General features: G+C 37.3%; 4 protein-coding genes across 6 annotated transcripts; 2 read left to right on the forward strand and 2 right to left on the reverse strand.

Moving 5' to 3' along the window:
- The first annotated feature begins 4,027 nt into the window (after positions 1-4,027).
- Positions 4,028-23,908, forward strand: opn5 (opsin 5). Its single transcript, XM_055186996.2, has 7 exons — positions 4,028-4,316; positions 12,691-12,844; positions 15,953-16,072; positions 18,013-18,183; positions 18,989-19,323; positions 19,456-19,703; positions 21,737-23,908. Exons 2-7 carry the CDS (start codon positions 12,721-12,723, stop codon positions 21,798-21,800), a joined length of 1,062 nt encoding a protein of 353 aa, XP_055042971.1. The 5' UTR covers positions 4,028-4,316; positions 12,691-12,720; the 3' UTR covers positions 21,801-23,908.
- A 15,391-nt stretch (positions 23,909-39,299) lies between these two features.
- ptchd4 (patched domain containing 4) lies at positions 39,300-75,152 on the reverse strand. Its single transcript, XM_055185365.2, has 3 exons — positions 74,123-75,152; positions 71,670-72,150; positions 39,300-44,009 (listed from the first exon to the last, which is right to left on the reverse strand). The coding sequence occupies exons 1-3, from the start codon at positions 74,726-74,728 to the stop codon at positions 42,358-42,360; spliced, it is 2,739 nt and encodes a 912-aa protein (XP_055041340.2). The 5' UTR covers positions 74,729-75,152; the 3' UTR covers positions 39,300-42,357.
- Positions 75,153-78,063: 2,911 nt separating this feature from the next.
- LOC129428954 (spermatogenesis-associated serine-rich protein 1) lies at positions 78,064-174,012 on the reverse strand. The gene is made up of 8 exons (XM_073856243.1): positions 173,665-174,012; positions 171,912-172,034; positions 171,511-171,635; positions 171,179-171,331; positions 170,896-171,001; positions 167,684-167,740; positions 167,286-167,372; positions 78,064-79,773 (listed from the first exon to the last, which is right to left on the reverse strand). Exons 2-8 carry the CDS (start codon positions 172,022-172,024, stop codon positions 79,767-79,769), a joined length of 648 nt encoding a protein of 215 aa, XP_073712344.1. The 5' UTR covers positions 172,025-172,034; positions 173,665-174,012; the 3' UTR covers positions 78,064-79,766.
- Positions 174,013-174,314: 302 nt separating this feature from the next.
- Positions 174,315-223,808, forward strand: cnih3 (cornichon family AMPA receptor auxiliary protein 3). Of its 3 annotated transcripts, none has more exons than XM_073856245.1 (6): positions 174,315-174,830; positions 183,381-183,449; positions 196,354-196,401; positions 209,982-210,094; positions 214,742-214,878; positions 222,643-223,808. In XM_073856245.1, exons 1-6 carry the CDS (start codon positions 174,753-174,755, stop codon positions 222,672-222,674), a joined length of 477 nt encoding a protein of 158 aa, XP_073712346.1. In that variant the 5' UTR covers positions 174,315-174,752; the 3' UTR covers positions 222,675-223,808. The 3 variants fall into 3 exon arrangements, with proteins under 3 accessions (XP_073712346.1, XP_073712345.1, XP_073712347.1); XM_073856244.1 differs by having other exon boundaries at positions 174,319-174,830; positions 209,982-210,093; positions 214,738-214,878; XM_073856246.1 differs by lacking the exon at positions 222,643-223,808 and having other exon boundaries at positions 174,321-174,830; positions 209,982-210,093; positions 214,738-214,917.
- Positions 223,809-224,765: the final 957 nt, after the last annotated feature.

Genomic DNA, 224,765 nt, shown 5'->3' on the forward strand with positions numbered 1-224,765 from the left:
GTGTTTTAAGATATTTTAAGAAATGCAACTTACTTTAAGATGAAGTTTTGTTTTAAAAAAAGAAACTAGGAAGGGGTGGTGTTCTGCGCTGCAGAGAGGAGGCACTAAAAGTTTTGCAATGTTTTTAATTCCACACCAGTCCTGTTGCGGCCCACTGTGGTATTGTTAAAACTACTGATGCCATCAGTCGCCATTTTTATTGCGTTCTGTGACTGTGCACAAAAATTGGGTAAGTAGAAATGTTTAAATGCTGTTTTATGTATATACACGCATTCTAGCACTACTAAATTACTCTCTTTTTACAAAGCAAGCTGATATTAAGAATCAAGCAGGTTATACAACTATTGAGGTAAGTTTGTATAAATGGGGGTTTTGCTTTTTACTTATAAAAGCAACCAAATTGAACATGTCACTTTTTTCACAGGTGCTTAAGGCATAGGAGATTGTTTACATCAACAACTGTGTATATTATAGATCAATATGTGTCTGTCACCTACTTGAAATCAATAGTTTTGTGTGTCATAACACCCACAGACAATGGATTGGTTGACCAATTGTACAATGCAGAGGTAACTGACAATTAAATAATAATAAAAATAGAATGGCTAAAAAAATACAAATGCTAATAATTTATTAAACTACAATAGCCTAAATAATTACATTAAATAGTTGTCTATTGAATAGAAGAATGTCTCTATCTTGTCTGTGGTGGAATTGTCAGAATTGGTATATAAATAGAAAATGTTTTTTTTCTGTTTTATTCAGAGGTCATTAAGCAAATTGTGGTAAAGCAGTCACAAAAGTGGGCTGATTATTTGGAGGTCAGATTGATTGTTTGGTTGCATCTCAATGTTCTTCATACTTTTTAATGTTTGGCCATGAGTAAAGCTATTCATGTAAAGTACCTGACAAATAAGAGGATAGTAGGGGAAAGCGGGGCATAACCTAAAGTTTTTGACTTTGGCTCTATCATTCAAAAAATATTTAAGTAATATTAATATTTTTACACAAACAAAACACATATCTGTGCTATGAATGAACACTTAAAGTGTGTTTGTGGGACCTACCGCTATCATACAATTACACAGAAAGTGGAGGTGTGCAAACGGTGTCTATATACTAAAGGTGGATATTGTTTATATATCTGCCTATAATAGATAGATATCCACACATTCATCCATCCATGATCCTTTTTCTAACCATCCTTGTATTATGCATCAATGCAAATAGATTTTTTTGAAAGGGCTGCACAATAAAGACAAAAAAAATCATAATTGTGAGTTATTTACCATGATATTGTATTAACAGTTATCATGTTGATGAATATTATTTACATTGTTTTCATTTCATTATCACTGTGTTACAACTAACCCCGCTGTGTAAACATTTTTTTCAATCCCAGTTATCAGTTACTACTGTAGGAGTTGCTGACATGTTTTGAAATGGTGTTATGTTTTAGGGAACTAGACAGTGATTAAAATAATCTAAGGTTGGATTTGGTTACTCACAAACCCAACTCAGAAATCGAAACTACTTCTATGTCTCCAAAACAGTCTTTGTTTAATATCTTAAACAAAACATATCAAAACTTTTTACAAATTCACAGGAGATCATCTTCTGACAGGTAAGAGAAAATGACCAAAAGCACAGATTGCCCTGCATAAACAAATATGTAAAGTAGCTGCTATACAATTAGCCTACGTTATTTTGTGCCCTGCTCACCTTTAAATATTACTTTTAACATTTTCTTCTGCAGTTCATATTAAAATACAACTATGCATCATTTTATTAATAGATGATAGATCAATGAAACATTAAGGACATTGTAGCTGAGGCGAGCATCTCAGAATGTATTAAAAGACAGGATGGGATTTACAAAACAGAACAGGTCAATATTAGTTGTGTCCAAGGTAAAACCAAAAAAGCGGAAACTGGATTGTCTATTGAGATTCAAGTTGGTGACATGGTGCTGAGACAAAATATACAGAGCAGGCAGAGGAAAGGAGACAAACTGGACCAAGACCTCATTGATCCGTACACCATAACAAATGTAGAGGGCAAATTAATTTATTTAAGGGACGCCAAAGAACCCAAAATTAACAAGGACCATTTAGTTAACAGTGTAAAAAATGTAGATAAACTATTTCAACTTGAATTTATAAGTGATGTCATCTTTTTTAAGCCAAAACTTCAAATAAGTTGAATTATTGAACTGCAAAACCAAGTTGTTTTAACTATGTGCTGCAAAAGTACAGTGTACTTTTTAAAGTATCCCCATAACGGTCCTAAAAAAATGATGCAGCTATTGAACATGCACATCCTGCCTCCCAGCCTTCTGTTTGTACCGTGAACAGACAACGTCTTGTCTGTGCTATGACAACACTCATCTTACATTTCATGACATAAACAAAGAGTGCATAATTTACCAGGAAAACATGAGTGTCATAAGATTCTGGCCTTAATGAATGGTTTTATGGTCTTGACTTAGATTGTAAGAAAGGATGTAATTCCAAATCTGAATACATTAGAAATGTTTTTTTTTAATGATTGTAAAGGCTAATTTTTTCTTCGGCCATTTTAGGTGATAAAACAACATTTAAAATACTTTATTTGAACATCCAGTTATACATCAGAGTTTTACTCTCATTCTTGTGAAACGTGCATCTAGGGACAACTTTAAAAGACAGAAGAAAGAACAATGAGGAACAAAAAATAAGCTTGATTTTTGCTCTGGTTTAGTATTATAAACGCAAGCAAGCTAGACATAAAACCCAATGTTTTATAGCCATGATTAAGCATTCTTAAGCGTTTGCTCAATAAAGCATTTTGGCCTGTAATGTGAAGAATATAAACAACTGCACATCTAAATTGAGAGTATGACCATTTGGACTTATTTCTTTATCATGCATTTTGCCAATTTTTCTAACTTCATAAGATTCACATTTTTATCTTTCTGGAGGCAACAGAGATGAAGTAAAAAAATTTTGGCACTGAGGTCATCGTTGGCTGAACAGAAGGAAAGAACATATCAAAGGTCGTGTGAATTTGTGCTAAGTTAGGACAGGCAGCTACTGACCAGTGCTTGTGTAAATGGAAGGGAGACCACATCTGTGACCTGGATCCCCTGAGCCTCAACAAAATATCAACCAGTTGATACTGTACTTACTTGTGTGGCTAGTCATAGTTTGTTTCTTCAGCAGCTGAAAATACATTTTATTATTATTTTTTATAGATTTTAACCAGTGTTGTGTGTTTAAAAAGTTTGTGACATTCCTGGTATATATTTTTTTCGTTGGCTAAATACAATGCAAATAATAATTATTAAAAAATCTGCTTTGTCAATCCATTGATGCCAATTTTACTGAGATGATAGGATCACAAAATGTTTGATTATGTATAATAAATCAAGGGTTTTTCCAGTTCTTCTGGCATTTATTAATAATACAGTAAGCAGACCCATGGTTGCTCAACTGGTATTGCATTGTCATACAATGCAAAGGTCATGGGTTTAATTCCCAAGGAACACACGTAAAACTATATAGACCTTAGCTTGAACTTGATGAGAAAATGTCATGAATGAGAAATGTCAAAAAGAAAGAAAAAAAAACCATTACTGGCCCTTGCAAAGTGATAATTGGTCATTGTTTTTTAACGTAAAAACAATTTGGTTTTGCAAGTCAATTGAACCTACTTATAAAAACAAGTTAAATGAGGTTAACTTAATTTGTTACGTTAAATTAACATATTAATATATGTTGATTTGATAAAAATTATGAATTTTTTACAGTGTGGAATGTTAAGCTTCTGAATGTATAGCTTAATGCTTAAAACTTGGAAGGCTACATTTCTTGAATTTTTATAAATTAAATTATTAAAATGTATCTGCAAATAGAAGTGAATTTTGACATAAACAAGAGGATTTCTGAATATTTTTTATTTATTATGTAGTCACCGCATGATTGACACGCCCACCTTACACAAGTGGGCGGGACTTTAGCCTTCAGTTTTGTAAGTACCATGTTGGTGCTCAGACTCTTGTAGAGGGAACCGAGCTGGTTTGAATGGATATTTGATGGAACCACTAACTTTGAGCAGCCACTTCACACCAGCACAACCATTTAACTGATTGCTTTCCCAACTATAGTTTAAAGGATTTTTCTGAAAAAAAAATCACCTGAGAGAAGTCAGACATCACCGGCGCAGTGTGCGTGTGAATAGTAACATCATTAAGAGCCTATCAACTCTACTTTAACATTACATCAAAACAGAGGCAGAAGTGCTCAAATATACCGCGATGCTTTGACAGTCACAGTAAGGTAAACATTTACATTTTATATTTGACACTGTAAATGAATGGCAGCATCACTGACACCTGTTCGTTATGTAGTTGCGTGTTGCATCGTCGCGCGCGCATTTATCTGTGGGTTAGGTTTGTTTTGGTGCGTGTTGATGTTCTGATAAAAAGTTATTCGTGCTTATAAAATGCAGCAGATGATGTCTATAAGAGACAATGCATAAACTACGGTATGTACTGCGTACTTTATTGTAGTAAATTTATTTCAATATAATTGGTATATTCGCCGTCTTTTTAGTACATTTGTCAATAAAAGTGTCGATTTATTGATAAAATAAGTATTTAATTTAGAAAACAGATACATTTGAGTCGCAATGATCTTCACAGACACTCCTGCGTAGTCTATTATAAAAGATGCTCAATGACCATTATGAAAGCACTGGGATGACAAGAAGGACTGCAGAACATTTTCCAATGCAATTAATTTAATATTATTTAAACAAGTCGATTTACTTATAAAAAGCTGATTGCCAATGAGGTAAGAAAAATAATCTAATTTAAAAGGATGAACAAGATTATTTTTTCATATTTTCTCATAAACTTCACAATATTCTTTCAGATTTCTCCAAAATCAAGACTTCTATGTTAGTGCCACTTTTCTTCATAAGGAAATATATATGTTTTTAAGGATTTTTAGATAATTGTGTTAAAATATGATTTTTGCAGTGCGGACATGAATAGATACATTTATAAAAATCATAATAGATTATTGTTTACTTTGTTGCAGTGTTAAATAAAACATTGATTACTGAAGTTATAAATCACTCCACTGTTTTTAAATATATAAAAGACCTTTTATACACTACAGATTCATGTGATGACTAATACAATGCTAGCATACATCCCGAAAGTGCAGACATGCCACAAGCTATGCTTTGATATCATCTAAAGTGGTTGATGTTGTACAAAGTTCAGCATAGATATGATAAGAATTTATTTAGGAAATCATTAAATCAGTTCAATAATTCAAATCAGAAATACAGTTTTATATTTTATGACTGTGGTACTGTTATACCCAAAAATACTATAGCGGAAACGATATTTTACATTTGGTTTCTCACTGTAGTTAATGTATTATTTTGAAATATTCGCCCTTTGAATTCTGACAGAAACATGACATTGTGGTTACAAACCAGGCATTACAGTCAAAAGCAACTGCTAGCAACCAACTTTGATTTCTCTTATAAAAGAGCAGTTAAGCTGTTCACTGTGCTATTATCGCATTATTGCTCTTATTAAGTGTAAGTGGTGAAAATTTGTAGTTCATTGTAATGGTTACACTGCTACAGTTTTTGAAATATTGGTAGGCTACTTTTTAATGTGTCCTCAGTGAGAGCTTTTGTATCGTTATTTCTAAGTTCAAATTCCAATCTAAACTTTTAAAAGTAGGCTATGTAAAAAAAATGGTATTATTTTGTTTAAAGATCTTATAATCTTTTTGACCTGAGGCTTTGTATGATAATTGCCTGTTTCCTAAAAGACAAAATAATAACAGTTTACACTGACCTCCATTCCCTGTGCTCTTAATGTATTGTGCGGTTTTCTTGAAAATCTGTAAATGCACCTTTCATACAAGTTGTGTGTGAGTCATTCAATTGCCATCAGTGCGAAATGATGAATGGTAATTTTAGTTTTGGAAAGCTCCTGGAAAAGCAAAGAGTGTTCAAGACCTGAAGGACTTTTCTGAAGACCAGTAGACAAACAAGAGACACATGAGGAGCTATCACTAGTCATTGATTAAACAAGTAGTCTAACAGCACACAATATTAAAAATCAAGTGCATGTAAACTTTTGAACTACATGTAAACATCTGTTATGCGAAATACTTTATTCAGGACAGCACTAAAAAAAGCGACTCTGCAAGCCGTAGGTTAACTTATGATCTCAATGAGTGCTGTTGTCTGATCATCACTCTGTGATGTTACACAGTAGAGCAATAATAACATCATGATGACTGGAGGTTAATTTTGCTTTAATATGACAGAAAGTACATAACGTATAGCTGCAATTATGTTTATAGTGGATATAGGCTATATCCACATGAAGCCGCTGCATTCCCTATCCGATAATTTTTTTCCCTTGCTCTAAAAAAATAATCCGTAAACACGAAACCACTGAAACCGACTGAAAGCGGTGTAGTATATATGCCGGACCAGTATGGAGCGCTGTAATTCTGCCACAGATATACACTATACACGGAGAAGAAGACTTTGAGCATGCGCATAACCAACGTATGGTGTTGTCCATTATCGCTTATTGGTCACCACAATTGCATAGAAGCAATAGATTTTGCTGTAATAAAGCTAGTAGGCTTTAGTAGCTTCTGTAGCACGAACACAATCACGTAGTCCGCCGTTATTGTTGTTGCTGTTACGTGTAACGCTTCCGACACGTGATGTGATGACGTTTTCGCTTCACAAAATATACGGATTGGCTGTACAGACGAAACCGCAAGGGTGTCGGTTTCAGATTTATCCACTTTAGGACCCGCTTTCAAAAAATAGCGGATTCAGTCTCCCAAAACGCCGGATCCGTGTGGATGAAACGCCAATACGATAACAAATTTATACGTATGCAGTGATACGCGTCTCCGTGTGGACAGCCCCTATAGCCAATATAAAAATATACCTGCAAATATTGGGGTCCAAGCAGGTTCATACGAACAGACATTCATCATTTGTAAACTTCAGAGTAGGAATGCTCCAATTTTGTATTGGCTTCGATATGGAATGAAATTCTGGATCGGGTATCGGATTTGCTCGATCAATTATATTCATTGACAGAAGCACACATACTCAAAAGTGTGCACACAGCCTCACAAACACTAAAATGTTTGCACACACAGTGGCACACACTCAGAAACATGCATGGGTGAGAGCCGTGGTTCAGAAAACATGTCATGCACACAACAAATTTATTTATCTTTTTAATTAACCAGACACATACACACAAAACAACGACAACTGTTTATGTCTTAGGTGAACATAGATAGTTGAGAAGGAAACCCAATGTTGTAATATTTTGGATCCATTCTGTCCTAAAGTGACAGTATCTCTAAAATTTACTGGGTTATTTTGAACCCATAGTTAAAGGGACAAACCCAATCGATGGGTTAAATCTAAACCAAAAATGTATACATTTGACCCAACCATGGGTTTGCTAAAACAACCAGCATAGGTTCATTTATAACTCAATTTTCCCTTTTAAAGCAATTATTAGGCCAACATTTTATGGACTGTAATAAAATGCAATAGCTGCAGTTGTGCTATTAATCTTAAAGGGACATTCCAATCTTTTGGAAAATATGCTCAGCTTCCCTAGAGTTAAACATTTGATTCTTACCGTTTTAAAATCCATTCAGCTGATCTCCATCTCTGGTGCTAGCACGTTTAGCATAGTTTAGCATAATCCATTGAATCTGATTAGACCATTAGCATTGCGCTAAAAAATAACCAAAGAGTTTTAATATTTTTCCTATTTAAAATTTGACTCTTCTGTAGTTACATTGTGAACTAAGACTGACAGAAAATTAAAAGCTGCGATTTTCTAGGCAGATATAGCTAGGAACTATACTACCAAACTGGCGTTATAATCAATGACTTTGCTGATGTAACATGGCTGCAGCCGGCGTAGTGATATTACGCACTGCCCGAAAATAGTCCCCTTGGTTACTGTCAATGGCAGGGGACTATTTTCAGGCAGTGCGTAATATCACTACGCCTGCTGCAGCCATGTTATCAGCAAAGTCCTTGATTATTACGCCAGAATGAGAGTATAGTCCTAACCATATCTGCCTAGAAAATCGCAACACTTAATTTCCGTCGTTCTTAGTATGCAACTACAGAAGAGTCAAGCTTCAAACAGGAAAAACAATGAAACTCTTTGGTTATTTTTTTGCGCGATGCTAATGGTACTTCTAAGGCAGTGGTTCCCAACCTTTTTCACTTCAAGGCCCCCTAGTTGCCCACAACGATATTTAAAGGCCCCCCAGTCACAATTTTTTTTTCACATTAAAATAAATAGAACTTGGAATGACTCACTAGACAGAAGTATATTCGCTACTTAAATGGCCAAAAAAAGAAGCATCTTGGTTTTAGCTTGTTTTAGCATATTTTAATGCGTGTTGTGTCTAATTTTTTATAATTTTAAGTCATCTTGAGGCCCCCTTGGAAATCTCCTGTGGGACCCGGCCCCCTGGTTGGGAAACACTGCTCTAAGGTAGACATTGGTATCTTATGGCGCTTTTCCATTGCATAGTACCCCACGGTTTGGTTTGGTTTAGTTTGGGTCGGGTCAGCTTACTTTTGGGAGCTTTTCCATTGGGTGCAGTAGGACCCGATACTTTTTCCGTACCACCTCGGTTGGGGTTCCAAGCGACCCGAGCTGATACCAAACATGACGCGAAAACACAGTAGATCACTGATTGGTCAATCGTCACTAAGCGTCATCGCTATAATGTAAATATTAGCTTTACCTTTAGTGCTAGCTTGCTTGCGCTGTCTCGAGGAAAAATGTTGTCATCTGTGCTCTGCTATAAGTTCCCAAACTCCATTTTAGCAATGAAAAACATCCACAGGTTGAGAATCAGGGACACGATAACAGGTTTTTCCAAACTTGCAGTTTGTGGCGGAACATTCACGACGAGCATGTCAGTATTATATGCTTAAATGCAACTTCAATGAGGCTCAGCGGAGCCTCGGGTGTTTAAACCGAAACTGTCAAGAGAGATAGTCATAAACGCGATGTGCAAACATCTATTTGTGATGGCCAATTTAAATTTTTGGCGGACTGATAAATAAATAAATGAATGGGAATGTACAAGGATGCTCTCACTTGTATGATGTCACAGCAGTATGCAGCGCAAATATAACGACACGCCTATAATCCCTCCCACTGCAAAGTGATACCAAACTCGATGGAAAAGCTAACCACCCTAAAGTGAGGTGAGCTGACCCAACCCAAACTAATTAAACCATGGGGTACTATGCAATGGAAAAGCGCCATTAGAGGTACATAAAAGGTACATATTAGGACCTTTATTAAAGGTACTGCCACAGTGACAACCTTTGTACATTTATTTCTGGGAGTGCAGGACATGGTAGTGAAGACTTGTGCCAAGTTTCGTAATTATACCCTTTGTCCTTGTTAGCTACTTTATTGTGCTAAAACATTTTGAAATTGCCAACACCCAAATTGACTGACCAAATAACATTGGATAATATTTATCCCATCCCAATGAATCTAAAGAAACCACCATATTTTTAAGCCAAAGAATAAAAAAATGATAACCATTTTTTAGGACCAGTAGGTGGCTCTGTGTCAAAACTGTGTGTGCCCTCAGATCATGAATGTAATGGTGTTTACACACTTTTGCATCAATATGCCAAAGCATTGCCAAGATACAGGTTCGGGTCCATTTTGGTGAGCTTGTGATCAATTTCAAAAAAGGTTAGATGAGTTCAAAATACTTGCTCTATCCTACCTACAAAATTAAATTCAAATCAGATAACCATGTATGAGGAATTGTAAAAAAGCAGGCTTATCACAAAATTAATTTTAATTTTTTTAAACAGAAATGAAGTCAGAGATGTACATTTGGATTCGCAATATAGTGAATATTTAGTGTAAAGCAAAATCTGCTTAAATCATGACCAAAACTGACAAAGTTCAACATATAAATGTCTAAAACACTGGGAAGAAGCATTTGCTGTGGCTTATTTTTCCACAGTTAAGTAATTATCTCTTAGGGGTTGTACCCACGTCATTAGATTACGTTATGTAGTGTAGAAAACTGCAGATACTTGTGGGAGGGGGATGAGAGGGTTTGTGGTTTAGTAACCTCAGTTTTTTTGTAATACTCTGCTATTACATGTTAGGAGTTGCAGAACCTTCTTACCTAAATGTGAATGTGTGACTGATGCAGCATCATCTCTGATCTCTGGGGAGATGATTTTAAAATCTGCATGTCAGTCACCAGAGAGCACACTGAATGCTCATTAATTTAAGCCTGCTGTTTGTTCTTTATAAAACCACCAGAAGCCTTACAGAAGCCAACAATGTGTTCAGAAAAAAACTCAATTAAGTGTTGTTTTAGTTTCTATTGTAAAACAGATGTGTCATATTTACAAGAGATATTTTTAGGCAATCAGTTCTCCTGTTCTTGTATGCTTAGAAATGCTGCTATCTAGTTAAACACACGGTTGTACACAAATCCTGACAGATTAAAGGTACCATAGAATGTAGGGGTGCATGATGGGCAATATCGCATTTATAATCGCAGGAGTTACGTCCACGGTAATGAATGCGAAATTGCCCAGCTTGTCAGTGAACTTTCATCGTTCATCCACTCGAAACAGGGTGAACGGCACTTTCACATTCGCTCTATTCGCTCTATAGTTTCCCACCATCAGGTCGCGGTCCTGTAGTTCGAGTGAAAACTACAAAAACTTGCTTTACGGCAGACCTGCAATCCAGTCAGAGCCAGCTATGCTGCAGTATTTACGACAGTGGTAATGGACAATTACGCTTCTAACCTGTAGGGGGAGCAAAGAGCAAAAACTCTTTAGTGTTGCTTTAACGCTATATGCTATTTAATGCTATATGCTAGCGTTTAGGCTGAAGTTGTACTATTGATGTTATAGTTATGTTTTGCAGGTCCATACTGAAAAAACACAAACTTGCCACTCAGAAACATCCATTTCCAATCTCTGAATAACTTATTATTTTCTCAAAATCTGTATCTTCGTCTGATACAGGCTCAAACATAAGGGGCCCTATTTTAACGATCTAAGCCCATCTAAAGCGCACGGTCTAACCGGCCATGTCCGATTCCACTTTTGCTTATTTAACGATGGGAAAAATGGTTTATGCGCAAGGCGCACGACCTAAAAGGATTGTTCCTATTCTCCTAATGAGTAATAGGTGTGTTTTGGGCGTAACGTGCAATAAACCAATGAGAGTCTCAGCTCTCATCATCTTTAAAAGCCAGTTGCGCCTGGCGCCATGCCTAATCCCTATTTAGAAAGCGGAATTTTAAACTGAAAAACTAAGTGGAGGAAGAAGACCAGCAGTTTAAGAATAATGTTAAAAAGATTTGTTGTTTTCATTTTTATTGAAATTGTTATGTTTTGGATTAAAACCTTTGGATTAAAAGTAAAAATAGCAGGCTTTTATGTATTGACATCCTACATAATCATTGTAAGCTCATAAAATAGTTTGCAAATATGCAAGAAAAGGTTTGTACCCTAAAAATACTTTATTTGTAACAAACAGGAGATAAAGAATATACAAACGTGCGGAGGGCTGTTTCAGCACTTGGACAGCACAATGTTTTTTTTTTTAAAGCATTTCTTAAAAATTAATAAATCCGTGGGGTAGCATTTAAAAAACATTTAAAACAGTTGCATTTGTTTAAAGCAAAGCATTTATTTACTTAACAGGCTACAGGTGAAGCAGCTCTTTATGCCTTCTAACATCTCATAATTGGTTTTCATTTATGTCCAGGAGACGCAATAGTAATCTTTTACATTTTAATCCTTTAATTTTTCATATTTTAAAAGACTTTTTGTGCTGCTGTGCATCCATGTATGTGATAAGCAAACCCGGGTTGTCGTCCGATGCATATTACTAATGCGCTCATTAAATAACAAAAACACTATTGCACCATTGACTTTAGACTTTAGACCAGGTTTTAGTTGGTCAATGGCGTAGTCTATTTTAGTTGCCTCAAAATAGCAACGCACCAAAAATGCGCTTGAACACACCTCGTTTTCATAACAGAACGTCCATGGGCACAAAATTGGGCGCAAATGCATTTGCTATTTAAACAACATGGCGCTAAAGGTGAAATTATCATTGCGCCCGGTTGAAACTAGCAAAAGACACTTGCGTCGCACATTGTGCTGCATTGCGCCAGGTGTATGATAGCGCCCAAGGTCTGTTTACACACACACACACACAGCGCTACTAAAATAAGCCGATCTGAGCAACAGCCAATCACAGAAGAGCTCAACTTTATTAATTATGACCTTTTCAAATAATGAAAAGGTCTTACTCATCTCATTATTCACCATGCATATCTCGTTTTTCTTTTATTGTTTACGTTGCTTAGGAACACACAAGAATTCAATATTTATCGATTATGAAGACAAAGGTGTCTGCAATAAGCCAATAAGACATGATAGGGTTAGTAAACCTTAATCTAGAAATTTAGACCTATTGGCTGTAGCCTTTCAGATCAGAATGCTGTGTTGGGACTCCAGCTTATGCATCAAATTGAGCTTACAGACACGACTCTGTTGTAGTGTTTAATCTAAACATGTTTTGTTGTTCCCCAGGGAAGGTCATAGTATTTCTCAGTGTTCCTAATGGAGAATGAGACGTCAGCAGCCTCAGGCTATGTTCCACATTATCTTCTTCGAGGAGATCCCTTTGCATCCAAGCTGTCTAAGGAAGCCGACATAGTGGCTGCGTTGTACATCCTTATTGTTGGTAAGCATGGAGCCTTGAAGCCTTGAGTAAAATTCACTCAGACATCTTTGGAATCATTCAATGGCAAATTAAGGAAAGCATTCAGTATTCTTTGAAGCAGTGGGTGTATTGGTTGATTATGAATGTGGCCTGGGAAATACAGATCTTGTGAAAATTTAATTACCCTTACTTGTGATCGTAGACCACAGAAAATGTAATTTTTTATTATACATCATCTGAAAGCTGAATAAAGCTTTCCATTGATATATGTTGTATTAGGATAGGACAACATTTGGCCTTGATTTAAACATCAAGAATCTTAGGGTGCAAAAATTGAGAAAATAGCTTTTAAATTTGTCCAAATAAAGTTTTAAGCTAAACATATTACTAATTATACTTTTTAATATATTTATATTATATATATACATATGAAGAGTTTCGTTGCAAAACGAGATAAATCCGTTTTTTTAATTGTTCAGAAATCTCATTTTTTGTTCGTGCATTCCAATTAATATCAATTGAACTGCAGTTGGTTTGTTTTGATTTAAACCTTCATAACTTAAAAAATACAGCTAAGTATAGCACCATAAAACAAAATAATAACATGATAACATAATAATAAACATGTTTTGACAAAAATGTAAAAAAATGGATTTATCTCGTTTTGCAACGAAACTCTTCATTTATATATAAATTTATATACGTATATACAAAATATCTTCATGAAACATGATTTTTACTTAATATCCTAATGATTTTTGCTAGAAAAACAAAACATTTTGACCCATACAATGTATTGTTTAAGTATTGCTACAAATATACCCTGGCTTTCAGAAAACCAAACATTTTTGTAATATTTTTTAGGTATTTATCTTTTGTCATTTCTAAATAGCAAAATGTCTGAAATGTCTGTAAAGCTTTTGTCAGCATTAACAAGAAGTTACTCAAGGCCAAATAGGAGTGCATGTTCTGCAAATAATTGGGTATATACTGTACTGTATGTATAAGGGCAACTTGGCATACATATACACATATTTCACTCATGTTGTAATACATATTAACGTGTCTTTTGGGGAAATATTTACAAAGTTTTTCCATTTCGTAACAGTTTTTATGTAATCTGTGAACTACGGGAACACAAATATTAGCTTTAACCTAAGGGAGTGTGTACACCAGGGATGTCCAATCCTGCTCCTGGAGAGTCGGTGTCTCTGCAGAGTTTTATTTCAACCCTTCACACCTGATCCAGCTAATCAATGTCTTACCTGGCAGACTAGATACTTTGAGGAAGGTGTGGTGAGAGAAGTTTTAGCTAAACTCTGCAGGACACCGGCCCTCCAGGACCGACTTTAGACACCCCTGGTGTACACCAAGGTGTTTACGCCTACAGCCGGCGTATGTTTTCAACATAGACTGTAAAAAAAGATGGACGACGCATGTTCGCTCTCCTCCATTGGTGAAAAGTTAAGCCGCCAGTGTCCAGATATGGCGCTGACATCTTGAATCTTGAGTCTGCGCAGAAGCGATTTCGGGACCAGTCCTGCGCAGTAGTGAGCAGGAAGTAAAGCCGCGAAATTAAGGGCCCGCCCTCGCTCTCGCAGAATGCACATATCACACCTGTCAATCATGACGTGACACCACCCTTTTTATAGCATTAAATAACTAACTAAAACAAACTTATTTTAAAAACAAACACTTGAATTTACATCAGCGTGATAAAACTACAGTTAATGACAGAAACCAGCTTCAGAGAAAAGAAGTGTAATTAAATTATTTAGTTGGTCTCAAGTCCCATTGAATAACATGGGGAGGCGGGGTTTATGACCTATACAAGGACCAGTCACTGGAGGGCGATCGAGACATTTTGGCCTCACTTTTCAGGGTTGTGCAGCACGCTTGGTTTCCAATGGTTTCCAATGGCTTTTCAAAAACGGCAAAAGGCGGCAGAGTGCCAGCACTCAAGAGTTTTTCCACCGTTAGCGCTGAGCGCCCAGAGTTGAAATGCTCGTCAATGTCGCTTTCACTAAGCCATCCAATCACAATGAAGGAGGGGCGGGACAAATATAAAAACAACCGACCTTCATGTTTCAATGATTGATAAACAAAACAGAAGTACCATAGCAACCAAAGCTGAAAAAAGGCTGGCAAGCGCCCTCAGTTGGCATCCGCCTGGCATTTTTAGCCACATTTAAATGCTTTGGTTAACACACCCCCTAAATTTTCTTAAAAGATATTCAAACAATTTATCAAAAAAATAGATATTTAACAGGTATTCTGCACCTCTAGCATCTGCCAATAATTGTTTCTTTCTTTCGGCTAGCTGGGAATGCTTTGGCAAAATGAATATACAAATATTTGTCATGCCAATGATGCATCTAAAAACTGAAATCTAAAAGCTGAAAGAGCAGATATTTGCCATCACTAATAGAATGACAGAGATGGGCATTCATCGCATAGTTTATTCAATGCCAGAAATAGTTGTCCTGTTTTGCCAATAAGCTTTTGAAAAAATGTAATTCGCAGTTCACCTATCCGCCGGTTAAGCTGTTTCCTACCTTCTGCAAAGGCTCCAGTGTTCTTATATGACCTAGAAAATTCTGACATATTTTAATAGATAGATCGAATTGTATGTTACCCAATCTAGTCCCCGTTTTCTGTGTCCTGGATAACCATGCGATAAATGGCTTCTTCTTATTAGGTACTTTGTTGAACTATACTATAGGTAAAAAATTAACCAATATCTTGTTAGAGGATAAAATATGAGCATTTGCATACATAATATTTATGCATAAAATTATATTTTGGTAAATAGTCTCAAAAACACAATCTCTATATAAACTGCATAAATGTATCAGTAATTTTAATGTACGTGATTCACATCACATCACTTCATGGTCATATGAGGACAGTAGACTGACAAAAATTGAAAGAGTTTATTAAATTTATCACATGCAGTCCCAACAGTTAAACTTAATTGACTGTAGTAGGTCAGTCAGCTGAGTTAACACAGGCCAGGATATGAAATTATGCGGAATTGTGGCGAGCACAATGATCAGCACGTACACATGTTGAAATCTAAAATTATAAGAGTTTCACTGTTTTGTAATCTTATTGCACTTTTATTTACAGGTATCTTGGGTGCCACTGGAAATGGTTATGTCATCTATAAGACCATCACACGAAAAAACAAGTTAAAGCCGCCAGAGTTCATGACACTGAATCTCGCTGTACTTGACTTTGGCATATCAGGTGAGGTCGTGATTTGATTCGTCATATGTGCTTGTTATAAAAACTATTAAATGATTTATAATACTGTAATGCCCAGAATTCATGTGAGGTTATGTATGTTTCACTGTTTACATGAAAAAACTAGAAAGGTTTTTTTGTACTTTAGAAGTTGGGGTTTCCTTGAAATCTTTAGAGATATGGGGTCAGTTTCCCGGACAGGGCTTATCCTATTCCCAGACTGCTGTAATTTCAAAACACCTTGCACTATCAGTGCCATTTTCTTGTTTTAAGATGCACACCAGTATTGTTTTTTGTATTGTAATGTTTGTAAAAACCATTTTAATATCCTAAGGCCTGGATTAATCTAAACCCTGTTCGGAAAACATCCTCATAAAGTTGTGTTCTGTTCTGTCCTTTATGTTCTAAATGGACATCAGACAAAGGTTGCTTGGCACTGCTTACAAAAGTGAATGAAATATTTAATTATTTTTATAATTGAATATTGAATGAAGACGTGAAAAGCATCTTGTCTATGTCAGATATCTTTCAGACACTCCTCTCTTCAGTTATTTTTATTCATAATTGTACTCTGGACCCTCCTAGTGGATAGTCGTGCAGTTACATCACCTCAGCTTCAGCTCTGTGTGGTAATAAAATCGATATCCTGCTGCTTAATGCTTCATTTATAATTAAATACTTTTGGTCTGTTAGATTGGTGATGTCATTCTTCACTATAAAAGACCTGGTTGTGTATAAGTTACAGAATCGATTACATCTCTGCTGATGTAGTTTGTTAGAAATAAACATAGTACCACAATGTGGACCATTATAGACTTTTGTTTCCATCCAAACCTGCATGTCTTCTGCTGGGTCGCGAAAGGCTGATGACTTTCTCAGCATCTCAGGATACACTGGGGAAACTGCTTTCTCTTATTAAACCTAATACATTTTAAGTTTTCTGCCTGTGCCAAATACAAGCTTGTGGGAGAGACAAAGCTAATTTGACCTGGTAGCCTGAACTAGAAAACTTTGACAGTAATATTTAACAACTAATTATGTGGTTTTATTCAAGCAATCCTTTGGTAGGGTACACTGCACACTGCAAAAAATGATTTTCAAGAAAACATTTTCTTAGTATTTTTGTCTTGTTTTCAGTAAAAATATCAAAAATTCTTAAATTAAGATGCTTTTTCCTGATGAGCAAAACGACCCAAGAAAATAAGTCCAGTTTTAAGACCAAAATATCAAATTTAAGTTATTTTGTGCATAAAACAAGCAAAAAATCTGCCAATGGGGCAAGCAAAAAAATCTTGAAAATTTTTCTTAAACACTAAAAACACTAAATTCACAAAAAAGTGTACACACTGTATACACTGCAAAAAAAATATTTTCAAGAAAAACATGTCTTAGAATTTTTGTCTTGTTTTCAGTCAAAATATCTAAGAAATTCTTAAATTAAGATGCACTTTCTTGATGAGAAAAACGACCCCAAAAAAACAAGTCGTTTTAGAACAAAAATATCAAATTTAAATTTGATTTTGTGCATAAAACAAGAAAAAATCTGCCAATGAGTAAGCAAAAAAATCTTGAACATTTTTCTTAAACACAAAATTCAAGAAAAAATTAGCTTACCCCATTGGCAGGTTTTTTTTTTTTTTTTTGCTTGTTTTATGCACAAAATCACTTAAATTTGATATTTTTTGGTCTAAAACCTAGACTTATTTTCTTGGGTCGTTTTGCTCATCAAGACAAAGCATCTTAATTTAAGAATTTTTTCATGTTTTTACTGAAAACAAGACAAAAAAATACTAAGAAAATTATTTCTTAAAAAGAATTTTTTGCAGTGTAGCACAAGGAGCATGGTAAGGCATGAAAAATAGTTATGATGTGTTGTTATATTGTCAGTTGTATCTAAGTAAAATAAGTTTAATCAATATTTTACTGTTTGTTTGTTTTTTCAGTCTTTGGAAAGCCATTTTTTCTGGTGTCTAGTTTTTCTCACCGTTGGCTCTTCGGCTGGGTCGGGTGCCGCTTCTATGGCTGGACCGGCTTTTTCTTCGGATGTGGAAGTCTCATAACGATGACAATCGTCAGCTTAGACCGCTACTTGAAAATCTGTCATTTAAGATATGGTAAGAAGCATCTTTTGAAAATTGGCTGATCTATGACATCACGTTTCACAAATACAGGACATTTTTAAGTCCTATCACTTTAGATTTTTTTAAGGAAAAAAATCTTTAGAAATTTTAAGGCAGCAAAGTATTTTTTACAGTGCATAAACATAATTAAAAAAAAGTTATGAAATTATCAGTAACAGTCTTTGATTCGGTTGCTGCCATTTAGGGACTATTTTTTCTAGCAAGAAGAAAGTAATTTTACTTCATAGAAGTTGCGTTGAAACAATCTTCTGGGTTTTAATATTTTGTGTGTTATCTGTTAAATAAAAGCAATGAGGTACTCAAGGCTAGTGCTGTAGTGAAGTATCGTGTTCCTAACAATGCCCTTTAGTTGTAATATATTTCATGATACAGCAAAATTTCTCCTATATTGTTGCTTACTTAAATCATTTAGTCCCATTTTTACTCTTTTAAAGGACAAGTTCGGTATTTTACACTTAAAGCCCTGTTTTCAGATTGTGTATGATGAAATAGAACGGTTTTGACTGAAATTTCGACATGCGGCTGCCCGAGAATTTTCGGGTGTTTGTTGTTTTACCTCCCACCTCTATAATGGCTGTATGTGCACTGAAACAATCCTTCCCAAAATGCATTAAACTTTCGTTTACAAAGACGTGAAACCCACCCAGTGGTCAGGGGTGTTCACTGATATGCTCACACAAAAACTGGTGCAGAAGATGCTTACTTCCTGATGTTGATGATGTTTATCTATCGCTCTTGCCTGACATGCATGTTTATGATAATTTTACTTTGTCATCAGGAACATGGTTCAAGCGGAGCCACGCTATTCTCCTTGTGCTGTTCACTTGGTTTTACGGTGCATTCTGGGCCACCATGCCTCTGTTGGGATGGGGTAACTATGCACCCGAACCGTTTGGCACGTCCTGTACTCTGGACTGGTGGCTGGCCCAGGCCTCGGTGTCCGGACAGAGCTTTGTTATGTGCATGCTCATCTTCTGCCTTGTCCTCCCCACCGGCATTATCGTCTTCTCTTATGTCATGATCATATTCAAGGTGAAGTCATCAGCTAAAGAAATCTCTCATTTTGACACACGGAATAAGAACAACAACAACCTGGAAATGAAGTTGACTAAGGTTAACATCCTACATAATTTCCTGTGCTATTATTATTTATGCAAACCATTATTTTATGCATATTTTTGAACAAATATTTGTATAGACAAATGCAAATGTGGTATTCCATGTGATTCTGCTTGGATCCTCCAGGTGGCGATGTTGATCTGTGCAGGATTTTTAATAGCTTGGATCCCTTATGCTGTGGTGTCAGTGGTGTCTGCTTTTGGAGAGCCTGATACAGTGCCTATTACAATATCCGTTGTACCAACTCTGCTTGCCAAATCTGCTGCCATGTACAATCCAATCATCTATCAGGTCATCGACTGCAAAAAGAAATGTGCAGAGTCTTTCTGCTTTCAATCTTGGAATAAAAAAAGGAAAAATTACACGTCCTCGAGGTATGTGTATACATAATTATGGAATAGTTAGTTTGAGGTATAAAATATTTATTATTATCCTGCATGATAATAAAGCCTTTATTTTTTTAATAAAAACAAAGAAAATGTTTGAAAAGTTGAAATAAAGTGCCTAACGACTTTTATTAGGAATAAAAGTATTTAATGGGTATGGTTAGGGGTTGGTGTCGGGAGGGCTTTTGCACCATTCATTTAACTCTTTTCCAGCCATTGATGAGTTATCTCGTCAATTTAAAAAAAAAAAACATTTACCTGCCAATGACGCTTTTCAGATGAGTTTTTACGGTAATTCCGTAAAATTATCCACTAGATGTCGCTCTTACCAAATGTATAAAAACTGAAGCAAAAACTAATTTAATTAATTTTAAACTCTGTGTATGTTTTGATAATCAAGAATCTGATCTCTGACAAAATATACTTTACAAAAATGTAATTATTTCAGCTTTTTGCTTAAAATTTTGTATTTTTTAAGAAACCTACACTCACCTAAAGGATTATTAGGAACACCATACTAATACTGTGTTCGATCCCCTACCTTAATTCTACGTGGCATTTATTCATCAAGGTGCTGAAAGCATTCTTTATAAATGTTGGCCCATATTGATAGGATAGCATCTTGCAGTTGATGGAGATTTGTGGAATGCAGATCCCACCACATCCCAAAGATGCTCTATTGGGTTGAGATCTGGTGACTGTGGGGGCCATTTAAGTACAGTGAACTCATTGTCATGTTCAAGAAACCAATTTGAAATTATTCGAGGTTTGTGACATGGTGCATTATCCTGCTGGAAGTAGCCATCAGAGGATGAGTACATGGTGGTCATAAAGGGATGGACATGGTTAGAAACAATGCTCAGGTAGGCCATGGCATTTAAACGATGCCCAGTTGGCACTAAGGGGCCTAAAGTGTGCCAATAAAACATCCCCTACACCATTACACCACCACCGCCAGCCTGCCGAGTGGTAACAAGGCATGATGGATCCATGTTCTCATTCTGTTTACGCCAAATTCTAGTGATGTTACCAGTGACACCGAAGCTCCGAGCAATCGAGTACTCATGCCCATCCCTATATGTAGTGGTGATGAGTGGTATCCGGTGGGGTCTTCTGCTGTTGTAGCCCATCCGCCTCAAAGTTGTGCGTGTTGTGGCTTCATAAATGCTTTGCAGCATACCTCGGTTGTAACAAATGGTTATTGCAGTCAAATTTGCTCTTCTATCCGCTTGAATCAGTCGGCCCATTCTACTCTGACCTCTAGCATCAACAAGGCATTTTGGCCCACAGGACTGCCACATACTGGATGCTTTTCCCTTTTCACACCATTCTTTGTAAATCTTAGAAATGGTTGTGTGTAAAAATTCCAGTAACTGAGCAGATTGTGAAATACTCAGACCAGCCCGTCTGGCACCAACAACCATGCCACGCTCAAAATTGCTTAGATCACCTTTCTTTCCCATTCTGACATTCAGTTTGGAGTTCAGGAGATTGTCTTGACCAGGACCATACCCCTAAATGCATTGAAGCAACTGCCATGTGATTGTTGATTAGATAATTGCATTAATGAGAAATTAAACAGGTGTTCCTTATAATACTTTAGGTGAGTATATAAGAGACTTAAAAAAGGAAACAAACAAAGATAGGATGAAACGGTTTTTTTCCCCCCGTTTTGTTTATTTGAAAGCAGAGGGTCTGTTCTTCCATTTGATATATTTGTATGTTTATAGAAGGAAATTTTCCTGGAAAGCATTTTGTGAGACTTTTGTGAAAATCACAAAGAAATGCTGGTGGGCAACTTTTAAAAAATTACTATTTACACTTATTGCATATTTGATCATTTTATTTATTAAATAAAAATGATTTTCACCTACTGTAAATAGCATATCGTTAAGAATATGCTCATATTGTCACTTAATGTAAATAGAAAATATCTCTCTATTTTTACTTAGAGTAAATGCCATCTAATGTATCGCTAAATAGCCGCTGCCTAAATTCAATAGTATTGTTTTGTTAAACAGGTTCTACACCATCCCTGCATCCCTGAAGGAGACACCAGCTCATGAAGTTCAAATGGAGATATAAGGAAATTACCGAAACTCACAACAGGCTTGTGAAAGGACACTGCGCAACATTCATTATGATCCTACAATTCAGACATCAATGATTTCCATCCTTAACTTCACTGATGTAATCCACTATACTGCTCTCAATAGAAGAATTAAGAGGTAAAGATGTGTATTTTTATCATTTGTATAATTATTTTAAGTTAAAGCACTGCATATTTACAGAACCACAAAACAAATCAATAGAGGAACTGCTTCAAATAGCTAATGTACAGTAGTATGACAGTTTAAAACAAATGCTAGTCTCTGTTCAGTATAACATGGCTCATTAATTTTTTATACACTGAGTAAACATAATGAAAACTGACCACACACATCAGCATGTTTATTTACACATATACAACTGAAAATATGTCTGTACTTTGTGACACTGGATATAGCACTTATGTATTGAAAGCCTTTTGCGTTATCAAACACAGATGAGCATTGAGAAGCTGGGTCATGTGCAATGATTATACATACAGTATCATTTTAAAGGTATCTCCAAAATTCAGTATGTAATCTTGAGGATTTTTAAACATATGATCTTTTTAAACGTATTAGTTCTTAATAAGCCACATAAAAGCAGACAGTCCCTTTACTGTCAAATGTTAACGTATATGGTACAGATAAGTTGTTTAGAGTGTGCGGATGAAAGTTTCTAAAACATACAACAGAGATTTTAGCTAATGGAAGTCGTGAAGCAATACAAGCACAAGGTTAAGGGTACATTTTCTTGAAAATAACTGAGAGACCCACTTACCTCTACAAATTGGATCTCCAAGGGCTTTTAGTGAACTTGTACTCCATCATGTAATCTGTTTAAGAACCTTGTATGAACACTCAGGCCCGGTTTTATTGATAAGGCTTAGGTCTAGTCCTAGACCAAAATAAGACATTGTCCTCACAATTTGCACTGACATCTTAATGTTATTGTTTTGTCTCATGATGCACACCACAGATGCTATTTTTCTAAGGCACATTTATAACAGCTATTTTAATATCTTTATTTAACTAAAGCTTACCTCTGGCCTAATCTAAGCCTTGTCTATAAAAAAACAAGTCACAGTGTATTAGATCCCATTGACAAAGAGTAGAATAAACTTTGTTGTGAGACCACTTAAAGTCCCTATGAAATGAAAACTGACAATTTTTACTTTTTAATGAAATATTGCATTGTTCATTATAAACAATTTATGCGTGTGGGTCACTTTTTAAAAAAAATCATGTGCCCTCATGAATTATAATCAAAATCTGTAAATGTACTTCCACCCTTGGGAGCCTGATCTCACGAGAAATCATACATATTTTACGAGTTGCCTAATTCGTATCAATTCATATGAAGTTAATGGTGCAAAATCATACGATTTTCATGAAAAAACAACAACCTAACCCCGCACGTAACCCCAACGTCACAGGGGTCAAGGCAAATCGTACCAAAACTTACGAATGTGGTCGTATGAATTAATACGAATGGGCCAACTCATAAAATATGTAAGAATACTCGTGAGATAGCATTGAACCTTCCCTAATGACATCAGCTAGACAGCTTAGGCGGAGCATCAGTTAACGCCGCCCCCTCCGACTTACAGTCTGCTCAGAGCCCTTTAAGAAGAGAGTTTTTTAACAAAAATCCAAAAAGCTTGGCTATCACATGATTCATGGACACATCAGTTAGTTCCTGGAAGTTCATTTACATCAAGGAAGTGGCAAAGAGCTGGGATTTTTTTCTAATTAATGGTAAAGAAATGGATTGATTTACAATATTCATATATGAATATGTGTAGGTAGTATATTTATGTAGTTACATTAACAATGTTTTTTTGACAAATAAAATCCACTAATATAGGAAGATTAGTATGTCAGCCTTGTTAACATGTTTTACGTTGCTCCCAACCCCTTTAAAGCTTTAAAATGCACCACACTGTGTAGTACATAAGCTTAATGTTTGTGAATGTTTATAATGTACAATTAACTGTGCGCTGTGTATATATCTTGTGCCTGTTTGATTTATAAATTTACAAAGAACAAGATAAAAAAGACTCATAAGGCATGTTTAATTTATTGTAAATTATAATAATACTTCTGGCTCAGTGTTGTTTTCTTTTTGTTGTTAATATGAACATCTGATGGGAGATGCCATCTTCATCACTTTCAGTTATTATTAATCCTTGAATGCATTAATACTGTGCATTTTATTAATACAAGTTATTATTAAATTAATTTATTGCATTCTATTTAATTAACCAGCAGAATCACAGTGCCAACACCTTACCCACACGTTTTATTCATAAATAAACTCTGTGTATTTCTGGCCCACCCAATCAGAGGCTTGGCCCACCCTGGCCCCACACCACATAACAGACAATCTTTTGGCCAAAATTTGAAATGTTACACTATATTAACAGACGTTAACTAAATAGTTCCGAAAATGTACAAAAACATATTTAAAAAGAAGAAAACACAAACACAACAACAACATTAAACAACCCTAACAATTGTCTTAAATACATGATATTAAAACTATAGACGTGTGAAATTAAATACCCCCCCTCCGAATCCAACCAGCCCACCTGGAATATCACTTGGCCCACCTTTCATCTCAAATCTGGAGCGGGGCCTGATGTATTTACTAATCTGCATTAAATCACAAATTTAATGAGAAATAATTCACCACAAATGCATTGATGAACAAAGTGATTTGATTCACATGTAGTGCTAAGATATCATCTTATTTTTTAAACGTCTTAATTCTTAAAACTTAAGTTCATCTTCTGCTGCAGCTCTTTGGGGCTGACAGTTACTTCCAGGAACTCTTGAGAGGCTCCATGATCCATCATTGCTGTAAAAAAAAAAAACTGTTCCTAAAGGGCTCTAAGTCTGCTGCGAGATTGATTTTTGAATAAAACTTTTTATATCCAATCAGTTCAAAGTGGAATACACAAACCACACCCACTATTTTCCTCATGCGATTTTCTATTTCACTCGGAAATGCGTCACAGTAAAGTCGATCGCGACATCCTGTTCACGGGATCTTTTCTCCTCTGCTGTCATGCTGTTGTGACAGGGAGCCGATGTCCCCTGTAAATCAAAATGTCCTTGCAGGTGTAGAAATCACTGAACGCCTCATTTTCCGAGTGTCATTATGCAGTTTACAGCCAGCATGAGCCATAAGAAAAATCACTTTCTAAGGTCTCAATTTTTTCTCCTAGTCAAATTGCTTAAGTCTCAGATGTTTCTCTAGAAAAAAAGAAATCTCACAAAGGTTTCAGTATGAACTTAACCAGTTCTCATAAGATTTACACAAATCCACATTATTTTACATATACAGCTCCATACTCATAATGTATTTTAACAATTGTCTTTTGCTTTTTGTTTCTTTAAGCAGTTTTAGAAGAAACATCTGAGACTAAGATGATACTTGCTTAGTTAGTTTGACTGAGTTTTTTGGTGGATGAAGCTTAACAAAACTCCTAAAACTTAAACTTCCTAAAATGAAATTAATGCACATTTACTTTTGTACATTTAACATTTCCAAGATTATTAAAATGTGTTAAATGTGTTAAAAATTTTGACATAAAGCTTGTAAAATTAACCAGAAAATGTCTTGCCATGTGAATTATTGTAAAATGTAGGGCAGCTAAAGAGTGCTCGAGTAAATCTAGTGATCTGAGAAACAAATACAGATTTGCATATTTGTACAAAAGTGGGACAACACATTATTTATATTTCTTTCTATTTATGGATTTGTTTCTGCTGTCATAACATTGCAGTAAAGGCTGTCACAATAAATAAATAGCAGCATCGCTCATTTTTGTTGTGGTGCATTCAGCTTTAAAATGCCATTGCATTAATTAAATGATACAATTCAACATTGTGAAAAATGCAGCATTTGTTTGTCAAATCTTTTGTTGTGTTACCTTACCTTAAAAAATTAAGTTCAACAATTTCAACTTGTTTTTATAAGTTGTGTCAACTTATTGCAGGTAAAAACATGACATAGCAGGTAGGCACCTGTAACAAGAATGGTAAACAGGTTTTAATTCATTTTAAAACTATATAAAATTACATTGCTTTCACCTTTCAAATCTACAAAGTTTGCTTATTGATAAAGTGTCACCAGAACATATTTCTAATTAGAATTTTTAAGAGATATTTCATATGTTGAATGTAAAGCCACATTGTAAAAAAAATGCAGCCCAAAGTTAAAACAAACAACGTAAATTCAACCTACTATTTTAAGTTTTGGCTTAAAAAAATTACATAACTTATAAACTCTAGTTGAAATTGTTTATCTTAATTTTTTTAATTATTATTTTTATAAAAATATTTGTTGATTTGAAAAAAAAAATGCTACAATTTTTTTGCAGCGCACAAAGATGTGAACATTATGTTGCTCAGTATATAGCCACACAACACGTTATATACTTCTCATTGATATACACTGTAAGACTTATGTTTAACTACTGTAATTGTGAATTATTTTGTATGTTCTGTGTACCCATGTAAACAATTGTGATGTCAATAAATATATCGACCGCAATAAAAGACAAAACAGTAAGAAATTGTTTACATCTATTGCTTACTTTATACTTTATTCATTTAGTGGGATAATATGGATATATTTTGTATGAAGAGTTAAAAGAAACGTCTGAGTTTGTCTGATTCTGCTCAAATAATCCAGAATTGGGCTTTTAGCCAGGTTGACAAGAAGAAATATAATGTGAAATTGTGGCAGTCAGGATTAGCATCCCAATGTTTTTTATTTTAAAATAAATATTTATAAAGGATTTATTGTTTAAATGTCCCATAGCTTGTAGGTGGAAGAAATATAGTGCCCCACCTGGGACAAACAATAAAATGATATCAAAAAATTGCTGACATCAAGCATCGACTGTATTTCAACAAAGCTTTTAACATCCCTTAAAGATTTTTGGGAATAGTCCAAAAGCAGTATAATGCATGATAAAATGATGGAAGAACAAGACCTGCAGATGTTCCACAATGTCAAAACTTGTTCAAACCTGAAAATAATGTCAAATAATGGTCCCTAGCTGTCACCGGGGCACATAAAGAGTTCATAATAGTACCTCAGAGGTGCATATTGGCAAAGAATATACCTTAGAGATACCAAAAGTATCTGTACCTAAATGGTACATATTAGGACATTTTAAAGAGTACTACCCCAGTGACTGCTGGGGGCCATTTTTGACCATTAATCAGCTAGCAAAATTCTTGCTGAGGCGCAGTAAAAAAAGATGTTCACTATGAACTGTGAGTGCTGAACAAGGACAGCCGAGTGCGAAATTAAATGGACAATGTTTTGGCAGTAACTGTAATTTTGTTACAGAAACGTCGATACAGGAAGGTTTGTGCGAAGACAATGTAGCGTTCCTGTCAGAGTCAATAGAAGTACTGCCAAAATCTGCTAATTGATGTCAAATAAAATGTACATAAAAATAGCTTATTGCTGCATTTTCTATATGAATGACAGTGAACATTTCTGCTTTAATCGCATTTAGCTACAGTATAATAACAGCATTAGTTGATCAATTAAATAATTTATAATAAAAACACAATTTCAAGGGCATCTATCATTTCAATAGAGGATAAATATTTGCCATTCATTTCTTTCATCTCTCTTGGTTTTTCACTGACTGTTGAGTTTGCTCATGCCAGCACATAAACAGTATGATTTCAATGGGGGCAGCGATGAGATTGGCAGGAGATAAAACTTCACACTCGCCATGAATTTTTGATTGTTGAGAGGGATTCTGCTCAGAGTAACAAGCAGAGCAGATGAGACGACAGTTTCACACTTCTGCCTCGCTGCCACGATCAGATGGACCTAATGAGGATCACAATTAGCACAAATGACTCTATTTACAGTTACTAATTTAGTTGAAAAGATCTGGAGAGGTCACTTTTTATTCCCTCTAAGCAACAGTGTATTCCAGTAAATGGGCTATTAAATGTTTTATTCATTAAAAATGTGTATTGTGACAGTTTAATGACAGCCATACGGCACTGATATATTGTTATTGTACATCGAAAAAGGTACAAAAGATGTCACTGGAGCGGTACCCTTTAAAAAGGACACAAATGTTCCTTAAGGGTGCATATAAGGAGCCGCTAAATGCCACATCTATTAAAAATGAGATGATATTAATGGAACAATGGCGTCTTGTGACTGCTCTTCCGAGGGTCGCAAATTCAAAATAAGTGTTCGGAGTTTCATGTGTGTTGCTAGTGTTTTAAATATGTGTTTGTTGGGTCATGTGAACCATGTGCATAACGTGTTTTGTCAAAATAAGTGCCTGCTGCACACGCGTCAAAACTGTTTATGATAAAAGAGACGCTCACGTTCATCTCATCTCATCAAACTCTGATTACGCATGAGATTATGTGAGTATCTGGCAAACGCAAGCATCTCTTTTATCATATACCCTTTAGACGTGTCTGCAGCAGGCACTTATTTTGTTGTGATGAACTTCGCATCGTGCATCCTCGAAAAAGAAGTCACCAGCCGTCACTGTAATGGAATGCTTTATACGTAATACGTTTACTTTAGATTCACTTAATCCCGGACTCAGTTCATTCAGAAATACCGGTTTGTTGGCATAATCCATTAAAAATCGGATAAAATATGCTAATTTACAAGAAAACATGTCAATCGCACTTAAGAGGGTTTTGCTTTTGAGCTCTGTATATTGGTATAACTCAAAGCTGTTGAGACCTTTTTGAAGGAAACCATCTGAGTTTCATACCTTTGTTTCTGACTGTGTATATTGTGAATATACGCCAATCACGGCCACAGCAGGCCACCACATGTCATGCTTACTCTGTTTTATTAGGATTACATATATGAGTCAATAATAAAGAAAAGCAGATTTTTAGTAAAGAAACACAGCATAAAAAGGGTGTATATTTTATAGGGGTGTAAACAGGACAGATCATTTTCGATTCGATACAAAATCAATTTTCTCCACCAGCGATGCAATTTTTAACAATACATTAAATGCTTTTTTGATGCGATTACGATTTGATCAGATTCGGTTAATTTATCGATATTTTTATATTACGTGCCTTGTTAAGCAGTTACATTTTTACTTACAAATGCAACTAAAATATATATAACATGAACATTTAATTAAACTTTTTGAAAATGGCACAATCTCTGTCCCAATTGGAACATTTACAACAATAAAAAATACACATTTTTAAATAAAGAAAAATGAATAATGAGGTTTAAAATGTCACATAAAATCAAGCTTATGATGGCAACAGACAAAGTCTTTCAGTATTTTGTTCCAAAATGTGTTTAAAAAAATTAAAGCTGTTAAAATTAAAGGAACAGTATGGATTGTGGCTAAAACTGATATTGCAATTACAAAACTTGTGGCTAAAACTGGTACTGCAATCACACAACTGGTGGCCAATAAACAACTCGACAACATAAACATCATTTGAGGGATACAACTCCACTTTTTAAACGACAATATCCTGGCCAGAACACTGTTGTGGGCCATTTTATGATTAATTGATATAAATTTCTTACATACTGTTCCTTTAAGCATTTGATCTGTCACACAACATCAGATCTAACCGTCAAGTTAGGTCTCTTTTGAGAGAGTTTTCTTAAAAAAAAAATCAACTGATCAACAGAGGACACTGTTAATAAACACTGGCGTTTTGCTTGGACAATATAATCGGCAGTGCTAAACAAACGCTCATCTTCTGTCTTTTTCGCTGTGTTTTCGCTGCTACAACTACTTTGTTGCTGCATCGCATTTACTGTACTTGACGCTAGCTAGCAGATGAAAATAAACAAAAATGCGCGCTTTGGCGGAAAATGGTAAATGGACGGTTCGTCAAGGAATGAGGACGTGGAGAGTGTCAAAATAAAGGTACCTCAAATAGATTTTTTATGTGTGGCATCGATGCATCAGATCATTAGAAATAAAATTATTACACCCCTAATATTTGACCACCCTGTGAAGCTTAGACACAAAGTAAAAAGCTTTGAAACCTTGAAGAGAGATCAACTGTCTTAACACGTGTCTTGATCATCAGACATTACAGCCTAATCTACAAGTTTCACTCACTAAAGGTTTATGCAGTCTTTAGATGCAATGGTGTTCTCTTTGAAAGGATACCACCCAAATGAATACTACAGTATAGGGATCATTTTTTGACCTTTTTTTCTGACAGTGTAGTATCAAAATTAGACTTTAGCCACAGACAGGGTCACATATTTATCAACTGTATTTCAAATAAGAGCATGAAGCGCATGTGTTTTGTATATGAGGCTTTTAACAGACTTATATGTTTAGGTTCAGTAATGTTACTTTAATGTCAATGAAAAGGTTATTAGTCAGTATTTGAAGTCCCTTATGTTCACAAATGCCACTTTAGTCATTTCATTGGCATTTAACAGATTTCATTGTCTTTCGCTGCAAAACCCTTGTGGTGCATGCATTTCTTTGGACAAGACATAATAAACAGTTACAAAATTCCTAAAGATGCGATGGCTTGTAAAAATTCCTGTAGAAATTACAGTTTTACTGGCAGCTGTTTGCCAGTAACGTACTGTAGATTTAAATTGATGTTATTTACTGGCAACAGTTTGTTTAAAGTTAAATGAACATGAAACATGAAAAAGTCTTTATCTTTACAGAATAAAACTATAAAATAACAGCCTCATGCAAAGCATTCTGGCAAACAGAAATAGGTTGATGAGGATTTCTGGTTCCCAGAATTTATTCTGTAAAGATAAAGACTTGTTCATGTTTAATGTTCATTTAACTTTGAACAAACTGTTTCCAGTAAATAACATAAATTAAAAATCTACAGATGCCAGTAATACTGTAATTTCTACAGAATTTTTTTACAGTGAGATCTGGAGCTGCCAACATAAGCGGATTTGAAGCAAAACTATTTAATGAATGTATAACGTGTGCAGAGAGACTTCGAATAATATCATTATCTAATTTTTGACAGAGGTGGCGTTTAGCAGGTTTTGCATTATAACAATTGATTTAATGTTCACTGTAAAAAAAATCAGTAGAAATTACAATGGTATTGCAGCTGGGTTGCCGGTAACTTACCGTAGATTTAAATTTATGTTATTTACTGGCAAGAGTTTGTTCAAAGTTAAATAAATTTTAAATATTAACAAGTCTTTATCTTTACAGAATAAAACTATACAATAACAGCATCATGCAAAGCATTCTGGGAACCAGAAATCCTCATCAACCGTTTTCTGTTTTTTGTTTCCCAGAACGTTTTGCTTGATGCTGTTTTTTTAGTTTTACTCTGTAAAGACAAAGACTTGTAAATGTTTATTTGTTTATTTAACTTTGAACAAAATGTTGCCAGTAAATAACATACATTTAAATCTACGGTAAGTTACCAGCAACCCAGCTGCAAAAACACTGTAATTTCTACAGAATTTTTTTTACAGTGTTGATGGATAGTTCACTTTTATATGCAGTCAACATAAGTAAAAATTGTCTTATCAAGTCTTATCTTCATTATAATTGTTTTTGTATTACTTTTTATGAACATACTGTATTACAGTGTGACATCATATTCATATAAATCTATTTGTATTCAATTAATATGCTTCAGTAACAGATGGAATCTATAAAGACAAAAGGCAAACTGTTACATTAGGCATGACACTAACAACATTAGCTTGATTCACGCTAATGCTAAATACTAAAATTCTCATTTATCATTCTGTGTCACCGAAGAAGAAAGACATTAAAGTTTCTCAACCACCCACAGAAAAACATTATACACAGAAGCCTTACAGTCATTATGCCATGAAGTTTCATAGACAAAGGCTTTAATGAAAAATCCATATGTTTCCATATAAAAATGTACATCAGCATAATATTTATAGCTTCGACATAGCAGGCAGTAAAAAATAGTTTACAATGAAAATATTCAAAGCATTCAAATGCATACCTCTTACAAATTCAGACTTAGACATTCCTCGAAATGATCGGGTTTTTGTATGATTTCGATTTTTGGCTGATCGGTTCAGTTCATGTTTCTCACTACCTTGCAGAGATGTACTGAATCGAATTGAAACAAAGTAAAACAGTGTTTTGGTGCACAATGTTACAAACTGAACACTATACATATTAATGGAAGACATAGTCCTTTAATGCTAGGGTCCTTTTTACTAGATCACCTTTTTGTTGTGTTGTGCGTATAAAACAAAGTCACTTCATCATAATGGAATCGAACGTTTTACGTACCCACTTCACAGTGAACTCAAAAACGTCAATACACCCAAACTGCACAGACTGAAATCTTTACGTGACATCAATGTTGCTGTTAGTGAAGGTCAATTTTTCATTTACATTTATGGCAGACGCTTCTCTCTAAAACAATTTCAGATATTACATTTTAGATATTAACAACGAGCTTGGTGTTGCAAGCACCACGCTCGACCGGCTGAGCTACAGGAATGCTTGCTTTCTTTATTTCTCAGCCTTTCTTTGCCCTGCTAGTAGGGCTCTTCACGCTCTTTGAACAAAGCACAGAAGTAATCAGGTAAGAATACGCTATCACTGCAGATAGGTTATGTAACCTGTTTGCGGCAGTTCATTGAATTAAGCGCTGGAGCTGCCGAGCGCAAAGCAGTGATGAATAAGAAAGGAGGCGATGAGGTACATGAACACATATTCAGATTCTCACAAGTAATCACAGACTAAAAATGACATAACAGGGTTGTGTTAGGCCACTGTCTAGCTTTAAGCCATTGCAAACATCACAGTTTCATTTGATCTGTACTGATTTGTTTTATTTATAAATGCGTCTTTACCACCAACACTGGGTGCAATATCTAGGCTCCCCTTTTTCACTGTACACCAATGGCTTCAATCCTCTTCCAATGCAAGCATGTTTATAAAGCAAACTTTGTATGAGCATCACAGTGTTATACACAAGTGTAACTAAATCTAATGTGTTATAAAAAAAAGAGAGTTTTTGCATTCATACAGTCCTTTAACTATGTCTTGCTATTGATTTGTTTTTGTTGTAAAAAGCATGTTTACTAATAATAATTTTTACGCAACACTTTATTTCACATATCTGGGTTGTTGTCATAAATGGATTTTAATAAACGCATGTGTTAATTATATCAATAAAGCTGTCATACAGATTTACTACATCTTGAATTTTCCTCGTCTTTGATTTCCTTAAAATCTAACACAGAACCGATATACTAAAATGATTCATTCAATTTACTCATTTTTTTAGGGTAAGTGGTCGCAATCAATTCACCCAAGCTACATTCAAACAAAAAATAATTAGAAAAACAAAACAAAACAAAAAAACTCTTGTTTAAATGCAGCCTAAATAACTTGATTGCAACCACTTACCCCAAAAAAATTGAGTAAATTGAATGAATCATTTTTTTCAGTAACAGATAACAAGACAACAGAAAACTGTTTAAACATTGTCCACTATTTCATTTTTGAAATATTAGGAAGTCTATTGTTCCGTGTTGTTATTTAATGAAATTTTACATTAAAATTTGCTCCATAGACTCTTGGATTTACCACTATACAAAAACAACCACACAAGTGAATACATTAAAATGTTTTACACTTTGAAAAACTTGAAATATTATGAACATGGGGATCTTGCTGATTGCATAAATTAAAATGGTAAAAGCCATAATGTGGCGTCAATTGGGGAAGTTGTGATATAGTCACGAAATACCTGATTAATTTATTTGTGCACTGAAAAAAAATTATTCAATTTACTAAATTCTTTTAAAAGTAAGTGGTCGCAACCAATTTATTTAAGCTACACTTAAAAAAAATAGAAAAACAAAACAAAAAACGTTTGTTTAAATGTAGCTTAAATAAATTTATTGCAACTATTTACCTTAAAAAAATTAGTAAATTGAATGAATATTTTTTTCAGTGTGTTCATGGACACGATTTCCCGCTTTTTGTCTTTTTCATGTCACTCAGCACGTTCTTTTTCATGTCATTTTATGTTCTGCCTTCTCATAGTTTTTTCCTATTTTTAAATTATTGTCACCTGGGGTTGGGGTTAGATTTGGGGTTTGGGTGTAATTTTATGTATTGGTTTCTACATGATTTTCTTCCAATTTTAAAACTATTTCCGCTTAGGGTTGGGGTTAGAGTTTGGGTTTGGGTTGGGATGTCTAAAATGTAACAAAAAGTAATTCTAACCCCAACCCCAAGCGACAATGGTAATTTTTTTTTAAAAAAACTATGAGAAAACAATGCATAAATTGACACGAAAAAGAATTCATGCTATAGACACAAAAAAACTATTTATAGAAATTTATGCTGAGTGACACGAAAAAATACTTGTGTGCTCAATGACATGAAAAAAGCGGAAAATCGTATCAAAGAACACAAATAAACCAATCAAATATTTTCCTACCATACCAAGACTTGCCTTGAGATTGGGTTGCAATTGCGGTTCAATGTCTGATAAACAACTATATGTGACCCTGGACCACACGTTAAAAACTTTGATTTATGCATAATCTGAAAGACATGGTTTATAAGGATAAGAGACTATTTGAAAATCTGGAACCTGAGGGTGCAAAAAATACAACTAAATATTAAGAAAATTGCCTTTAAAATTATCCAAATAAATTAATAATTCAATTGACTCAATTTTTAAGGTAAGTGGTCGCAATCAATTTATTTAAGTTACATTTATACAAAAAAAAAATAACCAAAAAAACTTTTGTTTAAATGTAGCTTGATAAATAATCATTGTTTTTCATGGGGGGAGGGGGGGGGTACAAAATGCAGTGTCCTTACCGAATATTCTAATGCAGTGTTTCCAAATCCTGGTCCTCAAGGACCCCCTCCTAGAATTATTTAGATGTCTCCTTATTTAACACACCCGGTCAACTCATCAGCTGGTTAGGGAGACATGTTTACCGTTTGGGAAGAAGGATGATTAGTTGAATCAGGTGTTTTATATAAGGAGACATCCAAAACCCTCCGGGAGGGGGTCCTCTAGGACCAGCACTGTCCTAATGATTTTTGGCATAAGAATCGATCATTTTGCCCATTACAATGTATTGTTGGCTAGTGCTACAAATATACCCTTGCTGCTTATGACTTATGCTTTTGTGGTGCAGGATCACATATGGTGTTTAATTGCTCGAGTGCTTAATTACCATTATCTTAAATAAAATAAAATAAATCAATGCCATCCAAATCACCAAACATAAAATGCAAAACATTGTCTTTAAATGGCAGTTGCTTAAAACTCCTTCTGCACCGTCAATTATCATTGGCTAATAAAACATCAATTCACTTCTAATTAGCCTCAAAACACCAATACTTGGTTTATCATTTGCCTTCCCACAAAATTTCAGAAGACAGTTTTGAAACCGAGCAGACGAGTTTATACAGAGACAGTATTGAATGAGCTTTTTTGCTCAGCAGCCTAAAGCAATGTACAGAAGATGCTATTGTTCGTCGACAAAAATGTTTTTTGAATTGAGGTTACGGATTACGCAACCTCTCATAAATGAAAGGTCTTAATACTCAAAAGCTTTTTATACAGCATGCACCTGTTTGAGTGAATGAAAGTTGGCAACAGATTAATGCCTGTTTCACACTGCACGCATGAAGTGATGCGTAAGCAAAGCAGATATGCAATCGGATACGTAATAGCATCCGTGCATTGTGCTTTCACAATGCCTGCGAAATTAAATTCATTTCAGTGTTCCAGCATTGAGTGTCTCTTTTAATACACAAATTATAAAATGGTTATAATGAGTGGGCCATTGAGAATTATTATAAAATGAATCGTCAAAGAATCTCATTAACATGAGGACTCAATTTAGATGCAAACCACATATATTGAACCAATTCTGCCTTGTGTATCTCTCAGTGTCTGTAACTTGCATTGAGGAAAACAGACTTAAAGAAGTTCCTTTATGTGATTGGCCTTTATTGGGTGAATGATTTCCTTCATTATTTCATGTTGTTACCTGCAGCAAACACAGGCTCAATGATTCAATTACGTATGCATATATATTTTTGCTACACAACCCACGGTGCTTATGCTGATAGTGCCAGCTTTAACCTGTTTATATGGGCACTGAAGTAAATATGCACTGCTTATGCATGCAGTGTGAAACAGGCCTCATGCTTTGCTTCATTTAATTTAGTTAAGTCACTTGAAAAGCAGAGAATGCACTTTGCCATTATGAATGCCTTTGCCATAGCTGAATAGCCCTAACTAACAAACAGTAGCAAAGACTTGCATTTGAGGTATGCCTGTGGAGAATAAAACAACACTTGAAACTTTGCATCAGATTATTGCTCTGAAAGTATGAGCTACCTGATCATGAAAAGTCCTACATGCTGGTGATAAAAAACAGATGCAAGTCCTGTATTTCATCGTCCTAGTTTCGATTCAGAATATTATCTGAGATTCTATTGCAGTGATTTCAACCTTGATAATGCGTGTAAGATGTATGCTGTATTCTGTGTGTATATATATCTCATTTCCCGCCAGCATTTTTTGTCATTTCAACTTACTATTATTACTCTTGACTAGAGATGAGTTGTTATAACTTATAAAATTAAGTTGACTTTTCTCTATTTTATAAGTTGTGACAACTCCTCTCTGTTGACATGACTTGTAAATCAAAAAAGTTGATTTAACAAAAAATTAAGGCAGCAAATTATTTTTTACAGTATATCTTTATTTTTTCTCTCTTTATAAACTCTTAAAGGTGCAGTGTGTAATTTTTAGAAGGATCTCTTGACAGACTATATTAGACTATATTATCAGGGATGTATAAAGGCCATTTTTAATGAACCGTTATATGTTTATTACCTTAGAATGAGATGTTTTTATCTACATACATCGAGGGTCCCCCTACGTGGAAGTCGCCATTTTGTGCCGCCATGTTTCTACAGAAGCCCTTAACGGACAAACTTTTTTTACTAAGTTTTTTTCTGACGATGACATGTTTTTCCGGTGGCGGCTACCATAGCTTATCTTTGCGTTTCAAAAGCGAGGGGTGAGCAGTGGACTGAGCCGTTGGTTGCAATTCACAACCTTACCACTAGACAAAAATTTGCTGCACCTTTAAATATGGGTATTTTTCTTCAAAAAATACAAAATCATTAGCAGAAAGCTAAATTAATTATTGCATTTTGTGAAGGAATTTTGTTAGAGATCAGATTCAGAACGATTATCAAAACATACACGCAGTGTAAAATTAATAAATCAAGTTTTTTTGTAAATTGGGTAAGTGCGCCATCTAGTGGAAAATCGTGGTATTACAGATAACCATAAAAACTCATCAGGAACACGTTTTTTTTCCAGGCCAATGTTTTCTCTTAATTGAGGATATATCTTGTCAATGGCGGGGAATGAGTTAAACACAACCAACCATGACCAAAAAAGAGTAACTAATCGTGACAAAATAAACAAATCACTCACTCACACTGACACTACTTGCAATATATAACAACATAAACTACCAAACCAAGCAGCATTTATAAAAAATATTTTTAACCCATAATGAGTCAATATTGTACAGTACAAACACGATAGGTTATGCAATCATGGGTTATAATAACCCAGCAATTGGGTTAAAACAACCCAGCATTGCATCAATATTAACCTAGCGGTGTGTTCTGTCCAATATTTTCCAAAAATAGCTTAAAAACAACCCAGCCATTTTGAGACTTTAGGCGAGGCAAATTATACTACTCTTGGGATTAGCTGGTTACAAGTAATAAAAAAAAACTCACAGGCTCAGGTAACATTTGTTTGCAGACGCTACTTGGTTTCAAATTTTGTTATCTAATGCAATGAAATTCCTGCAACTTCTGTGTCCAAAATGCTGACTTTTGGGGCCACTGTGCATTGCCCAATCTTTAAACGTTTTCTACACTGCAAAGTTATGCTTTGGATTGCTGTACAGGGTGGATATCACGTTCACCTATCAGAGAATGAATGTTACCGGGATCGCAGAGCAGCGTACAATAGGTTACAGTATGTGTTTCACATCTGACCATGTAAAAGCAATCATTCACATGTGGCCCCTTTGTAATGAAAAATGCTGACAAGTATTAATGAAAATAACTTGGATATTTAATCAATTTAGCTGGTGAAATCTAAGATGCTTGTGTCAAAGACATCAGAGCCCCAAAAGTGCATATTTGATTAATGGTCTTAAGATATGTAGCTGCTTGCCTGAAGACTGAAGTCAGTAGTTTCGCTAAAAACGTTGGTGACTTTGTGTTGACTTTGATTTGTGGGCCACATTGAAGTTAAATAAAGCAGATAATAAGGATGTCGGTTAAGTGATTTATGGCCCGATTCGAGAACATGCATCACAACAAAAAAAGCAGTATACAGATTTGTATCTATGCCGCTCTAACTAAATATATAAGTCGTTTTGCAGATATAATATATTTGGTGTTAGGTTACATAATTATGACTTCATTAAGTGTCCTGAATTGTCGCCATACTGTAGTTATTCGATGTTTGAATAGCTTTATCAACATATTTAAGTTCTTACAAAGTCTCTACACCTATGATTACATTGTATTATAATTAGATTTTTAATTATGATTCAGTTTTGGCCACCGATGAAGAAACCGTACCATACTGTAAGTGTCGGAAAGCCACATACACATGTAGCAGGGTGAGATACTGTATCCTATATAATACAGCGTGGTTGTATAAAGGCTATAGATATTTTAAATTAAGAGTAAAACTATTATATCGTAGTGAAAAAATTTGCTGTCAATGCAAATCACATTCCACATTACCGGCTTACAACGTTATCTGTTTTTTATATTGCTTTTTTAATGATATGACTCATTTTAAAAACGCTTACCTGTCATTTATTTAAAAAAAAATAGAAAATTCTATACATTTATTTTACAGTTCATTATTTTTCCTACTGTCTTAGAAAAAAAATGCAAAATATAAATGTTTCGAGATGGAATTAAGTATGCATTAAACCAAAAAGTCCATCTACAGCTCAAAAAAGTAAATTACACACAAATGCATGCATATGTACGATACATGCATACACAGTCATTTTGGGAAGTATATAAATTTCATAATTTGTAGCTCTTGCCTTAGTATTTTTAATGTCCATGCCCTCTCCAACACAAATATTTTATGGCTCTGATGGTACGTTCACACGGGGCATAAGCTTTAACGCTTCCCATTCACTTTAACGGTGCATTCACACGGGGCGTAAGCGATAACGATTCCCATTTACTTTTAATGGGTGACGTCATGTGTTGCCAAACTGAATTGTGGATCCATCGGCGCCGCATCAGTGCCGTTTTTCGCGGCAGAAGTTTAACATTTCTCTCATCAGAGCCAGCCAATTACGTTTATGGAAGACCAGAGCATAGGTTGCAACCACTGTGATTGGCTGTTGGCCACGCTTCAGACAAGCCTTTCGTCAAGCGTTAATGGGTGACATTGTGCGTTGCCGAACTGAATTGTGGATCCGTCGGCACCGCGTCACTGACGTTGCTCGCGGCAGAAGTCGAACATTTCAGCCAATCAGATTACTTTATGCATATTACCCAGGCAGAGCCAGCCAATTACGTTTATGGAAAACCCATAGATATATACACTAGATGTCGCCTTGGGGCTCTGAGCATGCGTCAAAACCGCCGCCATCTTAGAACAGGGGTCTTGTCATAGGAAGTATCTAGGTAAAGCTGCTATGTCCACCTGTACTTCGAATTCATGGACGATGCCGGACTTTTGTGCTGCGTATGCATTAGGGCTACTAGCACTATGCATTATGGTTAGAAAAAGTAGATTTTCAAAATTGTAAAACTTTAATTTTTTTCTTGACCCAATGCTAAATACATGTCTGACTGAAACAAACCAAAAGAAAAAGAAGATAATCGCATTCATGACGATTTATGGTGATTTTATTTCCATTACACCATTGCCCACAATGACGCTGATGCGGGATTCCCCTGTTTCAAGATGGCGGCTCTGTTTGACTCATTTGGTCCAATGAACTGCCGTAGCCAAGGCGACATCTAGTGTACATATCTATGTGGATGACCGAGCATGTGTTGCGGCCACTGTGATTGGCTGTTGGCTACGTTTTAGAAAAGCCTTCCGTCAAGCGTTAACGCTTCCGTCCCGTGTGAATGTACCGTTACAAAACATGGGATGTCATAATTTTAGACACTACCCTTTACACATCTTTTATTACAGTAGCTACTACTAATGAAACCTGTTTTGATTGAGATGTTGCATCTAACAAAGTGGGCATTTATTAGAGGTACCTGATATCTGTAACTTTTTGTCCTTAAACAGCCTATAAAAGCATTAGCTCAGCATTTGTTAATGAAGCGTTTTGTAGCGAACCAATTGTGGATTGTAATGGACTTTATCTCTTCTCCCCAAGACTGTGCCAAACATTTGGTCCATTTATCTCAACCTCTCAAGTAAACTCTGGTTAGTAAAAACTTCAACAAAAGACCCTTCGCCTTTGGAATGACTTTACAATGACGCCATTCATCAATAAGTGGATCAATAAGGCTCTGGCTAGTACATGTCATACAAACACATACAAAAAACAAAAGTTTGCACAGTCCAATGATCATAAAATGTGTAGGGTATACATGCTGCTTGGACTTTCCAACAATTTTTGGCCAGCGATCTACACTATGTTGAGGCATACAATTCAACAACTGACCCAGGATCAGCTTAAACTGGAAGGCACAAAACCAGTTGTGCTGCATGTTTGATTTGGCATTGCACTGTTTATTCCAATATGTTAATCAGGACAATTAGAGTTTGAATCAATATTTATATGAAATATTTTAATCTGTGATTATCAAAACATTAAGAGACTTCAGGATCTCATTTTGCCATCTCTGCAGAGCATTGAAATCATTTATCTGCGCAAGATCAATGAAGACATTTTTTTCTACATTACCATTCGTCTTCTGTTTACCCACAAGCAAACAACAGGTGGTGCTGTATGTCAGTACTTTAGGACCCATACAGATCAAAACTCGCCTACTATGCTAATACACAACATTGTGTCATGTGATGTCTAATACGCCTGCGACACTTTTGACATAACAGACACTCTTTTCCACCAGAATGCATCTTTTTATCGATTTTGTGCAAGGTATCTTCTTCAGCGTGAACACAGTGTATATCATCTGCATTGCTTATCCCCACAAACGCACAAACAAACAAACAAATACAGACAGAAGACATGCTACATTAAAATAACAATACTTCCCATGTGATTCAACACATTTTAGACAACATCCATCAGTGAACCGCTTTGGAAAAAAATAACAATTATTAGTAAAAGTAAAGTCAAATTCATTGTCTTTTTTATGTTTCAGTTTAAGCAGGTTTACGGTTTGGTGACAAACAAGCAAACAAACAAACTAACTAACTAACTAACAGACTGTATTAATGCAGCGTTAAAACATGCTACACATCTTTTATCTCGTGAATGAGAAGCTTGGGTGTATTAGTAAATCTTTTTAAAATGGGATATACAGGTAAAACTCTTAAATTTGTGGTGTTTACAGAAAGCACCTTTTGTCAACACAACCCTGTTTGTTTACTCTGAAGAGAAAAATATATATATTAAGTCTGAATTGCACCTAAATGTCAAACTTGACAGATTAAAAAAAATAAATATAAATAAATAAATAAAAAAGCACCCTATTCAGCGTATCATTATCGTCCATTAATAATGGAAAATATTTTTTACCGTGTGATTTTGCATTAATTTTAATCTCAGTAAATATGTCTACATAACTGCTACAGGAGAAATGACAAACATACTATTAGATTTTGCTACAGGATATTTTGATAAATGCATGCCAACTTTTATTTTTAGGAGAGTGTTGCATAATTTGATGGAGGCTGAAAAGTGCTACTTCCGATTGCTACCAAGTTACTTTTAAATAGAATCGGTCTGAATCAGATTCGTTATATAAGCACAAGGCTGGAAAAATGTGAGGATGCATAACCACAGACTGATCAAAAGGAATTATGTTGTTGCTTAATAAGAGCACTGTGTCTGCTCTTACAAAACGCAAGTAAACCACTACAGATATGCACACCACTCGCTTGCATATCAAAAACATGATGTAGATCTAAAAATAAGGTTTAGTTCAATCTCTACTTGGATTCATGCTGGAATTTTTGGAGTGAAACATTTTATGCCTTCGATAGTCTCATCTAGTTTTATCTAAACAACCTTCTTGAGCCTGTCAAATGAATGGCCGACATAAGCTAGCAGCTGCAGATGTTATACACTGTTCTGGATGAAGGGTGCACAAGATGTGTGGGGTTGTTTTTAACTCTGGACAGCACTGCTGTTGATCACTGGGGTCGTGAGTGCCGCCCCAGCAGAGAGAGAGAGGGAGAGAACGCCACAACTTGGTCACTTCTCGACCTATGCTGCGTGACATCGCCCCCTTGTGGACAGGACCTGCTTTGTTTGTACCTGCACTCGCACGTGCCTTTCAAACGTTGGTCACGTGGTCAGGGTTTTCCCTGACTTCGATGCACTCGATTTCCTCTCTCTCCCTCTCTCTTTCCCGCTCTTTCCTTTTGGCTCGTTTCTTTTTCTTGTGCCGTTTTTTCGAGGGCGGAAAAAACGTCAAAAACACGGGCAGGATGACGAAACAGTGCAGCACTGTGCATCCGGCCGTGAGCAGGGAGCATTTGAACAGCGTATAGGTCAGGTTAGAAGGCACGAAAAGAAGGGGCATTATCCCGATCACAAAACACGAGGTGTTCTGCAAAATGGCCGCCCCGTGTTCCTCCAATGAAATTTTTATGCACTGAGTCCTTGTGTGCTCAGTGGCCAGTACGAATGTGTACAGATGGGGGGCACAGTGATCCATGGCAAAGTTGAGAGTATAAATAAGGCACAGAATAGAGATGCTGTCCATGTCTACATTCCAGAGCGTCATGAGACCCAAGACGCCCAGCTCCACAGAAGTGACGGTCAAGATCAACCAGAAGTTTCCCAGCGGGTTGATGACCAGGAAAAAGGTGAGGATGAGAATGGTCAACACACTGAAACCTGACGTGAGGATGGGGGAGACGATGGAGGAGCTGTAGCGGTCCATGAAAACAAAGGTCGGGTTGAAGACGATAAACTTAATGCTGTTTATGAGGGAAAGTGGTCGAAGTCTTTCTAGCAGCTCCACGACCTCCTCCCTGGTCTTCTCGGTCGTCCTGGCGACCAGGTACATCTTGGACGCGATGATGTCATACTCATCTCCGTTTTTGGAGAAAATGATGTCGTCCACAAAGTGTTTATACTCGGGGCTTCGGAGAAACGAAGTCTTGAGGATGTTAATAAAATCGCTTTTGGTTGATGCGCTGACATTGACGACCTTCAGATAGTGAAAGTAGTTATCGATCCATGAAATCTTATTAAAACCCTGGCCTAACGTCTTCAGGTGCTCCTTCACGGTGGAGTTCCAGTACTCGATGGGTTCGTAGATGTAAAAGCCAATCACTGGACTGTAGTTGCTGAAGTACTTTTGTTGGGTCAACGCGAACGAGACGCTGGGCGAGTTACTAGCTAGCAGGTTAATAATGTTGGATCCGTCGCTGATCTGTAAACAACCCATAAAAGAAAAAGAGGCATAAATCAGGTAGAGGATAACCACAAAAGGCTTGACGTAAGTGTTGGTAATCCATTCCGTGTAATGCTCCCTCAGGAAGTGCTGAATGAAGTGGTTCTGGTACGGTACGCTGTCGTGGTGCGTGGAGAGGTCGTGACCGTCGCTCATCATGGTTTTAAACCAGGTGGGCTGACGGTCGAGGTACTCCACGGAGGGGATCTTACAGCAGAATACACTATGATAGCGGTTCTGCTCCAACTGCCCGGCAAATACCAAGCAGGAACCGTAGAAGGAGAAGACATAGAAGTAGTTCACCAGGACTGCTACGCACATGCTCTGGCAGAAGACCTTCACGGATTCGATATTGGTGAACGGACTGGCGCCCATGCCGAATGTGATGATATAGAGGGAGCTGGTCATGGTGTAACACACCATCACGTCGGCAAAAGCATCCGCCACTCTCTCTTTGAAGGGCAAACTCTCTCTGGTTCTTCTCCAGCCGGCCAGAAGTTCAAAGACCCCCTTGGTTCCATGTCCTGAAAACAACAGAAAGACAGAATATTTTGGTAAGAGGTATAGGGATTACAAAAATAAACAATGTCAAGTACACTCCCGTAATCTAGTAATGTGAAGCATGAGTAGTGATGACGCGATACATCACCCTAGCCAATATTTGGCAGTATTTGGCTATTTCCTGTGTAAACTTGGCTTATTAGCAGAGGTTGTAGTTCTCTTTAGTCAGTTCCAAAATAATACTGGACAACAGACATTTCCTGTTAACTACCCAGCTAGCAATTGCCGTCATTTCACTTTCTAGGTTAACTACAGACCCGATATAGTCCGGCTATGAGTAACCCACTTTTAGCCAAAATAAACTTAAATTTGTGTTACATGTCGTTTTTGCCATAATGAGGTGCATAATATTACCTCATGTAAACAAAGTCACACGTGATTACAAGGTGTTTGGTTTCATGTATTTATTTGTTTATTTTTGGGCTGTGATTAGATTTTAAATATTCACTGACAGACCAAATTTTGCCTTGTTTTAGCCAAGACATCTGGGCTGTGTTTGAACGACTATAAGACGTCTTTTAAACTCAAAATTGCTTGCTGGGAAATGTGACCCTGTCTGTGAAATACAGGTTAAAGTCCCATAATCTGATATTTGAAGCATAAAAAATTTATTTTGTTAATTGATTTGAGATTAATTTCAATCTTTGACCTGATCTAACTCTGTGAATATTAAAGATATCAAGGTTATATTGTCAGAATGTTCTTTTACATTATATGGGAATCATATGTATGCGTTTATGTAGAAAACAGTAAATCTCGGGTCACAGACTGGGTCACAAATTATTATACATTTTTTTACAATAAGTATTACACAAAACAATGCCAAACAGTAAAAATTATATATAAAAAGTGTTCGCTTATATAGCAATTTTCTGTTATTAATCATCAAAAAATCTTTATTTAATTACTAGTATTATTTATTTGATTAAATATGATTATTTAAATGTTGAATATAATATAAAATATTTTTATATAAAATAAATTTGCAATAACGTTGTGTTTGTTAACATTAGTTAATGCATCAGCTAATTTAAACTAACAATGAGCAATACTTCTATAGCATTTATTAATTTTATTTCATGTTAATTCCTGCATTTACTGTACTAATAATTTTTTTATCAAAGGTTGAGCTAACATGAACTGTTTTGCCATTAACTAATATTAACAAAGATTAATAAATGCTGAAAAAATATATTGCTCATTGTTAGTTCATGTTAGCTAATACATTTAGTAAGGAATAATTGACGACAGGCCGTTGAATTATAAGAAAATAATGCACACCCATTTTTGACAATGGATGTGCATTATGCTGTATTACCACCTTGGGTGTGCATTATTTTCAAATAATTCAAAGGACCGGAGTCAATTATTCCGCTTATACCACGGTTACCACAAACATGTCTCTTGTGCCTATTTTTAAGACATTTTAAAAGTTAGGTGTGCGGTTGTCAAAAAATAATGCATACCCGTGGAACATTTCTCAACCAATTAGAATATAGCATTAAACAGACCCATGCTATAACTCATGATAACAAATACAACCGTTTATAAAGTGTTACCGAGGTAAGTGTCACTTTATTGATCTAAAGCATTTTCCATTATTATTTATTTAATTAAATAAAGTGTATTATACATGATTATGCATTTGATCAAGCATTGGCCACTAGACATCAGCATCTGCATTAACATTCAAACACTAAAGACAAGTTATTATCACATTGCCAATTTTTCTCAATAGTTTGCTAAGCTGCACTAGCAGGAATATATTCTGTGCACTTAAACTAGAACATCCGATCTAGTCTGTGTGCTTACGTTTGCCTTTGAAGATATTAATACATTTAACTTTCATCCATCCACTGAATATTTTACTTGGAATCACAGACATCACAGTTCATCTTTCGCTGTCAAGAACACATCACAAAATCTCTTCTCTTACTTCCTCCTACATAATCAGGCATTTCCATTGACCTGTGAGAAAGAATCTAATTAACCATAAAGGATTACAACGATGTAAAAGTTAGATAGAGTGGCTTTCACTGCTTTTGGCTTTATTAAAAGGCAAACAGGTCTACCAACTTGTGTATAAGGTGGGCATGTATGCGGTAACAAAATGATTTAAGATCCTGGATGCCAAGCGAAACATTGTACTGATCAACACTAAATACTGCGGAAAAAACAACCACGACAAATCACAACCACGACAGTGATTTTCAAAGGATGGGGCATGCATTTCAATTCATGTATTGTATCTTTCGTACTCCACAAATGAAAACATATATGGGTTAGGAGCAACATAAGGATAAGTAAATGATATCTGCACTTTTCTTTTTTCTGAGATCTACAGTGCTACTTAAATAAGACTTTTTCCCCTTAATTATTTATTTATCCAGTTATTTTTGAATATTTTAAAAAGAAAAAAAAATGGTCAAAATGTGTACTGGGGCAGTACTCTTAAAAAGGTCGTAATATGTACCATTTATAGGTAGACTGATTAATCGTTTTTTTAGATGAATCGGCACTGATAGTTCATCGGTGGAACAGAAGTAGGAGGTATTCATTTGCTGAAAAGATGCTGCATTAGCAAAGAAACAACAGCAGAAATCTAAGTTTGTCATCAAGTATATAATATTAGTAGTACCTCAAACAGTTACACAAAAATACACGCACATAAATCAAACCCAAATGTTTAAAGTCACGATTATTAGCATTGATTTGCATTAGTTTATATACAGCTGGTTACTTTTATCCATGATTTATCCATATTTAAAGTTAATAACTAGAGAAAGCGAACTATATGCAGCTGTCGGTGTCGGCTGCGTTATCATATCCAACAAATCAAAATCTGATTTCGGTTCGGTTCACTTTCATCTTTTGTTATTTTGATTAGATTAACATTAAGTGCTAAAACAGATGCAAATAAAGTACAAGGCTATACAATAGACATTTATGTCATTTCAATTGGAAGTATTTCACAGAAGTATTTACTTCAATACTTAATACAGTTTTTCTCAGTCGCTTTGGTACATTTCTCGAATCACCTTTAATATTTGCAATACAGTAAGTGCATTTAACAAAACAATTCGTACAAATAGCGAAACACCATGGATTACCTGCAAAGGCCAGTTTCTTGCTCAAAATCCTTAGTTCATCTCTCAAAAGTAAATATCTGTGTCAATGAACATGTCAGTGCCATCAGAATAACAAGTCCTAGTGTCATTGTATGGATAAGAGACATAAGGCAAATTGCTTAGTCATGTTGTCAATATAACAGTTTACTCAGGAGGGATGTTCTGAAGTAAACTGGCTAAAGTTTTGGTGACAATTATTGTAAATTGTAGGTTACACCTTAGTGTATGTGGGAGTTTGCTTGCAAGAGATTGGACAAGATCATATTTACGCTTTTACTGTTTGTACTGTAATTTGTTGACAGATCATGTCATTGCGATACAGAAAGAAAAAGACAGCACTGCATAGCACAAAGAAAAAAGAAAAAATGTGAACATAGGACAATCTCCTTAGGGAAAACTGTACAGTGCAGTCTTCCTACACCTCCTGACGTTCCTGTCTGTTAGAGAAAGTCAAGATTCACCAGGGAGTAATGTACCAATTCAGGACAGATTTAGAAAAAAAGTCTAATGGAAATGTATAGAAATATGCTTGACATATTATGACAAGTGTTCAACCATTTTGCATGTAAAGACTTAATGCTATGTAGCCTACTAATGCCTAAATGTTTTGGGGGATGGGACTATTCAACAGAAACCCATTATAATACATTTTGATCAACATGACATAATAAGCAATTGATAATGTTAGGAAACAGCAGAGAATTGTACATAATCAAAGCATTTGCAACTTCTTTAAAGAAATGAGAAACTGCTTTTTGATGTGCACAAGTGACAAGATGATGTGAAGATTGAACAAGTAGTTTTGAGAATTTCAATTCTGATCTGAAAAATGTACCAAACCAACTGAGAAAAACTGTAATAAAATAAACATATTTTTATTTATACATTTATTCGTTCATTTAGCACATTTTTATGGTTCAGTGCTGTTATTTTATTACTTTTGTAATACATTTCAGCACTGTTTAACTTTTAGTGTTATGTTTGTTTTTTATCCAGTATCTATTTTAAAAAGAATCTGTCAATCAGTTATCGGCCAATAGGGACCAACAGAGTTAGCGGTATCAGTAAAAAACACTATCGGTCGACCTCTAGTATAAATATGAACTCTTTACGTACAAAGCTGTACTTTTTGAAAAGGTATGGCCCCAGTGACAGCTGGGGTAAATATTTGAAGAGTTTGGTTCCAAAACGCAATAAATCGATTTTGACAAATTTCGGTAAAAACGTGTTTTCTATACCAAGAAAGTGACAAGATGAAAACCACTATTTTCTGCTACAAACTTTCCCACAGCATCTTTAGGTTATAAAAACATAAAAAATTCAAATCCATAACTTGATTTTCAAAGATTTATTATAAAAACGAATTATTTTTTCCACAAAATGCAATAAGTCCATGACAGTTTTTGTTTCAAAATGCTAGAAATCTATTAATTCAATGTACAAATGTGCATTCATCTTTGCCATTTTATATTCATTTAGTTGAACAGTGATATACACTGACAAAAAATAAACATTAATGTCATTAATCAAAACACTTACTTTGTCATATTAAGAACACTGTCATTGCTGCGGTTATACTTGACGTCGTCGCTTAGCATTTTTCACAGCGATCAGCTGTAAAATGTTTTGGTCCTGCTCGATTTTCGTTGACTTTGAGTAAAATAATGTAAAGTTTTTCATAATGTGTTAGCATGAGAAGCTTGATGCTGTCGGGAGATAAGCACCAGTCTCCCGAGTGCTTTGTGTAAATTATTAGATGTTGATGACAATCTTTCCCGTCACAGAAAACCATCACAGGTTTATCAATGCCATTAAAGTATTATTTTGTTTTGTTTGTTGATCACGAAGTACAAAGTAGATTAGGAAAACTAAGATTCCGTGTACTCAACGCTCCGCCATTGTTTGTTTACACTGCGTGAACGGTGGGCTGTAATTTCTGGAATGGATTTATTGCGTTCTGTAAAAAAGGAGTGGCGTTTATCGCATTTTGGGAAAAAAGGGAGAAAAGATGACAGAATAACACAGCGGATATTGGATTTTGCGTAAAATTAATTATTTACTTTTAAATACTGACCTGATATAATACTGATTTTGGCAGTAACTCATTTTTTTCAAAAATAGCTTTTATCGCGTTTTGGAACCAAACTCTTCATTTTGACATTTTGTTCTGACATGATAGATAGATAGATAGATAGATAGATAGATAGATAGATAGATAGATAGATAGATAGATAGATAGATAGATAGATAGATAGATAGATAGATAGATAGATAGATAGATAGATAGAAATTTGCTAGGCATCTAGGTGTAAACATGGGTTGCTGCTTGCCAAATTGTAGACCAACAAACCTCTGCATAAAGAAAATAATGTGTGATTAATACCTGACCCTGCCATCTCCAGAATAACACTATCATTGCTTGAGCAATTCCCTTAATAAACCCCGCAATTAGGAAGATTAATTAAATGCATGAAGTACTGTAAGAGCCACTTATTATTTGCAATATCTACCCAAAAAAATGTTAACAGTGATTTGCATGGTAAATAAAGTTTAAATTCATTACAATGGCTAAAAAGAGATAAACCCACATTTTTTCACTAAAGGCAATATTGCCCCGGTTGTTATAGAGGCAGATCCAGCTAGTACACCTTCAGATGCATGTACCCGAAGCACAGCTACTGTAATGCATTAATCTCCATTTGAATTCAGTCTCAAACATCTCCTTCATTGAGAACTCATCAACATTACCTTGTGCAATGACCGGTTGCTTGCTGCCAACTTAATGATTTGGTAAATATTTAAACATCGAAAACATGAAGATGATATTTTATTAAAATATTCTGGTTTTATATTGAGCATAGCATACAGTTGTTTTGAGTTGTGATGTCATCCTCTGAATGCTAATTTAGGATAGCTTCAATTTAACTGTAAGTTAGAGGAGTGAATTAGTTACCCGTTCATATATTACTTTATCTGATTTTTTGTTAGCTGTTGTATAAAAATAACAATTTGGAAGTCACAATAAATACACTTAAAAAAAAGGTCAAGTTGTCACTGGAGCAGCACCCTTTAAAAAGATCCTAATATGGACCATTTAGGTATAGATTTGGATACATTTGGTACCAGTACATGTATGTACCTTTGAGGTACTTATATGCATTCTATGGTACAAATATAGGTATGTACTGTATATGAACCATTTAGGTGCAAAGGTGTACTTTTCGAAAGGGATCTTTCTTCGAGCGGCGATTACTTTATAGTGGGCTAAGATTAAATCACCAGTTTATATATAAATGTGCTCATTTCCCAAAGTTCATAATAAAACAGTGGTATTATTACTGTGATTTCATAATATTTAAAATATGCTCAGTAATTAAATTATTAATATTTTTTATTATCTAATACGATTTTATTTTATTCCTCTTTAAAGACAAATTTAATTCTCCACTTTCCGACATTTCCTTTTTATATACATGTATCTTATGGATATTCCAATCCAACAACAACTTTGCCTCTAAAATAGCATACAGTATATGATTTTGTTTCAAACAAGCATCGTCAAAGGGTTCCATCTATTCAGGGGTGTAAATTAAATTGGGAATATACAAGAAGTGCATGCACTTAATGCTGCAAAAAAACCTGACATCACAGAATAACAGTGACACAGTTAAATGGTAGGGAGAGCAATAGCAAACAGAGTGCATTAAAAACTGAAAGCACAGATACGTGAGCTGGCAGAAGGGAAGCCTTCTCCTGCCGCTCATAAATCACAGGCTGGGACAGAGATTATTGAGGCTTTCGAAATAAAACCATTTCAACAACAACTGAGATCATTTCTCTGGACCGGGCGCCTGTCTAATCGGGCCATTGGGAGCACAGATGCCCCCGGACACAGACAGTGGACGACTACTGACTGTCCTTATAGGATGCATAGGCCATAAAGAAATTAACTGAGTGCTAATTAAATTCTAGTTGAATTCGTAAAATCAAATTGAGGTAGCCAAGGATTCACAATTGTAATTTGAATTTCCATTTAAGGGAGTATAATTCCAATGAACATAACTTAAAAAAGCGTGAACTTCCTATTAATGTGTATTCACTCTCAGAAAAAATACAAATGTTGTCACTGGGACGGTAGCCTACCTTTCAAAAAGGACCTAATATGTACCATTTTGGAATACCTTTGAGGTACCTGCACTCTAAAAATAGCTGGGTTATTTTTGACCCATAATGGGTAAATATTGGACAGAACACACCGCTGGGTTAAAATGGACTACCCCATGGTTGCATAACAACAACCCAACATTGGTTCATTTTTAACCCAGCATGGGGTCATTTTAACCCAGGATGTGTTATGTCCAATAATAAATAACCCAGACATTTTTAGAGTGTGTATCTTTGAGGTACTAATACCAATATAGCCTATTGGTTAGAGTGTCATGCTTATAACCAAAAAGTTGGCTCATGATTGGTGGGTTGCAACTGTAGTGCCCTTGAGCAAGGCACCTTAACCTCAATTGCTCCCCGGGCGCTGCAGTGATAGCTGCCCACTGCTCTGGGTGTGTTTGTTCATGACTTGCAGTGCGTGTGTAGCCTGGTCCAACCAGACTCTCGTACATTAATTTCATTTGTACAGAGAGGCTAAATCCGAAACCGCATACTGCCATACTATATAGTAGGCAAAAAGCAGTAGGCGAACGAGTAGTATGTCCGAATCCTCAGTATACGTAAAAGGGTATGCGAGAATTACCGGGATTTTAGACTATTTCTCGCGAGATTCAGAGGCACGTGTACGGTACTTAAGTATCGTCTGAAACCGCCTACTTACTGAAAATGTAGTAGGGGAAACAGAGTAGTATGTCCGAATCCTCAGTATCCATATAATCAGTAGGCAAGAAATCCCCGGATGCCCTACTGAGTCCGCCCAGATTCTGAAGCATGCGTCGGATGGACACTTCTATCCCAGCTTTCCCATGATGCCACGGGAAAGCAAAGCAATCGACCGGAGACCAGCCAATCGGGGGATTTCAATACGTTACACAGGGCTGTTCCTCAGCACCCCGACTTCACGCACAGCTGATTTATAAAAATAAAGCTGTAGAATTGTCAAAGCTGTGTTGAGATGGCAGTAAATGTGTGATTGTTTGTTAGAAAAATACATTTGAATAAAGTTTTTTTTCATATGGTATTCACTTCTATACGTTTTCATTTATTGTGATGGTTTTATTCATTCATTTTTTTTTTGTCATGTTACCTGTTGTTTTAAGTAAATACCAGAGATTGCTTCACTAAAATGTATATAATCATAACAGAGTTTGTATTCAAGCACAGCAATAGATATTAAATTACAATCTGCTTGTTTTACTTATTTTTGTCCACCACAAAATAATGTGTAATATATCTGTAACACTGACAGAGACCGTAGTAGAGTTCTCAAGTTACTGATGCAATCAGGTGTTAGTACACCTGTCCCTCATACACACGCATAAGTTTTCATGCCTGTTATTAGGTTTGTTCGAGTTCATGCACCTCTGCAAGAACCAACAGGTGGATGACATCAAAGTACAGTGAGAGCAATTCCAGAAATCATACGGAGAAGTCTGATTTCGAGTCGCTCTCGCGGTATTGAGATGTCATCCACCTGTTGGTTCTTGTAGTCAAAGGTCGCATGATAATGTCATGTCGGATGCTGTCCATACTAACGCGAATGTACGTACTGTCTTAGGGCACGTTAAGTAGGTACTCAGTGAAATTCAGTACCTACTCAGTAAGTATGCGATTTTGGATTCAGCCAGAGTCTGGCGACGCTCCATTGCAAAGCGTTACTTCCGTTAAGGAGGGTCCTCAGTTGAAGTTTAAATCTATTGGATCTGCCCACAGTCACTGATTCTGCCATAACTAATCGCTAACGTGTGGTCGTGACGTATGTCATGCGGCCGGAAACAACAAGTCCGAATGATCAGACCAACAAAACTTAGCAAACATTGTTCTTGCTCCGGCTTTAACTTCTGTATATTAGGCAGTTTTGCAACAACGGTCCGAATAGCTTTTGTCACGTCTTTCTCTGCTGCCATTACTGAACTACAACTCAAACTGACGCACAACCTCAACGTCATCGTTCTTAGCCAACCCCCCCGTTCGCTGATTGGACCTGCAGATTTTTGCAGGAGAAAACAAAACTCTACAAAGCAGTCCCAGACGTAGTACTGAAGCTAAATGAAAATTAAGCGGAAGCACGTAGGAGGGCGGAGCCAGGCTAGTGGGTGTGTTCACTATTCACTGATTGAGTTAAAGGGACACTCCACTTTTTTTTAAATTAGGCTCATTTTCTAGCTCCCCTAGAGTGAAACATTTGATTTTTACCATTTTGGAATCCATTCGGCCGATCTCCGGGTCTGGTAGTACCACTTTTAGCATAGCATAAAGCATAATACATTGCATAATACATTGAATCTGATTAGACCATTAGCATCGCGCTCAACAATGACCAAAGAGTTTCAATATTTTGACGTTCCATGGCTGCAGCAGGCGCAATGATCGAAAATAGTCCCATTGGTTACTTTCAATAGCAGGGGACTATTTTTGGGCACTGCGTAATATCATTGCGCCTGCTGCAGCCATGGTATGGCAGGAAAGTTCTTGATTAATACGCCGGAATGAGAGTATAGTCCTAGTCATATCGACCTAGAAAATCGTAACTTTTAGTTTAAGTTTTAAATAGGAAAAATATCGAAACTCTTTGGCTATTTTTGAGCGTGATGCTAATGGTCTAATCAGATTCAATGGATTATGCTAAGCTATGCTAAAAGTGGTACCGCCAGACCCGGAGATCAGGTGAATGGATTCCAAAACTGTAAAAATCAAATGTTTGGTGGAGTGAAGTGTCCCTTTAAATGCAGAGGTCATATTCCAAGTATAGACTACAATTCATTGGCAAATACATCATTTTACTTTAAATTTCAATATGCACCTTTTATGTACAAAAGTGTAATTTTTGAAAAGGTACCACCCCAGTGACAACTTTTTTATCTTCTTGTACCTTTTATTTTAAAAGTGTACAAATGTCTTACAATTTGTATTTCATTTCATTATTATCAATTGTTTGGATCTGCTCCAAACTAAGCAGATCAACATTAAAAGCTAAACAACATAAAAGTATAACTTCTCTAAAATGCATGTTTATTATAAGTACACTTGCTAATAATTGTACATAACATTCTTTTATGACATTTTTTTGTATTGTATGGCAAAATTGTAATCTATTTTGTTGCCTGCTGTAATGGTTTAACAATACTAAACATAACAAAAATTATTTGTCTTATTTGTTAAAAGAAAAGACAATTCAGTAAATTTTGTCTCCCTGTCATTCCAATCCCAACCTCCTATGAGGCAATTCAATTTAAATTCATGAATCAAAAGGGAGCCAATTCAAAATTGTGCACAACCATACAGAAGAAAGGTTTACAATCATCCAGTGTACATGTGCATCAACATTATCAGAATATATTACACCACCAAGAAGATCGAGAGCCTTATCTCCATGCTTATTTGAAGGAACACCCAGGGAATTTATAGAGCAATGTTCCCTGCAGGTCTCACAAGCGCTAAAGCCAGAAATAAAAGACTGTACTTCATGTCTCTGGGTGCTGGTGGACAGGTACAACATTCCACATAGCTTTAGAGGGCAGTTTGTCACAGGACTCCGGCACAGACCGAAGGGAAGCTACACTGTGCGTTCAATATAGAGAGCAGCATCACCTCTCTCACTGCAGTGAATACAATTACTGCTTTAAAACTTCAACAGAGTGCAGCTGCAAACACATCAATCACCTGTGGCAAAACATCCTGAGGACCCATTGCACCATTCATAAAACATGTTCAATTGAGACAGAACACTAAAAAAATATTAAACAGTTTTCTATACTCAATTAATTTTTGCTATAAAACATGTACATATACACTCACATAAAGGATTATTAGGAACACCATACTAATACTGTGTTTGACCCCCTTTCGCCTTCAGAACTGCCTTAATTCTACGTGCCATTGATTCAACAAGGTGCCGAAAGCATTCTTTAGAAATGTTGGCACATATTGATAAGATAGCATCTTGCAGTTCATGGAGATTTGTGGGATGCACATCCAGGACACGAAGCCCCCATTCCACCACATCCCAAAGATGCTTTATTGGGTCGAGATCTGGTGACTGTGGGGGCCATTTTAGTACAGTGATCTCATTGTCATGTTCAAGAAACCAATTTGAAATGATTTAAGCTTTGTGACATGGTGCATTATCCTGCTGGAAGTAGCCATCAGAGGATGGGTACATGGTGGTCATAAAAGGATGGACATGGTCAGAAACAATGCTCAGGTAGGCCGTGGCATTTAATTGATGCCCATTTGGCAATAAGGGGCCTAAAGTGTGCCAAGGAAACATCCCCCACACCATTACACCACCACCAGCAGCCTGCACAGTGGTAATAAGGCATGATGGATCCATGTTCTCATTCTGTTTATGCCAAATTCTGACTCTACCATCTGAATGTCTCAACAGATATCGAGACTCATCAGACCAGGCAACATTTCTCCAGTCTTCAACTGTCTAATTTAGGTGAGCTTGTGCAAATTGTAGCCTCTTTTTCCTATTTGTAGTGGAGATGAGTGGTACCTTGGTGGGTCTTCTGCGGTTGTAGCCCATCCACCTCAAGGTTGTGCGTGTTGTGGCTTCACAAATGCTTTGCTGCATACCTCGGTTGTAAGGAGTGGTTATTTCAGTCAAAGTTGCTCTTCTATCAGCTTGAATCAGTCGGCCCATTCTCCTCTGACCTCTAGCATCAACAAGGCATTTTCGGCCACAGAACTTCTAGAAACTCTAGAAATGGTTGTGCGTGAAAATCCCAGTAACTGAGCAGATTGTTAAATACTCAGACCGGACGGTCTGGCACCAACAACCATGCTACGCTCAAAACTGCTTAAATCATCTTTCTTTCCTATTCTGACATTCATTTTGGAGTTCAGGAGATTGTCTTGACCAGGACCACACCCCTAAATGCATTGAAGCAACTGCCATGCGATTGGTTGATTACATAATTGCATTAATGAGAAATTGAACAGGTGTTCCTAATAATCCTTAAGTTGAGTGTACAATCAATGTAGTCTGAGCACACAGTAAAGATCTGGGTTCCACTTCTCCAAGACATCAGTGAAATTAAATGGAGAGCAAATTGAAATTTGCCCTTCGTCTCAGACATTTCTCTTGAGATAAAGATTCAGAAATCTCGCAAATGTCTTCATTAGAGTTTCAGAAGAGATTTAACAATGTCACAAACTGAGGTCAGATTTGGCAAGGATTATTGAAGATTTCAATTTGAGCTCAAACATTTCTCATTAAATTTACCCATATAATAATTTACCTTTACAATCTACTTAAATTTTACAGCTTCATAATTTTAATGTATTTAACCAATAGTATGATTTGCTTTTCTCTTAAAGCAGGGTTCTCAAACTGGCCTGGGAGGGCCGCATAGCTATTTGAACGTTAAAAAAAGAACAATATTTCTGTAAATGTACTGTTTACATCAGTGGTCTCCAACATGGTGCCTGCAGAGTCTGTGAGTTGCCCGCCAAAGGCACATTCTATTAATTGCTTCAATTTTAATATTTATTTATTACATTTTTTATATTAGCTTGGTTTCTTTTATGCATGTTAACATTACGAACAATGATAAAACATATCAACAAGTAAAATAAAATAAAATAAAATCAACAAGTAAAAAAAGTTTTGAGTAGACTATAATAAAAAAGTAGCCATTCAGATTGTTTTATCCATTGTGGTAGCCACTGCTCAAAAAAAGGTTGGAGACACCTGGTTTAAATTCCATTTTTGAACGTATAATAATACTAAAAATATATAATCTGTTTAATATACATTGTTTTAAGTAAATATTTTCTTAACCTTACCTTAAAGTCGCCATGAAAATAAAATGAAAAACTGTAATTTGTTTTGTAATATTAAGGTATTTTTTTACGAATTACTTATCTGTGAGCTTCATTATTTAAAAAAAAAAGATGATCTCATAATCTTTAATCAAAAATACAAACCTCCTCCCCTCCTAAAACGATAGGTGTTTTCGACATCGGCTGCGGCTGGATGTTACCGACTGGCGAGATTAGCCGCGTGTAGGTGGGGAGGAGCTGAAAACGGAGATGTGAAGTCAGACACACTGTGGTTTTCGTAGTTTGCTGCATTTACGTCAGGCATGGCTGATCACGTGGCGTTTGCTTGCTTTATCGCAGTAAACATGATTGTAAGATGTAAACAAAATAAAAAGTGAATTATACTGTTTTGAATGTCCGTGTATGCGCATGAGTGGAACTGAAGAGGCTTCAGCATCTGTTTTTACAAGAATAATGTTCAACATAAGCATATATTATTTAAATACCAATGTAGTGGGGTCTACGTTTTTTATCCATTTTATTTTGATGAACATGACACAATATAACATCGCAACTACATGAAAAGAGCTTTAACAGTTATAAAAATGCAGATTTGTGAGCATTCGTGGAACTGAGGGCGTGAAAATAAACGTGAAATACACGTGATTGTTGTCATGTGGTGAATCCGACCAATCATGAACAGCTGTGTCGTCATGTTAGCCTGTGCAGCTCCTCTTGTCGAACTGCGCTGGCTGACTCACCCTACAGTCACATTAGCTACAAAAGTGAGCGACATCGAGCGACACGCACTCGCTTGATGGGCCTTCCTTGGCTAGTTTCTAAAAGCAGTATCAAAAATCACTTTAGAGATATTGTTAAGTTACAAGAACGGTGTTTTTGGATTTAAAAGTATTTATTTCTCGATAAAAGTAACAAAATATATGAGATAAAATGCCAAACTTATCATATATATATACATAAATACGCATTTTCCGCCATCTTGAATTATTTTCTCGACCACAGACCTACGTCACGCTGCTTCTTCACTCCGATTGGAAGTCGCTTTGTCGCATCGCTCAGCATTTGCATAAAATAGCCTGCTTGTCTATTTTGGCCCCGCCTTGCTCGCCCAGCTGCGAGCTCGTCGCTTGTCGCTGGCAAACGGCCACTCGCATTGAAAATGAATGGTAGCCTGTCGCTCTGTCTCTGTCTCTTGTAGCTAATGTGACTGGGGGGTCAGGCGGCTGATCTTGAATCGCTCTCGCGTTACGTTAAAGCCATATGACACAGTCAGGTGAAGTCGAACACACCTGATCTCTCTTTACTTCCGGTCATATGTTATGGCAGGTGGGAGGGGTCCGGGAGAAGATCGCTGCGATTAGCAATTAACAACACGACCCAACTTCAAGTGATCCGTTCGATGGACAAATTCAAAGGCAGCCTTGCCTTATTCCATTTCAGAATCCGGATTCACTCGGATATACGTCACTACGTGGAAAATAAGGCAATCACTACTTTCGTTTCATGGCGACTTCAGTACACCAACAAATTCAATTCTTGAATACATTTATGAACATTCATTTATGAATACATTAATTTTTTTCTACCAGTAAGTGTTTCCATTTTGATTTATGTTTGATTTTTTTCAGACACAGTATTGATTATGTTCCATCTCTGATATTCGATGGTTTTAATGAATTTGCTATAGTAATATGTAGAAAAATATTAATAACAAGTAAAAAGTGATCCTAAAACTTTTGAATGGGTAGTCAATGTTGGACAGAAAAAATATATAAAACATTTCCATTTTTCCTAACCTGGGCACCTGATGACTCCTTTTCTCCTCCGTAGTTTAATATGTGTTTTATTACATCTACCGCTCTGCCTCCCTATTAGGTGTCTCCATTAGAAACTTTGACTTAACATGAACCCCGCCACAGCTCTTCTTTAAATAACAGCTGAGTAACACGACAAAGTAACAGATCTTCTCTGGATGAACACTCCAAAGCCCCAACCAGATTAACGGATCGCATGGTGACAATGATATGATTGACGCAAGGTGCAGATGAGCAATTTTTAAATCCGATCATTGTGTTATCCTCACCATCACGGAAAGGGCGGCTCATGGTTGCAGAGCAACGTAAGATGCCACGGGAGCGCAATCTCCTCAGTGCTTGGGAAAGTAAGAAACGCCTTGACTTGTCTTTAACACGTTATGTTAGACATGACATGTGAAAGGCACCTTAAAGGTCACGTTCTTTCTGATCCCATTTTTTAAACCCTATTAGTGTGTAATGTTGCTATAATAGCATAAATAATACCTGTAAAATGATAAAGCTCAAAGTTCACTGCCAGGCGATATATTTTCTTTAACAGAATTGTCCTTTCAAAGCCTACAGTGAACGGCCGGTTTGGACTACAGCCCACTACTTCCTGCTTTAATGACATCAGTAAAACAGTTTTTTCACCAAACTCCACCCACAGGATTACGTCAGTCACCAGCTAAACTAACGGCAAGCTAAGCTGCTATCGAATCACAACACACTAAACGAACTACACAATCAGAGCTCGATACATATTTCTGAAGGAGGGACTTCATAGAACAAGAAAGACAGCCCGTTTTTAGGACAGTGAAAACAGCGGTATAGAGATGAGTAAATTGTGTGTAAAATACTGTGTTTTTTTACATGTGAAACATGAACACATGTTATATTGGGCACTGTAAACACAATGTTTCAAAAACACAGAAAGAATGGGACCTTTGAACGTTTAAATAAAAAAACGAACGAATATAAAACAAAGTGCGGGCCAGGCAGATTATGTTATATTTTTGACAGCAGTGATTTGTTTTAAAGAGACAATATGTCTAGTGGTGTTTGATGGCAAATTGAAAGAGCGTGGTCCGATTGCAGTTGTAGTCACTGTCAATAGGAATCAATATGAAAAGACTCACAAATCATGTTCATGGATGACATAATGAAATAAAGTTTTATAACCGCTATAACCAACAAGCAAGGGCGCAAAAGTACTGTTGTAGATGTCACATGCTGATCAGCCTTTGCAATGCCACATAAAGTCAAACACACGTATTGTTTTTTTATAGTATGGCTGCAAAAGCAGAAACCAAGGATACCCGATAAAAGCAAAAAAGGTAAATTAATGCAAAAATACATGTTGGGCAATTTTAGGAGAAACATACTAGGTTTAAGGAGTTTTTGAAAAAAAAGAATTGTTTTTTTTTGTTGAAATGACCTTCACTAACGGTCACAAATCAAATAAACAAATTGACGGTATAGATATATAAACTCCTTTGTATAAAAGGTCAGATTCTTTGCTTTAGCTGAAATGCACATTACTCTAAATGTCAACAAATATAGCTTGTTTTAATGTACTGTATTCTGCTTCAATGTACTTCTAGTTATTTTTCCTAAAGACAGAAAACATATTTTAGAAATTGTCTTTAACCTAAGCCCTCAATGAGTTGCATGACATTTCATCAGCATAAACTGGGGCATTGCTACTCATTCAAAACGAAAATATGTTGCTGCATTACAAAAGTGCCCAAAAATAGCATCTCCGTTGACAGGGAACATGTTGTTATCTTAACATGCACACATCACAGCACGGCCTTGTTAATTCCTCAGGACAGGATTAGCTGTGCGATGTGCACAACACAACAGTTTCTGTGTAGAAACGCAAGGTGTTCGGTGCGGGTAAACGATTGCGGTCGGAGATGTAGTGAACGGTTTGACACTTCTGTCATAGTGAGAATTATCGTATTGAAAGCTTGTTTCTTTTTTTGTGGCACCACATCTGCTGTATCTGCAGCTCTAAATGAAAAAGCATGTGTGTAAATCTCGCCTGAGTAAAGGGCTCGAGATGCTCGCATGTAATTTCATTAGAGTAGATCTTAACAAACCTGCTGTGGATGCGATGAACAATCCTGAAGTATGCAGAGGTTTGATTTTTTTCTTCTCAAGAATTGATTTTTTAAGAATTACAGTTTTGAATCCTGTCAGTGGTGTTTACATGTATAATGTTATAGGAAAACTTTTACATTTACATTTTCGAAAGTGACTTGCAGTGAATTACAAGGAATATATTTGGGATCGTATATGCAATATTCGCAATGCAATGCTCTATCAGGTGAGCCACAATATTATATTTATTGTACTGTCTGCATATATGTTTCAACACTTGTTGCCTACAAATGAAGTATTTTAAAGGGATAGTTCACCCAAAAATAAAAATTATAAAACGGCTCGTTCTGGTTCTTCATTCTGATTGGTTGAAACGCGTTCTAAGCCGTGATAAAATACCCCGGTAAACCCACGGTTCAGACCGCATCACAAGTATCATTGCGCCACTGTTGCTGCGTACTGATTTATGAAAATAAACACCACAGTCTTTAATCATTTTTTTATTTTTCTACCTTTGCACAATTATGGCGATATACAGATAAATGTCAATAAATAAAACATTTCGTCAATAAAGAGAAAACGTTCTCTGAGGTTTTTTTTGTCTTATTGATATTTCCGCTATTATCCACAAGATGGCAATCTTACCCAACTTAAAAACTGAGGCATTCACTCGACACAACAGCGTTGTGGTGGATTTAGCGTGACGTGTGTTTTGATCAGGCTCTGAATCTGATCTCTTACAAAGTTCTTCACAAAAATGGAATTATCTCCGCATTTAGCTGAAAATTTGAGAGGTGATAACTGATAAGACAACAAATGAAGGTAGGATGAAACGTTTTTTGATGTTGTTGGAAAGCGGATGGACTGTTCTTTCATTTGATATTTTATTTTATTATGTTTATTTAAAGAAGATAATTTTTCAACTAAAACTGGGTGGCAACTTAAAAAAACGCTGACGGGGAAAAAGTTAAGAATGCTTCCAAGCATATTTGATCATCACTTCAACAGTTGCACTATATAAATGTTAATGTATAAATTAGATGAATGTTGATTTATAAAATAAACACCAAAGTCTTTGATCATATTTTCATTGTGTCTTTGCTGCGTCTGTGTTGGTTGGGAACTGCGCTTTGTTGCAGCCACACTTGATTCTGAGGAACTACTTTGTTTGGCGGAAGAGTAATATTTATACTAATAAAATTACAACTTATTTGTGTTTTATTTTATAAAACCCCGCTAACGTTATGCATATGAAGTAACCGTTTTATAAACGCAATAAACCCCTCGAAGCGTTGGGTTACCAGTGCATTTTATAACAGCTAAGGGGGTTTACAGTAGGCACTCCGCTTCGCGTCGTGCCTAACAACGCCCCTTAGCTGTTATAAAATGCACTGGTAACCCACTGCTTCTTGGGGTTTATTGCTTTATTCTGTCATCAATTTCTCTAACTCATGTTGTCCTAAACCTGTGTGAATTAATTTTTTCTGATATTTTGATAAATGATGTTAAGCACACAGTTGATTTTAACCACCGACTTTCAAAGTAGGAAAACAAATACGATAGAATTCAGTGGTTACCGTCAACTGTGTGCTTACCATCATTTATCAAAATATTTTCCATATCATTTCTCACAATAATTCCATAATATTTGTTTTTCCTACTATGGAAGTCAATGGTTACAATCAGCTGTGTGCTTATCATCATTTATCAAAAAATATCTTATTTTTTGTTCATTAAAATAAAAAAACTCATACAGGTTTAAAACAACATGAGGGTGAGTAAATGATGACAGAATTTTTATTTGTGAACTATCCCTTTAAGGAATCATGGATGCACTGCAGATGCAAAGGTTGTTCAGCACTGAATGTATCCTTGCTACAATTTTTTTTATCCCAGAATGCACTGTGACAAGTACAGTGAATAAAAAGGTGGTGATGAAGCAAGAAAAAAGTTGATCATAACCAAGGCTTTGAACCAGTTCACGAAACGAAAACCAGAAAAGTTAAAATACTGTTTCTGTTCGGAACGAACCAATTTGGAAAAAATTCTGGCCCTGATCATAACTAAATTAATTATTTTAAAATAAAAAGTAATTTATTTCAATCAATTGCTTAAAGAAAATGTATGTATTGCAGATACGATACAAGATTAACATTTTAAAATTAGAAGAATAAATGATAATATTACTCACATTTTGTATGTGATATGTACTGTATTTGTATGCTTAGAGTATTGTGGTGTTAGCTTAGCAACATGCTAGCAGAATGCATAGCAATGTGAAATTCTAAATTAAATCAATAGAGTGCCACAGAGATGACATATTTTGTAGGCCAACCCGGACCCTGGTGCCCTCGCCAAAAAGCCCATTTTCCTTTTGGATTATTGCAAAAAATAAGCTCTGTGTTTAACCAAAGTTTATCACATTTACATGTTTTGACTAGGATGTCCGTACGTGCCATTTTCGCCGAACACGTTCTGGCCAGGATTTCAGGTGCGTCCTCCAGAAGTCGTTTTGGTCGACCCCATGCGTCATCAAGGTTCTCACATTTCAGTTAAATAGATTATAAAATTAAGATTTATTTGTCTTATGACATACAATCATTGTAGTTTCATTCTTAGCTTGAAATGCAACGGTTGCTTTTTTCCAATAGAACCTGAAATATTAAACCTCGATGACGTATGCGGTCGACCAATGCGACTTCCGGAAAACGCACACGGAATCCTGGCCAGGACGCTTCCGGCGAAAATGGCACGTATGGCCAACAAGATAATCTTCACAGATGAACACAACTTTTATGAGTTTTGAAGTCTAAATGTGTCTACTGGAAATAAAAAGCTAACCTTAGGCAAAAAAGCTAACCTTATGCTGCATTTACACCAACCGCGTTTCAGACGTCAAAATCGCGTCTACCGCTCCTAGTTTGCCCCTTGAACAGTTTGAATGCGTGCGTCAAAGGCAAAATCCGCTTCTTGTGGGAGGGGCAAGTGCTATGCGGTTGTCTGTTTGCAAGATGACTGATGTTGATGACTGTGCATTTATCGTGAGAGTTTGTATTTGGTAACCTTACTATAGGGGGAAAATAAACGGCGTGGATCGATAAACGTCACGTGACTCAAAAGCGAACTTTGTATTACAACTTACCAGGTTGCCCAATGTCCTCACTGACACTCTTCCAAGCGAGGTCCTTTTTATTCCTGTCTCTATAGAAATAAGAACTTCGTATAGCTCCGGGTGACTGCTTAAGGACAATATCAAGCTTTCCTTCATGTTGAATGAGTGACTCCGGGCGGGGCTGCCACCACAGCAGCAAGCAGGCTCCTGATTGGTTAACACTTCGCGAAATTCCGCCAAAGTTAAAAGTTTTCAACTCAGGCGTCAGCCGGCAATCCGCGTCAAACGCAAAATGCACACAAAAAGCGCCATTCGTGCAAACTAGACGCGCGAATGAGGCGGAATCGCGTCTTCCGCGCTGCACCAAATGCCACATCTGCGCCGTGAGACCTCCAGACGCGCGTCAACGCGTCTTCAAATTGACTTAACATTGAAATCACTTGCGCTTCACGCCTCTACAGTGGCTAGTGTAAACGCAGCATTAGGCGAACTACCACGGTCTCTCGACATCAATGTCAACACCAACAAGCTTGTTGCCTGAAAAACATGTTCCCTGATAAGGAAATTCTCTGTGGATGAACCTTTGCTGGAAATTGTGTTATTTTTAAGCTCTTTATGCGTGATGATGGTTAATGTCCCGACAAAGTCTGTAGTAGTCCCATGTAGCAACTTGCTAGCAAGAACTACTCTTTTAAAGACACTTGAAAACTTCAAAAGGTCACAAGTGGGGGTTTTACTGGTGTGCTTTATGTAATAGAATAAAACGTGAACATATTTGAACCCTCAAAAATCCCACTGACTTCGGGATAATGGAACTGAAAGTGCTAAAATGCTAACTCGATTACGGGTTTTGCCTACAAAAATACGTCATCCCTGCGGCACCCTATGAGTCTCTCATGCAGAGTGCTATTTGTGTGGCCAAAATCCGTTCTGTGTATTTTTCTAATCAGACATTTTTAGGTTCTAGGTTTCTGTCTTGAAAAACAGATACAAATAAGGGAATCCCCTTAAAGGGATCTCACTAGATTTAGGAACAGAGCTTTATCAAAACGCCTATAAAAAGACCGAATAAATGTTTGAACGTCCAGAATTCTCATTTACAGGAGTTTCAAGTGTGTCCAACATAAATGACACATTTAAAAATAGACAAAGGTAAAAACACAATAATAATAAAAGCATTTGGACTTGGTATCTTCCTCATATGAACACTTTGAAGATAGTAATCCTCATGGCCTTCCTTTGTGCTGAAATGTCTAATTTGGGCTGAACAAAATGGTGCCACAAGCCACATTATTAAATATGCAAACACCGCTTTGGATTATAAAGAAGTCCTGACCTCAAACCTACTTGAAGGACAATTGAACTGTTTTTTTATCAGCTACTTTGATATCATAAAAATGATGAGCTAAAGCAAATAATGTAATCACTGTTGAATTCAACTCAATATCTTACGAAATATCAATGACCTTGAATAATATTTCAGTCTTAAATGGAAAGGGTTTACTCTTAGTTCCTGTAGTGGAAGTGGGTGAATAGCTCCTGACCTTTGCTGTCACTCATTTTCTATGTGTTGTGGCTTCAGTCACAAAAGCTCATGGGAAAATATACCATACCATCCATCACATGTTATTGTAAAACATCCCACTGTCAGTATGTCACTGAGTTCAAGGTCTTCATTGCAAAATCTATTTCTCCTAACAAATGTATATCCACACTAAACACTATTCCTTTTTGTGTTTTATTATATAAGAATAAAATATTCTCAATTTACAGATTTCTCTTCAATTCTTTTATTTGAAACTAACACACAATTCGTTCACAATAGCCAATCTTGCATAAGTTTCAATTAGGAAAACCTGTGAAACATAGATCATAGATCTGAAGAAATAAAAACCACCAGGCACCAATTTAATGCACAAAGACTGCAGCTATTTTCTATTCATTCATTGCCTTAATCTCATGTTGGTCATGCTTGAACAAAGTATACGATATGCAAATTAAACTCCTTTCCGACTTAGGATGTCCAACACACCGCTTTGAACCATCTCATCCTGATTTTTTCTCCTGACAATGGCAAATTATCCAGCCACAGGCCTAATGGCATGTAACGTATGACGCTTGAAGACATCTGTGATAAGTAGTCCATTGGTAAGACCCCTAATCTCTTCCTCATGACTTTCTTTTGCCTTCTGGCACACAGGCTAATCAATGGCATTCAACATGGCCGCTCTTCAATCTACTAACACCCCATAATCTGTATTTTACAGTGGGAGACAGCAAAAGGTGGCCGGGTCTAGACCTCGCCGCTGTGTACTTGTTTGCTCGAGGAATGGTGATTGAGACGGGATCATGCTTCCCGCGTGCGGTATGTGCATAAGCCGTGACCAGACACAATCATACTTGTGTGGAGAGAATTGCAGAGAGACGGCCTGAATTTCAGGGCACATGCTGTTCCACAGTCTGTGGCCCTAATCGAGCTCGATCAATAGGACTGACGTTGCGGGGAAAGACTGCACCATTGCACACACACACATACTATAAACACACACTTATGGTACACTCACAGCAGACAAACACACATGGGTTGTAAAGGGGGTTTTAGATGTTGGAAACCCTAAATCTTTGGCAAGTATACAACACACTGAGAGACAGGTTCATGACTTTGAACCATGCTGAAAAATACAGTTATGGCCTATAAATAGAGATACCTGTAAGTTTAGTTTGCTTACTCATATGTACTCTTCAATAAGATGTAATACACTGGATTATTGAGGAACGCTGCTGTTTTTATGCTTGCTATCACGATTATATAATATTTGCAGTTCCATGGGGGTGATCTAACGAAATCCAGATATAGAAGGTATCAAGCATCAGATTTTTTTAAAAACCCTTGAAGCCAATTTTTTTTTTGCACATATAAGATTAAGGTTTGAACTTTATAACCATTATTTTTAGAGGATTTAAAAAATATTTCCTATAGAATTATTTACATTTTTTAGATTATCATTATAAAAAATTATCATTACCGCAACATGATATTACATTAAATATATGCATTTACAAACTCATGTTTCGGTAATGAGTTGTCTGGGTACTATGACAAACTAAATTTCAACTTTTATCTGGAGAGAAAAAATAAGAACCGCTTACCTGGTTGCCATCTTGAGTGTCACAGTCAATTATGTCCCTTGTAACAATTTCTTTTAAATGTTAGTGATAGAAAATTTTGTGGAGGATAAAAAAATTGGTCTTGGACACATTTATCTTCCTTATTATTGTCTCTACATTTACCAATGATCAATAAATACCACATGTTTCTTTACTGTAAATGTTTATAGTATAACATGCATTGAAGCTTTTTATTTTTTAGATTTTTTAATTATAAATATTTCCATGTCAAAAAACTCAAATCCAGTCATGGACACGTTGCGTTAATGAAAAGTTTCCCCTTAAATGTGGAAAAACAACTAAATTTGTTTGTATGATGTCATTTGAAATCATGAGCAAAATAGTACGTAAAGAGATGTTTGTATGCTTCTTATTTTGATACTCTTACATTGCATTTACTTTTTTTTATCTAAATGTTTCATGACACCTCATGAGTCTAATTTCGCAAGAATCACCCATGGGCATTTTTATCTTCAAGGTTTGTTTTGATCATTTGCATATTTTTTACATTAAGACTTGTTTAGTTTTGACTGCTTTCATTTTACAATGTTCTGAATTGTATTTTGGTTAATAGATAGATTGCGTAAATATTGTGTAATCATTGTATAAGCTTCATAAAGTATTTCCTGCTCAACCTGTGACTGTATTTCTGTTTACATTTTTATACATTTAACAGCTGAACTGTTGCTCTATGGAAAGAGCTTCTTGAAGATACCTTAATTAACAATAGCATACAGGTAAACAATAATAGGAAATAATACATATAATATAATATATAATATACATATAATAAAGCTATATATATATATATAGTAGATAAATAATAATAAACATACAAATAAAGAATATAGAGAATCATATAAAATGTCAACATAGTGTAATTGTAAAAGAATAAAAGCACTTTGATAAGCACCGATCTGGAAACCCATGAAAATTATAACTAAATTGTGACAACACCAAAAAGCTTTTATGTACACTGAGATCAGGAGGTGAGTGAGTAATCTGACATTGATTTCCCATCCTGTTATTTATCCAACAAGAACAAAGCATTCACCACTCTGCTACAAAGACATGGCAGGAACCATGTCCATCTATAAATAGGTCACTTGGTGAATGGGTCTGAATAAAAATAATCTCCTAACTTATACTGAACAAGCGTGCCGCACAAGCCCTGAAAAGTGAAGTCAAAACGTCTCGATCGCCCCCCAGTGACTGGTCCCAGTATAGGTCATAAACCCCGCCTCCCCATGTTATTCAATGGGACTTGAGACCAACTAAAAAATTTAATTACACTTCAATTATCTTTTTTCCGAAGCTGGTTTCTGTCATTTACTGTAGTTTTTATCACGCTGATGTAAATTCAAATGTTTGTTTTTAAAATAAGTTTGTGTTTAGTTGGTTATTTAATGATATTAAAACGGTGATGTCACATCATGATTGACAGCTGTGATATCGTGTGATATGCGCATTCTGCGAGGGCGGGATCTTGATTTCGTGGCTTTACTTCCTGCTCACTGATGTGCAGGACTGGTCCCGAAATCGCTACTGCGCAGACGCAAGACCCAAGATGTCAGCGCCGTATCATGACACTGGCGGCTTCACTTTTCACCAATGGTATATATACAACCAAACATATTTTATATCAAATGCATGACCAGCCCAGTGTCACGAAATTTCGCTATATAGTAATTTTTTTATTCTTTTTCGTGATATTATCACGAATTTCCGTGTTTTTTCGTGATTGTATAACGAGTTCCTGTTTTCGTGTGATTATCATGTATTGGTCCTATTTTCTTACCATTTTCACTTCAATTTAGGGTTAGATTTACATAAAATGACATCCCTACCCAAACCCAACTCTAACCCTAACGCCAGGCGACATATAAAAAAATAAATCAATAAAAATAGTATACACCAATGTATAAAGGGACATTCTAATGCAAGCACCAAATCTAACCCTAAACCGAAGCGACAACGGTTTAAAAATAGGAAAAAGCAGTTGAGTAACCAATATGTGATAATCACACGAAAACAGGAATTCGTTATACAATCACGAAACAACGCGGAAATTCGTGATAATATCATGAAAAAAAATTACGTGACTATATCACGAAACCTCATGAGATTTGGTAGGCATGACACAGTGCACAATTTTTGAGAAATGCTTTGGAAAAGGGAGTCTGGCCGAGTACCAAAACACACTTGGAGCCAATCAGCAGTAAGGGGCGTGTCTACTAACCGATATCGTTGCCTGGGTTGCGTATCTGTGGGGCATGTCTATCAAAAGAAGGTCCATATTCTATTGGGGTAGGGGCGTGTTTGTTTAGGTGATTTTAAATGTCAACATTAGCTTTCAGAGATCGTGCACCCTGCCTTTAAACATAAGTGATCACTAAGAATTATGCTTACATGCGATAAGCTGCATAAATGTTCCTCAACTTTAGTTTAGCAAAAATAGAAATACAGTACATGAAAACTATACCAGACAGCAGACGACTCCGGATCCATGCCGAAGTCAGCACTCCCACTGATGGGGATCCGGCCCATCATCAAAATCATCAAAAATACAAATTATGTCAATACTTTTACAATTTTTTATATATATATATATTTTCATATAATATTTTCTATTCCTTATATGTTAAGAACTCATTAACCCAATCATGTTCAAGTGTTTGTGATACAATATCACGTAAATCATAAATCCGACAGTATGCCAACCCAACAGAACCACACTGGATCACAGGATACACCTGCACAATGTGATACGCCATGTAAAGTAGCCGTTCATCTTTACTGGCGGGACAAAATCAATTATTTTAGATTGTCCTTCCGGTGAAACTCAAATGCAAAGAAGAGTAAATCACAGGTCCTCTGGTATTCAAGCTAAGAGTTCGAAATCCAGTGGTCAGGGAGCAATTAATCTTTCACACCGGGCTACCCTTGCATTAAGACTGAGGATCTGTGGGCTTTACATCATCTGGGACATCATAAATGGCCAGCTGAAGCTTAAGAGGTGACTATACAATGCCAAACATTATTACCTTTGATCCACACTCCACAAGGACATTCATGATCATAAAATCCTTCAATACAGTCTGTTTATTTTCAATGCTAGAGTGTTATTAAATAGGGAATCCATGCAGAATTGTCGGAAGCCAATCAATAAATGCAAAAAAACCCATTGCTGTGATTTACTATGTAGCACAACAGGAATGCTGTATAGGGTGATTCTCTGCAGGTTGTAATTGTGCTTTTGCACCGTGTATATTTTTGTTTAGAGAGATTCACGAATCTTCCTCCACAAAAGCAAACAGATCTACACGTTTTGATTTCGAAGCTAATTAGTTTCTCTCAGTTGAGGGTTGTGACAGTCTTCACCTAAGGGCATCCAATAAAACCTAGACGGGTGTAAAATCTAAACGTGTTTTTCACACCTGCGAGATGTGTTGAAACGAAGTTCGTTAAATTTCAAAGTTTCTCTTAGCTTGCAAGATTTTGTTCCCAGGGGTCCACAAAATAACAATCAGACTGAACACAACACTGCCGGAAATTAATGACTACTCTATATTATTCTCCCAAAATGCATAAAGAATAAAACAGATTTAAATGCTTTAAAATGAATCATCAAGCAGTCTAAAATATTCCACCACATTGTATGTTTCACACTATAATTATCAGTTCAATGGCAGGTTTTCACGTCTTAAAAAAATCAGTCTTTGGATTTACACAACTATTATTAGCTCTGTGACTGAAGAGATTTAACTATAGGCATTACACTCTAAAAAAATATACTGGGTTGATTTTTACGCATGGTTGGGTTAAATATGGACTTTTTGGACAAAATTTTACCCAACTATGGATTGAAAACAACACAGCATTTTTTAAAGCGTACTATAGAGTAGACAGACAAGCATTTATCTCTGTATGAGACGTTCTGCAATGACAGGAAGCTGATGGACATCTGCTAGATCCCAAACACATTTTCCAAGGTTTATCCAATTTCGCAGGTATTTACTATTTATATTTATTATAACCAGAGCAGTGTGCCACAAAATCAGATATCCAGGTTATGTAAATGCAATACCAAGGTACTGTATATATAGCCATATAAACTTGACATTTCTCCCATCATAATCATAGAATTGAGGCAAACGTTTAAAGATTTTTCACAATTATCCTACAATTGCATTCACGATATCACAGATTTTTCCTTTGTAATGAAAAAGCCCATTGTTGCAGTAGCACTGACCCCAATGACTGCCATTGAAAACAATTAACCCCCCCCCCCCCCTTCTGAGGAGTCACACAGCAATTATGGTAATCCTGCATACAATCACAATCGCTCTGCGCACTTACCCATGGCAAAAAAGGGTATCCCAAGCAGCGTAGAGTTAAACTTCCCATCCGAGATGAAGAAAATCCCAGCTGCCGTCACGTTGGCGATGCAGATGGTGAGGACGCCCAACAGACCCAAGAAGGGCTTCCCCCGCAGGCAGTCCCGCATGGAGCTAGAGATGGTCGCAGCCAGGAGGACCAGAACCAAGCTGACCAAAACCTCGCTCTTGGCCAGCACGCCCGTCTTGTGAAAGTCCCGCCACAGGCTGAAGGATGTGAGAGACTGAATGTGTAGCTCCTGGCTGTCCGTAGCCAGCTGGTGCACCAGCTTACAGAATTCCCTTTCCCAACTCTCGGCAATGATGTCCTGCACGACTGGGCCGAGGTTCCGGAGGTAGTAGGTGATCTGGATGGCGCGGGCGAATTTGACCTGTTGGTCGCGGCTGTTCGCGGACAAGGCCACGCCACCCAGCTGATGGCCGATGAAGGACACTCGACCATCCTGGAGGAGAAACAAGACGGTTTTTCATTACAGAAACGGTTATGGGTGAAATTGAATTTGAGTTGATCGTCAATGTAATCCGACAAGTGTACTTTGCAATCAGGAGAAATCAACTCCTGTCTGAAAATATGTTGAATAAAATAATTGGTACGTTTGGGACATCTGAGGAATATTAAAACTGATTAACAAATGAGCAAAGATTTGTAATATGGCCTGCTGGTAGAAATGGAAATAGAAACCTGTGTTCAAATAGCTTTATGATTAAAATGCATCAACTATGCACCAAACATAAAACAAAATAAATAACATGTTATATTATTTGTTTACATTAGCTAACATGAACTACTGGAACAATATAGTTTTTTAGCATTTAATAATCTTAATGTTAGTTAATGCCCATACAATTGTTTATTGTGCATTAACTAATGTTAACAGAAACAACTTTTGATTTTAAAAATGTATTAGTAAATACTGAAATTAATATGAATAAGATTAACAAATGCTGTAGAAGTATTGTTCACTGTTAGTATGTGTTATCTAATGCATTAACTATAACAAAAACAATCATATTGTAAAGTGTTACCAAAAAATGAATAATGTTCATACTCTTCATTTTGCTCTGTGCATACAGTTCAATAAATGTATTAATATGGCAATGGTTCACTGCTCCATTCGTGCCGTGTAAATTCTATATTAATTGCAAATAATAATAATGTGTGACTTGCAGGGTCAGCACACCAGCTAATGGCCAGCTCTGTAATGTGAACTTTTTTATTTGAATGATTTCAACAAACTTTCCCCATGTATTAAAATGGCCATCCATAACAAAAAGGCTTCAACCAGAGCATGCCAGGCAAAGAAGCAATGTGTACTTAGTGTCTTTCAGCTAAATGTCAGACAGGCAAAACAAGCGAGAACATATTAAACCACAGCATGAAGCTTGCTAAATATGTCAGAACAACCTCCAGAGTTGAACAACATGGAAACAATGCCGAATTAATAAAACAGATTGGTTAATATTGTATTTTTCAGAGAAGGAGGTGCATCAACAAGCTCGATATTTCTGTATCCAGTAAAGAGGTGAAGTGTGTATCACAGATTTACTAAAAGAAGGTTGGAGACTTGAATGCAGCAACAGTCACAAGGTGTTTGGCATAATATGAATGAGCGCTTACTTAATCTTTGAGGCCACAGTGAGCGCCTCATTCGCACACATCTTGTTCTTACTCCCACTGACGTAAGCTTTGGAAAACAATATGATGCCTGGCTTGATGTGCTGTTGTGTTATATTTAGCCTTTGTCTGTATTGCAGCATTTTGATTGTTTGTCTGAAAGGATACATTTATGCATTTGGCGGATGCTTTTATGCAAAGCAACTTACAGTACAAACACATTTTATCAGTATGTGTGTTTCCTAAATCAAACCCATGATTTTTTTCTAACACAATGCTCTACCAGTTGAGCTCCAGGAACACAAGTTGCATGCAAGATCTGTATGGCAGTTTATGAGATTGAACAATTCTGCAACTGACCACACACACACACAATGTACATTCTTTAACATATCTCTGGAGAGTATGACAAAGTACTCGTGCAGTGTGTGTGCGCGCGAACAAATCAGATTCATTTATAATTTATAATGGCAGTCTAATAAATTCAGGAAAGATTTAAGAGTGCAGTATTGAGGAACTATGCAGCTGTTGTGCACAGACTGGTTTGGCACACACAGTATCAGTCTATTCATAATTATAAGGGCTTACTTTAGGCAAGTGTCGCACGATAATGAGATGCTTTTGCAGTTTCATGGTCGCAACGTTGGATGAAGATGCACCACGCGCAAAAGCTCGGTTTTAACGCGCCTACATTATGCAGTCTTTGTAGGCAGCTCACTAGATCTTGAAACACAGCCGCTGCGCTCCAGCACTGTCTATACTAAGACAACATACAGTATGCGCACGAATGCGTCTCTCACCTTTAACGTTGTATTAGGATAGCTCACAGGGACCTTGGCAAAAGTGCTATTGGAAAGAACAGCCAACCGAATGTCTTCAAATATGGTGATGATATCATCCAGCAAGCATCTCTTGTCCCGGTGGCTCAGGACGCAGAGATGCGCGAAAGTGTAATTGAAGCCTTTGTAATTGACGCGCATATCCAGCACTCTCTTGTGCACCCGGAGCACCTGCTCGGCGAGCTCCAGGATGTTTCCCCCGGATCTGTCCAGCAGTATGAGCCTGCCATATCTGCCGGGGGTGTGCAGGTCCGAGTACAGCTTGTGTTTGGACTGATCGACGGGGAAAAGGCTGTTGGCGAGACTCCGCTCGATCTTCGCCAGGCTGTGCGTCGGGGCCACCAGGATCTCCAGGTCGGTTTCGGGTTTAAACCTGCTGAGCACCGTAGACCCGAAGATGATGGTCAGCACCGCGGGGACGGTGAGAAAGAAAACCGGATGCCTGCTCACGAACAAACCCAGCCAGTAGAAAGAAGATTTCAACCCTCTGTGTATCACTTGCCGCAGCATCCTCCTCCAGATCCGGCTTGCAGCAGATGATGCCCCGTCTCTTCCTATGAAGCACATGTGACATGTGGCTCCGTTTTAGTCAATCCGTATGAGAATACTCGAGTCTACACCTGTAAAGTACTGCGGCGATATGCAACAAAACGCTCAGATATTGATCACCATACAGGCTTTTTGGTTTCATCTCGAGCCGTCCATCCCATCCCTCCCCCTTTTAAAGCACTGATCTGCGCATCTCTCGCGTCCTCTGCTGCAACAGCAGCCAACCCCGGTCTGATGTGCATGTGTGCTCAATTCCGACTATTGCACCGCCTGATTTATGGGCTTGATGGTAACCATGTGCTGCTGTGTGGATGCGAGCAGGCACGAGTCGCACGACGTGGAAATTCGGAGAGGGTGGGGGCTCGATTTAAGATCGTGCGCTTCGGAGCCTATCGTGGACTAACCTCTTCAAATAGCGACTCGATTACTAATGAATGAGATTTTGTCATCCTAAAGCTCGTCGGCCGTGATCCACGCGCAAGACCAAGACGCATTCACTAAACGATAAAACGTTTATTTCCAAATATAAAATGCTCGTAACGTTGAATGTCTTTGAGAGTTGGCTGATAAAGTGCCTTGGCATACCTGACTGATTCAAGTGGGAATGTATCGTTACGTCTCAACAAGAAAATTTTTTAAACAAAGTAAAAAAAAAACAATCTCAGCATAAAACATATTTTACTGTATAGGCCTACACACATTGTAAATGTACTTTAAAGTTTCTAACATGATATTGGTCTCCATATTTCCATACTGTATGTCACACTGTCCCTTTATTTGCTAGAGAAAACATTAAAAAATCTGACCAACCTTTAAGTGGACTTATGGGTGGTGGTATAGACATTTATAAAACAAAAATTAAATGAGGCCGTGGATAAGACTCAACTTATACTGAACATATAAAATACCAATTCATGATGTAAAAAAACTTTTCTGGTCTATAAAATCATTGCAAATGTAATTTAGTTTACCTTTCTTTTTTGCATTCTCTGCAAACTGGGACAAAAGTTTCTCTTTATAGATAAATAAGCCACAGCCCTTTATTATCAGTTTTAAAGAGATTTTGCACAGAATGTCAGAAGAAACAAAAATAAAGACTGTACCATCTTTACTGAAAACGATCCTTTGATCTCACAGGTGTTTTGTTATATGTCATGTAATACAGCATATGTAATCAGAGGTTATGCTTGATTCATGATTAAATGGGACATATTATGAAAATCTGACTTTTTTCATGTTTAAGTGCTATATTTGGGTCCTTGGTGCATCTATCAACCTAGAAAATGTGAAAAAGATCAACCCAGTAACTTAGTTTTGGTAAACCATTCTCTGCAAGCATGAGAAAAAAATAGGTCATTAACATTTGTCTCCCCCTGTGATGTCAGAAGGGGATTATACCGCCCCTTAATCTGCACTTTCCAACCACGGCACTGCCATTTAGTGCAGAGATCAGCTCATTTGTATTTTAAAGGACACAACCAAAATGGCGCATTTTTGATCACACCTACAAAGTGGTAATTTTAACTTGTTATAATAAATTATCTGTATGATATTTTGAGCTAAAACCATACATACTCTGGAGACACCAAGGATTTATTTTACATCTTAATATCCTTTTGAGAAACTATAAGGCCCTGTTTACACGTACATGGTTATTTTGAAAAACGGAAACATTTCGCTTCGTTTGCGCCCTTCGTTTACACGCAAACAGAGAACTCACCTCTGAATCCGATTCTTTTTAAAAACTCCGGCCAGAATGGAGATTTGGAAAATATTCAGTTACACGGTTGCATGTAAACTGAGACAAACAGATGTTTAGGCAGCCAACGTCATAGTATGTGCCAGAGCTCACACCTACGGCAAATGTTTGACTTTGTTCAAAAGAGGAACAGGAAGTGATTTGTTGCTGTTTTTTGGATTCTGATTGGCTTACGTGGGCATGAGCTTCTCGTTACCTAGTTTCTTGTTTGGCATGCTCTTGACGGCATATATACATCGGTACGTGTCAATGAAACTTTTCTGAAAACTGACATGTGTGCACAAAGTTATTTTGAAGGTTGAAATGTCCGTTAATGAAAATAGCCGCTCACATGTAAATGTGTTCTAAGAAATAACTCTACACACTCTAAATCCTGCTGGGTTATTTTTAACCCAATGCTGGGTAAATATTAGACAAAACACATGTTGGGTTATAAATAAACCTATGTTGGGTTGTTGTTAACCCAACCATGAGTTAAAACAACCCAGCAGGTAAATTTATTAACCCAACATGTGTTCCATCCGATATTTACCCAGCATTGGGTCAAAAATAACCCAGCAGAATTTGGACTGTAAGGCAACTCTGACTTCAGACTGCTTAAAATTCCCCTTTTACAGCCCAACATGAAATGCAACCTTTAATACAAACAATCCATAAATCTCTTAAACTAAATCATATTCTATAAAATAAACGGAACTAGTAGCATGATAAAAAATATTTATTTTTGAAAAAGCACAAAGCCAAATATGGATATAACCTTTTAAGTCTTTGGGGTGGTTTCCCAGACAGGATTTAGATTTATCCAGAACTAGGCCTTAGCTATGATTTAGGTCATAAAGTTTTTACAAAGGCTTGAACAGGGGACCTTCTTGCTGTGAAGCAACATTGCTCGAGCCACTGTGCCAGCCCACTGATGCACTTAAGTTCAGATGCAAAAGCCTCTAAACACCACCTCAATCAAAAATGAGATGAAAATGATATAATTCGAATGCTCTCTGCACATATCATTCCTTTATCAAAAAATTCACCATAAAATCCACTTAATCCAGTCCTCAAGACATTCAGAAATTCCGTTTTATTGGCAGAATTCAATAAGAGTCTAATAAAAAAATGTTAAAGGTACATTCCACTTTTTTGAAAATATGATCATTTTACAGCTCCCCTAGAGTTAAACATTTGATTTTTAAAGTTTTGGAATACAATCAGCTGATCTCCGGGTCTGGCGCACTTTTAGCATAGCTTAGCATAATTCATTGAATCTGATAAGACCATTAGCATCGCGCTAAAAATTAATCAAGAGTTTTAAGATAAATATTTAACGTGATGCTAATGGTCTAATCAGATTTAATGGATTGTGCTAAGCTATGCTAAAAGTGCTAGCGCCAGACCCGGAGATCAGCTGAATGGATTCCAAAACGGTAAGAATCAAATGTTTAACACTAGGGGAGCTGGAAAATGAACATATTTTCAAAAAAAGTGGAATGTGCCTTTAATTAGAAGAAAACATGTCGGACGCACTTGACTCAGTTAAGACAGCTCAAACATGCATTTTTTTGGGACTAGACCTAAGTCCTGTCCAGGACACCCCCCCCCCTTGAGTTAAAAAGTGGAGAATACATTTATAACAACTCCCTATTGTTATTTTTTGTCTTTTTATTGATGTTTTCTTTAAATTGTGAAGTGAAATGAATCCATAAATCTACAAGACCACATATAGTGTAGTTTTAATAACCTAACACAAATCAGCGAGACAGCATTCTTTGTGTTTTGTGCATTTTTTTACAGAAGCACCTCATAAAATAATTTTCCACACCACCGATCATGTGTGACTGAAGTGATGACCTGTAATACCGTTCGGTTACAGCCCACTTCATTACTTCTGTGGATGATGGTGTGTTTACAATCTCCGACTGTAATTTGGTGACTTGCTGAGAAGAAAAAGAACTACATGTGACCTTTGAGCATAAAAGGAACTTAAGAGTGTTAATTTTAACAAGAATAATTTGTTTTATAAGCTACTGTACTATAAACTGACTATGATGTGAAGTTAATGCTACACAATAGGAGATCTAAAACACCTGGAGAAAACTATACATTAGCTTTCTCATTTATCTCAATGACAGCGGACATCCTTTTTTGTCATCCAATCAGCTCAGAGTCGTAGATGTCATGTGACTGATCATATTACAGTATGTGTAAATTCTTAAAGCAGAGAAAAGCACCCAACTACAGTAGGAGCCATTCCAAATAATGGGTCAATACTAAAACATCAACTAAAACATAATTAGATTTTTGTGATTTATATGTAAATTATTTTTTTTTATTAGAATGCATGGCACATCAGTGGAAGAAACGATGCCTTTTGCTTGCATAAGGGTTTTATGTACAGCATCTTGAAGCATGCAGAGGCAGACTTGCTGACGCGAGCCAGTTAAACTCCGCCCCCTTGGGTATGCACATGGATTATATGAATGGTGCAGACCACACCTCCATTCCTATGTAAAAGTGACATGGCAGAAAGCAGCACACAGCTCTAAAACTGGGGTGCGATGGAGACTGTTACATTTTATTATGGTGTGCCCTAGTTTATTTTCACCACTGAATGCTGCAAGTGCTTTTCTTTTTTTAGCAAGACATTTAACCCAATTTTAACCTTACACGTATAAAAAGGATCAGTCTCATAAAAACAAAAACTAAAAATGTCGATAATGTGAATTTAGTTATTTTTTCTAATTGTGTCAATTTCAAACTCCACACTACTGATTAAACTAAAATCGATATTTTACATATTAAACAGTCACGCTGTTTAAATTGATAAAACATTTTGATTTTACAATGGTAGATTTGATTTCTTTAATAAATTATTTCTTTTTATAGGACTGACATATCAAGGGACATATTTGTCATCATTTTTTGAGAATGACCCAGTAACAGACCTACTGTAAAATCAGCACAAGGAATGTTTTAAATGGGATGTTTCTCAGCACACCCATCTCTTGCAAGCACTGAAAAATGGGAACATTTAAGCTCTGACAATGAAAAAAACAAGTACAAGCTACAGAACTGATAAGAGAGAAATATAGCTAAAGTTGGAGAAGGTGCTGGAATACGAAAATGGGACAGACTGTTGCATGTTTGAGAGGAAGATTGTTTGCAGTCTCGGTAGATATGGGACTCCAGTTAAAGCTTCATTTGCACTTTCTGCAAGTTGCATTTGCCAGGTGGTGGGCTTGTGAAAGAGTAACAGGCAACACGCTCGCTCGCACACACACAGCTTAAAACAGATCTGCAGAGAAATCAAAACCTGAAACAGACACAAAATGCAGAAATACAAAGATTTGCTTTATCAAATAAAAACAGTCATCACAGGGCACTTCTAATGGAGATGGGAATGCACCCTAAATTCAGAGTGTTATATTACATAATAATCCTAAATTATTGCAACTTCGCATTGAATGGAAGCATGTTGTGTTGTGTATACACACTGCAAATATACACATTGTGTTGCACATTGCAAGTGAAGTGAGATCTGCGATTAAAATTTCCTAAATATAAGCCAGTATTTGGTTTATGTATAGCTCATATGCATTTCAAATACTGTTGGGTGCCACAAAAACACATGAAAACACACGTGTGATGCTAATCAGATATGCTGGGGCAAGAATTGTAAGATTACACTTTTACTACAAGTTTTATACACAGGTAACAAGCACAGATCATGGTGTGCGCAATACAATACTAGTTCTATTTAGAAACACATACTACGCTGTAAAATATTTCGGTAGCACTTTATTTTTACAGTACGTGTACTTACCTTGTACATAAATGGTAAATAAGTTGTACTTACCGACAAATGTGTGGTACTTACTTTTAGGTATCTACATGGTAATTAACTGGTATTATTACTTTACTTACAAGTAGTACATACTTGGTAGTTATTATGTAACTCTAGATTAGTACTGGGTAATAACATATACATACTTATAGTGTAGGTATACTGTAACTAATGAGAAACATTACTGTACTTACAAATAAATGTACAATGTAAGTATTTAGTATTTACAGGCAAGTTAGGGTTAATACCAGGTATTTATAGTGTACATATATGATAACTGATATCAAAAACTTCTGTACTTACAAATTGTATATACACAATAAGTGTGTACTAGTGAACATACCCAGTAGTTAATGCATATCATAGTCAATGGTTGCGTTTGTTTCACAGTGACATGTATATGATGCTACATCTTAGGTGTTAGGTCCTATGTCATAATTGTGTAAAAAGCAACACTTTATTTTACAGTCCTGTTTCCATGCAGTTACCATGGACGTACTAGTGAATGTACCCAGTAGTTAATGCATAGGGTTATTTAATGCTTGGTTTAAAGGACAAAGATACTGAGTCTGACTAGCTGATAGTAACTTACTGTAGATTTTACATTTATGTTATTTACTGGCAACAGTTTGTTCAAAGTTAAATGAGCATGAAACATTTTCAGTCTTTATCTTCTACAGTAAGTTACTGGCAACCAGATGCATAATTACAGCAAATTTTTTACAGTGTAAAGTTGTCTCACTGTAAAAAAATTCAGCAAGTTACAACAATTTGGGTTCGCAACTCAATTCAACCTACTATTTTAAGTTTTGACTTGTGAAAAGTTGACATAACTTATAAAATCAAGTTGAAATTGTTTAACAATTTAATTGTTTTTAATTTAAAGTAACAAAAATGCTGCATATTTTATACAGTTTACATACAGTAGATTGGTTATTCAGTCTTTTTAAATGTGTCATTTATTACTGGTAGTTTGACATGAAGTAAAAATTAAATAACGTCTATTAGATGCCTGTTTTTCCTCTAAGGGTTAGGAAAAGCAAGACAGGGCTGCAAATAATCTTATTACTATTCCTTTGAGTTTGGCTTATGGCTTTACTTTGCCTTGCAAACATCCTACCGTTGGCCAGCTGAGTGTGGCTCTTAAAGCATATACCCTGTACTGTAAGCAGATACAAGGCTCATGTTTGCATCGCAGAGAAAATAAATGACCCAGCTTAATGAATTACTTTTCATTAGATAGAGAAGCCTGCATGTTTTCTATGTTTGGCTGCTGTCAATACATCCAATTCATAAGAATAAGTAATCCCATGAATTATAAATAGCTAAATGGATTTAAAATCAGCCCTTGGGGCCTTGTTGGATATACTGAGGAGGTGTCATGTTCTGCAGAGTGAAAATCTAACTGTCAATCAAAAAAATCCAATACTCTTTTTTGCAATAGAAAGATTCATATAATTATTCTGAAGAAAATATAGAAAAGAAGATATATATATTTCAAAGTATTTATACATTCTAAGAATGGCTGGGTTATTTTTGACCCATAATGGGTAAATATTAGTCTGGTTAAAACCAGACCATTCTTAGTAGTACCTGAGTTATGGTCTGGCAAAGCTACATAGACAAATTATTTCCAAAGGGGCGTCACCAACGGACGTCTCTCAAATGCCTCTGTGTCCAGGTAGATAGACCTAAAACCAATCACAGCGATGAAGAAGTGACTTATGCAGAGCTATATCACACTTTTGCAGGTTAAACAAAAGCTTAAAACAGACGCGATAGCGGATTCGAACGAGTAATGTTCCACGGCGGCATCCATCTTTGTAATGTACAAAATCTGCTTCACCGTCACTGCGCTGCCGTCGTCGTGTAAAGCCCGCCCAAACGTTTCTGATTGGTGCCGCGATATCTCTGCATTAGAAATGGGCTTGAATGGCCTCTTTGCCAGACTACTTGCAGAGCAAATCTAATTTGCCGGAAGTTGTCTGGGTTTTCCCAGGCTAAATATTAGACAGAAAACACCGCTGGGTTAAAATCGGCCCAATGCTGGGTTTTTTTAACCTAACTGCTGGGTTATTATTATACCCCATGGTTGCATAACAACAACCCAACATTGGATAATTTTTTTGGCCACTATGGGTTTATTTTTTAACCCAGCATGTGTTTTGTCCAATATTTACTCATTTTGGGTCAAAAATAACCCAGCCATTTTTAAAGTGTATGTCATGGTTGTATTATTTTTAGTGAACTGTTTGTCTTATTTAATACATATGTCTTATCTAAATGTATGCATATTTTAACAAAATCATCATATACCAGCATTATAGATTACTATACTACAACAATTAGGATCATTATATAATAATAAAATATAAGGACACATATTGTAATAAGAATCAGGGACTTAAAAATTATGTCATTTTTTGTGATTTACTGTTTTTACATAAAGTCATCCTGCATAATGTAAAGAACATTCTGTGAAACTTTAACCTGATATCTTTAATAATAGTAAGACCTCATCATTTAATGATGAGTAACACCATGTCAAAGATTAAAATCAATGTGAAATCAATGATTGAAATCAAACCTCTAGTCTCATTATTAGGTTATGAAACTTTAGCCTGAATTTCATGTCTCAAAGAAGACATTTCTCAAGACTTTTTTAAGATGTCAAATAAATCTTTGAGGTCCTCAGAGTACGTATGTAAAGTTTTAGCTCAAAATACATTAAATATAATTTATTATAGCATGTTAATATTGCCACTTTATATGTGCCAGCAAAAATGTGCCGTTTTTTGGGTGTGTCCTTTAAAATGCAAATGAGGTGATCTCTGCACTAAATGGCAGTACTGTGCTTGCATAGTGCAGGTTAAGAAGTTGTATTATCCCCTACTGACATCACAAGGGGAGCAAAATTTCAATTACCTAATTCTTCACATGCTTGCAGAGATGGTTTATCGAAACTAAGTTACTGGGTTGTTCTTTATCACATTTTACAGGTTTATAGAAGCACTCGAGACCCAATTATAGCACTTAAACATGGAAAAAGTCAGATTTTCATAATATGACCCCTTTAAAAATATCAATTTTATAACAGACATGTAAGATTTGTCATAGCTTGCCACCACATTTACGTCTACATTTTTGTCTTTCTGTAAAAACATGCATTTGATGAACATCAGACTACCAAAACTCAAAGAGATGAGTACACTGCAGCTCACAGAGTGTGAAGTTAGTCCCCGGCTGTTCTAGACGTGTGATGTGATAAATTAAATCATAAAGAATCTCTGAAAGAAACGGGACTTCTCACAGAGGTGACAGTGTGCTTTGCTATTGTTGTCAGTATTATGAATGGCCCTCATATGGTTCTGCTGCAGAATGTGCCGCGTGTCCAGCAGAGCCTGTGCAACCTCGAGTCATGAATCGCTTTGGCTCTCACTCAGAAAAACAGGAAGCACCACCTGCTGTTTAAATCTGATGTTAATTTCCCTGAGTAAGACTTCATTGAAGAGGAGAGGCGGTAACCCACTGTAATCGTAAAAGACGGCATGGGCGTCCTATCTGTCAATGCTACTTTGTGTTGAACTGTATGCAAGATTACCACTGCATCAAAACTGCAGACACACTTCAACAGAGTGCTACTATTTAATATGATTCAAGAGGGGCTTGTAAGAGCTTGTAAGATGTAATGAACATGTTCTTATGGGGTTAACACATTAATGTTACAGTATAATGTTATGTGTATATATATATATATATATACAGTTGTGTTCAAAATTATTCAACCCCCCAATGCTGTTAGGGTTTTAGGGAATTTAGTGTACATTTGTAATTGTATTCAGAATGAAATCCTACAATGACTTCTTAAAGAACCATATGCAACTAAAATGACATCAAATGGTTTTGTAATATAGTAGTAAATGTTTCTTTTGTGAATTCTTCATTGACACAATTATTCAACCCCTTAAAGAACTACCACTCTGAAGAACAGAGGTTCATTGAAGTGTTTTCAATCAGGTATTGAAAACACCTGTGGATATCAGGGAACAGCAATAAAGCCTAATAAGCACCAATTAGGGAGCTTTAAAATGACTGTGATACTCAACTACTTCTAAACATTTACTGGTGTGGTTACAAACATGGTGAAGTCAAAAGAATGGTCCAGGAAGACAAGAGAATAGGTGATTACTCTTCACAGGAAGGGCAATGGCTATAAGAAGATTGCAAAAATGTTAAACATACCAAGAGACACCATAGGAAGCATCATTCGCAAATTCAAGGCAAAGGGCACTGTTGAAACGCTTCCTGGTCGTGGCAGAAAAAAGATGCTAACTGCGACTGCTGTGCGCTATCTGAAGCGTAGAGTGGAAAAAAGTCCCCGTGTGACTGCTGAGGAACTGAGAAAAGATTTGTCAGATGTGGGTACTGAAGTTTCTGCTCAGACAATACGGCGCACCCTGCATACTGAAGGCCTCCATGCCAGAACTCCCAGGCGCACCCCCTTGCTGTCTCCAAAGAATAAGAAGAGTCGACTGCAGTATGCCAAAAGTCATGTGGACAAACCACAGAAGTTTTGGGATAGTGTTCTGTGGACTGATGAAACAAAATTAGAACTGTTTGGGCCCATGGATCAACGCTATGTTTGGAGGAGGAAAAACAAGGCCTATGAAGAAAAGAACACCTTGCCTACTGTAAAGCATGGTGGGGGGTCAATCATGCTTTGGGGCTGTTTTGCTTCTGCAGGTACAGGGAAACTTCAGCGTGTGCAAGGTACCATGAATTCTCTTCAGTACCAGGAGATATTGGATGACAATGTGTTGCAGTCCGTCACAAACCTGAGGCTTGGGAGACGTTGGACCTTTCAACAGGACAATGATCCCAAGCATACCTCCAAATCCACTAGAGCATGGTTGTAGAAAAAAGGCTGGAACATTTTGAAGTGGCCATCGCAGTCACCAGACTTAAATCCGATTGAGAACCTCTGGTGGGACTTAAAGAAAGCAGTTGCAGTGCGCAAGCCTAAGAATGTGACTGAACTGGAGGCTTTTGCCCATGATGAATGGGCGAAGATACCCGTAGATCGCTGCAAGACACTTGTGTCAAGCTATGCTTCACGTTTAAAAGCTGTTTTAACTGTAAAAGGATGTTGTATTAAGTACTAAGATTGAATGTCACTTGGGGGTTGAATAAAACTGATAATGATGTGAGCACAGAAAAGACATTTGTGGTTATTTCATTATAAATGTTATGTTATATTTGTCTGACCTACACATGCCTCTTTGATGTAATTGTAAGCAGGATGACTGAATGATCAAAATCAATGTCAAACCGGCCAAAACAATTGTCAGTTGGGGTTGAATAATTTTGAACACAACTGTATATATATATATATATATATATATATATATATATATATATATATATATATACAGTATATAAATCCATAATTTGATTTTCAAATATTTATTATAAAAACAAATTATTTTTTCCACAAAATGCAATACATCCAAGTTTGTTTTCAAAATGATATAAATCTATTCAAAATATAAATGTACATTCATCTTTGCCATGTTATAATTATTTAGTCGACTAGTGGTATACACTGATAAAAACAATAAACATTAATGGCATTAATCAAAACACTAAACTAACACTAATCATATTGAGGCCAAGTCCACACGGACACGGGTATTTTTATAACCGTGAGTTTTTTTACGCAGTTCGGCCGCTCGTCCACACGAAACCGCAGTATCAATGAAACCGAGCATATTTGAAAACCCCGGCCAGGGTGAGCTTTTTAAGAAACCCCGGTTACAGTGGTGTCGTGTAGAGAGTAAAACCAGGGTTTTTGCCTTGCGACGTCAGAGTGTGCGCCGTTATCCACTGTGTTTGACGTCAAGATTGTACGCCGCGACTGCTTTGTTGATGGTTCTGTGCAATGGCGGACGTATCTTGCTAATAATAACTGTGCTAACAGGGCTTCTAACATGTATACAGATAAATGCTCAGTTATCTCACTATATTGCGGAACACGATTAGGGTTATATCCCCGCCTGCTGGCGTGGCATGCTCTTGACAGCGCTTGATAGGGTGCTTTTGCTTTATAGTGTGGATGGATATTTAATTTAAACCGAGCATGTGTGGACGGGATTTTTTTTAGAGAAAACTCCAGTTATAATTATACCCGTGTCCGTGTGGACTAGGCCTAAGAACACGGTCATTGCTGCTGTCATCTTTGGGACGTCGTCGCTGAACTTTTTCAACAGCGATAAGCTGTAAAATGTTTTGTCCTGCTCGATTTTCATTGGCTTTGAGTAAAATAATGGAAATTTTTTCATAAGATCCCCTCAGGTCAATGTGTTAGCATGACAGAAGCTTGATGCTGTCGAGTCAGAACAAGCAAAGGCCGGCATTTTTCCTTTGCCCGAGTGTCCCTCGCGTAAATTATTAGATTTTGATGGCTTACGTTTCTTCCCCGCCACAGAAAAACACCACAGGTTTATCAATGCTATCAAAAGTATTACTTTGTTTTTTTTTGTTTGTTGATCATGAAGTACAAAGTAGATGAGGAAAACTAGGATTCTGTGTGTATTCAAAGCGCTGGTGTCATGAGCAATTCGGTCCCCCCTGGCAATTCTGCCCCCTTAGGACCCCCGCGTGATTCCATTGGCTGAAAAAACTCCTCATGAGTAGTTTTCTTAGCGCCTTATTATAAATCAAACAAAATCGCATTATGATTTATGTAGTTAGAATGGTGTTAAAATTACAATTGATGTCTTTTAAATGATATGTTTCATATAGTAGTATATAAATGAGGCTATAGGGGGGAGATCTACATTGCTTGTGTCATTTTATTATTTAGATATTATATACTGTACCCTTTCCACTTTTCTACTGTAATTTCTTATACAAAACATGATTACTACATAGTTGAATCACACATTAAAATTATAATTTATAAGCCATGATTACTACACTTTTACTATTAAAAAAATACATTCCCTAAGGCATGTTAATAATTTACAAAAATAAAAGTATTGTTTTTATAAAGCAGATGATGACATAAAAGTACTGACGTGTCTGCAACATGAATATTAGTTTATTATATTATTTTTTGTTAACTTTTATTTAAAAAAATTGTATGCTTCTATTTTGTACAACGTAATTAGCTTGCTAGACCATTAACGCAGACGAGATATCACAATGACAAATTTTTGACCAGGCATTAGTGCTAAGTACCAATCGGGGTCCTAGGGGAGACCGAATTGCCAGGGGGACCGAATTGCTCATGACACCGGCATTGTTGTTTACAATGCGTGGAATGGTGCGCTGTGATTTGTTGAGCGGATTTATTGCAGAGAAGGAGGACTGGCGTTTAGCGTGTTTTGGGGAAAAAAGGGAGAAAAGATGATAGAAAAACACGGCGGATATCGGATTTTGATATATGCTTTTGCCTTTAGTAAAAAGAACAGTGAAGAGTGACTGGAGACTTTATAGATTAGATTTTTTTACATTTGTGCATGTACAGTCAAATTTGTGTGGAAAGGCATTTCAATTACTGACTAATAACATTTTAATTGCCATCGAAGTGAAATCTGTAACACTTTACAGATCAGTAATAACTGGGTAATGTTACAGTAATATATACGTAATTTAATGGTAATATTATTTTTAAACCAAATGTACAATATCCAGACAACAACTGTGCCGTTTCCAGACAATAACAGTGAAAATTGTGGATTAAAAAGACTAACCAAGTCAAGTTATTGTATTAAAAACTGTATAAAAATGTAAACTGATGTGTCAAGTTTTTAGGGAAAACTCCCCTTCCACTTGAGTCTTTTTACTTAATTCTGCTTAAAAACGCTCAAGATGTGTTTAGTGCCAAGAGAGGTCACACTAAACACTGATGATGCCTAAAGAAGACATTTTTCCTGAACATTTTTTTTTACATATTTCCTGTATTTTCTGTTTGTATCTTAATAAAATTGATTGAAAAATAAATATGGATGGACATTAAAACTTCTTAAACAACAGTTTTATTTACCACTTCTACTGCTAATAATACTACACTGCACAATACTTGCAGCGCTTTGAGATGCTACTTTAAAGGCGCTATAGAAAATAAAGTTTATTATTATTATTATTATTATTATACACATTGACGTACCATATGCTTTACAATATTATTATATAGCAATTTCTTATACTTATACTGTTTGGTAAATCCACCCCAAAGCACCATCATCAAAAATATTACGCCTTGTTAAACGTCTACAACAGTCTTTCAAAGCTCATTAATCATTTAACTTGTCAAAGTGTGTTTGCCACTACGCTGACATTGCATTTCCGAGAATATACTACCTTCAGCCAAGGGATTTCACCCACAGCTCCCCCTACCTCTTCACGCTGCCTCAAAGGCTGAATGTAATTCATTGGCATGGCTTTTGTATTTTATTGCCCAGTAACTAACGCTAGCAAGCGCCTCCAGTTAAAGGTTGGTGCATTTGGCCCAACCCCATTAAGTGGGTTCTGCTGTATGATGGTGACTCATCCGACTGGTCCGGTTTTGTAATACTGCTGAAACAATCACTTTAGATGAAGGTCAAATCGAGCCTTAAGGCCATGTATTCCAGCCTTTAACAATCTGGAAAAATCCACAGCAGAAGATCTTTAAACATCACTGTGACAGATTTGCTTCTGAATTCGAGGGGAAAATCTGGTGGTGATAGAGTTGTGTGAAAATTGGAGAGTGTTACCGTGTAACACTGTATTTGTGGGCTGTATTTGCAAAACTGTGATGGAGAAAAAATTTGTATATATTTATTCCACAATCTGTGTTGTCAGTAGTTTAGAAGACACCAAAATAAGGTATAACAGGTTGTGATGTTTAATGAAATACGTTGTGGCTGAAGGGCATTCTTAGGCATAACGTAACTTAGCCTTGAGTAACTTGTTTGCGGTCCATGTACCACACAATGCAAATATTAAAACAAAAAATATGTATCAATGCATCTTTCATGAAGTAAAAATGCTAAGGGTGCTGCTCAGTGATACACAAATTTGCTGGGTGCAGCAATCACAGCTGTGTTTTATTGAAAATTGGCAATTGACCAATTAGAATCAAGGACTGGAGCTAATCGTTTTATAAGTGTAATATACTGTAAGTATTAAAGATTGTATAAAAGAGCACAATAGTGGCCATTTAAGACCCTAATCAAAATCACAGTATCACACTAATATTTTTGTATCCTTGGATATTTCGGTAACACTTTACCTGAAGGGGTGTTCATAAGACTGACATGACAAATTCATAATCATGACATGACACGTGCTATGAACATTTTATGCACGTTTATGACAACTGTCATTAAGTGTCTTTCGTTCAATTATAACATCGTTTGAGATGTCTTTGTTATGACTTGACATTAACCAGTACATCATAACTGACCACTTTTTACCAGTAATACAAATTGAATTTGTCATTAAAATGTCATTAAGTGTTAATACTCTGTCATATAGTTTTATAACAGCATCATGAATATTTTTCTTGACCTCAACTACAGTGGTACAAATATAACTTGTCATTAAAATGTCATTTATAGAGCCCGTCTGATAAAGGATTTTGAAGGCCGATACGGATACAAATGTTTGTTGGTTTTAAAATCCGATATATCGGCCGATTTTTTTATTTATTTCAGAAACGCGCACCAAAACATTAAGAGATTTCCCTAACATTAGTTATTTGTAGTTATTTATGAGTTTTAACTAAAATAATATGATAATGCATTTTAAAAAAGAAACTGGTTTCTTAACTCACCATTAACTCACTTAACCGTTGTTCTCTCTGCCTGACTCTGGCTGGATGAGCAGGTTGCAGGATGTGTGACGCGTTATACACGAGTGTTGCCAACAGGGAGGTTGTAGAGTGCCCTCTGGTGGACAAACTATACAACAGCAACACTCATGACATGGTTGAAGGCTGTTTCGTCGTTTGTTTATTTTTTAATATTCATTTATCGGCTATTATGAATGCCGATACTGATAGTTTGGAAAATGCCAAATATCGGCCAATATATCGGTCGGGCTCTAGTCATTAAGTGTTAATACTCTGTCATAAAGTTTTATAACAGCGTCATGAATATTTTTCTTGACCTCGACTACAGTGGTACAAATATAATTTGTCATTGAAATGTCATTGAGTGTTGATACTCTGTCATATGGTTTTGTGGCGGTGTCATGAATGTTTTTCTTGACCTCAGCTGCAGTAGAATAAATATAATTTGTCATTAAAATGTCACTAGGTGTTAATACTCTGTCATATAATTTTATAACAGCGTCATGAATATTTTTCTTGACCTCAACTACAGTGGTACAAATATAATTTGTCATTAAAATGTCATTAAGTGTTAATACTCTGTCATATAATTTTATAACAGTGTCATGAATATTTTTCTTGACCTCAACTACAGTGGTACAAATACAAATTGATAAATTGTCATTAAAATGTCATAAAGTGTTGATACTCTGTCAAATAGTTTTATACAGTAACAACATCATAAATATTATTTAGTTCATAATTTTTTCTTTAAGTTTACTCCATGTGTTTAACAAATAAAATCAATTATTCAATAATAATAATAAAAATGGATAAAATTATATTTTATTGTATATGGAGACCGATTCACCTAAAATTAAATGAAAACAGTCCAATAATGGGTGAAACCATGCAGCGTTGGGTCCATATCGCTGCAAAGTTAATTACATTAAATTAAATTGAAAACATTTCTGAAACTGAGTAAGAACAATTTCTGTTAGTTGTCAGCTTTTTATGTATTGTGCACATACAGTACATTAAAGCAACATTAAAGAGTTTTTGCTCTATGCTCCCCCTACAGGTTAGAAGCGTAATTTTCCATTACCCACTGTCATAAATACTGCATCATAGCTGGCTGATTGGATTGTAGGTCTGCCGTAAAGCAAGTTTTTGTAGTTTTCACTCGAACTACAGGACTGCAACCCGACGGTTGGAAACTTCTTTAGTGCGGATTTGGCCGATAGAGGGCTGCAAAGCGAATGTGAAAGTGCTGTTCACTCTGTTTCAAGTGGATGAACAACTGAAACTTTTTTGGAAACGTTATTTTAAGGTAAAAAAAACTCTTTGATGTTGCTTTAAGTCAGTGGTTCTCAAACTTTTTCAGCGTGCGGCCCCTTTTGTGTACGGTGCATTCCTTCACGCCCCCCCCCCCCAAAGAAAATTTATGACAAAAAGCAGTTCTAAAACTTCACATTTTAATTACACAAAACATTAAATTATACAAAGTAGTGCTGTCTTGTTTTTTTTTAGGTTTCATTTTACGGAATTCATGATAAATTAATGGATTTTATAAAATGTCATAAAACTGGGGCCCCCCTGGCACCATCTCGCGTCCCCCCTGGGGGCCCCGGACCCCAGTTTGAGAACCACTGCATTAAGGTAAATATAATATTTTGACATGTCTGTTGCATTTTTTAAGGTATTTAAAACTATTTGACATAGTATTAACACTTACTGGCATTTAAATGACAGTTTAATGTAATGTTAACCCATAAAGCTAGGTAGTTTCTAAAGTTTGATAATTATTCTGCTATGTCATGTTTATTACAGATTTATGACAACGTATGATGTATTGGTTTATGTCAAGTTGTCATAACAAAGACATCTCAAACAATGTCATCCCTGCATCAATTGAACAAATGACACTTAAAGGCGGAGTCCACGATGCTCGAAAAACACTTTGGAAAAAGGAGTCGGGCCGACTACGAAAACACACTTATAGCCAATCAGCAGTAAGGAGCGTGTCTACTAACCGACATCCTTGCAGGGTTGCGTATGTGTGGGGCGGGTCTATCCACAGAAGGTCCAGATTTTATTGGGGTAGAGGCGTGTTTGTTTAGGTGATTTCAAATATCAACATTGGCTTTCAAACATCATGGACTCCGCCTTTAATGACAATTGTCATAAACGTGCATAAAATCTCCATCATGTTTATGACACATGTCATGTCATGATTATAGAGGTGTCTCATGTCAGTCTTATGAACACCCCTTCAAGTACAGTGTTACCGAAATTTCTTTTGGGAGCCATTTGCTGCTATAAACTCACAGGCCTAGCAAGTAAACTTGAATGTTAGGCTTAATTATCTGTACTTTAAAACAGAAATGACAGTCAGCAATGTGGCCTTCATTAAATTACATCTTCCTTAAGATGGTGCATATACACTTCAGTTGAGAGGCACTTGTTAGACGGCAGATCTTTTCAACTGACAGTTGGAGAAGACTCACTATGTAGAAACCGGAAAGTAATACAACACAGCAGATGCTGCAAGGCCTCTTGAGAGAGCATGTGTCTGCTGTGTGTGCGTACTGTATGTGAGAACATACTCATTGCTTGGTAACACAAAACAAGTACTTTCAGGAGGAAATGTATTTGAACCCTCATAGGTTTTATTTGATTACTGTGTTCTTATTTTAAAAAATCAATAAACCTTAATTTAGCAGACCACATATAGGCCCGCAAGGTTGCAACTCAGCATTTTTTCTCCTACAGTACGTGTATATGATGCCTGACCTATTTTTATTACAGGACATTAATGGGTTCTGTGTTCCTATCTTTGATTTTATTCTTGTGCTTGCAGGAAAGTTACTTTGCTATTTCGTCTTAAAACTTATGGATCCTACAGTAACTGAATGCAGGTTTCTGTCCTATTCTTTCATTGTCGGTCCATGAGCATTTTAGCCTTATTTTAGCTCATCAGTTATAACTTCTGGTTCCTTTGAGTGGGGTTGAGTCATGAATATCATAAATACTAGAGATTCATTGTTACAAAAATTTTCCACCGATACTGATAATTACCGATAGCTGCCGCAAGAATCTTAACTAATACCAGAAAACGGGACCACTTAGTGAGTACATAAAGGACATGTTAATTTCCTATCAGCCTCATTGTCTTTGGCGCTCCTCTCAAACTTTGCTCCTAACCGTGCCATGTGCTTTTTCTGTTGCGGCTTTGGAACATGCTACCACTTTCTATAAAATCCTCTGCAACCATGGACATTCTGTATTTAAAAAGGACTTGAAGAAGTATTTATTTTATCAAGTTTTGGTGTTTGACTAGGTTGGGGAAGTGTGAAGGATTGGATATATGTTTTCTTGATGGTATTATTGAACTTTTCCATGTGTTTTATGGTTTTGAAAGTGCTTTATAAATAAAACTGAGTTCAGTTAAGATAATTGAGAGTGATATCTGCCGATACCGATGCCGAAAGTTTGGTGGTTGTATTAACATGCATTAACTAAATTCTGAAAATAACATTTCCTGATCACAACCTGATCTCACAAATTTCCGTGTTATAGTCACAGAATATTTTGCTCATTCATCCGTGTCATTGTCATGGATCTCTGCATTGTCCGTGGCATTCTCGCGGATCTCCGCATATTTCCGTGGCCCTGCCACAGACTTTCTTTTCCGTGGCATTCTCACGGATTGGTTACTCAACTGCTTTTTCCTATTTTCAAACCATTGTCGCTTCGGTTTAGGGTTAGATTTGGTGCTTGCGTTAGTATGTCACTTTAAGTATTGGTTTATACAATTTTTTTCTGATGTATTCTTTAATATTTTCTAAACTTTAATCAATTGTTGCCTGGCGTTGGGGTTAGAGTTGGGTTTGGGTAAGGATGTCATTTTATGTAAATCTAACCCTAAACCGAAGCGACAATGGTTTGAAAATAGGAAAAAGCAGTTGAGTAACCAATCCGTGAGAATGCCACAGAAAAGAAAGTCCGTGGCAGGGCCACGGAAATATGCGGGGATCCGTGAGAATGCCACGGAAAAATGAGCAAAAAATTCTGTGACTATGCCACGGAAATTCGTGAGATCAGGTTGGTTTTACGTATTGGTTACTCAATTGTTTTTCCTATTTTCTTACCATTTTCGCGTGGGTTTGGGGTTAGAACGACTTTCTGTAACATAAACTGACATCATAACCCAAACCCAACTCTAACCCTAACGTCAGGCGAGAACTTTTTAACTCTTTCGCCGCCAGCATTTTTCATGATTTTCACAAAAGTTTAATGGCTTCCAGAAAATGCTCCTTTTTAAATATATAAACAATATATGACTTAAAAGAACAGACCCTCTGCTTTCAAACAAAAAAATCAGTTTCATCCTACCTTCATGTGTTCTGTTTTTATCACCTCTCAAACATGGGTAGGTTTCTTCAAAAACACCAAATTTTGAGCAAAAAGCTGAGATAATTCCATTTTTGTGAAGGGTTTTGATAGAGATCAGATGCAGAGCGATCTTTAAAACATACACGGACATACAGCTGTTTGCTCTTGGGCAATACTTCCGGGTTTTATAAGTTGCGGAATAGCGGTATTGCAGATTGACGAGATAACTCGTCAATGGCGGGGAAAGAGTTAAAAATCCGGGAAAAAAGTATAAACCAATAGTTAAAATGACATCCTAACCCAAACCCCAAATCTAACCCCAAACCCACCCGAAAATGGTTTAAAATTAGGAAAAACAATTGAGAAAACCAATACGTGAAACTGACACGGAAAAGAAAGTCCGTGGTACGGACACGGAAAAATGTGGAGATCCGTGACAATGGCACGGTCCGCACGAATAAATGAGCAAAATAATCTGTGACTATACCACAGAACTTTGTGAGATCATGTTGTATTAAATGTTAAACTAGTGATGTTTCTTTACATTTCCTATAGATGGTTTCATCGTGTGGTGACGCGATTACGCATCTGGTCGGAACTTTACTTCTGGTTTCATTTTTTTAATGGTCTGACTATTTGCTAAACTGAACTCTTGAACAAATACCTCGTTGAAAATAACAAATGTTTTGGTTTCCTAGGTAATCTATGTGTTGTTTATGACTTTGTTTTTATTTATTCTTAAAGGATAATTCCGGTATTTAACACTTTGAGTCTCATTTCTGGTTTGTTTTGGATGAACCACAGTGATGGACACCGAAATCCCGACAATGGGTCGCGTCCCGACCCCCCGACTCATCCAGAAGCGTCTCCCGACTGCCCCAGAATGGAAGTCAATGGCCATGCACAAACATGTCATCAAAACAACACTTAACGTTCATTTTCAAAACTGTGCTACTCACTGAGTGGTTCGTGGTGTTCGTTGATGATGATTAAAAACAAGTTGTGTAGCGAAATACAGTTTCTGTCGTGTTTTATTTGGCATTTTGTAAAATTCCATTGACTTCTCTTGAAAGACTGTTTGCTCGCTGATATATCACTCCGCCGCCGGGAAACAGAAAAGGGCCTGTTTGTTTACATGAGGTTGTAGTTTTTTCGCTCGGTTTCTCTCAGAAGAATTTTTTCCCATATTTGTAGGGCTGGACCAGAATATTCGAATATTAGTTCCGTGGGTTGACATTCGATTTTCAGTTTTGAGATTCGAATATATATATATAAATATTTTACAGCGTTAATGCAGAGCTTTTGCCAAGCAGGAAGTGCGCTTCACGCTCCCGCTCTATAGGTGGCGCAGACAGACCAACATCCATAGCCAACAGCCACCAAACAGCACCAGTGTGGAAGAGATCGCCTTGAACGTAAAGCGCGCTTCCTGCTTTGGCATTTACGCTAATAGTGTTGTAAATAACGTTCAGTTTCTTGCAAAAACTGATTGTTCCCTTTCAGTCGGTCACTACGACGTCACGTCGTGACCGACGAATTGGGAGCTCGCTTAGAGAGACCAATCTGCTTCGAATACTACTAAAACGCCAATGAACTTGGCATTGAGATATTTGCATAATGCTGGCGCCGCCCCGCCAGGTGCGTATATAAGACACACGCGCAAATAGGGAAACCAGCCCCCTATCGCTTCGAAAGCCGGCAGTATCTGCTACTGAGAAGCTACTTCACTCTGTTGGGATCGATTGCGGAAGTTGGTTGGACTGGCAGTACCACAGCGGACGCCTCGCAGTATTCCACAGGCTCTGCATCTTTTTTGTTTGTTTGAGTTTAGTGTGTGCGTTGCCTTCCCTGTGCGCATCATCAACTGAGCATCTGAGTGAATTTCCCTAAAAGAGTGATACGAGAGAGCTTTGTGCCTTGTTAAAGGCAGCCACTCTCTCGTATATCCGGACATTAGCGTCCTTTTCAGGATGGCTTTTCGTCCGTGCGATCTTGGATGCGGGAAGTATATGGGTCCGAAGGACGGTCACGAGCGTTGTCTTTCGTGCTTGGGCATCGAGCACGCTGAGGCAGCGTTCGCTGGGGGTAAGTGTTCTCACTGCGAGAACATGTCCCTTGTGGATTTGCGGAGACGGTTGTCTTTCCTCCGGGAAAAACGCAACCCACGTCCGACGAGCTCTGATCGCCGCCACGGTGCGGCTGTGAAGCTCTCGAAGGATGATCTCCGCATCACTGTGCTGAACCGGGCAGGGGATTCGTCCTCTGCCTCTCAGCCTCCTCATCCACAGCCGGTTGATGCGCCGATGGAAACTTCAGAGTCGTGTTCTACGATGTCTGTTGGATCTGTCGTGCCTCCCTCCGGGTCCACGGAGACCGCAGCATCCGAGGGTGGGCCCTCTACCTCTGAGGATCTGGATGTCCTCCCCCCTTCCGGACGGGTCGTGACGCCGGATTTCGATCCAGAGATGGTGGCCGTGCTCTCTCGAGCGGCGGAGACCGTCGGGTTGGAGTGGGTTCACCCCCCACAGCCCGAACCGTCCCGCCTGGATGATTGGTTCTTTGGAGCTGCCCGGGTTTCACAACCCTCTCCGCCGGTACCTTTCTTCCCCGAGGTGCACGAGGAGCTGACCAGGACCTGGAGGTCGCCGTATTCTACCCGTTTACGGCCGTTTCAGCCCTCCCCCCTCACCTCCCTCACCGATGGAGCCGCTAAGGGCTATACGGGAATCCCCCCCGTGGAGCGTGCGGTTGTGATGCAATTGTGTCCGGCCACCGCTTCCACCTGGAAGGATCGCCCAGCCCTCCCCTCCCGTGCTTGCAGACAGTCTTCCGGTTTAACGGGGGCTGCCTATCATGCATGTGGAGAGGCGGCTTCAGCCCTGCACGCTATGGCGTTGCTGCAGGTCCACCAGGCCAAGGCCTTGAGAGATCTGCACGAGGGAGGACACGACTCGCCTGTGCTTTCGGAGCTCCGGGCCGCTACGGATCTGGCCCTCCGTGCTACGAAGGTCACGGCACAGGCGATCGGTCGTGCGATGTCCACGATGGTGGTCCAGGAACGCCATCTGTGGCTCTGTCTGGCCGACATGTCGGATGCAGAGAAGAACAAGTTCTTGGATGCGCCCGTGTCCCAGGCAGGCCTGTTCGGCGAGTCGGTGGAGTCGTTTGCCCAGCAGTTCTCCGCCGCCCAGAAGCAGACGGAAGCGATCGCTCAGATCATGCCCCGGCGCAAGCGACCTGCATCTCGCCCCCCAGCGCCGGCGGCCCCGTCTGCTCCTCGCCGAGGGCGCCCTCCGGCGGCTGCCTCCGCCCCCCCCGCTAGAACGTCTTCTAGACCACGGAGAGGGAACAGCCGTCGGCAGCCCGCCCCGCCCGCACCACCCGCTTCCCGTGGCAAACGGAAATCGAAGCGGCCCTGAGACGGGCGACCTGGAGTTGGATGGGATCACTCTACGGGAGACGGTGACGGCACCGCTCCTTCCACCGGTAGAGGGCCGGGTGGAAAATCTTTTGTTTCGTTTTGTTTCTGTTCCGCCGGCTTCTCAGCCGGCACCCACAAAACCACAAAAAGAGTGCATTCCTATTCCTTCTCCAGGTCTCCAGAGGATCGAGAGAGATGTGAGCGGGCAGTCAGATGCTCTTCCTCCCTCTCCTCTGTCGCCAGTGGGTGTTCTGAGGAGTTCGAGCTCTCCCCTTCGGAGACCGGACCACCAGCAACCCCTTCGGAGTCTGCGTCCTCAGCTGAGGAGACCGGACGACCGTTTACCTCAGCGGGCTCAGGTCAGTGTCACACACACACATACTGTAGATGCTTATGCTGTCACGGCAGACGCACCGGCAGTCCCGCCTGTCCCGCCTCGCTGCCCCGCCGCGGGTACACCGGTAGTGCCGTTAATTCCTCTCGTACGGTCCCTGGGGGCTTGGCTTCAGCTTCCCAGTCCGTCTCGTTGGGTTTTACGCACGATCCGCCTCGGTTACGAAATTCAATTCAATCGGCACACTCCCAAATTTGCGGGCATACGTTTCACCGCGGTGAAAGCGTCCGTTGCACATGTACTGCGTGCAGAGGTCGAAGTCCTGCTGGCGAAGGACGCGATCGAGCCGATCCCTCTTACCGAGATGAGATCGGGTTTTTACAGCCCGTATTTCATAGTACCCAAGAAAGGCGGCGGGTTACGACCGATTTTGGATTTGCGTGTCCTGAACAAATCTCTTCAGAAGAGGTCTTTCAGGATGATTACACCGAAACAAATTTTCAGTGCAATACGCCCCCAAGATTGGTTTGCAGCGATAGACCTGAAAGACGCGTACTTTCATGTGTCCATTCTCCCTCGTCACCGACCGTTTATCCGGTTTGCGTTCGAAGGGCGGGCATATCAATACAAAGTACTACCGTTCGGGCTGTCTCTCTCTCCCCGTGTGTTCACGAAAGTGGTAGAGGCGGCGTTAAAGCCCCTCAGAGAGAGCGGTGTTCGCATTCTGGCTTACCTCGACGATTGGCTTATAATAGCGCATTCTCGGCGGACGCTGTGCGAACACAGAGATCTAACACTTCAACATCTCGCCCGTTTGGGTCTTCGGGTCAACTGGGAAAAGAGCAAACTTTGCCCCACGCAGAGGATCTCTTTTCTCGGTATGGAACTGGACTCGATCGATTTATCGGCGCGTTTAACAGAAGAGCGCGTCCAATCAATTCTGACTTGCCTCGGTTCATTCCGAGGGAAGAATGCGGTCCCTCTGAAACAATTTCAGAGACTCCTGGGGCGTATGGCAGCAGCAGCGGCCGTGACACCGCTCGGGCTGCTCCATATGAGACCGCTTCAGCGTTGGCTTCACGATCGAGTCCCGAGGAGAGCGTGGCGCGCTGGCATCCATCGTGTAACCATTACACCTGCGTGTCGCCTAACATTCCCCCCGTGGTCAGACCCCGCGTTTCTCAGGGCCGGCGTGTCCATGAGACAGGTCTCCCGGCATGCTGTTGTGCATACAGATGCCTCCGACACGGGCTGGGGAGCCACGTACGACGAGCTCACGGCTTCGGGGGTGTGGACAGCACCCCAGTTGCATTGGCATATCAATTGCCGCGAGTTATGGGCAGTATATCTGGGACTCGTACGCTTCGCTCAGGAGCTGCGAGGGAAGGATGTACTAGTGCGCTCAGACAACACTGCGACCGTAGCGTATATCAACCGTCAAGGCGGTTTGCGCTCTCGTCACCTGTCGCATCTCGCTCGTCATCTCCTCCTTTGGAGTCAGAAGCATCTGAGGTCCCTTCGTGCCATTTACATACCGGGCTCGCTCAATACAGCAGCAGACGCGCTTTCCCGAGCAGCGCGCCCCGGCGAATGGCGACTCCACCCCCAGACGGTCCAGCTGATTTGGAGGAAATTCGGTCGAGCGCAGATAGACCTATTTGCGTCACCGAACAATACCCATTGTCGCCTGTTTTATTCACTAACCGAGAGAAAAATCTGTGTGGATGCACTGGCACACAGCTGGCTGCGGGGCCTGCGCCAATATGCGTTCCCCCCAGTGAGTTTAATAGCACAGATACTGTGCAAAGTCAGGCAGGACGAGGAGAGCCTTTTAATGATCGCCCCATATTGGACGACCAGGAATTGGTTTCCGGAACTAATGCTCCTCGCGACAGCCCCTCCCTGGCGGATTCCCCTGAGGAAGGACCTTCTTTCTCAGGGAGGGGGCACATTATGGCACCCGCGCCCCGACCTGTGGGATCTCCACGTTTGGTCGTTGAGCGCGCGCAAGGTTTAAGTGATTTACCCCAAGCGGTATCTAACACTATTGACGCGGCACGAGCTCCGTCTACGAGACGGGCTTACGCGTTAAAATGGAACCTTTTCGTCACCTGGTGCTCTTCGCAACGCGAGGACCCCAGAGAATGCCCTATTAACATTGTGCTTTTATATCTTCAACATAGGTTAGATGGTAGGCTGTCACCGTCCACTATTAAAGTTGATATCGCCGCTATATCTGCGCATCACTCACTTATTAACGGCAGATCAGTGGGCCAGCATGATTTGGTTGTTAGATTCCTGAGAGGCGCTCGCAGGCTAAACCCCTCGCGCCCTCCTTCTATTCCTCCCTGGGACCTGTCCATGGTGCTGAAAGCGCTACAGAGTCCTCCGTTCGAGCCTTTGCAGTCTGCGAGTCTGAAGCTTCTATCCATGAAGGCTTTGACCCTACTAGCATTGGCTTCGGTGAAGAGAATAGGGGATTTACATGCATTCTCTGTTGACGATTCGTGCCTTCAGTTTGGTCCTTCTGTCTCGAGCGTGACCTTGAGACCCAGACCAGGCTACGTGCCCAAAGTTCCCACTACTCCCTTCAGAGATCAAGTGGTGAGCTTGCAAGCATTGCCTTTGGAGCAGGCAAACCCAACCGAGGCTTTGTTGTGCCCCGTACGCGCACTGCGATTCTACGTGGACCGCACACAAAGCTTCAGGACCTCAGACCAGCTCTTTGTTTGTTATGGTGGCCAGCAGAAAGGGAAAGCTGTCACTAAGCAGAGGATGTCTCATTGGATAGTTGATACTATCGCCCTGGCTTACAATTTACAGGGCATTCCTTGCCCCTTTAATTTGAGAGCGCACTCCACTCGGAGTGTTGCCTCATCTTGGGCATTAGCTCGTGGTTCCTCGCTAACAGACATCTGTAGAGCTGCTGGTTGGGCGACACCTAATACGTTCATTAGATTCTACAATGTTCGTATCGAGCCTGTATCCTCTCGTGTTCTGTCCTCTCCAGGGAGGACACGGAGAGCAGACTCGCAAGTCGGCTTGCAGCCTCCGACTGAGGCTCCAAATTGAGTTTCAGTATGGAAGGCTAACAGAGCAAAAATGCGTAATGGTTTGATTTGCTCTCTCCACTGCCTTGACAGCCTTTGTTGCGGAGCATTGGCTGTCAGCCTTTCACTAGTTGTATTCTTACGAACCTACGTGTTTGGCCAGGGCCCCACATTGTGTCCCAACGGGTTCCTTTGTGAGTATTATTCCGTGGGGTTAATCCTACCAGCCCACGTTTCCCTTAGCAGAGCACTGCTTTGCTTACACAGCCACGGCTGTCATTTATACCTCAACTACGGTTGACTTTCGTCCACCATTAGCCCTTAACGGGGCGGTGGCTTCCGCAGCGTCCCTATACCGCTCAGATAGGGCGCTTCCCAGTCGCTGGCACTACTGTGGGGTTAAAGGAACATCTAGTGCCCGGCCTTCTGCCTTGAAACCTAATTCTCCTATCCTTAAGTGGAACCGGAGGGCTTTAAGCAGACACTGGAAGAGGTCAGCCCCTAGTGGCGTTTTAGTAGGGTTTACCAATTCGTCGGTAACGACGTGACGTCGTAGTGACCGACTGAAAGGGAACGTCTCGGTTACGGATGTAACCCTCGTTCCCTGAAGGAGGGAACGGTGACGCCACGCCCCGTCGCCACAGGTGATGCCACCTGCTGTTTATTCCGGTCAACTTCCGGCTTTCTCAGCGAACAGAAGCTGATTTCCCTATTTGCACGTGTGTCTTATATACGCACCTGGCGGGGCGGCGCCAGCATTATGCAAATATCTCAATGCCAAGTTCATTGGCGTTTTAGTAGTATTCGAAGCAGATTGGTCTCTCTAAGCGAGCTCCCAATTCGTCGGTCACGACGTGACGTCTCCGTTCCCTCCTTCAGGGAACGAGGGTTACATCCGTAACCGAGACGATTTGCTTCACAAGACGTCAATAATGTCACACGGAGTTATGGGGGATTACTGTTGTATTGGATATATATGCTATAGCTCTTAAAGTGTGCGGATCTGTTGACTTGCATGGCGGAGCACCGGGGTTTCTGCAAAATATCATCTTTATTGTTCTGCTGATGAAAAAAACATATTGGATGGTGTAAGTGTTAAAAATAAACTTGATTTTGAAAGTATGCTACCGTTTTATTACAGTTTGTTGGACTACGTTCATTCATGCTTCAGACTCAAATATAGAACGGAAGTATATACGCGGTTGTGAGGTATCTGAAAAAATAGTTCCACTATAGCAAATAACACGGATTGAAATCATATATTGCGCCAATATATTTGTTTTTAATCATCAACGAACACCACGAACCACTCGGTGAGTAGTACAGTTTTGAAAAAGAACGTTAAGTGTTGTTTTAATGACATGTTTGTGCATGGCCACTGACTTCCATTCTGAAGCAGCCAAGAGATGCTTCTAAATGAGTCGAAAAGTCAAGACTCGACCCATTGTCAAAATTTCTGTGTCCATCACTGTAGTTCATCCAAAACAAACCAGAAATGAGACTCAAAGTGTTAAATACCGGAATTATCCTTTAACAGAGTTCACTGGAAGTAACGTATTGACCAAAAAAGCTTTTACTGATTGCCGATAGTGTGAAAAAATGCTTTAATCAACTGATACTGAAATATCTCTAATAAATACCAATGTGAAAACCCAAAAGCTTATCCAAAACCAGCAAGCCAGACCAGCCAAGAATGTTTTATATTTAGACTGATAAGATAGGACAAAAGTTAAATAAAGCCCAATTTATGGTCTCACGTAGGATCTACGCCGTAGCTATGCGTAGTCTGATGTGCACCTCTGCAAAAAAGTGACAGCGGGTCCGTCGTACGCGTTGTGCGGGTCCGTCATGTAAAAAAAAATCGCATTTCCGCTTTGGCGGTAAAAACAAAGATTCAAGTTGAGGAGTTATAAACTGCAACAAAATTCGCTGTCCATTTACCTCCATCACAGCTGAGCTGTGTCCAAAACCGCTCCCTATCCACTTTAAAGTGCACTACATCAGGTGTCTGCCATTTTGTAGTGGTGTCCGAAACCTGAGTAAACAACTTTATTCCCTACATTCATTCACTACTTTTTACCCACAATGCACTCTGATTTTGAGGGTACATTCAATGTACACTCGCTCACTCATATTTCCCATGATACAACGGGAGACAAACGCGTAATTGGAATCAGCTAAAGAATACTGTCAGTAAACACCAAAAAAAATTTTTAATTCTTGTCAGTTATTTTCTACTTTTTAGAAACAAACAGATAAAAAATAATTGCGATACCTTTTATTTAAAATATAATACACATTTTTATTAAACAATAAATAAACAACAGTAAATAAATATGACAAGCAGTTGTTTTGTTCTCTTTATTATAAACTAGGGCTGTCAAAATAAACGCGTTAATAACGCGTTAACGCAAATTCATTTTAACGGCACAAATTTTATTAACGCGCGATTAACGCAACACGCAATTTCTGTTTGACCCACAGCTGGATGAATTGAGATGCAGCATGTGACCCGCGCTGTCTAGATGAGTCGAGCTTTTCATAAAAATAACAACATTAAGCTCTCGTCTAGCGAATCCAATGCTCTAAATGGTCATTAAACATCTAAAATAATCTTTATCTGCATGTTTTCTGTGAGGTGTACCGTCCCAAATCCATATAAAGCAAAGATGCGTCTTCTTTCACTTTTTAGTTTCGTTTTTAAAGCATTCAGAAATTATAGAAAATAGACTGCAGGACTTTCTTGATGTTAAAATAATTATTAAGAGAAATAAAGTTCGGGACCTGATTGATGTAAAGAGTTTTTAAGAGTGACAAGACTCAAAAGCGATCTTCCTGACGCTGATGTCTGAAGCGCATGCACACAAACACGCGAGTGCGTGACCCCGATATTTATAGACATCTACACAAAATTACAGTTTTAAAAATATCTGTTTTCACAAGAATTCACACAGGTATGACCTATAATCTGTTATATCTAAAGTGAATGTTTGGTTAACTGTTGGGAAAAAGTATCTGTTGTGTAACATTATATTAAACCCTTGCATTAGCCTACAGGATCTTAAAGCGGTCTGTCTCAATGTCAAAATTAAACAATAAAAGAAAAACATATATGTAACATATATTGATATTGTTTTTGCTCTGCATTAACAGGTATAGTTCTGTCATTCTGTCATGCTTTGTCAGATTCCAACAATTGTTCCAATTGTTTTGAAGTTTTTTAATAGAGAATGTTAAAATATAAATGACACATTTTTGAAAATTTGCTCATCCCAACTCAATTTGCCAGCACAGGTCACAAATGATGCAGCAGCAAACAGAAATGGAGAAAGAACAAGGTCTTCTAAAGGCAAAAACATTTATAAAATTATGGCTGATGGTTCTGTTGAAAATGTAAACAGGCTGTTGTAGACATACATTTGCATATAGCATATATATTATATAAATCCATGCTGATTAGAGCATTAAAAACTTGAAAAGTGTTACATTTAGGTAAATTTAGAACAGATAAAAATGTGCGATTAATTTGCGATTATTCGCGAGTTAACTCATGAAATCATGCGATTAATCGCGATTAAATATTTTAATCTATTGACAGCCCTATTATAAACTAATACAATAAACATGACAAATGTGACAAACAGTAGAAAGAAGACTTTACCCTTTTACAGTACAATTTCTGCGACAGCTCTCTGACGTATGGTAGTTACATCAGTGTCCGAAATCGCTCACTAATTTTCAATTGCTTCTTCCCCATATAATGGACTCAATTGTCATTTGCTATGTAGGGAATAGTGAATGAGTGAACGAGGGAATGGTTTTGGACACAGCTGTGGTCTTCTCAAATCATACACAACAAACTTCTTGTTTTGTGGGTTTACTGGCCAAGCGGCTTCTTCTTCGACTGTTGCACTGCTACTGTGCGTCACATGCATGGATACTGCCTACCAGCGCTCTGCATGTGTAATTGCACGTCGGCACGGACAATGATGCAGAAGTATGAATGAAAACCGATGGCTATGGCGTAGGACCTACGCACAACTATAATAAGCACTTTAGTCTATAAAGAATACTGATGTGACAAGAAAGTCCATTAAGAAAACCGAGGAAGCTTCCAGCAATAAAGCATGACCAGTTTCTCTAGGGCTGCGCACGGGCTTTAACGTCATCAGAGGATTTAGTGCACCTAAATCAGGCCAAAAATGATGTCATGCATATTGATAAGGATGAGTCAACATGCAGCAATTCTTTCTGTTATCATTGAAAGAAAAAATTCAGTGGCACTCCTGCTTTTTTACTGTATGTCTGCTTAGCTTTGACCTGCCAATACAAGCTGGGCACATCTGTGGGTGTCTTTCTAGAGGGGGTTAAGTGTGAAAACAGACATCATAGTTAACTAAATTAAAAAATATGGGATATTGACTAGCTGGAATATTAAAGGGATAGTTCACCCAAAAGTTAAAATTCTGTCATCATTTACTCACTCTCATATAGAGACAGAGCGCAGCGCGTCATAACCTGAAAACCACGCCCACCGGGGGGGAAACAATCCATCCGTCTCCATTGACTTTGTATTGCGAGAGGCCGCCTCCTTGTCATTTCTAGCTTATAACAAAAAACAGAATAATGCCTTAAAGCTGCTGTGTGACAATATGTACAGCTAACAAGCCAAAGAACCCAAAAATAAGTTTTTATAACCTGCCGAGCCCAAAAAACGAGCGTTTAAAGACACAAAAGTGGAAACAGGCAACTTTTCATAGTACTACTATTGGTAGAACTGCATCCACCAGGGTGGGAACGTAGTCGCCGATCCACTTTTTTCTCCTTACATGCTGGGTTTTACAGCTCGACAGCTTATAAAAACGTATTTCTGGGTTCTTTGGCTTGTTAGCTGTACATATTGTCACACAGCAGCTTTTAGGCATTATTCTGTTTTTTTTTTTTTTGTTATAAGCCAGAAATGACAAGGAGGCGGCCTCTCGCAATACAATGTCAATGGAGACGGTTGGATTGTTTACCCACCGGTGGGCGTGGTTTTCAAATTTGCGCTCTGTCCTTATTGTAACAAACCTGTATAAATTTCGTTGTAGATATTTCGAGAAAAGTTTGGAACCAAACCGTTCGTGGACCCCATTTACGTCCATAGTATTTTTTCTCCTATTGGAAGTGAATGGGGTCCACGAACGGTTTGGTTACAAACATTTCTCAAAATATCTTCCTTTGTGTTTATCAGAACAAAAAAAATTGTAAATGATGACAGAATTTTCATTTAATATTTTTCAAATATTTGTGCAGTTAGCCTACTGTTTTCCTATTACAATGCTTGTTGTGTATTAAATACATTTATTTATGTTTTCTTAATCTAAGCATTGTCTCAATATTTAATTTTCTGTGGATGTTTGATGCGTCAAATAGTGTATGTTGGCAGACACTTTTACCTAAACAACTTCTATGTTTGTTTCCTCGGTGCTTTGTGCCAGTGGTTCTCAAACTTTTTCAGCATGCGGCCCCCTTTGTGTACGGTGCATTCCTTCGCGGCCCCCCAAAGAAAATGTATGACAAAAAACAGTTCTAAAACTTAACATTTTAATAAAACGAAACATTAAATTATACAAAGTAGTGCTGGATTTTTTTTTTTTATTTAATTTCAAAGAAATTATGATAAATTAATGTATTTTATAAAAATGTCATAAAACTGGGGCCCCCCTGGCACCATCTCGCGGCCCCCCTGGGGGCTCTGGACCCCAGTTTGAGAACCACTGCTTTATACATGCCGACTATGAAAAAGCCTCTGTGCACATTTCATTCACAAAGTCTTTGCAAAGCCCTTGACATATGATGGCTAGAAATCACTAAAGCATGTAAAAATGTTAATGAATTCTCATTTAAATGCAGATACCACGTTACACAAATCAACAGAACCATTCCATAAATCACTATTAGTTTTACCTAATTATTAATTAGTCAAAGAATTAGATGGACATGGCGCTCTTTCATATAGATTTATGCCCCGCTGGACCGTGCAGGACTTTAATTCAACGCATAAGCCGTATTCAGAGTACTGTATGGCTCAACCTTCCTTGTGATTTTTAATTAGGTGGTAGATAGGAAACAGCTCCAATAACAGCTCTTCCCATGTAATCTCTTTCTGATAAGGATGTTAGGCCCCATCAAATTGATCTTTCGCCCTTGAGATAAAGAATGCATTTCATTACAGAGAACTTTTAGATTTCTTTGACGCACCGATGAAGCACTCGAGCATCTTATTTCCTACAGATCATTCTAAAGCCAACAACGAAAGCAGATAACAACGATGTCTTGCTTAAAGGGCACCAATTATGCAAAATCCACTTTTACAAGGTGTTTAGACAAAAATGTGTGTTGGTAGTGTGTGAACACAACCACCATGCAATGAAGCACATCCACCCACTCCCCATTAAATTAAAAAAGTCTCATTAGCCATTTTGATTCTCTTTTGTTAATTTGATGTCACGCTGATAAAGCCCCACCCACAGTCCTTCATTACTATGGTTTTCACAAGTTGTAAGCTTTCCACCATATCTCAGTAGTGAGATACTATTGTCTCAGACTGTATTCGCTACCCTATCTCACTGTACACTAATATTTAATTAAATCATTTGTGTTATTGACACCGTTTTTCGTGCCACAGGAGCACGAATGTCTTTTCGTGTCTTTTCCCAGAACCAGTTTCTATAAATAGTTTTTCGGGTCTGTGGCACGACTTTCTTTATCGTGTCATTTTATATTTTTTGTCATTGTTTTTCCCTTTTTTATAATCATTGTTGCTTGGGTTTGGGGTTAGATTCCAGGTTTGCGTTAGGATGTAATTTTATGCATTGGTTTCTACATGTTTTGCATCTGCTTTTAAAAGTATTTTCGTCTGGAGTTGGGGTTTGGGTTAGTAAGTCGCAGAAAGTAAAAAAAAAGGGAAAAAACAATGAGAAAACAAATGACACAATAAAGAAAGTCGTGCCACAGATACAAAAAAATATTTATAGAAATCCATGCTGGGTGACACGAAAAAGACATTCGTGCTTCAGTGGGAAGAAAAACAGGAAAAATTTGTGTCAATAACATGAATACATTAATCAAATATTTCATGACTACAACAAGAATTTCTGGGTTGGTATTCACAGGAACTACAAAAAGTAGCATTTTAGACATGCTATAATAAATGATCTGTGGGGAATTTTGAGCTGAAACTTCACGGATACATTCTGGGCACACCTGAGACTTATATTACATCTTGTAAAAATGGGCATAATATGTTCCCTTTAAAAAAAATAAATGGATTATTCATCAAAAATTCTTTAGTACAACTAACAAAGGACACTTTGCTCTTAAATAGATTATATAAAAATTGACACTTTAATGTAAGACAGAATTAAACTTTTTTAGCTCTGGATTTTCTTTGTAGAGGGAATAAATATTTAAAATAAACTAACATTTATCCATGTGTATGCTGCTTGGAGTTATCTAAGAACTGGCAAAACCCCTATAATAAAGTCATACTCATATACCTGGAACTTTTTTATCTGTAATTTTGCACTGTACAGGGTTCCCACACATTAGTTAACTTTAAATTCAAGGACCTTTCAAGGACTTTCCAGGTCCAATACCCTCAAATTCAATGATTAAATGTGGGGACACATTTCAAGTGAGAGCAACGTGTTAACTTTTAAGATACATTGCTACAGTTCCCTTTCGAGGGAACTTGCACTGCGTCACTGCAGTGACACTTTGGGGACGCCTCCAGAGGTAAGTGCGTCTGAATGTGTATATCAAAATCAACCAATGGTGAGGCTTAACGACAAACAAAGGGTGACGCGGGAGCCAGGAAGTATATCGCTACCTGAAATATTGCTAAAGACGGTGTTACAGGGACACAGGAAGTATGGCAAGGGAGACGCAGCGAAACAACAGTTCAATACGTAACCTGAGACGTTTTCATGTGTCAAACACAACTATGCAAAAAATTGGCATTTTAGTATGAATCAAACATTCGCATATTCAGAAGATATAAGCATTTAAAGCGAACAATTTAGCATGTGTGCTTAAAAAGTCTAGAGTTTTTATGATATTATCCTACACTATGTAAGCAATAAGGTTACATAGTGTCGTGCCTAACAACGCCCTTCAGCCGTTACTTATTCACGATACAGCACGTGCCTCGAGTACCTTATTGCTTTTATAAAACGGTTACTACACAAGATTAAAGTAAAAAAAATTTAGTGCAACTTTCATGAAGTTAAATCAATAAAAGCATTCCTTCTGCTAGAAAAAATAGTTTCTGACTGCGAACAATAACATAAAAGCTCAAATAAAAACAACAAACTGTTCTCAAACTTTGTCTCATTATATGTTTATGTGTTGCTAAGGGTGTTGCTAAGGGCTTAAATAGAACTGTTTGGTGAAGCGGTCATAGCAGTGTTTTATCGTGAATAAAGCACACCTATTGACCAATCAGAATCAAGGATTGGAACTAACCGTTTTATAAACAGGGAATAATATGGATTTTTCAGAAAACTTCTTGCATAAAATAGATTTAAGCACTTTCAATGACCTTTATCTATGCATGTATATTTTCAAAACCTTCTCAGGGCCTTGAATTTTCCCCCCCAGATTCACAAACATTCAAGGATTTTAAGGACCCGTGGGAACCCTGACTGTATTAGGTCATTGTAATGTAATATTACCTCTACACTGGAGACACTGTTAGAAAAAACTTGTCAAAATATGTAACACAGCTGTCACTGGGGCAATAGCATTTACAAATGTCCAGTATGTACATGCATCACTCACTTTTATATATGACCATGGTGTTCTGTGAATTTGAATGTTCAGTTAGATGCTACTTATCCACTTGAAGTGAAAATTCAAAGTCTTATTCATTCTTTTAATTGAGCTGGTAATAAAAAAAGGCTTTGTCTATATATAGTCTATCATTGTACCCCTCAAGAATCAAAACGTTACTGACACAGACTTTAGAGGCATGTACTGACACTCAATTTACATTTGAAACTGTTACCTGTAGTAATGCGAAACTGCTTTTGAATAGCAAAAAAACTGTGCATATCTGGAGCAGAAGCAAAACACATATTCAAACATATATACGAATGTAAATTGGAATAAATAGTATACTTGTAAAATAAACAGCTATTCAAATATTATTTTAGGTACAATTGTTCCGCAAATGTAAAAACACAATGGGGTGGTTTCCCCGATAGGGATTAGCTGGACTAGGCCTTGGTTGAATTGGGATATTAAGGTCATTTTTAAAAGCACAATTTATAAATAAACACTGCTGGTGTCCATCTTGTGACACAACACTCACACTGATATATTTTAAGATATAAGTTGTTTTCAATCAAGACAACACTAACATTTAAGTTAGTCTGGGACTACGCTAAGGCCCTGTCTGGGATTTAGAGGTCATGGTTTAATTTGTCAGTTTACCACTAAAACATAAGCTACAGTATTGTGGCCAATAAAAGGAGGCTTTGTACTAAGCATTTAAAAAAACACCTTTGGGTAATACAAAGTGTGATTTGGCACTTGTCTGACAAAGATGTATGTTGGGTAGGAGCAGATTAGTAAGGGTAATGTAGCTTGTAACCTGCCAGATATATTGATGGCACCTTCAAATGTGGGGCCGGCCAATGAGCTACTGTATGCGAAGATTTTTGACAGTCTAAAAATAGATAGATAGCCACTGGACAAGAGAGTACGTCCAGTCCACGAAACACGACAAGAGATTAGATGATTTTTTGGGTGCAGGGTCTAAATCATGGTTGGAAATTAAACTAATTTCATGCTCTGTGAACAGTTGAATAAACTGGATCTCATTGGGAGTCACCTGGGCAAGGGCGTGTCAAAGTTTATTAGTATTATAAGTGACAATGAAATGTCATTGTAAACCATTTCACAGGGGCATTTACGCATTTGGCAGACACATTTATCTAAAGCTATACAACACATTGATTCTATAATTTTTTTATAAATTTTTGTTTACTTGGACAATAGCTACACGAAGACAGTTGCAGAATAGATTGGAGTTCAGAAATATTAAATGCTTATTTATCCGTTTTATTTTATTTTGGCAACTGCTCAATTTATGGCACAATATGGAAATAGCACCACAAAAATTAACATCTCTTTAATGTTTATTATCAGTGTTGGGGTAACGCATGCAAGTAACGTGCATTACGTTATAATATCACTTTCTAAAGTAAGGAGTAAAGTAACGCATTACTTTTTAAATGTAAACATTAATATTTTAGTTACTTTTTTAAAAAGTAATGCGAGTTACTTTTCAAATTAATTAATTCTATTTAAAAAATAATAATGTACTAAATTAAACTGAACATAGTCACGTAGAATTAGAATCTATGTGTGCGAACCTGAGCAGGAACAGTTTTAGTCAGAAACGGAGATGGCAGGCCAGAGCTCCACAATTTTGCGACTTCTCAGTCATAAAAAAACCTGCAAGGCCTGAAAGAGATCAAGCCTCAGCGAAATAACAAAAAGTAATGCAAAAGTAACTTAAAAATAACGTAAGTATTACTTTCCATGAAAAGTAACTAAGTAACGCAATTAGTTACTTTTTTGGGGAGTAACTTAATATTGTAATGCATTACTTTTAAAAGTAACACAAACAATGCAAGATATGTCAAAAAGTGTAATGGTCATTTGCAGCTGCATAAATATTGGTCTGTTTTTAACACACAGTACCACATGCCCTCAAACCCCCTTTTTGTCACATTGAAGGCCCTTCTCTCACATTTATTTGCTTAAAATGCTTTGGTAAGTATAAACAAATTTAGGCTACTGCCAGATAAGTGCTTGTGCTGATAGTTGGTAAAGAAATAAGATGTCAGAGTTGTTTTGCTGTTGTTTCATTGAAAATGATAGAACAAACCGGCCCACTTTCAGTGCAGGGTTTTTATTTGGCACGAAAATATGTCTACAGTCTAGCCGAAAATAGCATCTTTATCCTTTTAAACAGAGATCTGAATTGAGTCATCTGAGAGCAGAAAATAAAACAGAAAGAAGATAGAATTGCTTTGCAGCTGAAATCAAACAAATACTGAAGAAGAACAAACTTTTCAAATGTTAACTTGATTCTAATGTTTGCTACTCCAAATTCACATGTCTTGCCTCTTGTTAATCTCTTTGGTCATGGCTGTTTTGTATCTCTCATTTCTGAAGTGGAAAACCTAACAAGTCTGTTTAAAACTCTCTCTCTCTCTTACACCGTGTACTAAGACCGATGGAAAATAAAAAGTTGTGATTTTCAAGGCAGATATGGCTAGGAACTATACTCTCCTTCTGGCGTAATAATCAAGGACTTTGCTCCGTAACATGGCTGAAGCAGGTGCAATGACATTACACAGCCAAAAATAGTCCCCTTATTAACTTTCGATAGCAGGGGCCAATTTTCGGGCACTTTGCAGCCATGTTACGGCATCTTCGCTCAAATTGTTTAAAATGGCTTGAATGTACATATTTGCAAGGTTTAGAAATACGTGCAAATGATAAACTTATTATAAGTATTATACATTTATGTCTAAATGATGCGTATATCATTATTAAAGAAAATATTATCATTTATGTGTGATTTCTTTAGCTTCTACACAATATTATTTTGTGTCTCTTCTGAATGGGTGGGCCAACCATCAATCTGAGTGGGCCAGTGCCACCCTGACCCTTATGTATCCTCGCCACTGATTCAAAGTATTCAGCATCCATACAGCACACAGCATAGACACGGCCCATCTTTTTGAATTCTCAAATAACTACATTCGCATTCATAGCCTTAATGTCTCATCCAAAATATAAACTTGCTCTTAAACAGTCAGAGATCCTTGCACTCCGCTTTTCAAAGCTGCAGAGTTCAATGTCATACTAGGCTTTGATGGATCTTAAACAGGGCTTAGACAGTACTTAATGTCTAATAAGCTCTTTAAAAACGGCTGACTTTGTTAAACTAAGGATGGATTTACACTGCAGATCTTGATGCCCAAGTCCGATTTGATGACTATATCCAACTTTTTTTGATGACCCGCTTACATCATCTTTTAAAAGCGTCTCGTATCCAATATTAGCATTTACAATAATCACTAATTTAAGGTACACTGTCAGAATTTTTTTTATAAAAGCTGTCACTGGGGCGGTACCATTTATAAAAGTTCTAATATGTACAATTTAGGTATAGAAATATACCTTTGAGGTACCAATACTGTATTTACATTTCAGGTACTAATATGCACCCGTTAAGGGGTACTTTTTGAACGGGTCTTGCCTCAGGGACAGCTTTTGAATCTTTTTGTACCTTTATGACATGTAAAGTAACCGATCACATTTCACTTTGTGCTGTGCCATCTTCAGGGGTGTGGAAAGTCTCCATAATAACAGACAAGTGTGCATGAAATCATTCATTCACAAATGTGTCTAAAGTTCTCTAACAACAATGGCAAACACAAGAAATATATCTTTTAGATTCCACAAATTGCTTCAAGCTAAACTCTTGGGTGTCTTTCAAATGCTTTATGCAGTGAACCTTGAATACTTTTAAAAATGCAGTGTTTATTCTATCTTTATGAAGCATTGTCATCGATGTAAACATGACCGTTTTCTTCTTCTTCGAGATCGCGACATACACATCTCCTGCAAATCCTGTGTAATTCAACCAATCTGAGAAATCTTTGAATCTGGTAAAGTGTTTCCAGTTACATACAGTTAACTGTTAGATTTGTCCATATTTGACCTAACTATGGGTTGAAACAAGCCAACATTCTTTAGAGTGTATTGTAAAAAAAAAACTCAGAGCTATGTTTGTTTATTTAAGGATAAGACCAAAAATGTCTAGAATGAAACAAGAATTTGGCAAAGCAGCATATTTTCACGTTTTAATTTTTTTTAACACATTCCTTTGTGGGATGAGCCAGCAGACTCCAAATCTGTCACAAGTTATTAAAATAAACAAATAATAGAGAGAATAATTAAAAGCTAATCTTAATCCACGTGCACATGATCTCATGTGCATTCCCAAATCGTTCATATAATTAATAAACAAAACAAATGGAGAGAAAGGATTATATTACGAGAGACAATAGATTTGCCGGATGAACTCTAAATCACTCATGAGGAAAAGAAGCCACACGAGGTATTTTACAAAACTCAGTATCCGATCAGGGAAAACAGCCTAACAAACTCTTAATATGACAATTGATTTAATCGCTGAAGCCCGCTGTGGTGAAATTATCCCAACAGATTGAAGTAAGCAAACTAAGTATTTTCTTTTTCTAACCCATCAACACCCTATCAGGCACAATTTAGTCTTTTCAAAAACGGTTTTGAAGTGCGGTTACATTTTTAGATGCCATAATTTTATCGGGAGAAATTTTAAGTCATGCTACTCAGCAATGAGATGATTTGCATTTTAGCAGCATGGAAGTTGTAATTTAAATGACTCATTGCAGGGAAGTGCATGAAGCTATAGGCTAATCGTGTTAACAAGAATAAGTGTTTGAACTACAGTAAAAGCGAGAATTTATTTCCACCTTGTGTTGCAGTGCATCACTTCAGTGTAACCTCTAAATGTGCAAGCTCAACTCACTGAATTATGATGATGAGCCATCCACAGCGAGATGCAGCTGAATTTGTTTTTCTTGGAAAGGGAGTCGGTTACTGTTTAAAATTCAGCAAATCTAAATTTTAAACCCATACAGCTTTATATACATGACAGCACAGTTTATATTCTTTAAAACAGTGGGCTTATGCATGTGGGCTTATGCATTATGAGTTATGCTTGCTGTGGAAAATTACACTTAATTATGAATGACTAAATGTTTTATGGTTTCTCCTAGGCTGCGTCGTAGCGTGATGGATTGTATTCACGCAGGTTGATGGTCATTTCGGGTATTGAAAGGGTGCAATAAAATCAGCCGATCAATTTAGAGGTCAAATGCACTGACCTTGTTGCATACTAGTAGTTAAATCAATACCATGAAAAAGAAGATTGCTGTTAAGAATTGAAATGGTTCTCTTTTCAATAACAGTATGCGTCGCTTCCATTACAGCTATGAAAATGACCTTTTAGTGTGATCTGGGTCGTACTTCCAATGGCTCCCTGTAGAGTGTATCAAAAAATTCTGTACAATTTTTCACACTTGTCAAGTGAAGACTTTTTTTAGAAGAATTGCCTGGTGTCAAGGAATGCTAACCTTGAGGAAAGCAAGAATCTTGAATGACATAATAACCAAACTTTGCCTTTATGAGCAAAGTCATGCTACACAATATTTGCAGAGGGATGTTACACATGTTGAAAATATAGAGGTGTTATATATTTTACACGTTATACATACAGTTTATGGCATAATTTATGGTATATGGTATACCATTAGGTTTGTAACGATATGATATTTTACGTATGATCATATTTAGCAATATTGCTCGAGTAGGAGTGTGATATACAGTAGCTCTATATAATCACGGGTGTGATTAGGCCAGAGGCAATCACAGCCGTGACGATATAGACCTATATCACACGACTCCGAGAGCAATATTGCTTTTATACAACAGTTCAACGGCACACGTTTGAAAAACGAAAACTAGAAAACAACAACGGAGTTATTTTAAAAGCCTCTTTGTTTGAGAACTACCACCTCCGCCACGGATTCGAGGGCGGCCAGAATGACAGGTAACACCTTCGGCTGCTCCGAAGCTCATAACAACTCAATGGACAGAAAAGCCGTTACTTTATATTACCGTTTCTTGGTCACAAAGTGTAGCTTTAAGATTAGTTCAGTCGAGAATGTATATGTATTATATTTAAATCTGCAGTCGATTAGCAAAGATAGCGCCCGCCCGAACGTTTGCCCAGTGAGATTCGGTACAAATGAGAACCAAAGCATGAGCGGACATCAGTGTTCACTCGCCCCGCTGACCACCGCCCTCTCTGGGCTACATCTCTGACAGGGATTCCCCGGCTCTCATGTTGGCCTTGTTTGTTTATGATCGTGAAAATGAGATCAAATCAGCAGTATTTGGTGTCATGATCAAACTATTACTTGTTTTTTTATTCATATTTAGTGTTTTTTGTGTTGTTATTGTTTTGGCGCGAGGTAAAAGTGAATAAAACTATACTTGTATAACGTTACTATTGCTTTCTCATTTATTCTTAACGCGATACGAGCACTCGATTATTATTATTAAACTTTGTTCTTGTCAGTACTATACAAAACGGTTTTTTATAAGTGTCAGAGAGATGTTTTTGCATGCTGCTTATAAATATACCAGTGGCGATATCTCATAACATGTTTTAATAGTCACGTCACGATAAAGTAAATGATCAACGTCCACATTTAAAAGCTGCGGTGCTTACCTGCAGTTCCACGGTGTTTTCGCGTTCTGATAAGAAATATAGCTCCAGAAAAAAAACGAGTGTCTATATTCCTCTTTCCAAGTGTTAATCGTCCACACGATGTGACAAGACATTTCTCCCATTAACTTTAACGTAACATCCAAGAGCGCTGATCTTTGACGGAATAATAACTTCCGATTGGGGATTCACAGATTGATTTATGAGCTAGTAAACTAATGAGACACACGGAGAGTGATTCAAACAGCGTGTCTGTGTTTTTCCATTCAGAGATGAGCCTGCTTAGGACCTCCATTCACTAGGTGGCGGAATAATACAAAAGGTGAAGCGTTTACAGTGCCGTTATCAGCACAATATCGCATAGCTCTTAGCCGAGAACCAGAAAGAACTGTTGTATAATTGAAAATATCAGGTTTCACGGTATATAGAAAATAACATGTCGAAAATAACAAATGCTTTTATTTCCTTGAGACGAGTGGAGATGGCGATCATGGCACACCGCTATGTCAAGGGAGGTTTGGCAGTCGATCTAGTTAACATTGTATATATTATATACACATTTTACACAATAATGTCAGCTCTGTACATATGTGCAGGAGCACAGATGAGATCCAATTTAAAATTTCCCCCAAAACCACGGATAAGCAAATGTTCACGGTATGATAATCATGCATGTTAATATCGCGGTAAACAGTCATACCAGTATACCGTTACAACCCTACCATACTTGTTTTTTATTACAAAATTAAAGTATCATAAACAAAATAGCAACTTATCTGAAAATTAAAAAACATTAATATGTAAACATCTAAAAAAAGATCTTGCCTAGCCTACAGAAAGCAAACACTCAAGTTGTGATGTACGATATGTAAATAAGTTGTGATGCATTTGTAAGAAAATTGTATTTTGCCTGATATCTTGGACAGGGGAACATTTCCAACCGGGACTATCAATTTTCCATGTGAGTGTGTCCGTCTGTTTCCAAGCTCTGCTTCGGCTCAGTAACTTCACAAAATAAGCCCATAAATGTAGCTCGTACTGTATCTATAAAGAATACAACCTGTCCTTAGGCATCCTCAAAACACATTTAAGGTAAATGTACTTTAGGTGGAGGAATGCCATACAGTACAGTGTATGTGTATGAATTGAAAAAGTCTAGTAATAAATAATCAGGAAATAAAACATTAGACCAAAACAAATCTTCATATAAATTATACATTTTACAAAATACATTTTACAATTGTCTCACAGTAATAAAACACTTAGGGACGGTTTCGTGGACAGGGCTTATCCTAGTCCCAGACTAAAATGCATCTTTGAGCTGCCTTAATTTAAAAACACATTGTACTTATATTTGTACATATTTTAGTGCCATTGTTTTGTCTCAAGATGCACACCAGTATTGTTTTTTGTAAGGCTTGTTTGTAAAAACAACTTAAATTTTCTAATATAAAGGCCTAGTCCTGGATTAATTTAAACCTTGTCCGGGAAACCGCCCCTGAATTATTTAATGTCAGAAAAAATGTGCATATCCCCTTTCTACTTTTGTAGTCTAAAGAACATTTTCCCAGCTAAAATAACCTTTGTGAAACAGAAATGTTAAGCAGAGGTTAAAGTGCACATATTTCATTGCTAAAAAACAACTCTATTTTGTGTATTTGGTATAATACAATGGGTTTGCGTGGTTTATGGTTCAAAAAACACATTATTTTCCACTTACTGTACCGTAAATTTTTGTAGCTTCAATTATACCATATTTTCCGAACTATAAGTCGCACCAATCAAAAATGCGTCAGTCTGACGGAATAACATATATAAGTTGCAGTGGACTATACGTGGCATTTATTTAGAAAATTCTTTCAAAAAACCTGTGCCGAAGAACACACATTTCATCTGGAGAGGCAAATTATTCAACTAAACAATAGCACACAGAACAGCAGGCCGAAATAGATGTTCGTACGTAATCGTAACATTATCAGTTATTTACACAATAAACAATAGCATACAGAACATACCTGGAAGGCTGACGAGGATAAATTAACCATAAACGTCCAAATTAATTCATACAGACTTACAAGGCGCTCTTGAGAATAAGACGCAGCACCAGCCAAAATATGAAAAAAAAACGTGACTTATAGTCCGGAAAATACGGTACCGTCTTCTTGAAACGCACTGATTTTGTACAAAACTCATTGATTTAAAAAACGCTGTGTCCCTGATTGGTCAGCTAATCTGTACGTTGTGATTGGCCTGGATACCTCTGACGCCAGCCGGAAATGTGACGCTCCTTACCATGTTTGAAAGATTTGGTTGCTAACAGGAGTTAACTTACAGGCTGTGAGTCTGAAGCTGGAGGAATTATGATCATGTCAGTCTTTTCTTCAGCACCAATCCCAGAAAGTAAACTGTTGCCTACAATCCGTGTGTTTGTTGTAGTCCAAAAAAAAAGATTTACGTTGGAGATGATAACTTGCGTCATCGTTTACTTTGGGGTGTGAACCTTTTGCATATCGTTCTAATACACACTTACACACCAAAGGAAATGTAAAACCACGAATCAGACCATAGGAGCTTTTTAATGGTTCTTTATGGAACCAAAATGGTTCTTCTGTGTCATCATGTTGCACCTTTATTTTTAACACTTTATTTTTAAATTTTCATTTTAACCACACTCTTAAAAAGACACTCCAATTTTTTTTGAAAATAGGATCATTTTCCAGCTCCCCTAGAGTTAAACATTTGATTTTTACCGTTTTGGAATCCATTCAGCTGATCTCTCTGGCTGTACCACTTTTAGCATAGCTTAGCATAATCTATTGAATCTGATTAGACCATTAGCATAGCGCTCAAAAATAACCAAAGAGTTTAGATATTTTTCCTTTTTAAAACTTCTTTAATTACATAGTGTACTACTAAGACTGATTTTGTTACAAGGAACTATACTCTCATTCCGGCATAATAATCAAGGACTTTGCTGCCGTACTATGGCTGCAGCAGGGGTCATTTTTGAGTGCGATGCTAATGGTCTAATCAGATTAAATGGATTAAGCTAAGCTATGCTAAAAGTGGTAGCGCCAGACTCTAGGGGAGCTGAAAAATGAGCCTAAACTCATAGGATATAGCACTTTAAGGTGCTATACGGCACCTTTGTCAAATGGTGCTATGTAGTGGTGCTGTATTTGTGCTATATACAGTACATAGTAATATATCTTTAAATCGAAAAGAACCCTATTTATGGAGCGATGAGATTACATAAGATGGATTCATGAGGAGTATAATTTATTTCTCAAACAATGCATTCACTAGCAGGCCAATCCTGCTAGTTTCCACAGGCAGGTCCACGTTCACAGAAAGCGTAAGCTCGATTATGGCTTTTGTCCATCAAACTGCACTTTTTCTCCTCCGTTCCACCATGCTGTTTTTACAGTCCACCATTCACACAGACAACCAGAGTGCACTGGTCGATCCCTTGGGGTTGATTGATCCACTGACTTGGGACTGGTATGTCTCCTTAATAGGGTGCTTTTGAACGATGACATGTTATACAGCTGGGCGTGTCAGCCCGAGTATGTTCATAAAAGCATGTGTGAAGAGGATGACTGCGACGTTACAACTGAAGCCACGTGAGGTTTCCTCTGACAAAGGGTTGATTCACTCCATTGAACTATGAAGTACAGCAATTTGGTTTTAGTGTGAATTGATAGCTTGCGAATGAGTGCTAGGTAGGGTCAGTTATGATACATGGTTATTCCCCGCTCACCTTGGGTTCTTTTGTCTCATTAGCTGTGCTTTTCTTACTCTGCCGGTTGAGTATAAATGTGCACAGTAAGTCTAATACCGTTGGTGTACCACAGCTACCATTATCCAAAGCTTGTGGTAATGGAGTTTTAATGACCAAACTTGGATATAGTTTTTTTCTGTTTTGAATTCAAGAAAAAAAATTTTTTTCCCAGTTAAGTTTGAAAAATTACATTTATTAGAACTCATGCTAAAGATTGTAAATCACACAGCCCCTGTGACTACACAACACAATTAATGTCACACGCAGACCGGTGCAGCAAATGTTTAATTACACTGTAAAAAATGCTTTGCTGCCTTAAATTTCTTTGCTGAATCAACTCGGATTTACAAGTCATTTCAACATACTATTATTTATCTTGACTAAAGACGAGTTGTTATAACTTATAAAATTAAGTTGACTTTTCTCAACTATATTTTATAAGTTGTGACAACTAATCTCTGTTGACATGACTTGTAAATTGTTGATTTGTAAGTTGATTTAACAAAAAATTTTAATGCGGCAAAGTATTTTTTACAGTATAATGGAACATTAATTTTTAGTAATAAATCACATAACTGTCATGCCATCCTGGTTTCACTGTTAATGCGTGGTATTAATACGTAACTTAAAAAAAACACAAAACGCTTAGGTTACTCACGTAACCCCGGTTCCCTGAAATAACGGGAACAAAGCATTGCGTCAGTTAGCTGACGCTATGGGGGGAAACTCCTGTTTACTCCGTGACTGAAGCCTATTGGTTAACGTCTGTACAAAGTACAGACCAATGACGTTTGAACCCGCGCGCGGGAAGTACACGTCCTTATATAAGCGCGGTTCAAGCGTCAGGAGCTCATTATTATTCGACTGAAGCGCGCAGCCGAATACACTCGCTGCGTAGACGTTTGTAGCACGGCAAGTGACGCAATGCTTCGTTCCCGTTATTTCAGGGAACCGGGGTTACGTGAGTAACCTAAGCGTTCCCTTTCAATACGGTTCACTTCGCATTGCGTCAGTTAGCTGACGCTATGGGGGAACGTAATCCCATCACGCCGTGCATACACAACGTACAGAAGTGCCTTACCGGAGAGACACTGCGTGTGGCCCTATACCCGGCATATTCACAGCTTTAAGCAATGTGTAAGCACCATATAAAATGTTGACGCGCACACCATGGGGTTTTAAACGCACCGGGGGCACATAACATAGCACAAGACGGCGAGATACCGAGCACGCCGCGGGTGTGCGAGATAAGTAAATTCAGAGTCACGTTGGTGAGCTCGCTGAGCGCACCGTGGTGTACACATAAAACGCATGAGCGTGCATGATTGAGCCGAGAGAACCTGCGCTCGTAGGGCAGGGACGTCTAAGCTGTACACTCTGACAACGTAGACGGCGAAGACCAGCCGGCCGTGTAGCAGATATTAAATAGATACCCCTGTAGACCAAGTCCATGAAAAAGCCAAACTCTCACAGAGTGGGCTCTATATAGGACATAGCTCATAGAGGGGCGTGAGCCAGTGCGATGGTTTCAACGATCCATCTAAATAACCACTGTAAGCAACAGACATACATAGTGAGTGATCTGCGAAGCTCACGAACGGCCGATCTGACTATAATATGCGGCAGAACGGTTCGTAGCGTGGGATTATACAGATACCACAATAGTGTGAACCCAGGTGCGCCCTCGAGCGCATCGGGATGCATATAGGTAGTATTATAGTGCACAGATCGGTGAGCTGTCCAAGCGCGCCGTAAATGTGTATTGACTATAAATTGCACGGGCACAGGTGAACACTTGAATACATCGTGAATGCATATAGATGAATCAGAGTGTTATAATGCACAGGCCGGCAAGATTCTCAAGCGCGCCGTCATGTGTTCTGATAATAAGTTGTGCGCACACGGGTGAACCCTTCAGTGCACCGTGAATGCGTATAGATAAATCAATGCACAGAACGCGCCGTGAATGTGTACAGATATGATTGATGAACGTACGGTGGGCACTCAACGCACCGTGAACGTACACAGATGAACAACAATGTATGTATGTGTCACAGCCGTGTATACAGATGAGCTTTTCCGAGCGCATCTTTAGTGTATACCGAGATGTTATAGCGTGCATATGTGAGCTTCTCTAAGCGCACGGTGGACGCATATAATTAAAACCCATATCGTGCATACAGGTGAGCTTAGGCGGCGCACCTTTAATGCAACAAACCTCACTAGTGCGCGAAGCAGGGATGTCGAAGCTGTAAACTGACAACGTGGACGGCGGGGACCAGCCGGCCGTGTCACAAATGTCAAATGAGAAACTTCTAAGACCATGCCCGAGGATCTAATCCATACATGGAGTAGACTTCATTGTCACGGGAGGTGATAACGTCAACGATCCATAAATAACCTGTATTGACAGGTGCGCTAGTGAGTGATCTGTGACGCCGATGAACAGCTGATCGTCTGATGTACGTCAGACGTATCTGTCATACAGGACCTTGGACAGTTCCAGAGCGCTGCGCCTCGGGCACCGTCCGCATCTGAGAAATGACAGACTTATGAATAAAGTGGATGGTCGGTCATAAAAGCGTGGTTCGCTGTTATCACCGCCACATATATATATACGCAGGGGGAGAAAGCCGCCGTGCACGAGCCTCTGTAGTGAGGAGAAAGCTGTTCCACCTACAATTCGCGGGGGGAAGACTCTCGCTGTCACTAGACAGAATAGATCAGACTTTGCATAAGGACGCCTCGCGAAAGGGGTCCTAGCAGCTCGTGTCAACGTGTTATAAGGCACGTAATGTAGGTCGTGTCCCACGGATGCAATCTCTGCACGCCCATCGTAACGGGTTAATATGTCTGCATCTTGGTAGTTAAGCACGAGATGCGTATCACTCTGATTGAACATAGCTTATAAAGCGATGCAATGAGTTTATAAAGGCGATGACTCGCCAGCTTGTACAGGGGGCGAGATCTCAGTCTGGTTCGGTAAATAATGAAACCACCGTAGTTTGCCCGACCGCATTATCACAATAACATGGTCGAGAGTGCTGCAGTGCTAAAATCATCCCCTTAATGGACCGTATGTACAGTACAAGGTGATTGATATGAGACAAACGGGCGTTCCACGCGCCGAAGGCTGATTGCCGTCGTAAAGCGTGTTCAACCCACAGCAGATGCTGGCGATCTCGTAATGGTAGCACTTCATGCAGCTGTGTGTAACTTAAGCATGAGCTTCCCGGCCGTCAGCTCGGGGCGGGACCTTTGCTTAGTCAAACTGAAGTGGACTTATGAACAGAATGCCACGATATTCAGTTTTCTGAGGCTCGTTAGAGGGGTACGTGAGCCCGTCTTAAACGAGATGCCGCGCGTCTGTCTGTGCGCGCGCTTTGAGTTTTGAAACTTATTGTGGCGGCCCACTAAACACAGGACGTCGAATAGACGTGCAGATCGTGTCTATATTGGGTCCGTCGGTCCATGACCAATTCTGGACATCTATTCGACGTCCAAACTAGGTCCACTATTTGGACGTCCAACCATGACCCTACTTGGACGTCATATTTACGGGCAACATTTGACGTTTAAACTGGGTAATTTTTTGGACGTCATTTGGACGTCATATTTACGAGCAACATTTGACGTTTAAACTGGGTAATTTTTTGGACGTCATTTGGACGTCATATTTACGGGCAACATTTGACGTTTAAACTGGGTAATTTTTTGGACGTCATTTGGACGTCATATTTACGGGCAACTTTTGACGTTTGAACTGGGTAATTCTTTGGAGGTCATTTGGACGTCTATGACAGGCCTATGTCTGTATTACATGATTAGGCCTATAAAAAATTTTTTATTTACAAATATCAGCATTATTGTACCAACATGATTAATACTTACGAATAGTCTATATTATTTTATACAGTACTGTGTTTTCTGCTTTCTTTATACAAATTCATCTAAATGTACAATTAAAAATCTGTAATTAAATGCGTAGTTCGTTATATTACAATATATGATCATACTACAATTTAACATGAAAATATTCTCACCTGTTCTCATAATGTTGCGTTCCTGTTATGAATGCAATAAGTGTGCCTTATATACAAAATTAACATATGGCCTTGTGGCTGAGTGGTTAGCGAGATTGGCTTGTAATCCGGAGATCGGTGGTTCGAAACCCGCGGCCGGCAGGAAATGACTGAAGCGTTCGGTGTTGCAATGGATAGGTGAAGTGCAGAGACAATCATTTCTTTTCGCTTTTTTCATGTCTTTTTTCTTTACACGGAGGTCCTACGGATGTAAACATTTAGACGTGCAGAAGACGTCGCAAAAAAGACGTCGCCTGCCGTTACAAAACAACCCCTTTTATGTACCGAATTCGGACGTCCAAAAATTCCATGAAAAAGACGTCATTCTGACGTCACTTTGCGCAGTGGGGGGTAGCAAGCTCACTTCAGGTTGATATTACCCTTAATATCTCCGAGTATTGGAGCAGAGCAGAGGTGTGAGCGTCTTCGGATCCGCTGATATAAATCAGCTGTATGGCCGAAAAACGTCATAAACCGCTTGGCTGTAAGCCTTTGAGTAGCCGTCCGGAGAGGGCGCGATTCAAATGCTTGGAGCCATGCAAAGGTCTGAGGCTGCGTCTCTCTAGGAAGAGAGAATGACAGCCGTAAGACCGTGCTCGTTTGCGCCGTCAGCATTGTAGCGGAGAAACTGAGGTGGGCTGCGAGCGAATTTGGCAGAAAAGTGTTAGAGACACCGTACAGCCGTGGGGTGTCAATACACAGTATATGGCCAAACCGGGGTTTTTTTCGGCAAGCGTCGATAGAATTATGGACAGCGGGCCGTGTGTGCGTATTACTGATTGCTTGTCAGTAAGGCGAGAAAGTGTTTAGAGACACCGTACAACCATGGAGTGTCAATACACAGTATAGTAAGCACGGAAATTACTCTTTTTAGAGGAATTCAATACCGTTCGCCACTATAGTGAGGTCGCATAACCAACAGTATTACTCAGTATGTTTTGGATAAACAGCACACAGAAAACATGTCAGGGCAGTCCAGCCGAGGCGCGACTTAACCCCTCTTCAGACAGTTCTATGTCGACGCAGCTGTGCTGCGAAGACCAGAGCTCGGCCGTTCAGCTGCACGAGCCTCAGTAGTGACAGTGACCCGAACGGCTCACGGAGCAGAGCAGTATGTCTAGGTGGTTTAATGTCAGACTGAACCCATCGCAGAGAGGAAGTCTGCCGTGAGGCCCGCGGTTTTGCCGTTTATTAAAAAGGGCAGAAAAACCGGGTATATAAGAATGTACCAATATTCAGCGCACTGATATAGGACGGGACTGAATAAAGGGAGGTATTCGGGCCTCAGTATGTTAAACAAATTCGTTCTGCCTCTGATTCCGTCTAAACCAGAGAGAAATGACCGGGCAGACTAGTAGTGAGCTTTCCGAAGTGAGATAGACTCAGGCCGGTTAAGCTCTATAATAAGTGTTTTAGCGCTCAGATAGAGGCGTGTCCGCCTTATCGAGCAGACAAATGAGATCGCGCCGCTCCAGGGGGGAGGGGCATGAAGCTCTGTATAGACGAATAGTGAGCCGGTTAGCTCTTATAATGAGTGTTCTTGATGCTCCAATAGCGGCGAATCCGCCCTATCGAGCAGACGAATGAGATCGCGCCGCTCCAGGAGGGGAGGGGCATGAAGCTCTGTAATCGTTGAACACTAGACAGCTGCATTTAGAGGCAGCGAGCCGTAAGACTGCGTGCTAACTACGCCGTTAAGAGACCTCACCACTGCGGGGAAAGGAGCGAGGGACACCGCGAGCGTGGAGCACGAGTGGCTGTGCTATGACATGAAACAGGGGCAGATCCGCCCGTGTTTGCTTGTCGTATGCATCTTTCTAGTTTTACGGTTCCCCCGCTTGTTCATCTCAACAAGAGAGGAACGGCAGAGGGGAGCAGCAACACAGACAGAACAGCCATGCGTCATATAAACGGTATCACCCGATGCACTCGGGGGATTCATATGTGTCAGAGATCTCGCCACTGAATGTGAGAGGAGCGAAGGGACTCTGTAAGCATGAACGGTTGCGATGTGACAGAACACAGGGGGGGTTAGTCCGTGTGTGCAGGTCTATGCATCCATCTAGTCTCATGGCTCGCCGTGTGTTCATCCCGGGGAGAGAGGAACAGCAGGGGGAGCACGAAACATGGATAAGACAACCGAAGCATATAAGCGCAGTCCCGGCGTGGGAGGTGCCAGACCGGTGACGCGCTCGGGGAAATTCATAGCAGGGAGGCTCACTCAAGCCGCTGTGCTGGACGCTATTACAACAGCGCCTGCTCTTTTAGCTTACAGCTTTATATTAAAAATATTGATCTTACCGGGCGGCCGCAGGGGAGACCTCGTCAGGCATGTGTCCGCTGCACAGGGCTCGTACCACGGCAAGCGAAGGCTATCTTCAGTTCTCGGCCGGAAAGCGGCAGGGGAAGACGCTAGACCTGGATTCTGCTGTCTTCGGTTCTCTGCCGGAAAGGGCAGGGAAGACGCTAGGCCTGGGCTCCGCTGCAGGGCTTTTGTCGACGGCGAGGTAAGGCTTCTTCTTCTTCGGAGCAGCGAGAGGTTCGCGCTGAAGGAGAAATTAATGAGCTCCTGACGCTTGAACCGCGCTTATATAAGGACGTGTACTTCCCGCGCGCGGGTTCAAACGTCATTGGTCTGTACTTTGTACAGACGTTAACCAATAGGCTTCAGTCACGGAGTAAACAGGAGTTTCCCCCCATAGCGTCAGCTAACTGACGCAATGCGAAGTGAACCGTATTGAAAGGGAACATACTTTTTTGTACGTTTGGATAGATGATGAAACTTGACGTATTTGCAACATTTAAATGGTATATGACAATATGCTGCAGCCGTGGTCCTGGAGTATATGAAGTACAGAGAAATAAGTAATTAATTGACAGAGTTATTAATCCGGCTTTACTCTGTCAAGGCACGCATTTTAACACGAGAGCCAATGAGCATTTGATAACACTGTTGTAAAGCAATGTGTCGTAAAGGTTCTTAAGACGCAATATTTGAATTTAAATTCATGACTAAGTCGAGATTTGACTTTTACATTCGCTGCTGAGAGCTGGGATCAAGATGGCTCTGGATTCTCGGATCTGTTCCTCGCAATCGTATGAAATTTTAAAATGTGGATTGCAGCGAATGAATAAAATTGACATCTTTTGTGAATTTATGTTGTGTTCTAGTGTATTTATTGTTGCATTGGAGAAAACTGCATAGTGGAAAACGCTTTTTGTGTGTCATGGCAAACAAACTAAATGTTACAAAATGGTTAAATGATTACAGAAATGTTTTTCGTTTTAAGGTTTTAAAGTGTAGTCTTGTTTAAAGGTGCAGTGTGTAAATTTTAGCATCTAGTGGTGAGGTTGTGAATTGCAACCAATGGATCAGTCCACTGCTCACCTATTGCTTTTGAAACACATAGAGAAGCTACGGTAGCCACCACCGAACAAACATTTTATCGTTGGAGACAACTTAGTAAAAAAGTTTGTCTGTTAAGGGCTTCTGTAGAAACATCGCTGCACAAAATGGCGGCTTCCATGTAAGGGGACCCTCTGTATATGTAGATAAAAACATCTCATTCTAAGGCAATAAACACATAACGGTTCATTATAAAAAGATCTTTATACACCCCTGATCATATAGTTTTGTATATTATTTTCCATTTCTGTCAAAAGATCCTTCTAAAATCTACACACTGCACCTTTAATATATTATGTAATTCTTTGAAAGTCATGAACATTTCATTAGGTAAACTGCCTTTAATAAATATGACCGTAAACATGTCATTAATATGAGTAAGAAAGTCAATGGCAATGGGAATTTTAATATTTTTGAATAGGAACGTACAAATCAGTTCACGGTTGGTAAAGCTGTTAATACGTAAATAATTTATGTTTTACACCTCTATTTACAACACAATTCATGTCAACACCTCAATATTATGTAAATGTAAATGCACTGTACGTGTGGTACAACCACACTTATCGTAAAAAAAACAACAAACATTCTCATTAATTCACGTCAGCCATTCTCAAGCTTTTTGCTTTTTTTGTCATAAAAGCCTCTTTATAAAAGTGACCACTTACAGTTTCTTCATTGAATAAATGCTTTATTGAATGACTCAACAGTGGCCATTTGTTTTCGCCTTGACCAACCATGTTGATATAGAGTGCCGAGGTTTAATCTTTAAAAGCATTTGCGGGCAAACAGAGGTTTCTGTTCATAGTTCCATTCGTCTCTTGTCTCAATGTGAATACATTACATTTTAAAAAGTCCTGGGTGGTTTTTAACCCAGTGCTTGGTCAATATTAGACATAACACAATCTGGGTTAAAATGACCCAATGCTGGGTTGTTAGAACCCAATTGCAGGTTGTTTTTTCTCAACCATTTGTACTAATTAAATTAAATATTTCATGACTATATCATTCACAAACTGCCTTGAGATACGGTAATGATGTCACAGGTATATTTGATCAGTTCTCTACTGTAAATGCAAATTAAGTGAGATCTGTCTGAAAGAATTTAAAGTGTGATGTGGGTGGATTTACTCGTCTGATGAGTCAAACAGTATTTTAGATGTTTTTCTAAGTGTTAAAAAACAATAAGCCTGCCTCTTTAAGACATTAAGTCCAGTCTGTTTCAATCTATTTTACCCTGTATGGCTTAACGTGAAACGATTGCCTGTCTTAGTAAAACACATTGCTACTTTTGCTCTAATACCCTCATCCCTGTAGGTTCAGATAACATCTGTGTGTAAGTCTTTATTCAATGCAAGAATTAAACCAATATCACACAAGCTCTTTTCATGCAGAGATTACAGAAAATACATGGAAAATGCGTCCAGGATATGTCCGGGATCGTTTGATTTTTGGTTCTTTCACATTGCCAATGATTTTCTGGAATCTGTGCATGCGTACTTTAAGTCCTGCCCTGGTAGTTTTCGAAGTTCCCTAATTATCCGTGATTTCTCTCGAGAGAAACCATGTGTGTGAATTTTTGTTTATGATAAGATTATAAGAGTGATCTCACTTACGTCTTAAAGCTACAGTAACCTAATTCATCTATCAATAAAATCACTCTCTGATCTTGACTAAAGAACTGTTATGCTTCATACGAATCCATGTATATTTAATTCATACAGTAAAGACTGTGAAGTGTTTTTTCATTACTTTTAACAGACATAAACCTTTTTAAAGGCATATTAAATTGTTATTTATAGAAGGAATATTTGTTGTGCTTATTTATTTGATTGTCTATTAAAACAATAATATACCTAATTACTGCAAGTAATATAACAGAGGCAACATCCGTCGTATTAGTTTATCTAGAAAAAATTTTGTTTCAGTTTTGGGCATTGGTATCGGCCAATCATGAAGACAACAAATCGGTACTCAGTATCGGCTGCAAAAATCCTGATCGGAGCATCCCTACACAGAAGCCTCTCTGCCAATTTTACCAGAATTATCTGGGACCAAAGTACTGTGTGAATGGGGTTACAGATAGGTGTTAAAAGTTGAAATGGTATATTTAAAATTGGAATATTACACCGATTTAGTCTCAGGAAGAAAAAAGCCACTTGTGTATGCTGAGAAGAAAAAAATAATGACAGTGACCAATGCAGCTAAATATTGAGCACATTTGTCTCGCCGGGGAGGCAACAAACCTCACAAACTTCCCTGGAAATGCAAACCGAGCTTTATGAATACTAATGATGCTTGCCAAATGTGAACTATTCTTAAGCAGAGGGTTTTTCCTTAGTTCTAGATAAATACGCCTTCTTCACAAAGTCCTAGTGAAAGTGTGGAGTTGCGCAATAATGCATCACCATCTGCTGTTTTCTCATTAACGCAAGGAATATGTTAATGCCTCTTCGCAGTCTTGCAGAGCTGCTAAGTCAAGGACAAAATTAGATGCATTAAACATTGTTATCCATATGCCATGTAATTCTCTTCATACTGTGCTATTTCTTAGCTTGAAAAATTGTAAGTTTAATGGTCAAAGCATTCAATATGACATATGAATTAAATGAACACTATAAATATTTTGAATAAAAAAGTACGTAATGCATAGTTTTTTTATTTTTACAGTTAAGTAAGACATTAAACTGGAGATTCTGCATTAAGGGCAGGATGTTACTTAAATTTGACTGTTATAAATTGTTTATGTGATCAGTATGATGCAGATTGCACATACTGCATTCGATACAAAGACTATTGCACTAAAGTAGAGTGACTATTCTTCGACTATTGGTGTTTAGGGGTTTAATGTGACAGCTTTATTTTATGGTTATTGCAGAACTGGGACATCTTTGGTTCTTATTGTCAACAAAATGACTTTGCTCTCATTAAGACCGGGCCATCTGGAATGGTTTGTTGTGTTCATATTGCTCATGTACATTAAAAATATGTCAATCTATTAACTTTTACTTGATTAACACTGTGGGACATCTTGTGGATGAAGGTTACTATAAATGTGTGCCAGTATATCTTGCAATGTTGGGATATAAAGTTGTGACACTACTAACTTAAAGGTGCTATTTGTGATATTGATATTGTGATATTTAGGCCCAATCCCAATTCTACCCCTTACCCCTTCCCCTTTCCCCTTCCCCTTTGTTTCGCGCGTTCACATGAAGGGGTAGGGGTGTCTCAATTCTCCTTTGGCTGAAGGGGAAGGGGTAGGGGTAAGGGCCAGATAGCCCTTCAAACGAAGATTTTTCAGGACCACACTTCAGACGAAGGGGTATGATACATTTCCAATATGGCCCATAAAGTATTTTTGGACATTAAAAAGTAATTTAATAACAAATAATCACTTGTTTTATGTTGCCTTTAATCTTGTTTTCATGTTCTCCGAAAAAACATTTGTAAAAATCGCTATAAAAAAGTTTGCTAATGTTATTGACTTTGTGATAGTTCCACAACATATATTTTTTTAGTAATTTCTTGTAATATTAAATTTTATTGTATTATTACATCGGAGCATCTATGACGTAGGAGCTAGCAACGACTTATGATGACGTGTAACGGTCTAGTAGTGGTGTCCCATTTCTTAGGGGAATATTTTCAGCCCTACCCCTTGACACTCTGTTTCAAGGGGCAAGGGGAAGGGGTAGGCGTAGGGGTAAGGGCAAGGGGGAGGGGTATAAAAAAGAATTGGGATTGGGCCTAACTAGGTACAGCAGTCCAAATGTAAAATATAAGAGAGTTTTTTTTTCATGCGCACTTGCGTTGCCAGACACCTATATGAGTGCAACTTACAATGTAAAGCATCAAGCTGTATACGTTTATGTTTTTATTGCAAATACATAACTTGTTTGGATTTTATTGACTCAACCTGGAGCTCATTTTAGAGGTTGCACCTCCGAAAGTTGCATTTATGGGACATTGCTGTCTTCACCTCTCAAACGCACCTCCAGTATTTATTGTACTTCGTGTCATAAAGTTTTTTAGAGGGATATGGGAAGGGTGTAATCTGCAATCTCTGAATCAGATCATTGGCTTGCTTCCATGGCTGCCAAGGGGCAATTATGTAAAAATACACTATTGGATAAATTGGCAATGGGTGGGATCACACATACAGACACTCCTACACAGACTGCATATTTCACAAAAAATAACTACTTTTAGAGAAACAGGTATGTGAACTTAGCAGGTTTCCTAAACATCTCCAAAACATATTATGGCAATTGTTCTCAACCTTTTTCATTTTAGGTCCCCCCAATATTTAAAGACCCCCTTCCCCACTTTCCTCCTAAATTGAAGGTCACGTTCTTTCTGATCCCATTTATTAAACCCTAGTTAGTGTGTAATGTTGCTATAATAGCATAAATAATACCTGTAAAATGACAAAGTTCACTGCCAGGTGATATATATATTTTCTTTAACAGAATTCGCTTTTCAAAGCCTGCAACGAACGTCCGGTTTGGACTACAGCCCTCTACTTCCTGCTTTAATGACGTCATTAGAACAGTTTTTTGACTAAACTCCGCCCACAGGAATACGTCGGTCGCCAGCTAAGCTAACGGCAAGCTAAGCTGCTATCGAATCACAACCCACAAACCAAACTACACAATCTGAACTCGATACATATTTCTGAAGGAGGGACTTCATAGAACAAGAAAGACATCAGCTCGTTTTGAGGACAGTGAAAACAGCGGTATAGAGATAAGTCAATTGTGTGTAAATTGGTTTAGAAACAATGTATTGTGGTATTTTTGCTTTAGTCACAAACTTAACAAGCTAGATTTTCTAATGAGGGGCAGTCTACCATGACAAAATGTTATGTTGCTTCGTTTTGAATACATTTTTGTGCCTGCAATTTTACAGGACAACGAGCTAAAGGCATAATTATAAAATGCGCTCTGTCTTTGGGAATGTTTTGGAAAGTTGATTTTAGTGAATCCATTTTGTTCGCTTGGCTTATGGAAATAAATTATCCACCAATTAATTTTAAGCCCTCATTGCTCTGTTTCAACAAATGTTTAATTAATTTTTAAAATGCTCAGATATTGCAAGAAAAAAGGCTTAACGTAACTTGTTTTTAGAAACAAAATTTACATAAAAAGGTTTGTTTGTTTGTTTGTGTGTATGTGTTTGTGCATTCAGGGCAGTATAACATTGTTTTGTGTGATAGAAAGTGACCATATTTTAAAAGCACAATAAAAAGCTGTACTGTATTGATGTATACTTTATGTCTGAGTAAAATAATCTGTAACAATCTCATGGCAATTCATAGCAACTTTGTAAATATATATATATATATATATTTGTATAAAAAATGTAAAGAAACTTTACTAGTTTAATGTTCAATATTAATGGTCATTATATGAATTAATAACATTCAAAAATGTTAATCTTCAGAATTTAGTTAATGCAAGCTGATGTAACCACCAAACTACCGGTATCGGCAGATATCAATCTTGATAATCAGATATTGGTAGAAAAATTCAATATTGTTGCATTTCTAATCTTGATGCTTGTTTTTTTTCTTATAATCAAACGTTTTTACACTTTACATAAGACAAATTTATACAAAATTGCCATTTTATGTTTCCCCACGAGACCATGCTGGAAAAATATACTATCTACAGGCATCAGTAGAATTCTCTGCTCAATGAATTTCTAATGGGTTCTTAAAATGATGTTGTCAGACTATGCGAAGCATCCTCAAAACTGGATGAGATGAGAGAGGAAAAGCAAACCAGCTGAGAGCTGGTTATGGCACACTTACGCCACAGACCTTCTGGAGGACAATCCGATGCATGAGTCATTGGGAATTTGCCCCTTCTGGAATTCTTTCCTAACCCTCTTTAAATCATTAATGTTGCTCTAAGTAAAAATTCGGTGTTCAAATCAGATAAAAGTGATAAATGATTAAAATGTTTTTGTGGAGAAGTGGCCTCAAATCAACAGCTCTTGAAATCACATCTCTCCTGAGTGAATTAATAATACATGATGATGACCCACTTTTTGGTCTCAAATTAAGACTACAGAACTGCTCCTTTGGTTGCTTGTCAGGCTTGATACGTACATTGGTTCTTAGCCTATTAGTCTAAATATTTTTAGTTAAGTATTGAAAAGCACTTATTTGAGAAGTATTTCTTTGCCAAGCCTTTAACACAGCTGTTTGTAAAAAAAAACAGAGGTTAAATTGGGATTTGTTAAGTTGGGTGCCTCTATGGGTGGGGTTCGAGGGGTAACATGTTTAATACTGACTTTAATACATTTTATTTTTCGCAAGGCATTTGTTCCAGAGTTTAGTTGATAGATGGATAAACAAGCACAGATCGGAAGTTAACTTTGGTTACATGCGCCTAATCACAACATGCGTGGGTCAGATGAAACCGTTTATATAAACAAAAAAAAAGATCAACACTGGCATTAAGATTTAAAAATACAGTACAACACCAGCTTGCCGCTTTAGGGGTACAAAGTGAATGGTAAAAACATAGCAGAGCAGACAATACTGTTGGCTCAGTAGCAAATATTATTTAGGAAACAAAAATATAGTTACACCAGTGTCGGCCAATGTTATGACAGGTTATTTGCTCCAAGCAGTGGTGAGACAACAGGGTTTGTACTGCATGCAATTACAGCACAGTGCAGTGTCTTGTCATTAAATTTATTTGCCCGTCAAAAGCAATATTCGTAAAGTGCATGCATTAAACACACAACCACAAAAATCTATTAATAGTTAACCGTGCATTTTTTACTATTAGGCTACGATTTTTAACTGTGCAAAAAAATGCAAAGCACATCAACATCCGTATCCTTTTTTTCAAAAAGAAACCTTGCCTAATTGCATTTGCGGCATTCTTAAGCAAAAAGATAAATCAAGGGAAGAGTCGCGTGTTCGTCTTTTATGAGACAATTTAGTCTTGCGTAATTGCATGCATGGCACCATAAGCAGGCCATCATCCCTGCACACATTAAGCTCTCTATCATGCCTGTAAGTCAGATAATTAATGTATGCAAGAAATAATGCATCTAATACCTCCTACTGCATGCACTTCATCTCGGGGACAAAAATGAATCTATTCCACAAGGAGCATTTAAACAGTAGGTTGCTTGTGCACTTAGCAGTCATTTATAGATGCAAACATCCATTGGCTCCAACTGTAAAACGCATTATGTAAACTATTCAGATATCTTCTCTCTGCAGAAGGAAAGCGGTGTATTGGAGGAGATATTGCAGAGAGGAAAGTCTAGAGGCTGCGGCAGAACTAATCTAGTTTGTTCCACTGGTTAAAGAGAAGCTATTTTGTACCACAGTCACCAGCTTGGGAACTGCCAGATAAGCAAATGCATGCTTCTTGACTGCATGAAAAGCAGTGGTCTCGTGAGTGAGGTATTATGGGAAAAAGTGGCCCACTTTTGTAACCCAGGCTTTTAATTGTAAACACTTAAGATGATCAACTACACTAAGCTCAACTATAACACCTGTCTCTTAATTACTTGAATGCCATCAAACTGTATATCACTGCCAATGTTGTGCAAGATTCTGTTCCTCTGTGGGATCTGATTCCCACGGGATATGAAGACATGCACTATTTGAAAATGTATAGCATTATTGCAGTATCTTGTTCTAGATCAGAGGTGTCAAACTCAATTTCAGATTGAATCTACAGCAACCAGGCAGTAAGAGGGCACTTAAGGAAAAATTGAACATTTTTTTCTTTTTTTCTCCAATACTGTACACTTTATAGTTGGGATAACATACATTTGATTGATTTTATGATCAGGCATCAATAAATTAAAATTGTATAATTGTAAATAAAAAAATCTGAAAAGGAATAACCTTTCTTTATATCTAACCTTTAAGACATAAAAATATATAGGCATTAACACATGCATGCGTTTGCGTGCACACACACATTAATTTACAGCATTTCTGTTCATTACATTAATGTGTATTGACGTTGAATGAATATCTACATTTGTCATAGCCTCAAGTTGCTTTGCTGCTGGCTGTTTTCTAAATTTTGAAAGATATGCCTGGTTTTGTAACTTTATGAGCGTGATAAACTGCCCTCATCTGACCCATTTTGGCTCTAGAGTCACCAGAAGATAGATTTTATTATTTGGTTCAGTCGATGCTGGATTCCCTCAGCTATCTGTTGTCATTTATCTTGCAGCTACTTGATTCCCAAGGACAGTCTACCTGTGCTCATACGGGAGTTTTATTGAGAATAGCAAAAACATTTGTCCTCTTTGTATCACACATTCACTTTTCCCCAAAATGCTGTCAGGGTGCAATTTGTTCATCAGACTACACTGAAGGGGAATAGAGGCAATACAGTACAATCCAAGGCAACTTTTTATCGATTTAAATTGATTTAATTTTAAATCAATTTAAACTACTTGGTACAAATCAAATGATATGCTAATAATTCATAATAGCACTTCCAGCGTGGAAATATATTGATATTTAATTAAATTTATTACCAATATATTTGGCTAAACCCTTGATGATAGAGTCCTGTTACAGTATGGATGTGCCAAAAAAGGACAAGTTTTTGGGAGACAACTAACTATGTATTAATTCTGTGAATTAAAAGGCACAACTTAATAATACCCAATAAATGGAGAAAGTGCGGCTCTTCAAAGAACAAATTATATATATATATATATATATATATATATATATATATATATATATATATATATATTAGGGCTGGGCATAGATTAATCTAGATTAATCTCATACAAAATAAAAGTATTTTTTGCATAATATGTGAGTTTGCGCTGTGTGTAGATATTATGTATATTTAAACACACACACACATACATATATATACATTTAAGAAATGTTTTATTTATATATCCTTTTTTTATTTATATATAATATAGAATATATAAAAATACAAATAAATATATATACAAATGTAAATGTTTCTTAAATACATACATGAATGTGTGTGTATTTATATATACATAATAATTACACACAGTACAAACTTATGTGTTATGCAAAAAAATACTTTTATTTTGTATGAGATTAATCTAGATTAATCTATGCCCAGCCCTAATATATATATATATATATATATATATATATATATATATATATATATATATATATATATATATATATATATATATATATATATATATATATATATATATATATACACACACACATTTTTTTAGGAAGAAAAACGTAATGGATCCGAAATTTGCACTTACTTAACTATGAAAATAGTAAGTAAATATTTTTTGTATTTTTTAAAATGCATTAAAAACATAAATATTAGTATTTCCATTTTTCAATTACCCATTTCTTGAAACTATAAAGCATAAAACATAATTCATACAATATTTCTTAAAAATAATATAAAACAAAATAATATCATATATGGTTGTTTCACTATGGGTTGTTTCACTATGTAATCCCTGTCCGGGAAACCGCCCCATTATGTATTATAAAATTTGCTCTTAATTGAACATTTAGTTAGCCAATCAAGAATGTAAATGCAGAAATCTAATGTTATACATTTTAAGTTGTACTTGATAAATCCGTCATGCAGAAAAGTGTCATGGTACTAATGCTGACTTATTAGCATTAGTGTAAAATTCTCCTATAGGAACTGAACCTGAGCTCATCATTTCTTATTACATGGTAACTAAGGACATTACCTGTGTTCCCTTCAATGCAGAGAGGTCATTAAAATTTCTTATTAATCTGTCCTCTCATGAGGCCTAATCCATGTGCATACGGTTCATAAGTCTCAGTTCATAACGCCAATGCAAAATAAATACTAGTCAACATAAAGCATTTTTGGTGCTAAATGCCCTATTTAAAATGTGTGTTCTTTTTAATGATTTGCCTTTCTTGCCTATATTTAATCCAAAATACTTCCAAGAGAAGAAACACATTTCTGCACTGAGTGACAAATTGTAAGGCAACTGAAGAATAAAGCAGCACATGTGGAAAAAACACATCCCACCATGCAGTTATTTGGACAAAAGGTAATACTATTTTCCTTTGTAATTTTAACCACGCCTCCAGCAATAACCTGAATTAACTCTGCCAAGAGGTGCCATTGTGTAAGACACTTTACAACAAAAGAATATTACTGAATATTCAAGAATGAAGAGTCAAAGCGGCTTTTCTGAAGCAAACACCTGGGACTCCTATAGGAACATTCCTTTAACCACACAGTTTTTTGCTTTGTGAAACAGCAGATCTTGTGTTGTCTTCTTTCTGCTACAATGGAATAAATTCCTACCAAGCAATTTATCAAACCCCAACATCAATACTGACTCTCTTTCTATTGTGAGTGCTTTTAGAGAGGTGGGAGTGAAAATGGAGAAACATTGTGAACTACTGTGGAGTGAAGTTCAGACGTAACCTGAATGCATAATCACAAAACTGAAAACACTGACACGCTCAGAGATATAAAACATGTTAAGCAGAATTTAACATCGCAATCAATATGCATGTGTTTGACTGGGGTAACGCTTTGGAAAAGGGAGTCAGACTGAGTACCAAAAAACACTTGTAGCCTATCAGCAGTAAAGTGCGTGTCTACTAATTGACATCATTGCCTGGGTTGTGTATTTGTGGGGCGGGTCTATCAAAAGAAGGTCCAGATTCTATTGGGGTAGGGGCGTGTTTGTTTAGGTGATTTCAAATGTCAACATTGGCTTTTGAAATTGTGCACCCTGCCTTTAATTGATGTGATTGAATTTATTGCATATAAATCTTTCCTAAAAATAAATTTATAGAAATATAGATGGTGAAGTTTAACCTTTTGTTTGTACAAGGAAACTAATACCATATTTAATTGCTACACTGCCACTGGGGTGCACCAAAGGTAACATTTTTGTACCTTTATGAGTATACAATACATATTAAAATGTTGTACCTTTTGATGTATAATATTATACCCTAAAGACCTATTGTGCACCCTAAGGAACAATTTTGTACCAGTTAAAATGGGTGCAAAATAGTTAACGCACCTTTAAAGGTATACACAATAGATCCTTAAGGTACAGTAATGTACCCCAAAAGGTACAACATTGTATTATGTTTAGTATACCTGTAAAGGTACAAAACAGAACCTTATAGGGTACCACCCCCAACCCAGTATCACAAAATTACGTACCTATAATCACGTAAATTTGTGAGTCTTTTCTGTGACACTGACACATTTTTCCACCTTTTTGCGTGAACATGTCACGTATTTCTGTTTACGTGTCACTGTCACGTATTTGTTACTAAACTGTTTTGTCCTATCTTAACATTGTCGCTTTGGTTTATGGTAAGATTTACATAAAATGACATCCTTACCCAAATGCAACTCTAACCCTAATGCCAGGCGACAATGGTTTAAAAATCATAAAATATAAAAAATAAATCATGAAAAAAGGTAACCAATACTTAAAGGACAAGTTCGGTGTTTTGCACTTGGGGCCCTGTTTTCGGATTGTTTGTGATGGGGTAGAGCGGTTTTGACTGAAATTTGGACGTGTGATGCTGGCCCGAGAGTTTTCGGGTGTTTCTTGTGTCACCTCCTACCTCTACAATGGGTGTATAGGTGCACTGGAACAATCCTTCCTAAAATGCATTAAACTTTCATTTACAAAGACGTGAAACTCACCGAGTAAACACCAAATCTAACCCCAAACCAAAGCGTCAAAGGTTTGAAAATAGGACAAAACAGTTGAGTAACAAATACGTGACTGTGAAACATAAACAGAAATACGTGACATGTTCACGCAAAAATTCGGAAAAACGTGTCAGTGTCCCGGAAAAGACTCGCAAATTTACGTGACTATAGGTACATAATTTCGTGATACAGGGTTGACCACCCCACAGTGTACAGTAATGTGTAAAAAAATCTGTAAAAAATCCTGATATCAAGCATTGCATAATAAGGGGAGGTTTCCTAAAATATATAAATTTTATATACACAAAAAATCCACACCATGATAGAGCCTTTGTAGAACCATATATGTGGAACCAAACTTGGTGCTTGATGTATATAAGTCATGCTTTAGCACCACTTATGGTTTACTAATGTGCTATATAGCGCTAAAAATTGTTCCCTTATGATTATGAGCTTTAAATACTATTTTGCACATATATACTATGAAATACGTCTTAGCTATTGAAAAACTAGGTGTAAAAAAAGAAAATTAATATTTTTGAAGGTTTTGGTATAATCATGCATTTGCAGGCAGTGAGATCTCTCTTAAATTCTGTTGTGGATCAACCTTCTAGAACGTTCCCCAAGGCTAAGATTATATGAATAGAAAACAATCTTTCACTCATGTCATACATACAGCAACAGAGTGTGACAGATGCCTGGAGCAGGTCTGCAGTGTCTGCGACGACAGCTGCGCATCAAGGTCACATCAAATGATGTTAGTGTTTCATTACTCGCAGACACATTAGTCACATTCATTGCAAAATTGTGACATCTTGCTAACCGTTCAACAGTTCATCTTAAACCATGTTTTATGTAAGGAGAAATTGACGACGAGCTGTTGAATTATTAAAAAATAATGTAATGGATTACCACCTTGGGTGTGCATTATTTTCAAATAATTCAAAGGACCAGAGTCAATTATTACCCTTACCACACAGACATTTCTCTGGTGGTCATTTAAGACAGGTGTGAATTAATCAAAAAATAATGCATACCCATGGAACATTTCTAAACCAATAAAGCATTCAACAGCCCTGTGGTACAAATGCATGATACAATATGTGGCCCGGTCTGAAGTCATTTTGTAATTTATTGTATGATAAAATCATCCTACATAATGTAAAGAACATTGTTTGAAAATATAACCTTCATATCTTTAATATTGACTTAGTAAGGTCATGTTAACGATTTAAATCAATGTAAAATATATATATAGCTGGTATTTCACAGACAGGGTCACATATTGCAACATGCACTAGGATCATTTGAGGGAAGGATAAGCAAGGATAAGAGTAACAAAACCCATTTAAAGAAATGGGTTGTCTCAAAAGTTTTGAAGACACAACACCCACTTTAGAGACAGAAATGGTCTCAAACTAAATAAAACCCACAGAAGAATATTACTGTATATATATTGCCAAATGCCAGAAAGGAAAGAGACTTAATAAAAAACTTTATACCCTTTTGACCAGTCACTTTTGTGTTCCACCAGAGCAAATTCTGATGCTAAGCTTTTATAATATTTCCTTTACTTGCAATAATAAAGCAATGATACCTCAGTTAATCTCATTGGTGCAGGAGCAGTGGGCGGAGACAAGGCAATCAAACAAATGAGTGTGTGATCAGGCATCTTGCATAATTGCTTTATAAAATAAAATCAAACTCTAATGCCGCATTTCTATGGGAAGCTGAACACATCAAAAGAGGGACGAAAAAGCAAAAAGAGGGGCGAAACAGCACCACTCGATTGAGCTGTCTTGCGCTAACCAATTATATGCGTGGCTCATTGAATAGAGCCGCGCAACAGTCTGGGGTACATTTCCTGAAGAACAACATCGAAAGACTGATTTTATTACCGTGATTTAGTTCTCAGTTGTTTTATTTCAAGTTATTCAACAAGTCTGTTGAATGCTGTCATCTGATTGGTTGAGAAATGTTCTACGGGTATGCATTATTTTTCGATAACCGCACACCTAACTTGTCAAATGTCTTAAAAATAGGCACCAGAACAATGTTTGTGGTAAACCGTGGTATAAGCGGAATAATTGACTGCTTGTAGAAAGCTTGTAGACCTTCGCACATGTCCAGTTTACAAATACAGCATTTTAATTCTGTTTACAAACTTAAATGCAGGATAGGCAGGAATTATCTAAAAAACTTTTTTACAAATTTGTATAAACTGTCTTTATATACCAATACATAATTAAAATGTAAGTACTCTGAAAAAGAGAGTATAAAACTTGAGTGTCTGTAAACCTCTCACGGCTGTTTTAAACACAGCTAATTATTTCCATTCGGGACTAAACAAATGATTGGCTTACACGACTACCACTCTCTCTCGCGACCATGGTTACCACCCCTGTTGCTACAGGATCTGCCCACACATGCACACACCCGATTGATTTGAACGTGCACGAGGCACTCTAGGAAGAGCAAAAGTACGGCAGAGAAAGAGCATTCAGAACTCACAGTACCTGCATATGCAGTCAGCGAAGGAAAACAAGGCAAAAAAAGGAATAAACGTAGAAATCAAACGCGAGTAAATATCGTGTGGTCTGCAGACACTCGATTTTTATACTCTCTTTTTCAAAGTACTTACATTTTACTTATCTATTGGTATATACTGTAAAGACAGCTTAAACCAATTTGGAAAAAAGTGTTTTAGACTATTTTTAAACCTGCCTACTCTGCTTTTAAAGATGTAAAATAAAATGTGTATATTTAGAATGTTATTTGCTTTTGTTTTCAAAAGCATGATCAATGTAAGTCTACATATAATAACAAGGAACTATGCTTTCTAACCACAGGTGAAGAGCTCAAATTTCGTCGTTCAAACCACACAAGTTTGCAATGCAGCTCATTTGAACTATGGTTTCTAAAAGGGTTTTTCACAGCAATGCCATATGAGGAAAATTTTTGGTTGTTGAAATAAACATTTTAGGTCAAAGGTTCTTGAAACAACCACTACTTTATTATCTTTGACCCTTTATCCACTAAAAATAACTTTTGTGCAACTAAAGATTCTGTTAATGTTAAAAATTCTTTACAGAACCACACAGCCTGCAAAAGAAAAACATTTTTGGAACCTTTATTTTTTAGAGCGCACTGTATCTGGAGTTATCTGAAGGTTAAAGGGATACCCCCCCCCCAAATAAAAATTCTGTCATTATTTCCTCACCCTCATGTTGTTCTAAACCCATTTTAAATACAAAAGAGATTTTGATAAAGGATGGTAAGCACACATTTGGCAGTACACATTGACTTAAACATTATGGAAGTCAATGGGTAACATCAATTGTGTGGTTACCATCCTTTAGTTTGTGTTCAACAGAATAAAGAAACATGAGGGTAAGTAATTGATGACATAATTTTCTTTTTGGGGTGAACTAGCCCTTTAAAACATAACAGATGGAAAATGGTTAAAGAGAAGACTTCTTCAAGCATGTAGCTGGAATTGCTGACCTGGCTTAACCAAACCTTCTGGGTCATGTATTCTTAAAGGCCCTAAGCTGATAAAAAGACACGAGCAAAATGATGAAGTCAAGCAGATAGAGACGAGAGCAAACCTCACATTGTGTGTTACTACTGCAAGAACAGGGAAAGCCCATCCATCAGGGGAATCCCGCATTGCAGAGAAAAGCCCTAGATGAGATTTGTGCATTTAATAAAGCATAACACCCCTCATTGAAAGAATTGCAACAGTTCAGAGAAAACAATCCCCTTAACTAATTTATTTTAATTGTGCGGTATGTGAAGTGTGTCTTGTGGTATACATTAAAAAGCACAAATAAATGATAAAAATATGTCATGTCAGTAATTTCTCCATAGCCCATTTAGTCATTTTACAGTACTTTTTGTCTTATTTTAATTTACGCAATTGGTAGATGCTTTTATCCAAAGTGACTTACAATGTGTTCCCTGGGTTCGAATTCATGACCTTTGGCACTGCTAATGCAATGCTTTTACACAGGCAATTATAGATACACACAATACTCATCTCAGGCGCATTAACATTTACGCATTTTTTAGATGCTTTTATCCAAAGCGTCTTACGTTGCATTTAACATGTATGTTACTTGTGTATTCGAACCCATGACCATTGTGTTGCTAATGCAATGCTGCAGGAACACGAATGACCCAGACAGCATCAGAATGACTAACTAATTCATCACTGCTTTCAATTAAGCCATTAAATAGCACTTTATGCACTACTGCCTATTGACAGGAAAATATAGTGCTACATTTTTAATGCTGATAGGAAATCAAGTCTAATATTGCTTTCATACATGCTCAGATGAGAGACTTTAGGAGAAACAGTGAGACAGATGCATGTGCGACATAGTAAGAGGCTGTGACAGGCCACTATTACATATTGAAATATTGCTCCATTCATTCACAGGCTTTATAAGCTCCGTGTATTTCTGTTCTGCCTGCTCATACATCACTGTCAGCTGTGCTCTCGATCACAACTTCAATGACTGCAGTTTTTAAAATCTCTGCTGAATTGTCCCGCATTCAGCAGGCTATAAGTCGTCTGCTGGTGGCCATGCTGTATGTTCTCATAGTTGAATCTTGAATTTCCAGCTTTGTCTGTCGTATATCACCATACATGAGTTTTTTTAAAGGTGATCTAGAAAGGACTATTAAAGAGTGTTTCTGCAACTAGACGCTATAACCTCTTTCACACAGAGCGCTGATCCCAGAAAATTGCAAATAGAAATGATAGAGTGCCTTCTGTGTGAATGCAAACATGTCCCGGGATTGGTCCTGGGATCGATTCAGGGATGGGGACCTAGTAACATTGGTGGGAGGTGCAATGTAGTGGCCGCCGGTGACTTCTCTTTTGAGGGGCGCAAATTTAAAATATGTGTTCTGAGTGTTATGTGTGTTGCTTGTCATGTCAAAATATGTGTTTGTTGCATCATGTGAACCATGTGTAACACACGCTATTTCAAAATACGTGCCTGCTGCACATGCGTCGAAAGGGTTTATGATAAAAAAAAGACTCTTATGTTTACAAAGTACTTGCAAGACACTAATTTAATACTAAACTCTGATTAAGCATGAGATTATGCGAGTATCTGGCATAAGCGTCTCTTTTATCATAAACCCTTTAGACGCGTCTGCAGCAGGCATTTATTTTGACAAGACACGTGATGCACATAGCTTTACATGACGCGCCGAACACACATTTTGAAATGATGAGCCACACACACGACGGGCTAAATACATGTTGTGACAAACTTGGGATCGTGCGCCCCCAAAAAAGAAGTCACCGCGGCCACAGGTGCAGTGCCTTAAAAGTTTAGTTAATCCAAAAATGAAAATTATGTCATTAATGACTCAACCTCATGTCGTTCCAAACTCGTAAGACCTCCGTTAATCTCTGGAAACACAGTTTAAGATGTTTTAGATTTAGTCCGAGAGCTTTCGGACCCTCCATTGAAAATGTATGTACGGTATACTGTCCATGTCCAAAAATGCAATAGAAACATCATCAAAGTAGTTCATTTGACATCAGTGGATCAGTTAGAATTTGGATCGAAAAAAACATTTTGGTCCAAAAATTTAAAAAATTACGACGTTTACAGTCTGAGGAAGACGCAAGCTGTATTCAAGCTATTCTACATTGTTTGTATTTTGGTATTGCTATATTTTTTAAAATGGTGCGTAAGTGTGCATGTCGCGGTTGTCCTAATCCCTCAGACTGTAAACTTAGCTCGGGCACACAAGATAACACGTAAGCAGCGTCGTACGTCAGCAGCGTCGTACGTCAGCAGCGTCGTATGTCAACAGCCTCACTGCAGTGTTATGCATGCGGATTTGCAGACCTGGAAGAGAAGACAATGTTGAATAAAGTCGTAATTTTTGTTATTTTTGGACCAAAATGTATTTTCAATGCTTCAACAAATTCTAACTGACCCACTGAAGTCACATGGACAACTTTTATGATGTTTTCATTCAATTTTAATTTTAGGGTGAACTATGGCTTTTATGGGTGTGTCGTAATGATGACGCATGCGTCGTTGCAATGACGCAAAGTTTTTTACTGGGAGTTTTAAATCCAGATCAACATTAACGGTGAAAAAATATCTGCAAACTGAAATGAAGCAGAGATCAGGAAGCTCCTCAATATCCAGGGTAAATGCGCTATGATCCTATCAAAAAATAAATACACAAGCGTGTTTTTTCAAAAGAGTAATAATTGCAGATAATAAGCAAGTTATGACGCTGCAGAAAATATTATTTAGATTTTTTACAATGTCACATTACTTCATGGGATCTTTACGGGATGTCTGTGAATGCACGCACAAATTCCAGAAAAATCAAACAATCCTAGGACAAATTCTGGGACAAATTATGTTATCTGCATTTCAATAATGTTTGAAATAGAACAAAACATTTTAACTGCAGAATGCTATTAAACATGACACATAATTTGAGATGTGACAGAAATTATGTTTTCTAAAATGCCATGAAAATTTACATCACCTTTACAAAATAACACAGAATTCTCCTGTAATGCATGTATACATGCTGTTGGACGCTTTCTAGTGGAAACATTTCATAAACTGGGGATAGTTCACTTCCTAAAAGTACCAAAAAATGCACTGCAGGATTCGCAGGTGGAAAAAATCCCCAATTCAGCTAAGCAGGAGGTGTGGATCTGGAGGAAGCCACGTTAAATAATTGATCAGGAAAAAAAACCTTAGAAGGCTGTAAATAAATCCACAAAAAACTCTGCTGCAACGTGACACGCTGATATCCACTTTGGTATCTGGGGAAATCCAAGAACGACTGTGGCTTTCTAATAGAAATGCATTGATATAACTGTCTGTCATAATTATGGCTATTAAGAAATGTATTAGTTGTGGCACAGCATCTTCGTCGGAGATCACCCGGTCGTCTTTGGGGACTACAGTATGCAAATGTTTCACAAATTATGAGGGAGACCGCATTGCATTATTCATAAGGGATTCCTAGAAATGACAGCACACAAACACTGCAGGTGCGATTCAAAATATACAGCTATTAACAGCAAAGTTAGATTATGGCTTACTGGATAAATTGTGATTGATAGTTATATGCCGAGTATGTAAATACACAAAACAGCATGTGCAAGGATGCCCTTAGATTTAAAGTAATACTCCAGCCAAATATCAAAATTACCCCATGATTTACTCACCCTCAAGCCACCCGAGATACATATGTCCATCATCTTTCAGATGAACACATTTGGAGTTATTTTAGTAAATGTCCTTGCTCTTTCAAACTTTATTAACGTAATGATGCCATCTTGGATTCACGCGGTTCACTGCGCAACGTACCCATGTAAACAAATGCTCACTACGCTAAAAATCTCATGAATCACATACATGTAAGTCCAAGATGGCGTTGTTACTGGAAGCTAGTTATAAGTTTATAAAGTTTGAAATTATTTTTCTTACAAAATCGCATCGATTACCCAAAGAAGACTCTTATTAAAGCAAAAGGGCAAATCTACAACAGAATTTAACTTCCTTAAATGCTCAATCAGATCCTATAATGCAGATTTTTGTTACCATAATATTTTTAAACATGAAAACCACGTTTGTCTATTTTGCCGATTTTGAGATTTTTTGACGGATTGAATGTCCAGGTTCATTTCCGTATACAGTATGCTTCACATATCTAAATGGCCAATGAAAAGTTGTGAAATAATGTCATCTGATTTTCACGTATATCCATTTGGTGTCAAAGCTGTCAATTACGCCGCTTATCTCCCGCCCTGTGGAAGCATCTCGCCGGTCTCGTGAAGTTTCATCAAAGCTGAGCACTGTATAAACGAATAAACATAGCCTGGTGAGACAATGACTTTCCTTCATCGAGGTAAACGTTCCCCCCAGATGTACGTCTAGGAGTGACAAAATTACGGTAGGACTGTGCAAACAAAGTATCTGTCTATGTATCTGTCCCTTCATAGTTTGCAAGAGACATTTAATAATTGTATAATTAATATTAAATAAACGAAGCGCATTTAATAAACTAAGACGTATGCTATTTTATAAACTGAGCGTATTCATCTGTCAATATGAAACACGACTAGGCCATTCTAATTAATGATCGGAAGAACGCGTATCGACCACCATTACTGTAAAATATGCACGTATGTTTATTTAAACTCAATTTTGGTAAAATGTGTATTATATCATTACACTGGCAAGAATATGGTTACATGTAAAGATGCCGTACCAAGTATGACAACGCTACATTCAACTGCTTTTGAAATATGGTGTGTTTTTTTCACTTCCTGAAAAGTAACCGTTTTGGACATACGTGAGTTTCCTCGGGCAGCGACAATATTTTAAACTTGCATGTCCTTAAAGCCCGGAATACACTGCATGATTTTTGTCCTCTTATAAGATCATTACCTTATCACACTGTGCGACATGTATCGTTTAAACTCGGGTACGAGAGGCATGTAGACTGTACGATGATGACACGGAAGCTTCGGGGCAGCGTCACACGTTGTGCAACGTCACCCGCATGCGCTCGTGGTAAACAAATACCGGCGCGCAGGTCGTAGCAGCAAACAAACTGTGCGGTGATCAATGCGAATTTCTGACACTGTCAGAAAACTATCGTAGGCTATCTTTTGACGCAAGACCGGGAAAACGGCCGTCTTTGAACCTCTCTCACTGTACGACATAGGACCACCGATGGAGAGCCACGATCACAGGAATCGCGACGATAGTTTCACGATGGCAATATTTGGTCTGGGACAGCCAATAATCGTGCAGTCTATCCTGGGCTTAAGTCTTAAAGAGCACCTATTGTCCGATTCACGTTTTGAAATTTCCTATGGTGTGTAAGTGTGTATTAGTATGTTAACGATATCCAAAATGTACATGCCCCAAAGTAAACGTTGACCCGAGTTTATCGTCTCCAAAGTAAATCTCTTTTCTTGGACTACAGCAAATACACAGATTGTAGGCAACAGTTTACTTCCTGGGATTGGTGACGTAGACAAGACCAACATTATCATAATTCCTCCCGCTTCGGACTTACAGCCTGAAAGTTAACTCCCGTTAGCAACCAAATCTTTCAAACATAATAAGGAGCGTCACATTTCCGGTGATTTCCGGTATTCAGGCCAATCACAACTTACAGATTAGCTGGCCATTCAGGGACACAGAGCTTTTCAAATCCGTGCATTTCAAGAAGAGAATGAAATCTGGAGACACCAAAAAATTTTTGGTATGTGTAAAATAATGCTTTTTTAACCATAAACCACACGAACACAGTGTATTACACCAAATACACAAAATAACTTTGTTTTTTTAGCAATGAAATATGTGCTTTTTAAGAAATATGTAGGACCAGACATATTAATAATAGTTTGTTTTGTTTTATTTTTATTTTTTTTACGTGTTCTCAAATAAAATATTGCATCTTTTCGAGATAATTGTTATGTATGTAGTTTTTAAAAACCATAGTTACACCATGGTTACTGTAGTAAAAACCATGGTTACTACATTTTTACCACAACAAAACCATGGTTAATTTTCGTAAGGGCAGACTTAAATACTGATGAACTGATGAGTGACAGGTGCGATAATGAAAGACGATGATCAGGTGAGGGAATGTGAGGGTTCATGGGAAACTGAATCCAAAGGGAAATGACTGGAAAAGAAGAGGAACATATAGGCAAACTAACAGAGCTGTAACAATAATGAAATACGCACCATTCAAACAAAATGGAAGAAGAAATTTCCCTTGGGTTAGTTATATAGTTTCCCATGTTTGTTTTCTAACAGTCTGTAAGAAACATATCACAAAATGACATCTTTCCATTGACTGATCAGCAGAGCATTGATTTCTTTTACTACCCAAATAAATTCACAAAGCCAATGATAATGACAGCCATTATTCACAGGCATTGTAAAAGCTTTTTCTATTCCAATGAGCATCTCTGAATATGGCTCCTTGTTGCAGCGTTAGCTGACAGATGGTTGTGCCAGCATGAGTATAATGGTAAATAAACGTATCAGAGAAGGCCTGAGCTGCTCCTTAACCATCCAGGTGGACACGGGTGTGAAGGTGAACAATTACATGCATGAGTAACAAACCATTTCCAATGATAAAGTACATTTAGTGACTGGAATTGGCTGTCAGAATTTATACAACATCTACAGCGGTGACATTTTTACTGTAGCTGCAAATTTAAGCCAAGTGCTTTATTTGTAGCCTAGATACTGCAAGTAATGTTGTTTGCCAATTACATCCGTTTTTAAAAGTGGGTAAGATAAATGTTTGTTAATCTGCAATATTTTTTACCTCTTTTCTAGTTTGATGTGCAAAAGCAATTATAAATAGGCTTTTGTAAGATTTCATAAGCTGATTAGTGTTCCTGTAGCGCAAAATGTTGTGGGTTTGATCCCAGAGACACACATACAGTACACCTATTAAAGCACTGTAAGTCCCTTTTTTTGCCCAATGCATTCTTATAATGTAACGAATCCATGAAGAATGTAAATGCTTTGGATTTTTTAATTCAGTTTATTTGAGTGTCCTGGTTGTCCAGAAAATGGTGTGGAAGGGAAATTATTTTGACAATAAAGATCTTTAATATAAATGTGAAATTTGATCTAGAAAGTGTTTAGGGAATTAAATTGGATCAAGGCAATGGTTTTAAGTAAACGCAATGCCTGCGCTGTTCTGCAGCAGACACAAACTCCCACACTTCCTTTGGCTCTGAATAGATCAAAGAGTGTTGATTTTCTCTTTGGATGTCCTTATTTACCAGAACAGCACTGAGTCACAGTGGAATACCCTAAAGCTTGGTTTCATCAAAACTAAATTAACATTTGCTGAGAAACCGCGAGTGAGGTTAAAAAAACAGAGGCAACTTTTCGGTGTGTTTGCCGAAGTGCAGAAAAAACGCTTGTCCACATGAAGTGCTTAGCAACACATATTACTAATAATAAATACAATTTTATATATTATATAGAGTAAAAAAAATTACAAAATATCTTCATGAAACATGATATTTACTTAATATTATAATGATTTGTGGCATAATAAAATCTATCATTTTGACCCATACAATGTATTGTTGGCTATTGAAATACACCCGAGTGATTCTCTATGAGGTCATAAAACATTTTGATAAAAAAGTAAATGCAAAGTCAAAATAAGAAGCATACACTTAAAAACATCACTTCACGTACTATTTTGCACATGATTTCAAATGACATCATACAAACCATTTTTGTTGTTGTTTCAACATTTAAGGGGAAAATTATCATTACCGCAATGTGTCCATGACTGGATTTGGGTTCTTTGACATGGAAATATTTATAATTAAAAAATCTGAAAAAATAAAAAGCTTCAGTGCATGTTATACTATAAACATTTACAGTATATAGGTATTTGGTGATCATTGGTAAATGTAGAGACATTAATAAGGAATATAAATGTGTCCAAGACCAATTTTCTCATCCTCCGCAACAATTTTTAATCATTGTTTAAGCCCTCAAGGAACTAACATTTTCAAAAAAATTTGTTGAAAGGAAGATAATTGACTGTGACACTCAAGATGGCTACCAGATAAGCAGTTCTTATTTTTTCTCTCCAGCTAAAAGTTAAAATTTTGTTTGTCATAGTACCTAAACAACTTTTTAGTTCTCATTACCGAAACATGAGTTTGTAAATGCATATATTTAATGTAATATCATGTTGCGGTAATGATATTTTTTATAATGATAATCTAAAAATTTTTTAATAATTCTATAGGAAATATGTTTTAAATCCTCTAAAAATAATAGTTATAGTAAGTTGAGACCTTAATCTTATATGTGCAAAAAAATAGCTTCAAGGGCTTTTTACAAAATCTGGACACCTTCTAAGGATTTCGTGAGAATCCCCCACCCGTGCGACTTACTCTATGACTGTTTTTGGTGGTCCAGGGCCACATATAAAATATGGTGGATTACCTGAATGCGCTCGTCAACAGGGTCTAGGTAGTTAAAACGCAGAATTTGTGCCTCTGTGTAATGCAACACCAATTTTCCCCCAAGCTATTCTCAACAATATTGACATTTTCTTCAGTTTTTTCTCAGCAATGCTTCACGGAAGAGACAGAACGGCTAAATGGCTCCACACCATCCATTTTTATCTCTCGGGGATGTCATACATAATAAAGTATAGTAAGAGTGTGTGAAATAGGATTTCTGACACTCTGAAGATGCATCAGCGCTGAGCAGACGTCCACAGAGCATGTCAACTAAGGATTAGCAATTCACCAGTGGAAATGAGAAGAGATTTCTCCTTCTATTTCTACTTACATATATCACTGTCCCGACTAAAGAGAAGACAACATAAAACGTAACAGTCATTGAATATAACATTAACAATTATGGAATGCTGAAAAAGTGTGTGCTAAGTGATGTACTGTACACTTGCTGTACACAGTGCCATAGAGGACCAAATTTGCTCCATAAAGAACCAATTTAACATGACAGAAAATTTAAGTTTCAAAGCTTCTTTGTAGTGGAAAACGATTCTTTAAACCATAAAAAAGGTAAGAAGGAAATCCTTGACTGAATGATTCTTTAAGGAATCAAAAATGGTACTTCTATCCCTCATAGCACCTTCATTTTAAGAGTAGGGGTGCGCGGGGGGAAACTAACGGGGGTTAGTTGTAACACGGACCGTTTACATTGCTGCACAGGGTTGAGCAACGGTTTTTGTATTGTTTTCACGCTGCCAAAAGACCGTTTCCTGCAAATGTATGTAAAGGTATAATGTTTTTCCATAGATTTATTGATGAAAGAGTGTTTTGGTGGCATGTAAGCCATGTCATGTCATCTTAATCAGTGTCTTGTTGACTAAAACATAGCATCATTTTGAAATATGTCTGCAGCTCTTAGCAAATTTTTTGGTGGGCTTGAAAATATTTTCACCCAGCGGGGTTAATTGTAACGCTGTGTTACAACTAACCCCTCAGCACTTACGATGAAAACCACTAACATTAGCGTAATTCTTGCTGTTGTTTTAAATAGGCTTCACACGAATGATTGCTGGCTGCCTACAAAATAAAAATATGTGCCTGTCTTATCAAAAAATTGTGTCAAAATTTATTTTTGTTAATATCTTATAAGGTCATGTCAAAGATTAAAATCATAATAAAATGAATGGGGAAAATCAGACTTTGATTTTCATCATCTCAGAATTTGATTTTGAGACTTTAGTATGTTTTTTACAGACTGCACTCTAAAAACAAACGGTGCTATATAGCACCAAAAGTGGTTCTTTGCTCATAATCATAGAAGAACCATTTTTAGTGCCATGAAGCACCTGTATAGCACCTGTGTAGAACCATATAGGGGCCATATAGCACCACATATGGTTCTACATAGCACTATATGGTTCTACACAGGTGCTTCACTGGTGCTTTACCGGTGCTATATGGCACCAAAAACGGTTCTTCTATGATTACGAGCAAAGAACCACTTTTGGTGCTTTATACAGCACCGTTTGTTTTTAGAGTGTGGGTCACATATAAAAAATGTTTTTGTCATAATTGTGCTGCTTTTTCTCACATATTTATTTGTATCCATTTATTATTGAACTATGGTTAGATGAGGGATGAATAGTGTAAATACCTGTCTATTAAAATCAGATATATAAACAATATCCACTTCAAGTATGTAGTCAAAATAGTATTAAAATATTTGCCTGCAAACTTAATTTTACCAAGTGTTACAACTAACCCCCTGCCTGTTACAATTAACCCCACCTATGGGGTAAGTTGTAATGTTTGCACTTCTGTCACATTTGGTGTAATTGTCCAAGAATAGTAAGTACTAGAAACAAACTTCAAATGTTCATTTGTAGCAGAGATGTGTGTGCTGACTGTGTAAAAATATAATTAATCAAACTCAAATATTTTTTAATGATTGAGCCAAAACCACAAAGGGTTAGACCCCGCTCTCCCCTATACAACAGTAGTACAGTATGCATTCAGCCGTCTAGTGCATGAATTTTAAAAGGATACGTTCCGTCCAAATTCGCCTACTTCCATACTACTATGCAAAAATCTCTATGCGAGTAGTACAAAAAAGTTCAAAATAGCACTAAAAGTGGTTTGCACTGGCTCGTAATCATAGGGGGACCACTTTAAGTAGCACTCACGCAGAACCATAAGTGATGCTATAGCATGACTTTTAGTGCTATTCAACATCATTTTTGTGTATGTGTATGTGCGAATTTATAAAATTTGATAAACAGTAGGCAGATAAAACCCAGATAACCTACTACTTCCGATTTTTAAGTGTGCATTCGATGGACACTTTACTATCCCTCATGAGGCCACATCAGCTGAGCCACTGCCACATTAAAAAAAGTGAATTTTATAAAAATACAGAAAATCTATGAACCAGGCGCTCTTTAAAGAGGACATTTCACAAGATGTTTTAAGATGTCAAATAAATCTTTGGTGTCCCCAGATTACGTATATGTGAACTTTTAGCTCAACATACCATATAGAACATTTATTTTATCATGTTTGAAATGCCACTTTGTAGGTGTGAGCAAAATGTGCCATTTTGGGGTGTGCAGATTAAGCCATTTCAATTACTCATTTTTAAACATGCTTGCAGAGAATGGTTTACCAAAACTAAGTTACTGGGTTGTTCTTTTTTTACATTTTTAATTTGATAAAAGCACTGGGGACCCAATTATTGCTTAAACAAAAAAAGTCTGATTTTCATCATATGTCCCCTTTAAGTGATTTAGGTAACAAAATATGAATTCCTCCTGATTTACTTGTACTTGTTTAACAACACATACATAAATGATGGTCATGGTTGTGATTACGTCAAAGGACATACAGGTTACATAACAATGAAAAGATAAGGGAAGCAGTATGTCTGAGATAAAATCATACTGCACCCACACATACTGTACATACTGTTTTAATAATAAAGCAGTTGGTACTTTATATAATTCAGTATGTACAGTACTGTCACGATTTCAGACACAGCTAAAGTGTCATTCCAAATGGAAAATGTAATTTGTTTTACTACACAGAAATTGAAAAGTGAACTGAAAAGTGTTCAGTAATGTATGTGATGAATAGCTTACATACTATATTTAGACCCCTCTCTATATGTACTGTAAAGAAATCAATCTTTTTTCAGTTGATGCAGTGCATCATTTGGGTACTTATACATGTTACTTTTGCAATTTCGGTGTGAATAGATTACTCACACAAATATTGTGTAAGATTTTGCATAAGTATGCAAATTAGGAGGCACTTATAGTAGGGTTACATGTAACACCAAATGGAAGGTCAATGTGCTTTGTCAAACAGAAGATAATGCAGTAAGAAAATGCTCCTTATTTACCTAATGCTAACCTTATAAACTGGTAATTTGCACCCTGGCCCTGGATCTGTGGTGGGTCGCATCATTCAGCTCACAAACCTCGCTCTATATCTCAGCTGTCCTCTCTCAAAAGCCATTACCAGAGAGGAGCGCAGGTGCGCGAGCAAATAAGCGAGGAGAACCCTTCAGCAAGACGGAGGATCTGTAATTCACTTTCTATCTCCATGAACTTATGCAATTATGATAAATGCAATATTTTTTCTGCAAAGGGCAATTTGCAAAAAATGCAGTTACAAAACAAAAACAACAGGGCGAAGGATGCTGGACCCAAAGCCGGGCTGCCACTCTCTTTCTTTGATTTCTCATTTGCTTTTATCACTGCTGCCATACGTCCACAGGCTATTTTTTATTCCAAGGCAGCAAACAGACCTCTTTGAGATTAGCCTCAATTTCGTTGCATTACAGGGATGTTTTGATTTAAGTCACTTATCCCTGAAGGTGCTGTTGTCTGATAATAGGGTGAAGGTGAGACTGTTTGGAACAATGCTAGCCACTTGAGACACAAGCTTTTCTTGACATTTCTGTTTGTTCTGTCGAGCCGTGTGTAAAATGTCTCATTTATTCAGACTTCAGAAAATTGGGGGCTTTGAATAATTGAAACATGGGGCTCTTGTTATTTTCTGGCTGTTGTTTTGTGGTGAAACAGGCACTTTTGATGTAAATCCTAGCATAAATTGAGCCTCATCTGCAATTTCACTTTAAACAGCAACATGTTTGACAACTCTTGATAATATACACTCCCCTAAAGGATTATTAGGAACACCATACTAATACTGTGTTTGACCCTCTTTCTCCATCAGAACTGCCTTAATTCTACGTGGCGTTGATTCAACAAGGTGCTAAAAGCATTCTTTAGAAATGTTGGCCCATATTGCTGGGGGAGAACATCTTGCAGTTGATGGAGATTTGTGGGATGCACATCGAGGGCACGAAGCTCCCGTTCCACCACATCCCAAAGATGTTCTATTGGGTTGAGATCTGGTGACTGTGGGGGCCATTTTAGTACAGTGAACTCATTGTCATGTTCAAGAAACCAATTTGAAATTATTCGAGCTTTGTGACATGGTGCATTATCCTGCTGGAAGTAGCCATCAGAGGTTGGGTACATGGTGGTCATAAAGGGATGGAGATGGTCAGAAACAATGCTCAGGTAGGCCGTGGCATTTAAATGATGCCCAATTGGCACTAAGGGTGTGCCAAGAAAACATCCCCCACACCATTACACCACCACCAGCAGCCTGCACAGTGGTAACAAGGCATGATGGATCCATGTTCTCATTCTGTTTACGCCAAATTCTGACTCTGCCATATGAATGTCTCAACAGAAATCAAGACTCATCAGACCAGGCAACATTTTTCCAGTCTTCAACTATCCAATTTTGGTGAGCTTGTGCAAATTGTAGCCTCTTTTCCCTATTTGTAGTGGAGATGAGTGGTACCCGGTGGGGTCTTCTGCTGTGGTAGCCCATCCGCCTCAAGGTTGTGCGTGTTGTGGCTTCACAAATGCTTTGCTGCATAACTCGGTTGTAACGAGTGGTTATTTCAGTCAAAGTTGCTCTTCTATCAGCTTGTATCAGTGGGCCCATTCTCCTCTGACCTCTAGCATCAACAAGGCATTTTCGCCCACAGAACTGCCACATACTGGATGTTTTTCCCTTTTCACACCATTCTTTGTAAACCCTAGAAATGGTTCTGCGTGAAAACCCCAGTAACTGAGCAGAATATGAAATACTCAGACCGGCTTGTCTGGCACCAACAACCATGCCAGGCTTTAAATTGCTTAAATCACCTTTTTTTCCCATTCTGAAATTCAGTTTGGAGTTCAGCAGATTGTCTTGACCAGGACCACACCCCTAAATGCATTGAAGCAACTGCCATGTGATTGGTTGTTTAGATAATTGCATTAATAAGAAACTGTCTTTGTTCTGATGAACACAAAGGGAAATATTTTGAGAATTTTTTAACATAGTATTCTTTTATGTGAATGGGGTCCATAAACAGTTTGGTTACAAACATTTCTCAAAATATCCTCCTTTGTGTTCATCAGAACAAAGAAATTTATGCGGGTTTGTAACAACATGAAAGTGAGTAAATGATGACCTAATTTTTATTTTTGGGTGAACTATCCATTCCAGGCCTGGTTTCACAGACAAGGCTTAGCTAAATCCAGAAGTTAAATAAAAATTGTTTAAGCATCTTTTAGAAACATGCCTTAGAAAAATATGTTACTGGTGTGTATCTTAATATACAAATCAATGGCACTGGCATATTTTAAGATATGTCAGTTCAAGTTATCTTCAGCTGAGACAGCTCAAAAAATGTTTCTTAGTCTAGGACTTGCCCTCAAAGGGATAGTTCACCCAAAAATTAAAATTCTGTCATCATTTTATCATTCTCATGTTGTTCTCATGCTGTATGAATTTATTTTTCTGGTGAACAAAAAATAAGATATTTTGATAAATGATGGTAAGCACACAGCTGATTGTAACCATTGACTTTCATAGTAGGAAAAACAAATACAATGGAATTCAATGGGCACTGTCAACCGTGTGCTTACCATCATTTATTAAAATATCTTCTTCATCATTTATCACAATACTTTCATAATATTTGTTTTCCTACTATGGAAGTCAATGGTTACAATCAGCTGTGTGCTTACTATCATTTATCAAAATATATTTTTTGTGTTTATCAAAATAAAAAACTCATACAGGTTTAGAACAAAATGAGGATGAGAAAATTATGACAGAATTTTCATTTTGGGTGAACTATCCCTTGTCTGTAAAACCAGAGATATATTCTTGAGTAAAAGTACACCTTTACTGTAGAATATACAATATAAGGCAATCATTGTTCTAGACAGATCTATGGCTTAAAGCACAAAGTATTAAAAGAAAAAAGGTTTTGCAGTCTAGCAGAGATAAACGGAGGTTTGGAAAGGGTGCAAAGAGCTTCAGGGCATTTTCTTTAAGCATTCTTCCTAAAGTTACCCCAGATATATGCAGGTACCTCTTTACTTCAATGTGACAGCACTTTATCTTCCATACAATCATTATTACCTCACCCAACCAGTTGGCCTTGTGGCCTTGTTAATGTTACACCTTTTGGGAGATCTGGAAGTGAAGTGAGTAAAAGACAAAGGTGAAAGCAACCACTATAATGTACACTGACATCATTGTGGCTCCCAGGGTAGCACAAGTGATGGTGATTCAAAATGTGCTACTGTAATACCTTGACAGAGACCTGAAGAGAAGTCAAATCTTGTTACATCCACATTCACACTGTGCTCATTATCACTTATAACACAACTAAGCCAAGACATTTACTCATACACCAACACTTGTTTGTTTATATAAGAAGGCAAACAGCCGGTCAAAATATTTTCTTAATACGCTGACCTGCATGTGTATTATGTTAGTTTTATTTTTGCACCGAAACACAATGGGCTCTATCATACACGCGGCACAATGCACGACGCAAGTATCTTTTGCTAGTTTCAACCCGGCGCAATGATAATTTTCACGTTTAGTGCCACTTTGTTTAAATAGCAAATGCATTTGCGCCCAATTTTGTGCCCATGGGCGTTCTGGTCTGAAAACGAGGTGTGTTCAGGTGCATTGTTGGCGCTATTTTGACGCAACTATAATAGACCAACTAAAACCTGGTCTAAAGTCAATGGCGCAATATTGTTTTTGTTATTTAAAGAGCGCGTTAGTAATATGCACCTATAAACGGGAAGACAACACGGCTTTGCCTATAACATACATGGATGCAGAAGCACAACAAAGAATTAAAATGTAAAAGATTATTGAGTCTCTTGGACATAAATGAGGACCAATTATGAGACGTTAGAAGGCGTAAAGAGCTGCTTCACCTGTATTGTTAAAATAGGGCCCATTATACTGTAGGATAAACAAAATCAATTTAAAAAAATAAACTAATGACAGACAAAACAAAATGCTTGTTCTGAAATTGAGTTTGACAACCCTGGTCTATATTGTCATAGTATGGTGTTTGGCAACCCAGTCTCACAAAAGTTCGTTATATAGTCGTAAATTTTTTATTCTTTTTTCGTGATATTATCACGAATTTCCACATTTTTTCGTGTTCGTGTAGGCCTAACGAATTTCTGTTTTCGGGTGATTATCACGTATTGGTTACTTAACTGTTTTGTCCTATTTTCTTACCATTGTCAATTCGGTTTAGGGTTAGATTTACATAAAATTACATCCTTACCCAAACCCAACTCTAACCCCAACACCAGGTGACATATAAAAAAATTAATCAGAAAAAATAGTATAAACCAATACACAAAGTGACATTCAAATGCAAACACCAAATCTAACCCTAAACCGAAGCGACAATGGTTTGAAAATAGGAAAAAGCAGTTGAGTAACCAATACGTGATAATCACACGAAAACAGAAATTCGTTATACGATCACAAAAAACACGGAAATTCCTGATAATATCACGAAATAAAAGAATAAAAAATTTACGCGACTATATCACGAACCTAAATGAGACTGTGTAGTGTATATGGGCATATGGGCTATATGACTAGTCTTCACAAATTACTGGAAAAGCCAAATTTGTTAGTAGGTAGTGTGTCGAAATACTTTGGTCATGTATAATATACTCAACCTAAAGTCGTTCCTTCGCAAGCAATCACTAGATTGTATTCCTCTAGTATAGTATTGATTATCAGTGCATTTCCATTTAGGTGAACTCACAGCATGCTCTATAAAGACAGTACGTTAACTAACAAATGGTCCATAGCCGGTCTATAATCGAGCTGATATATGTGACCGCTGACTTCACTAAAAACTAAAGTTAAATTACAAAAGTACATGCCATCTAAATGAATCCAGGAAAATGCAGCGAAGCAGTACGACACGAGCAGTAAAGCAACAGGAAAGAGGAGGCTGAGCTCAGAGTATTGTGGGCTGAAGATAAAGTGCTGATCTAGCAGACTGTGTCCTACACAGATTGGCTCATACAAAAGACAAATTGGAAAGGTGGCCAGCCACACACACTACACCTCCGGCTAGGTTTGACCTGTAGTCCATTTATGATTTAAACTGGAATAAAAAACTAATCTCGTTTTCTAAAAGGTATCTTCTAAAAGCTCTGTGTTGTATAGTTAAGAATTTAAAAGTATACCATAAATGTTTGATAGCTCGGTGTGCTGAAAAATAAGTAATGTCTTGCATTATAACCCACTTGCTTACAGTAGCACATTCGCGGGCTAATATGCATTTAAATCATCATGCAAATGTTTTCAGTTATCAATGCCATTGTAGGAATGCACTTTGCAGTCAGCCATGATTTATTTAATCTGCGGGTGAAAGTGAGCGATAAGACGGGGTTACGAAGATAAAGCAAACAGGATTTTGCTGATTGTGTGATCTCAGCGTGACAGCCAGTCCATGTTAAATGAAACTGCTTTAATATATTACAGATTGGAGTTCTCAGCTCATGCGAGTGTAAATTATTTTAAACATAATTTTTAAGTATTGCTATTTTCTGTAGGACTATTGCCGTATCAGTGCATGAATAAGTATTACTGATAATGTTTGGGTGTAGCTATAGGGCTGTTACAAAGATTAAATAATCGTCTCATCGCAATTATTTGACCTCATCGCAATGATTTCAGATCACCGCAATGATTGCATATCTCTCTAAAAAACACAAGGGGGAGCTGCAGCGCCTGTATAAACAAGACCGTATCACATGGTGCTCCTTAACTGACAGTGGCTGTTTCTCAATATGCGTTCTCAGCGATCTTGCGTTCTCGTGTCCTTGCTCTACGTCATCATTAACAGTCGAAGTTCATTCCAATTCTCAAGAACACAAGTACAGAGGACGCATGAAAATACCCGGATGTGTTCTTGATATCGAGGATGCATAGAGTGCAGACTTGCGCGCTGAAATCGCTTCACGCCCCATAAGTCATTGCGGCAAAACAATGGCGGAGGACAGGTGACCAACAGGAAGATCGCACACATCTCAATTCTCATAAGTGCGTTCTGTGTTCTCGCGACCTTCTGAGTTCGTTCTCCGAGGTCGCCTGGCAAGTTCGATCTCCACGAGGATGCAAGTCCATTCTCTGCATTCTTGGAATTGAGAAACAGCCATAGTAACGTGATGCATTGCAAAGCCATTCAATACAGTGGAAAAAGTGCATTTAAAGAAATGCTGCAATAACAGCCACTGCAGCCATGTGGTCCAGCACTAATATGACCTTAGTAGGATTGGCTACTATATAAGGCCTGTTCTGGTATGGTCAGTTTATTTTGATTGCATTTTTATTTTCAGCTATTTTGTGTGTTTATTTCTTATGAAGAATTTTCAGTTTTTGAAAGATATATTCATTAAATAATAACTTTTAAATATGTGTTATGTGTATTCATAACTGCCAGGTAAACCTTGCAAAAGATTTAAGTTACAGTAAATAATCACAACATTGTATAAAAATGATTTCATTAACAAACAAAAAAAATGAGAATTAAATGTCAAAGCAATAAAACAGACAATTAATCGTCATAATCGCCACAATTTATTAGGCAATTAACTGTCAGCCAAATGTCATAATCGTGGTGTAGCAAAAAAAAACTTTTTGAGAGTCAAAGTACCGGATTTAAAAAATAAATGTTGTGCATTTGTTAAACTTGCATAGCTATAACGGTATGAACATTTCATATCACGTGTATGACCAAAATTATGATGTTTATCAATAGTCAGCAAGTAATCAGATTCATTTAATCTGCAGGTGAAAGTGAGCGATAAAACGGGGTTACGAAGATAAAGCGCACAGGATTTTGCAGATTATGTGATCTCAGAGTGACAGCCAGTCCATGTTAAATGAAGCTGCTTTAATATATGTAGCCAAAAAGCTTTTTGAGAGTCAAAGTACCATATAAAAGAAATAAATGTTGTGCATTTGATAAACTTGCATAGCATAAAGATATAATGGTCTGAAAATTTCATATTACGATAATAGTGACCAAAATAATCGTGGTTTATGAATAGTCAGCAAGTAAAAAACAGCAATCATCTGCAGCATCGATCAGCATAAGCAATATACAAAATAATGAATAATAAATAATGAAATCATATCAACAAGATGTTCATTAGCTTAAAAAATATCTGTAGGTGATGATATTATGATAGTTTGGGCATGTGTGTGTACAATAACCTGTAACAGAGACCATACTGTATGAGGAGAAGAAATATCTAATGTTCAATATGTTGAATTATAAGCACAGGAATTAAAGAAAGATGCTATGGTCTGCATGTAGCATCCATGGTTGTTTTTGTTTTAAAGGAAAACACCACCATTTTCAATATTTTACTATTTTTAATTAATTTTACAATTATTACATACCTATCTTTTTTCTTTGCGTACACTTAAAGCAACACTATGTAGTTTCCATGTAAAAATGACTTACAGCTCCCCCATGTGGTTGAAAAGCGCAACAGTGCCTGGTATCAGACACTCTTCTGCAGGCAGGGGGAGGGGCGGGGCTGTGTTTCCTACCCTCCACCACCACTTTCAGAGTGTGCTGTAGCAGCTAGGAGGCTGCTCAGGTTGCAGCAACAGTACAATTTGTCCAGTTAAAAGTTGTTCTATCACTGAAATAATTTTAGAGACATTATTTAAAGGTAAAAAAACTACATAGTGTTGCTTTAATCTTCATACAGTGTGTCGTGAATGTGTTAGCATTTAGCCTAGCCTAATTCATTCCTTAGGATCCAAACAGGGATGAATTTAGAAGCCACCTATTTAAAGACTGTTATATGAGTAGTTACACAGGCAAGTATGGTGGCACAAAATAAAAGTGGCAATTTTTTTAAGAGGATAAAAGATTAGAGAACTATATTGTATGGAGGAAGAGCACTTAGTACGCGCTGTACAAATATTGAAGTGCACGCACTGATAAAAGATAGGTATGTATTCATTTGTCTATGTTGAGGTAAGAACATAGTAAAATATTGAAAAATGGTGGTGTTTTCCTTTAAAATATATTCTTCTTTTGTGTCCAGCAAAACAAAGAAACTCATACAGGTGAGTAATTACATAATTTTCATTTTGGGTTGAACTATCCCCATCAGCTAATAGTAAATATGAACGCTGTATTGTAAACTATAACTAAAAATATATTTAACTTTGTCTATTGAAATAAGGTTAAGGTCCATTGCAAATGGAAAATAAACAGTGTCCTCTAGTGGTGCTTAAATTCTGTTTTCATAGAAATGTTATCTTCCATGTACCAATTCACAGTTACACTATCTGCACACAGATATAATCTATGAGTCAGAAGATGAACATGACAGGTAGATGTGTTCCTCCAAGCCTCTAAAGGGCTCAAAAGCTTAATGTTTGATTAATATAGTGATATCGCCTCTATGATAAGCTGTATAAACACTCCCAGAAAAAGGTACAAAGTTGTCACTGGGACGGTACCTTTTCAAAAGGTCCTAATATGTACCATTTTGGTACAGATACGTACATTTAAGGTACCAGTATGTACCTCGAAGGTACCAATGTGTACCTTTTATGTACTAATATGCCTTTTAGGTACAAAAGTGTACTTCCGTCCCAGTGAATTTTCTTGTACCTTTATTCTGAGAGTGTACAAAACCCAGAGAAAAACAGTATAGTAATATATTTGCTTTGCCAATAGCTAATCAGAAGGGACTTTACATTACTGTATCTGCTTTTATAAAGATAACATCATCCCTAGTTTAGTATATGAAGATCCATCAAATGCTGAATACTGTATACAGCCTGTAATTATGCTAACTACCCCGAAATAGAAATGAGATAGCTCTCATCGCATTTAAATAAAGAAACACAGCTACCTGCTGGTCACGTCTTATTTGAATGCATTTATGTCAAAAGATGCTGTCAAATTAAATGCTATGCGACACAAGATAGCTGCGCTTTTGTGCCAGGGATTTGTCATCCTGTTTGACATAAATGCATTCAAAAGATTATCTCTAGTGTTTAGACAAGGAGCTTGTCTCAGAGGCTTTACATGTTGTAATATCAAACGTGTTACTCTGAGGAAAGCCATGTCCTAAGACCCAAATGTCAATGAAATTAATGCACAAAATGAATTAAAAAGTACAGGTGGTGCCAAGCATTCACAAAATTGGTACAATTGGGTACACTTTCCCAAATAAGATTGCCAGATTTAACTTACAAAATCATTCAACTATTAAAGACTGAATGTGTAAAACCTGTGTCTATGCTCTTGCACTCTATACACTGTTAAATATAAAGGTAAAAAAGCTGTCACTGGGATGGTACCTTTTGTAAAGGTTCTAATATATAACAATTAGGCACAGATATGTACCTTTGAGGTAGCAATGTGTAGCCTTGATGTACTAATATGCACCCTTATAGGTGTACTTTTGAAAAGTTACCACCCCAGTGACAGCTTTTGTACCTTTATTTCTAAAAGTGTACAATACTTTACTTTATCACAGACAAAAAAAACTATCATAACAAGAGGTGGTTACATTCATGAGGACTCAGCAAGTCTAAAGTGTTTCACAAAGACAACAGTACTAGAAATTAGCCAGCCATGTTTGATTCAGATATGGTTATATATTTGTAATGCGCAAGTTTCAAGATGCCAAACTTGAGACATCTACTTTTTGTTTCATATGGATAAATCAAAAGTATAATACATATTTACCATATTTGATTTATTAACATATTTAATACATGTGTTCACTTTCAATTTTTATGTACATAATTTATTATAGCATGTTAAAATTGCCACTATGTAGGTGTGAGCAAAAATATGCGTTTGGGGTGTGTCCTTTAAAATGCAAATGAGCTGGTCTCTGCACTAAATGGCAGTGCTGTGGTTGGATAGTGTAGATTAAGGGAGTGGTATTATCCCCTTCTGACATCACAAGGGGAGCCAATTTCCAATGACCTATTTTTTCACATGCTTGCAAAGAGTGGTTTTCCAAAACTAAGTTACTATGTTGTTCTTTTACACATTTTCTATGTTGATAGAAGCACTGAGAACCCAATTATGGCACTTAAATACGGAAAAGGTCAGATTTTCATGATATGTCCCCTTTAAAATTAATTATTTCCTCCCATTTCCATGTCCTTTTAGGAGCTCCGTACTAACATTAATCACTTTCATCGTTCTATATAATGTTTAATGATTAATATGGTAAATACAGGTAAAGTAGGACACTTAAGATTAATCATCTATTATTACATTATGTGCACATTCTATTTTGTAACTAAAAATCAATATTCAGCTAATCCTGCAGTTAAGCTAATACTATGATTTGGCATGTGCTGTACTGTATGCAGCTATCTGGATCTTATTTTAAAATGAGGTCATGACCTTTACTTTACCATGAAAAGGTCTACAAGTCTGTTTGACACTGTAGGCTGGTAATTTGTAATCTTATCAGAGTAAAACATTACAGTACAAGTTAAGGAATGCCAATCATGCTCACAGAAAGATATACAAGTATACATGTCGATAAGGTTTTGGACATTATTCATCTGCCTTTTGGATGAACTGTATGAACAATGAATATGCAGCAAAACCTAACCTTTGTTAACGCACCAGATGGTCCTCTAAACAAAATGTTACAGAAGCAAAAAATTGCTGCAAGATACGCATTTCTTTACATTGCATTAAAGCAAGTTGACTTTAATTGTCATTAAAGTTCTTTCTTTTATTAGACTACACACTTACGGTTAGTTTAAGACTATAAATGCAAGCATATATTGATGTATGCTTATATATATTTCAAAAACACATTAAATTAGATTCGGATAAGACTAATAAAAGAAACTGCTTTACCTTATAGACCCCTTCATGGTTCACGTCACAGGCGATTCCCACTGCGCATGTCGGGGTCAGAAAAGCCATTACAGCAGATTGAGTTGTGTATTATTCGGTATCGTCAAAAATGCCTACTTACGTCGTGGGCTGTGAAAATCGCACCAGGTCTTCCGTTAAGTTTTCGCGATTCATGCAGAATCTCAAAAACAAAAATACAACATCTGCAGCTGCAAGCAATTAACGTGCATACTGGAACAATGCAAATATCAAAGAGGCTTGTGTTTGTTGTGCTCACTTCATTTGAGGTAAGTCATCATTTTTCAGCCCTGTTAGGTTAAATTATAAAGCCTGGATGGTATGAATAGTTTGACCCCATGCTGCGCGCGCACCCGATAGTCATTCAATGTTTACAAACCTTGAAGGGGTCTATACATTACAAAAAAACATGACTAGACTTTACCTAACTGCTCCCCATTTTTTTACACCTGTAATTGGTATTTTGGCTGATTCAAAGACCTTTTTTACCTTTGTCTCTGGGAGGAAGAGAACGGTGAGTCCGTACAGTATAGAAAACATCTAATGAATGTACCCCACCAAATAACAAGGCAAAGAAAGGTCAGGGACTTAAAAAAGGCATACAGCATATGAGAAAATGTTGCCCTACTTTAAAACATTTCAAAGCCATAACTTTGCTGTAAAAAATACATTATTCTAAGGAACAGTATTGCTATAATGGATCCTACTTACTACTCTACTTACTGGATCCACAAAGTTTCTTAAAGGGACACTTCACCTTTCTGAAAATGTGCTCATTTTCCAGCTCATTTTACCCTAGAGTTAAACATTTGATTTTTACCGTTTTGGAATCCATTCAGCTGATCTCCGGGTCTGGCGGTACCACTTTTAGCGTAGCTTAGCACAATCCATTGAATCTGATTAGACCATTAGCATCATGCTAAAAAATAACCAAAGAGTTTTGACATTTTTCCTAATTTGACTCTTCTGTAGTTACATTATGTACTAAGACCGACGGAAAATTAAAAGTTGTGATTTTCTAAGAACTATACTCTCATTCTGGTGTAATAATAAAGGACTTTACTGCTGTAACACAGCTGCAGGAGGTGCAATGATATTACGCACTGCCTGAAAATAGTCCCCTTAACTTTCAATAGCAGGGGACTATTTTCTCTAGGGAGCTGGAAAATAGGCATATTTTCAAAACAAGTGAAGTGTCCCTTTAAATAAAACAGCAATGTGTGTGACAAAAAGTAATAAATACAGTAATGGTATCAAAACCTTCCAGGTTTCCAGCTGCTTAGCCTCTTGACCTCAAGAATGTCATTTTCTTTTTCTTGAGCTTCAATTTTCTCGCTGTATGATGCTCTGCAAGCATATGATGTATGCATATCTTATGAAATACCTGTTAGGAAAACTTCCTCTGTTTCCTTTGTATGAGTTTTTTGTTGATGTTGAAACATGTTTACCCTTCAGTGATGGTTAAATTGTAAATATTAGAATAAAATGCATAGTATATGTTTAAGTATGCAGCTTTAAAGTGTTACGTATGCATACTGTTTTAAAACATACTCCAGGGTACAGTTTTACAAAGATACGAACGATGATCAGATTTCATTGCCACATTTAGTAAAGAATAACAGAAAATAATATCCTGTGAGAGTATTTGTCGTACCTACCTGAAATCTTTTGATGGGGGATGTGGGTGAATAAGTGATTTATATGCATCAAAAAACCTGGAAAAAACAATACTACTCAGTACATAATAAAGATTTAGGGCTCTATCTTACACCCGGCGCAATGCAGCGATGCAACGCAATATGTTTTTTGTTATTTAAAGAGCGCAGGTTTGCTTATCACATATGAATGCTCAGCAGCACAAAAACGCTTTTCAAATATAAAAAAATTAAAGGATTGAAATGTCAAAGATTATTATTGAGTCTCTTGGACATAAATTATGAGATGTTAGAAGGCGCAAAGAGCTACTTCCCCTGTAGCCTGGTAAGTAAATAAATGCTTTGCTTTAAACAAATGCATCTGTTTTTAAATGTATTTTTTTTAATGCTACCTCACGGATTTATTGTATATGATGACTCTGTACCTGCGGATATGGTGAGACGAGAAACATTTTTAAGTAATGCTTAAAAAAACTCCTTGCTTAAAAAACCGCTGTCCAAGTGCTGAAATGTGCAGAGAGCTGTTTGTAAATTCTTGATCTCCTGTTTGTTACAAATAAAGTATTTTTAGAGTACAAACCTTATCTTACATACTTGTAAATTATTTTTTGATGATATTCGATAGCCATACATTTAAAGTACAATTAAATAAGTTCAATATAGGGCTGCAGCTATCGATTCTTTTTGTAATCGATTAATCTAGCACTGAATCGATCGATTAATCGAGTAATCGGATAAAAAATTTGTGTGTGTTTTTAAACAACCAAAACAAATAATGCATAACGAAAATGACGTGGCTGTAAAATGTTCAAGCATTTGGCTTTTATTAAAAAAAAAAAAACAGATGTATTTGGCTCCAAAAAAGCCAATTTATTTAAATTTTTACCCATTTAGTGTTTATAAGTGCCAGTGCCAACAATTAAACACTTTCATTTATTAATATGCACAACAGGTTTCATGCTGTAATCTAGCCCTGACATCAAAGTAAATATCTGGTTTATGTACATTTCTACACTTGCAGCATTTACCATTAGGCTACTAACATATAATATATCATTTCTGGGGTGAGCCTATTTGCTATGGTAACAACCTGTGTGTGTGTGTGCGCGCGCACGTGCACCTGTGTTTATGTGTGCACCAGTGCACGCATGCTGTGCGTGAGGAAGAGTTACACCCCAGTCAGACGTTCAGTTGCTTCATTGCATTTTGGTACGGCAGAAATACATACATTAATTTTCAATAGAACGCTGCATTTGGTTTGCATCACTTGCATTGCGGTGCATTTTAGTTTAAGAATCCGTTCGAAAAATCACAACATCACATCCCGCTGTATACAGTGAATGCATGCTGAAATTATTGTTGCATGGCTACATAAAAGTTTAAGCATATTTGATGCATCGCGCGATCGGTCTCTCGCGTGAGAGATAATATCTTCCTTATGCTAAACTCCAATAAGACAGAGATTATTTTTATTGAACAAAATATGTCAGATTACAAGTTGCCCATATATGATTGCACTGTGGTGCCGTTTTTTGGTACACACACCTGTAAGTGCATGGGTGTGTGTGAAGGGGTTATACTCTCCTGCAATTAAACGTGAATACGTTTACTACTTAAAAACATCAAAGCTAAACATCATATCTAGTCAAACCGCATAACGACATCGCTACAAATACAGTATGGGATTAAAATCAGCGGAAGCTACGTTACCTTGTTTCATCGACGCTTGGTGAAACAGCAGTGGATATTTTCGGTTCAGATGCTGAATGTAATGATCCCAAACATTAGACATTCTCTCTCTGCCGTTTATGGACATATTCGCTCCACCATCGCGCCAACTAAATTCAAAATGTTCCACGCGCTATGATGTGCTTCCTGAACATTGAACAACGGTCCGTGTGAATCAGATCTCGCCGCGTGTAGTGCGCGTCATAGGAATTTAGCAAGGCATCGAGGCAGAATTTTTGCCTCGAGGAATTTTTTGAATCGAGTAAATCGAGTAACTCGATGAATCGTTTCAGCCCTAGTTCAATACAAGTGAAAAACAACACAATTATTTAACATTAATCTTAAAATCTTCCTCCTCCGCTTAGTTTTTGGTTTACAAAGTCCGTCATCTAAATAGGGATTAGAATTAGCGCCAGCGCAACTGGCTTTTAAAGGGGATGAGAGCTGAGACTCTCATTGGTTTACTGCACGTTACGCCCAAAATACTCCCATTACAATAGGACCATCCCTTTTCGACCATGCGCTCGGCGCACAAACCATTCTTCCCGTCGTTAAATTTGCAAAAGTGGATTCGGACACGCCCATTTAGACGTTGCGCTGTGAGCTTTAGACAATGTGCTTAGATCGTTAAAATAGGGCCCTTACTTATTTATCTCACAAACAGAATTGCGGTCAGTGTCAAATAATCTGTGAACTTTCTTTGTGACCACTTGAGGGCGCTATACAAATGTTCTGGGTCTGTCTGTGCTCAAATTTTGATGTTTTGTCTTATTGCTCCTTACTAGCAGCAATTTTGGCTAAAACAAGGCAAAATTTGGGCTGTCAGTGAAAGACTAATAGATGTCTAACCATAGCCCAAGAGTAGACGCATGCATACATGTTTAAAACATGAAAAATAAATGAAACAAACACATTGAACACCTGTTGACTTTGCTTTCATGATGGGATATTACTTGGCAAAAACGGCATGTAACCAAATTCAAGGTAATTTAGGGTAGAAGTGGGTTACTCATATCCGGGTCTATAGTTAGCCATCATTTTACTGTCTCAGATTTTGCTTGCTTGGTTATTTATGTCCGCATTTTTTAAATTAGTCTTAAAAAAGTGTAATGTGTCTTTTTCAACAAAAATATATTTGCCTACCCCTGCCTTATATGAAGAGCTGTATAAGTAGCTATTAGTTGGTTGATCCCCTAAAAAGTGGGCATATATAACAGCAACCTGTCCTTGCATCGTGCCTAACTACAGTTCAATTGTCATGACAGTATTGACAATATATGATAGATTCTTATAACTTATTGCTTGAAGTCAATGAACTTAAACTTATGTCTTAGGTATCTTCTTCAGTTCTGTGAACTTCTGTCAGATGTTTAAATCTATGTTTTTTCACGTATCTGCATTCAAATGACAACAGCGCCATCTGTTTTATGTCTGTATTACTGCATCTAACAGTGTGAGTCATACACTGTGATGAGCCATTGGCTTACCCAAAAGTAGGTGTGCGTAGTGTTGATCCATATTTGTGAAATCCAGGGCTATATTCAGGAACTAGAAATGGTCTGGCTCTTGTTGCTGTGTGGGATTTATCTATGACTGAAAAAAAATAAAAAAGCATCAATGTCTCACAACTCATGCAAGTATACATGTAAATTAACATTGGGCCAACTGATGTACACAGTACTAAATACTATTTTACCTATCAATAAAATGGTGCATTAGCCCACAGCTAGCACAAAATAACAATATTAGTATTGATGATATAGCTCTTACCCTGCTTTTTTCTCCCTATAGATGATTCCAGGGAATTTTCTCTTTTTGTATGATTCATACTGTCTATAAAGCATCTCTTTCCAGTGTGATAGACCGTGGTCTGTCCAAAGTTTGGATAAAAGCTCCACTCAGATCCAGACATCATATTAGCTTCTAAATGGACATGCCAATAAATATAAAGGATAGAGTCAATTAGCTCAAAATCTAAAGACAAGTTCCAAAGAGCTAACAGCATTTAACTTAATACTATATCCATAGTGATTTCCGTAATGAAGTTATGGTAAAAGCGTTTACACTACAAATTTGTTTAACTTATGTGCTATATTACTCACGTGGGAATGACCTCATCAGTTTCCTTTCACTGGGAAACTTTATGTCTTTGATGTGTGGAAATGGGGCATCACCATATCGAGGTTCAGGTATCCAGCGCAGATGGGATTTCCAGTCAAGGTCACATCTAAAACACACACACAGACACAAGGGACTTTACCATGGTAAACTAAATGGAAGCTAATCATAATTGTACAAAACATGGTCATACTTTTGAATTTTTTTTAAATATATTGGGTTAAAAGGTACATATAGATATGACAATGTTTTAAGATCTTTTTGAATTAATGAATTACATTTAAAAATTAGAAATTGGGCAAAGACAACCGTCATATATCCTCAACTGTACTTTTATCCATTTTTATTACATTGCAGTACATACATTGTTCTGTGAAGTACTTACTCGGTCAGAACGGGATCAACGTGTTTAATGTGAGGTTTGAACTCTTGCTCTTTCCCAAAACTCCAGAATGAGTGATTGAAGTCAGTCTGATTCTTCATGTTTGTGTAAGACATTGATAATTCACTGTAAGTGTCAACAGGCAAGAAACCGTAAATGGCCTTTACTGGTATTCAGTATCTCAAACTAAGCTTTAAAAGTTACTTTAAGGTACTTTATGATTTAATTATTTACATACTGGTTATTGTTGGTTTAAAGGGGACATTTCACAGGACTTTTTTATCTTTGGTGCCCCCAGAGTATGTATGTGAAGTTCTAGCTCAAAATACCATATAGATAATTTATTATAGCATGTTAAAATTGCCACTTTGTAGGTGTGCAGTTTTGGGGTGTGTCCGTTAAAATGCAAATGAGCTGATCTCTGCACTAAATGGCAGTGCCGTGGTTGGATAGTGCAGATTAAGGGGCGGTATTAACCCCTTCTGACGTCACAAGGGGAGCCATATTTCAATGACCTATTTTTTCACATGCTTGCAGAGAATGGTTTACCAAAACTAATTACTGGGTTGTTCTTTTTCATATTTTCTAGGTTGATAGAAGCACTGGGGACCCAATTGTAGCACTTAAACATGAAAAAAGTCAGATTTTCATAATATGTCCCCTTTAAGGCAGGCAAGGGTACCCAAACTCAGTCCTGGAGGGCCGGTATCCTGCAAAGTTTAGCTATTGCTTAGTAAAACCTTAAATAGCTGCTTTAGGTGTGTTTGCGTAGGATTGAAGCTAAACTCTGAAGGATACAGACCCTACAGGACCGAGTTTGGGTACCCCTGGTTTAAGGGATATTTAACATGTTTTATATAAAACTTTTTGATAAAAAAAATACATAACATCTATAACAATAATATTGTTGTGAAAAATCACATATTTTCATTTCAAAAGTCAAAAATTTGATGTTACTGAAAATGGACAGTTTGCTAACATGGTTGCTTCTTGCTAATTTATCTTCAGTATACTATCAGAAAAAATGGTAAAAAATGGTCCCATCCTGTCACCGGGGTAGTACCTTTTAAAAACATCCTAATAGGCCTATGTACCATTAGTAGAGATTTTGTAGGCTACCATCCAGCATAAGTTGGTTTTAGCTGGTCTCCCAGTTGGATTTTAGCTGGTATTGCTGGTGTAGCAAGCTGGTCTAGCTGTGTTTTGGTCACTTTTTAAGCTGGTCTAGCTGGACTAAGCTGGAAGACCGCCTGACCCACCAGCTTGACCAGCTTTGACAGGCTGGGAGGACCAACTTATGCCACCTTAATTAAACCAGCTACCAGCTTATGCTGGTCTTTGCTGGATTTTTCAGAAGGGATATGTACGTTCGAGCTACTAAAATGCACTCTTTGGCACCAATATCTATGAGGTACAAATATGAACTATGTAGGCGCAACAATTACGAAAATTAACCATGGTTTTACTACAGTTAAACCCAAAAAACGTGGTTACTATAGTAAAACCATGGTAACCACAAAATAACCATGATTTAGACAACGTCAAAAACGTCAAACAGTGTACATGTACAGGCTACTGTATGTATTTCTAGCATTGTTTGCATGAGCTTTGAGAGAAAGTTATTGTTTGACAGTTATTTTTTTCATGTGGCTGACAGGAATTCAAGTCATTTGAAGTTCTTTATAAACCCTACTATTTTTAGGCTATCAAATTTTTTAACTACGGTTTTTAATATAAGTATACGAATTTACCTTACCTTGGGTCTATTCAGAAAGAAGCAGTCGGCGATATCCTGATGGTCTTCAACAATTGTGTAACAATCCGTCGCCGGGGAAACGACACACTGTAAGTTATACAACTGAATACCAACTGTACAAGTGTGTACAAATGCTCATGATTTAGCATTTAGTATTTTATTCACTAAAGTAAACAATTAATTATTTACTTATGTGATAATGCTTAATCTGTTGTTATAAATGGGCCTACGCCTTTCAAAACAAAATAAAACTCAATTTGACCGAATTTACTTCGTGGAAACGCAAGATGGCGCAAGAAAATAGATTATCCTAATAGATTATTCTGCAAGGTATTTTACTTAAATATAAGCCTTGTCACGCCTGCTTTCATAATATTTTGATGAGAGATGAGAACATCTTTTAAAAGGCCTATTAAATTATGTTTATTTCTAACGCGAACTCTGGTCCAAAAAATAAAAATTGTAATCGCTTCCATTATAAAAAAATTTGCCGTATTCAAGTAGGATTTAATGTTTGGTTTTTATCTGCGAGATAATGTGCGCAAGTAGCCTACAAAACATTACCATAGAGATCCACTGACTGACCAAAAGTTGTTATAAATCGCTACATCTGAGAGAGAGAGAGAGAGAGAGAGAGAGAGAGAGAGAGAGAGAGCTCTTTAAATCCACCTGTTAGCACGCATATTTCCCTGCGCCTCGATATGGGGAGGTGAACTGGTTGCCAGTAGGCTACCGAGTAACCCAGAGTTCAGAGCTGCATCTGTAGGCTAAACACCTCATCACTCAGCATCAGTCACCCAATCCTGATCTTTACTGGACCATCATTGACGGGATAATGTTAATGCATCATTAATATGCCTTTGTTTCACAGAGACTTTGCAACACTGCGACTCCGACACACCACTGGACTTATCTGAGAACATGGGAAACCGATCGCAGTAAACTGGAGCGCAGGTTTGCAACACATTGTTGCAAATATTTTGATGAAGACGATGATGCACTCCGCGTCGCATGCCCCCTAACTGGCTCCGTTTATTGCATCCACCGCGTTCTCGTCTGGAGATACACACAGTCTGGTTTTCTCAATTATGTTCACTTTCGCTGCCTTTTGCTACATGCTTTCCCTTGTCCTCTGCGTTTCTCTGATCTTCTTCGCGATCTGGCATGTAAGTGTTTGAATCTTTGATGTTCTTGTGAAAATGTATTGCATGCATCCTAAACATCATTTATAGTTTTTTTTTTTTTTTTTTTTTTTTTTTTTTGCTGCATCAGGCATGACTGTCAATCCATCAATTACGTCATCAAAGGTTCTTTGACATTATAAATGTATCTGGCTTATTTTAAACCACCGAAGTCATTACCAATCATTTAGGTGTAAAAGAAATGCAAGATTCAGTAAGAAAGACTTGGGTGACAGCATTGGCGCATACAGTATCCTTAGGCTAAGCTTGTATCTATCCAGAAAAGTCTTCGTGTGGGTATTCCCAATGCTTCCATATGGTAAAACACCTTGTGCATTCCCATTCATGTAAATTACAATTCAGAACACCCATGTCTGTGTTAAAACCTAAAGAATTGTGCTGCGTCCGGCCACACAGTCAGTATTGTATGCAGTAGTAAGAGCCTGATCTGTTTTGATGCTGTGTCCTTTTTATACAGTACAGTATGTGAAGGTGTTACATTGTTTTTTCCCTTGAGGATAACTGCATTAAAGCACTAGCTCACATTCACAGCACCACAAGTCTGCTACAGATTTGGGTCAGCACCGTCTTTTGCCCTGAGCTTGCTTTTTGCATAGCAACAATGTTGCCCCAAGAGTTAAATAAGGGGTAATTATTAGCACATTACATTTGACCCATTGGTTTTAGTAACATGTTTTACTCGTGTGAGAGCTTAATGTATCCTGCAGGTATTCTATAAAAAGTTATATTTGTTTGTTTGTTATTGTGTGGGATTGGCAGGAATGTTCTCCTCAGCGGATTTCGCTTTTGAATATTTAATAGACTTAATTTGATACGCTCGCTATGGGAAAATCTTGACATGTTGATCCCCTTTCACATCACTAAATTGAATGCTTTACATTTTAGGTTTTGATTTTAGATTCAGCAGGTAGCTCATGATTTAATTGTGATTTGTGTATATATTTGGCATAAAATATGCATAAGGAGAAAACTTTCCTAATGCCCCTTAAAGCCATAACGTAAGTCTTTTGCTGTAGATGATGTCATTCAGAGGTATCAAAAGGAACAACTTTCTCATAAAAGCACCTACATTTGTGATTATTCAGTTTTGGTAAGTTAGTGATCTATCATCTTTAGTTGATATGGTGCGTTTTACAATATCTTAAACGTTTTTTATTTTCAGCTTGCACTTACATTGTCCCTTTCTGACCACTTCACTGAAATAGATGAGAAATGACACTTGTCTTAGAGAGCCCGGCGCGAGCAGCCGTTTTTTTTTTCAAGAAGGTCAATAATAACTTGAGAGAGCTCCAATATCATTCCCATTTATCTCAATGGCAGTTGCCTGACAGGTTCCTGTAAATGAATTTGGGAAACTTTGCCCATGGGCACTCGTTTACAGATACAGAGTTTGATTATTTTATTGGTTTAAATAGGTTTAAAATCACTTTACTTTTATACTGTGTAACTTCCATTATCCACAGAGTATTGGCAAAAGTAATGATTTTGGTAGCACTTTATTTCAATGGTCTCCTTAGACATTTTGCTGACTATAAGAGATGTTGCACCTGCAGTATAGGTCATTAGATTATTAGTAGACTGCCTAAGGGGCCGATCACACAGAACGCGTTTTTAACCAGTAAGGTGGACCAACACTGCCTTTATTTAACTGACTTCAGAAAAGAGCAGTGCGCTGCATTTTTTATGTTACTAGGCAACCACCGAGTCAGCTGTCCTGTCAGTCAATTATTAAAGCATGAGGGCTCTTGAAACGTTTCACACAGATTACGGAAAATACACGGAAAATGCGTTCGGAATTTGTTCGGGATCATTTGATTTTTGGTTTATTCACCCTGCCAATGATTTTCCGGAATCTGTGCCTGCATTCTCACACATACTGGAAAGATCAATTCCCTTACAGCATTCTTTCTGCGTCTTGTTGATACAGAATGCTTTCCGAGAATGTTACGACAATGTTACTAGTTCCTCTTTACGTGTTTGTGTTCACACAGAAGCCTCTCTGCCAATTTAACAGAAATTTGCTGTTTGAATGGGGTTTTTGGTTTGCTGTTAACTGCAGGGTTCCCACGGGTCCTTAAAATCCTTGAAAGTTTGTGAATCGGGGGGGGGGGGGAGATCAAGGCCCTGGGAAGTTTTTGAAAATATACATGCATAGAAACAGGTCATTGAAAGTGCAAAGTGCAAAAAAATCCATATTATTCCCTGTGTAGTGTAAGATAATATCATAAAAATTCTACACTTTTTAAGCACACGTGCTAAACTGTTCGCTTTAAATGCTTATATCTTCTGTATGCGAATGTTGATTCATATTAAAATGCTTTTTTGCATAGTTGTGTGAAAACGTCTCTGGTTACGTATGTAACTGTTGTTCCCTGAGAAGGGAACGAGGCGCTGCGTCTCACTTGCCATACTTCCTGCATCCTTGTAGCGGCGTCTTTGGCAATATTTCAGATAGCGATATACTTCCTGGCTCCCGCGTCACCCTGTCTTTGTCGTTAAGCCTCACCATTGGTTGAATTTGATATACACATTCAGACGCACTTACCCTTGGAGGCTTCCCCAAAGTATCACCGCAGTGACGCAGCGCGAGTTCCCTCAAAAGGGAACTGTAACAATATATCTTTGAAGGTAACACAATGTACTCTTGCTCTCACTTGAAATGTGTCCCCACGTTTAGTCCTTGAATTTGAGGGTATCGGACCTGGAAAATCCTTGAAAGGTCCTTGAATTTGAAGTTAACTAGTTAACTACTGTGGGAACCCTGTAACTGTCATAATAGCAGAAACTTTAAAAAGAGGACGCATGGCTGACCTTGATCGAGGGTGAGAGGTGCACGCAGGAGACTGTGAGTGGGTGCAGTCTCCAGTTATTCCAAGCAACTATACTGCCCTACAAAGCCAAAGTGCAGTAACTACGCATTTGGTCAAAATTGAGTTAAGGGTTGAAATGGGCTTTGTGAGATCTGTTGTATCTTGTGACAAAGTCTCCTAGTTCAATTTTGTCCCATTTCAGATAAATGTGTGTGCCAAAATTGAAAGTAACATGTTTGACTGGCTGGTGTAAAAAACTTTAAGGGCATTTTTCTCAGTTTCAGTGTTTGCGTAGTTACTGCACTTAGCCTTTTATAGGGCAGTATAAACTTCTGCCACTAAAACGGAAGGCTTCTCTCCTCGTTCAATTGGCCAATGGAAAAAGCTTTGCAGCTCACAAAATGGTTTAGGGCTGTGATGATGCATCGCGTTCCCCATTAAAAATACCTGTCTAAACATAATTGATTCTGTATCGCAAGGCTCCGATTCTGTGTTTCGTGCACAGCTTATGCGTGTACTACGGCTCTGTGATCAGAAGGAAGTCCTTTTTAATCTAAAATCTTTATAACGTGCATTTAAAAAAGCAACACTTGTCAAACATAATCATTCAAAGTATTCTTTATTATCATGAAAATACCTGAAACAACCCGAAATCAGCGATAGGAATATTTATATAGACATTTCCTGGAATAGCGTTTGTAATGGTACTTTTTCTGTGGCACAAATGGCGTTTCTGCACGAGAGCGCCCTCTGGCTTTTGGATGTGGTGGCATTTTATCGTAATTCATTAAAATTCATTCATTGAGAAAACGCACATTTACCTAATTAATCATCACAGCCCTACTGCCTATAGAAAACAATTTAAAAAGGCACCTATCACTGCCAGAAACGCGTCATGTGTGTCCCGCCTTTAATACTATATCTGCTAACACTTTATTGTGATTTTACCCCAACTGACTATAAGTAACTCTGCAAGTACATGCCAACTTATTTTACTAACCCTAGCCCAACCCGTCTACTAATTCTCAAATAGTACTCTAAAATGACATATTACCGACATGTAGGTAAAGCATTACTTACTGTACAGTGAACAAAATGTAAGATAGGGATCAGTAGAATGTATCTTTTGTTCTTTTTCAAGTGTCTGTTTTTAAAATCCCTTATATCCTTTAAAAGATGCATCATTTACATACAGTATTATTTACCCATGTGTATTATTCGGAAATGATTCCCATTAAAGGAACAGTATGTAGGATTGTGGCCAAAACTGGTATTGCAATCACAAAACTTGTGGCCAAAACTGGTACTGCAATCACACAACTGGTGGCCAATACACAACATGACAACATAAACATCAGTTGAGGGCTGCAACTCCACTTTTTAAATGACAATTTCCTGGCCTGACCACTGTTGTCAGTGATATAAGTATTTGAAATGAAAATTATTTCTTAATGTCTAGTGACATATTAGGGCCATTTTATGATTAACTGATATACATTTCTTACATACGGTTCCTTTAAGTAACATTGAAAGTCATAAACTCCCACAGCAGATGTTCAAGCCCCCTTTCAGAGAAACCGACACACTGCCCACAAGATTAATGCCAGGCTCCAGAGTTTTAAACAGTACTCAAGATTATCTCCAGTATGAATTCAGTGATGCATTCATCTGTTACATATAGACTATATCTTAAATATGTACAGAGGTTGTTTTGATTGACATTCAATTCAGTAATCTCTCCAAAGCACTCCAAAGAGCCCCGTTTAATATTAAAGGGTATCTTGATTATGCCAAGGCGAACTTAACGCTGATGCGGTAAAACTTACTATGTGAATTTTAACATGCTGTGAGTAATGAAAGTACATCAAGGACATTCTTTAACATATTTAGTGCCGTATAGCACAGTTTACTGTAACTGATGATATACACTGTCAGAAAAAAATGATCCCCAGCATCACTGGGGCAGTTAAGGTTCTAATATGTACTATTTAGATACAGATATATATACATTTGGAACCAATATGTACCTTTAAAGTATACTAATATGACAGCTAGGATATACTGTATGTACAGGTATGATGTGTGTGACAGTGTATAATAAGGGTAAATGCTAAGCTAGCATAAATCTTTTCAATATTATATTTTTGGGTATAAAATACTATGTGCACAGGCAATAGACCATTATTTTCAGTATACAGGGGTATACTGCATGGGATCCAGGGAACCCCATGGGGCCTCCAAAAGGTTGTAAATGGGTCCCAAGAAAATTTCAGGGAACAAGACAAAGACATATTTTTCCGTTTCATTTCATATTTGTCCCAGAATTGCTTGTCTAGTTTGTTTTTCTCACAACAGTGTACTTTATCTCACTCACTGGGGTTTGTAAGGCAGTATTCTTTGTAAAGCTGCCATGAAACAAGGGTTATGAAAGTTGCTGCAGTATAATAAATTTGAATAGTAAGTCTCTACAGGTTTAAACATGCAACATTAACCTCCTAAGACCCGAGCTTTGATTTTTCTATTTCCAGATTTCTTTGAGCTATTTTGGGGTTAGGAAGAACCAATAAATAAAATAACCAAATATTTTTCTTTAAACATGAAGCAGTGTAGTTGTCCACGTTTGTGTACCGGTTCCACACAGAATTAAGTATTATGGTGCAAACAACAAAAAATGTGATGTCCTTGTATGTGGACACACCAAGGGCTCGTTATAGTTGTGCGTAGGTCCTACGTCGTAGCCCCGACGCAGGTTACTTGTCGGTTTTCATTTATTCTTTTGCATCGTCGTCCGCGTCAACGTGCAAACACACATGCAGACCGCTGGTAGGCAGTATCCACGCGTTACCACAGTAGCAGTGCGACCGTCAGCAAGTTTAACCCACAAACGAAGGAAAAACAGCAACTTGTTGTGTATGTTTTGAGATGACCAGCAGTGATGGAAGTAAATAAACAGGACTAATGCTGCAGTTTGAGTTAAATTACTCCTCAACTTGGTCCATTTTTGTTCTTACTGGAAATACCTATGATGCAGTTTTTTACTTGACGGGGGGGTTCTAGTGGACCAATCACAGCGCTTCCAGTCCGCGTAGAACTGACGAGCTGTTAAAAATTTGTCGAGGTGCACATCAGGCTACACAGAGGCTACGGCATAGACCTTACGCACGACTATAAATTGTACTTTAAAAGCTTAATCTAAGGCCCTGTTTACATTAGAATGCTCAAGGGTGAAAACGTAAAAATATTTTATCGGATGTGCCTTTTGTTCAAAAATTGAAACCACCCTCCAGATTGGAAATCTTATAAACGCTCTACCGTTGCGTTCCCATCTAAATTGCAAATTGTTGATGAGGCAAACCAGACCAACCAGTTGTTGTGTGTCAGTGCTTCACATTGCCACCTGGCCGCCTGGAGTGCATACTACATCGAATTTCACACATGTTTGCGTCACCATATGCACAAAGATTTACCCCCAAAATGCTTGAATAAATGTGGAATAAAAAGTAATGCAACGTCATTTTTGCATTTTCTCTTCAGATCGTTTCCATGTAAACGTAACCTAAGTGTAGCCAATTATTTAAAGCTCCCATAACACACGCTGTGTCTGCATTTTTTATGTTAATCTGAAGTACCTATAAAGTAGTATTACATCATTGATATCTTCGAAGAGTCTTCAGTTTAATCAGATTTATAAAAGAAAGATTAGCTTTACCAAATCTTTCCAATAACGTACGAAACAATGAAGAAGGAGGAGTTACTACCGCGGGAGGAGCGAGTACGAGTCATGCAACACTATACAACACTGTTTAACTTGATTCACTACATGTTCGTGTCATTTATATAATATGCACCTATTTCCAAAAGACAGAAGTCTTACTTACCGCATGCAACTTATGACCTGGTTGGGACTTTTTAATGAAATCCAGCATTTTAAACACACATGCAAAACTCTGCTGTTACCCTGGAAAAAATAACTATATCCATTGTTTTCATAATGCTGGCTTTCTTCTTCTTACATTCAAAAACACATGTGAAAGATTTTTTTTATTTTATATAATACTTCCTCTTCAACACACGTCATTTCAGCAATTGTTACCTTCACACACATGGAGAAATATGAAGTCATTGCTAATATTCTTAAAGCTCTACCTTGAGCATTGAAGCAGTTTACTGAGCACCAGTTTAACTGTTGTGTGCATTCGACATAGGGCAGAACAGCATTTTTATATAGCTTAACATTTTGGATAGTGCACTTTTTAAAAGTAAACCCCAAATGGCTTTGCCACTGAGGGAATATATAACACCAATGTTTCCACATGGCTGCATCGTGCACATGCTACTTTGCTGTCTTGTGTGAAAGATTGGTCTGCTTTGTACGCATGAAGTGTAGAAAACACACAACATATAGCATGTGAAGTCATTTCTCCAATGATTCAAATTTACGTGCGGTTTATTTTAATGAACCTGTCTCAAGATGTTTTCATGCTTCATCGACGTTTAGAAAAATGTTGGGTTATTTGTCATTTGGGTAGTGTCTATGGCTGAACGATTTCCTATTCATGAAGCAAATTTAAATGCAATTACTGCAAGACGGCCAGAATTGACTTGGTATGTACTGCTTTTTTTCGATCAACATAGCTGTCACACCTCAACTTATATAATGGTTAAGACTTAACTGCTTACAGAGAGTATTTATTAAGAAATAACCTTGTAGACTCTCCTTGCTATATATAAAATACACAAAGTGGGTTCCTTTCAAAAAATATTTAATTAGTCTGCGGTGGATAAAGTTTACAGGCCTGAACAAAACCCAGACCTGAACCCAACTGAACACCTTTCGGATCGACTGGAAATGTGATTTAGGTCTTAACGCCCAACTTCACTTGCCACAGTACTTCTGCTGCCTGTGTCGCCTACAGAACTGAATGAACATTGATATACTATGAAAGAAAGAGAGAAACGGTGAAGAAAGTGAGAGCAGTGTGGTCTGTAGCAGGGGAAATAAGCTTGTGTAATGTGATCTAACTTTAATTTAGACTTTACTTGCCCTGTGCAGGTGCAAAAGAAATAAGGCACTACAAGAAGCTTTTTTCTGTAATGCAGTTGCCAAAGAAATTTTGTATCACTTGGGGTTCTGTACTGTATAACTTTCGGCACAAAGCACTACTGCATACAAAGGAGTACTGTAGTGTTTAGTTATAGGCGATGTAGTAAATTTTCACAATATATGATATATGGGATGATTGTGCTGCTTATATAAAATAGACCATCATTGTTAATGTTTATGATGCTTTTTTATTTGTCCATTAAGTTTCCATACGACAGCATTAGTGCAAATGTTTTATTAGTGTTCCTGAACTAAACCTCATATAAATTTCATTTGAATCCTGCCCCTAATTGAAACTAAATTAACCACTATTCAAGGAAAATGTGCTTTGTAGCACTTTTATGCAATGTTGTATTGTTTCAAATGCCTTAAACTGACTTGACTGTCATCGCATGTCATAAAAAGACTACAAAATTAGATTTTTAGCTAAATCATCCAACACTGCTTTCACTCTTTGCCAGTGAAATGCTGGAATAACATAAGGGAAAAATGAAACTGCAATCGGCAGACACTGATATTTTTTAAGACTGCACACACTGCAAATGGATGTGTCCAGCCTAATGATAGAGATCGTGTTCTCCTTTTTTCTTTGGTTTTCAGATAACAGCCTTTGATGAGCTTCAGGCCGACTTCAAGGTGCCGATCGATCAGGGCAATCCACTTCACGCGGTAAGTCATGTAAATAAGGTCATGGTCATCTGATTCATCGCCCTTCTGTGCACTTTCAAATGCGTGTGTTTGTGTTGGCAACAATTTAAAGTAGGGGTGGGCCGATCCAATACTTGGGATCGGATACCGGGCCGATCAGGACCTTTTTTGCTGGATCGGGTATCAGACTAATGGGGCCGATCCAAATCCGATAAAACCCAAACCCGGTCATGCTACAGAAAAGTCAGACTATTATAAAAGCACCATAAACATTTTTACTGTATACACTGTATTCAAAGTCTTTCTAATATATTCGAGAGCTTTATGCAAAAAAACAAATATGAAGATATTTAGGGTCACAAAAACTGAATGGTGTGGTTAATGCACTGGAGTAGCGGTGAAACACAGAAAAACTAGGATTGGTATCGGCTGATACTCAGAATTCAAGTATCGAAATCGGATTGGTATGGAGAAAGTGGTATTAACCCACCCCTAATTTAAAGTTCAAATTTTATGTTTAAGAAAAATCTCTGCTACCGTACTTTCCGCCGTATAAGCCACATCATTCAAAAATGCGTCATTAAGACGAAATAACATATATATGTCACAGTGGACTATACGTCGCATTTATTTAGAAAATTATTTCACAAAATCCAAGCCGAAGAACAGACATTTAATCTGGAAAGGCAAGTTATTTAACTAAACAATAGCAAACAGAACAGAAGGCTGAATATATGTCCGTACGTTAACGTAACATTATCAATTATTTAAACGATAAACCATAGCATACAAAACTTACCCGGAAGGTTGAATAGTCTAAATTTACCGTACAAGCCAACTAGCGCGAAGTTCGCATACTCGTCATTCCACATTACAGAATCCATTGAATTACATAATTACAGAAGCAGCATATGGTGGACTCTCGCGGCTGTAGACGGTAATGATGTCTCTTGCCTCATAATTGTCAAAATTAATTCATACTGACTCACAAGTCGCACCTGACTATAAGACGCAGCACCAGCCAAGTAATGAAAAAAACGCGGCTTATAGACCGAAAAATATGGGATTCATTTAGAAGAGAAGGCATTTTTTTATAATCCCATATTTGTACCTGAAGCCTTTGTACATTTGTCTTCACAAAATCTTACTGTTAGAAAATGAGAAATGGCAGATATATGAAAACTTGATGTCTAGTATACTGGACGTTAATAGGATTTTTCAAGGCTAAAATTGTTTGTTCGTAAAGTTTTCCATCTTGAGACTGAGCTTTGATCTGTAGTAGGGACCAGGTGTGATGCTCGCACCAAATTCCAAAACATTTTTCATCATCCGCAGGATTGCATGAATAATCCATACAGCATCTGTCAATGTGTTGTGTTTTCTCTGTTGGAGGCTCTGGCAGCTTTAATCTGGCTAATTAATTCAAACTGAGGCAACTTTTCCAGCTTTTTCGCAACAGCAACTGTTTCCCCAAAGCTATAAGTTGTTATTCTAGGCGTCAGCGTTGCAGAATATTTACATGTGTTCGCTTGATACCTCGCCAAGTTATGTTTTGACAGACACCGAATCAAGCTGCACGGATATTTTTGGTCAGGAACGTGTTTTTACTAAATCTGTGGCTTTATATATATAGAGAGAGAGAGAGAGAGAAAGAGAGAGAAAATTCTCACTTTGAAAGAGTCACTGTGACAAAGAGACAAATATCTGAGTCACGGATCCTTTCACAAGCACAGAAGTTCTGTAGCCGCAATTTATTGCTGTCAAAGTGAAGTTATGTAGGCTATATGTCACCCACTCCTATCAAAACTATAGAGGGTTTGGTAGATGGGGGGTGTTGAAAGATTGATGGTCTCCGGGTTGATCTCACCAGCCAGTCGAGTCAATCTAACACCCTGCCTGGTTAATTGGTGGCTCCTGTCAGTCAACGGCACAGAGGAAATCGGGACCTCATCCTGTGATCCTCAGTGGTGGAGCTACTCGTGATGATGACTCGAGAGAGCACTGCTGAAGTCTTTGTAATCAGTTTGATCAGTTTCTCTATCTCTGCCCTGGGCAGAGCAAAGGTTAGAGATCATTCATGGCCTTCAAGCATAGGGAAATGTATTTGCAGATGTTTAAAGTTTAGATGTGTATTAAATTGTAATCATCTAATTATTAAAATCAAATTGGTTGAACGTAAAGATTACCCCACTTTTAGACAAAAAAAAAACCCATTTCTCCATATAGTGGACTTTAGTGGACCTCAATGGTTTACAGTTTTAATGCAGTTTAAAATTGCCATTTCAATGCAGATTTAAAGGGCTCTAAACCATCCCAACCAAGGCATAAGGGTCTTATCTATAGCGAAACAATCATTATTTTCTCAAAAAAAGGAAACTTCTCATCTTGTTGCACTATCCGTATGACGCGCCAGCTCAACCTTCCGTATTACCAGTGGCGGCTCTTGATTGCTCTTCCGAGGGGCGCAAATTCAAAATATGTGTTCGTAGTTTCATGTGTGTTGTTCGTGTTTTCAAAATATGTGTTTGTTGGGTCATGTGAACCATGTGCATCACGTGTTTTGTCAAAATAAGTGTCTGCTGCACACGCGTCAAAACCGTTTATGATAAAAGAGACGCTCACGTTCACAAAATACACAAAAGACACTCCCTTAACAGTAAACTCTGATTACGCATGGATTATGCAAACGCGAGCGTCTCTTTTGTCATAAACCCTTTAGACGCATCTGCAGCAGGCACTTATTTTGACAAAACACGTGATGCACATAGGATCACTCAACGCGGCATACACACATTTTGAAATAACAAACCAAATGCATGACGGGCTACATACATGTTGTAACGAACTTTACATTGTGCGCCCTCAAAAAAAGAAGTCACAGCAGCCACTGCGTATTACGAAATCACGTCGAAAAGTCACCTGTTACATATGTGGATCATACTTGGATCAAGAAACCCTGCTGAAAAAAACAGCGTACCAGCAAGACCAGCATATGTTGTGTTTTGGTGCTGGTTTGCTAGTGAACACCAGCTAAACTAGCATCAGCACCAGCATTAGCACCAGCTAAACCAGCACCAAACCAGCATTAGCACCAGCTAAACCAGCATCAAACAAGCATTAGCACCAGCATCCCATGCTGGTCATACCAGCAAGACCAGCATATGTTGTGTTTTGGTGCTGGTATGCTGGTGACCACCAGCTAAACCAGCATCAAACCAGCATACACCAGCATAATTCCCATGCTGGTCCATGCTAGTTTGATGCTGTTTTTTCAGCAGGGAAGGTTGATTGAGAAGTGAAAATAATAAGGTCACTAAATTCGATCTTTTCAAATGAACTAAACCATTAAAGTACTGTAACTATTGCGTGTAGACTTTGCTATACTCGTCGCGCTACATCTATGCGTTTTGGGATACATTGTATTTACGCAATTGGGTGGAGTCTATCCGAATCAACTTACATTATATTAAAAGGATCCTTTTTATCAGTATATGTGTTTCATGGAAATCGATCCCAAGCTATTTTTGCTGTTAACACGATGCTTTAAGGAACATTTCACTGTAAAGTATAGCATGCTTATTCTCCTTAGCTGTACTTTTGTACATGTTTGCTTTGAGTTAATAATACTGAAAATTTACAGCAACAAACTCTAAGGGCCCTATCTTGCACCGAGCGCAATTGACTTTGTCAGTGACGCATGTATCATTTCGTATTTTGCACTGGCGCACAGCGGGTTTTTCCCTCCACAGACGCACGTCGACAAACTAGGGAATGAACTTGCGCTCCCTGGGCGGTTCAGCGCAAAAAAGGAGGCGTGCTCCGGCGCAAACCATCTCTTATGCTATTTTGCAGTTTCAAAAAACAATTGCGCTACTAACCAAAAAAAACTAGTCTAAAGTCAGTGGCGCGTTGTGCGTGGTTCATTATGCTATTTTAAGGGCGCATGCTTGACCATAATGTATAGCGTTCACAACGCGCATTGCTTATCTAATCTACACAGATGCAACAGTTATTTTTGCAAATCATAAATTGTTACAATAAAAAATATAAGATAAGGGAAATCATTAAATCATAAATTGTTACAATAAAAAAATATTAAGATAAGGGAAATCATTGTGGTGAGCATTGTGGTGATAGTTTTTATTTATTTTATGTGGCAGCGTTAAACAATTATCATGCAAATAATGATTAAAATATTTTCATAAGTTTGTTGTGTGGCTGTATTACGTTTATTTTATCTAAATAATAATTAAAATGTTTTCATAACCTTTATGTATGTGGTTGGTGAACTTGATTTGTACTTTGGGGTTGAACCTTGCTTGCGTTTCTTGTGTCCGATTTCAAAGCCCCCAAACCCTTTCAGCGGTGAGGGTGGACGCAGCGATGTCCTCCTGTGTGCCCGGCGTGCCCGATTAATGCTGGCAAGCTTGGGATCCCCCCGTTTCCTGACATCATTGTAGTGCTTGGCGCAGCTGATGAGACAATTGCGGCTATGTCCTCTCACGCCTGTTTAACCGACGCTGATTTGGGCGGGTTTCTCCCATCCCCATACAAAACAACTTCTCTGTCTTTGACTGCTCTTACAAGAACGTCGGTCTCCTCGGCTGTGAACCGCTCCTGGCGTGCGCCTGTCAAATCCGTCATAATAATAGCAACCCGCCATGGAACTTGCGCCCTTGCGTTTAAAGGGAATGTTGGATAGCGTTCTGATTGGTTTATTTGACGTTACGCCCAAACCACACCTATGAATAATGAACCTACTTCAGACCAACCCCTTATTGATTTGCGCCCGGCGCAAGACTTATTTCTCCCGCCGGGAAAATAGCAACAGCGCCCAAGATCCGCCCACAAAGTCACTTGCGCTTTGCGCTTCGGACTTGCGTTTCAGATCGTTAAAATAGGGCCCTAAATCTTTTAGTTATGAATCCGAAGCATAAGTAAAATTTGTGGAGCTCAGATGCAAAAGCAGCCAAACGCCACCTCTGCCAAAAATTCGATAATGATATTAACCAAATGCTATCGGCATGTATTATACTGTACGTTCATCAAATACGTTTGTTTTAAATCTGCTTAATCCTGTCCTCAGGACCTTCAGAAATACCGGTTTGTTGGCAAAATCCATTAAGGGTCTGATAAAAAAACATATCAGATGCACTTAAAGGGTTTTGCATTTGAGTTCTTGATTTAATCCAGACTACTAAATTGATGTTTAAATAATGATTACAACTACAAAGTTTACAGCCTACCTGCAGTCAACAAAATAGTTTGTTTAATTCTTAGTATTTACTGCGCTGTCACATTTGCTTGCCCTTGCCTGGTTGCTGTTGCTTGAATAAATCTTTGAAGGCACATTCTGCAGCAATAAAAATATGTGTGATGTTATTCTTCTTGAATAATAAAGCTACTTGAATAATACCTAAGTTTTCTGTGCAGAAGCGAGGCTTCTTTAATGTCAAGATTACTGTTTGAGTTCATTTCATAAAATCTTGTTGTTGCCCTGCTTGATTCGCATAAGCTTTTAATGCGCTAAACAGACAATTACACGCATGTGGCTGATTTCAATGAAAAACAGTTAGCATTCTCATTATGGGCAATGTTGCATGTTTTATGATCTCATCCAGATGTTTGCCAGCATGCACACTACAAAACCATGCCAGCACACCTATTGACTCAGTAACTCATTTAACATTATATAATTAAATAATATTACATTTACTGTGGTAAACACTTTTAGCCAAAGCATTCTTCATGTACATAGTATATTTATTCAGTACTGTACAGTATGTCAAAAACTATTACCTTTATAGAGCTAAGGTTTTCAGAGTTTCCTGCTCAGATAACGCGTTTAAAATCAATATGGAACCAATATTAGGCACTATACTATTACTGCCTCAGTATTGGTGGCTTCTTGTGGCTTCTTCAGGGTTCACTTTGAATTGGACATGGATGGTCCCAGTGGGTTTAGTTAGTATCAGTTACTTTCCAGTTCTTCTCAGTTACCTCACAAGTGCCAAGTAGCAAAGAAAATCATTTTGCTCTGGCATTTAAACATTAACCTGACTGAATCACATAGCAGAGGAAAATGAATGTGCTTCAGCAGACAAAACTATTACTAGTATTATTATATTTTGGCACTGCAGGTTTTAAAATATTTATTTTTGTGCTTGGATATGAAAAGCTTTTCTCCTTCCTTATAAAAATTGCTACACTATACATAAAAAGATTGGATCAAATATGGACATTTTCTACATGAATGTAAACACTTTGGTTTGTCCATATTATAGAGTGTAAGTATGTTTATTCAGCCTGGTCTCACTGTTAAAGGAATAGTCTACTCATTTTCAATATTAAAATATGTTATTACCTTAACTAAGAATTGTTGACACATCCCTCCATCATCCGTGCGCGTGCACGCAAGCGCCGGAGCGCGCTGCAACGCTTCGATAGCATTTAGCTTAGCGCCATTCATTCAATTTTTCCATTTAGAGATAAAGCTAGAAGTGACCAAACACATCAACGTTTTTCCTATTTAAGACGAGTAGCCATACGAGCAAGTTTGGCGGCACGAAACAAAACGCAGCGCCTCTCCAAGCGGACTCAAAAGAGGAACCACACTTCATGGCGCAACAGCACCCCCGGGAGTACTTCGACTCGCCTGAAAAGTCCGCTCCCCTTCTCACTCTCATAATGGGAGAGGGAGGGTGTTACTGCGCCGAGTCGAAGTACTCCCAAAAATGCTATTACGCCATAAAATATAGTTCCTCTTTTAAATCCGCTTAGAAAAGCGCTACGTTTTATTTTGTACCACCAAACTTGCTCGTATAACTACTCGTCTTAAATAGGAAAAACGTTGATGTGTTTGGTCACTTCTAACTTTATCTCTGATTGGTACCATTGAATGAATGGGGCTAAGCTAAATGCTATCGAAGCGTCGCAGCGCGCTCCAGCGCTTACGTGCACGCACACAGATGATAGAGGGATGTATCAACAGTTCTTAGTTAAGGTAATAACATATTTTAATATTGAAAATGAGTAGACTATTCCTTTAATACGTAGTATTTACACGTAACTTTAAAAAACAAAAACGTATTTTTTGTACGTTTAAATAGATGCTAAAACGTACAATGTATCTTTCATTCCATAAAGATTGCTGTATAATTTCCTTTTAACCATTTTAGCGATATGTTACCACCTTAACCCTAAACCCAAACCTTACCCTAAACCCAAAATCTTTTTATAGAAAATGTTTAAATACGTAATGTATTCTTTTTATGTTATGCAACGTAACGGACAGATATGTTTAGGAACATATTAGTAACAATATAGCATTCAAAAGATATTTTAAGGTGCTACAGTCATACGCAAAACAGTTTATTAAAATAATTTAACGTTACTGTTTAAAAAAATCAAGAGACAGACAATTAGGTGTAATCACAACAACTTATTTATTGCGAATATTAAAATCAGTACCAAAAGTAGTTAAAATGACGATGTGCTGCAGCCAAGGTCCTCTCTGGAGTATATGAAGTAAAGTAAAGAGAAGTATTAAAGTTATTAATCCAAGAGTTTGATCAGCATTGATCCGGCTTCCCTCTGTCACGGCGCGCTTTTTTAATTTCAAACATACACCAACGGAAATGGAAATGACGCAAATATGTCACGTGGCACTCAAAGAGCCAATGAGCTTTTGATATCACTGCCGTAAAGCAATGTGTCGTAAAGTTTCTTAAGGCGGGATATTTGAATTCACATTAACGAACGCGTGATCTGACGTTACGGTTGCTGATGAGAACGCGGATAAAGATCGCTGGATAAAGGGCTGAATTTGGATCTGTTCCTCGCAATCGTATGAAATTTAAAGATGTCGATTACAGCAAATAAATAAAAGTAAAATCTTTTGTGAATTTATGTTGTATTTTGTTGTAATTATTGCTTAGTAGTAAGACAGCAGGAGAAATCGCGTTTTTGTGTGTCATGGCAAACAAACTAAATATAAATACAGAAATGCTATTCATTTTAACGTTTTAAAATGTTAAATATTGTGAAATTCTCTGAATATCATAATCATTTCATATGGGTAAACTGTCTTAAATAAGTCAGAAAATATGACTGAAAACATGTCATTGTTATGAGTAAGAAACGCCAATGCCCGCGATTTTAAAATTTATGAATAGGAATAACTTACGTACAAATTTGTACGTTTGTGAAGCTGTAAATACGTAAATAATTTACGTATTAGTCCTGTCAAAGCGTCGATATTGTACGTTTCAGTGTGTTTTAAACGTATAAGTAAATGTACGTATTGTACAACCACACTGAAACGTAAAAATACACACGTATTCTCATGAGATCACGTTGGTTTATTTTGCTCTTCTATTCATTATTGATATAATGGTTATTTTCATTTTATAATTTGCATTTAGCATAGGGTTTCCTGCTGTCCGCATGACACCTGGTGCTGTTTTATGTCATTGTTTTTAGGTATGCTGAGTATTATTTGTGATACGGGGATGATAGACTCAGTTCTGCTGTGTTTGCATATGTGTCTATTGTGTCTAACTGTTGTTTTGTGCAGGTTTCTCTCTGTTAGATCCCATGGTCCATATCAACACATTCTCGCTGTCCTATATTTACCATTATATTGTTTACACTGTATGCCAGCACTTGTCAAGCAGAATTTGTGCTGACGAATATTTCAAAGGGAGCCGAGGCTAATTGCCTGCTAATTAAAAGTGCTGATATGTCTGTGGTTATCTCTAGTCTCTGTGGCTGCCAGTGAAATATATTTGCATGCTGCTGTGGAAAGAGGGTGGTGCAAAAAAAATGTTGGTCTTGAGAAAATTTGGATGAACTAAAATTGCGGTCCAAAAATAGTGTGAGTTGTGTTCATGGATGTTTGGTCTAATCTCTGAAACACAGCTGTGTGTTGGAGTAGTCGAGTCAAAGGTTGACAGTCAAAGTGAAAGATAACATTTTGGAAAATAGTTGCACGTGTCAACTCAAATTAAACCTCGAAGCAGTAACTGCATTTTTAAGTATTTTTCATGGAAACAGCACAAATGTAGCATTTACCCTCACAAATTATGTAAATGTATAAGTATGTTTGTATCATACTGATACAAAAACAGTTTACAGTAGATGAAAATACTGTAAGTAACTTCGGAAAAAAGCGTTAACACAACATAGAAGTTTTTGTCTATAGACGGTTTCAGCAGTAACAACATAAACAAACGGCTTTCGTGGAACACGCGTAACTTCTGGTATATTCCGCTAAGAATCAATAATAACAAAGTCCTTTTAGAGTAGTTTATTTTTGATAATAAGCCAAATAAGCAACAAGTAGATTACCATATTTCATAGCTAAAGCATATAAAAAACTATACTGAGCTAACGTTGCTATGTAAAATGTGTACTATAATGTATACAGTGTTAACAACAAACCGGCTGCCAAACCTCCCTTCACATAGTGGTGATCCATGATATTTTTGGACTTTAGTGAACCTCAATGGTTTCAGTGCAGTTTAAAATTGCAGTTTTAACGCAGCTTCAACTGGCTCTAAATGATCCCAACCGTGGCATAAGGGTCTTATCTAGCAAAATGATTGTCATGTTTGAGAAAAAAAGTACACAAAAGTACCATAACTTCTGGTCTTGCACTAGCCGTGTGATGTACCAATTTTGACTTACGTATTACATAACTACGTCAAAACGTCACGGACGACGTATGCGACACTACATTGTTTACAAGTGTGGAGAAAGAGGACCGTTCCATAGTTGTTTTATATGGAATGATACTAATTAATGTCTTTGTGTCAGTTTTTGGTTAAAATTGTCTGCAAGGGTGCGTTTCACATATGTAATCCGTGACCTTCCGACGTGATTACGTAATACATAAGGTCGCGTTGGTGCGTCACACGGCTAGTGCAAGACTAGAAGTTAAGTACTTTTTTTGCGAAATTGACAATCTGTTTGCTAGATAAGACATATATGCCTTGGTTGGGATTGTTTAAAGCCATTTAAAGCTGCATTAAAACTGCAATTTTACCGGGATTTTTTTATGTTTTTAAAAAAGGTGAATATTCCCTTAATGCTAAAAGAATTTTAGTGCTGAGGTATGTTGCATTGGCCATCGTGAATTAATGGATACAGTACAGTACATTATTTACAAGTTCAGGCTACTGGTTTAAATAATGCATTTGAATGAACTTTTGTCTTCAGTGGAAATTTTTAAAACTGACAATCAAATATGTATTTAGACTTTATTAATGCAGAAAATGGCATCTTGGCACACCTCCTGCCATAGGGCATAAGAACTGGGCTCTTACAAACAAAGTGCAGCCTTTTATGTTTTGATCACTCATGGAAGATTTATTTGTGCTTTAACGTACAATCAAACCTGCATCCCATTGTGTACTGGTTACAGTTGTGCATCACAATGATACAAATTCATTGTGCATAAACTGTAAAGGAAAAAGGTAGCATTTTCAGAAAAAAAAACTCACTGGTCCTTAAAGGGGAAAAAAATGCTAAATTGGTAGAATATGAGCAGATTTGAATCTCGGGCAAACAAATGTGATTAATGTAGAAAACACCTCTCAACAAAGGTGTACAGAATGTTGTGATGTAGCCATCAAATGCAATTTTACATGCAATTCAGAAATCTGACTGCTGCTTGCCTGTAGCTTTTCTAAATGCCATTGTATAATCCTCTGTGGTTCTGGAAGAGATCATCTTTGAAATAAACGTTCCTAAAATGGTCTATGTTGGGCTATATGGTTCCTTAAAACATCCACAGATCATTTTTGTTGCATAAATGGTTACTAGAGGTGGAAAAGCTTCTACACTATCAGAAAAAATGGTCCAAGAATGGTGCCAAATAACCTTTGGAAAGGTCCTAATATAGCATTCAGGTACAGTTATCTATACATTTGGTACCAATATGACCTTTTGAGGTACTAAAATGCACTCTTTGGTACCAATATGTACCTCTGAGGTACTAATATGAACTCTTTGGGTGGGTTGCACCAACAAGGATCAAATTAAGCAGAGTTCAGAGCCAATCTAGGGTTTGTTGATCCCAGCTTAATTTTAATTTTAATTTTTAAACACAGATGAACAAACCCTAGATTAAACCTCTAAACTGTATTAAATCCTTCATCTGCGATTTATTTTGTCCGCCATGTTGAATTTTCCGGTGTAATTAAACAGCAACAATGTTGACGTTGTCATTCAAAAAGGAAATAAACAGTTTATGCAAGCAAAGGTAATGTAATTCTTGTATTATAAATCACCTACATACACCGGTAGGCTAATCTAAAGGCCTGATTCAAATAAAAACATTTGACAATCTTTTAAAACAATTAACAGACCAGGAAATATTGTGACAGGAAATATCGCAAAGCTCAGATATTGTGCTATAATGAACAAGATGTGTCGACGCATTTGTCATGAAGCGCCACCGTGTGTCCGTTCATTCACTGTCCTTCGTCTGACTGGAGCACGCGTGACAGAGGAGAAGCACATACGAGCATCGGTAGCTGTCACCGGTGCTGCTAATAATCTTTTTGAGCCGCCAAACTCACTTTGTTGAGATGTTATAATAAACGCATCTTTGAATAGCGCCACCATGCTCGCGGTATGTGTTTCTAATCATTTAGCCAGACATTTAATTGTAAAAAACATATTTAAACCTCCTCATATGCAAGTTTAAAGTTAATCCCTCACTGAAATTTAAAACGGAGTTTAAAGTAATGGAGCAACAGGATTAAAGATAATCTAGATTTACTGTAAGATTTAAACCTGGATCAAAATGACAGTTTAAATTTAAACCTGTTTATTTTTAAACAGGTTTAAAGTTTGGTGCAACAGAATTATTAAATAAGCTTTGATTTAAACCAGATTTAGGCCTAATCCTTGTTGGTGCAACCCACCCTTTAGGTGCAAAGGTGTACTTTTTGAAAATGTACATCAGGGTTCTTGAAATCCTTGAAAGTTTGTGAATCTAGGGAAAAATTCAAGGCCCTGGGAAGTTTTTAAAAATATACATACATAGATACAGGTCATTGAAGGATAATATTATAAATTCTAGAGTTTTTAAGCACATGTGCTAAACTGTTCACTTTAATGCTTGTGTATTCTGTATGCAAATGTTGATTCATACCAAAATGCTTTTTTGCATATAGTTGTGTTTGACAAATGAAAACGTCTCGGGTTACGTATATGTAACTGTTGTTCTTTGAGAATGGAACAAGACACTGCGTCTCCCTTGCCATACTTCCTGGCTCCCGCATCACCCTTTGTTGTTAAGCCTCACCATTGGTTGATTTTGATATATACATTCAGACGCACTTACCCCTGAAGGCGTCCCCAAATTGTCACTGCAGTGACACAGCGCAAGTTCCCTCAAATGGGAACTGTAACAATGTATCTTTAAGGTAACATGATGTAACCTTGCTCTCACTTGAAATGTGTCCCTACATATAGTCCTTAAATTTGAGGGTATTGGACCTGAAAAAGTCCTTGAAAGGTCCTTGAATTTGAAGTTAACTAAGGTGTGGGAACCCTGGTACATTCCCAGTGACCATTTTTGGACAGATTTTTTTTTTTTTTTTTTTGACAGGAAAAGGTGAGAAAGACATTTTTTTTTAGAAGCCTTTGAAAGATTTTTTTGGGAACCAAAAATTTTTATTTTATCACTGTGAATCATCCTTTATAAAACATTTTTAGTGTGCTGTCAAGAGCTGAAGAAAACAAGAATACATGTACGTCAAAGCCATAACCGCTTTAACACTGTACACATATACTCATAAATCAAGTTAAATTCTGAAGATTCTACTTTTCTGTGGCTTTTAAACAGTAAGAGTTTTGCCCTTGATACAGAAGTTATAAATGCTATGTGAGATAAAACATCTTTTTCTCTCAACAGCGTGAAAGACTTCGAAACATTGAGAGGATCTGCTGCCTGCTGAGAAAGGTAATGTAATGTGTTTTTTTATTCATTTAAACATTACATTTTAGCAATTTACTTATGTGCACCTTTTAATTACTATCCGTCTAAACTTTATAATATCATATGTCTTTAGCAGCATATTCTTAAAATGTTTAAAGGGGCCATGGCATGAAAATCTGACTTTTTCCATGTTTAAGTGCTATGATTGGGTCCCCAGTGCTTCTATCAACCTAGAAAATGTGAAAAAGATCAACCCAGTAACTTAGTTTTATGCTGCGTCCGAAAACTCAAGGCAGTGACTCGTTGCCTCGCTGCCTCATGAGGAAATGACTTCGGAGGCATGAAGGTAGCTCAGAGAAAGACTTTCGGATGCACTTCTAAGGCAGCGTGTTTGAAATTTAAACAGAGAGCGCCTTTGTGATAACTAATCACATATTTGAAAACTACAATACTAATTTCTCGCTAGAAATGCAATTAAAAGGTGTAAAAAGTGAAAATATACCTTTATTTACACTAAATTGGTGGTCCAGTCGCGTCCTTGGCCGCCATTTTATTTTTTCGAACTCGACCGGACTCAACCAATCACATTCTTAATGTACGTCCACGCATAGGTATCTCAGGAGACAGGAAGTAAACCAAACATTGAATTCGGACATGCCTTGATGCCTTGCTGCCTTGGAAAGCTGCCTCAGAAGGCAGCAATTTAGAGTTTTCGGACGCAGCCTTAGTAAACCATTCTCTACAAGCACATGAAAAAATAGGTTGTTGAAATTTGGCTCTCCTTATGATGTCATAAGGAGCTCTTGTTATAATAATACCACCCCTTAATCTGCATTATCCAATCACAGCACTGCCATTTAGTGCAGAGAAAATAACAATTGAGTTTTAATTGCAACAAACCAACACATCAATGTTTGAATTTCAGCAGCTCATTTGCATTTTAAAGGGCACACCCAAAACAGTACATTTTTGCTCACACCTACAAAGTGGCAATTTTAACATGCTATAATAAATTATTTATATGGTATTTTGAGCTAAAACTTCACATATGTGCTCTGGGGACACCAAAGATTTATTTGAAATCTAAAAAAAGGCTTGTGCCATGGCCCCTTTAATAAAAAATACTATATTTTGCATAATGTTTCTGGACATTTCTTATCAGAAGTCAGACCACTTATACTGCAAATGCATAACTAGAAATTTTCAGAAATATATATTATATTTATATGTATAATTATTGCATTTTCACATTCATTGATATACACATGAACTACTGATCTGTTTCATGATGTTTGTCATTGATGATACATAAATGAAAGGTTTCATATAAAGTGTTTGACACACAGTTTGTTGTGGAAGTTAAAGCATTGTGGGTTTGAATCCTGCTCAATATCCTACATGCTGTTAAAGGGGGCCAGAACCTGTTATGTTTGATGAATTTTGCCAACATCAGCAAAACACCTACAGCTGCCTTCATGAGGAATATGTCTCATTACATGAGGCTTGTCTTGAGACCCAGCTGTCCCGTGTGCATGTGCAGCCAGAACAAAACGTTTCTGTTGTCACTGTTACACCTGACTGCAAGTATGACGGAAGAACAAAATACCATCTTGCAAAAAACGCTGTGTAACACTGTAACATAATAATGCCCGAACGAGGGCTTTATGCTGTATGTGCGTGAGCCTGTTTTGTTTTACGTTTGTTATTTTTAAGAAACATTCAGTTATGCAAAGAAAGGCCTTGTGATTTTTTTTGTAATTGGTGTGTGCACCACAAAGTAAACAGTAATCATTATTTATAAAAGGAATAGGCGCTTTTATCTCAGTTGAAGTCTTTGTGCACATGCAGCCTGTGGTTTGTCATTTATTATCATTATTAAATATCTTGGTTGTAAACACATGAGCTTCAGGCTCATATCACATCCCACTGGGGTAAGCGTTTGCCTGACTGACATGGGCTTATTGATAAGCTGGAAGGATCTCTTTAAATTAAGCCAGAGAGTTCAACCATTGTCACTCATGCATTCCTGATTCCTTTCATTTATTAAACACTTCTAAACAATAAGTTGATATTAAAGGAATATTCCATTCTCCTAAAAGAAAAATCCAGACAATCCACTCACCACCACGTCACCCAAAATGTTAATGTCTTTCTTTGTTCAGTCGAGAAGAAATTATGTTTTTTGAGGAAAACATTGCAGGATTTTTCTCATTTTAATGGACTTTAATAGAGCCCAACATTTAATACTTAACTCAACACTTAACAGTTTTTTTCAACGGAGTTTCAAAGGTCTATAAACGATCCCAAACAAGGCACTAGGGTCTTATCTAGCGAAACAATTGTCATTTTTAACAAGAAAAATAAAAAATATGCTCTTTTAAACCACAACTTTTCGTCTAGGTCCGGTCCAGCGCAACCTAATGTAAATGCGTAGTGATGTAGGGAGGTCACGTGTTACATATATAAAACGCAAATTTGCGGACCATTGTAAACAATAAACTGACACAAAGACATTAATTAGTATCAGTTGACATACAACAACGTAGGAACGGTCCTATTTCAACACACTTGTAAACACTGGGGCGGAGTTTCGCGTTCGTCTTCTGTGACCTTTTGACGTCATGACGTATTGCGCGGGGTCACGCTGGCGCATCACGACTGGATCTAGACGAGAAGTTGTGGTTTAAAAGTGGATATTTTTTATTTTTCTTGTCAAAAATGACAATCGTTTCGCTAGATAAGACCCTTATGCCTCGTTTGGGATCTTTTATAGTCATTTGAAAAAACTGTTAAGTGTTGAGTTAAGTATTAAATGCTGGGCTCCATCAAAGTCCATCAAAACGAGAAAAATCCTGCAATGTTTTCCTCAAAAAACATAATTTCTTCTCGACTGAACAAAGAAAGACATCAACATTTTGGATGACATGGTGGTGAGTAAATTATCTGGATTTTTCTTTTAAGAAAATGGAATATTCCTTCAAGTTACTTTGGCCAATTAGCTCTTCTACCAATGAAAATAGTTTCAAAAGTCAAAGCATTTAGCTTAGCATGTCATCGCACTTGAACTAACTTAAACTCACTTTATGTCAGCTGGTAAGAGAAACCCCTTCAGTGGTCCATCGAGATGAAACACCTGCAATCTCGCTCCAGGCAAAATGACATACTGCTGTCTTGAAGCGTAGTCATACAATACAAACAGTGAAACATCACAGTGCTATTATAACAAATATCAGCATTTTGGACGCTAATAAACTATTTAATTAGATCACCGGAACTACTGTAACTGTTTTATATATTTATAGATGAGGTTTCATTCCAAAAGTGAAATTTGGCATCACCTGATAGAGCTGGTACTGTGTTAGGATGAATCCTCCACCAAATTCTGAATTTTCTAGAGAAACGAGAAGAAAACAGAGATTCGCTGGGGTGACTGGCTGTCAGACAAACTTATGCTGAGTCACGCCGAGCTTCTTTCCAAACCTCCAGCATATTTTTAGACACCTGCTAATGCTACAATGCGTTCCAGGATTTGTAATTTAGGTCCCTTGTGCCAGTTTGTTTGGAACCTATTATATTGTACAGTGGCTTTTCTCATCTTAATCCAACTTAACCATAAAATAGTTGCCAACGCTATACAGTAATTAATTTTAATTTGATCTGCCTTATTGGCTAATTCTGTCATTTAAATGTATATATCATATATCAGTATGTATATCAGCCATGTTTCATTGTGACATGCCTTTGATTTGGTGATGAAACATGGAATAAGGATAATGGGATAAATGATAACGCCTTACAATAAGGTTGTATTTGTTAACATTAGTAAATTAATTAGCTAACATGAACTAACAATGAGCAGTATAGGTTTTTAGATGCGTTTTCGTCAATCGGATCACAAGTGGAGGAGAGAGACACATCACGTTTACACCTGGTATTTAAATCTGTCTCTTTTGTCCACTTTTGACCGCTTCTCTCCAGATTACTGAGGGGATGGTCTGTGAACGAGTCCCTCTCCTGTCATTTAAACATGAGCGGAAGTAATGACGGGTTTAAATGGACGCAAACTAATATTATGTCAGAGTCCACTGCTTGTGTTGTAAGTAAACATGCTACACAATGTTTTGTCTGTGTATATATAAGAGTTTTTTCTGATATTTCAACACAATTGCTGACATAAGATAGCGCAACTTTAAAAACGCTTGTAAAATGAAACTAATGAAAAACGTGCAGATCGCTTTAGTTTTTTAATGAAATGCTTAAAATAGCGCTGTCACCTTGAGTTCAGAAAAGAGGTCAGAAAAGATGTAAAACATTGATCTCAGTACATAAATGGGCGGAGAGACGGCGTATGGCTGTTTGAACACATTCAACCACATGAGCGTTTACACTAACAAGACATAGTGTTATGCATAACCATGCTATAGCTAGCTAAGGAACTATAAAACTTCGAGTTTACACCATAGACTGTATAGAATAAGCTGAATTACCTTTGGAGAAGATGTAAAGCAGGCAAGTTCGACATCCCTTGAGCCTCATTATCTTGGAAAGCTAACTCCAATATTGGGGTTCGTCTTGTTGTTTTTCATGTCACGTTGTCGTTTTAAATCTCTTTTTCGCTTCCTTGGTGACTCGTTTTAATGTCGTCGAGAATAGGTCTTTCAAATCTGCCTCAAATCAAAGCATTAGATCGCGGGATCATCACGATGTGCGGCTGTTTCTCAATCCGAAGGCTTTCTGCCTACGCAGGTCGCATATGCGGGCTGCATACGTCATCAAAACCATCAAACCTGGTTTAATTCAAGTTAACTGAGCATTACATTCGCAAGTCATAAGCATATTACATCAATTTACGATTAACTAAGAATAATTGTCAGCTTTATAATTGTTAATATTCTGAAATAAGACTGTCTTGATGACGTATACAGCCTACACATGCAACCTCGGGAGGCTTCAGCTTCAGTTAAGAAGCAACCAGCATGAGTGTAGTCTGAAAGCACGAAAGGCGAAGCTTGAATTTCAGGAATGTCCCTCGTGGGCGAATGTATTTCAAAGATGGAGGCACAACATGGATTCAACCATTCGAGCGACTCGTCTGTATGTATTTTAAATAGGAAATTCTACACTTACGAGAATAGTAGGTGGATGTAATTACACATGAATGAGCGACTATTTTTGAAAGAACACATGAGTTTTTGCTAAGAATTAACTCTAAAAACTACACAGTGTAGCTTTTAAGGTCACATCTGACTTTTTCCATTTTTAAATGCTATAACTGGGTCCCTGGTGCTTCTATCAACCTAAAAAATGTGAAAAAGAACAACCTAGTAACTTAGTTTTGATAAACCATTCTCTGCAAGCATGTGAAAAAATAGGTCATTAAATTTGGCTTCCCTTGTGATGTCAAAAGGGGATCTTATTACCATAATACCGCCCCTTAATCTGCACTATCCAACCTCGGCACTGTCATTTAGTTTAGAGAGACAGAAAGTAATTAACAGCACAATTGAGTTTCAATTTCAACAAGCCACCATCATTGTGATCAGTGTTTGCATTTCATCAGCTCATTTGCATTTGAAAGGACACCCCCAAAACAGCGCATTTTTGCTCACACCTACGAAGTGGCAATTTTAACATGCTAAAATAAATTATCTATCTGGTACTTCACATATGTACTCTGAGAGCACCAAAGATTTATTTTACATCTTAAAAAAGTCGTGCAAAATGTCCCCTTTAACTAACCATAGCAGTCTTATACTATTTAGCACTTTTTGATTTTAATCATGTATTAGAAAATGCTGACATTAACATAAATTAAAATTAACAAATGCTGTATAAGTATGTTCATTGTTAGTTTATGTTAGTTAATGCATTAACTAATATTAACAAATACAACCTTATTGTAAAGTGTTGCCAATATTTCTGTTGCTCAACTGGTATCCCTGCTGAAAAAAACAGCATAGACCAGCATCATTCCCATGCTGATGACCACCAGCTAAACCAGCACCAAACCAGCATGGAAATTATGATGGTCTATGCTGGTGGTCACCAGCAAACCAGCAACAAAACACAACATATGCTGGTCTTGCTGGTATGCTTGTTTTACAAGCAGGGATAGCTTGCATTAGTAGCATTAGTAGCATTAGGTCATGGGTTCAGTCCCCAGGCATACACATACTGTTAATGTAGTAATGCAGCTGCTATGGATAAAAATGTCTGCCAAATACAAAAATATAAAAAAAAGTTTATATGGTATACAGTATGTAAGTGGTTGATATTAAAGTGTCTACTTTTTATTTAGGAGCCCTTTTTCTGTTTTGTATTCAGCTGAAAATAATTTTACTGAACAGTAACAATCTATGAATAACAATCACTGTTTTTTACTTATGCCCCAGCAGTTTACCATCATTGTTTTGACCTCGTCTTTCTCTTAGACTAAGCGTATTGCCCTAAATCTGAAAGACAAGGTCAATGTTCGAGCAGCCAATCAGAGCCCTGCGCTGGGGAGTATGGCATAATCCCCCATGGTTGCCCGTGTGTTTGTTCTTCAAACGGGAAGCTACATTTTGATGTTGCAGTACAAACGTTGCTGTCCTACACTTCACACTCGCATTCATAACCAAAGGCATTTGCACAGAGCTTGCAATAACTGAAAATGACATATTCAGCTAAAAGGCAGAGAGCTGTTAATAAAAGACCTGAATGCAGTGCAAGCAGCATCGCTCTTTTGATTAGAAACCCATGATGATGATGATGGTACTCAATATCTGACATATGCCAGAGTAGGCTTCAAAGACTATTTATGCATTTATTTATGCATTAGATAGATAGGTGGATGCATGGATGGATAAATAGATGAAGCTCACATAATATACTGTAAGCCAATCTTTTTGCCAGTCTTCTTGTAGCCAATGGTTTCCATATGGAAAAAGAGCATTCTCCTTAGTAGCTTCTAAAAATAAGAACATATGAGTGGTAATAATCAGTATCTTGTCTCTGTGTGCAAGTTAGGTCTGAGACATGGTTGTATAGAGGCTATTAGTCTGTCATCAGGCTGTGTGCTCTCAGCAGAGGTGTGGCAGTGCTGCCTCTCTATGGTATTATTAACTCTGGCCTTTAGAAAGCAGAGTGTTCAATTAGTGTAGCCTCATGTTTCAGCTCTTAACCAATGTCAGTTTACATTTGCATATTTGTCATAATTGGCTTTACTTTCTGCATTGAATATTTTTTTGTAATTTAAGATATTTCATACTATTATTCAATAGTATTATTCCGCATTACTGTGCATTGCCGACATATAGGATAACTATTGCATGATTGTTGGAATCTTTTTTTATAAGTGCAAAACATACAACAGATAGTAAGGCAGAACACTAAACAACAAAACAAAACACAACAAAAACAAAACAACAATTGTGATGATGGTATTGTTCTGAAGCAATGATAATAAGTAAAATAATAATAATAAATAATAATAAATTAAACTGATAATAATACAGATGATGCTATTGTTCTGAAGCAATGATAATAAGCAAAATAATAATAATAATAAAACAAAATAATAATAATAATAATAAATTTAACGGATAATAATACATATTTATGTAATAATAATAATTATAACATGTATATTATGTAATAATGGTATGTACAATAATGCACTGTAAAACCTAACAGTTAACTTAACTCAAACCATTTAAGTAAACCGGTTGCATTAGGCCATTTAAGTTTTAAAACATAAATTTAAGTACTGTGAACTTGAATCATGCACTGAAAAAAAGTTTCATTGAATTTAATTAAAAAAAAGTTAATGTAGGTGGTTGCAATCAATTTATTTAAGCTACATTTAAACAAAAAAAGATTAGTAACGTAAAATAAAATATAAAACTTTTGTTTAAATGTAGCTTAAATAAATTGATTGCAACTACTTACCTTAAAAAAATGATTAAATTCAATGAATCATTTTTTTCAGTGTGTGCAATTATGCACTTATATTTAAGTAGTGTGAACTTAAATATAAGTGCATAACTGCATATGACTCAATTTGTTTAAGTTCACAGTACTCACATGTATGTGTTTTAAAACTAATGCACCCGGTTTACTTAAATGGTTTGAGTTGAGTTAACTTTTAGGTTTTACAGTGTGGTAGTAATAGCAATAATAATTCTAGGGATTGTTATGATTACAGGAATATTTTTAATGTCCATAATAATAACTTAATAATAATAATAATAATAAATAATGAGTATTATTAGGGCTGGGCATAGATTAATCTAGATTAATCTCACACAAAATAAAATTATTTTTTGCATAATATATGAGTTTGTGATGTGTGTAAATATTATGTATATTTTTAAACACACACACACATACATATATATACATTTAAGAAGTGTTTATTTAAATATCGTTTTTTATTTATATATAATTTAGAATATATAAAAATATAAATAAATATATATACACATTTTAATGTTTCTTAAATACATACATGAATGTGTGTGTATTTATTATGTACATAATTATTACACACAGCACACACTCTATATATTATGCCAAAAATCTATTTTATTTTGTATGCGATTAATCGTGATTAATCGTTTCCCAGCCCTAATTATTAACAGTAATAATAGTTGATTGTTGGAATCTAGTGTAACTGTATAACTAAGTAGATATTTTCTTCCCAAATATTATTATATTATTTCTCTGCAGCTTTTAACTACATATTCTTTTAAGCCTATTCTGGGAATTCACGCAGAGAAAAAATCTATTTTTTTCAGTGAATCAGACATTATATTATTCCACTCATAATCGTTGTGGTGCCGACATGGGACCCAGCTTCTTTTTAAACATTAACTATTGTAACATCTTTAGCTTTAAGTGAATTTGCGCCTAACTTTATTTTTCACGACAGTTATGGTGCGAATGTAAAGTATGAATAGCTAAATGGAAAGCCAGTGCATATGCTATTATCTCTTATGGGAATAGCTCTTCTTTAAAGAGGAAATATGTATAATTCTTTGCTGTAGTTAATTATTGCCTGCTATTGAAAGAGAGAGACAGTAATTGGACACCAGCGGTCCTTTTGATCTGCTGAGGCCGGGCACATTTCACTGCTGGTAATTTGAGGACTGCGTTCAGATTTGTCATTGTAATAAAGATAAAAGGAGGTTATTGGATTTTGAATGTATTCATGGTTACTGTACATGTAAGTTAACCCCTAGTGGGTTTTAGACTGTATTTACCGTACAGTAGCATGTTTGCATGTTACATTTAGGGGGAAATTAATTAAATTTACTGGGCACCTGATTCACTAAATGAATTATGCAAACCGATTTAGAAAGTCTTTATGACTTATCTTTATGCCGTCTTTGTGCTTAATTTGAATCTTCGTGCCACTGCGCTAAACCAGTGAGGACAGTACCTGGATAGAGAAGTTTGTGTAGAGATTATTTTAAGTCATTACTATTATTTTTTAAATTATTATTAATTATAATCGTTTTTGTTGTAATGCAGGTTTCATATGGCAACCTCATCCATTACATCTGTTAGAGAACCATCATTGATCACAATTTCAGAATTAAAATCACAAAATTATTCTTATGGTCTGGCACTATCGACACATCCATTGTGTCGTGGTGTGTCACACATGGTGTGTCACACTTTTTTCTTTCTAGCTCTGTTCTTAAAATATATATAGTGAAGACACATTCCCTCATTACAGCAATTTCTACAGGCTTGATGCCCGCCCTGCTCCACACTAATGGTGGGACATGAACATAATGATCCCTGTCCTGTCATTAGTCCTAAGTAGTGTTAATTGAAGAGACCTGCGGTGTCGGACTGGTGAGAATATGAATGTGGAACAGAAGGAGAGAGAGGGAGAGAGAGAGTGTGTGTGTGTGTGTGTGAGAGAGAGAGAGAGAGAGAGAGAGAGAATGTGAATGTTAAGGCCACTTTACCGAACCACTCAGACACAGAAGACCTCTCATTAGGTGACATAACTGTAAAGAGTCTGTTGCTAACTCTTGTTCTGCCAATGAGAAGGCTACTTCAACATTTACACTTGAAAAGCTCTCAAACCAAACTTCAGTTTGAATGGACCTTGGCCACATCCCCCATAATTAACGTATACATATACTGTAGAATGCTGTAGGACATCAACTTGTACTGTGAGTGGATAATCGCATGCTTTAGTGGCGTCAAGTGTATGACTGATGTTACAAAAAAGATTTCATATTCGTACATTAAAATGTTAGATCTGAAAGGGATCAGTGTTCGGTTCTTAGAGTGGTAACTTACAACGGTTTATACAGTGCATTTAATAGAATGTATAGTTAAAAACTCACACAAGCAAAGAGTGCTGTTTTATAAATTATGAGGAAATCAAATGTTATAAATTATATTATTTCTATAAAATTTTAGAAATTTTAGAAATATTGCAAAAAAAAAAACACCTACATTACCAACATATCCTCCAACTTATACAACCATGAAAGTTGTTTGTCACTTCCCTCAAATAAAGCCAAAAGGTTTTCCATATTATTGTATAACGGCAACAGAAAATACTGCTGTAAACTTTTGCCCTAATGCTTTGTGAGGTTAAATCTGTATAATAATAATATAATAATAGGTGGAACAATCCTTCCTAAAATGCATTAAACTTTCGTTTACAAAGACGTGAAACTCACTCACTCGTGGTCGGGGGTGTTCACTGGTATGCTCACACAGGGATTGCTTCAAAGGATGCTTTCCAACAGGTGTTTTAGCATTCGTTGTAAACTTGTGGACCTATTTTTCCAAACGCCTCACACCCGTATATTCTTCCGTTGAGAGCTTGAATAATAGACACTCCAGCCCAGTTGGTGGCGATAATCCACCTTTGCCAATTGCAAGAATACAAACAAAGTTCCCGGCGAGGAGTAATACCTCACAGCACATCTAATACAATACGATAAAACCTGTAGGAAAGCATCTTTTGCGGCGATTTTTGTGTGGGCATATCGGTGAACGCCCCTGACCACTCGGTGATTTTCACTCAGTTTAACTAGAAAATGACTTTAAAAATACTTTAAAATGACTTAAATGTAAATATTTAAGTACTTACCATAACTTTATTGTAGAAAATGTCGATCATCAACTCCCGCGCACACACACTGAAGCCAATTAATTTCAGGTGCTTTTCTGACTACCTTCAGTCAACTCAGATTTTTCATTTGAGACGATAAATTGACTGAGCAGAGTTTAATATGTTCTGTGAATATACATTTTTGTTTTACCCCAATACCTTAAGTTTTAATTACCACAATGCATATTTTTGTTTGGGGAGAATTATTTGAAAGCAATATGTTGAGTCAATACTTAACTTTCAGTTTCCACAATTTTTTAAAATATAATTTTTTTACAGTGTAGGTTCTTTATAAAACCATTTAGACATAACATACTCAGGCGCTGCGGACAGGTGAAAAATACTTGTGTCAGAAAGCGCAGGAAAGAAGGAGGAGGTTAAGTACATTGTGCATAGGTATGTCATAGTTGAACATTTGGCATCTTTTGCATGCACAAATACGTTATTTTGAAGGTAGCCACACAGTTAACATGCTCAAATAGAGAGCGACGCGCATGTGGTGCAACGCGTTTTTCAGGCGCGTGGCGCCGCAGCCAGTTGAAAATACTTCAGCTTCATAGGCTACTTTATTTTGAAACGTAATTAATGTTAACTTTAAAACATTATCATAAGTCATAATTGGCTGCTTGCACAAATTACCTATTGGGTAATTTTTAGAGGAGAACAGGCTCCCAAATTCCAAGTCTGTTTGTTAATATATGCCTCTGAAATGAAGGACAAATGATTGTGCCTGAAGTTAGTCAGATGTTCAGAAGCCCTGAAGTTAAACAGATTGACTGACTCTACAGATGGGTCCTTACTGCTCCAGCTGCCAGTGTACACTTACCGATAATCCAGTATTTCTAAAACATAATGATCTCCCTACAGAGTCGATATTTCAAGGAATCGTAGGCACACCTCGAAGGTTTGTACCTGATTGCAGGCGAGCAGCTTCATTATTCTTCCTTATATCCCAATCCCAGAATGCACTGGAACAAACTCTGTTTAAAATGAATTCAGGATTGAGGTGAGAAGATTGTTTAAATAAGTTCATTATTTGTCTAATTACAATGAATTGTCTCAGAGTTGCTGTCATATGCATTACTTCCTGATGGTTAGGGAGTTAACTAGGAAGGCAGTCATCTATGTAGGTAGAGACAGTGGCTGGAATTTACTATGCCAAGATAATTTGTTCTTGTTAGGAGAATGTGATTTGTTACTTGAAGTTTTAGAGAAACTTTGCCTTTAGTATGCCAACAGCATTCACAATTCAGCAGAAATTCTGATAACAAATTACCCATCAGCCTTGCCAATAGAATAGATACATTTAAAGGCAAACTACTTCTCTATAGCTTTTATAACTTCACATAATGTATTTTTGCTTTGGATTGTGTATGTTTTTGATTTTCTCTTTAATATTTCTCTTATTATGAAGATGAGGATGTGACGCACAAAAGTAGGAATTAGACTGGAACTGAAAGATTTTTCCCTGAAGCATTTTTGCATATCCAGGGTATTTTTGTAACGGGGATGATATATTTTAAGCTTCTTTTGGAATCAATAAGGGTGAGTAGCTAGGACAGGTCACACATTAATGAGCTCTTGTACAAGGTTGACCTGAACCACATTTGCTTCAGCCTGCCATTAAAGGTCTTCAGAGGAAAGGTTTTTGCCTTAGGATATAGTGACTTAAATGACAAATGCCTTCTCTTTGTCTCCTCACAAAAGTATGCATTTTGTATCCAGTAAAACTAGAAAATAGTATAATATCATCTTAAAAAATCAGGGCCTTTATAGAGTCTAAACTAATTTAGTGAAAATTGGGTTTTATTTGATATTATGCGTTTCAAATCCTCCAACAGTTCTCGTCATTGCTTGCGCTTGTATCTTTCACAGCAAAGGAGGGATGCATCTCTGTATATATGTGTGTGCATTGCAAAGGGTGTGTTTTGGGATTGATTGTGGTGTGCCACGTCCCTTTTTCGCTTGTTTGTATGGACAGACATATTGCGTCAGCCAGGTTAGGACACAGTGTTACCTCAGGTAACACAACCTCAGGTACTACATGAGTGAAAAAGTGAAAAGTGACATTGACGTGCTAGCGTTTTACCAAACTTTAACATTTTTCAGCTCTTTTTAAAATATGCAAACTGAAACAATATGCTAGAATGCCTTGGTGGATACAGTGCCTTAATGTTAAAGTATATTTTTCTATTACACTCTATTTAATGCAATTTAATGCTTTATGTTCGGCAGATCTCGACAGATATTCCCTAAAAATCAGCACAGAATGCGAATGAGCGATGCATTGTAAAATGTTTACCGATCTGTAAAGTCAGCTCAGTGCAACAAATAAATAAAATGCAATTACGCCTTCAGAACGAACCAAATGCAAATTGGGACAACAATGATATACCCCAATGAATCAGACCTAAATTAGAGTCACATGCTTTTCAAGTTGAGGAAATATCTGAGTTATTCATCTCTGTGTTTTCCACAGTTGGTGCTTCCAGAATACTCCATCCATGTCCTCTTCTGTATTATGTTCCTGTGTGCTCAGGAATGGCTGACTGTAGGTCTGAACATCCCTCTGCTCTTCTACAACACATGGAGGTGAGTACCTGAGCCAGCCTTTTGCTATGATTAAGGATGTCAGGTACATCCCTGACAGATGCCAGAGAAATAGGTGTGCTGAGAAATCATACTTGTCTTTTGGGCCTAACAGCAAAAACAAGTCAGGGGTCATCAAAAACCCTGCCTGTGAATCATTCGATGCATTTGGGTTTGCTGGCATGTTTATGGAGGGCTGGGGTTTGAAAAGAGGAACAAAATAACTAAAGTAAGTTAATGATAAAACGCAACACATTGGTCAGCTTACAGCTTCAGGTTTTCGTAAGACATTTTCAAAGGAACTACTTGCTCAGCCTATTTCAACACACACACAAAAACGCAGAGGAGGAATTCACTAAGGATGAATTGTGTCCACTGATAGCATTGTTTATTTAGCCCCTAAATCACTGAAGGAATTATGCAAATTAGGTTATAGAAGAAACACGCCCACTAAAGTTGTGTTGCTAAGCACAATCCCTCAATCGTAATGTGGATCAGAGTGCTATAGTAGTTTTGTATACTCTGTACAGCATCACTCCATCTCTGCAATCCAGGCACTCGATTGCAGTGGTCACTTTTTAAAATGCACTAAAGGTACAAAAGCTGTCACTGGGACAGTAATCCTTTAAAAGCTCCTAATATGTACCATTTAGGTACAGATATGTTATGTCATAAGTATCAAAATGTACCTTTGATGTACTAATATGTACCCTTTAGGTACAAAGGGCACCAACCCAGTGACAGCTTGTGTACCTTTATTTCTAAGAGTGCTTAGTGATAAGTCTGGTTATAAGTGTCCTCTGTATAAGACAAAAGGTATCTTTAAGCAAAGATAAGAGAGCACACTATAAAATGCTGTGTTGTTTTAACCCATTGTTGGGTGAAATATGGATACTTTCTAGGTTCATTAGATTGCAATTAAGTTGTGTATTTGACCCAATCATAAGTTAAAGCCACCTAGCATTTGTGAGTGAATGTTTTGCACTGAAAAAATGACAGTACTTACAGCATAGCAGTCATTGAGCGCATTTAGGTTTTGCTGAATAAGGTGCATACTGTACTTTTGCACTGAAATACTATGATTTTTTTTATCCATTTAACAGATGCTTTTATCCAAAGTGAGTGAGGATTTACAACGTTTTGCCTCAACAGACAACAATAAGCACTGTACACAAAAGCTATGTTTACAAGTAGGGGTGGGCGATAAACCGGTAGACATGATTAACCGGTAGAAATTTGTCAACCGGTAGAGATTTTGGACTAATCTCTATCGAGGTTACGCACCCACGTCACGCTCCTGTGAGCGTGGTTACGAAAACATAACTTTTGAACACGTATTTAAGCACTGCAGTTTTAAAACAAGTTATTTTAAGCCATTGAAACACAAACAAGAGATCTATATGCGTGCGCTCTTTCTGTGTGTGAGGAGCGTGCAAGTCGCGCAACCGCTGCTCTTGTGAGGAGCGCGCAAGTCGCGCATAGTCTCGCAACGCTGCTCATTGAGCTCGTGAGCATTTTCCCCGCTTTATTGGCCTGGCCTTAAATACATATGCATCACAATTGCCGTCTTTGCAAGTATCCTCATAAACACGACCATTTAAAGTGAACAGCTAAAAGAGAAAACAAACGCATGTGTAACATAGGGTCCAGTCTTAAAGGGGAAGTTACCTAATTTTGCTCCTGTCTGTCACTCATGTTTAAACAGCATTAAGAGAAAATCTCTCACTGCTCATGAAAAAATCACTTTTCTACTTTAAATATATATATATATATATATATATATATATAATGCTTGTATAAGGTTTTTGTGAGAATTATGTACATTTCTATGGTATTAAAGATTTTAATAGCCTTATTAAAACATTAAAAAACTCTACCGTGATACATATCGTTATCATGATATAAAATTAATCCTATCGTGATATAAGATTTTGGTCATATCGCCCACCCCTATTTACAAGTAAGAATAGTACTGAAGCCAAAATATTTTTTAAAGGGGGATAAATCATGAATTTCTGACTTTTTTCATGTTTACGTTCTATAATTGGGTCCACAGTGCTTCTATCAACCTAGAAAATGTGAAAAAGAACAACATAGTAACTTAGTTTTGGTAAACCATTCTCTGCAAGCATGAAAAAATAGGTAATTGAAATTTGTCTCCCCTTGTGATGTCAGAAGGGGATAATACTGCCCCTTAATCTGCACGATAATACTGCCCCTTAATCAAACCACGACACTGCCATTTAGTGCAGAGATCAGCTCATTTGCATTTTAAAGGACACTCTCAAAACGGCACATTTTTGCTCACACCAACAAAGTGGCAATTTTAACATGCTATAATAAATTATCTATACAGTATTTTGAACTAGAACTTCACATACGTACTCTGGGGACACCAAAATTTTATTTTACATCTTTAAAAAGTCTTGTGAAATGTCCCCTTTAATAGAACATGTTTAGCAATGTTAAACTGTGGAAAGCCAATGGTTAAGGATTAGAAATCCTGTAGAATTTGGAAAAGAAATAAAACAGTATGTGATGAAGTGGCACAATGTTTAGTGAATTTGACAGTTATTTTTCTCAGTGTACATTAGTCTTTCTCATTTCTTTCATATGAATAGTAGCAGAATCAATGTTTCATGACACAGTGAAATAACTAGAGCAATGACAACTGCTTTAAATGAGTTTCTGTCATTTTGCCGTGGAGCTTTAAATCTTTTTGTGGGGTTTATTACAGCATGTTCAGAACTGTTGTGAATTACTGCCACCACCCTCATAAAATGAACGATCTTCCTACTCTTTCTTCTGTAAGCTGATTTTCATTCAGTCTTGAACTAATGTTAGACATTGATGCTTTTTTAATATTATTCATTTTAAAATTGAGCTATAATCAAAATTCCACTACATTTCTAAAAAAAATGCTGGGTTGTTTTTTTTAACGCATGCGTTGGGTCAAACCCGAATTTCAACCCAAATCCTAGGTTGTTGTAGCCCATTGTTGGGTCAAATATAAAAAATGTCTGGGTTATTTTAACCCATTGTTAATGTTCATTAATCCCTTTTTGAGCCAATACGCCTTATTCAGTTCGCCGCCATGTTGTTTCCAAACTGAGGCTGTGAGGGATAGACGTCCAGAGTGTGCACTCCCAAAGCTCCCAAAACACACACTGTCCAAAGAGTCTTTAGTTTGATCAGATTTATAAAAGACAGATCAGCTGTATCGATACTTTCCGATAACACACAGAAAAATTTGGAAGGAGGAGTCACGAGCTGCGGAAGGAGCGAGTCACGAGTCATGCAACACAGTATACAAAACTGGATAACTTATGATTCACTACATGTTAGTACCATTTACATTATATGCATAATATTTGTAAAATAATTAGGGATGCACCGAATCCAGGATTCGGATTCGGCCGAATACTGGGCTTTTTGACGGGGTTCGGGTTCGGCCGAATCCTAGATTTTTTTTCCACCGAACCGAACCCTAGGCTTGCGCTACGCTAGTCGACGTCACGCGGCCGTTGATTACACACATCGGGTGCTGACGTGGAGATGAACTTTTTCTTTCGGGTGAGCCTTAGGGGCTGGACACACCAAAACTTTTAAACGCGGCTGAAAACGCCTTGAGGACGTCGAATGGCAGCTGTTTTTCAGCTGAACGCTTGGTAGCTGTGATGCTTTAGCTGTGAGCCGGTTGGTTGCTGTGATAATGTCCTGCCCCTCCTCCACTGTAATTGGACGGCCGTGTGAAAACTGACATTGATGAGCGGAGCTTTTCACTCAAAGTTGAATAACTCTCTCGGCGCTCAGCGCTGGGCGCGGAAAAAACCCGAGCGTCGGTTTTCAGTGCGGAAAAAGCCAGCTAGCTGCTTGCTTATTGGAAAAACGAGCGTGTCGCAACGCATCGCTTTCATTTTGCATAGGTAATTGTCAAAATAGTTTTTCCAACTTGTCATCCTGGCATAATGTTGCCTATCCTTTTTTTACAGTTAAAATTAAATAAAATGAAAAATACACTGCTGTGGACGTTGTTTACTTCATTAATGTGTTTTACTGTGTTAATGGAATAAGGATGCGAGTAGGATTCGGTATTCGGATTCGGTATTCGGCCGAACCCAAAAAATCTGGATTCGGTGCATCCCTAAAAATAATGTATTTTCTGCATTTTGATGGCTGAATAACCCGCATCCCGGTACAAAACAATAGGTTAAAAGCGCACACCCTGGACGTCTCTTAAATGATTACATAATGATTAAGATGGCGGCAGGCTGAATAAGCTGTATGCTGGGTTGAAAATAACCCAGAATATATAGCTTGTAATGGACTGCTTTGGATAATTCATAAATATAAGGTTAATTTAAACCCAACATAGGTTTTGTTCATATTTTACCCAACAATGGGTTGACACAACTCAGCATTTTTTTGTGCAAATTCTTGATCACTGGGATAAAACACATTGACACGCGAATATCTTCAGCACATCAAACAAAGTTGAACCGAAAAACAGAACAGACTGTTCAAAGCAGTCAATCTGAATTTCTAGCAGCCTGCGGCAGCTGCCGAAACACAAGCCGTAAGCTCAGATCACAGATGGAGATATTGTTACAAGACGCACTACCCGTCTCGTGTTTTTCCCGTCTGCGGCAGGTACTTCCACAGCCCGACCGACACCAAGGAGCTCCTCTATGATCCGGCATCTGTCATGAATGGAGACACACTGAAATTCTGCCAAAAAGAAGCCTGGTGCAAGATGTCCTTCTTCGTCCTCTCATTCTTTTACTATCTCTACTGGTGAGTGTTTATAGTTTGTGTCTAGATGTATCGGCCTATAAAGCAATTTTTCCCACTACTGTACATCGGCCGATTGTTTCAAACACCCGATGATCGGGGCAGATTACAATACAGCCTGGCAAACATAAGGGACGCATTAGAACTCATGCTGTGTGATTATTTTGAATGGGGTGACACTTGCAACAAAATTGCATTTCGTATGCTCTGTGCATCTTGTTTTTACAACATAATAATTAGAAACCAGATGTAAAAAACAAAACTATCGTATCTACTGATATCAGTAGATGTCATAATCAAATATCATACTGTATCAGCACAAAGATGTTATCAGTGCATACTTAGTCTATACTCTAGCAATCCTTAAGCCTATAGCATAGCAGAAATGCATATGTAAACAAGCATTTGAACTGGCAAGGACTCTGTGCACTTGGATGACACATGCCTTTGGGTTGAATCTCTAATATTTTTCTCCACATTACAGTATATCATGTCACATTAAATGTTAAATGCACAGATACGAATGCACATATTCTTTAAAGGTTTACCCTTCGAGCAAACAGGCAAGATGACATTTTGTCAGACCAAGGGCACAGATATTTTACATTATTTAACACAATTTGATGCTGAAATTCGAATTCTTGGTCGAATGCTGTGATGCAGCCATGTTATTCCTCTTGTTTTATAGAATCTCATATCTTCGACCTCGGCACGCAGTAATATTGACTGAAGTTTGTGTGAGAGGGGCAGTAGTCAGGAGTGATGATGTTACTGTGGCCGAGGTCGAAGTGCTGAAAACTAAGTACTCTTCCGCCATAAAATATAGTTCTCATTTTTTATCCGCTTAAACAATCGCCACGTTTTATTTTGTGCCACCATATTTACTCATGTAACGGTCTTTAAATAGGGAAAATATGGAAGTGTTTGGTGGCTTCTATATTCATCCCTGTTTGGATCCTAAGGAATGAATGGGGCTAGGCTAAATGCTAACACATTCACGGCAAAGTACAAAGATTAAGTGCAAGCATTAAAAAAGATAGGTATGTATTAATTAGTCTAATTTGAGGTAAGAACATAGGAAAATATAGAAAAACTGTGGTGTTTTCCTTTAAAGAGTGATATGAGGAGCTCAGATGCAAAAATTTTCAGGGCAACTACGTAATAATATCAATGTTCCTGCTACAGCCATGGTACGGCAGCAAAGTCCTTTATTATTACACCGGATTGAGAGTATAGTTCCTAGCCATATCAGCCTAGAAAATCGCAACTTTTAATAATCCGTCAGTCTTAGTACACTATGTAACTACAGAAGAGTCAAGTTTTAAATAGGAAAAACTCTTTGGTTATTTTTTAGCGAGATGCTAATGGTCTAATCAGATTCTATAGATTATGCTAAGCTATGCTAAAAGTGGTACCCTTAACCCGGAGATCAGCTGAATAGATTCCAAAACGGTAAAACTCAAATGTTTAACTCTAGGAGAGCCAGAAAATAAACCTATTTTCAAAAAAAGTGGAGTGTCCCTTTAAGAGTCTGATTAAAAATGCTCATTTACATGAAAACATGTCAGATGCACTTAGAGGGTTTTGCATCTGAGCTCTTCATATGTTTATTCCCATTATGTGAAACGCCTTTTGTTGACATCTTTGCCCGGCAGTTCAGTGTATTTGATGAATGCTGCTCATTTGTCTACCCAGTTTAACCTCAGATCTTGGAATTTCGAAAGTACTCCAACCCTTTAACAAATCAATCGCAAATTCAATATCAGTGCACCAGGCCATTCCCATCCAATTACAAGAGCTACAATAGCGCGCTTGCCGATTTTTTTTTTCTTCTAAACACCATTTAAACCTAATGACTCAAGAAGGCAGTGTGCAATTTTGATAGAACCGAAACATAGAGATTTAGGCAAATTCCACTCTAGTTCTTATAAGTTTATAAGCTTTACGCAAATGGCAAAGACATGAGGAAAGTTCTTAATGTTGAGCACAGCTTCAGATCTCCATTGAACCATTAGGATCATGTCTATAATCTACAACGCGTTCCAAATTATTATGCACATGCCATTTCTGTTTATTTTTCCAATACAGTCAGTTTACAAATTTTATTTTACCCTCAACACTTATATGACAGTGTGGATGTTATTCTATTTAAATGAAATAAAAATGTCAAAAGATACTTTAATACTTTGAAAAATATGCTGTTTTAAATTATTATGCAGAATGCACTTTAACCAAATTTATAATGATATAATTGATTATAATGATCCAAAAGCACATATCTGTCAAATGTGCTGCATGGACCCAAAACAAACATTGTCCAAAAAACAAACACAATGCAAAATAAATAATGTATTTACTATTTACACAAGTTACATGATAATATATGAGCATATCTTTGACATGCCTTTATCTCTCCCATTCATTAAACTTGTAAGTATAGGTTTTGTCTTAATTTCACTTGAAGACGCTAGTATTGCATCCCTAAGTTGATGTTTCAAATTATAGTGCTGTCCACCGCACAGATCCTTCATATAATGATGCACTACAGGCTCTTAAATAGGACTAAGGTCAGAGGATGATGGTGGTAATACCTTGATTTATTTTTCTTTATGTCCTTATTAATTAAAATAGTCAGTGATGCTTTTTGCAGCATGGGATGGTGTATTATCCTACATGAAAGTCAATTTATTTCAGAAGACATGATTCCCTTTATATCCCATTGTGAAAAAAACATATTTTTAGGAACTCTGCATATCTTCTAGATGGCTATTCACTAACAATCCAGAATGGCATTCATCTACAATATTCAGTGTATTATTGCATGTCAATGAATAAAACTGCGTGAAAATAGTCTTCTTGTATTCTGAGCTCACAGCAAATGTTTAACTTTTGCAAGTTTTGGTTTGGGAGGGGTTAGAAATACAGCTTTATGCACTAAAGGATCCCGGATTAAAGGGGTTCTTGGGATTCCAGAGACCCCAGCAGGTTTAAATGCATGTTTGCTTCTTAAAGGTGCAGTGTGTATTTTTAGAAGGGTCTTTTGACAGAAATGCAAATTGATATACAAAACTATATAATCAGGGGTGTATAAAGACCTTTCATAATAAACCATTATGTGTTTATTACCTTAGAATGAGATGTTTTTATCTACATACACGAGGGTCCCCTTACATGGAAGTCGCCATTTTGGGCCGCCATGTTTCTACAGAAGCCCTTAACGGACAAGTTGTCTCCGACGATGACATGCTTGTCCGGTGGTGGCTACAGTAGCTTCTCTATGTGTTTCAAAAGCGAGAGGTGAGCAGTGGACTGAGCCGTTAGTTGCAATTCGCAACCTCACCACTAGATGCCGCTAAGATTTACACACTGCACCTTTAACTGTGGCTTTTTATGGCTGCCTTTTCCTAATATTTTCCTAAAAATATGTTAAAAGAGCCTTTATATAGTCAAATCTTTCTGTACTGTGAATCACTCATAAATCTTATAATAGTTCAATAATTTCTGTTTAGATCCACCAAGTATAAATTGTTATAGGACGTAATTTGCTTTTTAAGATAATGCACACATTTTGTCTTTAGAAAGATCTTTTTCATACCCATATTGTAGTAGAACTACAACTTGCTTAATAATTTGGAACATCATATTTTTCATATTTTTTAAAGAATCTTTTAACATTTTTATTTCATTTAAATATAATAACATCCACACTGTCATATAAGTGTTGTTGAGGGTAAAATAAAATTTGTAAACTTACTGACTGTATTGGAAAAATAAACAAAAATGGCATGTGCGTAATAATTTGGAACGTTGTGTAAGCTGAAATACATTTTTCATGACCCCACTCACTAAATTATGCTTTTAAAGCACAGATAATCCAGTTCTTAATATTACAACACCAGCAGTTTTCCATTTAAAACATCTCTATACCAGCCTTAAACTGTGTGCTTTCAAAAAACATGCAATTTCATCAAATTTTTTTCTTGAAAATATTAAATATACAAGCAAATGTTTTGATGCTTGATACAGCTTCAAAGAGCATAAATACATCTACTTTCAGAGATTAGGAATATAAAGAGATCAACACTGCTTCTGTTCTCCTCCCTACATCACTGCAAGAACTACTCATACAGTTTTTATCAGGGCAACCCCTTATCATGTATTAATGTCTGTGGACAACATTCTGGCATAACATCCATAGCCCCAGTGTGAAATTCAATATACATTATTAACATATGGCGTTCCATTATGAATATATACAGTTCATATCATACAGGACCGGCCCGGGGGAATTATCAAGCTGGTGAAGCTGTCATTTTTCATACAGTCAGTATCTATGAAGCCTGTATTTTCATACCTTCACCAGCTGAAAATGCTGCATGCTGCCGTTTCAGATGGATAATTTGGTGACAACACAGACGTTGTGTTTGTTGTTAGGTAGGAAGAAATTTACTAATTAAGCCGTTCCCTGACATATGTTTAAACCCATGGGTATGAGCTCATCTCACAGTATAGACTCAAAAGTATAAGGGGATAAAGGGAAAAGTTCGATTTTAACAAAACTCACCAGATGGAGGTTGGAAGTACGGTCAGAATGAAGTTTATTAGATTAGTGTATGAGATTCTCGAAGGCAGTAATGAAACCACATACAGACATCTACATGGGGTGTTAATTATGCAAAATATGTAATATTGAACTGTGTGTCGAAGATGATTGCCTCACGGGGAACACTCTCGACATATGGCCCAACTTCGCCTCCGGCAACTTGAGTTTGATTCCGAGCTCGAGGTCATGTGCCGATCCCATTTTCTTCTCTCTTTACCCTGTACTTTCCTTAACTATACTGTCCTATCAATGTAAATTTATTAAAAGCCCATAAATATGACTTTATTTACAAATATTGAGTGTGGCTTAGTAGGTATTCAAGTATACATCTGTGCAACAGGAATGAATTATTTCCTAAAATTCTGCAACTTGTTTTTATGCAACTTGTTACTGTTTTTATTTGATTTGATTGATAATTTAAAGGTCACCTAATATGGCAATTTTGGTGTCAGGTGTCCCCAGAATGTGTCCGTAAAGTTTCAGGTCCAAATACCATATACAGCGGGGAAAATAAGTATTTGACACATCAGCATTTTTATTAGTAAGGGGATTTCTAAGTGGGCTATTGACACAAAATTTCCACCAGATGTAGCCATCAAACCAAATATTGAATTTATACAAAGAAATCAGAACATTTATGTATACAAGTTGAGTCATAATAAAAAAAGTGAATGACATAGGGAATAAGTATTAAACACATAAAGAGAACAAGGTGCAAAATGGCATAAAAAGCCAGGAGATCACCTAAAGTCTGTCAGTATTGAGAGAGAAACCCTGCCCCTATCAGTACTAATTGATGTCAGCTGCTTTAGTCTTAATTGATGGCCAATAAAGGCTTCTCATTACCCAGGAGGCACACAGGAAAGACTAATTTGTTATACGTTGTTGAAAAGGCCCGTTTTTAAGTGTGCAGGAAAAAGTGGCATTTTTGTGTGTGTCTCTTTAAATGCAAATGAGCTGCTGTTTCCTTCCACATTTCGCAAACCTACACCATTTATAATAAGACATTCACCTTACTACATTGTTCATAATAAACATGTGTTAATGCAATATGGAAAGAAGATTTAAAATCACAGAAATGGAAGTAGTGATCTTATTTTCTCCTTCGTGACGTATATCCAAGTGATACGATCTGAGGTGGGACTGAACTTGAATTTGTCCATCGAGAATTGATTGGAACGTTGGAAGTTGGCTCACGTTGCTATTTGCTAATCGCTGCAATTTTTTCCAAAGCCCCGCTTTACCATCAAAAGTAAAGAGAGAATGTTTCTAGGAAGGGAGGAGATTTACATTTTTGATTAAAGAAGAGGGCACATGAATTTTATTTAAATAATGAAGATTTGGTGAAGACCAGGGGTCTCGTTTATAAAATGCTGCTTAAAAACATCCTGCATTGGCACTGGCATATAAAAGAGCGTCTGTCAATGATTTAATTCTTTTCAAGCAGCAAGAATGGCTTATATTTCCAAAAACCGCAGCAATTAGACAAGCAAAAGTGCGTGCGTCCTGTCAGACCCTGACGTGGCGCTAAGCACTTTTCCACGTCAAAGACAGTTTTTATAAATATGGACTTTGCCGTGTATTTTTCTATACGCACACTTCATGATCAAATCTGTGCGTACGCAAGCTTTATAAATGAGGCCCCAGATGTGGTCTATGATAGGTTGTGGGCGGGGCCTGCACAATGTGACATCAGTTTGCTCAAAAAACGCCAACAGCTTGTTTCACAAGATTGTTGAGGTTTTATAGTAATTTTAAAAAATGAATGGGGGGATTTTTATCATTACAGAGTGGTTGTTTACACACACCGACGACACACAATTATGTTCAAACAACATATAAAAGTGAATTTTTGATATTAGAGGATTAATCATAATTTTGTTAATTTTTTTAACTCTTTCGCCGCCAGCGTTTTTTTTTAAGTTGCCAGCCAGCGCCACCGTTTTTCATGATTTTCACAAAAGTTTAATGCCTTCCAGAAAATGTTCTTTTTTAAATATATAAACATACAATATACCAAATGAAAGAACAGACCCTCTGCTTTAAAAAAATAAAACTTTTCATCCTACCTTCAGTAGTTCTTTTGTAATCAGCTTTTAAATATGGGTAGGTTTCTGCAAAAACACCACATTTTGAGCAAAAAGCAGAGATAATTCCATTTTTGTGACAGACTTTTCATAGAGTTCCCATTCAGAGCGATCTTTAAAACAGACACGGACATGCAGCCGCTTGCCATAGGGCAATACTTCCAGGTTTAAAGAGTTGCAGAAGGGTTATTGCAGAAAGCCGGAAATACTCGGCAGGGAAGCGTTTTCTCTTGATTGACGAGATATCTCGTCAATGGTGGAGAAAGAGTTAATAATTCGTAGCTTGTTTAATGGACATTTAAATAGCTCTTTTACCACTTTGAAATGAACAGATAAATTTAACTTTGCATATGGCTGACTGCCAAGATCTTGTGTAAGTTGGTAGTGGTGGCTGCTATGAAAATCAGTGACTCGTGACTGCTCATCCGAGGGGCGCAAATTCAAAATAATTGTTCTGAGTGTCGTGTGTCGCTTGTGTTTTCAAAATATTTGTTTATTGCGTCATGCATGTGCATCACGTGTTTTGTCAAAATAAGTGCCTGCTGCACGCACATCAAAACCATTTCACAAAATACACGCAAGACACTTCCTTAACAGTAAACCCTGATTACGCATGAGATTATGCGAGTATCTGGCACACGCGAGCTTCTCTTTTATCATAAACCCTTTATATGCGTCTGCAGCAGGCACTTATCTTGACAAGACACATGATGCACATAGGATCTTTTGATGCGCAGAACACATATTTTGAAATTACGAACCACACACATGACGGGCTACATACATGTTGTGACGAACTTCGCATCAAGCGCACTCAAAAAAAGAAGTCACCGTCCGCAACTAAAAATCAGTCCATAAAATGGAGTAGATTTGATTTTTACATTTATGCATTTAGCAGATGTTTTCATCCAAAGCGACATTGCATTTAATCCACACATTTATTATCAGCATGTGTTCCCTGGGATCAAACTGACTGCTCTACCGGTTAAGCTACAGGAACGTTTTTATCTCCTGCTTGTATTTTTAGCATGCATTTATAGTAATATCAGTAATTCTCATTTGTCTTGTCTTCTACTGTATGGTCTACTCCTTGGTTAGCTAATAACAGATCAGAAGAAGTGCAGAAGATATCCCCTGATTTTAAGACGCTGGTTGAAACAAGAGCAGCATCCTGGAGTTCTGGAGAGACATACAGCAGCGTCTGGACCTACAGAGCAGACTTGACCCCCATCTTCCAAGAGTATAAGAAGAACCCTGTGTTGTTTACAGTTCTCAATGCCCTAGATATGGACCTTGTGTGATACGGCTTTCACAACCTCACAGTAACGTTTGCACAGATTGTCTCAGGCACAGCACAACACGTCCTTTACCACAAACCTGCCAACCTTTACACTCACTAAATGTAGCTTAAATCCACACGAAAAATGTAAAAAAAGAAACTCCGCTAACTTGAACAGCGAATGTTACATTTATAGCAGTCACACACTAGGACGCCGACTTTAAATACGAGCTTTTGTGATATATTTTACGTGTATTTGTGCACTACTAATGTAAGCATTTTTAATATGAAAATATGTATTTGTTGCATTACTTGTGTACATAGAAATTCGTGTAATGCTTTTCTGTGTCGGTGTCAGTTGGTTGAAATGTTTTTGAACTTTATATTAACAAATGCTGATATTGTGGCTTGAAAATAGAAAACACGAGCCACTTTTCCAGAATTTTGCACAAAAGTTGTTATGAGTTTGCACAATAGATTTGGTTGTGGTGACGAAAAACATTTATATACCCAGATTAAGTCTTCCAATACATTACAGTGTATCAGTTAATTAAAAAAATATATTTTAAATCCCAAATTAAATTTTAGCTTAGTTTTGAAAACAAGAAAACAATGATGTTTGAATAAACATACCCGTTGTCATGCTACAGATTAACCATGTGCATATAAACACAAATCCCTTGAGACAATAACTGTATATGATGCTTTTGTTAAGCTCCATTTATAATGTAATGGCATCAGTAGACAAACTCTCATTTTCTTCACAGTTTAAGGGGATAATAATAGCAGTCCCCAGCAGAAACATACTCTGCTATTCTCATGTAGCCTGCCGTATTTTGTATGCCTTATGTAGTTAAATGATGACCAAACATTTTATATCTTATTGTGTACGTGTCCACCCATTCAAATGTCAGTTGAGAAATTTGTAAATTAAATAAAACAATGACTATTTTAAAATGGTTTTTGGTGGTTTCTTATGCATTCACTGAGCTGCTGGTGATCAGGACCCCGAGGCGAAGTGAAGGGGTTAAGTATCACCCAATCCGAATCAAGCATTCTAGAGCGCCATATTATCGCATTAACTCACAATGTCCATCAATCATCATCAAATCATGATACATATGTGGTTATTTCCCTCAATTACCCACAAAGCATTTCTCACATCTACTAATAACCCTGGAAAGCTCAAAACACCCACCTTGAATTGGGAACGGCCTCACGTCTTCTCATTGGCTCCGGTTTGAAAGTCAGTTATTAGCTGTTTTCCGGCACCAGGCCTTGTGTGGCAGTGACTGGCTGACAGATTGGTGACAGGCTGTCCTTCTCCTCCACCTGCTAACCCTCCAAATTGGAAAAGAAACCCTTAAAATCACTGCCAAATGCGCTGTAATTACAGTTTGTAAAGGATGGCGCCTTTCTTTGCCAATAATCTTAACACTTGCCACTTATAGCCGTAAAATGAACGTCAGATGTCTGCAGGTCCTGGCACCTTGAAAGCTTTCTGCCACTTTTCCAAGTCTGTGACACAGCAGATACTGTAAGTGATAACATGTAACATGTAAGTCTCGTAATCTAATTATGAAATTCATGGCATTAAAGTTTGAGTTCAACCATTGATTTCAATCTTTCACAGGACCTTAGGCAGAATTAAAGATATTAAGCATACTGTATTAAGCAAACATACAAGTCAATAGAGTACAATAAAGTGTTTCCAAAAACATTTCTCTGAACCATGTGCATCATGTGGTTTGTCAAAATAAGTGCCTGCTGCACACGCGTCAAAACCGTTTATAATAAAAGAGATGCTCACGTTCACAAAATACATGCAAGACACTCCCTTAACGGTAAACTCTGATTACGCATGAGATTATGTGAGTGTCTGGCAAACACGAGCGTCTCTTTTGTCATGAACCC

The sequence above is a fragment of the Misgurnus anguillicaudatus genome, chromosome 18, assembly GCF_027580225.2.
Source record: "Misgurnus anguillicaudatus chromosome 18, ASM2758022v2, whole genome shotgun sequence".
Lineage (NCBI taxonomy): Eukaryota > Metazoa > Chordata > Actinopteri > Cypriniformes > Cobitidae > Misgurnus > Misgurnus anguillicaudatus.

Excerpts from the sequence above, each read along its gene's own strand:
- opn5 (XM_055186996.2), top strand. The coding sequence starts at position 12,721 with ATGGAGAATGAGACGTCAGCAGCCTCAGGCTATGTTCCACATTATCTT. Across the intron at positions 12,845-15,952 it reads GTTGTACATCCTTATTGTTG|GTATCTTGGGTGCCACTGGA; the intron begins GTAAGCATGGAG and ends TTTTATTTACAG. Across the intron at positions 19,324-19,455 it reads TGGAAATGAAGTTGACTAAG|GTGGCGATGTTGATCTGTGC; the intron begins GTTAACATCCTA and ends TGGATCCTCCAG.
- ptchd4 (XM_055185365.2), bottom strand. The coding sequence starts at position 74,728 with ATGTGCTTCATAGGAAGAGACGGGGCATCATCTGCTGCAAGCCGGATC. Across the intron at positions 72,151-74,122 it reads ATCCTAATACAACGTTAAAG|GATGGTCGAGTGTCCTTCAT; the intron begins GTGAGAGACGCA and ends TTTCTCCTCCAG. Across the intron at positions 44,010-71,669 it reads GATACCCTTTTTTGCCATGG|GACATGGAACCAAGGGGGTC; the intron begins GTAAGTGCGCAG and ends TGTTGTTTTCAG.
- LOC129428954 (XM_073856243.1), bottom strand. The coding sequence starts at position 172,024 with ATGTCTTACACAAACATGAAGAATCAGACTGACTTCAATCACTCATTC. Across the intron at positions 167,741-170,895 it reads CTACGCACACCTACTTTTGG|GTTTTTTGATGCATATAAAT; the intron begins GTAAGCCAATGG and ends TGTTTTTTCCAG. Across the intron at positions 167,373-167,683 it reads CCCCCATCAAAAGATTTCAG|AGCATCATACAGCGAGAAAA; the intron begins GTAGGTACGACA and ends ATATGCTTGCAG.
- cnih3 (XM_073856244.1), top strand. The coding sequence starts at position 174,753 with ATGTTCACTTTCGCTGCCTTTTGCTACATGCTTTCCCTTGTCCTCTGC. Across the intron at positions 174,831-183,380 it reads TCTTCTTCGCGATCTGGCAT|ATAACAGCCTTTGATGAGCT; the intron begins GTAAGTGTTTGA and ends TTTGGTTTTCAG. Across the intron at positions 214,879-222,642 it reads CCTCTCATTCTTTTACTATC|TCTACTGTATGGTCTACTCC; the intron begins TCTACTGGTGAG and ends TTTGTCTTGTCT.